Source organism: Paramacrobiotus metropolitanus, unplaced genomic scaffold (assembly GCF_019649055.1).
Source record: "Paramacrobiotus metropolitanus isolate TYO unplaced genomic scaffold, Prichtersi_v1.0 Parri_scaffold0000103, whole genome shotgun sequence".
NCBI lineage: Eukaryota > Metazoa > Tardigrada > Eutardigrada > Parachela > Macrobiotidae > Paramacrobiotus > Paramacrobiotus metropolitanus.
In genome coordinates this window covers 298,630-511,232 of record NW_026570323.1, presented here as the reverse complement: position 1 = coordinate 511,232, position 212,603 = coordinate 298,630, and the positions used below count along the sequence as shown (strand labels likewise).

General features: G+C 44.6%; 26 protein-coding genes and 5 long non-coding RNA genes across 36 annotated transcripts; 14 read left to right on the top strand and 17 right to left on the bottom strand.

Annotated features, from left to right (window-relative positions):
• Positions 1-252: 252 nt before the first annotated feature.
• LOC129597326 (BTB/POZ domain-containing protein 6-B-like) lies at positions 253-2,766 on the top strand. 2 transcript variants are annotated; one of them, XM_055494812.1, is made up of 5 exons: positions 253-305; positions 381-540; positions 1,091-1,275; positions 1,389-1,524; positions 2,064-2,766. In XM_055494812.1, exons 1-5 carry the CDS (start codon positions 298-300, stop codon positions 2,547-2,549), a joined length of 975 nt encoding a protein of 324 aa, XP_055350787.1. In that variant the 5' UTR covers positions 253-297; the 3' UTR covers positions 2,550-2,766. The 2 variants fall into 2 exon arrangements, with proteins under 2 accessions (XP_055350787.1, XP_055350786.1); XM_055494811.1 differs by having other exon boundaries at positions 1,380-1,524.
• A 6,362-nt stretch (positions 2,767-9,128) lies between these two features.
• LOC129597346 (uncharacterized) lies at positions 9,129-11,858 on the top strand. The gene is made up of 3 exons (XM_055494833.1): positions 9,129-9,840; positions 11,501-11,646; positions 11,733-11,858. The coding sequence occupies exons 1-3, from the start codon at positions 9,156-9,158 to the stop codon at positions 11,856-11,858; spliced, it is 957 nt and encodes a 318-aa protein (XP_055350808.1). The 5' UTR covers positions 9,129-9,155.
• A 10,097-nt stretch (positions 11,859-21,955) lies between these two features.
• On the bottom strand, positions 21,956-22,949 carry LOC129597351 (cysteine-rich secretory protein 1-like). Of its 2 annotated transcripts, none has more exons than XR_008691556.1 (3): positions 22,762-22,949; positions 22,364-22,488; positions 21,956-22,292 (listed from the first exon to the last, which is right to left on the bottom strand). XR_008691556.1 is itself a non-coding variant. In XM_055494837.1 (3 exons), exons 1-3 carry the CDS (start codon positions 22,876-22,878, stop codon positions 22,174-22,176), a joined length of 327 nt encoding a protein of 108 aa, XP_055350812.1. In that variant the 5' UTR covers positions 22,879-22,949; the 3' UTR covers positions 21,956-22,173. The 2 variants fall into 2 exon arrangements, 1 of the variants encoding a protein (XP_055350812.1); XM_055494837.1 differs by having other exon boundaries at positions 21,956-22,258.
• Positions 22,950-26,751: 3,802 nt separating this feature from the next.
• Positions 26,752-28,603, bottom strand: LOC129597348 (uncharacterized). Its single transcript, XM_055494835.1, has 7 exons — positions 28,526-28,603; positions 28,234-28,379; positions 27,901-28,125; positions 27,626-27,708; positions 27,282-27,349; positions 26,818-27,222; positions 26,752-26,763 (listed from the first exon to the last, which is right to left on the bottom strand). Exons 2-6 carry the CDS (start codon positions 28,363-28,365, stop codon positions 27,008-27,010), a joined length of 723 nt encoding a protein of 240 aa, XP_055350810.1. The 5' UTR covers positions 28,366-28,379; positions 28,526-28,603; the 3' UTR covers positions 26,752-26,763; positions 26,818-27,007.
• Positions 28,604-29,075: 472 nt separating this feature from the next.
• Positions 29,076-32,180, top strand: LOC129597345 (uncharacterized). Its single transcript, XM_055494832.1, has 9 exons — positions 29,076-29,196; positions 29,279-29,460; positions 29,705-29,851; positions 30,061-30,128; positions 30,511-30,904; positions 30,988-31,264; positions 31,338-31,553; positions 31,822-32,118; positions 32,163-32,180. The coding sequence occupies exons 1-9, from the start codon at positions 29,164-29,166 to the stop codon at positions 32,178-32,180; spliced, it is 1,632 nt and encodes a 543-aa protein (XP_055350807.1). The 5' UTR covers positions 29,076-29,163.
• An 18-nt stretch (positions 32,181-32,198) lies between these two features.
• On the top strand, positions 32,199-33,396 carry LOC129597322 (uncharacterized). Its single transcript, XR_008691555.1, has 3 exons — positions 32,199-32,722; positions 32,802-32,858; positions 32,941-33,396. It is a non-coding gene; the product is annotated as an uncharacterized LOC129597322 (long non-coding RNA).
• A 12,516-nt stretch (positions 33,397-45,912) lies between these two features.
• LOC129597352 (cysteine-rich secretory protein 2-like) lies at positions 45,913-49,610 on the bottom strand. Its single transcript, XM_055494838.1, has 4 exons — positions 49,473-49,610; positions 46,454-46,638; positions 46,052-46,176; positions 45,913-45,980 (listed from the first exon to the last, which is right to left on the bottom strand). Exons 1-4 carry the CDS (start codon positions 49,606-49,608, stop codon positions 45,947-45,949), a joined length of 480 nt encoding a protein of 159 aa, XP_055350813.1. The 5' UTR covers positions 49,609-49,610; the 3' UTR covers positions 45,913-45,946.
• A 1,657-nt stretch (positions 49,611-51,267) lies between these two features.
• Positions 51,268-54,072, bottom strand: LOC129597312 (glycoprotein 3-alpha-L-fucosyltransferase A-like). Its single transcript, XM_055494792.1, is given in 7 exon segments — positions 51,268-51,956; positions 52,221-52,439; positions 52,835-52,884; positions 52,952-53,217; positions 53,220-53,263; positions 53,449-53,561; positions 53,877-54,072. Coding segments are annotated over 7 exon segments (864 nt in total). The 5' UTR covers positions 53,934-54,072; the 3' UTR covers positions 51,268-51,841.
• A 4,752-nt stretch (positions 54,073-58,824) lies between these two features.
• On the bottom strand, positions 58,825-61,044 carry LOC129597316 (uncharacterized). The gene is made up of 3 exons (XM_055494800.1): positions 60,013-61,044; positions 59,660-59,917; positions 58,825-59,174 (listed from the first exon to the last, which is right to left on the bottom strand). The coding sequence occupies exons 2-3, from the start codon at positions 59,898-59,900 to the stop codon at positions 58,825-58,827; spliced, it is 591 nt and encodes a 196-aa protein (XP_055350775.1). The 5' UTR covers positions 59,901-59,917; positions 60,013-61,044.
• Positions 61,045-63,415: 2,371 nt separating this feature from the next.
• LOC129597347 (uncharacterized) lies at positions 63,416-66,283 on the bottom strand. The gene is made up of 2 exons (XM_055494834.1): positions 65,171-66,283; positions 63,416-65,105 (listed from the first exon to the last, which is right to left on the bottom strand). The coding sequence occupies exons 1-2, from the start codon at positions 65,805-65,807 to the stop codon at positions 64,996-64,998; spliced, it is 747 nt and encodes a 248-aa protein (XP_055350809.1). The 5' UTR covers positions 65,808-66,283; the 3' UTR covers positions 63,416-64,995.
• A 1,341-nt stretch (positions 66,284-67,624) lies between these two features.
• On the top strand, positions 67,625-70,187 carry LOC129597323 (uncharacterized). 2 transcript variants are annotated; one of them, XM_055494808.1, is made up of 7 exons: positions 67,625-67,893; positions 68,201-68,321; positions 68,495-68,623; positions 68,692-68,851; positions 68,913-69,059; positions 69,154-69,289; positions 69,361-70,187. In XM_055494808.1, exons 1-5 carry the CDS (start codon positions 67,788-67,790, stop codon positions 68,955-68,957), a joined length of 561 nt encoding a protein of 186 aa, XP_055350783.1. In that variant the 5' UTR covers positions 67,625-67,787; the 3' UTR covers positions 68,958-69,059; positions 69,154-69,289; positions 69,361-70,187. The 2 variants fall into 2 exon arrangements, with proteins under 2 accessions (XP_055350783.1, XP_055350782.1); XM_055494807.1 differs by having other exon boundaries at positions 68,201-68,393.
• Positions 70,188-72,229: 2,042 nt separating this feature from the next.
• On the bottom strand, positions 72,230-74,612 carry LOC129597325 (BTB/POZ domain-containing protein 6-like). The gene is made up of 6 exons (XM_055494810.1): positions 74,371-74,612; positions 74,169-74,291; positions 73,802-73,961; positions 73,542-73,717; positions 73,100-73,235; positions 72,230-73,016 (listed from the first exon to the last, which is right to left on the bottom strand). The coding sequence occupies exons 1-6, from the start codon at positions 74,514-74,516 to the stop codon at positions 72,516-72,518; spliced, it is 1,242 nt and encodes a 413-aa protein (XP_055350785.1). The 5' UTR covers positions 74,517-74,612; the 3' UTR covers positions 72,230-72,515.
• A 3,409-nt stretch (positions 74,613-78,021) lies between these two features.
• On the top strand, positions 78,022-80,115 carry LOC129597349 (BTB/POZ domain-containing protein 2-like). Its single transcript, XM_055494836.1, has 6 exons — positions 78,022-78,314; positions 78,392-78,514; positions 78,572-78,731; positions 78,787-78,971; positions 79,093-79,228; positions 79,455-80,115. The coding sequence occupies exons 1-6, from the start codon at positions 78,076-78,078 to the stop codon at positions 79,923-79,925; spliced, it is 1,314 nt and encodes a 437-aa protein (XP_055350811.1). The 5' UTR covers positions 78,022-78,075; the 3' UTR covers positions 79,926-80,115.
• A 7,704-nt stretch (positions 80,116-87,819) lies between these two features.
• On the top strand, positions 87,820-90,190 carry LOC129597344 (BTB/POZ domain-containing protein 3-like). Its single transcript, XM_055494831.1, has 10 exons — positions 87,820-88,098; positions 88,224-88,346; positions 88,423-88,582; positions 88,664-88,848; positions 89,111-89,246; positions 89,374-89,470; positions 89,537-89,642; positions 89,718-89,875; positions 89,965-90,029; positions 90,092-90,190. The coding sequence occupies exons 1-10, from the start codon at positions 87,938-87,940 to the stop codon at positions 90,188-90,190; spliced, it is 1,290 nt and encodes a 429-aa protein (XP_055350806.1). The 5' UTR covers positions 87,820-87,937.
• A 6,592-nt stretch (positions 90,191-96,782) lies between these two features.
• On the top strand, positions 96,783-100,250 carry LOC129597317 (uncharacterized). The gene is made up of 6 exons (XM_055494801.1): positions 96,783-97,202; positions 97,754-97,809; positions 98,250-98,306; positions 98,495-98,627; positions 98,685-98,920; positions 99,765-100,250. Exons 1-6 carry the CDS (start codon positions 97,046-97,048, stop codon positions 99,906-99,908), a joined length of 783 nt encoding a protein of 260 aa, XP_055350776.1. The 5' UTR covers positions 96,783-97,045; the 3' UTR covers positions 99,909-100,250.
• Positions 100,251-102,456: 2,206 nt separating this feature from the next.
• LOC129597355 (uncharacterized) lies at positions 102,457-103,346 on the bottom strand. The gene is made up of 4 exons (XR_008691557.1): positions 103,199-103,346; positions 102,984-103,119; positions 102,617-102,713; positions 102,457-102,552 (listed from the first exon to the last, which is right to left on the bottom strand). It is a non-coding gene; the product is annotated as an uncharacterized LOC129597355 (long non-coding RNA).
• A 2,472-nt stretch (positions 103,347-105,818) lies between these two features.
• On the top strand, positions 105,819-107,971 carry LOC129597353 (uncharacterized). The gene is made up of 5 exons (XM_055494840.1): positions 105,819-105,834; positions 105,937-106,201; positions 106,789-107,112; positions 107,322-107,437; positions 107,512-107,971. The coding sequence occupies exons 2-5, from the start codon at positions 105,967-105,969 to the stop codon at positions 107,707-107,709; spliced, it is 873 nt and encodes a 290-aa protein (XP_055350815.1). The 5' UTR covers positions 105,819-105,834; positions 105,937-105,966; the 3' UTR covers positions 107,710-107,971.
• Positions 107,972-108,204: 233 nt separating this feature from the next.
• LOC129597303 (BTB/POZ domain-containing protein 2-like) lies at positions 108,205-111,514 on the bottom strand. Its single transcript, XM_055494785.1, has 10 exons — positions 111,273-111,514; positions 110,908-111,030; positions 110,677-110,836; positions 110,420-110,604; positions 110,197-110,332; positions 109,255-109,351; positions 109,086-109,188; positions 108,856-109,019; positions 108,725-108,786; positions 108,205-108,648 (listed from the first exon to the last, which is right to left on the bottom strand). The coding sequence occupies exons 1-10, from the start codon at positions 111,437-111,439 to the stop codon at positions 108,550-108,552; spliced, it is 1,296 nt and encodes a 431-aa protein (XP_055350760.1). The 5' UTR covers positions 111,440-111,514; the 3' UTR covers positions 108,205-108,549.
• Positions 111,515-112,292: 778 nt separating this feature from the next.
• LOC129597343 (BTB/POZ domain-containing protein 3-like) lies at positions 112,293-114,185 on the bottom strand. The gene is made up of 9 exons (XM_055494830.1): positions 114,070-114,185; positions 113,839-113,998; positions 113,665-113,777; positions 113,272-113,407; positions 113,045-113,141; positions 112,867-112,987; positions 112,635-112,798; positions 112,502-112,566; positions 112,293-112,442 (listed from the first exon to the last, which is right to left on the bottom strand). Exons 1-9 carry the CDS (start codon positions 114,183-114,185, stop codon positions 112,293-112,295), a joined length of 1,122 nt encoding a protein of 373 aa, XP_055350805.1.
• A 6,238-nt stretch (positions 114,186-120,423) lies between these two features.
• LOC129597305 (BTB/POZ domain-containing protein 3-like) lies at positions 120,424-124,215 on the top strand. Of its 2 annotated transcripts, XM_055494787.1 has the most exons (7): positions 120,424-120,753; positions 120,855-120,974; positions 121,143-121,302; positions 121,364-121,548; positions 121,710-121,845; positions 122,344-122,679; positions 123,234-124,215. In XM_055494787.1, exons 1-7 carry the CDS (start codon positions 120,581-120,583, stop codon positions 123,306-123,308), a joined length of 1,185 nt encoding a protein of 394 aa, XP_055350762.1. In that variant the 5' UTR covers positions 120,424-120,580; the 3' UTR covers positions 123,309-124,215. The 2 variants fall into 2 exon arrangements, with proteins under 2 accessions (XP_055350762.1, XP_055350761.1); XM_055494786.1 differs by lacking the exon at positions 123,234-124,215 and having other exon boundaries at positions 122,344-123,225.
• Positions 124,216-126,686: 2,471 nt separating this feature from the next.
• On the top strand, positions 126,687-128,243 carry LOC129597308 (uncharacterized). The gene is made up of 4 exons (XR_008691551.1): positions 126,687-126,889; positions 127,007-127,098; positions 127,259-127,505; positions 127,924-128,243. It is a non-coding gene; the product is annotated as an uncharacterized LOC129597308 (long non-coding RNA).
• A 186-nt stretch (positions 128,244-128,429) lies between these two features.
• On the top strand, positions 128,430-129,763 carry LOC129597307 (uncharacterized). The gene is made up of 3 exons (XM_055494790.1): positions 128,430-128,519; positions 128,620-128,878; positions 128,976-129,763. The coding sequence occupies exons 1-3, from the start codon at positions 128,487-128,489 to the stop codon at positions 129,527-129,529; spliced, it is 846 nt and encodes a 281-aa protein (XP_055350765.1). The 5' UTR covers positions 128,430-128,486; the 3' UTR covers positions 129,530-129,763.
• An 838-nt stretch (positions 129,764-130,601) lies between these two features.
• Positions 130,602-133,434, bottom strand: LOC129597306 (BTB/POZ domain-containing protein 6-A-like). The gene is made up of 7 exons (XM_055494788.1): positions 133,049-133,434; positions 132,841-132,963; positions 132,380-132,539; positions 132,102-132,286; positions 131,889-132,024; positions 131,311-131,453; positions 130,602-131,205 (listed from the first exon to the last, which is right to left on the bottom strand). Exons 1-7 carry the CDS (start codon positions 133,195-133,197, stop codon positions 130,959-130,961), a joined length of 1,143 nt encoding a protein of 380 aa, XP_055350763.1. The 5' UTR covers positions 133,198-133,434; the 3' UTR covers positions 130,602-130,958.
• A 1,052-nt stretch (positions 133,435-134,486) lies between these two features.
• On the bottom strand, positions 134,487-138,160 carry LOC129597309 (uncharacterized). 2 transcript variants are annotated; one of them, XR_008691553.1, is made up of 8 exons: positions 138,035-138,160; positions 137,419-137,942; positions 137,089-137,224; positions 136,213-136,394; positions 136,050-136,149; positions 135,812-135,975; positions 135,630-135,694; positions 134,487-134,875 (listed from the first exon to the last, which is right to left on the bottom strand). It is a non-coding gene; the product is annotated as an uncharacterized LOC129597309 (long non-coding RNA). The 2 variants fall into 2 exon arrangements; XR_008691552.1 differs by having other exon boundaries at positions 137,758-137,942.
• Positions 138,161-138,332: 172 nt separating this feature from the next.
• Positions 138,333-138,847, bottom strand: LOC129597342 (BTB/POZ domain-containing protein 6-like). Its single transcript, XM_055494828.1, has 2 exons — positions 138,527-138,847; positions 138,333-138,462 (listed from the first exon to the last, which is right to left on the bottom strand). The coding sequence occupies exons 1-2, from the start codon at positions 138,691-138,693 to the stop codon at positions 138,333-138,335; spliced, it is 297 nt and encodes a 98-aa protein (XP_055350803.1). The 5' UTR covers positions 138,694-138,847.
• Positions 138,848-142,251: 3,404 nt separating this feature from the next.
• On the top strand, positions 142,252-145,785 carry LOC129597310 (uncharacterized). The gene is made up of 3 exons (XR_008691554.1): positions 142,252-142,346; positions 142,458-142,722; positions 145,679-145,785. It is a non-coding gene; the product is annotated as an uncharacterized LOC129597310 (long non-coding RNA).
• A 259-nt stretch (positions 145,786-146,044) lies between these two features.
• LOC129597341 (BTB/POZ domain-containing protein 2-like) lies at positions 146,045-147,688 on the bottom strand. Its single transcript, XM_055494827.1, has 5 exons — positions 147,603-147,688; positions 147,318-147,465; positions 147,049-147,248; positions 146,385-146,520; positions 146,045-146,221 (listed from the first exon to the last, which is right to left on the bottom strand). Exons 1-5 carry the CDS (start codon positions 147,686-147,688, stop codon positions 146,045-146,047), a joined length of 747 nt encoding a protein of 248 aa, XP_055350802.1.
• A 3,059-nt stretch (positions 147,689-150,747) lies between these two features.
• On the bottom strand, positions 150,748-152,903 carry LOC129597340 (BTB/POZ domain-containing protein 6-like). The gene is made up of 6 exons (XM_055494826.1): positions 152,580-152,903; positions 152,336-152,458; positions 152,081-152,240; positions 151,823-152,007; positions 151,622-151,757; positions 150,748-151,368 (listed from the first exon to the last, which is right to left on the bottom strand). Exons 1-6 carry the CDS (start codon positions 152,765-152,767, stop codon positions 150,748-150,750), a joined length of 1,413 nt encoding a protein of 470 aa, XP_055350801.1. The 5' UTR covers positions 152,768-152,903.
• Positions 152,904-154,502: 1,599 nt separating this feature from the next.
• On the top strand, positions 154,503-157,237 carry LOC129597319 (integrin beta-1-like). Its single transcript, XM_055494803.1, has 5 exons — positions 154,503-154,673; positions 155,019-155,056; positions 155,849-155,919; positions 156,156-156,261; positions 156,673-157,237. Exons 1-5 carry the CDS (start codon positions 154,585-154,587, stop codon positions 156,819-156,821), a joined length of 453 nt encoding a protein of 150 aa, XP_055350778.1. The 5' UTR covers positions 154,503-154,584; the 3' UTR covers positions 156,822-157,237.
• Positions 157,238-163,859: 6,622 nt separating this feature from the next.
• LOC129597338 (BTB/POZ domain-containing protein 6-like) lies at positions 163,860-191,274 on the bottom strand. Its single transcript, XM_055494825.1, has 6 exons — positions 190,973-191,274; positions 190,731-190,853; positions 190,478-190,634; positions 190,210-190,394; positions 164,947-165,082; positions 163,860-164,411 (listed from the first exon to the last, which is right to left on the bottom strand). Exons 1-6 carry the CDS (start codon positions 191,146-191,148, stop codon positions 163,860-163,862), a joined length of 1,329 nt encoding a protein of 442 aa, XP_055350800.1. The 5' UTR covers positions 191,149-191,274.
• A 5,220-nt stretch (positions 191,275-196,494) lies between these two features.
• On the bottom strand, positions 196,495-198,907 carry LOC129597330 (BTB/POZ domain-containing protein 6-like). The gene is made up of 6 exons (XM_055494815.1): positions 198,626-198,907; positions 198,360-198,482; positions 198,110-198,266; positions 197,841-198,025; positions 197,582-197,717; positions 196,495-197,156 (listed from the first exon to the last, which is right to left on the bottom strand). Exons 1-6 carry the CDS (start codon positions 198,799-198,801, stop codon positions 196,605-196,607), a joined length of 1,329 nt encoding a protein of 442 aa, XP_055350790.1. The 5' UTR covers positions 198,802-198,907; the 3' UTR covers positions 196,495-196,604.
• Between the last annotated feature and the right edge of the window lie 13,696 nt (positions 198,908-212,603).

The following is a 212,603-nucleotide window of genomic DNA, read 5'->3' as shown; positions in this document are numbered from 1 at the left end:
GCGCCATTGACGGGGTCATCGGTCGCATGAAGCGTGCCTTATCCCTCGCCGAACTAAGCGATGTACAGTTCGCCGTGGGACGCGATCATGGCCAAGAAGATTTTTCATGCTCACAAGTACGTGGTGACGGTGTATTTCACCGAAGCTCCTTTGCAGCTTGATAGAAAATGTGATTTTGTGTAGAATATTCTTGAGCCTGAGCAGCGATGTATTTCACGCCATGTTCTTCGGGAATTTGGCTGACAACAATCAGGACATCATCCAGATCCCGAGATTCCGTCCGCAGCATTTGCTAACATGCTCAGGTCGGTCAGAAAGTGTACAACTCAGTACAAGTATGAATTTTGTTGTTTTTTCACATGCGGCGGGGAATTTGATAGTTACATATATGAGAATGCCGTGGACGATCTGAATTGGCAGAACGTATTTCCCACTTTATACTGCGCCGACAAGTATGACCTGCCATGGCTGGCGGAGATCTGCTGCGTCTATTTACAGGTGGAACTCAACACAGAGAACTGTCTCATAGCTCTGGAAAATGTAAGTTGCACTGATCAGAAGCTTGTTTTCGTTTGGATTTCGATACTAAGTAATTGAATCCTTCTGTGGTTGAAAGCAGACAGTTTGAAGCGATTTCAAAATGATCTGCAATCCAATGACTTGATTAGAAATTTAGAATCTGAACGTACGAGCAAGAAATTTACTTACTAAAAATAAGGATATTTATTCTTTTTAACAACGTTTCTCGAGTTTTTTCGTTGTATTCTAATTCAGCACAGGAATTGCTATAACTTCCCCAAAAATTGCCAGTTATCACAAAATTATTACAGATACCGTACTTATGACGTTCGAAATTTATGGCATTGAATTCTGTATAACGATTATCCGGACTCCCGAGTCGAAATAGTGTGGTGAAATATGGTGATGATTGATGAATATTTTTTTTAATTTTGATTAATGATTTATGCTATTTTTTCCCATTTCAAAAACACGAAGCCTCGTTTAACATTACAATGATTTTTCTTACACACACAGAAAACTGAAGCGTTTGAAACGTTTGATATACTTTACTTGCATTTGCACTTTGCAGATTAACGTTTGGGGTCCGAATTTCGACAGTATTGTGGAGGCATGTTTGGATCTGATAGACGCTTCGGACGGTGCCGTCTTCCAGTCGGAATACTTCACGGGACTGAGCCATGGAACGCTGCAGATGGTTGTGCAGCGCCCCACACTGGCGGCGCCCGAATACATCATCTACACAGCTGTCGAGGCGTAAGTGACATCTGTCATTTTCAGGCCGGAGCGAGTGGAGAACACTGCGTCAGTCTGAATCGCTGAAATGCGATTAAGATTTGGGTTGTTCCTAATTGATTTAGTCCTTTTAGGTGGGCTGTTGAGGCCTGCAAGCGCAAGAATGTGGACCCATCCACCACCAACCGGCGGGAAATCCTAGGTGCCGTTCTCTTCCTTGTTCGCTTTCCGCTGTTGACCGATGCTGAGCTAGCCAGCGGTCCTCTCAAAGTACGTGCCGGTACAGCCATCCTTGTTCGTATTGGTTTGCGTCATATTCTGAGTCTTCGACGTGCGCCCTACTTTTTCTTCGGTTAAGAAATTTGGTTTGTCACATTGTTACCATTTGTTTATGACGTCGTGTAACCGGCAAAACTCGCACTTGTATTAAAATCTTTACATCTTCATTGAAAGTTATGTGCCATTTTACAAAAATCGGGAGATAGGATGACATTTAGTCTTTAGAGCATGGCTGTACGGCTGAACCTTTTGCTCTTTTATTTCGCACCAAGGTGTACAGATCATTCGGTTGTAGAATCAAATAGAACGGGTAAAAACAAGCGCCTGAATGAACGAATGCGAACATTTTAGTGTGTAGAAGGTTATTTCCTTTAAAAGATAGCGCAAGATTGATAGCACGAAGAATCGTGCTATCTTTTGACAGTGAAAGTTATTTCCTTTAAAGCACAGAAGACGTGAATATGGTCACAGTATTTACGGTGCAAGCGGATCCCGCATATCTAATTAAGATGTGTGTGTTTTCTTTTCAGAATGCTTTGTTGCTTCCAGCGGAACTCTGGGACATCTTCATGTACAAACATAACAACGAGAATCTCGTGCTATCTTTTGACTGTGAACCGCGCAGTTACGTGCAGTACCGCGTCGGGGAGGCGGTATTTAAACACAACGAAATGGTTTTTGCGCAGGGCGTCGATGACGTCTGGTACCCGGCGGAGGTCATCGGAGTGTCAGAGCAGAATGTCAGAATTCGCTGGATGAGAAAGATGAATAATTGGTGGCCCTTCATGAGCCCTCAGTACATCATTCGTGCTGCGGATATTCTGCAACGTGGCCAACGGCTCCATATCCTCGTTTCGGGTGTGCCCAGTGCGGTTAGCTACTGTTATCGACGGGCGGGCCTCCATGTGGTGGAGGTTGATGGGCGGGAAATGTCGGTTAAGACGGAGGATCTGCTTCTGCGTCAAGACGAGGTTATAGCGTGGAAAGCGGCCAACAAAGAAGAAGTGAATTGTTGAAAATACGCTATTATATGCAGTACTCGTATAACATTAACCGGAATACGCGCATTCGCGCACGCTGTTTTGCTGCTTTGCGCAATGAGCAAAGCTTCTTTGTAATCGCGCTTCGTTTCATTTGACGTTGTTGTTTTAAGCATGCTTTCAGATCCTACTCTAGTTTTCTTGTTCCTCATTCTGTTATGGTAATCTCATAGTGATAATTACGATGAACGGTCAGCAAACATGGTAACTTTTACTTTCGGTTAAGTAAAAATCAACCTAATTTATTAACTTGATAGCGGGATCGGGATCGGTAGCATCTCCACTATGCTTGGACTGGGTTGAGCTTACATAGTAACTCCGAAAAAATCTGCCGATCGCGGGAGTCGAAACCACGGCACCATGATTTTAGGCCGGTTTGGTTGCCACTGGGCCATCGGCAAATCATACAAATTGTACTTACTGAAACATTTTACAAGGGCGTTATACAGAGGGCGTGTTTCTCTGGTAACTGCAGGAAATACAGGGCTCGCATCAGCCAACGAAGCCTGCAAATAATCAAGGCTTTTGTCATTGACAACGGGAATTAACATGATGCACTGAGGAAAAGGTTCGCACTTACTGCTCTCTGTAGATGAAGGGATTTTTCTTGACCAGGTTCCAGCCCGGCAACAAACTGCACATCGCTGACTGCCAAGTCCTCCTGGTGCACCAGTGTACTCACATCATTCACTGCACTGGGTACGCCGGGTATCGCAGACGATGTCGATCACGAACAGGCCACGTAAGACGGAAAAGTAGCCGGTAGGCCCGGTACAAAACACTGCAGATGACCTGCTAGCCACGACGTCAAAACAGCTGACTGTAGGAGATCACATGTTCACAAGTGAAATTCTTGACTTTGACATGCTCGGCTAGATCATAACAAATTTCGATGCCTTTGCGGAATCGCACCACCGCTAAAGATGGGAGACACCGAGACAGTCGCTGTTGAGTGTGTTCCAGCAGACAAAAGAAACGTTATTCGAGGGAAGATTACGTAACCGCTGGCACGGTCGGTATGCCCTGCACGGAGGATAAGCGTATACAAAACCTCGCGGGTGGCGGTGTTATTCACTTCCGCTTGCACTTTCCGGTAATGATTTCCATTTGCAACTTTGCACTGTTCCGCAGCAGCATAGAGTCTCCAAAACTGCAATTTTGGGTTGTTTTTAATATCAGTTCTACTTCTGTTTATCATGTTTGTGATTCGATCGACCCGTTAGGATACTTGTGATTTCTGTCAAAGCTGCTTTCGCTTTCTCATTTGTTCCAGGTTTTTTGACAGGCTTGCATCAGATACTGGTCTTGCAAGTTGAGCAATCCTAAGACATTTAGCTGTTCCCAAAATTTCTCGATCCACGGAGCAGGCTCCTTGGATGATCAACCATGTCCGACAACTTTTCTTTCCCCGTGTATTTACAACGTCGCGGCGCACTGGATGAAGTGGCCAGTCGCATGAAGCGTGCCTTAACGCTGGCCGAACTGAGTGATGTGCAGTTCGCTGTGGGACGCGATCATGGCGAAGTGAAGATCTTCCATGCACATAAGTACGTGTCGACGGTACAACAATGACCAATATTGTCACATGAGCTGCCGTGAATCTGTACGTCGTTTTCAGTGATGGACATCTAAATTTTGTGTAGGATGTTTCTGAGCCTGAGCAGCGATGTGTTCCACGCCATGTTCCATGGGGATTTGGCTGCGAATAATCAGGATGTCATCGAAATCCCGACATTCCGTCTGAAGCCTTCGGTAAGATGCTCAGGTGCGTGAATTTTCTACATCTTTAATGCAATCGTTACTCTGAGCGTATAGCATGTTGTTTTTGTTAGTTATGTGTACTCGGATGCAATGGACGATCTGAATCTGGAGAACGCATTTCCCACTTTGTCCTGCGCGGATAAATACGACTTCCCATTGCTCGTCGATCTCTGCTGCTGTCACATTTTGGAGCATCTCAACCCCGACAACTGCCTCGTGGCGCTGGAAAATGTTAGTTACAATGTGATGCACTTTTCCTTCGATTTTGTTCGACATATGCCGTTATCTGTACGCTAACGTTTGGTGTCCGGATTTCGACAATATTGTGGAGGAGTGTTTGGATCTGATCGACGCTTCGGATGGAGCCGTCTTCCGATCGGAACACTTTTCTGCACTGAGCCATCGCACTCTCGAGATCATTGTACAACGCGACACGCTGGCGGCACCGGAAAACATCATCTACACAGCTGTCGAGGCGTAAGCGACACTTTTTTTACGGAACTACCAAAGTTCCGAAGCGGAGATTTTTCCTCATGGCATGATTTTTGCTCGGGGAAAATGCGCTGTTTTTTTTAAGCTTTCCGTTACATTTTCCGCCTTCTAGATGGGCGCCGAAGCCTGCCGGCGCCAGAACATGGATCCATCCTCCGTCAACCGGCGGGCAGTGCTGTTTCGGGTGCGCTTTCCCTTGTTAACTGATGCGGAGATGGCCGGCGGTCCTCTCAAGGTACGTATTTCCAGTCCAGTTCTTAGTGCATTTTGCCATTCGCTCTTTTCGACTTATCGTCTGCACAAAAATAAATATACTGTGTGTGCGAATTTTTCGCCAGATGTCAAGCAGAGCAAGCAGGCATGACTCGGAAATGGCCCGGTACATGGTACTTAATTCGTGTGCATTCAGAATAACTTTCGGTTTCGCGCACCATAAAACCATGAAACACTTTTTTGTAGAACTTCTGCTCGTTTAAATCATTCTAATGTCCAAACGATTTTGTATACACTGGTCTGAAAACCGTTTGTGAGCGCTGTCTGCGCGCAACATCCGATTGAAAAAGCTCAGGTTACCATTCGAGCTTCCCAAATTCTAATGTTGGGATTAAATCCTAATGTTGGGAACATGCTATGAATTTAATCAGGTGGAAGTTTGTAGATAGGTCATTTAATAAAAGTTTCAAGAAGATCGGAGACTGTCTGAGCTGAGACATCTTGTTCATTTTAATTCGTCGTACTTCAGCAACCGGATGTTGCCCGCGCAGACGGTTTTCAGGCCAGTGTATGCAAATCATTTGGATGTAAAATGACATTAAACATTGCGAAAAAGAAAGTTCTTAAGGTAGGTCCACGAGTTCGCAACCTGTACCGGGTCATCGCTCTTCCGGCAAAATAAAACCATCGTTTCTCTTCCAGAATGCTTTGCTGCTTCCAACGGAACTCTGGGAAATCTACATGCACAAAAACAAGCCTGTGCTGCCCTTCGACAGTGCGCCGCGCCGCTCTACGCAGTTCAGTGTTGGAGGGGCGATGTTCAAATATGGTGAGGTAGTATTTGTGGAAAGCGACGATGAAGACTGGTATCCGGCGTTAGTAATCGGGCACGAAGAGGTGGAGGAGAACCATGAACCGGGGGAGGTCGTCATTCAGTGGCTGCGCGAGGCCGCCAGTGGTGACCAATTTAGATTTCCGGAGGACGTCGTTCGTGCTGCGGATATTCTGCAGCGGGGCCGACGGGTCCTCCTGTTCGAAGCGGGAATGTCCAAAGCGGTCAGCTACTGCCACCGGCGTGGTGGGCGGCACGTGGTGGAAGCCGATGGTCTGGCAAAATGCGCGGAAATTGAGGATCTGATGTTGCTGAATGAAGTGGTCGCAACGTGGAAGCGAGCGAAAAGCTAATGGTGCGAGAGGAGTGTGTCGGTTCGGATGGTATATAGCGCAAGGTGTATTGGGTACCCGTTGAATGTTGTTGATCATTTCCTTGTAATCTATTTTTGTATAGTAATTGTTCTTTCTTTGTTTTATGAGCTTATTGCTGAAACTAGTCGAGCGCTGCGGACCGTGCAATTTACCCGTATTTAAGCAGAAAATAGTGAGTTGAAAGTCTCAAGTTTTCCAGTGCTGAGATATGGGAGAAAAATTTCAGCGATCGGTACCCTTATGTACCGAGTGCGCACAAATGTACGGAGGTGGTGCAATAAAATTTATGTGTCTTCTGTTCGAATAAGCGTGGAGACAAATTAAATTTAAAAGCAAACTTAAAATAATTGTGCAGATAAACATCGGATCGAATGCAAACTCTACGAGTAAGCATAACGCACAGTGTGCAACTTACATGTGCCAACACTGGCCCAACAGTCTGAATGCACACGTGCCAAAAATATTTAAACTACTCTAGCTAGTCTGTAATATATGATTATTTCCCGGTAAGGAGTTATATATTTTTCGTAACTGTGCAATGCTACGCTTGAAAAGGAATTCGATTCACGAAAACACCGCTCGCGAACATGAATTTTCCATATCGTGCATTTGCCGCTCACCGCCCGTGTCGTTCGTATTGCCTGACTTTATTTCAGGGCCAATGTCAGGTGTGTTTCGAAATTAGTTTCTAGCGCGCTCTTTTGTTTGCACGTTTGTATACTGGTATGGCCACACTGTGCGGTACAACGCTATTCAGCTAAAGTACCCATAAAGTGACATAATATTGAGAACGTTGGGAAGTTACTAGGTCGGCCTGGTCGGTAAATCTGCAATCACATCAACGTATAGATCGTCTATATACGAGGGAATACGTTCAGTAGATCTTCGATATACAAACAGCGCAGGTAAATAAACACGCAGTTTTCCATATTATGTTATAATATTAGGGAAATCCGCATAGATCAGTAGATGCTGAGTAATAAGTTATGTTTTCTTAAGACTGCATGACAAATGTACAGTACGTTTAAAATAAATGCTGAGGTGGTATAATAATTATGTGCCGCATGTACAAGTACAGTGAGCAGTGCATCTTGCCGGCTACGTGTGCGGTTCTGTTGTTTAATTTGATGAATGCTGATCGGCCAGAATGTTGACTATAGCCCGCTGTACCGGTACTAGAGGCTGCAGAAGATGCTCTTCTAAAAATTCTACTCTAGTGTTTTTTCTGTGCGTCCAGGTTCGGTAATAAGTAATCTTTGCATGCACTGTTCAGTAATGAGTAACTGGCATTCGCACAGGCGATAATTTTCGATGAAGAGATAGTTTTTTTTTACTGATGCGTTTATGTTTTATTCCACCGAGCATCACCAAATTTGTATTACTCTTCAAACGTCACAATTCGGCAGTTCCCCATAATTTTGTTGCTATGGTGAAATATGCAATTTTTAATTGTTTTGTTTTAAGTCTTGTTCTTGGTCGAAGAAAGAAGTCAGAAGAGGAAATCGCGCATCGAACAACATAATAATTGAAGTACGGGTAGTGAAAATATATGCCGGTGGACAGTGGTAGTTCGCAGTTCGCGCCAACAACATTGGCAGATGCTAACGGCACTTTGGAAACCAGTTTATTTGCCGGCGTGGAAAGCGGGGAATCCTTAACAACAAGATAACTCTCAAGTTTCAACCGGCGCAAACGCTAATGAAATTCTGAAGAACATACAGATTCTATAATTTTGAAAATGTATCACGACCTGCATCCTTGAGATTGCTGAACTGATTGATATACGATACGATGTAATTGTATGCATTCCGCGCTCTGTGTTTTTACAACCACCGGCCTCAGACTTTCTGGCATTTATTCCTTTATTCGTCACTCGTACAGTTAATAGCCAAACGCTCTTCCGTTGCGGGAAAAGCGAAAACCCGAAAGGTCACATCTTCTGGCCCTTAGGTACTAGCATTTTAAATTTTGCTGTCTATCCTGTGCCGGAAATTGCCAGATGCGCTTATTAGGCTTACCGCGAACACCCGCTTTACATAAACAACTAATAATTAATTTTGCATATCAGTATATGTGGGACCCATATGAACATTCCTTCTTCGTGAGCAAGCGTCAACCGTTCTTGATAGGCTTCTGCGATTAATACGTACGATCTCGTTTGCGCTCGCCTCAAAAACGTTTGCTGTTTTTTTTAAGAATTAGTGCAAAATCATAAATTTTGACGTGTATAAACAAGATGTGCATTGGCTATGCGTGCACGACGTCATGGCACTATTAATAAATGACTTTTAATAATACGTTACGTGATAGTAATGCGCTGTGCAATGTGTGTTAAACTGTTAATGGCTGACACGGGTCGCATATCTTCTCCCTAATTGTTGGATAATTACAGACATACAGTGTACGACTATACTTTATAATTATTCCTTATTAGTTTTCGGTCACACAACTAAACCTTGAAATAAATCATTACCGGCTGTTTTCAAATGAAGTATCAGGAGCATGCTAAGCCACAGTAAATTACTTAATTATAGTTGCAGCATGCAGCGACAGTACTGTATTTTGTGGATATACAATGCGCAGAAGTTTAGCAAGACTGCAGAAAGAAGCCGGTATATTTAGGTACGACTTTTTTGGAAACAATAATTAGCAACTAAGATGCAGTTATGCTGTCGCTCCAAGGGTACCGCCAAAACAGCTAACTTCACCAATAGTTTAACGTTTAACAACAGAGATGCAACGTTTATATACCTGCATTACTCTTTATAATCTCTTCATACAGGCTCTGTCACATTCCTGCAAGCTCATTACGCGCGTTTGAATTTTTAGCATAAAGTTGCGATCCATAGGTCTAGTTAGGTACAGTAAGGTATGTTTCAAATGTTGATCGTGATAAATTATGCTTTCATCATGTTCGGTGTAGTATTTCGGCAAGCTGCTGGTTTTGGAGCGAGGCCCTTTGGCAACTCGAGATCCTTATCGTCATCATCCGGGGTCACATCGTCGGAACAAAGTCTGCTGTCATTTATCAGCCGGTGCATGGGTGCCACATCTAATGCAGCTCTGGGATGTCCATGTGCCGGAAATGGAAAGCGCTGCAAAAATCCCTTGTCCCTCTGTCACAATTTTAAATGCATTTGTGACCCATCGATTAGCACGACAGTTAATGGTCAATGTGTCGCCATTATTAAGCTGACTACCACCGACACAACCACTGCCACTACGACAACAACCACTGCAACAACAACTACAACCACCAGTACTACTACTACTTCGACGCCGGCTTGCTCCGCGTTTGCTACTCCCGCAGCTTCTGGATGTACGAATCAATGTGACACCACCCTGTCTACTGACGCTAAAACCAAATGCACCGCCACTTCCGCTAACGATATAGCATATTTTCCTCTGACGACTCCCAACCCTGCCGGAGATACCATCCAGGAAATCCTTAACGTGCATAACAATTACCGACGGTCGGTGGCCGCACAGGGTATGAACAAACTGGACTGGAGCAACTGTGCAGCCAGTAATACACAGTACTGGGCCAACACGTGTCCTTCGGACCATGACAGATCAAGCACTCGCCAGATACCAGGTATGCCAAATCTCGTTTATTCAGTATTCGCACCTATTTAGGCAAAAATCAATGTGCAACTACATACTGTACAGTATGTACATGTACGTACGAGCGCATGCCCTTTATTTGTTTCAGTACTCGTTTATGCGCTTTTAATTTTAATTCAGTGCTTTTTTGTATTTCATACACACTGTAGCTGATTACAATACTATGGTCAAAGTTCTAACCTGTGTCCGTCTCTTTATAGACCACAGTAACTGCAAAAAAGTGTGTGTACACATGATCGGGAAGACATACATGTATGTCTTCCCGATCATATCTAAATAAAATGTCTAGTGAGAAAACGGTGCCGGTGGCACAATTAATTAAGCGGGATGTTAGGAGTGCCAACTACGGCACGGTCACTTGTGGCCTTTATTGAAAGACGTATCGAGCGAGAGATAGGTAAATGGTTTGTGGTTACCAGTCACAGTATACCAATTAGGAAATCAGGCTAGCCACTTTCCAGGATTTAGTAATATCGAGAAAGTATGTTAGTGCAGTGGTTGAAATTCTGTGATACAGTGAGTGCAGCAACAGAGAGTGCACTTTGCCGGGCAATTTGTCTACGAAATAAAATTATAGTGCCGTAGTGACGTGAATTAAAGACCTAACACAGTGAAGTGGGTACTGTATCCACTTGTCCGACCACGTCCAGTCGGATAGAGCGACTCTGTCTCAAACTGTTACGGAAGATGGTAGAAGATTACGTTGATCTGGTATGAAGAAGGAAAGGAAAAGAAGAAGAGGTCCGGGTCCTGCAAACACGAGAAATACACACACGACGGAGAAGTATACGTTACCTGTCCGACGCTAGATGTTAGCAGAAGCGATAAGAGATATCCATCAACCTGGCGCTACAGGGCATGAAGATGAAGAGACCGAAAGGTCACGGCAAATCAAGTGGGATCAAATGGGTAACCTGTTACGTCACGAGACTATCCGAAGATGATAATGCACGTCGACGAAGTAGAGGAATGACCCTGACAATAGGTGAAAGGTCACCCAGAGGTCAGTTTGAACAGCCTCACTTGGAAAGAGAAGACCAGAGCAAAAGCCTGAAGTTAATCAGATCGAGTAACAAGACTCTACTTTTGTTGGGATTACAACTCTTGACATTTGTGTGGGCGACGAGGCATATATAGCCCTGGGCACCGCAAGTGCTGGCTCTTCGTACGCGCAGGTACGGGTCTGAGAACAATAGGGATATAAACTCTAGCCAATAAGAGACATCTGAGGACACGTGGACTAATCACACCGCTGCATCACTACACGTGGACAAATGAGAACATGAGGTCAACTAATACACTAGAACAATAGGTTGAGCTACGTCATCGAAGCGCGGTCACGTCGAAATGGCAAGTCGCGGTCAAAGTTCTCTGCTGGGGATTTCTAAGAAGTCGATACTCGGAGTCGCGGTCATGACTCGCGTAGAAGTTGTAGTAAAGCCTAGGCCTTAGTAGTAGGGGTAGAAGTAGTAAAGTAGTACCGATGTGTACTAAGGGACGCCAGTACACGTCAGTAGCTTGGAATCCGACTGGCTCAAGTCACTGTCTTAATTTGCCCCCCTTTAAAGCCGGGATTTTGTTGTGAGATGGGCTTGGGTAACTTTTGGTAACACATTTTAACAACACTTTAGGTTTCGCTTACTGCGGTCAGAATGTCTACTGGAATTCGGGTGCTCCTCAGACCTGGAGTGCTGCCATAAAAGCATGGTTCGATGAAGTCCGTGATTTCGCATTGTGTGCCGACAACAGTGGAAAAAGTGTTGGACATTACACTCAGGTACGTTCCATATTGGCCGTAGAGCCCTTCCTGTCCTATTTTTATAATAGAAATTAATTATGGTTCTTCTTGTACTTTGTACATAGATAATGTGGGCGGATACAACACTTATCGGTTGCGGCATGAAATCAGGCTGTCCGGCAATAAATATTAATGGAATAAATCTCCCTGCTCCCGTCAATGTCTACGTTTGTAATTATTGTGCAGGGTAGGTCTACGCCATTTATTATATCAAAATTTGTTGAAATATTTGGATAAGATCTAAATGGAGCATTCGCAAATCCGACTTAGTTATATACTGGAGCAGTTTTACTGCATGTAAAAGTAGTGGTTGATTCCATTCTCTCATCGGAAGCAAGTACTGTATCTGTACTTTCACAATTCGCCAACAAACACGTATGCTGTTGTCATTTTTCTTAGTTTTGAATTGATTTTTTTTACATAACGAATTAACGATGCGCCGGTGTCTAACGGTCGGTATTATTTTTATTTCCACAGAGGCAACATTCATATCTCGAAAAATCGAATCAAAACGCGTACTAAAATCACAAGCAATAAATTTTATACAGTGCTAAAAGTTGTACTAAAATTACTCGTATTACAGTACGAGCATGTCCAATCGCCGGTGCAGAGTAACAAAACCTACGTCTGCAGGGCGTTCGCTAATTACTCGCATAAAGGAAAACGATTTCGGTATTTTCTCTGTACATTTCGCCTTGAAAATTACTGCAGCAATTTTCATGCAATCGATGCAGAAGTTTGTGTACTTTCAATAGCTTGTAGGGATGTAAGTCGCCGTAATCACGCTGCACCACCGAGTGGGACCGGTCGCTTTACCCACCGGAAATCCTATACAACTTCTTTGCCTCAAATGTTTAGCTGTGAGATCTTCGAAAATTTGTATGTAGTCGTATGCGCAAGAGATTTTTGCACAAATCACATTGCTGTTCAAAGGAATACAGCCAATATTCTTGGCGGAGAGCCGCGGAAAGACCCAGCGCACGCAAGTGTTAACGTTTGTGCGGCGTTGGATGCAACGGGAATCGATGGTCTTTCCAGCATAAAAAAACAATGTCCAGTTAGTTCAATTCATGTACATGCAGTTGGTAAATCGGATGACGTTGTCACTGTAGTTCGAATTAGTTAGACTGCGGTAGGCCGATTCGAGAGACGTGAAAAAGGCCATTCGTTATCCGGAAGTGCTCTGGCGGGCGCTCGTCAGAATGACGTACGCTTTACAATCGTACGACGAGTTCGAAAAGTGCATGATGACTGTATAATGGTGTGAAACAATGGCTTTGTTTTTTGCTGCACGCATTAAATTATACATATACCGGTAAACGTCTTGCTCCTTTATGCAAACGCATGCACAGATATATAACCAGGGTTGATTTTTTTGGAACGGGTGCGCGGCGTTTCGGCATTGTGGTATATGTTGGAATAGTACTGTTTTATTCGTGAATCGTAGCTCGACAAAACTTAAACCGATTTTGCTGACATATTGTTTCTCAGCTACAATGCGGACAGCGTCGCTAGGAACAAACACACGTCCTTTGTACAAGGTCGAACTGCATATCTCACAGGAATACGCCCGAGATTTAGATGTTCTTGGATTTTTATTTATTCATTTTCATTATTGCGACCGCGCCTGACCTTTGTTTACACGAATAGCTATGGCTTGGTAACACATACAAATACAGAGTACAAGTCGATTAGTTGCGAACTTGCGACAAAATCAAGGCGATGGCCTCGTATATAGGGTACGACTTTACTTCCGGCGGATACACAGCAAATGAGGAAGGATACGGATACAGTACACAATAGTTCATGCAGTTTTGTTAGAGCTTCATGCAGTACCCATTAATGATCACACAACTCGATCATTAGCCATTCTTATTACAGAAACCGAATTTTAAAAAATTCCCGTACCCTAACGCCAATGACGACCCACTGTCAACTGTAAATTCGCGGAAATATAATGGCAGTCAGCAAGTCACATAAGGTCAGCCGCATCGAGTGAACGTTTTCGCTTGGCAACTTCCGGTGTGCTGCTCTCCCCGCTCGCCTCCTGCGCTTTCTTCCATGCTTCAACTTGATCGCATTTTATAACAATCTCCTCGATCCACGCTATCCGTTCTGTGCCAGCCACATCGATAACATGAGCGCCCACATCCGGCATCTTATACACTGCCTCCAGACGGCGTCCCACATGGCCGCGGGATCTAACCACACGATCGCTTGCCCACTGGTCACGACGTCGGAGGCCCGCACCATTTCCTCCGTTTCGACCTTTATGATCTGCTTCAGTTCCATTGACCAGCAGACGACGGCGGTCCCGCATCGTCTGATCACTTCGGCCGGGTACCAGTACTGTTTGCCTTGCACAAAGACTTCCTCGCTTTCTTGAAAGTGCAAACCGGCAGTACGTGGTCGCGTAGCAAACGGCAGCGGGGGTTTCGATGTGGTGTGCCAGGACCTACTGTATACAGGCCTAATAAGAGGTTCGATAACGTCGAAGTAGATCAGACAGTTATCAATAGTTACCAATGCAGAACATCGGAATGCTGGATTGATTTGGGTTGATTTTCAGAGTTGCCGTTATTATTGAACACAGTTTGTAATACAAAATAAAATAAGTGAATTTTCTGAAACATATTTCTGCCACGAGATGGAAAAACAAGAGGAAAGTTTTAAACTGGGAAGTTTTTTCTGCGATAACTGTTGTTTCCCCAGCTCACCTGCTGCTACGTCAAACACTGTCAACAATTTTTCGTTTACACTTTTGTTAGACCTCAGCATTAAGCATTCTTCGAAAACGGTCGAAGACTCAAACTCTCAAGACTCTAAAAACAATTTACGAAATCTAAGGAACCGTACAGCTAGAGGAGGACCAGATTCGTCGAATAAAATATCACTCAGACGCTTGATTTCCCCAGTCAGCGCCTCAACAGTAAGTACTAATATAAGGGCTTCCTTCTGCTTCTTCGATCCATAAAAAGCCCCACGTTGGTATTACAACACGGAGATTAAGGAAAAAAATATATGATGCCTTCGTAGGTATTTAAAGCCGATAAGATTTCAGAAGAAAGTCAAATGCAACACAGCACAGCGTGCATGGAACAATACAGTGCAGTATGGCTTGAGCTACACGGTCGTTGCAGTAGTCTGCTTCTTTTTCAAATTACACTTTGTAAAACCATCTTCCACGCTAGATTTTAATAATGATAAAACATAGATATATTTTACTCTTAAAACTCAAAGATTGTAAACCAATTTGAAACTAGAGAAGGTCGTAAAACGTAATAACTCACTATTTTCTGCACAGCTGCAGTGTTAAACCGTCTCATCTACTGCTACGTCATCTCGTACTGCACAGGCGTCTTATTAGGCCTGTATACAGTAGGTCCTGGGTGTGCTTATAAACGCGGATTTCTGACAATTCGGATGTCTTCAGCAAGCCACTCTGCAGAACGGAAATTGTATGCCCAGTTTATCTCACAAAAGGTCTTAAGTGGTCTGACACAGTTTGAAAAAGCCTAGTTAATGTACAGAAACTGCATGCGATCCCGACAATATTTCATTTATAAAATGGATAGCGGCTGCTAACAAACCGGACCAACTTACGCTGGCGGGACCGTCGTTGAGCTGCTTGTCTGTCATCAACGGGAAGCGAATCAGGTAAACGAGGTCACCCAGCGCCTCGCGCCGGTTAGTCAGCGATGGCTCCAGATTGTTTCGGGCGCAGATAGCCGCCGCCCACCTGCAGATCGAGCAACGGAATACGCAAAAAAGTTAAAGTTGTTTAAGTGAGTAGATCAGTACTCCATTACAAGTGCAGGTCACTTTCGTGTACGCTGCTGTCCCAGCAACTACGTGCTGTTTCTTTTCTTACTTCCTGCTGTTGTACTTCCTGTCGTTCCGCTACCAGCTTGAGCTGGCTACGTTTTATACTATTTAATGTATTGTATCTGTAGTATCGCAGATAAAATACAATTAAACGAACTCAACTTAACTACTAAGGTAAAGCATATATACACATCTGTATGCAATACTTCACAGTCACATGAAACGTGAGGCCCTACTACTGTATACCCGCGTATGTGCAAGTTGCAACCGCTTGTATTGTATATCCCACTGCGCTTATTGTAATGGAGTCATACTATGTCTTAGCAACGGCAACGGTATCTGCGAATACCAGCTGCAAATAGTCAGTCGAGTTGTGTACGAGCAGCAATAAACAACAGCGTATTTGGCAATACGTGACACTTATATATACAATATTATAGTTTTATAGTCGACGCGTTCATGGATATATTTAAATACAGTATCAGGGGCAGAGGTACAGTTATTATACACTCTACTCTAGACAATTGTGCGCTTACTTATCCACCGCGGCGAAAATGGTGCGCTCAGCAGCAAAAAGAGTGTCCCGCTGCAGAATTTTTCGTAGCGTATTTTGTGCCAGCTGAGTGAATTGTTCCAACTGGAAGATTTTCTTGCAGTGCATATCCACGAAGTGCAGGCAGTCCTCTATGATATTGTCGCTACTAACAACCCAGACAAGTGCCTACGATTAACCAAGCCGAATAAACCAGCGCGGAAATGAGGCTACTGATAAGGACAGACATTTTCCAAGTGCAGCAGACAGTTGTTAATTCGAAGATCTCGGACGATGAAATCGTAGCATTGCTTTGCCAGGCGTGACAAATCGTACTTGTCCGCACACTGCATCGTAGGGAAAACGTCGTCCGTGGCCACATCCACCGCGTCCGTGTAGATGAACCTACACAACACAACATGTACAAATTTACAAAAAGCCACGGATTCGATATGTGCGACCTGCTAAGCATGTGGCAACGCACTCGAGTATCTTCTGGAAAGCTGTGGGAGGAGTATCCGGAATGTCGATAGCACAGCCGCTCTTCTCGGGCAAGCTTCCGTAAAACATCGTATGAAAGACATCGCTGCTACTGCTCAGTATACACCTGCAACATTCGTTCACCATAAATGCGGTATCTGTGATATAAATGCATTAGCTCCGAAATTCCACAACGCAGTACAATAACGGGCACGCCAAGAAACAGCGACCGTGCTCTGTACGGAGCAAGCCGTGCTCTGTCTGTAATATCGTACCTGGATGTTGAGAAGATTTTCTCCTGACCATGATTCCGCCCGAGTCGCCCGACAATAAACTGCACAAATCCGACATGATTTAACAGAGTCGACCACGAACAGATCACATAAGGACGAAATATATTTTAGCAGTTTAGCTGCAAGGCTGCAACACTGCTGGTGAAACATCAAGTGATCTGCTATCTCCAGAAAGTTGAAAAACTCCAGGCGTAGTCGCAACAGCTGATTGTACGAGATTGAATGGCTTTTCTGTAACACACTGCCGCTTCGGGTGGGAGGCAGATCACTGCCCCACCGGACAGTGGACAACGTTACTGGAGGCACAATTACGCACACGATGGCACGGTAGGTATGCCATATACGCAGAATAAGCGCAGAGCTCACCCCCACGGGTGGCGTTGATATCCATTTCCGGTTGCGACTTCCGGTGACAGCAGTATTGCGCTGCTTAGCATCATAAATGTCTACGAACTTCCATTTTTCTCCTTTAAATTTTACGAACATTTGGCTTCCTGACGACGTCGCCTTCATTTCTCATTTGTTTCCATGGCTTAGAAGTCAGATTTTTTGACTGGCTATGTCCTGATTCACAATTGTTCCAAAGCTCCTTGTTAAGAAGTCAGTTGTTTCGCAAACTCTCACGATCCGCGGAGCAGGCTCATTGGATGATCCAGCATGTCTGACAACTTTTCTTTCCCTATGTATTTGCAACGTCGCGGCGCACTGGATGGAGTGGCCCGTCGCATGCAGCGTGCCTTAACTGCAGCCGAACTGACTGACGTGCAGTTCGCTGTGGGACGCGATCATGGCGAAGTGAAGATCTTCCATGCACATAAGTACGAGTGATTATTGCCACAGGAGGTCCCATGAATCTGTACTTCGTTTGCGGTGATGGCCATTATGAATTCTGTGTAGGATGTTTCTGAGCCTGAGCAGTGATGTGTTCCCCGCCATGTTCTACGGGGATTTGGCTGTGAATAATCAGGATGTGATCGAAATCCCTGACATTCCGAAGCCTTCGCTAACATGCTCAGGTTGGTGGATTCTTTACATTTTTTGGTAACCGTTACTCTGAGCGTAGACGTTTGATGGTTTTTGTAGTTATGTATACTCGGATGCAGTGGGTGATCTCAGTCTAGAGAATGCATTTTCAACTTTGTCCTGCGCGGATAAATACGACTTCCCATTGCTCGTCGATCATTGCTGTCGCCACATTGTAGACCACGTCAACTCCGACAACTGCCTTCTGGCTCTGGAAAATGTTGGTTATGATGTTATGCAGTTGCTCCATTGGTTTTGCTTGACTTGTGCTGTCATCTGCAGGCTAACTTGTGGTGTCCGGATTTCGACAATATTGTGGAGAAATGCCTGGATCTGATTGACGCCTCGGATGGAGCCGTTTTCCGATCGGAACACTTTTCGGCACTGAGCCATCGGACTCTCCAGATGATTGTACAACGCGACACACTGGCGGCACCGGAAAACATCATCTACACGGCTGTCGAGGCGTAAGCAACGCTTTTTTTAATCGAGCTCCCCATGTTCCGAAGCTTGTTTCAGCTACGCCGTTGCAGATCGGCTGTCGAGGCCTGCAGGCGCCGAAACATGGATCCATCCCGCCAACCGGCGAGAAATGCTGGGCAGCGTCTTGTTGCAGCTGCGCTTTCCGTTGTTAACTGATGCGGAGATGGCCAGTGGTCCTCTCAAGGTACATCCTGCGTCTTCGTACATCGCGAATCCGCCTGCGCGAAAACGCAAGATAACCATGCTTTTTTCCAGCATGCTTTGTTGCTTCCAACGGAGCTGTGGAACATTTACATGTACAAAAACAGCAAGGACAGGCCGGCGCTGCCCTTTGCCAGTGCTCCGCGCCGCTCTGTGCGGTTCACGGTCGCAGGGACGATTTTCAGCTATGATGAGCTAGTATTTGCGGACTGCGACGATGACGACTGGTATCCGGCGATTATAATCGATTAATAAGTTCTCCTCCACGAAACAGTGGAGGAGAACTGTGAACCGGAGGAGGTCGTCGTTGAGTGGCTGCGGGAGACCGTCAGCGGTGAGCAGTTCAGATCCCCCGAGTACGTCATTCGTGCTGCGGATATTCTGCAGCGGGGCCAACGGGTCATTCTGTTCGAATCTGGAACGGCGAAAGACATGACTTACTGTCACCGGCGCGGCGGGCTGCACGTGGTGGAAGTTGACGGTCGGGAAAAATGCGCGAAAATTGAGGATCTGATGCTGCCCAAAGAAGTGGTCGCGGCGTGGCAGAAAACGAAAATAATGTGGTGTAAGAGGAATTTCTCGATTATGAATAGTACTTATCACACGTTCTGTAGACTGCTCGTAGAATATTGTGAATAATTTCACTGCACTTTATTTTTTATATGAGCTTTATAGAAATCTTTCTTTTTTGTATGAGCCTGACGCTGAAAATTTGTCGGACCTTGTTTACTGCGAACCGCGCAGTTTTCTTTACGAATGTTAGAAGTCTGTGGAGTTTTGCAGTTTTGGGATTGGGGGCTGCACTGGTTGCATATTGACGGTGTTACGGCAACAGTAAAACAAGCAGTCACTGGAGATTCTGATTTGCAAGATTTGCTGGATCACTAAAAATAGCCGGACTTGGAAGCCTGGACTACAATCAAATGGGCAAAAACATGTCATCGATCGGCAGTCTTATGTGCAAAGTGCGCAGAAATGCACGGATGTAGTGCAATTTCTGCAACAGATGTGTCTTTGTTCGAATAAACTCTAGGTAAGATGAAAATGTAGAAGTAATCGAGAACAAGCAGTTGAACTTGGGATCGAACATGTCACAGTTGGCAGCAATTGTCAACCGGATATATAGGAGCACATTGTCATCATGCAATTACTACGAACCGAAATGCCGGACTGCATGTATGCGGACCGATAGTACGAGTCATCCGCCGGTACGGGAAGTGCTGCATAACGTTCCGGTAGAGAAGTACAGTAAAACCTGCGTACTTTGAACACCTGCGGTTCCAAATTTTTCGTTCAATGTAGACGGTTGTTCAATGTACAGAACAGCTGCCCCCAGGGGACCGCCCTTGGAGACAGTGTTACTGCGCATAAAGCTGCCCCTGGAGGCGAACAGACGCCGCCTCAAGGGGGACAGCCGCGCTAGCAAGCCTTTTTACGCTATTTTCGCGCATAACAAATCAAAAATCTTGTTAAAGCTGTAACCAGCAAATGTCTAGTGACCTCCGGTCCGTTAACGCTTTTTTTTGTGCTTTTTCGCTTTCGAAACCAGATTCCGGCGCTTTGTTCATTTTCAAAAGGTCTAAATACGAGTATTAGTACAGTAAAACCTGTGACTTTGAACACTCGCGTAAGTTGAACACTGGTGTACATTGAACGGTCTTTACGGAACCGGCGCGTCTCGTAGACTATAACACAGGGGGGACCTGGCGTATATTGAACACCTCTGTAAAGTGAACATTGAACAAATTAGCTGGAACGGATCTAAATAGTTACTAATATTTAGACCTTTTGAAAATGAACAAAGCGCCGGAATCTGGTTTCAAAAGCGAAAAAACACAAAAAAAAGCGTTAACGGACCGGAGGTCACTAGACATTTGCTGGTTACAGCTTTAACACCACAAGATTTTTGATTTGTTATGCGCGAAAATAGCGTAAAAAGGCTTGCTAGCGCGGCTGTCCCCCTTGAGGCGGCGTCTGTTCGCCTCCAGGGGCAGCTTTATGCGCAGTAACACTGTCTCCAAGGGCGGTCCCCTGGGGGCAGCTGTTCTGTACATTGAACAGCCGTCTACATTGAACGAAAAATTTGGAACCGCAAGTGTTCAAAGTACGCAGGTTTTACTGAAACTATTTAGATCCGTTCCAGCTAATTTGTTCAATGTTCACTTTAGAGAGGTGTTCAATATACGCGAGGTCCCCCCTGTGTTATAGTCTACGAGACGCGCCGGTTCCGTAAAGACCGTTCAATGTACACCAGTGTTCAATTTACGCGAGTGTTCAAAGTCACAGGTTTTACTGTATATTAATTTTTATTCTTGGCTTGTACCGAGGCAGGTTTGTAATTTTGTATAGGCATTGTGAGTCGCGCTTTATGCATGATAAATCGCAAGATTCACCTTGTGAAATACACATAACATTGTGCTTTATTCATGGCCGGCTTAATTCAACAGGCGCAAGAAGCAAGTACAGATTACAAATACAAATCTCGTTTAATACGGTGTTAGTATGTTACTAACGTGGAGTGCTATATCGTAGTGCAGTATTCTGTGTCAACAAAATCACAGCAAAGCTGTCAAGAAAAACAACATTATAACGCGGGGCCGTATGGGCGCCACGCGTATCCTCGGCAGCGAACAGCGGTGAACCCGGATGAGGCTTTATTGCCGAATCTAATGCGCACCGTGGCGCAGCAACACCAGACTAAAGAGGAAGGATTCTGCAGCCAGTGCAACTGTGCTGCAGATCCGTCAAAACAGCGCAGAAATGTGCGGGGTGGAAATCCCCAGAAACAGCGAATAGCTACTCAGGAGGGCGGAGCGTCCCGCCCTTACAACATCGGGCACTAATTATTCCCGACCAGCCAATCTAAATGCTAAAAAAACATCTTCGTTGTCTCTCATATCATTGAAAGTTCCGAGGACAGACACTGCACTTCCTCGTTGTATCTCAATACTGATTCTCTGGCGCAAAAATTCCCCCGACCATGGGTTACCGCTACATTCGCAAATCTTCCTCGATAACTCCTTAAAAAGTTTCTTTGTTAGCCGTCCAAGGGCTCCCGCAGTTTCAAAAGCCAGAGGTTGTACTACGTAGCGATCCGCGAGTCCATCGTACTTCCGTAGCTTATGATTTTCTCTTATTTCCGCTGCACTTCCTGGAACACTTGACGTATGCCCTATGTAGGTTTGGGCGAAAGTATCGGCAACAGTGACGTCCCACACCAACGGTTTCCCATTGCGCCAGGGAAAAGCAGTAACTCATAAGTGATGTTGTGAATTACCGTAATTGTAGATATCGGTCTTTATTGCTCTACAGATAACTGTCTTTGGGAATTGTTATTTCGAGATTCGAGAACTCGATATTTTTTTCGATACGTTTATTTATTACCGTTTTTTATGTTGCTACTTTTGTTCACGTTATGAGCAACAATAAGTTTTCATACATTCTACATAAATCGTGAGAAGCTGAATATACAGGTAGAATAGCAAAGACTATGGTAGAGTAGAAAACACGTGCGATAAAGTTGTGCATAAATGCAGATCGAAATTATTAAATATGGACTTATAGAAGAGGTGATCGGTCCTTGCTGCCGGAAGTGTTTTGGGGAGACAGCAGTCACAGCATTACCTATGCACACAGACAATCGCCGGGTGCGCACATTTTCCCCTTTGGTCAATCGGAGCACTTTGCCGCTGAGTCAGCTGATTTCCACGGACAGTACTGGGCGTAACCTTGACCGGGAATTCTCACATTGCCCCTAAGTGCAGACAAAGCAAACTTTTCTATTTTTGCTAGTCAAAATTAATATATTTGGGAAGATTAATTTTTCGAGTTCGGGTTATTGCTCGGACTTCTGGCTTACCCAGGACAGTAGTTGCAAACGAACAATTTCACTTTGGGAGTATAACCGGCAGATCCGGGACTGATTATGTAGTTGTTACACATTGCCTGTCCGCATCCGATGGCCGCAGTGTCTGCCCACATCACCTAAACGGCAATAGTGTTGTATTACGTATTACAGCATTGCTTATGAAACAGTACCCCGGCCGCCAAGGCATAAGTGTATAGTATCTGTATTGTGCCGTGGTAACGCACTTCTACGCGCTTACTGTAACAGAAAATTTAGTTCAATATCAGTGTCTGTGTAACTGACAAAGAGATTAGCTGTTCTCTTTGCTATAGACTTAAAACCGGAACCCCGGAAAATTAAAATCCTGGCACAGATGATTAGTATCCGTACATCTAGCTTAGAGCGAGTACCTGCGTGTAGGTGTCCCATGTAAGGTTAATGTTATTGTACGGTGCATCGCAACCACCAAAGTAATAAATTTCGCTGTACCAGGCGGCAACGGCCGAAGTCCACGATACCCGGCCCATGTCAAAAACATCCCATGCCTGACCATAGCCACCAACTACTGTACTCTGGCTACATCCATGGGGATATTGTGAAAAATCATAAAATGGTTAACAAATCAGCGTAGAATAGTTGTGACAATCACAAAATCAATAGTCATTATCGCTGCGCGCACTGGGAAAAACGGGCGTTGGCTACGTGCACGGGTGACCTTCTTGGGTCCGCTTGTGTTCGAATATTTTTGAATTTTACTTTAAAAGTTATAATCAGCTCGTACTCGTAGCCTGTTTTCAACGACTTATGCAACGAAGGTTAATTTTTTGCCTTCCGGCTTCCGATCCGGGCAGGCCTTTGTCAACCCTGTAAAAGGCACAAGGGATTGGGGTGATGTTCTTGGCCTCGAATGCGGCCTTCAGATTACCTCGCATCATTTCCGGTTCGAATGTGGCCATTCCATGGTAAGCAAATGCGGCTCCCATTGTGATAACACAGAGCCACCGTATTTAATTCTCCTTTGTTCGGAAACCGCTACCTGACCACCTCCACCCGTTTGGTCTTTGATCTACGTATATTATTAGGTGGCTAATTAAGCGCTACGTTTCCGCTCACATATTCCAATTTTTTTCCAATCGGCATGAAGAGAATTCTTTTTAAATTTCAAGCAATTTTGAAAGAAAAAATTTACCCGAGCACGCATCCAAAACCCGTCCCCGAACCCCGCGCACGCAGCCAAAACCCGTGTAAACACTCGAGCACACAGCCAACTCCCTTGTACTCTCCATAGATTAACCCGTTTAGGGTAAGAAGGGGATTCCATTAAAGTTCCATTAGTTCCGGTAGTTTCCATTGGTTCCATAAGTTCCGCTGCTGCAAATATTCGTACATCGTTCTTTGGCGAGAATAGTGTAACAAGGGTTACGCTAATCGAACCCAAAGAAACTACTGTGGGTTCGATTAGCGCCCTATCTCAGAGCGCCCTCGTTTGGCACCTGTGGAACCTATGGAACTGTATTGGAACTTATTGGAACTGATGGAACTACTGTACATCGTTTAATTGCGCCCTGATGTGACACCTGTGAAACCAATGGAAATCTATTGGAACTTATTGGAACTGATGGAACTACTGTATACCGTTTAATTGCGAAAATTAATAATAGCCGCTAAACATCGCTTGGTTTGGGAGTGGCCTGAATTTGAGATTATGGATAGCGAAACGCTCACGCTATTAGGAGCACCAGTTAAGGTGGTCGCAGTGCCGTCTTTTCTGAAAAGTAAAATTCAGGAGATCGAGAGACTGGTGCAAAGACTGAAACTACTGCCATCCCAGCAAGCTCTTTACCTCCTCAGAAACTGCCTCAGCGTGCCTAAACTGATGCACACTCTCCGCAGTAGCCAGTGCCACGATCACCCCGAAGTTCTCCGTGAATTTGACGTTTTAATGCGTGGTGCGATCACTTCTATCGTCAACGCCCACATTGATGACAAGAATTGGATTCAAATGACCTTGCCGGTCGGACGGGGTGGTCTGGGAATACGGCGAGCAGAGGAGCTAGCTTTGTCCGCGTTTATCGCTTCGGCATCCTCGGTTTTGCCAGTGTGCCTGGAAATGCTCCCGGTCGATCGGATATCGGGTCTGGATCAGGCTATGGACAAGTGGTTGAACTCGTACCAGTGTGAAATGCCCCCCGAAATTTTACGGAAATTTCAGAAAAGCTGGGATTGTCCGGTTGTGGAAAGGACATATTCCCAGTTACGTCTACAAGCGATGGCCAGCGGTAAACCGCAAGAAATGGCGGCACTATTAGCGGCCTCCGAGAAGGAGTCTGCGGCATGGTTGCACGCGTTACCGGCGGCTAGCTTGGGAACGGTGGTAAATGACGAACAAGTTAGAATTGCCGTAGGACTACGATTTGGTTTGCAAGTTGTGGCATCGCATGAATGCGTGGGATGTGGCTTCCAAGTAACTCCAGATGGTCACCATGGACTGTCCTGCTTGTATAGCAAAGGTAGATGGAGCCAACATCTGGAATTAAACAGTATACTGGAGCGGGGATGCGTAGCAGCGGGTATTCCTTGTGAGCTGGAACCTAAAGGAATATTCAGAGACAACGGTAAGCGCCCGGACGGATTGACATTGGTGCCAGTGCGAGAAGGAAAGCAGCTTGTATGGGACGCAACCTTTGCGGACACGTTAGCGCAGTCGTATGTTAAACGGTCAGCAAAGGCAGCGGGCGCAGCGGCACACCAAGCGGAAAGCCGGAAACGATCTAACTATCGGCAGCTGGGCGAAGAATACTGGTTTTATCCTTTCGCTGTGGAAACCCTGGGTGTGCTTGGCGAAGCAGCCAAAGAAATGGTCAGCTTTTTCGGACGAAAGATCAGGGAGAGAACTGGAGAAGGCCGATCCACGGCGTTTTTGAAGCAGCGTATTAGCCTCGCAATTATTAAAGGAAACGCTGCGGCTGTTTTGGGAACTTTACCGGGAAAGAACAAACTGGTTGATAATGCTGATTTTGGTTGTTTTTTTAATTCTTAACTGTGCACTGATGGCCGTAGTTAATAGAACTATGACTGTAATGTCGCGATTTGAAAACTAATAATAATATATTATTGTTTAATTGCGACATTTTGTGACGCCAGTGGAACCTACGGAACTCTATTGGAACTTACTGGAACTGATGGAACTACTGTACATCGTTTAATTGCGACCTGGTGTGACACCAGTGGAACCTATGGAACTCTATTGGAACTTATTGGAACTGTTGGAACTACTGTACATCGTTTAATTGCTACCTGATGTGACACCAGTTAAGCCTGTGAAACTTTTTTGGAACCCGTTGGAACCGAAGGAAACACTGCAAATATGACTTCGGGCTCTTATGCTATCTTTACCTGTTGCTGTTGAAACCTGTTGAACTAAAAGTTACTTCAAAAATTGCTGTAGTTAGAAGTATTTTCGAAAATAATGTTAGTGAGGCGTACTATAGCTCACAGAAACTGAGGACATGAGACATCGTTTGCGAATACTGATCGTAATTTTATTACCTCATTAGTAGCAGCAGTGAGCAGTTTAAACTTTGTAGCAGTTTGATGCTTTGAAAAGCTGAAAATACATATTATAAGTAATATCATCATCTGCTGAATGTTCGTGAGTCAGAGCGCGTACTGGCTGCAACTTTTTCCAGATACAAGTTTCTGCGCTTAACGATCCTGTGTAGAAAGAAGAGTTGACGGTACTTAGTCATTTTGAACATAGCATGCTGGAATGCTCCCAGCCAACGGAATGTCTGCTCACAACTCTGTGTATTAGCACTGAGCAGGTTGGGATAGGCCGCCCGGATTTGGTCTGGATTGTACTTTGTGTGGCATTTATGGCCTTTGTGGTTGCCCAAGTGGAAGCCGTCGATTACTTTCGTCATCCCCTTGGTCCAAAGCTCGTCATATGGCGGTGGTAGCGAAAGTTTTGAAGCGTGGCTTTCAGTCGCTCCAGATTGCACATGTTATCATATGCCAAAAAAAGTTTTGGCCAGTCGCATGAGGGAACTGTTTGTAAGACCTGATACATCCAAGAAATCAGTATAAGGAATACCTGGGATGGAGACTCAGACCTGTAACAGGAAAGCAATGGTTCGGTACATGTGTCACTAACTGCCGAATCACATATAGGTAAATACGCACTTATATATAGGAGAGAACATGTCGATGTGACCACCCGCTCGCACCACAAATATGTATCCTCGTGACCGAACTGGCTGCATTTTGGTTCACCTAGGTTTTTGTGCAAACCAGTTCACTTGCTGAATCATTGTTTTCCGGCATTGAGATTTCGTTCATGATTTCTACTTCCACTGTTTCGCCGGGAAGCGTCACTTCATCAGCGCAAAAGTTTTTCAAAACCCGGTCAGACGCTGCAAGAATAATCGGATAAAAGTACGATTCTTGCACCAATACAGAAAGTTTACCTTGAAGATGAAATGCGCTAGCTGCAGCATGTTGCAGCGTGACCTTTCTTTGTTTGTTGGAATATTCGCCAGTTGTGCAGCAAGAGAATGTGGCCCGCAATACATTTCGCCACGTTTAGACAACGGTTCTTCTGGACAAATATTTGGAAAGTTTACCAGCTGAACGTTTGCAACGGTATTCTAAAAACTTTTAATAGATGAGGTATTCTCTGCAACCTCTGGAAGCGCACGCCGGATAGCAGACATGAGGGTATAGACGTTCGCATCGAAGTTTGTCGAGTTCAGGAAAAGCTTGGTCAACGTCCTTGTCCGAAGAGAACCCGAAATAAAGCAAATTATTCTCCCGAACTTCATTTTCCGTTTCATAGCGGAAAAACGCTTCGGACACGTTCTGTACATCAAATCCTACAAAGTGGATAAAAGTTTTCAAGTGAAAAAAGCCAATGGTTTTGGGAAAATTTTACCGGCAGCTTTTCCGTATGTCTCGAGGTACGTTTCGCAGAACCCGTTGAAAGACGCTTTGCAATGCAATCTTGAAAAGGAAGTTGTAAAACAAAGTTGGCTTTACTTGGCAGTTGTGTAGCAAAGAAGAGAAAAGAGCACTATTTCCCGTGTAATCAGTTAATTTTAGTTTTGTTAAGATAAATGTGATTTATTTATAAGGTATTTAATTAGAGCACTTCCACGCTTTCTACTAAGAATTTGCATAACGTTCTAGACCAATAAGTTGTCTGGGTCACGCGCACATGCGTTCGTTCGTGCTCGCAAAGCGGTATTTGCCATCCTTTTGGATTGAAACATGTCGTACTTGTATATACTACGGCAGGTTGGACATCTATACGATAGGCGAACGAAAGATCGGCTCATTCCGTTAATGTCGTGCAGTGTGCCCTGAAAAATGCTTCGGGTACTGTATTTTGCCGCAATATTCAGTTGTATTTCAAAGCAGTTAATAATAACTAATAAATACCGATTGAAATTAACGTAAAAGTGTGTGTACTCAAGACAGTAGACAGTTCACTGAACAAGAAATATAACTAACGAGTTGTTAGTAACTGTGACTACGTAAAGGTATATATTTACCCAAGCTGGCTTATTATGAAGACCGAGTTCCAAAGGTAGACCTGTTTTAGAGCCCCTCTGGTACACGCAGCCTTCCGTGCACGTTTTCACTGGAGGAGTAATTACAACGATACTCCTTGGATCCGATGGCGAAATCAAATCAAGGAGAGACGGCGCTTCGTTCATCACGTGGATATACATATCTCTAAGCCGATCAGGTGCCAGCTGTACACGGTGTGCAAGTTCCTACATGCAGTATATCATTTATTACAATGATATTGCAGTAGTTAATTAAAAGCAATAGCTAACTAATATTTCAAAAAATATGTAGATACATCACACATTTTGGCATACTTCCAAAAGAACCGTATCCATAATGTCCAGTGATCGGTTTGCTGTGCAAACGGTGCACAACTTCAGGATTTCGTCCAGTGAATACTTGCTGAGGAATAATCTTAAAGAACCGTTCTGCTCTTCGTATGTCATGATTTTCACTTTATCTACAGAAGCAGTTCATATCTATCAAATGCACTTGTACGTTCTGATTAAACAGTAAATACCATTACTGTCAAAATAATTTTTTTCCATAGCAAAACGTTCGAGACACACTGCATAAATTAAGGTCACGTAATTTTCCTGATTTTACCGATAAAGCTCTTGAGGACTTATTAAACGTCGGGCAGAAACTGTTGAACTGCTCAAGTTATACTGCTGTATAAGTAGCTGCTCATGTGATACTGCTGTATAAAGAGCACTAAAGGACAGACTATATATTCCAGCAGCGACCTGTGCCACACTGTTGCCCACATAAACAGCCCTATGTGGAGAATTGTGCTCACCTTTTAGTCAGTACTTCACCCAAAAGTCCAATCATCATTGGGAGGTAAGGCTGACTGCACTTTCACTGCACAGCGAGCGCCAAACTCATCGACTGGCCATGAAATCACAGCTACAAAGGCAGTATGCACCCATAGATCGTTCATTAGATTAGGTATACGTAATACTATTACTGTAATCAATGCAGTACCAGCTTAGTCAACATATAATTTGTCATTAAAGTGATTAAACGTACTTCTTGTACAAATAACCAGGCTGAAACACAGTAAACTGTATCCAACCCTGAATTTTTTTTGTGGGAACGTGCCAATAAAATGAGCCGTAAATTGTAATCCTTTGGAAACAGCAAGTTTTTGACAAACGCATTCTAATTAAATAATTAAGGAAGTTGCTGGCATTTGTAATTTGGCTTTTGCATCCTGTGAACAGGCTTACAGATACTTTCTAATGTCTAACCAATCGGCTTCAGATTCGTTTTGTGTAAGTAGCTTATGCGTGTTTGTGCACAGTCTACTAATAACTGCAGGAATTTAGCCGATTATAGAGTAGCGCTTTATTACAGTTCACGGCAGCTGAATACCGGTTTAAAGATAAGGATGGTCGTACCTATTATTTTAAAAAGAAGGAAAAACGAGCAGTGGACGACTGGATTATGGCATTTGTGTTAACGCCCATTGCAGAAGTGGAAGGAAAAACAACAGAATCTGGAACGCTGTTTGAACTGCAGGACGACAGCTGCACGAGGTACAGATTTATTTATTATATTATATGCACTATTGTATGGTATCTACGATTCTACGGTAGCTTAAACTCGCGCTATAACTTGCAACTCGGTTTACATACAAGAATAGCGCAGCTCGTACCGTAACCCTCAGACTTTTAAAACTGATACTGTAACGATAACGGCGGCGAACCTAAATGGCCTTTTATAAGCTTTAGACGATCATGTACTTATATTTTGTGTATATCGGCCAATTCTGGTTTGCAGGAAGGTTTACATTCGTAGCAAGTCGTGGAACAATTTTAAAGATTTCTCCTCGGATCTGCATATCAAAGGCGGCTCGTCCGCGTTTTCCAACATGAGCAACAAGGTTCTCGCCAAGTTAGGGGAGTGGTATCACCAACGGTATATTGAGTACGTAAAATATATTGAAAAACTACATAAGAAAGCTGTATATAAAAAAACACAACAGAAAGTATACTAATAATAATGGATCAAGTGCTTTTGTGATGTTATTATGTAGCTACACAGAAGTACTAGTATACATGTAAGGACTGGACGCAATGAAGCACCCAATTGTGAGGACGCAACGCACATGTATGCATGTTTTTCATTTCTTACAGGAAATGCGAAGACAAAGAAATTCCGCTAAAGCGGCAAGCGGTTTCGCACCTGGGACTGCAAGAAGACGGTGTTACTTTCGTTTTGGTCCGGACATAATTTTCGTCCCTTTTGAGGGTGGAATGGTGTTAGCCGACACCGATAAATGTGCATATGTGTGGACACCTTTGTCATCCGTTTTAATTCCCGCACTGTCGAGGTCTATCAAGGAAAAAAGAAGGCCAGACTGTTTGCCATTATAAGACAACATTTGCCATTAGATGTCTACTACACCTTCGTACTAATGTGTGGTGAGTGAAATATTTATCACTGTTATAAAAGATATTATTGTAACCATATCAACTGATATCGCGTCCACCAGAATTTACTTTAATCATTTGTATTGGTTGTCTAAAAACAGAAATACTTTTAAATTGAATTTGTATAAGTTTGAATATTGGAAATAATTTTAGCACATTCTTGGATCAGCATGTTTTACGGAGTCCTGATCAGGCACTTCAAAGGTTTGCCAAGCTTGATCGTAGTCGGACTCCCAGACACGTGGAAAACGCTCCTTCTGAATCTGAGCTTGTCAATTTTCGGGACAAATATGGAAGACATTTGCAATTTAGGAGAAATAACTGATTCCGCAGGCCTTGATCGCTGGACAAAATTGCACGTTCCTTTAATAATCCACGATAATCCATTTCCTAAGCTAATGCCACGTATATTTGGATGCGTGTACGAAAGAAAACTATATCTAAACTATCGCAACAAAAACAGCGGTGGTGTGCATCCTACTTCGTCTTGTGCGCTTACCATGAATTCCGATGGCCTGGATGATATCGCTGCCGCAACTAAAGACAAGTCAGTCTCAATAAATTTCGCTCTTTAAGCTCTGTAATCTATTTGATTGTGCCATCACGCACGAAAACCTGAGATTTTTACAGAATGCGGACATTGAGTCGGGTAGCTATTTTGACCATGGATAACGAGATAACCGACATCGATAACACTGTTTTCACACTTCTGGAGCAAGCGCAGCAACGTGCATCCAAAGATGTTCGGAAACTGCTTCATTTTGGCGAAGAAGGATGCCGTGAACTGACTAATGCGGTTAATGACAAATACGAAATCATCAAACCAAAACTATTATCAGCGGGGATGGTTAGCTGCACTCACCGAATTGCAACCTTATACTCTATACTGTCGTCTGTTGGGGATATGGTACTATACAACGTTATTTCCATAGCGCTAGATGACTCTGCATCCATTATGTTTTTCTTAAATATTTCTGCAGATTGCCCGTAAAGTTGCTTGCGAGTACGACCAAGAAGAAGCTCTCCAGTGCCTGCTACGGCATGTTTTAAAAGCCCCGCCATATCAAACTTTACCGCGCAATGGTTTGACCGCGCGTACAACGCTATCTTTACTTCCCGACCGAAGCAACTGCTTGGCCAAAGAAAGTTTTGCTCAACTGATAGAAGCACTACGCAAGACAACTCATGCCGAAAAGGTAAGTTGCTCAACGATGTATTTCGTCAAGTAAACTGCTCACAGAACATGTGACACAAATTATCGAAACTGACACCAGGCTAAAAAATCTTATCTAAATACTACAAATGTGATTTAGTCTGTACGGTAAAGTAGTGTACTTACGCTTTGCACTTTGTTATATTTAGATGGCAATGCCTAATAAAACGCCCTTTATGTACTACAGTACAACAAAATTAATTATCTAGTTCTCGAATTCATTATACAAATTTGACGATATATTCTTTCAGATGAATACGTTTTTTAAGAACGTTCTCTCGGTGAAGTTTGAAGATATTGCGGAAGACGTGCTTTGTTTGGCTGTTCGGAAGGACTTGTTCCTTGATGCAACAAAAGAGGACCCGTTGCAACAAAATCGCTGGTGCATTGACCAGATTGCTTGGGCAGACAAGCAGCACCAAGTGAATCTGAAGGGTGTGCGGAGGCGTTCCTTAATTTTGCCACGCGAGCACTTTACTTCAGAGCAACTTGCAAAGATTGATGGTATCGTCGGTGCTTTGCAAGTTTCTTTAGACGAAGCGCCCGAGGTGAGCTTGGCCGGTAATCCTGCTGCTGCAACATGTAAAGCGAGGCCACATTTGGATGGTAAGACCGGTGTACACTTAGGCCTTGTCCTGAATTCGAAGCGAATCTCGTTGCGATACAGCAGCTCCACCTTGGTGTTGAGTCTGCAGCGAATTTATCGCCTAAAGTTAGTATGAACACCCAATCCACTGGAGGCTGATTTGGCCGTCAACCGTAATTGGCTGCACTAATCAACAGCTCCGTAATATGCCAGCTGCAGTATATTACATGACGCTACCTGGCTACCATCATACCTCGGTTGGCGGTTGCGCATGCTAGGAAAGGCAACCATCCACGGTTGACGGCTTAATAAGACTCCAGTGGATTGGGAGATCAGTCTAACTTTAAGCGATAAATTCATTGCCGACTCAACACCAATCCTCCTTGTACTTTTAATTGTGGATTTAGCTTCGCAAACGTCCAGCGGCATGGGAAAGCGCAAAAGCAGCGCCATGGAAGCTACTGAATCTGGAACGCAAAATGCTAACATGGATCAGTCACTTCCAGCTAACGACAGTGACTTCTCACCACTATCTAGCAGCACTCCAAAGAAAATGACTGTAAAAGGTAGAGTTTAACTAGAAACTATAAATCGAGCTTGTATTTAAGTTTCTTCGAAATTTTATAATGTTACGTTACGCTGCAGATAGAGGCCACACAGGAAACAAAATTCGATCATTTTCCGCTTCCGTTGTTTCTGAAGGTGAATCGTAATGACTTGCTAGTGAAGCAAACTGTACATAACTATAAACCTTCGACCTGAAACTCACGGAAGTTTAATGCAGATGATCCCGAAGCTACAAAACGTGCCATTCATCATCGTTTCGGAAAACTCAGCCAAGACGACACCAATGTAAGCGAATCCAACAAGATCATAAAATGCGGGAAGTGTTATGCGGCTCTTATTCCGGACAACAAAGATAAACCGTGGTTGCGCTGCACAGTCTGCCAACATGCGTTCCATCATATGTGCGCATCGTATGTGTCACCTCGTGTTACCCGATCAGGAAAACCACCACCAAAACAGAAACCTTGGAATTGTCCGTACTGTTCTAAGCGATAAAAACTAATTACTAATAATTATCGATTAATTATCGATTAATTATGAAATATCGATTTTTGCAGTTAGCTCTTCATATGCTTAGCTAAAATGCTCTAAATTATAGATTTGATTTTCTGCAGTGCTTCTGTGTTTTCCCATTTTACCGAATTAATTAGGCATAAAATGTCGTAAAACCTTTCCTAATGATATCAGCTTGAGCATCACCGGTATTTTCTAGTAGCGTTAGCTACTAAAATATTAGAAACATAATTAGAAACCTAGTAAATACTGATATTATTTTCAATGAGTTCTAACAGCATTCGATGCTTCCCCTTGGTATCACAAAAGGGCGCAGTGCTGTTAGTTTCAGAAATTTTAACAGTTCCAACGGGTTCCATAGGTTCCAGTGATGTTAAATCAGGTCGGAATTAAACGATGTACAGTAGTTCCAACAGTTCCAATAAGTTCCAATAGAGTTCCATAGGTTCCACTGGTGTCACATTAGGTCGCAATTAAACGATGTACAGTAGTTCCATCAGTTCCAATAAGTTCCAATAGAGTTCCATTGGTTTCACAGGTGTCACATCAGGGCGCAATTAAACGATGTACAGTAGTTCCATCAGTTCCAATAAGTTCCAATAGAGTTCCATAGGTTCCACTGGTTTCACACCAGATCGCAATTGAACGGTGTAAAAGTAGTTCCAACAGTTCCAATAAGTTCCAATAGAGTTCCATAGGTTCCACTGGTGTCACACCAGGTCGCAACTGAACGGTGTAAAAGTAGTTCCAACAGTTCCAATAAGTTCCAATAGAGTTCCATAGGTTCCACTGGTGTCACACCAGGGCGCAATTGAACAATGTACAGTAGTTCCAACAGTTCCAATAAGTTCCAATAGAGTTCCATAGGTTCCACTGGTGTCACACCAGGTCGCAATTGAACGGTGTAAAGTAGTTCCAACAGTTCCAATAAGTTCCAATAGAGTTCCATAGGTTTCACTGGTGTCACACCAGGGCGCAATTGAACAATGTACAGTAGTTCCAACAGTTCCAATAAGTTCCAATATAGTTCCATAGGTTCCACTGGTTTCACACCAGATCGCAATTGAACGGTGTAAAAGTAGTTCCAACAGTTCCAATAAGTTCCAATAGAGTTCCATAGGTTCCACTGGTGTCACACCAGGTCGCAATTGAACGGTGTAAAAGTAGTTCCAACAGTTCCAATAAGTTCCAATAGAGTTCCATAGGTTCCACTGGTGTCACGTTAGTTCGCAATTAAACGATGTACAGTAGTTCCAACAGTTCCAATAAGTTCCAATAGAGTTCCATATGGTCCATTGGTATCACAGGCTGTTGCAGCGTCTAAATATTCGAAATCTTTGTTTTCGCTTTTAAGGGAAGGTACAGGGAAGCAATGTCTTAGTTACCCTAAACGGGTTAAACTCTCCATCCGGGTGCGAGGCATCGGTTCTCGGGATAGCCGGTGGTACCGGTTCACGTCACAGAGGGTCGGGTAAGAAACGGGCGCGAGACTGGATCTCCTTAAGCCGGGTGAGAAACGGGCGTGAAACTCAATTTCCAACCCGGGATCCTCCGGTTAAAGTTGAATGGAACCTCAGTAGCCGAGGTTCATAGGGTCAGCTGAATAAAGATGCACCGTCGCGATCCGCGAAAGCCATTAGGCATCCTCTCTCGGATGGAAATAAGACCTATTGGGTCTCTGATGGGTGATCCTCCGGTAAAATACCGGTATTCCGGAATTTCGTCTGGACAAAAACGGCTGTTTCGCGTCCTGTCTCCTATTGGGCACCTGGGCCGGTCAATGTCGGGCTTTGAAGGTTGAAGGGGTGATTCAGCGTGCTTTGAACTGCACAGTGCAGTATAAACAACTTCTTGATGGTTAAGGTGCTGATTTTGCACCTGATTGGATCTGTTTTCATAAGTGACTTGGCAGTCCAAGCTTTGCGTCCGGTTGGCTCCAATGTTTCAAGGTCTTCATTCGGGCAAACCCTTCAAGTTAGTGTCTAATCGCTTACTGGGCACTATAGACTGGGTAATGCCTCTGAGTGGGAGTCCGATCCCTGTCTGGTCGGCTCCGAAGGGTTCTTTCTCTGTGGTTCGAGGTTTTCGTCCGAGCAAAACCGGTGATATCGTGTCCAGTCACCTATTGGGTAACGTAAATCTGGTGAAGCCGGGCTTCAAGGGTCCACACCGAGGGTAGCCTCGGTATTCGGGGTTTGTCCTCTTTTGGTGAGTTCAAGTCCGATGTTTTGGCAGTGTCGGCCTTGGCAGTCAAAGTTCGATGCCTCGGTTGCCTTGGCAAATCGTGGTTACCCAATGTGCTGGATGTTCTGTCCAGACAAAAACCCTGTTAGAGAGTATAACCCGTTTAGGGTATTTATGTGATTGATTCCCTGTACCGCACCAAACACAGTAACGAGACTCCACTGGAACCGATGAAGACCGGGGGTTACGACCCTCACCATGTTAGTCCTGCTCGCCGTAATGTACCTTCCACGGGCCCAATCAGGCTAGTGGAGGTACAGGCAACCTCTTTACCGGGACAGAATGTCCCCCTTTTCGGCCTCGGGGCTTCACCTCAGTGGGACCCTCGGTACGCAACCCCGGTGGACTGTCGAGCCAACCCGTCAGAAGGGCGCGAACAGAATCCGCCGCTTCTCCAGCAGATCGCTGGCCTCCTCGGACAGCTGCAAAGGAACTCTGCAGAGACCCTGCAACAACAGTCGGAGACCGTACATTCCGTCGGGGCATTGCAGCAGAGCCTCGGCACCATGCAGCAGAACCTCGGCACTTTGCAACAGAATCAGACGGAGACCCTGTAAGCCGTCGGTACTTTGCAGAAGAACCAGACGGGGACCCTGCAGGCTGTTGGTACACTTCAGCGGGAGCACACGGAAATCCGGCATGCCCTCTGCACCCTACAGAATGAAACCCAGCATGCCCTTGGCACCCTGCAGCGGAACCTAGGCAACTTGCAGAGGGCTGCCAGGCAGGACATGGAAGCCCTACACCGGCGGATCTGCAACTTGGAGCAGCAGCAGCCTGTGCCGGAGCCAGTGTCACCACAGCCTTATCACCCGGCAGTCATCGTGTCTGCACACCAGAATGAGGTTACCGGACCCCATCCTGCGGGTCCCAATCAGAACCGACCCTCGAGGATGCTGCTGGACCAGCAACCGAGGCACGTTCTGCCGCAACAGACCCTAAATATGACCCAAATAGGTGTAATTGAGGGTCGCGACCAGTTAGCGGATCATCACTCGAAGTCATCATCATCCAGCCCTCTCCTCTCCTCTCCGAGAGTTTAACCCGTTTAGGGTAATTAAGACGTTGTTTCCCTGTACCGGTCGTTATAGTCGGAACACAAAAAGTCGTTGTGCCCTCAAGAGATACCAATGGAAATAATAGAACTCTACTGGAACCCACTGGAACTGTTGGAACTAGTGTACATCTCTCACTGCGCACTGGTCTGATACCAATGGAACCTGTGGAACTCTACTGTAACCCAATGGAACTGTTGGAAGAACAGTCTCGTCGTCGTAATCGTCTGTACATCGTCTCACTGCACTATGACAGATATGTGATACCAATGGAACCTATGTAACTCCATTGGAACCCATTGGAACCAAAGGAAACATTGTAAATACGTTCCAGTGGATTGCAATAGAGTTCCATAGGTTCCATGTGTCGCGTAAAGGGCGCAATGAGAAATGTAGAGTAGTTCCGATTGTTCCAATGGGTTCCAATAGAGTTCCATACGTTCCATTGGTACCATATGGAGACGTAACAAGAACTTTTGCTGCGGTTTCGTCGGATGTAGCGTAGATAGTTGGACTGGGTGGAACTTATGGAACCAGTGGAACGTGTGAAACCAATGTACATTATGGAACCCGTGGAACTCGTGGAACCATTGGAACTATAGAGGAACCGCCTTCTTACCCTAAATGGGTTAATCTATGTCCAGCCCGACCCCAGAAGGCTTCGCTAGAGCCTGCAGCTATCTGCGACTGCAGAATCAGCTGATTCGGGCAGACGCTAACCCTCGCCCTCTGGCTGCCGGACATGTGCCGCAAAATGCGGCTCCGCCGGAGCATTCGAGACCATTGGCACCGGGAGATCGACCCAACTTGGTCGACCCGCCTGGTTTACCCGACACACAGGGCAACCATCCGGCTCAATACCCGGTTCAACATCAGGTTCAACCACAGCCGACTCAACCCCTGCTGATCCCGGTGGCCCAGCAGGGCTACCCGGCAGCGCAACCGCAGCTCATCCCGGTAGACCTGCCAGGTAGCCCTCTTGAGCGGATCCCAGCAGCCCTACGGAATGCGCGGGATCGTGAAGAGAGATTGCTTCGGTCGATCGACCGTAGCAACCGACCCCAGTTACCGAAGTTCGACGGGGTCTGTAGAAGCCTGGACAGATGAGTTAAAACCATCCCACGGATCTACGGACCGGACGGTGACCTGAACGAACCAGACGTGAACTTCACGACCGCGTTGGAAAATGTCCTCTCCGGCCCGGCTCTCGAATGGTTTGAAAACCAATTGACCTTCGAGCCTGAAGAAGGCTGGACCGTCAACGAATGGTTGGATAATTTCACGGACCGGTTTGCGGAGAGTGACAAGCAGGCCAACGCCATAGCGGAGATTAGCTGACGGACGTACCGCTTCGGGCAAGAAACACCGGAGCAATACAATATAGGGGAGCTGCTGCAAAGGAACCTCCGGTCGACAAGCAGAGTCCCAACGGACCCTCCGGCTGACCGGACACCTCAACTGCCTAACCCGGTAGTAAAGCCAATCCCGATACGAGAGGCATCGGGCAGAGTGGAAAAACGGGTGAACCGGAGTGCGCACACCGGTGAGAACCGTATCCCCCCTGACAGAAGGCTGCGGCAGCAAAGCAAGACCGGAAGGAAGATAAAGCCTGTAAGGTAAACGGGAAAGTAAAGTCAATCCCGATACCAGAGGCATCGGGCAGTGCGGATAAACCGGTACAACAGAAGGTTGATACCCCCGAAAACCGCACCCTTGGCCAGGATTGTACCGGCGAGCGACAGACGATTGCCCCGGAAGAAGAAGCTCCGAAGGTAGACGAACCCAGGAGGGAGAACGAGACAGTGAAGTCAATCCCGATACCAAAGGCATCGGGCACTGAGTGGCAGATAGAAGAACCGCTAATGTCTCCTTCGAGCCAGGCCGAGTTAGCAGCCATGCAAGCCGAAGTAGAAGCACTCTGGGGCGATAAGAAGAGTGTACTGGACTGGTACCTCAGGTGACTCGTCACAAGCGACCGAGGGGCTTGGGAAGCTATTCCAGCGGGCAACCAGTGCTGCATGCCGGAAGGCACCGTTTGAGAATCGACGGAAGCTGACCCGACCCGGCAAGTAACTTACCCGACTAACTCAGGGATACCTAAAAAGTGCCCGGGCAGAATTTCCCGGAAAATATCCTAGAACAGGATTTGAGGTCCCATCTTGCCTGAATGGTGAGAAAATGTTGGACCCGGAGGCCCAGTTGCCATGCCGACCATTTCCTCGATCGAAGGAGGATTGTACCCGGCACTAATCGTTGCCGCGGTGTCATCAAACCTTAATGACCCGGTGTTACCCTAATGAGGTGAAACAGTTACCAAAATGGATCCGGAATGGACCCAAGGGACTTCTTTCCCGACACGGAAGGTGATTCACAAGGGGAGTTCACCGGGTGGAATTTTAACGTTCCCGACTTGGAGCCTCAAACCACCGAGAAGCAACCCTATTTATCCGGAAAAGGATTGAGAATCGGCCTTGGCGGACCAGGAAAGACGTTTGGGGACCCCAAACGCACCACCGCGGGATGAACCTCGGACTCTCTCAAATGACGGTGAGAACCTTCAGGTAGGGGTCCCGACTCTACCTTTGCCGAGCAAGATGGCCAGAAACTTGTCTGGCCAGGGCAAAAATGCCACTTTTCCGGCGAAAACCCCAACTTCGTCGGTTAAGAGAGGGATGCTACCGACACTCGCATTATAGTCAGACATCACGGGTAAGAACGGCAAAATCGCCACTGAACGGAGTAATTAACCGGACAGAAGCGCAGGAGGCAGCCAACCCAGGACATGGCCGAATACCATGGGCGGAAAACGCTGAACCACCGCTGGACGGAGTCATGACCCGGACAGCGCCGCAGAAGGCGACCAACCCGATGGTGCCATCCGAAAATTTACCCTCTTTCCAATGGTCCCGTCTTGCCCAATAGGCAAGAACGCGGTAAACCCGGAGAATACAAGCTGGATATGGCACCCAATAGGTGCCACGTGGATCACATCTGAGGGAGGCTCGCGCCTTGCATCAAGTTGGAGACACCTTAACTCGGATGCTCGGAAGCCTCGGACGCTAAAACAGAAGCCTCGGAGAACCCGAAGCCCCGGTTAGACAGCCGGAATTTTCCGAAAACCGTGAAGACAACGGCACAGACCGAGCCTTGACTTCAACTTTGACCTTCTACGACGGTGCAAGACCCACATGAGGGTCGGCCCGACGCAGAAAGCGGTCTCTATCAAATTACCCAAGGCTGCATCGGAGAAGCCGAAGAAGCCTGAATGACCGAAGGTTGAGGCTGAACCAGCCAAATCAACCGGGCCGACGAAGGAAACATCACAACACCTCAAAACAGATGCAGAATGCGTCGGAGGATCGCAGAATCGAATCCCTCCATGGCGGATACGAGCGAGAACCGGCAATATCTGACCCTAGTAACTATAGGATGTAAATTATAGGGAACCATAGAACTCGGTATAATTTCAGACTTTTGATCGTACCGAGACCACTCCCGGTACAATCTTCGATGGTGGTAGGGACCCCAATAGGGTCGACCCCATCGATTCAAGGAAGCTCAACTAACCACGGACCATCGTCTGAAGAATCGAGACAACGGACTGAGGCTGGCCAACGAAGAATACCGGAGGCTCAACACAGGCCCCATAGACATCGGACATCGAGAGAGCCTCGGTGAACCGGAACTCAATGCTAGCCGGACCCCCATAGGGTTAAACTCACCATAAAACTAGCTGAAAATGGTCACAACGACGTCTCCAATAGGGACCTTGCCACCGCGGATTATCGGCATCCACTTCGTTCCTGCCACTAGCCGGACTCTCAATAAGGGACACGGCAGTAGAACCCCCGTAAATCGCGTTCAAACCGCATCTTCTACCACACAGACCCTCAATAAGGGATACGGTGGTAAAATGGACCGGAAGCGCAGATCGTATTAACCACGTTCTGCTCCCCAACCGGACCCTCAATCAGGGATACGGTGGTTGAACCCTCCTCGAAAATTCTAAGTCCAATCTGACCCTCGGTGGAGAAGCCCAAGTTCAGCTCCACCATCTGAGGGTTAACTTTCCAAATCCGAAGGAACGGACTCCCCGGATTGACCCGGCAATTACGGGTGCAGCCGTCGGAATTTTAGTGCTTGCACCGTACCGGAACGTCTTCCGCGGTTTCCCCCGGATAGTATCCGTCAGAATGTTCGGATCCTCCGGCACCAACAACCTTCATGGCACAAATCGCGTCCTTAACCACATCTATTACCAACGTCGCAGATCGCGACCTTAACCACGACTGGCTACCATCACTGGCCCAGAAAGGAGCCTTCACCTGAGCCAACGCTGTTTGACCTTCAGTTCGCGGCTAACCACGTTCTGCTACCGAAGAGAAGCAATAAAGGACCGCCACTGGTACACAAGTACGGCCGTCCGTGGAGACCTCCGCGACCATATTCCATCCGCAGATCGCGGCTCTTAACCACGATCTGCTACGTCGCAGCCTTCAACTACATCAAGCCACTGAACGGATGGATCCACCCTCAAACTAACATCAAAGTCCTATCAACCCTCGGTCAAGAAGCTTCGAACACCGAGAAAGAACGCCACTGGAGCAGACAGGATAGGGGCCGGACTCGGACTCCAGCCCAGAGGCTTAATCCCAGACACCGAGGTTACCCTCATCCAACCTCGGAAGGCCGGTGATACCCCTCTCCACGTTGCCCAATAGGCGACAGGAGACGATCATGGCGAAGTGAAGATCTTCCATGCACATAAGTAAGTACGTGGCGAGGCTACCAACAATAACGAATCTGTGCTAGAGGGAGCTCCCTTGAATGGGTGCGTCGTTTTCGGTGATGGACATCTAAATTTTGTGTAGGATGTTTCTGAGCTTGAGCAGCGATGTATTCCACGCCATGTTCCATGGGGATTTGGCTGCGAATAATCAGGATGTCATCGAAATCCCTGACAGTCCGTCTCAAGCCTTCAGTAACGTGCTCAGGTGCGTTAATTTTCTACATTTTTAATGCAACTGTTATTCTGAGTTTAGAGGCTTGTTGTTTTTGGTAGTTATGTATACTCAGATGCAGTGGACGATCTCAATCTGGAGAACGCATTTCCCACTCTGTCCTGCGCGGATAAATACGACTTCCCGTTGCTCGTCGATCTCTGCTGCTGTTACATTTTGGAGCATCTTCACGCCGACAACTGCCTCGTGGCGCAGGAAAATGTTAGTTCCAGTGTGATGCACTTTTCCTTCGATTTTGTTCGACATATGCTGTCAACTGCAACTGTTGACAGTTCCCTATGTATTTGCAACGTCGCGGCGCACTGGATGGAGTGGCCCGTCGCATGCAGCGTGCCTTAACTGCAGCCGAACTGACTGACGTGCAGTTCGCTGTGGGACGCGATCATGGCGAAGTGAAGATCTTCCATGCGCATAAGTGCGAGTGTATTTTGCCATAGGAGGTCCCTTGAATCTGTACTTCGTTTGCGGTGATGGCCATTATGAATTTCGTGTAGGATGTTTCTGAGCCTGAGCAGCGATGTGTTCCACGCCATGTTCCATGGGGATTTGGCTGCGAATAATCAGGATGTCATCAAAATCCCTGACATTCCGTCTGAAGCCTTCGCTAACATGCTCGGGTTGGTGAATTCTTTACATTTTTTGGTAACCGTTACTCTGAGCGTAGACGTTTGATGGTTTTTGTAGTTATGTATACTCGGATGCAGTGGGTGACCTTAGTTTAGAGAATGCATTTTCAACTTTGTCCTGCGCGGATAAATACGACTTCCCATTGCTCGTCGATCATTGCATTCGCCACATTGTAGACCACGTCAACTCCGACAACTGCCTCCTGGCTCTGGAAAATGTTGGTTATGATGTTATGCAGTTGTTCCATTGGTTTGCCAACAATAACGAATATTTGCCAGAGGAGCTCCCTTGAATGGGTGCGTCGTTTGCGGTGATGGCCATTATGAATTCTGTGTAGGATGTTTCTGAGCCTGAGCAGCGATGTGTTCTACGCTATGTTCCATGGTGATTTAGCTGCGAATAATCAGGATGTGATCGAAATCCCTGACATTCCGTCTGAAGCCTTCAGTAACATGCTCAGGTGCGTGAATTCTCTACATTTTTATGCAAACGTTATTTTGAGTGTAGTGGCGTGTTGTTTTTGGTAGTTATGTATACTGATGCAGTGGACGATCTGAATCTGGAGAACGCATTTCCCACTTTGTCCTGCGCGGATAAATACGACTTCCCATTGCTCGTCGATCTCTGCTGCTGCTACATTTTGGAGCATCTCAACTCCGACAACTGCCTCCTGGCTCTGGAAAATGTTGGTTATGATGTTATGCAGTTGTTCCATTGGTTTGCTTGACTTGTGCTGTCATCTGCAGGCTAACGTGTGGTTACCGGATTTAAACAATATTTCATCCGAGGCGTCAATCAGATCCAGAAATGCCTGGATCTGATTGACGCCTCGGATGGAGCTCGTCTTACCGGTGGAACACTTTTTCTGCACTGAGCCATCGGACACTGCAGATGATTGTACAACGCGACACACTGGTGGCACCGGAAAGCGTCATCTACACGGCTGTCGAGGCGTAAGCGTCGCTTTTTTAATTGAGCTCCTAGTGTTCCGAAGCATGTTTCAGCTGCCACTTCGCAGATGGGCTTTCGAGGCGTGCAGGCGCCAGAAAGTTGATCCATCACCCGCCAACCGACGGGAAATGCTGGGCATCGTCTTGTTTCAGCTGCGCATTCCGTTGTTAACTGACGCCGAAATGGCCAGTGGTCCCCTCAAGGTACATCCTGCGGGTTCGTACATCGCGAATCCGCCTGCGCGAAAACGCGAGATGACCATGCTCTTTCTTCAGCATGCGTTGCTGCTTCCAACGGAGCTGTGGGATATCTACATGTACAAATACAGCACGGACAAGCCGGCGCTGCCCTTTGTTAGTGCTCCGCGCCGCTCTGTGCGGTTCACGGTCGCAGGGATGATTTTCAGATATGACGAGATGGTATTTGCGGACTGCGACGATGACGACTGGTATCCGGCGATAATAATCGGGCACGAAACAGTGGATGAGAACTGTGAACCGGATGAGGTCGTCGTTGAGTGGCTGCGGGAGACCATCAACGGTGAGCAGTTCAGATCCCCGGAGTACGTCATTCGTGCTGCGGATATTCTGCAACAGATATAAGAGTCTCTCGGTTATGGATAAGGCTTACAACACGTTCTGTATGTAGCGCCTGTAGAATGAATATTGTGAATAATTATTTCATTGTACAGATATGTTCTCTTTTTATACCGTCTTTCTTTTTATATGAGCTTAACGCAGAAAATTTGTCAGTTCGGGTGTATTGTGAACCGCTCAGTTTGCTCTTACGTAAGTTGAAAGTTGGTAGAGTGTTGCGCTACTGGAATGGGGGACTGCACTGGTTGCATTTTGACGGTATTAAGGCAACAGTAAAACAAGCAGTCACTGGAGATTCTGATTTGCAAGATTTACTGGATCACTAAAAGTAGCCGGACTTGGGAGCCGGACTACAATCAAATGGGTAGAAACATGTCAACAATCAGCAGTCTTATGTGCAATGAGCGCAAAAATGCACGGATATAGTGCAATTACTGTAACAGATGTGTCTTTGGTTCGAATAAACTCGAGGAAAGATGGAAATGTAGAAGCAAACGAGAACGAGCAGTTGGACTTGGGATCGAACACGTCACAAATGGCAGCAATTGTCAACATGAGACAAGTACGTACCGAAATGCCCGGCTGCATGTAAGCGGACCGGTAGTAATTATTCTCATCCACCGGTACCGGGAAGTGCTGCATAACGTTCCGGTACAGAAGTATTTTAATTTTTATTCTTCGCTTGTACCGAGGCAGGTTTGCAATTTTGTATAGGCATTGTGAGTCGCGCTTTATGCATGATAAACCGAAAGATTCGCCTTGTGAAATACTTTATGATGGTGCTTTATTCATGGCCGGCAATTCAAATTAGCGGTCTTTATTGCTCTACAGATAACTGTCTTTGGGAACTGTTATTTCGAGATTCGAGAACTCGGTATTTTTTTCGCATACGTTTATTTATTACCGTTTTTTTAAGTTGGTACTTTTATTCGCGTTATGAGCAACAAAATTTTTCATTCATTCTACATAAATCGTGAGAAACTGAATATACATGTAGAATAGCAAACACTATGGTAGAATAGAAAACACGTGCGATAAAGTAGTTACGTGTACTGGCGTCCCTTAGTACACATCTTTACTACTTCTACCTAAGGCTTAGGCTTAGTCCTTACTACAACGCCTACTTGAGTCATGACCCGGTGTTCGAGTCGAGCCTTCCTAGAAATGTCCAGCAGAGAACTTTGACCGCGACTTGCCATTTCGACGTGACCGCATGTCAACGACGTAGCTTAACCTATTGTTCTCTTGTACTAGCTGACCCTTTTCTCTGATTAGTCTATGCTGTAATGATGCTATCTTTGATTAGTCCACGTGGCAGTGATCGTAGAGTATTGGCTAGATTTTATATCCCTATTGTTCTCAGAACCGTACCTGCGCGTACGAAGAGTCGCACCTGCGCGTGCCCAAGACTATATAAGGCGCTCGTCGCCCACACAAATGTCAAGAGTTTTCTTCCAATAAGAAGTAGTGATCTGTTCACGACCTGATTAACTTCAGACTTCTTGCCCTGGGATACTCTTTCACAAGTGAGGATACTTGCTAACTGACCTCTTGGTGACCTTTCACTTATATCAGGGGTTTTTCCTCTACTTCGTCGACGTGCATTATCATTTTCGGATAGTCTCGTGGCGTAACAGGTTACCCACTAGCTCCCACTTGCATCCCGTGAACTTTGGTCTTTTCTTCTTCTTCAATCTTCATGCCCTTTAGTACAAGGTTGATGGATCTTGCTCTTACCGCTTCTGGTAACATCTAGCGTGAGGTCAGGTAACGTATACTCTTCGATCTTCTTGCATATTTCTCGTGTTTGCAGCAGGGATTCCTGGTTCCGGACTTCGACTTCTACTTCTACCATCCTACTACTTCTCCCCATCAGTTTGAGATAAGAGTCGCTCTATCCGATTGTGTCGAGGTCGGCAGTGAGGATAAAGACAAGCACTGTGCAACGTCTACTTTTTATCTATTACACGACAGTAGTGCGTAAATGCAGATCGAAATTATCAAATATGGACTTATACTCGTAGAAGAGGTGATCGGTCCTCGCTGCCGGAAGTGTTTGGGGAGACAGCAGTCACAGGACTACCTATGCACACAGACAATCGCCAGGTCCGCACATTTTCCCCTAATTTGGATAAGCGGAGCACTTTGCCGCTGAGTCAGCTGATTTCCACGGACAGTAGTGGGCGTAACCTTGACCTGGAATTCTCACATTGCCCCTAAGTGCAGACAAAGCAAACTTTTCTATTTTCCCTAATCAAAATTAATACATTTGGGAAGCTTAATTTTTCGAGTTCGGGTTATTGCTCGGACTTCTGGCTTACCCAGGACAGTAGTTGCAAACGTACAGTTTCACTTCGGGAGTATAACCGGCAGATCCGGGGCTGATTATGTAGTTATTACACATCGCTTGTCCGCATCCGATGGCCGCAGTGTCTGCCCACATCACCTAAACGGCAATAGAGTTGTAATACAGCATTGCTTATAAAACAGTACCGCCAAGGCATAAGACGTATGTAGTGTAGTATCTGTATTGTGCCGTGGTAACGCACTTCTACGGCTTACTGTAATAGAAAATTTAGTTCAATATCATTATCTGTATAACTGACAAAAAGATTAGCTGTTCTCTTTGCTGTAGACTTAAAACCGGAACGCCGAAACTTTTAACTCCGGAAAATTAAAATCCTGGATGATTATTATCCATACAGCTAGCTTAGAACGAGTACCTGCGTGTAGGTGTCCCATGTAAGGTTAATATTATTGTACGGTGCATCGCAACCACTAAAGTAATAAATTTCGCTGTACCAGGCGGCAACGGCCGAAGTCCACGATACCCGGCCCATGTCAGAAATATCCCATGCCTGACCATAGCCACCAACTACTGTACTCTGGCTACATCCATGGGAATATTCTGAAAAATCATAAAATGGTTAAAAAATTAGCGTAGAATAGTTGTGACAATCACAAAATCAATAGTCATTATCGCTGCGAGCACTGGGAAAAACGGGCGTTGGCTACGTGCACGGGTGACTTTCTTGGGTCCGCTTGTGTTCGAATATTTTTGAATTTTACTTTAAAAGTTATAATTTTATCAGCTCGTACTCGTAGCCTGTTTTTCACGACTTATGCAACGAGGGTTAATTTTTTGCCTTCCTGCTTCCGATCCGGGCAGGCCTTTTGTCAACCCTGCCAAAGGCACAAGAGATTGGGGTGATGTTTTTGGCCTCGAATGCGGCCTTCAGATTACCTCGCATCCTTTCCGGTTCGAATGTGGCCGTTCCATGGTCAAGCCCGTAAGCAAATGCAGCTCCCATTGCGATAACACAGAGCCACCGTGTTTAACCCAGGAAAACCGGGTACTAGAAGGGATGGGAGTACAGTTTTGAAACTTGGCAGTCTGGGACAGAAAAATTCAATTAAGAGAAAATTATTTTTTTCAAAATTTTAGCGACCATAGGTCAAGCAGGAGATGACCATGTCGGAATGACACGCATGGTAACCATGTTGCACCGACATGTTATCCATCGCCGTTTATAACAGCTGATAGAAAATTCGTACAGAATGTGCCAATAGCTCAAACGATAGATCTCGACGAGTACTTCAACAAGGACTCACCGTGATGGTCATCAAGCTGACCAGTGGTCAAGGAAAATTTAAAAAAGGAAAAAACCACTCATATGCAGTGCATAAGTGCTGCTTCGATAATTAGCAACAGTTGGTCACCTGCTCTACGTTTTGGACAGTTGGTCATCGGCTTTATTGTGACCACAATTCAAGTGACGTACACAGTTGAAGTAAAACTATATCCGGTTGTGCAACTGAATGGGATAGCTGAGATAAAGAGTAAAAACTTGGCTAATGGTTACCATCGCTATGGACCGGTGGTCAATCCTTCCAAGTGTCATACAAATGACCAGTTGCTACGAAATTTGGAAGTATCCACATAAGATTCAGCAAAGTTGTTAAAAAAAAAGCCTATTACTTACTGTACAGGCGAACGACTTATTTTTTAGACATTAATTGTCCAAAATCTGTGAGGGAGTGCATGTACTTTGCATTGTCTCAGGCGACACCTTTGCTGAATAGTGTCTAGACGTTGTCAAAACTCAGCAACGCATTGTAAGATGCTCCTTCTGATAGTCACCGTTTTGCGCAGATCAGTGCTAGCGTTACCAGTGCCCATGAACCGAAGGTTGGAATGTGTGTTTTTTGCAGCGCAGAAGTTTAATTACCAAAGCATCAGTTCGAAATTAGTAACTTTTACAGGTTTATTTACTCGTTACTCTAGTTGAACTCATGTGAAACTTTGAAAAGAACAAATCATAAGAACGGGAAAATTTATTAGCCAGGTTGCCGAATACCTTCTGCATATGGTAATAATAAAGCACATTCACATGCATCAGGCCATCTTCTGCGCATCAGGGTGACTATACGTAGTGCCATTGTGAGGTGCTATTATAAAATTTGTTTACATTTAATTCACAACGATTTTAGAAGCGTTCAGTCAAAAATTATATTTTCCGTATTTCCGGTCATTATTGACCAGTGGTCAGTCTGCTGACCACTGTACTCAGGCCACTATTTAAAGGTTTTTATGAGCTTTCTTTTGACTGCTTGTGCTACCGTGTACGATTTTTCAGTCAATTGATATGGATTTTAAAAGATTATTAATAAGTAAGTACCATGCCCAACCGTGTCAAATTCGACATGGTATTTTCAGTTGACCAGAACTGACCAGCGGGTGTTTATTTCTCTGAACATTGTTTGGCTCTTCCACAAAGCTTGACAATAACTACCTTTCTAATTTTTGTGGTAATTATCTGATCTGGAGGTAAGTAGAGACAAGCAGGACCTCCGGGAGCCCGGTTTGGTCATTTTTGACCATGTTTGGTCACTTTCCAGACCTCACGGACATGGTGGAGCTAACGACTTCATAGTTCAAACTGTAGTCTAACATCTCTTCTTTGAAACAAAACCATTTAAAGCAACCTATGACCACAACAACGAACTCTACAGAAGAAGTCCTCCAACATGTCGGTCTAACACGCATGGTGTGGAACGGGTTAATATGCCCATTTGTTTTTGAAACCGCTACCTGACCACCTCCACCCGTTTCTCTGATCTACAGTACGTTCTATCATTAAATGGCTAATTACGCTCACATATTCAAATTCAATTCCAATCTTTAAATTTCAAGCGATTTTGAAAAAAACCGAGCACGCATCCAAAACCCGTCCCCGAACCCCGCGCTCGCAGCCAACACCCGCGTAAACACCAGTGAACACAGCCAACTCTCTTGTATTCCCGTGCACGCATGGAGTTCAGTATTAATTTGGTCAATACTGCGCAGTATCGACCAAATGAAATTAATGAATATTGAACTTATCACATCGTATCTGTACAGCATACGTCAGTCTTTATGTAATCCATGAACAATCTCAACGTTGTGATTTCGTTAACAAAGCTTACAAATGACCCGATAAAAAACTGCTGACCTGATAAAAGAGAACGGCACTTTGTAGATTACCACAATCTACCTATTTTCTGGAGTTTCGGTTGCTGTACAATTGCGGTTATTGCACTTCCGGTACAATTTGGACACATTAACGCAGCATTTGATCATACTTACAGTGACAGCACTTACCTACATGTATAAACCACGGGAAGGCAGTTAAAAATGCAAAGAATGAAATGTTTCGACTAAGATTGCGACCTGAAAACAAGCTTTGAAATATTAGTGCTTACGAGGGGTCTTCCTTGCATCCGGAAGGAAGGTCCCGTCATCCGGGTTTCTAAAATCCGAAGCATATGGATATGGGCAGGTGCTTGCCCAGTACTGGGCGTTACTAGCAGCACCGGCATCCCGTACCAGTTTCTGCATATTGGTGGCATTTACCCTTCGGCGATAGTTATTATGTGCATTCAAACCTTCCAGAATTTCAGAAGTGGACAGTCCTGGGGCAGTTACAGGGTAGGCGATATTATCTGGGTACACAGCACCAATGCATTCGGTAGTACTGCCGGTCGGAAGGGTAGTGTCAGCTTTCGCGGGACAACCTGCAGACGCACTGGTTCTACTTGCGGTAGTTGATGTAATACTGTAGCTGTAGTGGCAGCGGTGGTGGTAGTTAACGGGCTGGTAGTGGCAGTCGTTGCTGTTATGTCGTTGTCGGCAAAGGCAACGCATTGGTTCGTAGCTGCGTTGTACGTACTAAACGATGGGTTGCAGCGGCATTTGAAATTTGTGCAGAGAGATAGTGCGTGCGTCCTTGCACCGCTTCCCGTTGCCGGCGCAGGGACACCCAAGCGCCACTTTTGATGTCGCACCCAAACAGCTGCGGATGAACGCCAGCAAGCTTATTTCAGCGGCAGCGACGGCTGATATATTGTATCCGTTTGATGACGATGATGACGAGCTCCAAAAGCGCCGCGCTCCGAATCCATCCGCAGGACATAATGCAAAATAAAATATCAGAAAACTCAGAAAATACCGAAGATAATCGCTCCACTCTCTAGATGTCCACCAAAAGATCATCTCCGGCATCATGGGCGGAGCTGACAGTCGCATGATTATCAGGCAACGAAGTACGTACGGCCAGTCAGTAAGAAATTGCCGCTGAAATTGTCAGTAAGATTTTGATTACAATTGCTACACTGCTTCATTAATCGTAGCAAATGAGAGAAATCGTAAATTATCGGTTCTCCAATATGTGTGCAGAGCTGCGAAAGCCACTTCCGGCTGCATTCCTTTCGTATGTTATACGAAAGGAATGCAGAGACTGTGCGGCTGCAACTATACACCTCGAAAAAATTGCAAGACATAATAATACTTATACATAATAATACTTACACATGTGCGGGGGAAAACAAAATTTCCCGTACTGTGTGAGGGGAAAACTTAAGGCCCCATGCGAAGTACAGTAGCTCGAACTTATAAATTAATTTATGTGTATACTTGTGTGATGCTGAGAAATAATTGTTTTGTGGTTCGAGATTTCAATATACAGATAACTGAGATAAGTGAAACGTACCGTTCGATACACTGTCCAAGATTTATTAGAATGCAGCAGAATAAAAGAATGATTTACTCGTATGAATGTAGCAGTTGCGAGCACAGGAAAGGTTGAAGTGAATTCTTTTTTTTATTTTTATTTTGTTATTTTTATTTGCTTTTTAACCGCTTGGTTTCTGTGTGCGTTTTCAGTTCAAAGATTTCGTTGCGAGGAAAGAGCATTCTGAGCTCATCCATAACCAGGTGGACGTTGTCCGATTTAAACTATTAGCGGCATAAATGCATAGAGCACCGCGACTTCTTGCCGCAGGACAATCTGCCGTGAACATTTCGTTAGAGCTGGAAAATTTGGCGCGAGAAATTTCTATCTTGTTGTACTTTTCTTTCCGTAGATAACTGGCCGCAAAGATAGAAACTGTTTTGTTTTGGCAATTGGGCGCTGGGACATTTTCACACGTGGACTTCGAAGTTTTCGTTGCTAGTTCTTATTGTTAGTTAGCCGAGTCAACTTGTAGACGTTAGACCGATTTATATCAAAATAGACAGAAAGTGCTACCGAATTCGAAAAAAGTCTAGTTCACTAACGTACACAAATTGACTATTTGTTTTTTCAGTTTCCGGAAAACAATTCTGAAGTGCCAAGAGTTTGAAGATGTTAGCAAGAACCCAAAGGCATTCCCCATGCCATGAGGACATGAAAGCTATACCCCCCGGTTAAAAGTGGCTATACAGATACAGCTTCCAAATGTGATACGACATAACACGCGTAATTATGGTACCGACAAAATTCCACCCACATGCTGAGTGCACATACGAATACATGTCTCCTTAAAATGCAATCGCCGAAAGCAGGCTATGTACATCGTATCTCCTGTAGGAAAAGGAATTATGCAGTCGGTCAAAGCAAGCAGGGCAGCTTTCAAGGACACATGCACAGAAAATGGAAACATTCCGCTGGTCAGTAGGTGAATTCCGTATCCCATGGTAGTATAGAAGGGACAATCCCGGCTGAATCCAACAGTTATGTTAACATTGACATTATTAAGTGCCCTGAAAATCTGTAATCCGCTTTTTAAATTATGGGCACCTCCCTTATTTATGATCATCTGTTTGTTGGTGTGAAGTTGTTCTTCTCATTGCTGCATGCCGTTCCACCCATCTGCCACCAATTGTGAATGTCTGCGTAATTTCTCCATGGGATTTCTGAATGCATTAGCCTGGAAATGTTTTATGGTTAGTCATAAAACTGTAAAACGTTTAGGTATGTTAACACACCGAGCTTTAGCTAGAACCTGCTTTGCTATTTTCATGTGAAAGGGAGGCCGGTATAACAGTGCATGCTCACGCTGTTTTATGAAACATTTTTATAGTTTGATCGTCCATGTACAGTGTAATTCACATTGTAAATTATATACAATAATTTACTTACAGTAAATAGTGAAAAATTAATTGTAGTACGTTGAGAAGCCTTGTTTACGTACGTGCATAATCGGCAGTAGGTGAACGTGCCAATGAGTTCTCCCGTACCAATCCACCGGAAATATTCGTTGTACTCCGCGTCATTGTTGTCCAAGTGATGCAGATACGCTGCTAACTGCTTCGGGTGATCATAGTTATCCACGTGTATAAAAGAGCGATATGGAGCGACGGCTTCGTAGTCAGAAACTGGAGCACCCATGACGATTGGTACCACTTCCGACCTGTAAAGATCACCACGCCCTGAATAATACTCTGGTAATTGTTTTGTATTTAGAAGTACAGTTTAGTTTTCTATTTAAAAGTTATGACAAACTACCATCTGCACAACTCCCAAATGTCCGAATTTTCTCTCAAAAACCGGTCGACCAATTTTTAACAAAACACACTTTCTAGATATGATATGATTCGACCTTTCTAGAAAATTAAATAAACAGAGGCAGCTATTACATGTACATAGAGGATAAGAGGAATATTCCCGGCTCTAGGGCTGTGGTAAGGTAAGCTCGTCGAGCGCTAAGAAATTTTAGTTTATCGCTTTTAAGTGGTCTGTCGTGGATATGAGAAATGGATAATTATTTTAACCTTTCTTTCGATATTCGATACTTGTTTTACTTACCCCAGTGCAGTCCAGATTTTTTCTGTAATGTACCACCGGCAGTTGCTGTTCTGAGTAATGTAACAATCAATAACAATTAAATTACCACGCGTACGAGCATTTTTCCACTTTTTTTACCTCAAAAGCCAAATAATACTTGTAGTCCTTTTGCAAAACACTGCGGCAAAGCTCTGGTTGGTTTGAGTCGCATTTGCGTGTTCCACATTTACCAAAGATGTCTACTGGATAATATTTTGCTAATTCCTCCGCATACGCTCGCCTGTTATTGCGCGCCTCACAGTTGGACACAAACCACGCAACACGACCGCCATGATTTTGGAAGCCCCGTTTTTTGGCGGCGATGTTTTCAGTCTGGTTTTTCGATTTGATGTGCCGGTCAAAATAACAAATTTGCGATATGGTGTCACTATCTCGCTGTCGTGCCGGTAGCTGGAAGTAATTATTTTCAAATTATGACAAATATTTTTTAAGTGCAAAATACAGTACAAGGGCTGGCTGCTTGGATAGTATGCTAATATATAGTTGTAGTCTTTTCAGTTTTGCTATGTGAAAAGAAATCTCATGAAAATTGCATCACATCATGATCAAGTTCAGCGAAAACGCTGTTAATTTACGTGGCAGTCCAGTTGATCTTGTCTTTGTACTGAAGTAGCTTAAAGTTCTTCGTATAAGCCGGCGATTCCAGTAGAGACAAGATCCAGATTTGATTTTGTGGACGCTTGTAGCCCTGTATATAACGGCATTAACATTACAGTGGTGTGTACAAAAGCTCCTTCTACAGTCTGAATAAAGCATAAGCAAAGTTTGAATAGAAGTATACGAAACCTCATTTACAAACCACCTTTTCAAAGCTGATGGTTTCTTTTATATTTCAAAGACATTTTCGTGCTTATCATTTCACATTTCTAAAGATAGTTCTGCATGATACACAGTTATTGCGGAAAAAAATGTCGTGCTAGCATGTGGCTAAAGCCACGAACCCATCCATATATGTACTTACTACGGCTCTAAAACCTTCACTTCCTTACCTCGAGAAACTCACCGTTGACAAAATCTTTGAAAACAATGGCATCAGCCTCCTTGGCTTTCTCGTTGTCATAGATAATCTGACAATTGTTTACTGGACATCCGATTTCAAAAAAGTGGGCCTTCCCAACTGGCAGACGTGAGCTAATTTTCCCTTTTTGGCCAGCGAATAAAATCGTTTTCGGCCCGTTTAATTGATGGTGCCCCTTTCTTACGTCATCGGAATATTTGGCGTATAGTAACTGATTCTCAATGCGGTCATTAGCACTGTTCTGTACAAGTTCCGGCCAAATTTTGGTCAAGTCGGTTGTGTCAAACCCGAAGCTGGACAATGCGTATGATGACGATCGCAAACTAAGATTGCTCATGTACCAACGTCCATAAGAAGCTTCAGCTACTGGTTCTCGATCGAAAATAATTCCATCATCAACTTCAGGAGATCTAAAGATGGGGGTGGGTTTGTCCGCAGAAAACTCAAGCTCTACTCGTAGCGCTTCACTGTTTTCGGCCACATAGCGTAGTTTCCCGGTAAAACATATCAAAAAAAGAGCGATGTATAAGCATATTAGGCGACTGGGGCGATTGTACAGAAAGGGAAATTTTCGTCGGAAAATATTACGTGGGAACTGAAAGATAATAGCTGCATTTCTCATGACTGAATGCAAAAGATGCAGAGTACGCAGTATCTCCCGTAAAATTCCGGGATCTTTACGGTACCGGTAGAATAGATTTACGTAGTCATAAAAACCCAAAAATTGCGACAACCACCGATAATACAGTTGCAGTATGGTATGGAAATCTGGCATCATAAATGCCACAGCATTTTATGCCATACCCTTGCCACAGCAGCTACAAATAAATAACAGAAAATGATCGACGTGTCAGTAAACATCTGGACGGAACAACCCGGAAGTATCAGCGGTACTGCACACGCGTGGCAGTGTCTGTATCTGAACGAAGTTGTTGTCGCTGACAACTCTGTACAGAACGAAAATCTTATTACACAAACGGAAGCATACTGAGTTGCTAAAATACGTTAACCACAGTACAACATAATGGGAATATCAAAATATCGAGCACTATAATTTCACGGGAACTGAGCATCATGAGTACCATTTTTTTATCATCATTTTAACATTTTAATTCAACTTACAAAACAATAAAAAGTAACTAAACCCGGTAAATTATACCAAGTATAATTAACCACGTAAAATACAGTCTTGCGGGCACATAATTTTATGCGTCCGGTTTTCACATGGTTATAGGATTTGGTACTCTTTACACAAGTTCCGTGCGATTGCGATAGAGCACAATACTGGCTATTTTATTCTACAGTATAAGACTGAACGTCTTCCGGTTCAAATTGCCATCCGGATGCTGGTTTCACAACAAACGATTTGTGCTATTCCAGTAAAATGATATTAAAATTATTAAGTATGCCCTACTAAACAGTAAAGTGGGTAAGTGATTATCGTGTACATTGTTATCGTATGAATTGTTTTGAAGCAAGCGGTAAACCATTCCATATTTTTTGTTAAAAAAAGAGAAATCTCAAGTAAACAAGCCAGTGCGTGGTAGCCATTAGTTTACGCTGATAATGGGATGACTAATTTCACTTTCACTGGTGAGTGGTGATTAAACAAGTGGCATCGTGTATGGCAGTACTGTATTAATTGCCGGAGGCGAAAACAATGATGCATGAATTACGCAGGACAGAGTGTACGTATACAGATGTGTTGTCTGAGATGGAACGTTTTCCAATCGGATCAGCAATTTGATGAACGAAGCCACATGGCTCTGCAGCGCGTGACTTTAGCAGCATTTGAGAACGTCGTTTACGGTCATTGAAAATTCAGTGGCGGGAATACTCCTGTTAGTATATATGTCCTAAGTCTGTGTGCAAAAAACGTGACATGCAAAAACAAAAACTCTGTGTGACTGTGTCTCTCTGTGTGACTCGTGACATGCAAAAAAAGCGAGCAGTTAACGAAAAACACAATAAACAGTCAGCAATGGTTGCAGTCGGCAAGCTGAAAATTTGTGCGGTTCCGGTGAGTCGGGCCTGCAAAGCAAGCAGCGTAAACATAAGTACGTAAACAACGGAATCGCGCTAAAAGTTTACCGCAAAACGTAGCCGGTCAGTGTATAACATTAAGGAGACTGCATACTGCCTGCAGTGCTCGTCGTAAACTGAAGATCTGTTGAAAGCAGTACGAGTACTGATACCTGTAATTGTACAGAGTGCAAACAAACATTAATTGTATTTATTTTTAACCGGAACTTATTGTGTAGTTTTACCGGTGCTGGCGTGCCCGACTGTTTCTGCGCTTGCTTGGATTATTACCGGAAGGAGCAGAAACGCCGCTAGGGCGATGATTTCTATCACGACTTGCCGCTCACCGGTTTATCTTCTAACTGACGGACTAACAATGCAAACATGATTCACTAAATATCACACTGGACAGAGGTCATAAATACAACAAAGGTTACGGTTGCTACGACATCACAATTTCGATCTGCTACCGCTAGCCGACAATGGGATCCTACTTCTGGACGTCGCCCTGACCCGCAGTGTGAGCGCCAAGAACGAGGAAAAGCAGTGCTATGCGTTGAGCTGGACACTGGAACGCACCGGCGCCTGTGGGTGGGCTGCTGTTCCACAGGCCTGCCGGCTCAAGTGCCCACCGTAGTTCCGGTCGACAGCTCAGCAACACCAACACAGACAATAATTTTCTGCCGGAAGAACTGTGTCAGGTGGAAGCCAACGAGCGCGAAAAATGCGCAGAAAACGAGGATCTGAAGCTGCCTAAAGAAGTGGCTACGGCGTGGATGGAAACGAAAAAACAATGTGGTTTCAGAGGCGTGGTTTCTCCGTTATAAAAATCATAATTTGCACCGAGCGCGAAGCGCGGTGCTGCAATAAGTCTTCGTCAAGAGCAAAAAATTTGTCTGACGCCACGAAGAGCGTACGTCACGCTTTTCCAATTCCACAATCCCAATACCATTTCCCAGTGGTACTGGCGCTCGCGCTCGTGCAATAATGTGGTTCGCAACCACCGCTAGTAATAATGTAGTTTCTCGGTAATGAATGTATATAATACGTCTTATCAGTATACACAATGTCATTACGTTATCATTTAAGTTACAATTTTTACATATGAAATTGTTTTGCAGGTGTTCATTTGAGCAGAATTTCACTGGTATTTAACCGTATCTGGTACATAAAAATTCATTTTTCTGGACGTGGATTTGCATTTAATTCAACACGTTGCAAACCAGTCATTACTGCAATGACCAACACTGACCTTCGTACGTACAGACACCTACTTCCACAACATTATGACGTTAATACTAGTTCTCGTTTTACTAAAACCACAACCAAAACGATTACTATTTAGGACTGTCAAATATCAGCAGCCCGCTTGTATCTGCGGCACGACTGCTGCGCACGTATCGGTTACTCATTTTTCCGCTATGACTAAGAGAAAAAAAGTGAAGCATGTTCCACTGATAACGGATACACTGATAACGGATACACTCTTAGAAATAAACACCAAATCTGACAGCACCGTGAATTCTGCAATAAATCTGCATTCAGTGCCATTCACTACCATGGACAACGCAACACAACAAGCACAAACTTGTTAAGAAAAATAATCTCACATAGCTTAATGACATGTAATTAATTTTTTCTTCATGTGTAATAAATTTGCTAATTAGGTGCTAAAAAAACCAGGTGCGAAATTACTAATTAGGGGCAGATTAGCTAATTAATTAGCTGCTAAATGTGCTAGTTAGGCGTGAATGACTCTAGTTAGTTCATATTTTCGCTCAGTTACTAATTATCAGGTTAATTAATTAAACCTCATTATCTTAAAACTTAATGACGAACTACAGTAAGTACAGCGTAATTACCTACAGTTTAATGCAGCCTGGATCACTACGAACGTTTATTAGCAGCGCAGGATGATTTTAAAGAGTTGACATGCGGTCATGAATGTGAGCGCGAATTAAAAAACCGAGCTCAACAGCTCGGTTTTCTAATTCAGCAACTGATTCTCCATCTGACCAATGCGCGCGGCGTTATCAGTGAATCTGTCTGACTCACAAATCAGTGCGTGAGTTGTTGCGCACTCGAGAGTTATGACCTAGATACAATTCGCATCAGAGTCCCAATACGTAGCATATTTGACAGCAACTATTATAGCTTTAGATACGTACTGTATTATTTAGACACGTACAGATGTATAATACGTCTGAACAGTATAATCGTCTATAAGTGACCTGTGACGTTAATAGCGTGCCATTGGCCGCATAAAATCAAAGTCGGGCGTACAACTGTGGCACACATGATATTAATTTCGCCAATACGCGCTAAACCGAATCAGAACAATCATCACTGTCCTCTTTTGGTTTCATATAACCCTTAACCGACGTCCGATCCTGGGCAGGGCCCACTTCTGCAACCAGACACAGGGTTCCATAGAAGTAATCCTGCTGGGGCTGATTCCCGTGAAACACAAACGCCGTTCGTGTCACGTTCTGCTTGGTTATCTCCGTAATCCACTGAATCTCCACACCACCCCTCTCCCTAATGTCCTCTCTGAGATCGGTACCATCCGGATAACTGCAGTACTGGGACAGAAGGAAAATTGCGCCGGGCTCCTTGCCCAGGACTTCAAAAACATACGTGCCTAATTCGGTCCATTTCTCTTCATCCAGATGAATAACATGGTCCGTTAAGACCGCCACCGAGGTCCTGTCATCCAGCGTGTATATCTTCAGCTGGACAGGCAGCGACAGCGATCTACACGCGCGGCGCATCATCGCATCGCTACCTTTAAGATACTCAATGGTGGACGCAAAGGGTTTCTTCGGATCGACCGACACGGGATACTGGTACTGCAGACCGAAACCAAGCAGTCCACCTTCCGGCAAGAAATCCGGTTGATCCAGAAGTTTCGTTAACTTAGACTGGAACGCCTTCTCATTGTCGCGGGACGCCTGGCTAACGGGGATGCTGAACTCGGGAATGTCGGTGGCGCGAAGTAGAGATTGTAGGTCAATGACACGCGGTGGCCGCTCAGCACCGGGAGAATCTCGTGTTCCACGTCGCTGAAGAAGGCCATGTACGCGATGGACGGCGTGCGAAGGGCGGCCAGTTCATTGGCGGCGTCGAACGTCCATTCTTTGCCGCCGGAACGCAGGACCAGTGCACCGCCCTCGTGGGTTGTGGGAAAGACGACAACCAGGGAGGCGAACATGTTGGCGCCCCGCGGGGTGTATGTGTGCTTCTTGAAGAAGCCGCCTTTTCCTGCAGCCCGAAACACAGCACATAAAATTACCTCTAAGTACTACTCGCAGTACACGACTGCAAGTTTTCTTGTATTTGTACGTACAGGTGGTACAGCGAAATCGTAGAGATCTACGCTAATTTTTATAATTTGGGGCAAATTTGCTCAACGATGTCCGGCTGTATGCAGCTCGTTCCCGTTCGTTATGAGCCTACGCCTGAGTACAACGATATTATTGTTAATTTTATGTTGTTCAAAATTAAGAACAGCCCAGTCGAAGTACTACTCTGAAATATTTATGGTTGTAAAAAGTTCGCGCTATGAACGATCGCAAATCGCAATCAAGCATGCTAACTCATTGTCCCTCGCACAGAAAATTATCGCGCTATTTTATACAACCTACGCTTTACGGCACACCGTATATCTAAAATGCAAATGATTTCGTTAATCGTTACGCATGCAAATACTCCACATACAGTCTACCAGGAGCAGACGTTTTGCTTACCGTAAACATTGAGCTTATACAATTCGGCCTGGACATGTCGGTTGTGCTCGTCTCCCGACAGCAGATCGCTCTTTATTCGTCCCAGTAATCCCGATCGCTCCGCGTCGAACTTGGCCGAAAACTTGTTCACGTCCAATTTGACAGCCTTACGGTAGGATTCGTCCAGAACGCTCTCTATTTCGTCCAAACGGGGCTGGATCACAAACACGGAATAAATGCTCCAGCTCTTCAGTGCCGGCATTATGCAGGAAGATCTGTCTGCAGAAAAAGAATCCAAGATGTTTCTGCCATAAATTTATAACCTATGATCGACTACCTATGATGCATGTACTGGTTGTGTTCCGTCAATTTACCTGGCGTTTAAGCCTTCTCCGTAGTATAGCATGAAATCCTCAACAGGTCGAGGATAAACACCGAACGTAACAGGAGAAGTAGAACAATGGCTCGGGTCCCGCAGGGATTCGATGAGTCGACAGCAGGTGACAGATATGGTCGGGGGATCCACCATGTCGTCCGGGTTATGGTACAAGACAAGACAAGACAACTTTATTCGCCCAGATTTCTTCTGGCAGGGGCACACCATGCGTTGTGCCGTATGCTTAAGCATAAACAATCAAAAGATCTTTTCAACAGACACTGAAGATGTCAAGAAAATGATATTAAAAAAAACAATTTAGAGATGTAAAAACCTCATGTGAAAATAAACAAAGGTGGATTCGACTGCATTTTAGTTATACCGTGCACAATTTAAGGCTTTACATAGGCAACAGTAATAGTTCGCCGCTAAATACTTTGCGGCTATCTATCAAAATCTGGTTAAAAAAATTGCTTAAAAAAAAGAACAATGTCTTCTCGTGTTCCATCGGCTTCTCCTTTCTCCGTAGTAAATTCTGCATTGCTTCCACTAGTCCGCCATCCTGTATTGAAAGTTTATGGGCAGCTAGTCGCTCCTGTAGTTTCTGTCTGTGTGGGAAATATGCAGGACATTCATTCAGAGCATGATACTCGTCCTCCACAACCTCACAGAAGTTACATATCCGCTCCTCCCGGGGCACAGCGTTCCATCTTCCTGTCTCCACAGCAAGGTAGTGACCAGAAGTCAACATTTTCACCCAGTTTCCGCTTGTCATTGCCGGCATCGTTTTCAACAGGTGCACTTCTCCGCTTTCTGGTAGGCACTGAAACAAAAAACGCAACCTGCTGCTCCTGGCAGCATTATCCTGGATCGACTTAACTAGGTTCATCCGAAACGTTTTCTCTAGCCTCGACATTATGTCAGCTGAATTCAGCTTTGCTAGCTGATTACGAATATCTTGGACGGTGTTTGTTAAGTCAATTTCGATGTCTTCCGGTAATTGCCTAAGCGCGTTTTTTAACCAACATTTAACGCGTTCTCTTTTTGCTGACCAAAATGCTTTCCTCAAGTGCTGCTCGTAGAAGAGTGCCTGAGTTTGCGCGACTGAGTTTTTCAAAAAAGCGCATCTGCTGCCTTACTTGTCTTAAGTTTAGTGGTAACAGATTCAAGAGGTATAGAATAGCAGCGGTGTTCGTCGTACTTCTGAGGCTGAAAATCCGTTTGGCAAAGTTGATTTGTACTTTGTCAATTTCGCTGTTTTTTCCGCATAACTCCGACCCGTATGTTACTACGCTTCCTACAACTGCTTCAAAAATCGTTTGCGCAGTCTTCCACGTAAACCCGGCTTTTAACCCCGACAATTTCTGTACTGCCATGTTATATCTCATTTTTACCCGCTCAGTTAAATGTCTAGCTGACTTTTTAAGATCACACTGTTCGTTTAACACAAAACCCAGGTACCGAAATTCTGGAACCTGTTCTAGTTTTCGCCCGTCGATTTCAATGTGGCAGGAAATAGGACTTCGCATACCACCTCTCACTACCATACAGAATGACTTGGCGTAGTTGATTATCAACTCATGTTCCCGCGAAAACTGACTTAATCGATCTATCGAAATCAACAACTCATCTTCGTTTCCGCTTATCAGTACAATATCGTCGGCAAATTTCAGGAGGTACACTGGCAGCTCACCAAGTGTAATTGCTGTTGTACGACCCTCTCTCACATATTTTGATAAAAGGTCAACGTATAAATCGAATAGCATTCCTGACGACGGATCTCCTTGTCTAACACCTTTTTCTAACGGGAAAAATTTTGAAAACTCGTTGTTCCATTTCACACAGTTTTGCGCTGCGCAATACATGGTTTTTAAAAAATGCAGCATTTTTGAGGAAATTCCCAATTCCTTAAACGTTCCCACAATTTTTGGTGGCACACTGTGTCAAATGCACTCGTGAAATCGATAAAAGCAAGGAAAACCGGCTTTTTCTGGAAGGCATATTTCTCACAGATTATATGTAATACGTATACCTGATCCATTGTGCTCCTGCCTTCGCGAAACCCACCCTGATCGTCTTCAATATTTGCCCACAGCTCAATCCTTTTTGCTAAAACTGACGATAACAGACGCATTGGTAACGGTTCTACTACCACTGGTCGGCAATTTTCAGGACTGTACGTTCTTCCCGGTTTTGGTACCGGCGTCAACGTGCCATTTAGCCAATCTTGTGGGATAAATCCCGTGTCAAACACAAAATTGAATGTATCTGCCAAAATTTGCAAAAACGGGTCATATGCACACATTTGTTTGAACGTTTCAGTGCATAGCGGAAACGAACCGCTGCTGCTTCCAGCACTTGCTTTTCGAACAACTCTCAAAATTTCTGACACAGTGATTTTGGAATCGAGTACTGGTATCGAGGGGCAAAGGTTTTGGTTTTGGGTTGTGGTTACCGCTGGAACATAGGCTGCCTGTTGTCTAAAATGTTCGTACAAGTCATTCAAGCTGAGAGGAACAGCAGAGTCACACTTGATTTCGTTTCCCCGGAAGCCTAATATGTTCCAAAACATTTTTGGGTTTTCGAGTTGCAATCGTTTTACTCGATTCCAGTACTCTTGTTTGTAGATGGTATTATACTGCTTCACTTTTTTCTGAAACTTTTTTTTTGCCGACCAGAAGACCTCCCGCGTTTCTTCATTGTTTTTTGCATTCATGTTTTTCCAGCATTGTATTTTGATCTTTTTTAGTTCGGAAATTTCGTTCTGCAGTATCTGAAGTTGTGGTGTAAAAGGGTCAAAAGGTATCCGCTGTTTTCGAATATTTTGTCTTACATATTCCACCACGCTGTCAAACACGGTTGTACCTGTATTGTCCATATACCGGATTTCGTTCCCGTTGAGTAGCAAACACAGCATGCTGTCGAGGTTCGGCGATATCAGAGAAATGTTGTCAGTACGCTTTTTATTGCTACTTTTGGATGACCTTGCGATGTCCACGTTTAGCACTATTTTAAGCGGCAAATGATCTGAGAAATCAGAATTTTCCAAAATATCAAACTTTAAAACCTTTTCAACTGCCTGCTGAAAAATAATCACATAATCTACGACTGACTGACCATTGTAATGTGCACATGTAAATTTAGATGGGAACGATTTTCCAAATGACTGCAGGCCATTTAGCGGTGTCATACCGTTCACATTACAAAATTCAATAAGCCTTCTCCCTCGTGCTGTCGGACGATTATGCTGATTATCCACATTCTGCAGACAAACATATTCAATACTCCCCGACTCATTTTCTAGGAGACAATCTTCTTGCCACGATTTTGGTTTTAAATCGGCTATGCGTGCATTAAAATCACCGCATAACAGAACGTAGCCTTCGGACTTTGCCCGCTGAATTATTTCTGTAAGTTTTTCGAAAGTTTCTTTATCATCAACGTTCACTACCGAGTTATACGGGGCGAGGTAGGCACATACCATGACAACGTGTTCTTTTTCAGAAACTTTTATTTTTACGGCTAAAACATCATAACTTGTTTCTTGGTCGTATACAATACTGCACTTAAACTCATTTTTCAAGTATACTGTAATGCCGCCTCCTGCAAATGTCGCTCGCACCTTTGACACCGTTTGATAGCCAGCCACTTGTTTTGTTTCGTATTCGTTTTTCAGGTGTGTTTCAACTAGTACAACAATATCACGTTTCATGATGAATTCAGTGAAATCTTTATCGAACAAATTAAATGCTCTTTTTAAGCCGTTGACGTTCAGATAGACTATCGATAACTGCGTGTGCAAATTTTCAATTATACACGTATCCCTGCTGTTACCGCTCTCTTCCGTTGACCACTTGAGTAGCCCGACAGATCGTTCCGTACTAAGATTACGTTCCGTTGACACATTTGGTAGCCCGACAAATTTTTCGTTAATATCGCACTGCTCCGTTAAGCTCAGCCGATCGTTAAGTTGAAATTCCGATTGACGCCATCTGTGTTCAGCTTTAGTATCATTAGTACAAAATACTCCCGATTGACGCTCATATGGTTCAGCTTGTGGAGTAACGGTGCACTGTCCACCATTATCCATAAAACTAGCACACGCGTTATTCAGCTCGCTGTCTATCCTGTTGGCTCTTCCCACCGTATCTTTTTCGATTACGTATACTTTCAATACATTACATTCTGTGTGGTCTTCCAGTGCCGGGCTATCAACCCGGATATCGGTGTGCTCAATCATTTGCGAGGTCCGGTAGCCTGACCTACGGACAATTTCGGTCTCGTTTTGTGCTTGCATTTTTCTTTCACGACTGTAACCCGCGAACGTTTTACAAAAAGAACTTTCTGCGTTTTTACACAAATAATATGAATCCGGGTCATTCGTTGTCGGTGCTAGTTTTTTGAAAAAATTCGGTTTTTTAGAATTTTACTGACCTTTATTTTAGTATCGTGATAAACAGGACATCGCTTATGGTCAAACGCATGATGTTGGTTTTCCTCTGGCTTTCTTCCCGAACTGATGCAATTAATACATTTAGGAGCATCGTCCCAGTTGCAATTACAGTTTTCAAAAAGATGTGATTCATTACAAAACCCGCAGTGTGTTGCAGAAGTGCATGTTTCTTTTCGATGGCCGTACCGACAGCAATTCCCGCATTGAATTATGTGAAAATGTTCTTCAACTGGACATATTTCAAAATCGACTGTAACCTTTCCCCTTCTCAATAAAGACTCTGCAGTGTTAGCGCTGACTTCAATTACAAAAGCACACGTTTTTATGTTTTCATTTCCGCTCTCGAGCTTCACAATCACTTTGATATTTTCCCGAAACTTCTCCAGCGAATTTTGACTGATAAGCTTTTCCATAAATTCAACTTCAGAGACGACCTTGCTAACTTTACGAATAATTAACCGAGGCATTTTCTTCTTCGGTTCAGACACAGAGCATTTCAGACTGTCGCTGCGCCTAGTGATTTCCGCCTTACCTTTTTCGTAGTCCGCTCGAGTTGGAAACGTCATGATCACTGATTTCCCGTGGCCCGCTTTCACATTTTTCAGTGCGAATGTCCGGTTTTCGGGTGGGATATGATCCTGAAGAGAAGCTTTGAATGTTCGTATAGTGTGTGGGTCTGGCTTCGCGGGTGTGTTAGTGTTACCGGCTTCTTCCACATCTGTTGGTCGAATAATTAGAACATGATCTGCTTGCACATTTTCCCTGTTGGCGCTCCAAAATTCACGTCGGCTATGGGGTGGACAGGCATTATTGCGTTTGATATGAGCCGATTGCGTGTACATTCTGATATGTCCGGGTGCGCCGCCATCTTGGATTTCAATTATGTCAGGTTTTTCACTGCCGGCTTCATTCCATGCTTGTAGATCTTTCACAGTTTTCGTCAGCTGAGAGTGTGATTCCTTTAGGCTCTCGATATTCTCATTAAGGGTGCCAACGTCTTGCTTCTGGTCAGTATCAATCTGCTGAATGTGGCCTTTCAGGGCTTCGTCGGACTGGAGCAGTTCTGCATCACCGCCTGCCCGTATTTCACGTTCGGTTTGGAGCTCTTCTTTTAGTTTGACATTCTCCGCTTCCAGGGCACTTACTCGTTGAGATAATATCAGTGAATCCTTCGCAACCTTCTGGACAACAGGAATCAGCACGGCAAAGATGTCTGCGTTGGTTGAGGTGGGTTTGTAGGTGGATGATCCGAAGTGTTCGTCCAGTTTGGCAAGCAAGTCAACCAACGATCCCGACATCGCTGGAGACTTTGATAGAGACTTTGTCGAAGGACGCGACATAATCGCAGATATTTGAATAAGTACGTTACATTATCACGCAATTATCACGTTACATATACTTGTCAAAATATACTTGTCACGTTCTGATTACTGTTTATGAATCATACTGAAACAGTGAAAAGTCAATGACAATGATGGGCACCCCTAAGGGGGAAAGATTGTTCTCCCCCTGGAAGGCGAACTGTCTCTAAGAATGTATTGCCTTTAGCATGAGTTCATACGAATACTGCCATTTTCTGGCTTGCTCTTCGGGATCGGGGTCCTTGTCTGAGTCTCCATTGCCTGTAGCAGTAGTAGATATTCCAGGAGACTGACGAAAGTATTTTGTTCGGTCTGCTCTCAAAGCATTCAGCAATGTTCGTGATTGTGCTACCAAGGGGCAAACTTTCCTCAACATTTTTATAAGAACATGGATCACATATCGCTCGTAGGCCCAGTGATTACCAAAAGCTCGAATTGTCAGAAACGAGTATAACAGTCAGTATAACCAGAGCAAAAGAAATGCGATATATAGAACGAAAGCGAAACTTATCAGTTTTGCTTGACGCCACCGGAAGTGGCCGAAGGGTAATTGTGGTATTCAAAGCAAATGGGCCTGAATCAGAATTTCTGATCCGCGCCGCCACGCCGCCCGAGGGCGGTTGGAAGCAGTAGCCTTCGAGTAGCCGGGAAGTCGTGGCTGCTCCATAGCAACGCGTGCTCCTACCGTAATTTTTTAATTAGGGCGCGTTTGCAAACCGTGCTGTCTGTCTGCAATATTAATTTTCATGAAAATTAACAGAAAACCAAGGTCTACAAAGCGAAAGACACATGCATGATAAAAAAGAGTAGTGTGCTCGGTAAAATCTGCGGTCAGTTAGTGGCCCCGGTATTACAGTGCGCCTACCATGCGCCAATCTGTACGTGATACGTAGCGTATGCGTAGTTCCCATTTTGGCGCACTGTGTAATTCCTGTAATTGGTGACGTGCGAAACAACGTCTATGGCGGTTGCCATCCCGGCGCAGATCAGAAATAAATTATGATACAAGCCCGTTTTCAAACCTGTAGACCGCTGTAAGCGGGATATTTGAAAAACGTGGGATTGAGCCATTCAAGGTGCTTCGGCACGTCACGGCGTATTGGTCATTAACGCCACTGGGGTGTGAGGCGTGTGTGAGAGAGACAAATGAGATAGACTGAGTGCTCTACGGCAGTGCATCCAGTGAAGAGTAGATAAATTTTTAGTCTCTGTTCGGGGCACACGGTAGGTTTTCCGGTAACCATAACGGTAGGCTACCGTCATGGTTTTCGCCACCGTTAGAAGTTTGTGTGTTCGCTAAGCACAACGATAACGCTCGATACAGAGTGCGGCTCGGGCTCGGACCGGTCTCACTAAATTAAAAATGTGAAGTGAATTTGACCAGCCGCTTGTGGGGAGGCAGTTTCAGTGAAATGACGACTTCCGGTGCGTTTAGTCCCTCACAAAATAAATTGTTTTTAAATATTATTTTTCTTTCTTGTTTGTTGAAATATTTTAGTAAATAGAGCGATGTTCAAAGTAGTTGTTTCTTTTGAGAAAACGGTAATCCACTAATTCCATGGCTTCCAAGATTCTACCGGAGATGCCCAACGATACCAACGCTATCTATCGTTATCCTAGCGAGCAGAACGATACGGTACAGTCAGAATAACGGTAAATTTGGGATGAGTCATACCGTTATCGTTACCGGAGACTAAAAAGAGATAACAGAGACTAAAAAGTCTCTGTTCGGGGCACATACGGTAGGTTTTCCGGTAACGATAACGGTAACGATAATTTAAAATCTAGCCTTTAACTGTGCGCTTATTCACTGCGTCGCACTTACAGCGGTCTACAGGTTTGAAAACGGACTTGCACTTTGTCAAACTATGTAATATGCAGAGTAGTTGCCTTATTATTAATATTATACATAAAATATTCTCGTAACACGTGGAAATTTAATCGCCTATAATTCATCACATGTTTGGAGTCTGGACTATTCTGTGCCTTGTATGGAGGTTCAGCGCATGTTCACCCCACGGGCGGCGACGCGATCCATTTCCGGTTACAAGTTCCGGTGACAGCAGTAAGTAGTAAGTGCTTAGTGCAGTATCTGGGCTGTTTAGCAAGCAGCCTAGCATCGAGATCTTAGATCTACCGTTTTATAGCTTAAATTAGCTTTTGTTAAATTTGTTTTGTTTATGATTTTATGATTTTTATCGATTTTATCGACATTTCGTTTTCTCTCGACTTTGTTTCTGTTTTTTGACTTCTTGATTTTTTGATTTTTTTACTGGCTTGAATTAGCTTGAATGTTTGCGGTGTCTGAGCTGCCCTAAGTCGTATACTATACTATTCTTAACTGCTGATTGCCAAACAGTTAGCTGCTTTAGCTTCCCGCACCAGGCTCACTGGACAATTCATCATGTCCGAGAACTCTTTTTCTCCTGCCTACCTTAAACGTCGCGGAGCACTGGATGGAGTGGCCGCACGCATGAAGCGCGCTTTTTCCAGGTCCGAGTTAAGTGATGTTGAGTTTCCCGTGGGACGGAATTATTGTGAAGTGAAAATCTTCCGCGCACATAAGTATGAGTCGAAGCCACGATCATGGCAAATTTGCCACCGGAGTTCCTTTGGAGGTGATTTGTGCGTCGTGTTCACTGGTGGGGTTTTTGAATATTTTCTAGAATGCTTTTAAGCCTGAGCACTGATGTGTTCCACGCCACGTTCTTCGAAAGTTTGGCTGATAAAAATCAGGATGTCATCGAAATCCAGGATATTCCGTCCGAGGCCTTTGGTAACATGCTCTCTACATGGTGGGTGAATTCTCTACATTTTTCATGCAACCGTTATTTTGAGTGTAGAGGCGTGTTGTTTTTTGTAGTTATGTATATTCTGATGCAGTGGACGATCTGAATCTTGAGAACGCATTTCCCACTCTGTCCTGCGCGGATAAATACGACTTTCCATTGCTAGTCGAGCTCTGCAGCTGTTACATTTTGGAGCATCTCAACTCAGACAACTGCCTCGTGGCGCTGGAGAATGTTAGTTACAATGTGATACAGTTTTCCATCGGATTCGCTTGATGTGTGCTGTTTTCTGCAGGCTGTTCGGATTTCGACAATATTGTGGAGAAATGTCTGGAGCTGATCGACGCATCAACCGGAGCCGTTTTCCAATCGGAGCACTTCGTAACCCTCAGCTACTGGACTGTCCAGATGGTTGTCCAACGCGACACACAACTGTCAAGGCGTAAGGGTCGCTTTGCACTGTAATACCGAAGCGTTGCTAGTTATTACGCTTGGGAGAAGCGTTCAGTTCTCCGTCACGTTTTCGTTTGTTATAGATGGGCTGCCGAGACCTGCAGACGCCAGAACATGGATCCGTCCGCCCCCAACCGGCGTGAAGTGCTGGGCAGCGTCTTGTTTCGAGTACGCTGTCCGCTGTTAACGGATGCTGAGATGGCCAGTGGACCTCTCAAGGTACGTATTGCGCCAATTTACATCGAAAATCAGAATGCGCGATAGCGCAAGTTTACCATGCTTTTTTCCAGAATACTTCTAGCAATTTAACCCCCATGTGTGGAGCTACAAATGCCCCCCATTCCCGCGGAACGTGATGGATTCCTCTCCCAACTGACGGAGATGGACGCCTCCCCGCGACGGATGCCTCCCAAACTGGACGGAGATGCCGCGGAGCGAGAATTGCCTCCTGCGATGCCGACGGCGAACGCGACCCGGACCAGCGGGAAACCAGAACGGATACACCGCCAACAGCAGCACCAACTCCGATCCCAACGGCACGGATCGACCACCAGCACCACGCCGAAAAATTCCCCCACCAAAACACTGCCCGAACTTCCTGGGACGGCGACCTCCCCCCGGACGGAGCAGTGGATTTCACCGCGGATTTGCGTGCTTTGTTTTTTTGCAGGGGTCACGGGCCACATAGACCCCAAACCCCTGCCCAAATTTCCCCAGAACGTGACCTTTGCCCTGCTGAAGAAACAACGGAATTTACCCGTTTCCGGGTTGGACCCTGGATTTGGCGCGACAATGCGTTGACCCAGACGGTTGACTCGGACCAAACCGGAGCCGACCTCACCCGGAACACAACCTGAACCGAACCGGATGTGAGCTGACTCGAGCCGACCGAACCGGCGTGGGGTGCGGATCCTCCGAATCCTGGGAGATTTCGCTCCGAGGACGTAGCGATGCCTGCAAAAGGGGTGTAAGGGCGGGGCGCTCCGCCCTCCTGAGTAGCTATTCGCTGTTTCTGGGGATTTCCACCCCGCACATTGCTGCGCTGTTTTGACGGATCTGCAGCACAGTTGCACTGGCTGCAGGATCCTTCCTCTTTAGTCTGGTGTTGCTGCGCCACGGTGCGCATTAGATTCGGCAATAAAGCCTCATCCGGGTTCACCGCTGTTCGCTGTCGAGGATACGCGTGGCGCCCATACGGCCCCGCGTTATAATTCATTTTAAAATTCGAAAAAAATCATGAAAGTCTGGATCCGTACCAAAACAATCTTCATGGTAATGCGCATTTATGTGCAAAATTTGAAAGGGATCGGTCCATAATGAGACTTTTGGTACACCTGAATGCATTTAAACTTTTTGGAATATTCTAACAGCCATAACTCCCGAACCGGATGTTGCGCGCACAAACGGATTTCACGCCTATGTATACAAATCTTTTGGCTACAAACTACCATAAAGCAATGCAAAAAAGTGTTTGGGAGTGCGCGACAGCGAAAGTTCCCGTGTATGTACACGAATTTGGTGCTATGTACTGGGCCAAATCCCTTAAAGTGAGAGAATAACGCTGTCGAGGATACGCGTGGCGCCCATACGGCCCCGCGTTATAATTCATTTTAAAATTCGAAAAAAATCATGAAAGTCTGGATCCGTACCAAAACAATCTTCATGGTAATGCGCATTTATGTGCAAAATTTGAAAGGGATCGGTCCATAATGAGACTTTTGGTACACCTGAATGCATTTAAACTTTTTGGAATATTCTAACAGCCATAACTCCCGAACCGGATGCTGCGCGCACAAACGGATTTCACGCCTATGTATACAAATCTTTTGGCTACAAACTACCATAAAGCAATGCAAAAAAGTGTTTGGGAGTGCGCGACAGCGAAAGTTCCCGTGTATGTACACGAATTTGGTGCTATGTACTGGGCCAAATCCCTTAAAGTGAGAGAATAACGCGAGACATACTATGGGACTGCTTTACAACTTACAAGTACAGCCATACCCCGTATGCAAAGCTCCATTCCAAACCAGATCAAGCGACTGCGTTTATTGTCATTTCCTTCTATTTAACCTCGTTTACTATAACAACAGTCAAATAAAGTTGAACAATACATTTCAAATACAATACAGTTGAACAATACAATAAGGTTGACAATACAAAACATTTGTTTGTTGAAATGCCGGATATACGGAAGCAATCTAACCATGCTTTTTCACTGAAATGGTTGGAGTTTTTAGTTAGCTGTGTGATTCTACGCAAAATGTGAAAACGAACGTATTTTTGAATTGTGCTTATACTGTAGTTATGCGGCCGTATGCCCCAGTAAATTAATTTTGTGAACAGTCTGTGAACTAACGACAATTGTTTTACCTTATGAAACGCTTACACAGAGTATTAGCTATTTTGATTATGACTGAGATTCTCCAAAAACGCGCACTAAATAAAAGTTTATTTTAGGCCTCGTAGGGCGTGCATGCGCTATCGACTGGGATACCTTCAGGGCGTGTAAATAATTCAGATATTGTAACAAAATAGTAGTAGTTAGTACCAGTTAGGACTTACTACTATTAGTTATTTTTTCTCTTTATTGGGCAAAAGGCCATCAACATAACAAAAAGTGCATTCGCGTAGTACTACGTAAGATATATATTGTTAGTTATAAAATACTATTAGTTATATCAGTTTTTTGTTTAAAAGAAACGACTTGCATCAAAATTTCTTCTACTGGATCGCGGTGGGCAAGGCAGATGGTGATGATGAGCACATAAATAACGTTACTGCATGTATGCGAAGGTATCTGCAGTTTGACAGTTCTTATAGAAATGACCTTTATCATCCGTACGGGAAAAAATCCGATATCCCTAAGCAAGGACATTTATTCGCGCTTGAATTTTATTGATCGAAAATAAGGTTGTAAACTCATGATACCATGCATCATGATATACCTCGTACTATGTATTAGTGCAGTCAGCACTCCCACAGATTCTACAGATGATACCTATTATTAAAAATCTCACCATCGCACCTTTCGGTTTACACGCATTTTACGCTTGACGACAGGTACAGGAACCTGGCTCACTGTAGAGTTTTAGATTTTCCGCCGTATTTCCAATCGCTCTATTTGAGCACATCGACATGTAAGGCAACAACGAACCACTTACACTGTTGATACCTTTTATAAAAGCTTCCTTTGCTGCCAAACATCTTTGGCGCTACTTTACGGCAGTAACTTTACCACAGTTTGGACTTTGGACTGCGCATCATCTAACTCACAACAAAACCGGCAAAAGACAGGAGAACCGACTAACTATCCAATAAAAATACTAATTAAAGAGCAGGGATCTGTATCAAAGTGCCACCACTTTTCCTCAGCGGAACGAATCCAACCCACCCCTTCTGTATCACGCCTTCCTATCATCCCTTCCACGCCGTTCACGTTTCCTCTTCAACTGCCGGGCATCTGCAGACTGCCCACCGGCGCTCTGGGCACGCCCCGCTTCCACGCCTTCACATCCACATCCCGCACTCGTAGCTCCATGAACGGCCCCGACCACCCTCCTCCTTGGAGGAAGCGGACGCTGTGGACACCGTTCTCCCACCGGATATATTTCGCCGCTTCCCCTTGGACTAGTACCGCTCGACGGGGTATTAAAAACTCCGCGGCGCGAATAAGATCACCTCGCCGAACCAACACCACCTCGCCGCCCAGACATTCATGACAAAGCGACACTACCACGTGCGTTGGACGCCCCGCGATGACTTCCGCCGGGACCCAGCAGTCAACGCGTTCATCGTTAACGAAGACTTGTTCCTTGTGTTTGAACTTCACGTCGCCGACGCGGATGGCGGGAGGTCGACGGGGCGCCGTGAGGAATGGGAGCGGCTTGATTCCCGCAGTCTTGTAGAGAGAAATTTTGTGCAGCTCGTCCGGGTTCAACAACTGAAACTATACAATCAAGAAGGCGTTAATGCCGCACAGGAAAATGAGTGAGAAATAATAGTAGTGTTATGATTGACCGAGTGGCTGACCTCCCTCGAGACTTCTTGGAGCTGGTCGTCGGTGAGCAGCGGAAATCGAATGAGAACGAAGGCTCTGCCCAGCAACAGTCGCCGGTTGGTGGGCGATGGATCCATATTGCTGCGAGCGCAGGCAGCAGTCGCCCAACTAAAAAACAGAAAATATAGCAAAAATAAAACAGAAGATACAGCCAGCTGATCCTTACTGATAATCAAAACTAGTACTTAATTTAAACATTGCCATACTAATACTGTGATTTCTAAAGTAAATTATCAGATTTGAAAGCCTGGTACGAAATACTGCGCCTGAACGAGCCTTCCAACATAGCAATACATCCGGTCTCACTTTTATATATTATTTGAGGTATTTTAACTATTTTTAAGCATCTTGTTTCGCTACAGAGATGAGTACAATTAAATAGGCCCAAAAAAACCGCACAACAATAATACTAACGTCTCAGCGGCCTTGTAAATGTTGATTTCCTCGGCGGCTAAGGTCTTGCGTCCGAGCAGCAGCACCAGCGTTTTCGGGTGTAGTGTGGCGAAGTCCGGGAGGTACAGTACCTCAGTGTACGCGTCCACGATCTCCAGACACGGTTTGATAAACTCTTTACCGCCCCATTGAACGGCCTGTAAAACAGACCAGACAGTTAAGCTGTAAAAAACCACTAGGCGGAGACGACTATGCAGAATTTCCGAAATGATGCGACTCACATTATCGAGAAACAGCAGGCAACTGCTGGCACGCAGACTGCGAAAGATAAACTTGCGGCAATGCTCCACAAGCAGTGGGAGACTGAATTTCTCGGCCACGTTCAGGGTGGCGAAGACGTTATGCGGGTTCAGACTGGCCAGGGAATCCTGATAAACATGGCTGAAAAGTGAAAATACCAGCAATTTTCACAGCATCGAGGCCGTAATACGAGGAGACCACAAAGAACCAATAATATAACTTAATTGTACAATTTGTACTGGTGCATTTCAATATTTAAAAAATAATCTAGGACTGATATGCAGTACCAGCACTATGGCGCACGCCGCACGCTGACAGAAAAGCCCATACAGGTAAATGTTCAGGTACCTAAGCATATTGGCAAATGCATCGGGCACAACATCGGGAAGCTGGATAATACTGGCAGAAGGTTCGCTGGCATCTCCATAAAACCAAGCATGAAACACGGGGCTCGCATTCGCCAACGAAGCCCTGCAAAATAATCCAGCTCTTCTCCAGCTGCAGCGGGATCATCGTGTAAAGAGGATAAAGTATGTACAACAGGGCGTACTTGGATGTAGAGAAGATTATCTCTTGGCCGTGATCACGTCCGACAACTAAGGACACCTCGCTGATTGCCAGTTCTTTGGGCACAACTACAAGTGGATCCATTGCACTGCGCTCGCGCAGCCTTACAGTGCCTGATACTCGGGGCATGTTGCACCAGAATCACCTTACCAAGATAAAAATTAACCGAACGCAAAATGGGCAGCCAAACGTCCGATGTTTGCTACAGAATCAGGCAGAAAATACAAAAATATCGAAGGTAAACTGCAAACAGCTGATTCTCAAGGATTAACGTGATGCAGGGCCCCGGCTGAACCGTGCAGCACGATGGCACCGCTGCCTGTGGGTGGGGAGCCGTTCCTCGTCAACCGGACGGTGGGCAATAGTATGCAGTTGTACAATACACAAACCCCCGCAGGTGACGGTGCTAAATGTTTCCGGTTGCAGGGTGTATGTTGAAGTTGAACTGAAAAGCTTGTAAATCTCAGTGATTTTGCGTTTGCAGTTCAGTCTTGTGGCAAGTTAACCGGTTGCGAAACTTTGAAAAAATCTTCCTTTGTGTATATCGATCTATCCTTCGTAATCCTATTTTGATTTCTAGGCTTCCCTTTTGAAACTTTGATAGGCTGTCATCGTGAGAGGGATGTCGTACGTCTCAAGTTCTTAAAGCCAACGTGCGTGCATGCGCAGACCAACGTTGTCTATCGTTTCTAGAGATAACTGAGTTACAGATCAAAATTCAGTTTGCGGAGCATCTCTCTGGATAATCCACCATGTCCCAGAACTCGGCATCGCTCGCACCCTTGCAGCGTCGCGGCGCAGTGGTTGGGTTGGCCAACCGCATGAAGCGCGCTTTGTCCCTAGCCGAGTTGAGTGATGCGCAGTTCGCCGTGGGACGCGATCATGGCACTGACATGGCGACGTGAAGATTTTCCATGCACACAAGTAAGTAGCGACGCCACCAGCAACTGCCGCTGTCTTAGATAGCCCAATACACGCATAAGTTGAATTCAGTATCAGGAAACGGTTTTAGGAACATCCTGAGTCTAAGCAGCGATGTCTTCCACGCCATGTTCTACGGGAGTTTGGCCGACAGCACCCAAGACCCAATCGACATTCCTGATATCCCTTCCCAGGCTTTTGCTAACATGCTCCGGTGGGCGACCAGTATTTTTAGGCTGTAATTTCCAGCAAAATTTATCAAGTACTGCGTTTGGATAGCTATGTTTACTCGGATTCCGTGGATGACCTGGATGCGCAGAACGTGTTTCCACTTTGTACTGCGCTGAAAAGTATGATTTACCCCTGCTGGTGGAACACTGCTGCGGGTTCATTCTCGAACATCTCAATGCAAGCAATTGTCTGATAACGCTGGACAATGTAAGTCGTATCATATTTGTCACGCAACTTGTCTTTCATTGTGCGGGTAGCTGATATTTTTTCCCTGCAGGCTAACCGCTGGAGCCCGGGTTTCGACAGTATTGTGGAGAAGTGCCTCGATCTGATTGATGCCTCGGACGGAGCCGTCTTCCAATCTGAGCATTTCGCAGCACTGAGCCATGAGAGTCTGCATATGATTCTCCAGCGCCCGACACTGGAGGCACCGGAGAATGTCATCTACACAGCCGTCGAGAAGTGAGTGACAAAATCGTGACAAGTCTCTTGTAGAGATGGCGATTGATTGATTGAACAGGCCGGTGTGCCGGGAGAAACGAATTTTCAGCTGTGCTTAAACGTCTGCTTCGCGGTTGTATAGATGGGCTGCCGCGGCCTGCACACTCCGGAAAGTAAATCCATCCACCGCCAACCGGCGTGAGATGCTAGGCACGGCATTGTTTCTGGTTCGTTTTCCGCTGCTGACGGATACCGAGTTAGCCGGTGGCCCTGTTAAGGTACAACCCACCTTGGCATTACGGATACGCTTTAAGCAGCTTAGCCTATAAAACGGTTTTATATCGTGGAGTCAATTTACGGTATAAACTTTATGCTGCATCTGCGGTGCCAACTTTGTTTCTTGTGAATTATCGTCTATAAAAATGCCAGAACCTTCGAAGGGTTTTTTATATTGATCTGCTTCAGAATGCATTGCTGCTGCCAACGGAATTGTGGGACATCTACCTATACAAGCACACCACCGAAAAGCCGGCACTTCCCTTCAACACTGAACCACGCCGCTATGCGAAGTACCGCGTCGGGAGGTTGGCGCTCAAGCATCGCGAGATGGTATTTGTGAAAGGTCGCCGGGGCGACAGCTATCCAGCAGAGGTGATCGGATGGGGAGGATGGGGAGTTGTCGTACGGGGACTGAGAAAGTCGATGCGGTGGGAAGGTACCCGAGCGTCGGATAAGCTCATCCGTGCGGCGGATATTTTGCAGCGCGGCCAACAGGTGCGTCTACTCGTGCGAGGAATGGTGGACGGGGTGACCTACATTCGCCGGCGCGGGGGGCAGCATGTGGTGGAAGCCCATGGCCGGGAGAGGCTCGTGAAGTCGGAGGATCTGATGTTGCCTGGAGAGGTGGTCCATGCGTGGTTGGCGGCCAACAACTGATGCACGGGTGAGGGAAGTTTGTGGGTTGTTGTGCGTGTTTTTGATAGAAACTGATGGTGAGCGATGAAACTATCAAATCGTATTTTAGGCTGTGCATTTGTTTCAGACCGCTAACGGCTATCATGATTCCGAATGGTATCAGAGGTTAAAAAAATTGATCCTGAACAACGGCGTGCAAAAATTACTCGTGTCTCGTGCATGTCCGATGGGCCGACGATGGCTAATGCGCCGTAGCAACAGGGTTGGTATTCATTGTTATTATTAACTTGTGTTGTTATTGTTATTACATTAACTCGTATATTATTCGGTGTTCGGTTAGCTCCGTAGCGAGCAGGTTTAAAAGAAATACATTATATTACACCGCCGCTGCGTATGTGTTAAGTTGACATCAGACCACCAATGATAAAAATTGACCAAGTACAAATCTGCAATGGATACCTTTGATGATTGGTATCTACTCCAGAATCCCCAGATACCGTAACCGGAAAGTAGAAACCAATAACTCCAGTCCCGTAGTGAGTCGTAGTCTAGCAACATGATGGGCTATGTTGTGCACACGATCACGGAAACTGACTAGGATATCCTTCCCGCGGTTGTCGGTAAAATAACCATGATGGTGTGGCTTGCCGTAGTACTTTTAATGGCTTGATCCGTGCTTTTTAATTTCCCGTTCGCAACGGTCGGTCACGTTGTGGACGGGCTTGTGGAAACTTTCGATCAAGCCGTCCAGAAAACAGAACAGCGCTTGCGAACTGCGATTAAGAGATCGTCCATCAATAGGTCAAGCCTCATAGGTCACTGGATTTCGATCTTATCATGTACGTAAGTAACAGCCTACTGGCGTTTATCAACGGTACTGAAGCGAAGAAAACACATTGGCTGGCACCGCAATATAATGATGTAAAACCAAGCGCATGAAAACCGCCCGCAGATGACGGTGCCGCCTGTTTCTAGTTGCATAATACTCGTATTATAGAATCTTTCTCGAAATTTCAAGCTTTGGAGCAGTTTCAGGTGTTACCGTTTTACATTTAGTTTTAAAAAACGATCTACGAAATTTTCGTATTCTGCCAATCTTGCAATCTATTCATAATGTTATATTTCTAAGCTGGCTTACAATAAATTGTGGTGTCTAAGCACTTGGCAGTCATAAACCGTAATGCTGTCTGGCGACTCATTGGAAAGTTCTAACGCTTTTTGTAACGCGGAGCACCTCACTTCCCGATCCATCATGTCCCACAGCTCAACATCTCGTGCGCATTTACAACGTCGTGGCGCAGTGGTTGGATTGGCCAACCGCATGAAGCGTGCTTTGTCCCTTGCCGAGTTGAGCGATGTGCAGTTTGCCGTGGGACGGGAATGCGATGACGGGGAAATAAAGATCTTCCAGGCACACAAGTACGTTACACTGCTGCACGAACATCGCCACTTTCCCAGGCTGCATTCTTGAGTTGAGTGTGTTGAAAACCTTGTAGGAACATCTTGAGCCTGAGCAGCGATGTGTTCCATACTATGTTCTACGGGAGTATGCCCGCCAGTACTCAAGAGCCAATCGACATTCCTGATATTCTTCCGGAAGCCTTTGCTATCATGCTCAGGTGGGCCTGTAGCCCGTATTCATCTCGAATCATTCAATAAGTACTGCGTTTTGACAGCTATGTGTACACCGATTCCGTGGAGGATTTCAATGCGCAGAACGTGTTTCCCACTTTGCGCTGTGCCGATAAGTACGATTTACCAGTGCTGATGGACCGTTGCTGTGAATACATTCTGCACCATCTCAATACCGACAACTGTCTGATCACGCTGGAAAACGTGAGCTGATCATATTGACGATGGCACTTTTGGTTCGGTAATTTATTTTCTGTAGGCCAACCGCTGGAGCCCGGATTTCGACAGCATTGTGGAGAAATGTCTGGATCTGGTGGACGCTTCGGATGGAGCCGTTTTTCAATCGGAGCCCTTCACTGCGCTGAGCCTAGACAGCCTGCAAATGATCCTCCAGCGCCCGACACTGGCGGCACCCGAGATCGTCATCTACAAAGCCGTCGAGAAGTAAGACCAAGCGCGGATTAAACCGGCTGATGAGGAACGTTGTTGCAGATAGCGTTTTTGACATTCTGCGTATGGTGAGGGTTACCGCGCACAGTGTGCAGCGAAAGTTGACTTGCTGCAGATGGGCTGCCGGGGAATGCAAACGTCACAATATGGATCTATCCACCGCCAACCGGCGTCAGATGCTAGGCGATGCATTGTTTTTGGTTCGTTTTCCGCTGCTGACCGATGCCGAACTGGCCGGCGGTCCTGTCAAGGTAAATATGTACGCATTAGAAGCACGATATGATAGCAGTGCGAATATACGATGCATCGTCGACGTAGACGCATGCGCCCGCCTTTTTGTGTTTGCATTGCGGTTACAGAAAACAAACCTACGTAACCTTCAGAAAATGTTTTGAGGAAGATCCTGTTTATATTGAGTCAGTTCGCGCAATATATGCGAAATTGCGAATCCAAAAGTGTTGTACTTTTTCGGTTAAGAATGAATTACTGCTGCCACCGGAGCTGTGGGATATCTACCTGTACAAGCACACCACGGAGCAGCCGGCGCTGCCCTTTGCGACTGAACCGCGTCGCTTCGTGCAGCACCGCATTGGAGACGTCGTTTTTAAAGACAAAGAGGCTATTTTTGTGGAAGAATACAACGGCGACGGCTACTGGTACCCGGCAGAAGTAATCGGAGAGCGAGGAGGGAAATGTGTCGGTCGGTGGTTGCACACGCGCTGGGAAGGTCCCATAGCGGTGGAGAGGTTGATCCGTGCGGCGGATGTTCTGCAGCGGGGCCTTCAGTTACGACCGCTTCTGTGGGGAATGCTGGTCGGGGCTACCTACTGCCACTACCGCGGAGGTCAGCACGTGGTGGAAGTCGACGGAAATGAGAGATTCGCCAAGGTTGAGGAGATGGTGCTGCCCAAAGAAGTGGGCGCGGCGTGGAAGGCAGCCCACGAATAAAGAACCAAGGGAATTTGATTTCGCTCGCTGAAAACACGTATATGATACTTGCCGCACGCTGCGTGCACTTGCATATGTGTATCATTTCATTAAGTCCATTTTGTTGTTTTTCTTTTTCTCCTTGCTTTCCTCTGTCAGCGTTGTAAATCCAGTTCTAGTTAGCGATTAAACCTTTTATTCCCTGATTTTACGTCAGTGATAGCTCGGACAACTTTCGCGATCGGTGAATAGCTGTTTCACATGACATTGTGAGAGAAGTGTGCGTAATAGAAGCCGGTAATTGACAAAGCATTGTACACATCGGATTTGAAATTTCCATAGTATGTCTTTTCCTTTTATTGAAATAAAGCGCTAGTTGGCAGCTTGTCTGGTGTACAGTGTACAGCGACTGTGATTGACCGCCATTAAGTACTACCCTAGTATTTCGTAGTGCAGAAATTTGAAACTGCAAAAGAAACAGAAATAGAAAACGCATTACATTATTAAACCAGTATTAATTAACAGATAAGAAATCAGCCAAACTTTGACAAACCCATAATATTACAGCAACTTAAATGGCATACCCGTGCATTCGCGTACAACTGATGGTAAATAACATTTTCTAAGTTGGTATACGCTATTGGTCAAACTGGATACAGTACACTGCTGGATGGTGAGAAAATTGTGTAAAGGATATTTTTCTGCACTGGTAATTTTTCCATAATCTGACATACCAACTACCAGATAATTAGACAATGTTCTTGGGAAAAACTGCCCATAAAAATTTGTGAGGCACACACTCGTCTCATTTCACCAAATGCGTCTAACACCATCGACAGAAAGGTCACCAAAAACGAATAATTTTCGAACAACCGCTAAATAGGATATATCGTAAAAATACAGAATTAATGTCCTTTATTTTTGTTTCCGTGCGGGTTGCGAATCTTCCACAACCCAAAACCTCAATAATTTGCTTGGACAACATTTGAATCGATGAGTATGAAATACGAAACGGACGCACAGGTACTTTTTGCTTCTAGCCTGCTCCGACCAAGTTCTGTACTGAATTTGTACTGAATTTTTACCGAATTGCACCCCTTTTATACGAGAAAAAGGTAAATTGTCGCAAAAGTGAAACAGTGGCGGTTGGAAAGTGCAGCTCACGAGTGGACTTTTTAGTGATCAGCTTTGCTTGAGTCTTGACTAATCGTGAATTATTTTTCCATTAAATTTTCAAATATAAGATTGTCAGAGTAGACTACTCTGTGCCCACGGCCCCACGACAGCCGCCTACCTGGTTGGCTCAAGTTCAAGCACAAATATCTTGATCTTCGCCAACAGCGGCAATGACACAGTGACTGTGCCAGTGGTTCGATTCCGCTCCATCGCCATTTTTGCGAATACCTCACGGAATTGCCCTTCCTCCACTGAGACCACCACGTCCGGCCGTACTTAGGGCCGACTTCTGTGATAAGATTAAATATAAATCTTTCTCCGATTGTTTTGAATGGGACTGATAAAAATAGTACATATTTTGCAGAATAGTATTCAGTACTTTTGTGGAAGCTGTTGTGTCCTGAGGCTGTTATGATCGCCGTGGCCAACTTGCTGGTTGTTACGAGTATAACCGGTTATCATCTGAGCGACCTGGCCGCTGTCTGCTGGTCAGCATAAAACGGCTGGGCGGAAAGCAATTTTCGCGCAGGAATCTGGATGGCCAGCTTCGAAGATTAAATCACCGTATACATCAACTTCATACTCCTCCTGGAACTGCTTGACATCAAGTTGTACGTACAGGTACAAAATTATAGGTCAATACGTACTGGAATATGTGTGGATATGATGGAAACTACTGAATACCATTACACCAGCAGGTTGTCGCTTTCAGTTCTGCAACGCGATGAGGCAAACTGGTCAAACAGGTTGTGTGGACGGCGATCACATACAGCGAAACCTGTTTACTAAATACACCTTCGGTTAAAGCAAAACCGTATGTGTTATCCAGGTGTATTACACAGAGCTATATTACAGTCTGTGGGACGCGCCGGTAAAACTTTCCGCGTATGTAATTTCCAGGTGTATGTATTTACCGGTGTATACAAAAGACAGATTTCACTGTACACTGCCTTCGAAGGCAGTGTACCGGTATGTGACCGCTGTCCATAAAACCTGTTTAATCGCTGCTATTGCTGTATGCGCTAACACACGAATTCGTGTGTAAGCGCATACAGCGGTAGCAGCGGAGCTGGTTTTTCTTCGGTATCCTTGGTCAACAAAGGTTGTGGCAGAAACAGTAGCATCCCAGATGAGCTGCTCGCTTTGAATTTCTTTTCGCTTTTTGGACTTGGATGCTTTTCTTCCCCAATCAGTTCAGGCCGGGATGCTGCTGGCTACGTAGAACTGTCTTCGCCGCTGTATTAGGTAAGTGCATACAGTTTCCGTGCTGCGTAATTATTAAGACATGAGTCGGCGTCTAAAGCTACCCTAGAATGTAGCGTCGGGATTCCCTTTTTGCGTGGTAAACGATCGATCACCTTAATTTACTACGTACTGGAAGCGCCGGCTTTACTTTTATTTTTAGCTTTTTAAAAATCTTATTTATTTGTTTTGTTTCGACTATTTTAAGCGGTGTCGGTGGTTGGCTGCGAGCCTGCGAGTACAGTACTTATGTGAATGCGCATCGTAAGCCGTTGGTTAGACGCTATTTGTTTATTTAGGCGACGCAACAAAGGTGCACCAATAATGCCCACTATTCGCCAATTCCTATGCTTTCTTCCATCACGATTTTGCACCTCTGACTCCGGACAAAGAGCTGCCCAAGGCTCATCCAAATGTTCCGCTTTGGCGGTGCAGAATGGAATACTGCGGACACCCGCGTCATCGGCTCAAGTGGAACTGCTTCTTTAAACCGCGACCTTTGCTTCGAAACGCCAAACAACGGATTTCCGCTGCAACGGCGCATTCTTATCGTGCCGGATGCAGTGCCGATAATGGATAGTGTTGGACGGTGGAACCGGCTGCGCGGGTGACGAGACGCGGCTCGAAATGCCTGATGACCCTGTCAATCTGTCTGTGCAGAAACGACTATCGGTGCCGCAGCTGCCCAAGGTATTCGAGCCGCAAAGCCTGAACCCCGGCTGGAACGACCGAGCTAGCACTGAATGTTTCGGGCGGCCACTACACGACCAGGTACCACACAATACACCAATCTACGCGATGCATGTATCGACACTGGTTCCATAGTGCCCTTTTTTACACATCGCCCGCGCCCAAACCAACTGGCTTTCCTTCTTTACCAGGGTGCCAATTTGTTTCTTCCAGCTGATAAGTTACTGCTTATTACTTTATTAGCCGTATTTTTCTTGTGGATCTTGTCGCTTTTCCGCTGCTCTTGTACCTTCCACGCCAGATAATTCCCGAAGCGCACACGGAATTTTATACGCCCGCATACCCATTGCATTCATTATGCCGCAGTGGCTGCATTATGAAACTGTTTATTCGAACAGACAGGTAGGTTTAAGCCCGTTACAGACAAGGGTCACGGTACAGCAAGGAAATTTAAACCTGACTACGGTAAAACTTCAGATTTACATTGTACTGTAACAGGTAAGTAGACATCAGCACAAGCCAAAGGAAAAGTATTATTAGTACAATCATAATTACCACCATACATATGCATGCATAATTGTATATAAAATTGGCATATGTGGTATTTACAGATGCATTACTTTTGACATGAATATTACCAGTGGTATGAATTTCTGCTGGCCGTATATGTTTTATTACAATGGACTTCAGAAAAATGCTTACACCCACGGCGGATACCGCTATGCGATGGAGACGTATGCGTTAACACCATTTCGAAGTCCAGCGCACGCCTGTATGCGTATGACAACGAAGCGGTGTAACAGCATTTCTTGAAAGGAAAAATTAGCTACAGTAGATTCTTCTTCTACAATACAGTCAACAACAGTAGTGATACATATAATAATGGCACGCATGAAAAAATAAGGTGCTACACACTGGCTGTAAAATTTATACACCAATTTATTATTGCTAAAAAATGTAAACATACAATTTGAATTTAATTGTTCTCTGACGTGAAGAAGCATCATACCCCATCGCGTAAGATCACTCAGTTCTTCATAATTACTAAGTGGCAACGCGCAAGCGGACCGGAAATGACCAGTTGAGGCGCCGGCACCGCGGTGAATGCCGCAACATTTAGGGAAAAGAATAATTCGGGTAGAGCAGCTAGAAGATCTTTCTGGTAGAAGTTTAATTAGTTATTTCGGGTACAGTATTACTTATTTGCTTGTGCCTTTACAGTGGTACACTCAGTTAAAACTTTGGTTTACAAATAGCGCAGGTATGTACAGATACAGTTATACAGAGTGTTGTAACCACATTTATAAAATCCATTGTATCAACGGTTATAATCAACCACCGCTAGTAATATTGTAAGTCTGTGTTTCCGATGAGGGGTTAACAGAAATTGTCATGTGATACACCCGTAAAAGCACAACTTTTCTCGGGCAGCATATACTTTACCGTACTTACTTGCGTTATATCCTTTAATTTCTTTACTTTCGTCAGTTTATACTACTCGTACATACAAACCTGTACAAACCTGTAGAGAAATTAATAAGCAGGTAAAAGTCCCGGTACCGGTACCCTCGAAATGGTAAGTGTCTTAGGCCTGTTTGGGATCCAGTATTATTTCACGTAGGCGCTGCACGGTTGGATTCGACAAACCTATTAAATAATATATTACCGACGTAGTCTGTCTATATATTATCATAATATGTATTAGTATAGGATCCGCAAACAAATATATCAGTAAACAAAATTGATAAAAGCTTGACAAACAATGCAACAAAAACGAAATGCACCGGGTTTAGTAACGTATACGCGCACCGTCGGCATGAAAGACTTTGTCTAGATTCTTATCGCCCCACAGTCGCGATATACGGTCCGGTATACGATACGGTGGGACACCGTATCGTGACCGTACCGTTGATAAGTTAGAGTGATCGCAACAAGCGTACGGTACACGATACGGTCCAATCGTGCCTCTGACGTGAAACATGCTGTGGTTCAAATCAGTTTTAAGGCCTTAGCATATGGTAACAATCGTTCAATTGAAAACCTGATGAAAACTAAAATTCTAAATTATTTTTTGATACCAAAACATCCAGATTTGACAGCCCATGAATCAATCTACGAGCAGTTGAATTTTAACACAGGCGCCTATGGAGTTTTAAATGACAGCTCGCGCAGAGTACTCAACGGCTCCGTAAGCGGCATGCTAAATTCAGATGGCTGCAGAATGGTTCATTTTCAGATATACTGCACTTGCTTGGTACCAAAAAATTCTTTAGAATTTTATCTTTCTTTTTATATCGTTTTCTTGTGAATCAACAACTAAAACCTACCAGAACGATTGTAAAGTTTCACGATTTGGCAGCTGCAACCGTTGTGCTTCTCGCCACTGCCATCGAGGGTGGTTGCTATATCGCAGACGTCAACGGTAGGCATTACGATATCTCAGCCTTCTACCGTCAATCCTACCGTCAAACGGTCCGGTAAGGGTACGCCGTGATGACGTGCAAGAGCCTACCGTATATCGTACCGTCTATCGTGGGTCCATTTTGTGTTGCGATAAGAATCTACTTTGTCGTCGGTGTGCGTGATACGAGTATTTACAAATCTGATTTACATAACTATAATAATTATGTAAATACCATATGTTGAGATCAGTCGTTGGGTGTATATTGCGCCATATATATATTACATTTAAAATCATCACTTTTTTTACCTAGAGGGACAAAATTTGTAATGGATCATACCTTTTGTGACGGATCCAATTTTGTCGCATTCGGACACCAACTGTGCGAACAAAAATTACGTTCTACAAAATTTGTTGTATCTGTTATCTGAATATCTTCAGTTAATTTTCAATTTGCCGATAAATAATTTAACATTAGCTACAGACATTCAGAAGACAGGATGATATTATTCTGCGTTCGAGATTACCTGCAACCGGAAGTTTGCCTTTCTAAATGTCGAATTCTTCATCCTTTAGTTGTGAATTTGAGGTAACCATTGATACATATGTAATTCTCTTTGTACCGTAAGTTCGACCAGTGAACATGAGCTGCATGCACACAGAGCGGTAATAAAACGTTAACGGTCATATATATTTATCAACAGCAACATTAGCCGAGCCATTAAAAATTTATAATACGTTTTTCATTCGACAAAGCTTTAAAAGAGAACATTTGCGGGCACACGCAGAAAAAAAATTAAGCAGGCACTCGCTCTGGACCCAGTTACCAACAATTATAATTGCACTACCGTATGATATTCCCCATTATATACAACGAGTACAATGCTCTGATGACAATATATATTTATTCAAAAACATTATAAGATGTGCGCATTATGATCAAAATAGATTGGCAAAAAGTACACAGGGAATAAAATGTATAGACAGGAAATATGGTATACAGGCTCATGTACAAAATACACGGTCAATCCGGCTTTTTTTACCGTAACCGTACCGTAGCCGTAGGAGCCGCAAGCCAAACCGTACGTAGCCGTACAGAAATTTAGTACTGTTTTCGGTCTCTACTGCGCGTACGCTACGAAACACGCGAGACCGCCGCACGTTAGGCATTCTCTGATACCGTGGCCACGGCATCGGCACGTAATCTATAGAGCACATTGCACTTTTTATCAGGCATGTGTCACCCAGCTGGTAAAGCTTAGTTTCCTGTTATTTTTAATGTGTATGTCGTAGAGATGGCAACGGCTTAGCCGGCTATTGGCCAGCCGGCTGACGGTTTTTGCAAGCCGTAGCCGACGTCAGGCCGGCTGCTTAAGCCGGCTGAGAGTTCAGCCAGCCGCGGCTTAGCCGGCGGCCGACTCGGCTGAAGCGGCTTGAACGGCGGCGTCGTTGTGCCGTTTTGGCGGTAAAGATGGCGCCACCGAGTCACTTTGCATCACATTTTCTTCGGCCGGCGCCTAATTTCTGTCGCTTTCGCTCGTGATATTGTTAAACTCGGCCGTCATGATGCCCTTTCAGTAGCAACGGCGCCATTAATTGTTAAAAATTAGGGAACTGTAACTCATGTCTCATTCAGACTCGGAATTCCCAAATAACCGCTGTTTTTTTTTGCTTCAAAAGTTTTTGAAAACCGTTTTTTCACAACATAAACGGAAAAACTCCTAATTTTTTGTGATTTAACGGCACTTTGCAACGTTATTTTAAAAATTTTGCGAATTTTTTTTATAGCGAGAATGTAAACGGCTAAGCCGGCCGCTAGCCGGCTAAGCCGGCTGGAAATTTTGGTCAGCCGCTCTAGCCGGCTGAGACTTCCAGCCGCGTTGAGTTAGCCGGCTAAGGGCTTCAGCCGGCCGTCAGCCGAAAGGTCAGCCGTTTAGCCGGCCGTTGCCATCTCTAGTTTGTCGTATCGTACTGATATAAAGGAGAATAATGTGCAATGGTGCACACTAGCGCTGTTTAAACACGGTTGCTATGAGCCTACGATGATTTATCGCCGTCCCGTCATCTGGCTGTCAACCGCCCCGAGACGACGTTAGGAAGTAAATTATGAATGGGTGTGCGCCACGCAGCGGCAGCTACGTGCTAGCCAATACCTCAACAACAACTCCCAAGTGAGCACTATGGCGCAGTTCTCTAGTTACTTACCATAATGCTGTATTCCGTTTTGATTCGTGAGTCACTGAGCTTTGGTTGCACTAGTTTTTCTGGATGTGTAGTGTTGACGAATTAAGATACTGCTGCCTGTTCCTTATCTGGCTGTTATAAGTATAATATTACGTGGTCTTAAGACTTAAAGTAAATCTTGTATGATAGCGTGCACGATATTTGACAGTCAGTACGTCTAGGATCCATCCTTTTAGCGTGGCATGCTGTTTCGTTTGTTCGAACTGTGAGCCTAGGTTCGCGAATTCCTGGCACTCTGGCAGTACCACTGCAGCAGATTTTTCACTCTGTTACAGTAACCATGTCTCGAAGTTCCATGGGGTCCCCCGACCGAGGTAACCGTGGCGAAGCCACTAAGCTTGCCGAGTGCATGAAACAGGTGTTGGCCTGTGGCGACATGAGCGATGTGCAGTTCGCCGTGGGACGTGATTATGGCGCAGTGCGGATCTTTCCAGCTCACAGGTGCTTGTTCTGTTGTTCATGCAACCCATAACTACGGTGGCAACTGCTCTACGCTGCCGTGGTGGGGTCCGTGGATGATGATTCTCTGCTCTTGGCAGTGTGCTGGATTCCATTGATTTTTGTAGAGTCATCATGGGTGCCCGTAGCGATGTGTTTCACAAGATGTTCTTTGGAAGTATACCGGAGAACTGTGCAGCTCCCGTGGATATACCGGATATTCTTCCCGACGCCTTCTCTAATATGCTCAGGTTAGTATATTCTTGAGCATTGCCTCCTGGAAATACAGCGCATGTTTATAAACAACGCAGTCTGTTGTTGGTGTAGCTACATCTACACGGATACCGTGAAGACTCTCAGCAAGGACAACGTATTCCAAACACTCGTTTGTGCTGACAAGTATGACATACCATCGCTGATGGAAAAGTGCACCCGCTTCATCATGGATAATCTCGACACGGATAACTGTCTGGAACATCTGGAGAAGGTTGGCTTCCTCGACAGTTTGGCCCAGTTTCCGTTGCCGTGAGCGGTTTTACTATTAAATTTATGGATTCTGTACTCGTAGATCATTCGTCATAAATGTACAGCACCCCGTGTCACGAAGAAGTGTCTACGTCTGATCGATGAATCGGCGGAAGGTATCTGGCTGTCGGATCACTTCTTGGCCCTCGGACAAGAGACGCTACAGAGTATTCTGCAGCGAGACACGCTCGCTGCGGATGAAGACACTATCTATTGGGCGGTCGAAAAGTAAGTACGAATTCTTCGCTAGTTCTCGTATTATAACTGTATCTGCAGTACATCTGCAATACGTGTACTTTGTGGACAAAAATTGTGGTTGTAACGGAAGTGCTGGCGCTGTGAGACTGCGAAATGTTTCACTACACCGTCTTGCGTCTGCCGAAGAATTTTAACTATCGAAGCAGGCTTAATTGCAGAATCTCGAGCTTCACGCTGGTTGTAAAATATGGTCATACTGGTAGTATTTTGAGCCGCCTGCCGTCGTTGGCAGATGGGCTAGTAGTGCCTGCAAGCAGCGGAATATGGAGGCTTCTGCCGTCAATCGGCGTGAAATACTGGGTCCGGCGTTGCATCTTATCCGCTTCCCGCTCTTAACGGAGGCACAGCTGATGGATGGCCCTGCTGAGGTGCGATTAGAGTACTGATCTTTACGACGTTAATAATCAGAATAGCGCGATCGTTTGATTCGCTCGAGACGGATGCAGGCAGTGCCTGGATGGCATAATTCTTTAACATCTTTTGGGGTTTGTCCAGACTGGTTTGTTGCTGCATTCGGAGCTACTGGATATCGTCCGTTTCAAGCACGCCGCAGTCAAACCGGAATTGCCGTTCTGCACGGTGCCCCGACAAAGTTAGCCTACCATGATGATTAAATTCACGATCATTTAGAAATTGTTTAATCGTGTCTGTTTGTCAGATGACCTGCGAACTGAGGGTATCATTAATTTCACGGTTCCGGATATTAGGAAGCTGGATGAGACTCACACGCTGAGCGATCCCATAACAGTCCGGAAGCTGCCTTGGTGAGCCGCAGGGAGATGTGGAAGCGCTGAAATCACGAAAACGTGTGTGAACTGTGAAGTACGATTATGTTGTAGGCGGATTTTGGTTAAGAAGCACATCAAGGAAGGATCCCCGTATTTGGGCTATTTTGTATGGTGCGGAGGTAGCCCAAAGTCGGCCTCCTGGAAGTGCCAAGCCGATGCGGAACTCCGTTTGCTACCATGGAAAGAGGGAGTGGCAACGGTTAAGAACTGTATGTGTTGCTTGTATCAGTGTTATGAGCCTCATTAAACCAGTGGCTAACTTTTTCGTAATAGTGTCACATTAATGTTTATGCTTCAGCTTTATCCCATGCGTTTTGCCAGAAAGTGATTGACTTTGGATACCCGGACTTTATCTCGTTCCAGGTTAGCTGTCTTAGGTGATCGAAATTCTTGATAAACATTGTCTATTTAAATTTGTTCGTTAGTATTTACTGGACTCGGAGAAGGGATATGTCAGTCCGGGACAGTTCGCGTTAAAGCTCCAGGTGAAGATTACTGCTCACGGTCCTGCTGGCGTTGAGTGATCGAGTTCCTCTTGGGCACATAACACATTCGATAAACTTAACACATGCACCCTAAAATCTAAATATGAACACGTGACTGAAGTATTAAAAAGGTGTTGAAGGTATAGGTTTGCAAAGGAATAATTGTTTCAAAGATTTTCGTGGTGAATTATTTTCCTATATATCCCATTGCCGGGACGGTGTCGGACGCGTAAATTAAATGTGTTCATTGCAAGAAACTCTTAACCCAGTATTGAAGTATAGAAGTATCTGTTCCGTTTGGATCGATTCGCTCTGGATTTTTGCATCAGATTTTACTAACTTTGTACAGAGGGCACATTTTGTCATTTTTTTGCGCTATTTGAAAGAATTGCCACCATAAGCTTTTTTAATTGTAATCATAGCAAGATAGCACCGGCGCAAAATTTCCACCCGGCTAACCGAACTGCCCACCTTCCGTGCTAGTCAACAAAGTGTTAAGAAAAGAGTAAACTAACCGACAGCACTGCGAAATGTTTCTTATCCATAGTTTATTAATAAGCCTGTTTTTAATTGTTTTCGATTGTATCGGAAAAAGAAGTCTATCACTAAGTTGCATCTTGATGATATTGTGTTAACAAAAAGATTTGTAAGTTTAAGTCTGATATTTCTGAGAGTGAGTAATCTAAATGACTGCCTATAACATACTGTAAGCTATGACATAATATTCACACTCATTGTGTTTGTCGTCTTGCAAAAATTACAGCGGACATTACGATGTTAAAAATATTGCTATAAATCACACAATACGCGTTCTTAGAGACACTTCCAAGGTTTATTCGCAAGAATATTCTTCTGATAGCATCGAACTCGTTCGTCATCATGACAACAGCAACAGTTAGTACCGGTTTCTGGTACGCACACCATAGGCCTATAAAGCGCAGGCGGCGGCTTATTAAGGCAGTGGCGCGGATTAAGATCATCGATCAGGTCAAAAGTCTTCCTTGTGTTCGTTGGGAGAGGAACAGTGGTGGTAGGAGTGGTGGGAGTGGTGGTCGGCTGGCTCGCACTCCAGCACGCAACCCATTCTGTATCCAGGCAGCAGTTACAGGTCGAACCACGCACGGGTTCGCAGTCGATGGGAAGCGTCGGCATGCAGTCCGGTTTTAGAAAGAGTAAATCGAAAAATGCCGTTGCTGTCAGAAAAAGAGAAAAAATTACTCTCGCAATCAGACCGGCTCACATAACCTTCACAGATGCGCAAAGCTGGCCCTTACCGGGAGGTGTTAGCGCTGCAAAGGTCACCAATATCAACACTCCCAAAATTCCCACTTTCGATAAACGTACAACCATTCTGACTGCTGTTGCAGAGAGTACAGTAACACAATTCACGCAAAAATATTTTAGAGCGCACACAATGTACACCGGCCAACTATGTACATATATTGCGAACAGGATTAAGAGAATTCCAATGCATTTGAAACGACCAGAATGTCTGGGCTTATATTTGCAGTGAAGTTTCCGTACCAAGCTCTTACGGTGTCTATGCAGTCCGTAATCCGTTTAGAGTGGTAATGCTGACTACGCTTGTACAGAACTCGCATTCCGGGTCGACATGTTCCTGGGAACAAATTCTCAAGTGGCCAGACGTGGCTGCTTTGTACAAATTTGAAGTTTGAAAAACAAGTTGAAGTGCGACTATATTCTAAGAAAATACTGGTCAAGAATCATACGAAGGCAAGAACTGCTTATTTGGGCTATTTTTTATGGTGTGGAGGTAGTGCGAAGTCGGCCTCCTGGAAATGTCAGGCTGATGCGGAGCTCCGCTTGCTACCATGGAAAGGGGAAGTGGTACCGGTGAATAACTGTATGTACTGTATCATACAGCACCGTATTCTCTGCAGAAGCGTATCAATTTTCTGAGTCCTATAACCATCGGCTAAAAGTGTCACATGTGTCGCCATGCCTTTTCATAAAAGTGTTACATTTTGTTCGTGCTTCAGTGATACTTCGAATGCTGCCTTATATGGGCTCCCTTATATTACTCTCCTTATCTGGGCTCCCCGAGCAATATGAGCAACCCTCTACATGGGCGGTTACGTTATTACTCGCACTTTCGCAGTTTTATCAGTGTTAACTGCTATGACTGACTGAAAATTTTTATTTATTTAAAATACGTATTTTGCCAGTACTTTCGTAGCATTTTTCAGTTTGTTAATTGGCAAATCCGGTTGAAATTAATGAAAAATATATATAAATAATATTTATAAATATAATTCGGATGTGAAATTTCGGAATTCTTTGGTGTGCTCACTGGTAAATCCGACTGAAAGAAGTACAAAAGGGTTCTGCAGTCAACTTCTGCTATAAATCCGATAAATTAAATTTGACGGGTATTGCAAACTAGCCGGGAGCCCAGATAAGGGAGAGTAATATAAGGGGAGCCCATATAAGGCAGTATTCGAAGTATACAATGCGAGCAAGAAAGGAAGCTAGCACTGATCAACCTGCCTCAGCGGGCAAAAAAGGCTGTTCGCTGGCTTTTTAACATAGACCGTAGCCTCCTCATTTAGTCAGACTGTATATAAGCTACAGTACAAACAAGATACAGGTACTGTATCATAAATGCATAAAAGTATTTCACAGAGGAATCATAATTATTTATGTTCTTACCTTCTTTCTTTATTGTTTAAGAGCTACATGACTTTCTTTAGTTGAACAATCGTTCCTTTGTCAATCGTTCCTTTGTCAATCGTTCCTTTGTCAACAATCGTTCCAGTTATGTCTCAAAATTCCGCACAATCCACGGCTACGGAAAGTCGCGCCGGAGTGGCGAAGGTTGCCGACCGTGTAAAGGACATCTTACTCTGCGAAGACATGAGCGACATTCGATTCGCGGTGGGACGCGATCACGGCGCGGTAAAGATCTTTCCAGCTCACAGGTGAGCGCTAGATTTGTGTTAGCAGTTGATGGGTCCTCGCTCATGAGCCATGATGGCCAAATTCATGATGGCCAAGTATCTCATGCGCTCTGCAAGAAAGAGGCTGACTGGGGATTTGTGGAATTTATTTCGTTCGAGGTAAGGTGTCTTGGGCTTTTTACTCTATGATTTCAAGCTGAACTTTGTCACGTAAATTTGTACTGTACCCGTAGAGTTTACTGGACCCGGCGAAGGGATACGTTAATCCTGCCATTCCTGCGCACTTTTCGCTATTACTATTCAGGGTTACACCGGAGATGAGTAAACGAGTTGCTCAAGGGCACGATCCATGAAACGTTATAAATGAGCACTAAATATGAATAATTGTTAGAAACAATAAAAGCCACTAAACGTTTAGGTATGCTCGCGCACCATCGTACGAAATAATTGTTCCCTTTTTCTTACTTTTCCTGTATGTCCAATTGCCATGACGATTTTAGACGGGATGTCAGTAAATGTTATGTAAAGGAGCAGTGATTTAACTGCATAATCTTGCTATGGTTTGTGATAGTAAGTATTTTCGGCAGTGTTCTGATCGCCGGTTATTAACGGCCTCACGAGCTAAGCGGCAAAGGTCGTAACCGCCATTCTGTGGTCCTTTTTTAATTACTGCATTATCCGAGTGTGTATACCATGTGCGACAGCGTTGCAAAATTTATTACCGAATACCACTGTCTTATTTAAAGGTGTTTTATTTTGCGTTGTGATATTTATCAATAAACATCTTTGTCAATAAACTGCATTCCTAATTACTTATATCGGAATACTAACTAAGCGCACCAAGTTTTGTTGATATGGTGGTAACAAGACTGTTGTTAACGATAAGTTTAAGGCATTCATGAAAGTATAACCTAATTGACTGCTTACGTTACTGAAGCCATATAATATAACCTAGGATGTATTCGACTCTTGCAACATTTTCAGCGGGACATTACATTGTTAGACATATTGCTACAAATCCAATATTCGTTCTTAGAGGATTATTCGCATTTCCAAGGGTTTTTCGCAAGAACATTCTTCTGATAGCATTGAAAACGTTCGTGACCCTGACAACAGCAGCAGTTGGTACCGGTTTCCGGCACGCACACCATAGGATTATAACGCGCAGGCGGAGGCTTATTAAGGCAGTGGCGTTTATTGAAATCATCGACCAGGCCACCAATCATCGTTGTACTCTTTGGGAAAGGAATGGTGGTAGTGGGAGTGGTGGGCGGCTTGTTGGCCGCATCAAGACACGCGTACCAGTCATCTGATGGCCATGTTGCTGGGCAGCAGCTGCAAGTCGAACCATATACCGGCTTGCAGTCAGTCGGAAGTGTGGCTACGCAATCCGGGTTTTGAAAGACTGATGAGAAAGCCGTCGCTGTCCAATATAAACATCCAGAAATCACTCTTACAATTACGCTCATATGACCTTTGCACATTTGTGCAGTTGGCTCTTACCGGGACGTGGAAGAGCTCCAAAAATCAGCAGCATCAACACTCCCAAAATTCCCGCATTCGGTAAACGCACAATCATTTTGATCTCTGGGGCACAGGGTAGTGTGACAGGACCCACACAAAGTTTGGCTCCAGATTTGCGCTAAAGCACTGCAGACAAATCACACCAGATAAATGTACCACACGCAGTATCAGAAAACGGCCAGAACATCTTCGCTTATATCTGCAGTAAAGTTTCCAACTTTCCGCACCCAACTCTGATGGTGCTTTCAACGTCCGTAAACCGTTTAGAGTGGTAGTGCTGACTACGCTCATGCAGAACTCGCATTCCGCGCCGACATGTTCCGGGAAAAAATTCTCAAGTGGCCCGACGTGGCTGCTTTATACAGTAAAATATCCTGACTAATTCAAGTGGAGGAGATATTTGTCCGATCGAATGGGACAAATGCTGATACTTAACACATTTCTAGAATTTCAGTGTGTAATGCAAATTCAAGCATTCCATTGTAAAAACTACTACGCAAAGATCGATTGAGTGTGGCAGTTAAATTTTGTCTTTCCGCGATTTCCCACCGTCAAGAAGAAATTCGCGTTGAAGTCAAAGTCAGATAAAAGCAAAAAGGATGCACAGCCGAATAGAGAGAGTACTGTAGACTAAAGGTCAAAGCGCATATGTTTTGGAAACTGTAGAAACACGGAACCGAAAGCAAACAAAAATTATTATGTTGCTATCAAAAAATTCTCTCGGTCATGAAAAACAAAGGAAAAGCACAGGCAAACCTTTGCAAAACATTGAAAGTTGAACAGTGTTGAGCACTACAAAAAACCACCAAAAAAGTGAAAAACCGTTGTACGGTAATTCTTCTCAATGAAGAATACACACGTCTTCCCGCCCTGAAGGAGCGTGGATGTACACTAGCGATCCGGAGGACACCACCGGCCAGTCCAGCCTATTTCGGATACGGACGGATCTATTCCTTTATAGCCGGTTTGATTTTCTCGCTGTATGTAGTTGCAGCAGATACGATCATCCTACAACATGTTTCATCGGTAGCTTTCAACTTGTTGTGTAACTTCCATTACTACTTTATCAGCAAAGCATCAATTTTTATAAATGATAGTTACGGCTCATATAATCAGAAGGTTACAGTTTTATTTTAAGAATTTCGCATCTATCCCGAGCTAACTTCCCAGACCTAATTATTGTGAATGGCAACCAAGTTATCCAGTACATCACGTACCGTACAGAACAGATAGTACGGTGTTACCCCATACTTAGTGCAAATGCCTACCGCGGGCGGCTACATAAAACGCACACTGTTTCCGGCGGAAGTGTCTCTAGGTGTACCGCCCTCGTGCGATGCTCTGTTTCAACACGCATTACGATTTACGACACAATCTATTAGATTGTGTTCGCCTACACAACGATAAGACGGTCCGGTGTACGATACGATGCAGCACCGTACCGTAAGCATATCGTCGGTAATTTATAGTGTTCGTTCTCATCACAGGCGACAAACGATAAACGTTATACGGTCGAATGTTGCCTCCGAAGTGAAATGTAAAAAGTTTCAGTAACCCTTGGGGCTTGTTTGTGCTAAACTGCTTTTAGTTGTGAACCCGATGAAACTAAATTATAAATTATTGTTTTGACACCAAAGCTGCTAGATTTGAGCGCCAGTGAGCGTTGTTATGAACATTTGAAGTTAAAACAGGCGTCTACGGAGTTCGAGTAAAAAGTTCGCGCTGAGTACTCCAACAACGCCGTAGGCTTTGCATGGTAAATTGAAACAGCTGCAAAACCATTGGTTTTTGAACAAACTGCCCTCACGTGGTATCAAAAAACTTATTTTAATATTGTCTTTCTTCTGATTTACTCCGTTTGTTAATCAAAAACCATTCGAACTTATTCTGATACCTCAAAAGTTTCGTGAGTTGGCACTTGTAGCCGTGCCAGTCGATGCAATCGCCACTAAGAGCGGTTGCTATTTCGCAGGGCTTAACGGTAAGCTTGACGATAGCTTTGCTTTCTATCGTCAATCCTATCGTCGAACGGTCCGATAAGGGTACGCCATGATGACGTGCAAGAGCCTATCGTATATCGTACCGCATATCGTAAGCCTTTTTGCGCTTGCGAACACAATCTAATTTCTTCGAAGGGATTCTCGAACGGTACTAACTAGTACTAGTAAGTTATAAGTAACAATCTACTCTTTGATCTGTAATCTTTCCTCAAGAGCCTACGATTGCACTGCTGACAAACCATATTTTTCTTGGCTTATTTTCCAATAGGATTTCGAGAAGGCCGACGTCTTCTGGTGGGAACTGGCTGTAGCGCGAGAAAGTCGCTCCGAAGCTCATTTCGAATGCCGTCCTCTCTCAGCTGACTGTATTATTAATTTTGAACCTTGCTTGGTTTTATCCATCCTCTTGGTTCTGCCAGTGGAACGAACACGTTAAGCACGTTGGTGGTGCAATGCAGTCACCAGCCCCGAAATCGAAGGGGGAGATCTTGCAATATTTTCCCAACCTGATCGGCTATGTTCGGATTGTGCTGCTGGTTATCGCTTGGCTCAGGGGATCCTCGCCGTGGAGTTTCATCCTGCTCTATTGCGCATCCATAATCCTTGATGGTAAATTCCTCCGCTGCTGTAGTGCTGCTGTAACCGGTGAAGTATCGTGTAATGCACACTGGGGAAAAATCGATAAATCTCCTTGTGCACTTTGTTGTGCATTTCGATAATAAGGGTGTAATATGATTTTTACTTATTGTTCCACAGGAATTATTATATTAAAATTCAGCATGTTTAATTGTTAATCCTTATGCGTTCCAAGAAGTGGAATAATTACAGTTCAACAAACATATGCCCGAAAGCATAAAATTTCGAAAATTTGGAAAAGGTGTAAGAATTATCATTATGATGAAGCTGTGGTTTATGTTGTCATGTTTCAGCCACAGTTATTGTGATTATTTAAATTACTTTTAGAGAACTCGCTTTGCAGTTCTAATTATAACTTGCAAGAAGCATCTTGCAGTACTTTTTGGTATATCTGATTGCATTCGTAATGTGCAAAACGACTTCTGATAATATCAGAAGTCGTGTTATGTGTTTACGATACGCGTACAACAACGAAATCTTCGTTATGGATTCATGATTTTATGAAATTTTATTTTATTCTTTAGGCATCGACGGTTGGGCTGCGAGATATTTTAAACAAGCATCAACATTCGGAGCTTGGGTACGTACGATATTTATGAATCTGGTCGAACTTGTGACAGTAAAATTTGGCAAAATCAGGGATGCCTATTTCTAGAGTAAGGCAAGAAGATTTATAAAAACGAGCTGCATCGAATTTTGCTTTGCACTGTCTGCAGGATTTAATTATTTAACTACTGTAATAATTACTGGTAAAGTATTTTCATATTCGTATTACTTTTTCTTGGCGTACCCGTACTGCGGGCTGCTGATTCTAAAATGTTTTTAAATTCTTATGGTAAAAGAATTAGTTGCAGATTTTTTATGCCGTACGTGTATAGTTTTAAATTTTGAACTTTTGCATTTACTGAAATACAAAATGTGTGCATGCCGTAATTAGTATTTTGTACGCATTTGTACTTATCAGTACAAGTACAGTATTTCTGTTATATAGTCGTTTCACCATTTTGTCTGTGCTTGCAGATGGATGTCGTTATTGACATAATTGGACGACAGCTAATTTGGAGCCGCGTATCGAAGGTCAGCATTAATTGCCTCGTCCATAGCCATAATCCTGACAAAAGGTTTTGATTTTCTAAATTTAACAGCTGTATTATTTTTGTGTTTTTATGTTCTGTGGACAATTTAACAGAGCTATACAAATAAACGCATATTTCGCATCTGATAATTCTGATTCCGGTTTTTCTGTTGATGGATTTCCATTGTAGTATGGATGGCTGGTTGGATGCGTGGAGTGGCTAGTGTTTGTCTGCACACACCAACTGGGAGCAGCGTGGAAATCCTCCCATCCCGAAGAAGCCGTGTCGCTTCCCACGCCGGTGGCTTGTACCATGCAGAATGGTATGGGCGATCCATTTTTCTTTGAGGATTGATTTATTATTTATCCTTGCTTTCTAGGTTTTCGAAGTCGGCTGGGTGTGTTTACGATAGCGGGTTTGCATGTCCTTCCGGTGTGGCTGTTCATCCGGCGTCATCGCCTATTGACTCGTTTATTCTTCGGCCCCGCCGCCCGTGCCGTTTCCAAGTCCAGTATTCTGCCGGGCAACAACATTTACGAGCAGTTGTGGCGAATAACGGAGTACGGGGTGCTGTGGATGTTGATTCTCGGTCGAATTTGGTGTTTCTTTATTGAGGTATGCATAATTGTACACTGATATTCACACATATCGGGTTTGTTTGGGGTGCCCATGTAAAATAGACTGCAAACCATCTCTGCCTTCAAACCCTGGAACATTCGAAATATGTGAAGTATGTTAAGTACACAGTGTGATTCATAAAACATTCTGTATTGCATTCATGACTCAGTACATGCCACAAATTTCGCACATGCATTTCGTGTACATATGCAGGAGAACCTGCTTTCTCGCACTCACAGCAGAACTTTTGTCATTGTTTTCTGCCATTCTGTAGCCCGAAGATTTGTTTATACTGGCGTGAAAAACGTTTGTGCGCGCAGCATCCGGTTAGTAAGGCATTGGTGTTCACTGTTCATGCATTCTATGTATAAAGTTTAATCGCATTCATGTGTACCAAAAGTCTTATTGTGGGCCGATTTATGTAATTGTGCCCACTTTAGTATTAGGATCGTTTTTACACCGCACCACGGTTGTAGATTTTTTTCAAAATTAAAAGGATTTTTAAATTTCAGGAATTTGTTGTAATGTTTTTGAAATTAATTTTAAAATTTGAAGGAACTTGCGTAACGTTTTGGAACTTTCTGACAACCGTTACTTCCCAACGGGATGTCGCGCGTATAAGCGGTCTTCCCGCCATCTGTATACAAATCGTCGGGCTACAATCATAATAATCATAAAACAAGGCAAAAGTTTTTGGAAGTGCGCGAAAATAAAGATTTTCCGTACATGTACAGGAATTTTAGTACCATTTACCGGGTCACTTCCCTTAAGGAAGTACAGATAAGTAAGGCATAACTTTTGATATTTGATTTAATTTGTCTGACTTGATAATATGTTGCAGATGTGGTTTGTGTGGCAGCATGCCAAACTGCTTCTCTTAAGCGACATTCCCGAGGAGTACCGGACAAAAGCTAAAGTGAACGAGGAGCCCATAAACGAAAACGAGGAAGCTGAAGCAGCCAGTGATGATGAAGATTCCTTCTAACCGTTTACAGTCCAAAGTCCAAACCCCCCTTGTAATGTAGCGTCCTTGGATTACCCACTTAGTCCTGCACTTTTTCGTTGATCTTATTTTCATGGTGATACTTTGCGGTGCACTTTGCTGCTGTTTTTGATTTTATTAGTAAGGTAGAAATATTATACACGCTCCAAAGAAAACATCAATCGTCTCTATTTTTTTGCTGTTGATTATACCTAGCTTGTTGTGTGTTTGTTGTTTCCTGATTTACTATACAGAGTGCTGCGGATATTTCCTGTAGCGGACGTCGGTTAGTCTGGAATGTCCACAATTTTGAATGAGCAAGTTTACCGCTGTCTAAAATTAAAACCTGGCGTATCGAAGCAGTTACTGGTAGCCACTTTGAGTCTTGTTCTACGGCGATAAAATTATTGGCTCAAGCGAACGAAAACTACAGCTGAAACAATAACGAACAAATGTGCCGGACAATAAATTTAATGCGCACGGGCTTCCATGGCATGCGCCCTAATTCTGTCAACTCCATGCCGAAAAGTTTTCCCTACAGAAGAAACTACGTTACAAAAACTCTTTCAGGCTTTACTTATGTGTTCGCATCTGCAGTGCAGTGCAATTAGGTACCTGAACGTTACGTCTGATATAGTATTCGTCTGAGATGATTTACTAACTAGAACTATGACAAAATTCGGGCCAAGGTGCTTAGACGAGTAAAAGGACCAGCGCATTGTACTGATGTACATTAAATAAGCTGCATTGATATACAGTACTGTAAACTTGACACACATATGAAAGCCGCACTCTGCCAAAAAAGGATCGCCAAAAACAAAAGCTGTCCAGAAACATAAGAGTCTACAGCTGAACCCATCTTATCTAATTAGGTTAGCATAACTAGCTCTTATGCCACAGAAAATCTAGCAGCAAGAGCTTGTACAAATTCGTCAACAGGGTGCGTCGTTCACGCATGCACGGTCTCAAAACGCTTCCCCAAACAACTAAGAGTACATTATCCTTTAAGCGCTTCGTTACCCCCCCTCGATCATCCAGCACTGCAGTCGATTCACTCCATCCCAGCAGGAAGTTCAGCAGTAATCTGGATTTGCAGTTTCAGGGAAGAGTCAGAAGGATTTTTCTAGAAAATCAACCTATGTCAGCAATAGATAGCCAAAGGTTTCCCTGCGCAGAACCTCACCTCCATACATAAAGATAAACTGCGGGTATCCCCAGCCACATGGATTCTTATCGAACAAGTGGGATAGTTCTGCAAAATGATAAAGTTTAATAAAGACTCCGTTGTGTAGATACTAGATTCACTACATAGACTGTAACAAAGCTTGTCTAACAATAAGGAAATTGATGTGCAGTGTGCATACGTCTCTTAAACGATGCAACTCCCATTTTCCACGGCAGCAGGCAAAGTTCAGCAGTGGCCTGGCATGCCACAGGGTCCGATTTCTGGTAGCCATAACAATAAAGGAAGACGCCAAGAGAGACAGACCCACCGTCAGCATCACCCCCAAGTGACAGTAATTTGGAGCCAATGTCCTTTAGGCGCCCTCTCTTTGCAAACTGCACATATGACCGGTCTGGCATCGGTAAGTGAGTTATGTACTCGAAAGTGGAAGCTTGAAGCTTCCACTGGAAGATTGGTGCTTTGTTGGTCTTTGGTGGTGTCGCTACCGACCGCCAAGGCATAGGAGAGCAGTTGTATACAGTAGTGGGCACATGTGTACCGTTTCCGGTCGCGAAACATTATTTTCACTAGTTTTACTTAAATAAGGTGAAAACATACGAATTTACCCAGAAAAACGAAGACTAATTAACTGTGATCAGCTCACGAGCTCCAGGGTCACCAAAAATATCCCACAAAGAAATGACAAAAATCAAACAGACAAAAGGATTACTCCATTTCTCGATGCGCGAATGAAGGAAAACCTTGATGATGCTAAGAAAACTGTATCTCATATGTCCAAACACGCAATTGCACTCACTCGATCCCAACCGAACGGTCAGCAGCCACCTGAATTTGCAGTCTCAAGGAGAAGTCGCTAGGATTGACGTAACCATTCTCCGGATCAAGTAATTCCTGGGGAGACAAACTTATATGAACAACGAATACAGTGCGTGTGCAACCTGTAACTATGCGTTTGCGACAGAAGACAGAAATTTTCCGCGCACAAAATCCTGACCTCCATAGTGATAAACCTTAGGCCCCAGCAGCGTTTTTCCTTGTCGAACATCAGGGAGAAGGCTAAAAAATTTCGAAGACCACTTGCGGGGAATTTCATTCTGGGTTATCTCAGACATAAATAACCACGTAAGTGAGCGTACATTTCGTTACTGGGACAGTTTCCCTGCTCCATGGCAGCACGCGCACATCTGCATTAACGTGGCACGCCCAGGGAGTCAATTTCGAACCGCCACTGCAGCGCAGGTAGAGCTCCAGAACAGCAGATGCGCCGCGTTTGCCCATTCCAGCGCCAACAGACTTGCAAAACGATGCGTATCAATCGCGGCCACCTTCAGTCAACTCTAACCGCCACTTACCAAAACAGCTTTCGGACGGTTATCTTTTCGCTGAACGAATACGAGCACGCTTCTTGCAGCTCTCTGATATCGGGAATTGTGTAATTAATGACACCCGCAGCGCGTTCATCTAGACACCAAGTGATGTTAATAAACATGGATGCAATTTTATCAAACGCACACACGATCCTTACTTTGCCGAGGCTCCGTAGGGAATGGCAGCTGGGGTATGATGATGGCATGCTTGTAGAGGTAGATGTCCACTGCCTCCGAATACAGCAACAAACCGCTCTAAAACACACGCCTTGTTCCAGCATGTTTTGGGTAATTCCAACAAACTGAAAACTTATATATTACCCTCTCTATCCTTATATATACTACCCTCTCTATCCTTATATACTATCTCTATCCTTATATACTATATGGATAGAGATTTTGGTTGTTTTTTTAATGTTTAAATTTTAACTGTAAAGTAGTGTGCCCGCGCTTGCACTTTTGTTGTTATGGCGGCTATTGCCCAATAAACAATTACATATACTACCCTAGTGGTAAAGACCGCACCTTGACAGGCCCATCCCGCAGCTGAGTGTCGGTCAAAAGAGGGAATCGGACTAAATACAACATGTCGCCCAATACTTCCCTTAGGTTGGCGGAGCAAGCTTCCATGTCCTTTTGCGTGCACATGTTGGTAGCCCACCTACAAGACAACGGCTGATCGGTCATAGATAAACAGGCTCACCTTTCCGGATCTCTAAAAAGCTATTGGGAATGCTTACTTGGTAACAGAAGAACAAATGGTATGTTCGTTGGCGGTTAAAGTATCCCGTTGAAGGATGGCTTGAAGAGCTTCTGGTCCGATTTGACAGAACTCATTCGACCGCCAGATGGTTGTCGCTGATTCATCAATCAAAGACAAACACTTCTCGAGAATACTCGGCGAGGCAAGGACATTGTGCATCACCTACAAAAACCCAGGTTCTTGCGAAAGCAGAACCGCTCAGTGTAGCAAAAAGCTCCCAACCATCGATACAACTTACCGTGTCCAGAATCTGCAGGCAGTTGTGGGAGTTGAGCGTGCCCAAGACGAAGTCAGTGCACAGCACTACCAGCAACGGTAGATCGTACTTGTCAGCGCACATTAATGTGTGGAAGACGTTTTCGTGGGTGAAATCCGTTACGGCGTCGGTGTAGACGTAGCTGTACGATATGCTGCCTCGTTATGAAACATTCGCTGCACTGGCAACGAAATATCGTTACGTCAGACTACCTGAGCATATTAGCGAAGGCCTCGGGATGAATGTCGGGAATGTCGATGGGAGCTGTGCTAGTCTCCGGCAGACTTCCATGGAACATGGTGTGAAACACCTCGCTACGCGCACTCAAGAGAAGTCTACACACACAGCGATTATCATGGGACGAGTTAACACACTGTTTTCGACCAGCAACTGAGCAAGCACCTGTGTGCTGGAAAGAGCTGCGCCACGCCATAATCACGCCCCACCGCGAACTCAACATCGCTCATTTCTCTACGAAGGAACAGGTGTTTGATGCATTCACCCATCTTCGCGAACGCACCGCGGCTTTCTGGGTACGATGATGGCACGGAATTTCCAGACATGAGTGATCAAACTGGCTAACGTTCAGAACACAGCCAGTTTACGAAATCCAATGCACAAAAGCGCAGCAACAGTGATTCACTATGCAGCGCACACTGCTGGTCTCCACATTCCAGATTCAGAAAGATCTGTAGTACTGAGTCTACTGACTCCTCGTACCATGGATATTGGATAAACTTTCTCAAGAAATTATCGGAAATCAGAAACTAACACTACTAAAGAGTAAAGAGTCAAAGATACACCGTACACGTATTGATATTGCAGTTTTATTGCCAGCGAATCGTGCCCCGCACCTGCGGGCGGTCAACCACCCAGAACTCTAATGCGTAGTTGCCATCACCCAGCAAGTGGCAGTTTGGCATTGATTGGTGTTCGGCGGCCTCTCTTTGAACACTGCACCGACACTCGTGGCTCTTTGCCGACATTTGGCAAGTACAATATAAAGCGCATGCCCTACAGGAATATGGGAAGGTTGGTGCTGTATTTGTGGAGAAAGCGCTCCTCATATGGAAGGTTTTTTGAAGCGCGGGTTTTGGGCTCAAGATGGTAACCATAATATCCTAATACAATGTTCCCCAGCACGCAACGTTGGGATATTCTTACGATTGAAAAAGCTAATTATGGCGAGGAAGCCAAAGTTATGGCAGTCACCCTTCGTTGCGTAGAGACATTACTGTAAAAATAACCAACGCCCAGCGATCAAGCGTTGTTGTATTCGCTCGACGTACGCGCACTTTTCGTTGCTGCAGTAGAAAGCATGAGTTTAGAGTGCGACATCTTGCGGTATCGGGTATTTCGCAATGGATCTCCGAATAGCATCTAGCGAATCGCTTCGATGGATGGATTTATCGGACGGCAGCTTTCCGATTACTGTGAATCTGCGATCTGCTGTGCCGCAGTAATCCATGGTTGTTGCGTCCTCGGTAGTTTGTATTTCACATTCTGGCTGCCGTTATTCTATTTTGCAAAATCAATAAAACCTTGGAAGTATGAAAATTAATACTATTATTATGTACCTCCCAACCTAATACCGAATCGAGCAAATGCTATACATCCAGTGCTACGATTCGCTCCCGTATTGCGCGCACAGTTTGCTCAACTTTGCAGGGACCTGTAACATGTACAAGAGCATTCGTTAAAAACAAGAGAAAAAATTTAAAGGATTACGCGCCATTGACATAAGTTTGCGATTGATCGACTGGCGGAGAATTTTTGGCAGTACCGTTATATACTTCTGAGTTTCCCGAGTTTCCCCAATTACAGTCACCATGTGATGCCAAGGTGGGCATCATGCATGCAGTGCAGTATGCAACATGCATACGCAGGCAGCCATACGTTAAGGCTTATTTATGCGTTACGGGTTCTGATGGAATTGTTATTCTACTACAGCAATTAAGGTTAATACTCCCATTAATCACTGCCGCATAGGTAGGTATTTTTTTACGTCGATCGCATGACTGTTGTGAAAGTGCACGCGGTTATGTCTTGCACTGTACACCAGCAGTCGCAACAGTTTAACTTCGGTGCGTTTCAAAATATTATATGTACGGTGCAGCACCCCCTTTCTTCTTAAAGTCGGCCTGGTTTGGATGTACTAATTTATCATTTAACATGAATTTTGTGATGACCCTTCTTTGTGTCGGTATGAAAATATTTGAAAATATCTTTGACATCGAATCAATAATGCACTATTCTGCTTAATAGCTGCATTTGGCTTTCCAAAATGCTCAGCGCAACAGTGTTCACCGTCTCTCCCCACCAGGCTGCAAGGAATCGGCGGAGATGATCCCCGACAAGTAGGATTAATTTAAGCAATGGCATTATCTGGAGTTATTGGCATTTGGCATTATTGGCATTATTGAAATTTGGCTTTTAATGGAGCTTCACGTTATTATTAGGCGTTCGGCCAATGGTATTCATACCGTCAAATGGGCGGAACCTATCCCGCTACAGTAGAGATAAGTATCCAGAGCATAGCGCCATATGCGGATCCGGTTACCAGCGCACCGGGATATCTGCAATGGTGGCAGATCAGACGTCTCCAGAATTCAACCGACCCATCCAGTTTATCATTTTGCCCAACCCAGCACTGGACAGGATCTTATACTTCCAGTGGACAACAAATCGGAGACCTTGGCGGACCCAATGACAACTACATTATGCGTGCGTATGCTTGCCAGTAACACTTAAAAGCGACCGGTCTTAAGAAGAAGTTATACCGTGTTCTTGGTCTGAGCGGCAGAATCGCTTGTGCGCGATGCAAACAACGTTGACAGCAGAATCGTTACTGTACAGCTTATAACAATCAATAACTTTTTTGCAACTCGCTATCGGCCATACTGAACTCATGTGGTTCTCGATTACAGATAAGACAGCATTCTTGCCGTATGAGCAATTTGAAAAATCAGTTTTTCGAAACCTGACAATGATATAACTTCTTAAAAATACCATAAAATGCCCGCCAATACAATGTTTCGTATTCGAGGTGCTTTTGCTTTATCCAGCTAGGCCTTTCCAGAAAACGAGCGACCCGTATAAGGGCGGTGTAACTATAACCGGCGTAGAGTGATGTAACACACACATCTATCGCAGACTCATGGTGCCGTTTCAGTTGTGAGATATGGTGGATGCAGCCATACGGTAGCAGCTTCAGTGCACAAATGCGGTAAACCATTACCGCTCTACCGTACAATCTACTGTAATTTTGACAATCTGTTTCTTAAAGCAATTACTGTAACCGAATGTCGCAGGTCCAACGGATTTCGTGGTTCTGTACCACGATTACCAAAATCTTATGGTCAGCTACGGCTGCAGTAAGCCACGGGCGGACGGTGTCCATTGCGCGGCACCCACCATTATCGCGCAAACTCGGACGCGACCAGACCGGCTGTCGGCAGAGCAAATGGACAGTTTTGACAACATCATTAACTCCATATTTTCCAAATACTGCATTACAGTACAGAGTATACCCAGGGATGAGTGGGAGCCAAAGGGCCTGTGCATACCGGTAGAGCCACCGGGCTGCATTGGCGAGGATTATCGAGGCATGAGGAACACCATTGTGAACACCACAAGTAAGTAACCGCGGAAGCCGCTTGAACGAACGCCCAAACTAATGCGTAACTGCGCAGTTACCACTGGTCAAATAATAATATCGCAATAACGTGTACTTAAATACCGTGCGTTGAATTTAAATGACAATTAAATTAATATCGTAATAACAGTTGAAATAACATTTTACTTGAATCTGAAAGTAATTATGTGCGCGTATTGGCTACTCTAGGTTCATCGTCAACAGCAACCATTGCGGCATCGAGCTATGGAAGCAGTAACACCACGTCATCGATTTGCAAATGGCCAAATACAATGCCCTCCCCAGGAGTAATCAATAACACCCTGGTAAAAGCCCGAATCAGTTTACCTTATATATCAGAAACCGAAGTTGTACCCGGTTGGTTTTAAACTTTTGATAGATTAGTGGAACTTACTACGTGTACCGACGAATGTTCGCCCCCGAACCAGACCCGGTGAACATGGTAGCTGAATTCCACAATATTGGGCCATCTGCTTCTCCTCTGATTAGCGCTTCGGCGGCCAGCAGAATGCGCAGGCCGGTGTCTGCGATGCACCGGTGGTGGTGCACTGCATTCGCGCCAATCCACTACAGCTGACGTCGGCTGATCGTGCAGCGTTTGACGCCGTGGAAAATGGATTCTTCAATAAATTCGGATGCAGTGCCAATGATGTCTCGCTGTATTTTCGTACCGCTGATAAACTAATATGTCCCATGGGGCCGCCTACAAACTGTATGCAGAACCATATCACCGGATATCAACAAGTGTTGGATGCCTTGAATGTGGGAACCGGCTCTGGAGCCTTGGCCGGATCCGACGGAACTAACTGAGACATACCGCAGCTCTTTTTCTAGCGAATCAGTTTAGAGGTGGCATGAACGAGAATATGGCAAACGGGGCTCAGTACTTAGATTAAAATCATCTTCTTCTTTTTTTAATCTTCTAGTTGCTCGCTTGTAACGGTATCTTTCTGAATTTTTAAATGCTGGTATAGTGCAACTGTATCACGAAGGCCATATCAAATTGCATAAGCTGCAGGACGTTAAGCAAACATTTGATTTTTTGGGCACTCAGTTAATACAGTATACGCAGATAAAAACAAAATCACATTACGATTGCAAATATTGCGGAAGCTAGGGTAAACACTGTACTGCGTACGTACTGCGAATAGAAAATCGTGTTTGCGGGAAATACAAAAAGCGTTTGTGTGGAACAGACGGCATCCCTACACACAGTCCAATAAATTATTAGCATCTCACTCAGGTAGTCAGCTTACGTTCTCTTGTGCCACGATAAGTCTAGCAAAAGAATCGGTACACAACTCGTCAGAAACTGCAGCCATTTACACGGCAGCAACATGAAGGGCGGAACTAAAACTCTTTCGGAAGACGCTTATCTTTTACAAGCGTCGCTATTTTTTATGCGTCGACGCTCCATTCATTCGATTCCAGTGGGAAGGTCAGCAGCAACATGTACCTGCAGTCTCAACGAAAAGTCGGTAGGATTGACGTAGCCTTTCTTCGGATCAAGCAGTTGCTACGGATACAAGCGTATATGACCAGCAAGTAAGTCAGTTAAAGCGACTTATGATTTCCGTGCACAAAACCCTGACCTCCATAGAGACATATTTCCCGCCCCAGCAGCGTCTATTCTTGCCGAACACTTTGGCAAACTCTACAAAATTTCCATGCAACAGATCATCAGGGTAGACCGGAAGTTGAAATGTCACACAAGCAATTATACTTCTTTTAATTGGTGCAGTTTCCGGCTTCCATGGAAGCAAGCGCATTTCGGCATTAACCTGACACATCCACGAAGGTGATTCCGGATAGCCAGAACACCACAGACAGAGGCTGAGAGCAGCAGACTCATCAGCACCTTGCGTTTCTTTTCTAGCGCTGATACCCCTAAAATGTGAAATGGTTTTACTTAGCCTTCACCTATTGTCTGTCTTTGCTCCCTTAATCTCCTACCAAAGAAGCTTTCTGACTGCCACTGGCTCGCTGAACGTGGAAGCCTCCGACAGCTTTCTGACATTCGGAATCGTATAATTAAGAACGCCCTGAGCGCGTACATCTGTAAAAGCAACAGCAGTTTGTATAGCGAGGTTGCAGGAAGCAGCAAAGCCATGGGTCTGCTAACTTTGTCGGGGCTCCGTAGGAAACGGAAGCTGCGGTTTGATGTCGGCGTGCTTGTAGAGGTAGATGTCCAATGCCTCGGATTGCAGCAATAGACCAATCTAATTAATACAACTTTTACCGATCCAGTCTGACTGTAGCGGTTCATTTACTCGGTCAACGCTGAGTTCAACTGCCGTCAAAACAGTTGATGAAAGCTGTGACCATACTTCTATGGTTATGCAGTTTCGTGGTTTCCTATGTCCATCCTATTTTTTAATTTTTTGACAATCTTCTCTTCTTTTATAGCTACGCTTACGTTCTTTCCTAACTACATAAATGGTTCTTTCCCTGCCTGGCTACGATATCATTCTAGGCATAAAGATTTATGGTAAAGTAGTTACTCGACCGCATACAGTACTTAATACATGCAAGTTACAACTTATACCAGTACATCCGTTACAAACATCATGTACATTGATAATTATTGGTTCCAGTTTCCTAGTCAGTAAACAGAAATGTTATTATATTTCAAAATTTCAAATTCGATTGCAGCTTGAAATTAACGGCATTACTTCTTGTTAGCTGGGATACATTCAGGACATCTGCGACAAGAAATTTGCATGCACATATAATTTTAATCAATCCACTGTTAGTCTTGCAACAGTTTTAGCACTTTGCTCTTGAATTTCCTTGACATTGAGGACAAAGTTTGCACACCGATGTTTGGACAATTTACATGTTGGTATGCCAAATATTTGTCAAACTTAAAATTGACATAACCCTGTGGTACGAGAAATCGAAAAGTTTGATTATTTTGAAAAGAATCTTTCAAGTGTTTATGTGCTATTGTGTGTTTCCGCGGATAACACGCCTCACCGTGAGTCGTAAGCATGCGAAACGTCGCGATCGTGAAGCTGGAAAAAAACAAACCAGTAAAACATTCCTCAAGGCCACAAGTACCCACCCTCGCCGGTCCATCCGCCAACTGAGCGTCACTTAAGAGTGGAAACCGGATGAGATACAGTGTCTGGCCTAGTACTTCGCGTCGATTAACGGAGGAAGCTTCCATGTTCCGCTGAGTGCACATGTTTGTAGCCCACCTGCCATAAAGCAGCTGATAAGAATCCCAGACAAAACGGGTTCGCCGTTCTGTGTCACTAAAAGAAAGGCTATTCAAAATTATTCACCTATCCACAGCCCGGGAAATGGTACATTCGTTGGCGGTCAGCGTATCTCGTTGGAGAATGAGGCGTAGAGCCTCCAGTCCAATTGCACAGAACTGCTCCGATTCCCAAATAGTTTCCGGTGACTCGTCAATTAGACGCAAACACTTTTTAGGAATGCTCGGCGCCGCAGCTGCATACTGCACCGCCTGTGCAAGAAATTTTCAAAAACGCACGACAGGTGAGGCCGAGGTTGACATAAGCCACTAAGGATGACCTACGTTGTCCAAAATGTCCAAGCAGTTGTTGATGTTGAGCGTTTGCAGGGCGAAGCTAGTGCACATCGCAAGCAGTAGCGGTAGGTCGTACTTGTCAGCGCACTTTAACGTGTCAAACACGTTGTCCTCTGTGAAATCCGCCACCGCATCGGTGTAAATGTAGCTACATATTAATGTGGTTTACCGTATGCACCACAAAGACAGCGCACTCCTATACACAGAGTGCCGACATACCTCAGCAGATTAGCGAAGGCCTCAGGGAGGATGTCCGGAATGTCGATTGGAGCCGTGCAGTTATCGGACATACTTCCAAAGAACATCGCACGGAACACTGCGCTGCGGACGCTCATTATCAACCTGAATTTAGATGCCGACATGATACATATAAGTGTTGTACTGTAATTTAGAATATTTAATACAGTCAGACCATTATTCTAGAGACAATCAAAAAGAGTCCTGATAGTATGCATTGTAATCACAGGATACCTTTAGTATTACAAAGAACTGGAAAGAAATACAGTAATAGCGCATTCAAAGTTAATATTCTCATTCACAGTATATAGTGCATTCATTTATAGATTCCAAGTTAATACTCCCACCTATGAGCTGGAAAGATCTTTGTTGGGCCATAACCACGTCCCACGGCAAACTGAACATCACTCAGATCTCCAGAGACCAACAGGGGCTTGATACAATCGCCAATCTTTGTGACCGAACCGGGATTTTCCAAGTTCGACAACGGCGTGACTGTGAGATTTTCAGACATCGCTGCTAGAATTTGGTAACAGTTAGTGAACGTTTGGATTACAATCAGATTTTACAGGGACAAACAGGACAAAGCGTAGTCGGCCAGTACACTGGAGTTTTGCCAGTCAAAATTCTGCAAGATATGGTGTGCTCGTAAATCATCTGACAATTATGATTAAAAAGTACTGTACTTAAAACAATCGAAAAGGCGAAATTAAGTACGTTTTTGCATCTGACTGACTTACGTATTTCAGTTCAGTTTAGCTATCATTATCTATCAATGATAGTTTATCTATAAGTAGCTGCAGTTTCTGCTTCCACCGAATACCGGTCCGATGCAACTACGGCGGCCAACCGCGCAGAAAGCAAGCTGCGTCTACCACCCGCACGTGACAGCCTGGTACTGATCCTCTTTCGGCGGCCGCTCTTTGAATTATAAGAACACGGCAACCGGCAGCTTGTGTGAGCGTGTACACTGTATCGGAAATGAAGGGTTAGATGAAGTGTTTGGCAGAAGTGAACTGTTAAGAAATGACCACCGGTCAGCGTGCGATGAGACGGCTGTGCAAAAGTGCATGCACTGGAGGCACGTAGGAGGAACAGCTACATGTATAACGAATGGGCGAGGATTGATCATTAGGGATACATTCAGTACACACTACACAGTCACTACACATATAGACTGATAAACAGGTAACGGGAGTTTAATATGTATCTGAACATGCGCAAACAGCTTTTGCACAAACAGCTTTCTTTTAGCCCATTCTCGTAACAAAAATTGGTACACAATCTTTCAGACTGCGACAAAGATCGGTACATTTCAAGGTGCGCGAGAAACTTTACTACCACTATATATACAGTTTTGTTAATAATTAGCGCGCATGACTATTTTTCATGCTGGTACATCCGCATGCGCGATGCATGCATTCGATCCCAGCAGGAATGTCAGCGGCTAATTTGATTTGCAGCTTCAAGGAAAAGTCATTACGATTGACGTATCCTTTCGCAGGATCCATTAATTCCTGGAAATACGAATTGACATTCCATGCACAGCCAAAGGTTCTACGAAAAAACCACTTACCTCCATAGAAATATAAGCCCAGTACCCCCAAGCACAGTCAGCCTGGTCAAACAGGTGGGATGTCTCTGCAAAAGTTAAGAATACCTTTGCCAATATTAGGATTGTCTATCAATGATCGCACAAGAAAGCGTACGTTTGCTGATTGGTGCAGTTTCCGTTTTCCATGGCAGCAGGCGGAACTCTGCATTAACCTGGCACTTCAAGGACGCCGATGTCGTGCTACCGGAATACCGTAGGAAGAAGCCCAGAGTAACAGACTGATCGTCAGTTTTCTTCTCCACCTCACCGTCAATGCTCCTGCAAAATCAAGCATATCAACAGCGTCACCCTCCGACTTTCGCTTCTCACTTCGATGGATTCCTCACCAAAGAAGTTTCCTGACAGTTATGGATTCACTGAACAGTCTGAGCCGGCTGAACGGGGGCGTTTTCAGCAGCTCCCTGACATCCGGAACCGTATAGTTAAGGACACCCTCAGCGCGTTCATCTACATAGAAAGTTATCTGAAAGATAACTGGGTATGTTTGGCAGTGAACGCGCCTACTTTGTCGGGATTCCGTACGGAAGGGCAGCTGTGGTTTGATGGCGGCGTGCTTGTAATGATAGATGTCCAGTACTTCCGATGGCAGTAACAAACCAGTCTAAACAAACCAAAACACAAGTGACGTTTATTCATGAGATCTATGTTTCGTCTGGCCGAGGCGAGCGAGAAGGCCTGTTCAACTCGCCAAAGACGAAAAGGCTTTTTTTTAGCAAGGCAATGATCTGTACCCTGGCCGGTCCATCCAGCAACTGAGCATCAGTCAAGAGCGGAAATCGGACGAGAAACAGCGCTCGGCCCAACACCTCCCGCCGATTACCGGAGGAAGTGTCAATATTCTTTTGATTGCAGGTGTTTACAGCCCACCTGACAAAAATATCACGACTTAATGAACAGCTGCCACAGAATGTCAAAACACCGCCAAACACGGCAGCAGAGAGACGCGCTTTTACTTATCAACCGCCAAATAGATGGTATCCTCGTTAGCTGTCAGAGTATCCCGTTGAAGGATGGCTCGTAACGCATCTGTACAATCTAATGATTGTACAGAATGCATCTGTACAATCTAATGATTTTATCCGTACAATCTAATGCATCTGTACAATCTAATGATGCATCTGTACAATCTAATGATTGTACAGAATTGATCCGACTGCCAGATTGTTAGCGCCGATTCATCAATTAAGCAGAAACATTTCTCCACGATACTCGGCGCAGCATCTCCATAGTTCACCACCTAGAAAACAAAACTGCTCGACAGCTTAGTTTAATAATTACTCGGCATCGTGAAAACCCACATTGTCCAGAATATGCAGGCAATTGGTGATATTGAGCTTGCTCAGTATGAAGTCGGTGCACATTGCTAGCAGCAGCGGTAAATCATACTTGTCAGCGCACTTCAACGTGTCAAACACGTTATCCAGGGTCAGGTTCGTCACCTCGTCGGTGTACATGTAACTTTAACAAATTGCCAAGTTATCAATCTTATGAACATTATTCGTTGCAAGAATAATCAAATGCAGACACACCTGAGCATATTCGCGAAGGCCTCGGGAAGGACATCGGGAATATCGATGGGGGCAGTGCAGTTCTCTGGTACACTCCCATAATACAGTGTATCGAACACTGTGCTGCGCACACTCATAATCAACCTGCATATAAGAGATCATCTTTGAAATTTTGTTTACGAAAGTGCGAAAACAGTTTCGATTAAAGGAAACAATATTTTCGAATATCGGGATATTGTCAGTTATACTCAAGGCAGCTACAAAAAGAGCAACGAAATGATTTACTAAAACTTAATCATGAATAAGTAATGCAATAAAATTTTTTACTCCTCTTTTACTTCTCACCTATGAGCTGGAAACAGCTTCGCTGCGCCATAATCGCGTCCCACCGCAAACTGAACATCGCTGGTTTTTGTACAGCCGAAAAGGGGCTTGATGCAATCACCAATCTTCGCAACCCTGCCCTGAATTTTTAAGTGCGAACATTGTTTCGGATTTTCAGACATATCTTCAGATATTTGGCAGCAGTTTGTCGACAGAAATGAATTTGGCGAACAAAACAGCAGAGGTCCAAACTAAGACGAACCATCCAGTGCAGCGCTAACCACCTAACAGGCTGTATCTTCACGATACAGAATACAAATGGTACTTAAGGATCTAAACGTTAGAAATTATAGCAGTATACGATTCGTTTAAAATTCGAAGATACGAAAAATACGAAGCTAAACTACGAAGGCCCAAGGAGCCATCCCGATATGACAACTAGGTATACTAGGATAACCTGCACCTGCACCTGTGGGCGGTGAGCCGCTCAAGTTTTAAGATGTTATGTCCTCACCCGGAGTGGCAGCATGGCCTCCGATTTCTTTCACCGTCCGTTCTTTCGCTACATTCGAGCCGTATGACCAGCATGAATCGGCCCGCGCTCAAGCTCGGACTTGGACTCGGACTTGGACTACTAAAACTTGGACTTGGACTTCACTTGGACTCTAAAACTTGGACTTCACTTGGACTCTAAAACTCGGACTTCGCTTGAACTTTAAAACTTGGACTTCACTTGGACTCTAAAACTCGGACTTTATGACTTGGACTTGGACTTGGGTTTCTCATGTCTTCTTACGTTTCTTCATGTTTTCTCAGGTTTCTTAGGTTTTTTTAGGTTTCTTAGCTTTCTTAGGTTTTTTTCGGTTTCTTTTTTTGTGTTCATAGGTTTCTTAGGTTTCTGAGGTTACTAACATTTCTTAGGTTATCTAGGTATTCTTTGATATTCTGAGAAACCTAAGAAACCTAAGGAGCCTAAGGAACCTAAGAAACCTAAAACCTAAAAACCTAAGAAAACTAAAACCTAAAACCCTAAAAGAAACTAAATCTTTCTAAGAAACCCTAAGGAAAACAGAAACCTAAGAAACCAAGCAAGAACACCAATGAAACTTAAGAATAACCGAAGAACCGAAGAAACTTAAGAAACCTAAGAACACCAAAGAAATCTAAGAAACCTAAGAAACCTAAGAAACCTAACCAAGAAACCTAAGAAACCTAAGAACCTAAGAACCTGAAACCTAGAAACCTGAAACCTGAAACCTAAGAAAACATGAAGAAACGTAAGAAGACACAGAAACATAAGAAACGCCTAATTCCAAGTCCAAGTCATAAAGTCCAAGTTTTAGAGTCCAAGTAAAGTCCGAGTTTCAGAGCCCAAGTGAAGTCCGAGTTTTAGAGTCCAAGTGAAGTCCAAGTTTTAGAGTCCAAGTGAAGTCCAAGTCCAAGTTTTAGTAGTCCAAGTCCGAGTCCAAGTCCGAGTTTGAGCATGGGCCGCATGAATCCGAAACCAGGATATCTACAAGACTACAAGTCGGTGATCCTTATTCGGCCGGGTCGCCTGCGGAGTATGTATATTGGTCGAGCAAGTCTTCTGCGACATCTCTTCGGTTGGGTGCGCCATTTCCGGGCAAATAAAGTCGTCTCGCTGCGGTGCTGTAGGGCTGGTCGATCGCGCACGCCGCGCCAGCTCGCGACAACTACCCGGGAGCTACGATTTCTGAATGCGACTCGTGCATCTTGTAGCCCGTTAGCGAAACTTATGATTGGGAATGCGGTTTTTTGTCGACTGGGCTTGTTCCGCAGTTTATACGCCTAGGTATTAGTCCGGTGGGGGACGTTTGCTGGATAAAATTAATTTCCTGACACTAATGCGATGTCGATTGCTTCGTGCTTTTGGCAAACGTGCTCGGTGTTTCTACTGTATCTTTTATAATTACGCTTCTAATCGTACTTATTATATTCCGGGCGTTAAGATACGATTTGACTCCGATCGTTCGTCGGCTTCAGCTCGAACCGGTGACGTTGTCTGGGAGGCGCAATTTATCGAATTTTATTTAATTAAGCATTTAATTTAATCAGCTAATCAGACCAAGAATTACTAAAAATTAGTGCCAAGAACAATTCATACAACAATCCTACTCATGAGCATCTGAGACAAAATATCTCTTTAGCAATTCACGAGGTAATGTCGCAGAATAATTTATTGTCGCTTCTGTTATCAGCACTGTCGAAAAATCTGGACTTCTAACCGGCATTACGTCGCGTACGATACTCTTATCCGCGTTACGTTGAATTAAAGACTATGAGAATAATTCCGATGCGGCTCTGTTGGTATGACTATGGAGTCATGAACTGTCTTTGACGTCGTAAATAAGTACGCTGAACGTCTCTGTGGTCTAGAAGCAACAACCTCCAAAATATATTGTTTCCTGCCTAGTAAGTATTTCGGTTTGTCAGCAGAACACATGAGAGAATTCGCGCCAGCACGTTTAGGCGACTAGAAAAACAATGTGACATATTTTATTTATGTACTAGTTTTTTAACAATATCAAGATCTAATTACGGTCAAACGAAACAACATTCTCGACGGTCCCCATTACTGAAGCAGCATTACCACGTTGAATTGCTAAAGAGATGTTCTGTTTCAAAACTCCAGACTACGAATCTCGCCGGTTTGTAGCAAAATCCTCTTCCCAATCTCGTTAACAAATCCTTTGGCAGATGTACCAAAACTGCCGAATGTTTCAAAACCAACAGCCTTAAATTCGTATCGCCCCGAAAGGAAGCTGTACTTTCTTGCTTTCTCGGCTTCGGCATGGTCTGCTGCCGCTCCGGCCTTCACACTGGTCTGGTCCAAATACGAACGGGCGACAGTGTCAACACAGGTAACATCCCATGCCAAGCACAATCCCCTTGTCCATGGAAAAGTGGTGATGCCATCGGGACGTGTTTCGTTCTCATGGTGCATGCCTCTAGGTTCAGTCCTTGCGGGTATGCCTGCTGCTCCAAGAGCCCGTCGCAAGATGTCGTTAATGCAGTCGTGTCTAGGGCGTCTTCCGGCTGAGAATTTGCAGCTCAAGCCATGGTGACCGTCTGCAGCAACTTCACTTCCACATTTGCACTGGTGATCAGATGAAGCGGGTGCGCCAAGTCGAATTGCGACGGCAATCCGAAAAGCCTCATCATCCAAAAGGTTTCCGATTGGGGACGATGGAAGTGCGTGTGTCCAGGCGCCTGACTCCGGAGTTGAAACGGCTAACAGCCGAGCTTTGCTAGCGAGATCTAAAGCCTCGTGCAGCATGGCTGTCTGCTCCGCTAAACAGTACGGAGTGTCCCATGCGCGTTGTAGGTGTCGGCTTTCGGGTAAAGGAGGTGAAGCATCGCCGGACAGGTACCTCCAAAGGGCCACGTGATCCGTCACGGCAACTCCTGTTGAATGCGGCAGTAGTCGGCAAACCAGGCCTTGGGTAGCGTGAATCGAGGCCAAATAGGCCGGCAATGATAATTCTTCTACCCGTCGGATCCCGAGCCCACCACAGCGCACTGGTAAGGAAGCTTGACGCCACGCAGGTGCATCCATGCGTACGTTGCAGATTGATTGCAACGACTGTCTCAAGACGTCGTCAAATTCGCAGAGACTCTCTCGTGCTTCGAAGGTTGGGCAGCAACGTAAAAGGTGAATGACCTTTGGCGCGCTGAGACTGCATTTCAGTAGAAAGTACGCTTGGTGTTTGGGTAACAGATCGAGACGATTGGCAATTAGGCGCATAACTTCTGTTTTCTGCTGTATGGCTGACGTGATACCGTTTTTCGTCAGTGGAGCACCCAAAAGGCAAAGGTTTTCTGGGGCAGCGACTGAAACAGTTGGAAAACGGTCCAGGAAAGTTTTAACAGCTGCTTCCCGTTCAACGCAGGTCCCTCCACAGACAAAAATCTCACACTTGGACATGTTGACGCTCAGTCCGGATGCATGTGCTGTATCGATGACAGTCTGGAAGTCCGCAGCGACCGTCTCGACAGACCCTCCAAGTGTACCGTCATCGAGAAACCACGCATTGAAGGTTGCCTTGAGCTTGGATGTAAATGGAAGAATGCCCAGAGAAAATAAAAGCGGACCTAGTGGATCGCCTTGGTGGATGCCGCTCTGCGATGACAAAACTTCATCGTCGAGGTACAGTTCCGAATAATGGCCGTAGCAGGCGTAAAGGTAATTCGCATATTCGGAAGGTGAACGCTCGCAACTTCCATGACGGTGGCGCGGGAAATGCAGTTGAAGGCATTCTTTAGGTCTATCTTCAGAAGAACCTTCACCTGGTCTGGATCGCTGCTCAAGAATTCCCGAGCGGAATGGACGATCGCCTCGGCGCCCCCGTTAATACCGAACCCCAGTTGACTTGGCTGAAGAGCAGCTGTCGAGCGTTCTTTAACGCGGCGGCATATGACTTTTGCCGTTAGCCGTCGCAAAGTGTTACCGACCGCGATAGGCCTCAGGCCACCGTCTTTCTTCCGCAAGGCGATGAGTTTTGCGCCAAAAAAATACGGGCGAACAGAGTCAGGAATATTACCTTGGATAATAATGTCTAGTAGCTGGGCCAGGCTTTTGCAAAAGCTAGCGGAGACATCATCCTGAACTTTCCCCAACATGTCCAGTAGGTGCTGAGGTAATAGGCCGTCAGGTCCTGCAGCTGATCCGCGTCGAAAACTGAGGATTGCATGACGTACCTCCTCCGCTGTAACTGATGGTGTTGATGCGGTAACTCCGGGTCTGTCAGGCAAGGGGGACTGGGGGTGTTTGTCCGCCATGATATCCAGAACCTCGCGCGACGTTTCGGCTATGGCGTCAGTGGACATCAGAATGCGAACGGCTCCAGAACAATCACCGTCGTCAATCTTGATTCCAACACGTCGCACTAGGTCGCCGTTGGGATCTTTAGGCTTTTTGGGCTTTTTCTTCTTTCGACGTGGCAGGGGACGCTTCTTTCCGCTTTCATAGTCCGCTACCGCTTGTTTCATCAAAGTGGCGAGGGAAACTTTACGAGCACCATCCGGGCTTTCTGGAACAGCTAAAACCTGCGATGCAAAGGACAGGAGCGTTACCCAGTGCTGCTCATCATTATGGTGCACGGCATTCTTGATGGCTTTCTCGAAAGATGCTGCCACAGCCCGACGGGCGCCGTGTGGCACCCTGCGAGTAATTCGCTCCTTCACCAGCGCTGGTCTGCCTGTAGACTGATCGTCAGTTGGGTTTGCTGTTATCGGCGCAGAAGGGGCTGGAGCAGGAGGCTGTTGGGTTAGGACGGGAATCAATTCCGGCTCTTGAGACAGGGTTCTGGGACACGAACGTCTGTGACTTCCCCACCCCTGTAACAATTTACCGCAGCCAGAACAGGAGTACTGAGGCATACTGCTAACGGTCGCCCGGGAACATTGGCACTCAAGTCAATCTCAAGGACAGATCACAACAGTACTGCACACAGGCAGCTACCGTAGATGAATGTGCTCGTGGATGTGCTCGTCATTTTTACATAATCATCCACTCGGAAGTCAAAAACAAAGGTGTTAACTATATTGACTGTGGACCTGTGGTACGAGCAGTGCAGTATAATACTCGTAGTATTTACTATTTAGCACGCATATCCAGATGGTACTGCGTCACTCTTCGCCAGTTCAACAAACAACATGTTATACGTATTGAGTACGTTCGAAACTGATCGAACCGACTTTTGCCGGTTTTATGAATTTGCCGACTTTTGCCGGTCTCACCGTATCTGCTTTCGTGGTTATCATTACGTAACAGAGTATTAACTGGTCTCACTAATCGCTATCGCCTTTACTATTGAACAGTGATAACAGCTGAATTATAATAGATTAATCATCATGATTGTCAGTTATATAGAAAACTGAACAGGTTGTGTGGACTGAAGAAGATATAATTTATCTTCTTCAGTCCACACAACACTATTATCGCATAACGAGATTAATAATTGTGACATCATGCCGTTAAATTGCGGTATTTAATGTTTCATGCATAGTTACCGATGTATCAAGTAAAGAACGGCACTTTAGCTCATGGCGGTTTGCTTATGAGTTATGACCAATAATTAGAGAGACTTGCGAATGTTTGTAAAAGTGACGTACAGCCCGCTTTGATATGATCGACTGATTTTTAAGATTATGTTTTATAAATTCCGTTTCGAAGCTGGCAGCGAAAATGTCTCAAAGGCAGCACTCATTATTGTCCGGTACTGGCAGCGCAGAGGCTCGGGGTTACGTTCCCGCAATCAGCAGTCGTATCCGGAACATTTTAGCCAGTGGTGCGCTGAGCGACATTGAACTCGCTGTTGGGCGCGATCACGGCGAAGTGAAAATTTTCGCAGCCCACAAGTACGTAAAAAGTACAGGGTGTACGTTTTTACTACCTGCATTATGACCTTGGAAATCCGCACCGGAAAGCGTCTTCGATCCACACTTCTTTTTGCTTCCAGGCTGATTTTAGGTATCAGCAGCGATGTGTTTTACACGACATTTTACGGAGATTCGGCTGAACGAGGAGATATCATTAATATTCCGGATATTCCCCCCGAAGCATTCTTTAACATGTTGAGGTAATTTCGCTTGACGTTCGTGATTCTACAGCTTTCTAATCCTGTTAAGCTGATGTTAGGATGTCATGTTAGGATGTTGCGCTGATGTCATTAAGATTGTTAATAATTTTGATTGGGGTCCTGATAATACTAAGTGATTACAAATTTGTTCCAGTTTTGCGCTTTCAGTTACATTTACACTGATACCATGACAAGTTTGACACCGGAAAATGTTGTGCCAACTCTGTATTGCGCCATAAAATATGAGTTGCCGTGGCTGGAAGAATATTGCAAACAATTTGTCCGGGAGCAGCTGAGTGCCCATAACTGCCTGTTGATTCTCGAAAATGTAGGTCTCTGAGCAGTGACACACTAAACTAACCAGTGACCCAGGCTGTTGTATCGTACAGGTACTGAAGTGGAGCCCGCACTGCGACCGCTTTCTAGAAGACTGCTTAGACGTCATCGATGAATTCAGTAAAACCGTTTTTTTATCCGAGAACTTCTCCGCTATCGGAAAGAACACATTATTCACGATTCTCCAGCGCAGTACCCTGTCGGCAGAGGAGAATACCGTCTATGAGGCAGTCGAAAAGTAAGTCACCTTTAAATGTTAGCTTGGATATCCATTTTATAGCAAGTATCTGTCGTTGCGCTTGCACGATTGAGAAAGCTGCTAATGGATCTCAGGTTTTTTTGTCAACATTTCAATATAGCGTAGAACAGTGCACTGCTCTTTTTAATGTGCTTTGGTAGGTGGGCTACGGCGGCGTGCATGCGCAACCGTTCGCTCCCATCGGCATTTAATCGCCGTAAGGTGTTGGGAGAAGCGTTTTCTCTTGTCCGCTTCCCGCTGATGACCGATGAACAGCTGGCTAACGGTCCCGTCAAAGTAAGAATTATCAAATGCTACTCGTACGGTCGTTCGGTTGACCTCGAAGTAAGTGAATGGGCAAAGGCCGTTCGATCTATCCATCATGAAATTAAAATTTCTATAAACCGTTTTTCTTCCGGTTTTTTTACCCAGCTAAGCAGAACGTACTTTTTAATAGTAGGGTACCTGAAACTTTTGAAATGTAATTAAATTTTTTAAATTTGATTTAATTTACAGTATTTAACGTCGGCGCAGTTGCAGGAGATCGGTTCAAGTTTTTGGAAAGATTCCAAATACTGCGTTAACTGTAAAGAGTACATTATGCTTACCGAGAAAAGAAAAAACCGGGAAAAAACTTTTAGTTGAAATTTTGATTCACGATAGCCAGATCGAAAGGTCATTGCCCATTTACTAACTTCAGGTGGCCAACCGGACGACCGCACGGGAAGTTCTCGGGACTACTTCCTGCCCGAAGCTAAAGATACTTTCAGATAAACTTTTGTATTTCTACCGTAGAGCGGTCTCCTGAGTGCCACTGAGATGTGTGGCATCTTCATGTGGAGAAATAAGGCAACAGAAAAGCCACTGGACTTTAACACTCAGCCGCGGACATACGCGGCGGAAGTTTGCCCAATTGGTGATGAGGCGTTTTACAACCTCCGTGAAAAGATTTTCATGCTATGCGTCAGCGGCTTTTGGCTACCGGCCATCGTTACAGGAAACTATCGGGTGGATATGGAGCTATCGGGTTTTACAGATACAGCCGTTCCCGAAAAAGCCGTCCCAGAGGAAACTGTTCGCGCGGTGGATATTCTCCAACACGGTCTGCCGGTGTTGGTGCGCGTCGACAAGGTGTTTTACCCAGCAGTATATGATTCAGAATCATCTGGCCAGTATATCGTCCGCGTCTCCGATCGAGAACATGCTGTAAGATTTCGGGATCTGCGGATTGCCAGTGAGCAGGTTCAGGCATGGAAAGCAGCAAAAAGTGTTGCGTAGTACGTCCTACCGGTGTACAGTGCAGTGCGCAGGATAATGATATACAGTGCAATGCGCAGACTGTGATTGTCGATTCGTCTGCTTGCTTGCTCATCAAATCGGATGTTTTCTGGAGGTTATGTTATTCGTCGGCGTGCAGTCGACCAATCCGTTTTCGGTGAACTATGAGGCCGCCTATAGTCTGTTAAGGAGTTTAGAGCGCCTTCGGAAACACAAGAACGTACACAATTATTATTATTTATCAGTAGCCCGTCCAATCAGTTTATGAGCTCTTGGGTAACTAAAAAAATTGGCCACAAAATTTAATACGAAATTTATCACAACACGAAAATAAACCACACAATATTAATATAACGTTTCAAAATATATTAATTCAAGTTGTCATCCATGCAGCTTTCTCCTTTCAGTCCATTCAGAGTGCACTTCAATCACTCAGTTCCAGTGGGAAGGTCAGCAATCATCCGGATTCGCAGTTTCAGTGAAAAGTCGGGTAGGGGGAACTCAGTGAAGTAAGCATTTACCATAACCTAACCGCAAAACGTCAGTCTCTGTCAACCGAAAATTGGATCTTGTTAACCTAATTAAAATATAAAAAAAAGAACCGAAGGCACCTGAGAAACCATGAGACGATAAACCCAGAAAGCTTGTCACACGACTATAGAAGTAAAAAAAGCAGTTTCTTAGCATACCCATTCTCGTACCAACACATTTAATGGGCTGATCTTAAGGTTCATAATATTTTCGGATGTCTCTTTGTTCTCCTGTCCCCAGAAGGGGGACAAACGCGCTAACAAATCTTGTAGCCATTTTAACTGATTGCAGCTGGTTAGATACGATGGTGTTATACTCTTTGGTGTCTGGAAAATTCGAATTTCCCAAGCGAAGAAATATCTGTAGTCGGACGGAAACACTTTCTTGTACTGCTTTATGACATTACAGCTAGTGCATAATTTAAAAAAAAAACAGAAATAATCTAAGGATCTGACGAGTCAAATATTGCGACCTTTTGCACTCCCCAAGAAGCGTTACAAAATTTTTAATTTTTTGACACCAAATTTTGGGCACTGGACAAAACGTGATTCGCGTGTTCCCGAAATTTAACGCTGCCGAAGTGACCGGACGCGACCAGAATCACCTACGACGGATTTTAGTGTTGTGGCATCTGCCACGTTTTATCGCTTGCCAGACCCGGTACTGGCAGATGCCACTGCCAGTGGCAATTGCCAGTGTGGCAGGTGCCACTGCCACTTTACATTTACAGAAATTAAATTTATCAGAGAAACCAGAACTCAAAAATGAAACATGCAGGAGAACTCAGAGAACATACGTGTGCACTCGCGCGATTGGACACCACGTAGCTGCCGCTACGGCGTACGCCTTTACAGACAAACGAACTGTCCAAAACGCCTTGAGCTGAAATTTCCAAAACTTTTCTACAGGAAAGTTTGGTTTTTATGGACATTTGCCCCAGCAAAACTTTCGTTACCTGCCAAGTATGTTAAAATACTTTAATATGGGAATCTTGTATAATAACAGTCACAACTAAGATACTTCATCAGTTAAATCTCGGCGTCAAGCGAAGTGCCTATAAAGAGCTTAGCGCATTCCATTCCTTCTGTAGGCGTTGCTGGATGGACGCTGTCGCAAGAACTCTTTCTAGCGTGGTTGAGAGATACGTTATGTGCTTGTGCTTTCTGCATTTTCGCTTGTTTCCGCGGCAGAACACGAAAGGAAGCCGATGCCAGACGGGCAAACTAAGGAAACTGAAGGAGCTGGGTCTTTGATCCGTGCTATAATCAAGCTCGCGAAGCGAACGGATCGCAATCGCAGTACTCTATACTTGTAACCAAGCAGAATCAATGGTGCCGCTGAAGAGCCGCTCTGGTTTCTCCATAAGCGATTGGTCGATCAAGAAGGTCAAGTTTTTTATGAAGCATCCACGCCACATAAGGCACGGAAAAGTGCAGCATTTTCGGCGCTCCAAACGAATTCATGGTATAAACAGAAAACAGCGCTTGGTGCTTCAGGGTCAGGCGCAGCCGGCTGGACAAGAAATGAACCTTTTTTCTCTTTAATAATCCAAGGTGTAACGCCTGACAGAAATGGTTAGTAGCACTTGACCATCTTTGATTGGAAAAAGTTAAAATACTCCAATATTTTATTCATGTTTTGCTGTAAACCGGTGAGTGACCTTTTATTGATTCATCTTTGCCTTTAGGTGTTCACTCCTAAAACTGATTACCGTGATTGCAAAAGTACTTTTTTCTGCCGACTGCCGCTAACATGATTAGCTCCAAAGATGCACTATAATCGAAGCAACCAAGTACATATACAGTATAACAGTACATACTACATATGAAAATTGTTCGATATCCAGAAACGATTACAAAGCCGACGAAAAACGATCCTCACTGGTACATATCTACGCGGTGTATACCGTGGCAGCTCCAGTTTATTCTTAAATACTTCCTTCGTAATTTTAGTCGCTTTTTCAAAAAAAATGGTTTTGTTGCAGCGCGTGCAGTTTCCCAGAGGCCAATGTCAAAACGACGGCGGAATTTTCTGCCGGCGGAAATTTTTTGTGGTCAAAACGACAGCGGAATTTTGTGCCGGCGGAAATTTTGTGTGGTCAAAACGCCGGCGGAAATTCTCGTGGTGAAACTGCCGGCGGAATTTTTGTAGCTTTTAATTTCATTTACTGTGCATAGTTAAAAACAATTTTGCAAGAACAATGTACCTTACATAGATTCGGGCGCACCGTTATCAATATAAACCTCTTTATCGGGCCGCATGTATGTTCAGTCTGGATGGGCGTTGTTGCGTCGGCAGTTTGCACAGAACTAGCGAACAAGCTCGTTCAAGAGAATACCTGAGCCGCGCAAAAGAGACAAACAAGGTGTTTGACGATGGCACTGCGGCGATGACACTGAGGTGTGATCTAGCCTAATCCCTTTGGAGCCTTTTCTGGGAAGACTCACAACTTCTCTGAATATGGACTGGCACAGCCAACTCAGAACAAGAATCTCTACGCGCAGAGATCTCGTGGTCAAACTGCCGGCAGATTAGCTGATTGGTATTCGAGCACGTACGTACATTCTTTTATCATTGTGTTTTTGTTTGCTTGTGCTTTTTTTTAATTTTTCAAATTTTTTAAAGTTGTAGTTCTCGTTTGTTAATGTTGACTGGTTTTGTATCAATTTGCGATTTCCACAAAAAAATGCACGTTCAGAAAATTCCGCCGGCAGTTTGACCACGAGAATTTCCGCCGGCGTTTTGACCACAAAAAATTTCCGCCGGCATAAAATTCCGCCGTCGTTTTGACATTGGCCTTTCCCAGACTACATCTGTATGTAAATGCTTATTACTTGGGGAACTTATTTTTTGCTTTCTAGGAAGAACTGCGTAGCAGCTTTCTACTTTAGATTAAAAAAGGGAATACTGTTTGTTTACTGTTCAGATATGTTTATTTAGAAAAATTGACTAATCGTTTTCTTGGGTTGAAATAACTGAATCCACGTCCGCTCAAGAGCCAGACTCACCTGTACTCTGTCGATTAACTCGGCAACGTAAAAAGTGCTCGTAATACAGATAATTGTATCATACCGGTACATCCAGTTAAAATCTCATTTTCCCCCTACTGTGTCATCTTCTCGTACCCAACCGGTCTAATTATCCGGCCGAGATGCTGCGGGTTGTAAATGGCGCCGTACACGTATAGGGGTTTCAAACAGGTACGTATAGTATCCCCACCCCACCATCCACGTAAAGGCACTCTTCGACAGGTTTTTAATGATTGTTTTTCTACTGTAGGTTAACACTCGCATCGATCACTGTCGTACAGTTAATGCTTACACGTCGATCGCGTAGGTGTGTTGTCCACGTACAAATGTATATGCGGCTGTAAATACCGTAAAGAAAGCACCAGTATCCAATAAAAATTTGTTGCTTTAGTGCATTTCTCATTTTTTTTCGCTGCTTGTTTCCCTTTTTCTCAAAAACGATCTGGGCATACTTCACTTTTTTACGTTCAAAATGAAGACTCTGGTGACCCTTGTTTGTATCGGTAAGAAATTCAAGTGATACTTTGTTATTATCCGTTTTACATAAGTAAATTTTATGTTGTTGCCGCCTAACAAATGCAGTCTATGATAATCCGGCATTCCGTGTTGTTGTTTCGTAGCTTCATGGTGTTTCCTGAAATGTACGGCGCAACAATGTTCCCCGTCACTTCCCACCAGTCTGCAAGGAATAGGCGGAGATGTTCCTCAACAGGTTGAGATAAATTTAGCAATCCGCGTCGAATCTGTAGAATACACAATTATTTATCTATATTTCTTCCAACTGAAGTTGCTGAAGAATTCTGCATTTAGAAGTCTCGTAATAATTTTTATTAATTTACAGTACTTAAAAATTTTCATTATTGGTTTATTAGGCTGACGGGGTATGGTACACATACCGCCAAATGGGCGGGACTTATCCCACTGCATCGCAGATCTAGATTACCAGCGTAGCACCCTATTCCGACCCGGTCACCAGTGCACCGGGATATCTGCAATGGTGGCAGATCTTCCCGGATTCAGCCGGTGCAGCCTGTTCCCGCCAATACTGGACCGGACCGTACACTACGATGGGCGCTCAAGTCGGTGACTTGGGTGGATCCGCCGACAATTATATTATGCGTAAGCTTGTCATTCACAGAATTAAAAGAACGTAAACGTCTGTAGTATACGCTGCTAGGGCGAAGACGAATACACAGGATCGAAGAAAGTGCAAACGAATATAAATCCAAAGTATATTTTTGACATAAATAGATAATAATACGTAAATACATTGACATGCATGGAATTATACAGTTATAAACTAAACATGCGTATAAGTACGTAAATGCACAATCCTACATTAATAATTCACAGATGTAAAATATAAATGCACAGCTATCAAAAATACACAGAATTTAGCTACAAATACTTAGATACTTACCTAGATTTGTATGAATACCTAGATTCTAGATATATGCGGAAACAGAACAAACACCTAAACACAAAATAAAAGTATTTGATTACTAAAAAAAAATAAATACGTGACCGAATGCTGCAGGTCCAACTGATTTCGTGATTCTGTACCATGACTACCAGAACCTAATGATCAGCTACGGATGCAATAAGACGATGGCGGACAATGTCCATTGCGCCACGCCCACCATCATCGCCCAGACTCGCAAGCGACCCGACCAGTTGTCGCAAGCGGATATGGACAGTCTCGACAACATTATCAACTCGGCATTCTCCAAATATTGCATTACGGTGCAGAATATCCCGAAGGATACGTACGGACCAAAGGGCACCTGCACCGCGATGGACCCACCGTCCTGCATTGCTGCAGATATTCAGGGAATGAGGAACACCATTGTCAACACCACAAGTAATCAACCTGGACCATTTGAAACAATAAATCAGCAATATTAGTTGCTAATTTGGGGGAAAGCCGCTTAAATACTATATGTATCGTAGACCATTTATTTAATTTCATATATTTTGAGTTTTATATAGTATATTGAAGTATAAATTGTATTGGTAATAGGTCCACCTCCAATGCCGACAACTACGGCAACGAGTTATGGAAACACTAACACAGCATCAACTTGCAAATGGCCTAATGCGATGCCGTCCCCGGGAATAATCAACAGCACGCTGGTAACACGCTCAGAAATACATTTCTGCTTTTTATTACAAGGAGACATTAACTGTAATACGCGTTGGAATATCTGGATCAGTTTTCTGTATATCTTAATAGATTAACGGGACATACTTCGTGTATCGCCGCATGTTCGCCCCGGAACCAGGTCCCGTGAACATGATTGCGGATTTTCACAATATTGGCCCATCCGCGTCTCCGTTGATTAACGCTACAGCACGCACCATGTGGGTGGAATACACCAATTATGCCAGTGTCACTTCGACTGATTGCGTGCGCGGTTTCTTTGTCGGACAAGTCCAGGACAACGGTCCTATGAACGGTTTAATTATCCCGTTTACCAGCGACGGCGCAATTCGTAAGCCTCAACATTCTCATGCTTTAATTTTTTAACAACTAACTGTTTATTAATTAATCTTAAGCTTAACGTGTTTAAAAATTGGTTTTATTTGTAGAGCCCTATACGTCCATGTTCCTGTACGCGGCTCCAGAGCAGATCCTATTCTACGGCTGCGGTCAGCAGAATTTGCAGGCCGGTGTCTGTGATACACCGGTAGTGGTGCACTGTATTCGCGCCAATCCCCTACAGTTGTCGGCGGCTGATAAAGCGGCGTATGACGCGGTGGAAAATAAATTCTTCAATAGCTTCGGATGCAGTGCCAATGATGTGACGGCGTATCTCCATACCGCTGATAAACCATACTGTCCTGAGGTGCCGCCGACAACCTGCATGCAGAACCATATTTCGGGCTACGAGCAAGTGCTGGCGTATCAGACTTCGGGAACCGGCACTGGAACGGGAACTGGAACCGGAACTGGAACCGGAACTGGAACCGGAACTGGAACCGGAACTGGAACCGGAACTGGAACCGGCACTGGAACGGGAACTGGAACCGGAACTGGAACTGGCACAGGAACCGGAACTGGCACAGGGACTGGAACAGGCACCGGAACCGGAACTGGAACCAGCACCGGAACCGGCACTGGAGGTGGTAGCGCTTATCCATGAGTGACTTAGCCTTTTCCGTGCGAACCAGTTTACCGGGTACCGGTACTCGCTATGAACCTGTTTGGACATTTCGTGTTTAAAATATAAGTTTGTTGTTTTCTTTATTGTTATGTACTAGCTTCCTCCGTGAGTTAATTTTTTCCCAACGGATTTTCAAAGGGACCTGTTTATGTGATATGATTATAAATTGACCCTTCACGCAAAAATTTTCACTTATTAAATACCTAATACGGTTTCGAAAAGTGCAGCGGAAGCTGTGGCAGCTTTATCTCAACATATATGGCGGAAAATGTTATTGTACTGCGTATTTGAACTATAAGCAGGATACGTGTACATTGCGCAAATTGTCAGAATACACCAATGTACCTAGTCTCTTTTCAAGCTCAGATACTTGTATAATTGTGAGAAACTGGTTAGGCAAGACAATAATATTGCAAATTAAAACAAAATTGCCACGATCGAAAACCGGAAAACTGGCAGATATCACTAATAATTTCATGAGAGAAATATGTATATGTTTTCGGAATCATCAGAAAGGTGAATAACCACCACAATATGACAAATCAGAAAGTGACTGCCTTCTTTAGACGGCAAATGAAGAAATTAATTTGATTGATGTGAGTAATCTACGTTGATTGGGTTCATGTAACTCCTCTAGGTATTTTCTGCATGTTCCTGCTCGTGTCGGAAGCGTTATCTGAACGGTAATCTACACCTTAAAATCTTTACTCGAAGATTTTAATAGCATTTTTACAGCTTATGCCACGTGCATCCTGCAGACAAAGTAAAAATTCCCAGATATCGCAAGTGAAGATACTGTACGTACGAGTGTTGTATTGTACAGTACTTTTCACGGCAAATCTTTATTACCTGCTCACCACTTTGCACCCGAGCTGCTTTTTAACAGAAACCAGCATGCCGGTGATTCAGGCGGAAATGGCTGCAAACTTCCTATAACAAATTTTTAATCTTATTTTCTCCCAGCGTATTTTTAACCGAGAGTGAGTAGATACACTACAAATTTTGACAAAAACTTATTATTGCGTTATAAGCACAACAGCTAACAGAAATACAAAAAGACAAATATAAATCGGACTTTTATTTGGCAACAGCCTGTACATAAGCTAATACGCTTGCGCGGATTTACACACTATTTATTATATTGAATTTTAAACATTGACAAAATACTCTAAACCGTTGACTGTCAAGTCTATCATGCGTAATTTCCTGGTGTGCGATAAAATAAAATATTTGTGGACACACAAATGAAGTCATATAATAACTATGATGATCCACGAATCTCACTCTAACATAACACGAAAACAATTCGCACCGGCTGTCGAAAGCCCTGTTGCCCAAATGGAAAACACGACAGTTTTTGTGCGCGTACCGGCATCATCCACCTGGCCTAACAATATACCGTCAATGACTATCCCAGGAGAACGGCTTTCCGGGCCATCACCTGCCCGGTTCGCATAGTCATATCCCGGAACTGGACGCTGTACTCGCGGTTGTCATGTTGGACGACATGCACGCCCGCATTGATAAATGGCTTCCACCCAGACGGGAGCGTCTTCCTCGCCCACGTTGGCACGCACCTCCCGCCCGGATTGCAGGATATCCCCAGCACGAACAATTTCGTATGGACGGTGTACAACCGCTGCGTCGCCGCTGGGCTGTCTTGCCAGCAACACAACCGTTAAGTTTGCTCGCGAAACATTATTCCGGGCAACCCGCGCGGCTTCCCAGACAACGGATTCCGCGCAGAGAGTAACAAATACCTCCTCTCCATCGGGAAATGAAGTTGTGCCGGCCTTCCAGGCTCGGTGCTGGCGTGGCTTGGTCCCGAACTGGGCCGGCGATTTGTTAGCGAGACGCTTGCACAAACGAATGTGATGCGCTCTTGTTCGGTCAGCAAACCAGTCTACACAAGAAACGGATTAAAATTCGTATGCCGACCAACGTCCCCGTCTGGAAAACTTAACTAGGAATGATAATTCAGACGGTTGTGAAACCGAGAGAAAGACTGCGAACGGAGTGGTCACCAGTTAATATTAGCAGCATTCAATGACATCATTAACTTTAATAAAGTTGCGACGAAAAACATTAAAAGGATTTTAAAATTACGGCCACAATGTTGTTGAAATTCATTCGGTTAAATATGGGATAAAACCTTGGTCGGTAAAATTTTTCGGAAAACGTTTTTTCGCCCTGAAGGTTATGTTCTGCTTGACGACATTCAGCAAAACGCCCATAGCCCACACTGTCGCCCAGATTGTCGCCTTCATCGCCCGGATTATTAATTTGTTAGTCTTAGCCGAATGCCAAACAATACACACTGTAGCAAAGGTCAGCTTACCATGCCAGGTCCTTCAGCCAGCTGAACATCAGTGAGAAGCGGAAAGCGCACGAGTTGCAAAGCATCTCCCAACTTGGAGCGCCGCATGGCTGGCGAAGGTTCTTCGTCACTTCGGAGGCACGCCGCCCTAGCCCATCTAATACAACGCCATCTGACGTAAATAATCTCGGCTTCCGAAAACCAAAATTCAGTTCAAAAGGAACTGTAGGTTACCGCTCAACGGCTTGGTAAATCACATTCTCTTCCGCGGTCAAAGTATCGCGTTCCAGAATCAGCTTCAGAGAAGTCAGCGGTAGCGTATCGCAGTCTTTCGATTGGAAAACGACATCGCTGTGAACGTCCACCAATTCCAAGCACTTCTTCTGCAGACGCTCACAGTCAGCTGCCAGACGACCGGTCTGCAAAAGGAGCAGCAAGTAATTCCCAGCGTGCAGTCCTCTTGTTTATCGTTGATCTTTCTATAATAATAATTTATTAGAGCCGTGACGAACTTTCTCCAGATAGTACCAACAATTCGAGACGTTAAGCGTATTCACGACGCATTTGGAAGCCATTTCCACCAGCAAGGGCAAATCATATCGATCAGCCGCGACCCATGTGGCGAAGGCGTTGTCGGGGTCGAGGTCGTCCACTTTGTCAGTGTACATAAAGCTTCAAAATAAATCAGTATCAGTTATACGAATATTGCATCTCTGTTAGTTGAAATTTTAAAGCGTTTTTGACGCCAGTGTAGACCATTAACTGGGTTAACGAAGGCCGGAAATGACCGGTCAAGTCCATGGAGCAGATTAGCATACAAACAATAAAAGTTACGTTTCGCGCGCCCTGAAAAATTTCTAATGTAGTGTGTCGTACTGCTGACAAAAGGTATGCATATAGTCGACATGTAGACATACATATCTGAACGCTTTGAGATAGATAAGTATTAATACATTTATATGTTTGCAGTTACCTCAGAATATTAGCGAAGGCTTCTGGATGAATATCGGGAATATCCTCGGTATTCTGCCCGGGTTTAGCCATACTTCCATAGAACATAGCCCGGAAAACCGGGCTGCGCATGCTCAGAACGTACCTAATAAATAACGGTACTAACGTCCGCGGTTCTCCGACGTTCATCACCGTATACATTGCTCAACAGTCAACATCAAAGGCCGTACTTGTGTACGCGAAACGATTTCATCTCTCCATGAGCCTGTCCGATGTGGAATTCAAAATCGCTCAGTTCACCAGTCGCCAGCATGCCCCTCATACAAGTGACGAGGCCAGCAAGAGTTCCGCGTCGCTGTACATTGGCATCCTGCGACATGCTGGATTTCCGGAAGACTGACAAGCTGACACGTACCTGTTGTTCTCTTTACAAAGTCAGGAAACCAATCGTTCACCAGCACCTTGATCTCGACTAAGAAAATATCGGTGCTCAAGATACACTTTAAAATAAAGGGAAGTTATTCAGATATGTCAGAGTATATTGAAAAATGTACTTTTATAAACCTGTGTAAGAGCAAAACAGTGAAAAACCGGGTAGAGTGCATCCAGCTAGAAAACCGCGTGAACTAACTATGGGTGCATACATGTATATTTGATACCCCTAAGACCGTAATACACGTAAGACCGTAATAGTTTATCGCTCGTCATTAACCAGCACGGCTGCAATATTGAGTACACCATAACATGCAATTGCATGATGCACATGCTACACTTTAACATGCATGATGCAACATCGCCTCATTTTAATGTTCTATACAGTGAAATATTGCCGGGATACACTGCTGTTTGTGGGACTATGCCGACTGCAAATGCTCGCACACGTTGCAGCCGCCGTGATTCTATTTGCACGCCGTTTGGCAGCTGTAACTCCGACACTCTGTTGTGGTAGTCAAACCGGAAGCCAGAGCAAAATTAAGTACTTAATCCGGACACCCGTTAACAGGAGACAAGGGAAACGCTGAACAGACTTCGAAAGCAGAAAATGGCATATTTTTATGGTTAATAACTAACTGGTTATCGAGCATTCTCATAGCATCGCCATCGTGCTGTGAGCTATATAACCGCCTAACCGGCATGCAGACCTAAGCGGCATGCAACCCTGTGGTAACGTAATATGCAATTTAAACCGCCGGATGCGGTAGATGAGTGTACGTGGCAGACTGTTCTGCGCGGAATCGCCCTCGATCGCATTATACTTGTACGTACGTTGGACGTTGAACATGTCCATTACAAACAGATCGTTCTTTCCGCCTACGTCGGACGGCGTGACTTGAGTAAACCGATTACCGTATTTTATCAGATAGTGACCCAGCGTTACTATTATTTCGAAAGGGTTTTGGATGGGGCCTTTATTTCGTGGAAAACTTTTTTTCAAAGGGGGGAGGGAGTATTGTAAAAACGACCCCTCAGTAGGGTCTTTATTTCGGGGTCCCGAGTAAAACAGTTTGTAAAAAATACGATAGCTAAACGTTAGTTAAGAAGGCCAAAATTCGAACACTGTTCGAATTTTGCTTAAGCAAATAAATTGAATTTAGCTTAAGCGGCGACAGTAAGTTCTACTTCCGGCTAGTTTTGCTGGAACAAGAAATAAGGTGCTTTACTTGGAAGACTCGTCAATTTTGAATGCTCATTTGGCAGGTATCAACAAAGCCCCTCGAGAAAATATCTTGAAAAAGAAGGTATCTGTACATCGCAGTAACAGAATTATGCACTACAGTATCTGAGAAATCAATTGTAAAAATGCTGCGCGATCAAAACTGTGCAAATTAGAAAAAGGCACGGATACGAAAATCCAAGACACTCGTAACATGCCGATTCAGGGTGGGCGATCAATCGCAAACGCTTGGCACATCCACTGCATTGACGTTCGTAAACCACATCCTAACGCGCACCGTGTTTATTCAGCTTCCAGACGGAAGCTCAGCAGTGAATTCCGCTTGCAGTTTCAACGAGAAGTCCATGGGATTGACGTAACCTTTCACCGGATTCAACAGCTTCTGCAGTACAAACTCTTACTTTGATCACGTACAACGGCGCTGTAGCGTATGTAGAAGTTATAACACGATTCCGTATAGACGTAGTCGAGAAACAGTGGAAATTATTGGCATCATTACAGTTATTATGTCAGATCTTGGCCTACGCGAGTGCAGGTCGGCTGAGCAGAATCGCTGATAGCAAAGATTTGACAATCTTGTTGTCATCAGCTCAGTTGTTGAAGTGTGCGAGCAGTGAATAAAAACCAAAGTACTCCCAACTGCAGACGCGATAATCATGCTTCTACTCGTACTTCGGGTTTTCTCATATTTCGGTCACATCAAGTGCACATTTTCATATTTTGGTCACCTGGTGTAAATAAAGTTTTGCTGACAAACGAAAATCCCAGAAATGATTAGTTTTCATAGTGAAAACTCATGAATTTCGAAGTATAAATTTAAAGGAATTTCTATAAAATAACCAACTGAAGAGCAGGAACTGGATCGAGTGCAACGTAACCGCTCTTCCATTTTTGTAAATTTTAGATATTTTAAATTTCGACATTTTTAATTTTGTTTTGATGACTACAGACCTGTGCAAAACAAATAACAAAGCACACTGTGCGATCAGCAGCTATTCGTGTTCTTTGGGATGTAGTAACTTGTAAGTGACATTGACCAAAAATATGAAACCGTATTCTTAAAAAGTTAAAGTGACCGAAATATGAGAAAAATCGAAGTAGTACTGCCGAACGTACTATCTGTAGTAGTACCTCACCATGAGCTCCATATAAAAGTTGAATCCTCCACGAGGTTCTTTGGGTGAGAACAAATGGGAGATGGCTAGAAAATTAAGTCTATTTAATTAAAAATCACATACCAAACAATTTAATAATCAACGAACAATTCAGTAATCGTGTGTTCGATTGATATCAAGAGGACTACAGTAAATCAACATACGTATTTTAACAGGTGCAATTTCTGCTTTCCACGGCAGCACACGCAGCTCCCCTTTAATTTGCGACGTCCATACCAGCGATTCCGGATTACCCTCACACTGCAGGAAATAACTCAAACAACGAACACCATGCGGCGGCATCGGCGTAACTGAAACCGAGATCCGCCTGTAAAAAGACTCCGCTGTAGACTTTTAACAAAATTCGCTGCACCAGCGAAGACTACCGGGCCATCGGCTTACCAGGACAATTTCTTAACCGTTACTGGATCGCTAAGTATGCATGCAACGTCTAGCATCCTCAGATCCGGAATCGTATAATTAATAACGCCAGAGCGCGCACCTGGAACCGGCGGAATATTAGACGCAAATGGAAATTTTAATTTTAACGTATGAACACGCTAACTTTGTCGGGGTTCAACAGGAAACGGGAGCTGCGGTTTAATGGCGGCGTGCTTGTAGTTAAAGATGTCCCATGCTTCCGATTGCAATAACAAACCAGTCTACACTAACATAAATATTTCGTTTCGTGTATGGTTGTCATTTGTCTCCGAGGTGGCTTCAGTCCGAGCTCCGGTTTATTTGGCCCTGAGGAAAGTCATGTCGTACTTGATTACGTACTACTTACGAGGGAGATACCCGAACACGTCCGCGTCAGATCAGCATACACTTGGTACCATCAGAATCCTTAGAATTTCAGCTATTTTCTTCGAGAATCAAAACACCCCCAAATAAAGAACTCGAGTTTAGGGATCTCTGAGAAGCCAGCATAGATATGATGGCTGACTTCCATCGAAACGTCAGCAGGCGCCGTACGCATTGTCCAGCCTAGATACGCCATGCGTTACGCACAGTCTGACTGCAATCTGTTGATTCTGTATTGGTTTTGTTGACGGCTGTCTCACCCATTTTGCCCTATCGCGCGCACAGCATCCGCGGTTGCATTGATCTCTATGCAGCTAGTCGATGCTGCTGCGCTTAATGAGTTAAAAAACTGCGATAGCTATCGATAAAGCGCTATTTAACTTCGCTGAAAGACGGTTGCGCAATCTCGCATCCGTACAGGCGCGCCGTATAGCTCTGTATGGCGTCTGCTGACGTTTCGATGGAAATCAGCCATCATATCTGTGCTGGCTTCTCAGGGATCCCTAAACTCGAGTTCTTTACTTGGGGGTATTTTGATTATCAAAGAAAATAGCTGAAATTCTAAGGATTCTAATGGTACCAAGTGTATGCTGATCTGACGCGGACGTGTTCGGGTATCTCCCTCGTTACTACGTACCTTAGCCGGCCCGTCCAGTAACTGGGCATCTGTCAGTAGCGGAAATCTAACAAGATACAGCACAGCGCCCAACACTTCCCGTCGGTTGACGGACGATGCATCGATGTTCCTTTGGCTGCAGTTATACGCAGCCCACCTGCGGAGCAATGCGACAGTGATAATGTTCATCACACATACCGAACATAATCATCACACCGAACAAATGCTGGGGCAAATCAAGAACGCCCTGTTCTACCGTACATTAGATACCAAACGCCTTGGGTTTGTATTCTCTCCGAGAGCGTGGAGGGGCGCTCAAAACCACAGAGGGTGTTTAATATTTCAACTTACCTGTAGTACTTTACTTGCTAGCACCATGTACCATTTCAACTGTACGGCACACCTACAAACCGGAAGCGCAGAAAGTGACTGAGGCGCCCCGGACGATAAGTTCGGGACGGCGTCTTTTTTTTCATAAAACAGCAGGGCACGTCTAATTTGGGAGGCACGGTAACATGCAGTTTACTACAGCAAATTACTGTACATGGCATCGCCGAGTTCGAAATAGATGCATAATATGATATACAGTATGTACTGCATTTCCTCAAATTTAAATTTTAAGGGACAGTGAACCGCCCCCCAGACCGCCAACAAAAGCAATTAGCTGCTTTGAAATTACAGTACTTCTACCTTTCAAGCGATGAGTAGATGGCAGTTTCGTCGACGTCAAACGTATCCCGCTCAAGAATACTTCGCAGCGCTTCTTGTCCGATGGCACAGAACTGATCCGACTGCAAGATAGTCCCCGCGGACACGTCGATCAGACGCAAACACTCCTCCTTGATGACCGGCGCCGCACATGACTGTTGAACCGCCTATAACAAGCAAGATGCGAAGAAATATAGGGACGAAGCGGAGATTGTGGCAGCAAGCACAGCCAAACGTATGAGAAGTAACAAGAACCAACCTTATCCAGAACTTGCAGGCAGTTCGCCGTTTTGAGTTGGCTTAGGATGAAGCGCGTGCACGTGTCCACTAGCGATGGCAGATCGTACTTATCGGCGCAGTTCAACGTCTCAAAAACGTTATCTTCACTTAGACTTTTCACGGCATCGGTATAGATATAACTGCAGAATGTTCGTATGCGTGCAATGTGAAGAATCTTATCAGAAGAAATGCTATAGTAAAAGCATAGTACTATAATTATCAGCGATGCTGTGACCTACAAGTGATGTACTTTTCTTCAGCTACACTGTTCAGCATGTTCAGCAACTGAGCATGTTAGCGAATGCATCAGGGAGAATGTCGGGAATGTCGATGGGAGCCGTGCACTTCTCTGGCAGAGCTCCATAGAACATCTGGTGGAAGACATTGCTTCGGGCACTCATGATCAGTCTGCAAAAAAAAGATTTCCATCAGTTACAGAACGATATGGCACAAGCCAGTGTCGAGCACTCACTTGTGAGCTGGAAAGACCTGCGCTGCGCCATAGCTGCGTCCTATCGCGAACTGTACATCGCTCGATTCTCCACGGGCTAACATTTCTTTCATGCAGTCAGCGATCTTCTCGACTCCTCCGCGACGGTCTGACCATGAGATGGAGGAGAGTGTCGAACTCTGAGACATGATTACAGAATGCACGTATTCACGGCTGGCGGGAATCTGGAGAGTGCCTGTCCACAAAACTGCCTGTTGCAATAAAATTATGAAGTTCTTTTATTTTTCCAGCAAGAATTTCGTAGATTTAAACGACGTTTCTTGAAACTGGAAAATACTTACAAACGCTAATTATCAAAACAACTCACGAGCCCTGATCTAGGCTGATCATCATCATCATCACACAAACTTTGACAGTTCTTGTCAGCTGTAAGTCCTTCTATAGTACTCGTGCTGTCTCCCGTAGGTGGTAAGCAGTAGCACTAATTGTAAGCACTGCGGTGACCATGTTGCGTTGACATGGTCAGCTTCGTTTGACGCCTGATTCGCGGAAAGACAGGAGAAAGCCGATCTACCGCCTTCTTAAAACAGCGCATTGGGCGCATTGGTCTTGCGATAATGCAGGGAAACGCTGCCGCAGTTTTAGGGACTTTGCCGGGCAGAAGTAAAATTGAGGAAGGGAGTGATTTTGGTTGTTTTTGGAACTTGTAACCGTAGTATATCTATATAATCATTGTTGTTAAACACGAAGGAAATCAATTAAACATTAACATGTTGCGTCTTGCGTTGTAATTATACGGTAAGAAGTGGTGGTGCGAATAGCCATTTCCTATAAAAAAGGTACTGGGTATGTACTGTACAAATTAGCAACCGAGTCTGTGTATGATTCATTGAAAACGGTAGTTCTACGGTTTAAAAATTAAAAATTACACTGAAATGTTTAGTCTTATACACCGGTCTTAATCAAATTATTCTGAAGTCAAACGACGGCGTTTTTCAACTGAAAAAAAAGTTTTCCTTTAAAATTAATTGGCTATCCAACTGTCCTGCCGACGAACTGTCTGACCGCGGTGTTTCCGTGTTACCGGATGTCTCGCGGCTAAATGTCCCCCGACCAAGTTGACTAGCAACGATTTGTCCAGAAGCTAAATGTCCATGCGCCCAAATGAGGCCGACGAAGTGTCCCGCGACGAGATTTTCTGCGACGACTTGGTCGGTCACGGTTCGCCGAAACGTTCACTCATCCTCAATGGTGCGGCTAGTCTTTTCTGGTGGGATACCGTATTTCAGTTAGCAGTAAAGTTAGCTGGTACAGTTGGCTTGTTTGCAAGCATACGAGTACCGCATGAGCAAACCTTGAAAGTTGAAATCTTTATTATTCAAATATTACTCGTATAATCGGTAATCCAAACTGCATGCATTAGTATGTTAGTCGCATGGTCTACTGCTATTGAAAATCTATACAATGGTTGCCATGGTTGCAGTCTCAATTAATTCGCTCTTCCCTATTGCTACTGTTTGCTTACTCTGCTAAGTCTGCTTCCGTAGCAGTGGGTAGAATATACATTGTACAGCTAATGATTACAGTACTTAACTCCACTCTGTACTACCCGATGCTTGTGGAGTTTTAGCCCTATGTGCAAAGTCGCTTGTTCCTGGTCCTATCCAAAAGCACGGTCCTCGATTTCCGGCCTCTGCTTCGGCCTAACAACTTATTGTGCAAACAGTTCACGTGTCTGACACGTGCATCAACGCGTACCAGCGACTATATGGGAGCGGTAATCAGTGCGCATGAAGGAAGCTATTTATTATTATTTTGCTATTCATACAAGCATAATATGGTTTTATATGACAAATTGGTCAGATTCAATAATATTATTTGTGTACAAGCTACATGATCATAAGATTCATAACTCCGGCTTTGTGATGATCGCCAAAAGGTCGGAAAACATTCGGCAGAATAATCACGATTAGCGCCGTATCATGGACACTTCCGTAATAAAAATCTCGCAGTGCCTCGATTGCCACCTTCCTTCTATGCTGTCACCTGATCGCAGCGGAGGAAGGTATTCTTCAATTTCCACATCTCCAAATGAACGCCATTTCACACTAAAGGATACCCAGCCGCTAGACAAGGGATAATGCATTTTTCAGCATCCGTCCATGGTGAACCGCCACGGTAAGTCGACCGCTAACCGCGGAGTCGATTAGCTAGCTTATAACTAGTCTATAAACCTTCGTTCAGGTGTTTTTATTTTAAATTTGTACAGAAACCACCCAATCGCAAAATTGTTTTTACACTGAATAAACTGGGATGTACCCTTATCGACGCAAAAATCCGAAAGCGTCATATAGAATTTAATGTTACATGGAAAAGAGTGGTGTGAAAACATTCCAAGTAACAGGATGATCTGAAATGGAGACACAGCAGACACACTACTGGAACAAACTGGTATTCATTTACAAAAGAAAGACGAAATAACGGGAAGCTTCAACTAAAGAAATGTCAGCAAATCTAAACATTTGAAAAGGTTGTGTTACAGGCACTACACCCTTCGCAAAATTCTCCGTAAATTATCCGAACCCATACAGCATCTATTCAATTTCCACAGGCAGGTCAGCGCTGAGCTGCAGCTGTAGTTTCACAGAGAAAGTATCAGGATTGACATAGCCTTTCGCTGGATCCAGCAAGTCCTTAAAGACAAATGCGCACTAGCATCGCAAGTACAAGCAATATATTCCACATTTAAAGCAGCACTTATAACTCACCTCCATAAGGATATAATTCTTGAAACCCCAGTCATTTTCGTTGTTCGGAAATGTCGTAGATATTGCTAAGGGAGCATACAGTTACTGGTTATATCAAACCGTTAGGCAGGGTGCAATCCTCGTAAATAATGCCTTTTTGTTATGTTCTTTAACCGTACACAACGAAACCTACTTCTCTTAAAAGGGGAAATTTCCGCTTTCCATGGCAGCAAGCGTAGTTCTCCATTAACTGCGCATGTCGATTTCGGATTAGCGCCGCACTTCAAAAAATACGACATCCAAGAAGGTCCGAATTGTGACCACTGCATAACCATGATCCTCCTATAGAAGTACAGATAGAACGTGATGTAAAAGTGTAGCGACGATCGAGCACGATGACAAAGTTGACTACGGGCCACGCTGGCTCCGACTCACCAAGGCAGTTTCCTTACGGCTATGGGATCGCTCAGGGGAGGAGTCGCCTCAGTGAGCTTTCTGACATCCGGAACGGTGTAATTAATAACACCCTCAGCGCGCCCATCTACACACGCCGCAAACAGCATCCAAAAACGAACTGACACAGTAATTATTAGCTAACAGAATTACTTTGTCGGGCTTCCGTAAGGAATGGCAGCTGCGGCTTGCCTGGACCATGTTTATAGTGAATAATGTCCAAAAGCTCTGACTGCAGCAACAAACCAGTCTGAAAAAAAATAATACTTTTCTTAGACTTTTATTCGTATAATATTTAAACGCCGGTTATACGACATATAACCAGTGTAATCGTGAAGAGGTGAACTGACTCGAGAAGCACGTTTTACTGGATTGGCATTTCGTACCTTAACGGGTCCTTCCAGGAGCTGAGCACACGTCAAAAGCGGAAATCGCACAAGATGCAATGCTGGACCTAGCATTCCACGCCGATTAACGGGAGATACGTCAACATCCTGGTCATTGCACATCTTCGTCGCCCATCTGCCAAAAAAATCCGCACAATGAGAAACCAGTTACGGAAAAAAAATTATCGCTTCTTTCCCCAAATTTTAGCCCTCCGGCTATTCGTTATCTGATATATACATAATATACCACAACATGTAAGTAATATATACCATAATTATGCTATTACTTGTCAACCGCGGAGCAGATAACAGCTTCATCTGCCGTCAGTGATCCCCGTCCAAGAATGATTTGCACTCATTTTGCAGCGTCTCTTGCCCGATGGCTAAGAACTCATCCGATTGCCAGACAGTTTCCACAGATTCGTCAATCAGGCGCAGACACTCTTCCTGGATGCTCGTTGCTGTCAGTATATAGTGACGAGCCTAAAGCACAGAAGACAAGAATATTATGTTTAAGTGAACTACAGCACGATGAACCTGAACAGTAACACAACCTTGTCCAGAATATCCAGGCAGTTATTAATGCTGAGATTATCCAAGACGAAACGGACGCACTTGGCGACCAGCAATGGTAAGTTGTACTTGTCAGCGCTCGCTAGCGTTGCAAAGACATTATCCGCGCTGAGATGCGGCACGGCGTCGGTGTACATGAAACTACACAGTACACATTTATTCCATTCCTTCAGTTTTCTGTTTAATCACGTATCCAGTATTCACAGCGAAAAACTGAGCGACATACCAGAGCATATTAGTGAAAGCCTCGGGATGAATATCGGGCAGGTCAATTGGAGCAGTGCAGTTCTCTGGTATACTTCCATAGAACATGGTACAAAAGACATCGCTGCGGATGCTCATGATAAGCCTGAAGAAAATACAAACGGACTACGCACTGTGGTGATAAAACCAGCAGCACATTTACCTGTGAGCTGGAAAGATCTGCACCGCGCCATAATCACGTCCCACCGCGAACATCACTCAGTTCTGCGGATAGCAGCAGGGGCTTCACACAATCAGCAAGGTGCGCGACTGCGTCGCCGTCGCCTGAACTAGAGGACTGTGTAGAACTCTGTGACATGACGCCGTTCGCACTTCGATCGGACAGGGTTTACAATCCAACTTTTTAACCACGCTCAAACGCAGGCTTAAGCAGGTGCGTGCGCAGGTACATGCAATCCAAAGAAATTAAACACTCCGTGTTGAACCAGATGTTCATATGCGATCAGGCGAGCCAGAATTTCAGTCATCTAATTTTGAATGATAACGAAGGAATCAAACCTATGGAACTTCACAAAACAGATACATAAAACTTCAGCAGAACACTGAACAGTTGAAAGTTTTTGGTTTAAAATTTTACAGTTCGCTGCTTTTTGTGTCGCGCATCCGTGCAACATCTGCACGAGCCGTCACTAGGCCATGCTTGGCACGCCGTCGCCCGTTGCGGTACGCGCAGCTTTCGCATTTATAAGTGCGCCAGTTGCATTATTATAAAGGATGCGCAGAGTCAAAACGCGGACTTACATCGAGAATCTGCGACTTACATCGAAGCGAGAAATAGGCGTACCAAGTCTCAATTGGCTGGGCTTCGTTGTAAGTCGCTTTTCGCTCGATGTCTGTCGGTGGGCGTCGACGAAAACCGTTACCAACATGGGCGTACCTTGTAACGGGTCTAAGCGACGCCCAGCGACTTACAAACTTCGTGTTTCTGCGATCTTGATTGGCGGGTCTGCATTTTGAGTTAGATCGAGGCTGCCCACCGCCAATAGCAAAATTCCAAACCACGTGATCGTTTCTCTATACTTCGAGCTTACGGAGACGGTTAAACGATAAAATGATAGGGCTTTATATCTTTTTTTGTTTTTGGTTCTTGCCTTCTTGTTTGTTTTCGAAATTAGAATTGTAAAAACTGATAATTTTTGTGGCATTACTTATGCATCTATAGTGCAGGGATGCCTGCATTTTGGGAATCCAGATTGGACTGCGCATGATCAGTGTTGGGCCATGTGCCCCTGTTTACTGATTACTTGTTGTCTGATAACTGCTCAATTTATTTTTGATTCCATTACAGCTGACTAGCATATTACAAATTGATTTCGACTTGCCAAAAGGTTCACAAATTCTTGTGGCTGTCTCTAACAATTTGTGGTATACTTGTCATGTAGAACTGCCGTCGTATCGCAGGGAACCCTGCGCGCTGGCTACCCAGCTGCTGGTGCTGTTTACAATACACCCCGTTCTGTACTTGATTTCTTAATCTAATTTAATACCCGACTTCGACTAATACTGCTGGACAGCCTTCCATCGTAAGTCAGAAATTATTTTTTGATACCATGTTAATTTAGCAAAGTATGCGTTGAATAATTTGTTGGTCGCATAAATTTAATTCTGATTTTTCGTTTGTATTTTAAGAAAGAAGATTGTATACGTACTTGGTTAACCATGTGGCGGGTTCCCGCTTTGGTCTGGCTACCCAGAAGTATTGTTAACCGCAGTCTTTTTATTTATTTTTAACTGAAAAGGATATTGCGCAGCGATACTCAAGTGCATCTTGTTTTGATACTTTTCAACAGGTTATATTTTTAGAAATTCAAATGTGGTGATACAATTTAGAAGCATAATACTGCACGCATGATGTCAGTCTGTATGTCATGACAGTTGTGCGCATGCGGTCGAGTTTAGCCCGTACATACCTACATGCAAGACGTGTAAACGGGCGCGGTTTTGCGTTCGATGTCTGTATGTCGAGGGTAAAAAACGTTGTAAGTAAATCCGCGTTTGAACTTTGCGCATTTTATATATTAGTTCTGATAATTCTTTGGTTTTGGACTTTCTGTTGAATCTGTTCGGTCAAATTGGGCTCGGAAAGTATGATGTTTGATTTCTTATAAATCTTGGACATGTAATAGGTTTAATACTTTAATATTACTGTTCAAAAATGCCAAAAAAAGATCGGGTTAAGCGCCACTAAAACTCGGAATAAATGCTCGCACTAGTACATGCAGTCATGCACCATCGTGCGAGTGAAAATAGTGGAAGCCTCGGTGCACAAATCACATCGAGACTTATACAAAATCAATGCTATTAATTTTCAGTGTTTTTCTTCAAAGTAGATGTTGCTCAAATGATAAGTTCATACCAGAAGATGATCTGGTGCGCTACGGAACGGATGTAAACTCAAAACTACTGCTCTTTTTCCGGTCAAAAATATAAAATCTTCTAACGAATGCAGTATGGAACAACTTCACGGAAGTATTCCATCGTTCTTATTGCCTAGTCGAACAGAAAACCAAAACCACTTGAATTCAAACACGAATCTGATACTACTTCCCAATGGATATTCAATAAAATAATGGCAGTCCCTAGGTCAGACACGATTAGCCGCATCCAGCGAACGTTTCCGTGAGGGAGCATCCTGCGTGATCCTCTCGCTGTTTGCCTCCTGCGCTCTTTTCCACACTTCCACTTTGTCGCATCGAATAATAATGTTCTCAAACGATGCCGTATCGTGGTCCTCATCGCTAATGTTATAGACCATATGGAAGTCACCTTGCCGCTCCATGTACGCTGCCTCGTGACGGTGACCTAGTCTATCGACAACCAGGATCTCTGGACAACTACTCAGGATGTCCGAAGCCCGAACACACCTGTCCGTTGCTACTTTGACGATCTGCTGCAACTGCAATAGCATAGCGATGACGACTGTTCCGCGTGCTCCAATCACTTCCGCCGGATACCAATACTGTCGGTCCTAATGGGGATTGATTTATTTATAATAGTCGTTCCCATTTAAACGAGCTGCACAAACTTCGTATTACTTGTAACCATGAGTGAAACCTGGCCAGTTTCTTGGTCAGAGCACGCTTGCAGCGTCGAAAAATACTTAATTCCCTTAAGCCTTAAATATGTCTTACTAAGTCCTCCAGGAAGACTTCTTCGCTGTCCTCGAATGTCGTATCCCCGACATGGATCAACGGAGGGTGTCGGGGGTGCGTGGCAAACTGTACGGGCCGCTTCGTTGTGGCGTGCTTGTAAAGGTGGATTTCTAACAATTCCGAAGGCGACAGGAGACCGCTCTACACAAACACCGCATGAAAAATTTTGTATGTAACTCACCAAGCAGCCGGAGCAGCCTGATACCATCCGGAATCCACAAATGAGTGAAAATCTCAGTCAAATTAAAACGAAACTTTTTTAACTAAAAATTTCAAGGCTTGCAACAAATCAACGCTGACTTACGCCGGCGGGACCATCGGCCAGCTGCTTGTCCGTCATCAGCGGGAAGCGGATCAGGTACAGAACATCGCCCAGCACCTTCCGCCGGTTGGCCGCCGACGGATCCAGATTATTCCGGGCGCAGGCGGCCATCGCCCACCTGCAGATAAGACGGTAATGATTACGAATAAGGGCCTCACGTACATCAACGTTTTCGCATTCCGGACATTTTCACGGTATGGATTCGCGTACCAGACACCAGAGCCACGTTATTCTCCGCGTTATTTCACATGAGAAAAACTGGACGAAAACTGAATCGATGAAAAGTACTCTAGTGTTTTCATACAAGCTTGTGCACGAGTTTAATAAAAAAAATTAATGACTTTTTTTAATGTGGACCAATCCATAGAATATTGCGCCCCTGGTGCTTCTACGCGAATCCGTATTGCGGAAGCATCCGGAAGCGAAAAACGCCGAAGTACATATTCACTCCTGAAGCTGAGCAAAAAAGGTTCCTTCGCAATAGTAGAACGATTATTTAGAATAAACGAAAGTAAACAGACGGATTTAAGAAGGTAGACCACGAAATTGTCGTAGATACGTATAAACTGAATGTATCCCATTCCGCCGTACAACATTTTACAGTATTTTCATTTTCATCCTGCAGACACACTTGATAATTGCGTACTTATCAACAGCCGCATAAATGAGAGTATCATCAGCCTGCAGCGTCGCCCGTTCTAGAATCCTTCGCACTGTTCTGTGTTTCAGCTGAGCGAAGCGCTCGGACTCGGTATCAAAGACCTCCTGACCGTTTAAATCCACAAAGTGCAGACAGTTCTCCACAATACTATTGTCGGGGTCACTATCAATAGACCAATCCAGTGCCTACGAGAAATAAACTGATTAAACCAGCGCAGCGCTGAGTTTGTAATGGAGTAGGCGGACATTTTCTACGTGCAGCAAACAGTTGTTGATGCGCAGATCTTTCAGGATAAAGTCGTAGCAGCGATCGGCCAGGCGGGGCAAGTCGTACTTGTCGGCACACTGCATCGTGGGGAAAACGTCGTCGATAGTCACATTCACCGCGTCGGTGTAGATGTATCTGTCGTGCAATAAGTACGGTTAATTAAAAACCAGTGGTTACAAGAAAACTGTAACCACTTTAAGCACTGTGCTTAAATATAGGGCGATCATTTGTAATGTGCGCAGGACTTATTGTACGTCAAGTCGTCAACGCACTCGAGCATCCTCGCGAAGGCTGCGGGTAGGACATCCGGAATATCGATAGCAGTAGCGCACTTCACGGGTGAACTGCCGTAAAACATGGTGTAAAACCTTTCGCTGCAGCTGCTTAACATGCACCTGCAACTTCCACAAATCACGTAGAAGCTTCGTGTTTCGAAAAATATAAGCTACATAAAAACTGATAGGAGCTCCAGGAGGGTTACAGGCGCTATTAAAATTTGCAGTTAGTAGTCAACTTAGTACGAGTAGTCGAGTATTCACTTGTGTGCTCGAAAGACTTTCGCTTTTCCGAAATGCCGTCCTACTTCGAATTTCACGTCCCACAGATCTTCGCTTTCTAGCATGCGTTTCATCCGCTGCGCGAGCCCATCAACTGCATCTCGTCGTTGGTGACTGGATACTACAGTGGATGAAGGCGAATTTCCCGACATTACTTCGACGCACTGGCAGTCTGGCACAGCTAGGATCCGATAGAAGCCACAGAAAGTTCGACGGACAGTAATCCCTGGCAGATAATATTACGAAAAACAAAAAATAGCATAGGCTTCTCGAAGAATTTAAGTACTACTTGTTGAACTGCGTAGCCAGAGCTTGAGTTCGGACCGCCACCTGTGGTACATCAAAGTCTCTCTTTGACTGTCTTGCGTGCAATCGCCTCCGTAACGGCGGTCCCGCGTTAGCGCACTCTCATTGGGAAAACGTGACTTTTCTCAGCGTGTAAATTAAAACTTCGATTTCAGAAAGGATGCTGGTCTGTTTTTGATTGTATTTGTCACGTAGACATTTTCAATCAGTTACTTTAGCTTGCTGATTCACTTTTATGGTAATACAACTACTGATTCGTCACTTCACTTCTACTGATTCTACACTTCTATCTTGTTACGCACATTCGATTTTTTTCGTCGGATTGCAGTCCGACCTACACTTCCCCGCCTCACTTTGCTGTTTCTTTCGTTAACATTAGCGCACACATTTCCGTACTATACCTACGTTAGCATACTCGACCGGCCGGTTTAGCCGTGCCGTGACCTTCTCTGCCAAAATCACGCAACATATTTATGCACCGTTGTACCAGCTTCCCACTGCCATCCACCGTCGCATAAGCGATAGCAATGCTGTTACCGGGTTTTTCTTCTACTGAGTAGGCTACTTACAAGTTAGAAAAATCTTGCGTCCATGCATTCCCCCAATAACTGCCGCCTGATATCATCTAACCTCTATAAACAGGTGTCGCCCTCAGCGAACAGTACCGCGCCGGGCGCAAGTGCAGTGAGAAGCCTTTGTATGCAAAAAAGTTTGTTGAATTTTTTGGAGCTTATGCCTAGAAGTATTTGCTCTGAAATACGGTGGTGTGGGAAGAAGCTTCTCTTGTAGCGTTCAGTACAGTGAGAATGCCTGCTGGTGCAACGGTGGATCTCAGAGACAAGAGTTACTTTGTATGAAAGCCACTTGATTCGCCGACCTTGTCTGCATTAACTGCTGAATGCCAGGATCCCCAAACTGTGGCAATGCCTCACCAGCTCCCAAGATCCCATCCCAGCATGCCGCACCTAAGAAAGCACCTGCTGGAACATACCGATCAGGCAGTGTCTGGTAGAAAAAAGTAATCATGGCGAAGAAATGATGATGTATTCGTCCGATCGATTCGGCGCCGCAGCGTCTACATGTACGAACAGATGGATGTGCAATAAAATTAGCGCCTGTATCCGCACACTATTTACGCGCTTGAATCGCAGTTTGGCGTTAGCTTGTAGTACAGACAAAGCTGGCAAAAGTCTAATAAAACCTGTAATTAAGGTTTTATAAGACTTTTGCCAGCTTTGTCCTGTCACGCTCGGCTTGATGTTATTTCATGCTACAGCAAAGGTTGTGGCAGTTAGTAAAACGTTTGGTGTGAGGAAACGAGCTACCGTAAAACAACATAGGAAAACACGTTCATATCTGTACATACATCGGAATGGTAAGATCCCTTTGGGACGGACGGAAGGATGGACGGAAGAAAGGACAGACACTGGATTGTGGATGGGCACGAACAAATCAAAGGGCAACACTGCATGTCTTCCTTTAAATGCACCTGATGTTCGTCCCAGTTTTTATTTCACTTGTATACCAAGCAGGAAACAAAATTTTCTATTCATTATCGGCGTGTTTTGCTATTTGGTGAACAAAATCTTTTGCCGCTCTACAGTACGCGATAGTATTCAAGTAACTCAAGCTGGTTCACACACATAAAGATATCTACAAGCGATTCTAGCTCGTGTTTTGTACATTATAATTTATAGCTAAAGGTCTCGAAATTCGGCGCATCAACCACAAATAGACCCGTATCGTGGACGTTTGCGCCATAAAAATCTGGGAGTATCTCGAATGAAGCCTTCCTTGCAAGCTGTCCCCTGGTCGGAGCGGAGAAAGATGTTTCTGAATTGCACCATCTTCTCTTGAATGCCCGGTCGCACCAAGAGGTGGCTTCCATGTCGCCTCTGGCCGGCTTAGATGACCCTTTGCGAAACAGAATTCGGCGGTCGCGAGTCAGAAGAGCGGCCACTTGAAAGACTTTGTGAAGACTGCAGAGATTTCCAGCGCAACGATAACCAGCGCCGGTTGCATTCACCGCTCACGAACGCTGGGTGCCAGCTGCCAAAGGCTGCACAAGTCAACGAACACTTCTTCACGGGGATGGAACTCCAGCTGTTTGACGCGGGCCACCGGAGTACATGGTGTTACGTACCACGCGGAAGCTGTGTAACTGATATCATTTAGTTAGGTAAACTGTCAATATGGAACGTGTTATGTCAATGATTGATGTATGTGTGAATCTTTTATGTTAAGTGCCACTTAATGGTTTCTTAATGAGCTCAGTATAACTTTGCAGTGTGCACACGAAACAGTCCATTATCAGACCTTCTGGTGCGCGAATCTTGAACAACGACACCTTTTGGAAATCGTATTCCGCACAGCAGCGGCTAAACTAACTGAGATGGAATGACCATGATTTAATGTGCCTGTATCGAAAATGATTACGTATTTAAAAGCAGTTTGAAAAAATATATGTCATCTTTTTACTTTTCTGCGAAAAACGGCAAATTATACACTTAATGGGCTTTCGTAACCATGGCAATGGAACGACAGAATCCGCATATCAGACAAGATTAGCAGCATCCAGTGTACGCTTCCTCTGAGGGTTTCCCTGTGCGCCTCCCCCGTTGCTGTGAACTCTCGCCTTTTTCCACGTTCGCACTTGAATACCGCTTAAAGTTATATCGCGGAGCCGCAGCTTTAGTTCGTAGTCAGCCGCATCGATAGCATGCCGCTGGTCGACGTCCGGCTTTAAGTACGTTCCGGGTTTACAACGCCCCCAAGGTCCCAAGGATGTATTCCACCAAATGATCGGTTGCCCAGCGGTCAGGATGTCCGAGGCCCGAATAAACTGGTCCGCTTCGGCCTTGACAATCTTGTCAGTAAAGTGCAGCGACAGCCCGACGACGGCTGATCCACGTGTTCCTAATACTTGGGCAGGATACCAGTGCAGTCCGTCCTCCACGAATATCTCCTCCTTGTGCTTTAACTCCATGCTGCCTACACGGATCAACGGGGATTGCCGCGGTTGCGTGGGGAATAAGCCAGACGGCACAGGACGTTGCTCCGTGGCGTGCTTGTGAATATAAATCTCCATTAACGTTGATGATTTCAGCAAACCGCTCTGTATCAAACGGAAATCTTTTACCTGCTCATGCTGCATCGTCAAATCACACACTAACGACTACAAAAAGCAACTCACTGCTGGCAGTATTTAACTATTATTTATGTTATAACCTATAATGCATAAAACACTGTTCTGGCTGCTGCCGTGGTGGTCGTGCGCACCGCCGAGCGTTTTTTAGAACCAAGTATTTGTTACAGCGTTTTTTAGGTTCAGATGCCATTCTATTTCAGTATAAATCGTTTCAAAAAACGGCTAAAAGGTGTTTTTAAAATCAAACGTGTTTCAGTCTGAAGTCTTGAGTTTAACTTACGCCAGCGGGACCGTCTGCCAGTTGCTTGTCCGTCATCAGCGGGAATCGTATCAGGTGAAGAACTTGTCCCAGCACCTTCCGCCGATTGGCCGGCGATGCCTCCAACTTACTGCGGGCGCAGGCCGCGAGCGCCCAACTGTAATTTAATTAACAATAAGATAATAAACATTTCAATCATGGTTGATTCGGCGTCCTGCTTACTTGCTCACCGCCGTGTAGATGACGTCTTCCTCCGCGAAAAACGTGTCGCGCTCCACAATTCTTCGCAATGTGCTGTGTTTAATTTCAGCAAAGTCTTCGGATCCCAAGACCTCTTGACAGTACACATCCACGAAATGCAGACAATTTTCCACGATATGTGCGGTCGGGGTGCCCCATGAAAGAGCCTAGAAAAACAACAGCAATAACTTCAGCGAAGCATTACGGCTAAGCGATGCAACTGGTTTGGTAAGGTCATACCTTTTCCAGATGATGCAGACAATTTTCTGCCCTGAGATCAGCGAGGATGTAGTCGAAACAGTGATCGGCCAAACGTCGTAGGTCGTACTTGTCAGCGCACACCATCGTAGGGTAAACATTATCCTCATCTAGTAAATCCACACTGTCCGTATAGATATACCTGCAAAAGCATAGATATTAGCAGGAGGCACTAGGCATAGAACACTCGTCTGCCAATTAGCCAACCATTTCAACTAGATCGAGACCTCAACGCACCTGAGCATGATCGCGAAAGCATCTTCAGGAACATCAGGAATGTCGATGGTCGTGTCACACTTGTCGGGTAGACTCCCGTAAAACATAGTGTAGAACACCTCGCTGCTGCTGCTTAGCACATATCTGCAATATTAACACATGCAGCTTCTTGCGCAAACGAAAAATATGTTCAAATTTCCACAGCACTGATGTGGATGACGGACTAGAACAGCTGCCAGAGGAACCATGCATGTTTTATTCTCACTTGTGGGCTCGAAAGATCTTCGCTGGTCCGAAGTCCCGTCCTACTTCAAATTGTACATCAGACAGATCTCCACTTTCCAGCATGCGTTTCATCCGATCCGCGATCCCATCAAGTGCGCCTCTCGGTGGCGGACTATGCGCCCCATTTGATGAAGACGAATTTTCCGACATGCCAAGTTTCCCGCGCATTATGAGCTTGATAATAGCCCACACTCACAAAAAAAGTTGAATTTGCCAATTGCAGATGCTTTTCTCGACAGGAAAATCAATGCTTTGATAATTTGATGTACTGTAAACTGTTCAGTAATCATAATAAAATCAATCGCAAAATTCGCAAAGAACTCTGACAGGGCTTACGGTAGCCACTGTTTTCATTGAGGCTCACTACTGTCTACTGTAGGCATGTACCCTGTAGCGAAAGTACTGTAATAAAAGCAAAACATGCAACGGAAATGCCACAGTTTTTCTTTCAGACCGCCACCTGTGGGCGACAAAACTCCATCGTCAGCTTTTATTGTATCCGTCAGTCCGTCACCGGTGCGGCCGAAAGCCGGGTTGGTGAGTGCGTCACTGCGTATGTTCCTGTCAAGGAGACATGCGTACGGGATATTTGCTCAGATAAGGAATACCCAAGGAAGACTTGGATAAAATCTAGTATCCTTCCGTTTTCATGCGAAAATTGGTGCATGATTGTGTTATTTCCTTTACGTTTTGAATACGTACGAGTACTTGTTACTGCCTTTTGAATTTTCTGGTGTTTCTACGGCAGTATCTTTGTATTTGGTCGAGCAAGCTTACGTACAGACTACAGAGTACCCGTGTTACTTAAACGTTTACATTTATATTGTATTCTGAATGCATTTCTGTTTAAACGATTTTTGCGCTTACAATTAGCGTAGGAGTACTCTACCCTAGGATTTGGTATTTTCAATCCTGCAACGCCAAAGCTTAATCATCAGGGTGGATTAGTCTGTAATTGTGTGACTTATGAGGCTGTTAATTGCGCCATTTGTCCGGATTCCTATGCCAGCGGCAATTCCAGCGCTCCATTTCAGCCCGAAATGTACGATCCTGTTCCGGTAAATCTACCAATACATATATTTCTACGACGTGATCAAATGATTTAGTAACAGTAGTATTTAGTGGATTACTCATTAAACAAACAAACAAACAAACAAGTAGTACATATTTTCAACCACTGCCTAGTGCCCGTTGAATAGTGTCCCAAAATCGATCGTTCAGTGAAGCAATCACATGGTCAGCAAAAGGCCGTGCGACGCTTGTTCTGAAGTAATCTTTTGATTTGCAAGGAAGCTGCTCTCGATTAGTGTAGAAGAAGAAGTTTCTAGAATTCTGTATCTCTACAGTACTGCTTTATGCCGCTTGTGTAATTACAGTGATTAACAATCAGCATAACTCTAAATTTGCAGTTTTTGCGTTATGCGGGAGCTGCAGCCGTCCTAGTTGATACCGAAGCCGCAAACCGATAGAGGTTGCTGCAGCGAAGTGCTGCACAATATTGTGTTGCATTTGGCAAACGATTTTTCTGGAAAAAATAATGTCAGAAAAATATCAGCCCATCGAGTTATACAACATCCCGGAGCCAAGCCAAAAAGTAATACTACTACCTGCCTGATTAGAGGATTGGCTGTCAATTTTAAAGCAACCGAACTAAGATAACAATCTCCTTTGGAGATGTGTTTATACTCTTATTTAGTTGTGTTTGGCTTCGTAACTTTCGAGTTTGGACTATGAGTCACAAAGTACCTGCAAAGAAATCTGAAGAATTAATCTGTTTCCAAGCACTCACAGCTACAGTTCCTTATCGACGCGTCCCTAGATGCATTATTTCTGTGATCTTTGTACACCGGCATGGAAGAACGTGTGTCCATATATACAGCACGGATCAGCTCAGTACAGATAGCAAACTTGGTGTGAGTACCTTTAAACATCAATCTGAACTCGTGCATTTTTTGTTAAGCTAAGTTTACGCCGTAATTTGCAAAATGCTGCGTACTTTCGCGGTCATACTCTTCGTTTCCTGTGTTCACCATCACGGTGTTTTCGCCAACCCTGTAAATAACACCTGCATTGAGTGAGTGATTTCTTGTTACTTTCAACCAAGGTCATTACACTGTTTGTTGTGCATTTGTAATACAAGGGATATTCTCTTTTATCCCAACGAGTGTACGGTATAGTAGTACGAATATGAGCGACGTCGGTAGCCGTATTAAAGCATGGCTATTAATGCCGAGTGCGTTTTAGTTGCAAAATATGGCAACTTACGTTTGGAATGTTCTTTGTTCATTTACTGCAGTATTTCTAAACATTTCGTGCCCAACGAAACGTTCTTGTCAGGAAGCGCCTTGCCAACGTGGTTATGACTTTAAGTATCAATGAGTTTTCACTGACCGTAACACTCTGTTGTGGTTAATTCCAGGCCCAATCCCCCAAATCGAAACTTCAACTTCTATATCAGTACGTACACTTCTATATCTATATAAAAATATTTATTATGTACTCGTACATCGCTTTTAGAAGCACAATATTCTCGAGAAAAATTTTGAACGGTAATGCGCTTTTGGTGTAAATATAGCTTATTGTACTCTGTAAGTGATGTTACATAATATTAATACCTTCAAGAGCACCGCAATTTCATCTTGGCATACCCATGCGAGTGCATTTTATATTGGTGCTAATAAGTTTTGCAATTTTTATCATTACCTTTTATAAAGTACGAATATGTAACATGAATGTAAACCGGTGTAGTGGTGTGTTTAAATTATTACCAGTTATTCCTACTAGGCTTGTGTGCCTGTGTTGTGTTGTACTGTATATCAATATAGTAAGTAGGTACTGTATTTTACACCCTACAATATTATTGTAGGGTGCAAAGTACAAATATGTACTTACTTATCAAAGGAACAAGATCTTTACTAGGGAAGTGCACCGCTTTTGCTTGTAGTATAGTACTGAATCATTATCACTCCCTACCAAGATAACTAAATAATTTACATAAAAATTTATTTAACAGGTGATGTTTACTAATATCCGTTATACGGAAATTATTATTTCTATAATTATTTCCATTTTATTCCGAAGAATTATTAGGACGTGAACAACGTGACAAAAATCCTATATTCTTGTGCATAGGTGACCTTCGATTCGTTTCGCTCGAGCATAGCTACAAAAAGATCTGAATCATCGAGACCGGAAAAGCCATAACATAATAAAAAAGTGAAAACGAATTATACTCGTAAATTTTTACAGACGAACGGGAACCCTGTAGTGGTCGGGGCACTTGCGTCGATGGACAGTGCACATCATGTCGAACGTGGGAAGTGAGTTCGCAAATGTTAAGCAGTAATATAAAGTATGGTAATTTTTCGCGGCGTTCGATTGTGTTCTACTCGTATTATTCGCTACAGATAACTAATTATTTAATTGCGTATAGCCATTAGGGAGTATGCTGCAGTTAATATACTGGCTTTGATTCGATCCTTCGATCACTTGTTACTTCGCTATTGCTAAATAAGTAAATTATATCGGCTTTTCGCTATACTATATATGAATACAGGGGACTCGTGGAATGTTCAGCAAAAAACGTCCGCCTGTCATCAAAACTTCTGGCAAATACTGCGAATGCGACAACATAAGCTGTCCAGCTATCAACGGGGAAGTGTGTGAGTACAGTACCGCATGCTGCGGGTATAGCACCATCAGTAATACAACTGTCCGTGGCAGTCCATTAGCACGTACAGTATCGTATTTTCTCATTTATTGTGCTAAAAACTTACATCCTCGTTGTTATATTACAGTATAATACGATTTAAACATTTTATGTGTAGTACAACACCGTCAAGTGGTTATTATTGTAATTAATATCACTTTATTCAAATTTTTATGCTAACCATAATAATAAGTTATACACAACTCTGTTTGTACTTGCATTGACGCCTTTTATTTTTCTTGTGCATAATGCAGAGGAATTATTCGTGATTTTCATAAGACGAAGCCAAAAAAATTTGTAGTACTAAGTTGTGAACAGTTTTATTATTGCTGCTACATAATTTCTGTACCTCGCCCTTGTTTAGGTGACGGACACGGGCATTGTGATTGTGGTCGGTGTGTTTGTGATCCCGGCTACACCTTTAGCGACTGCTCAGAAAAGAAAGCCACAGTGGAAAGATTCCTACAGTTGTTTTCAAACAACAACGCAAACCAGAATCAAACAAGTGCCTAGAGTCATCTCGATGGAAAGATTACACTAAACCTTGGTGCAGGGCCTGGCAAAAAGATTATATTGCGATGCCAGATTAACCGCCTTAAAATTCGAGATTATCATCGCATGGCAGCGCTTTCCACTATAAGTCACTTATCATCAGGGTTAATTGTTTATCACTGTTATGTAGATGTCACTTGAATTGTTCATACGGATTGTAAAATTGTGCGGATAAAAATTGTGTGTGGATTGTGTCATTCGATTATGAAAATTGTATTGCTGGCTTTATTGGTCATACGATTTTTTGTCAATCCTATCGGATAAGACTGTACAAAATTAATCGCCATAATTTGACTGTTACTTCATTTACAATTTTTGTACAAAAGTTATGATAGTTATAATAAGCGGCAATGAAACGAAATAAATACTGCTTCGGGTTCCGATTTACCGATGAGATTTCCGGCACACATCTACGAGTACATCACTGTACAAGCTTGTCCGGTAATTTCTGACGAATCAATACAGCGAACTACACAAATTTGCGTGTTACGCCAAACTTCACACTACGGCGCGCCACGCCACACTGTTTGAGCACGTAACTTGCATTGGGCTGGCTGGTGGCTTGGTACACGCCACATAATTCAATGAGAATAACAGGAACTGCCTGGCGTAAGGTGGCTAAAAAACGGTCGGTGTGGTAATGGACAATCTAACTGCGGAGCGCATTAATTTAGACAATCAGATAAGCGTAGTGACGTGGCCATCATTTTAAGCGCAAATTTCGCGCTAGCTGTACCTTTACGTAGGAAATTACCGGACAAGCTTGTACATGCGATTTCAACATCGGTTTTGTGCACGATGGCCAAGGCCATGAAATCGGCACATCAGTCTAATGACGTCTGCGCATTAAATCTGGCAGTGCTTCGGCGGACATCTTCCCTGCAAGCGGTCACCCAAAACTGTACTCAAGGGGTTTAAACTGTACTCAAACCTTTTGAGTACAGTTTTGGGTCACCTAATCCGTGCGGCGAAAGATGTTTCTGAATTGCGTCGTCTCCTCCTGAATGCCAGATCGCACCAGCTGATAACCGTTTTTTGGCATCTCATACGTTACTTCACGCCGGCTTAATTGACCCTTTGCGAAACAGAATTCGGTGTGAGGGCGTCCGAATAGCGGCAGCACGGTTGACTTGTTAAGCCTTAATTAGCTGGGTGCCGCCATTTCCAGAACAACGACAGTTAGCGCCGGTCCTGATAGGCGTCGACAATGATCGCCCATGTCCACAACGATCACCTCACTCAGCTGAAATCCAGAGCTGTCCGACCCGGACAACCTAAAGTATGCGAACTCAGTCGGAAATGGAATAGCGGCCTGATTTCGACATGTTTATACAGATTAGTGTCCAGTTTTTCTAAGGCAACCGTTTTGCAACACAACCCGGCCACTTTTCTCCTGAAGACGGCTAGAGTATGCGACAGTAAGCACGGTGCGTCTCGCTGAAGGCGAACATTCACCAGACTATCAGCCAGCTGCGTACTGGGTATGAGCGAAAATCGAACAAGATGCAGTGCATTACGCCGCATCTGGCACCAGATGTTTCGGTGAAGAGTGAGTCTGGTTTGCCGGCGCTGGTTTGCAAAAGAACGGACCCAGGTTGGCAGGTTTGCCTGATCGCCCGCGCCTTTCGTTCATCTGTTCGGATCTATCTGCGAATAAGAAATTCCCCATCAATCAGCTGCGCCAAAAAGTACTCTGCCATTGCTCATTAACAACTGCTTGCTGTTAGTGCCCTAGCAACTTAACAGATTCCAGTCGCACATTCCTATGGCTTTCGCTGTCACCAACCCAACGAGATACGATAGAGGTTATGGCAGATCTAAGCAATTTTAAAAGCTTTTGGTTTTCCGTTCCACGTAGATCAAGAACGAAGAATACGATTGAAGATTAAGAAGAAGTCGCCTTCTTGTCCATTGTAAATGCGATGTAATTCAAACACCAACCTATGCATAGCAGTCAGGTGCAAACGGAAATATCGATGTGGCGATGCGTCGATACCTACAGCAACGCACACTGCACCTGTGGAATTCTCAAGCATTGTCGCTTCAAGCGAAATCTGCAGTTATCATTCGCTGGGTGCTTAAAGGTTAACGACGTTCCCTGAATTAAACTATTTCGTATCATTCGGAAGGGTCACTTGCTTCTGCGTTTAATGCAGTTTCCACAGATTTTCACGTACGGTAATCCACAGATTTTCATATTTTGCAGTACTTGCGTTCATAATTGTCGAAATCATACTGTTGTTCGTATTATAAAGCATAACTTCTTTGATTTGGTTAATATAAGATACGCAGAGACGGAATACATAGTTAATTACATACTTTATTGATAAAACAAAAACAGAACAGGGTATAACAAAAATACTTCTACAATTTACAATACTTATGTTTCAGTATTTGTCCAGAAATGTTCCCGTAAAATTTAATTTAAAAATTGTAAAAATGTCTCCTGGAATGATAGATAACCAAACGCCGCTCCAGACTAACAATTTCATATTCAAGGGAAACTGCACTTCTGTAAAAGACCATTGACTCGGTCAGTTAGTTCAGATCGGCCGCATCCAGAGAACGTTTTAGAGTGGCAGCTCCCGGTGTGTTCCTTTCGCTGCCCTCCACCTGCGCTCTTTTCCACTCTCTCACTATTTCGTCCTTAATAATAATATCCCCAAACTTCGCGACCTCGTCAGGTTCATCATCGTCCGCTGGATAAACGTAATGGACGTCACCATCGCGCCTCATATACGTGGCGTGCATATGGCCGCCGTAACCATCTTCATACAGCAAAATCCTTTGGCCGTTGGTCAGGATGTTCGAGGCCCGAATAAGTGTCTCCGGTTTTATCTTGACGATTTGCTCGGAGTCGGAAATCAGTAACACACAGACGACGGCTGTTCCGCGGGCACCGATCACTTCGGCTGGAAACCAGTACTCAGAATCCTGCGGACCCTAAAACCTTCGAAATCTAGGTGAGCATATTTAATTTTCGCAAAGAGGGGGTATTGGTTAATTGCTTGGTATTTCATACCGGCTTGCTTGGTCGGACTTTCGGATGTCCAAATGTATATTCGCGAATCTACGATAAAGGGGTCACGCAAACCCAGTAGAATTGCAAACCCAGCATTACTTATAAGTATAATGTAATAAAAAAACTATAAATGAAGAGCTTGTAATCTCTTATAACGGTAAAGGGTTGTCAGTTATGTAAGCGAAGCAATTAAATCAAATGGTTACGGATACTTGCTCGTATACTTCGCGCGAAGCTGACGATGCTTTGCTGTATTTGAAAATGTGAGAAATTTAGGAAAAATGAGCTATTTTTCAAAGAGACATTTCGCATTTAATAAGTTTTGTGAATATATGAGGCGTGAAACGTTCAGGTTTGCACGAAAACTGTCTCGAGCTGGAACATGTAGCGCTGTCTTATTCTACTTTCAAAACGTTTTAGATAAGTCAGATACAGCTGACCGGTGGGCTACATTCAAAACAAAAGAGTAAGTATTTCAACATAACAGTCCTAGTTTATTTTTACTAAAGCTGCGATGGAGTACAGGAATCGACTGACTAAAAGGATGGCTTTACGTCTGTGGTCCGGCCATCAAGGTGGCTCACTAAGTACCAAAGCCACACGACGTGACAATCATAGACCTTGATAATCTGGTGACGCACTATAGTCGGCCGCTGTAAGCAATCGACCGAGTGAACAGATAAAAATGGCTTTTCGTATTTTAAATGTAAAGGTATAAATGAGAAATATAGAGTAAGTATATTATTGCCAAATATAAATATCTGGGTATGGCTGGCGTGGAGAGCATTGTGGGCATGTATGAAATCTCCGACAAACACGAGCTCCAGAAGTGCACTGCAACTTGCACGAAAAGAAAACAGTTATTCAAGTTTCGAGAGTCTTGTCGAAATCCGACTCGAATGCCAACAGTGTAACTGGGCCGTAGCAGAACAACAAACCTTCAGTGAACACGCTGCTAGTACTGTTTTCCGTTAAACAAACTGCTACTTTCTGAAGACACATACAGAATCACTCGCGTTTTTTTGAATGATATTTAAAAGGTACTGGATTTGTTTTTGTCAATTTACCAGGGGTCAGCTACACTAAAATCAATTTAATTAAACTAGTCAATGGTCGTAGACCCATAAGTGAAGTGAGAGAAAGTTTTACTAATGCCGATTTAATAATTTTGCCTATGGTAAACCGTGAGCTGCCAGCGTCAAAATGCATCAGTAAACTGTATTATCGAGTCAACTTGGCATTTTTTCCTACAGTGAGTAATGCAGAGTACACACCTGTGAGCCCTCGATGAAGATTTCCTCGCAGTCCTGGAATGCCATATCACCGACACGAATCAACGGGGGTTGGCGTGGCTGCGTGGGGAAGAGCAGCGGTCGCTTCACTGTAGCGTGCTTCTGAAGGTGGATTTCTAACAGCTCAGATGGCAAAAGCAGACCAGTCTACAGAAATACAGAACCACACTGTTTGAGATATATCGGGCAATAGCCCAGTCGCCAAGAACAAGCCCGGAATGTGAGGAAAACTAATGATTTAAATAACGATCAAATAAAGCGCGAGAGATCGTGGCAGCAAAAGTTAGCGGCTTGTTAACAAATCAGACTGACTTACGCCGGCGGGACCATCGGCCAGCTGTTTGTCGGTCATCAGTGGAAAGCGGATCAAGTGCAGAACGTCGCCCAACGCCTTGCGCCGGTTGGTCAGCGACGGCTCTAGGTTATCCCGTTGACAGGCAGCCACCGCCCACCTGCGGAATATAGAACCGTCAGCAAAATAGCCACAACTTCGGAATTTTCCATTTCCATATCAACTTGTTCAAATCCTTACTTATCGACCGCGGTATAGATGAGGTTTTCGTCCGCAAAAAGCGTATCACGCTTGACAATCATATGTAGTGTGCTGTGCTGCAGCTCACTGAAACCTTTTGATTTCAAGACCGGCTCACAGCGCACATCCACAAAGTGCAGACAGTTCTCCACGATACTGGTTTCCGTTCCAATCGGAAACGCAAGCGCCTGTAACGAACAAACTGAAATATACCAGCGCAGCGATGAGAGTATGCTGGAGAAGCAGACATTTTCCACGTGTTGCAGACAGTTCTTGACTTGGAGATCGTCGAGGATGAAATCGTAGCAGTGCTCGCGAAGGTGTGGCAAATCGTACTTGTCCGCGCACTGCATCGTGGAGAAAACATCGTCTGTAGTAACATCCATCGCGTCCGTGTAGATGTAGCTGCGGTGAAACATACACGGTACACCATTAGCGCGAGGTAGTTTGCGGCTGTGTGAATCCAAACACGCCAAGTAATCCTGTGCACGAATTGCTTAATCTGTACGCACTTTAGCATCCTCTCGAAGCCGGCCGGAAGAACATCAGGAATGTCGATGGGAGCCTCACACTTGTCGGGCAAGCTGCCGTAAAACATGGTGTGGAAGACTTCGCTGCAGATGCTCAGCATACACCTGTAATATTCAAAAATCATGCAGCATTCTCGATCACGTATAAATGTCTAAATGTAGCAGCTCCATCATGCCCAAGCTTCAGAAACCTCGAAGCATCAACAAGCTCCGAAATGGAGACAGTGCGTATTCTTACTTGTGTGCGCGAATGATCTTCGCTGGCCCGAAATGCCGTCCTACTGCGAACTGCACATCGGTTGAATCTTCACTTCGCAGCATCCGTTTCATTCGCATCGCAAGCCCATCACTTGTACTTTCCCGTTGCGGACTGGCGGCTCGGCTCGATGAAGACGAGTTTTCCGACATACTGAGCTCCACGCGACGGTTGCTGATTGGATATAAGACCAGGTAACCAGCAGAAAGTCGGACTCCCGATTACAGAGGACGGAGCAGGATTTTCCAGACGAAAGTTAACCGAACCTTCGAATCTCTATGACGTGCGACACATAAAACTCGAACACAAATCAAGTGGCAAAGAACTTAGTGGCTTGTTCGAAAACGAAAAATGCAGCCGGAAACAGAGCATGCACTCAGACCGCCGTCTGCAGGAGGTGACTCGTATCAGTCGTATGCTGTTCCGCCTACGTGCGGCAGCTTTTAGAAAATCGTGGATGTTCCTGAGCCGGAAAGTTTGTTTCGCTCATAAAACTAACTCTATTTCGGAAATTGTCAAAAAAGTTGAAAGAACGCCCTGTTTCGGTTAGTTTCTTTAGGCTGTTGGCACCCCAAACTTCCGCGTACGAGCAAGTGTCGCCTAATGAAGAAGTACAAATGCATATTAAAGGTGATCAATAACGCAGAGCTATAGTGCGGGTTTTTCGGTTTCCCGAGAAACACACGCAATGAAACAAAACAACCCGGCATATTAACCATCCCGTTGGCCATTTGCATTGTCTGCCCGACCTGCCGGCATTCTCCCGAATTTCTCCCATACGCGTGGCTGATGTCAAAAACAGAATGTGTTTATCCCTTCTCTACCTGGATTAATTGCGAGCGATAATATGTAGCATATCCTGAATGTGTCCCATGTACTGTATGTGCCATCTACTTCGATGATGATCTATGGTTTTAGCTTAAAGGAAACGCAGCCTCGTTGCAAAGGACACTACAAGTCTCTTCTGCTCGTTTTTCCTGCGTTGCACGTTTATTGTGAATCTCTGCTCCGTTTCCGTATGTAGGCGCAAGTACTTGTACGCTAAAGAGCGATTAATTTACATACTCGGATCACAAGAATGACAAACTTAATAAAAACAGGTGCTTCCTGACTGGAAGCTATGTCTTTCTTTTCGGTATGTTGAACTAGAGCTGTAGGCTTTCCACTTGAAGAGGGTACAGTAATTCCCATACAAAATTATTTTTACTATTTCCGTACTTTTACAAATTCTCGTACATCACATTCAAAATAGCATGTTTATTACAGCACAATTAATCCTCGCATGACGCATTCGTACTCAAAATAGTATATTTATTACAGTACAATTAACGGGTAAACCGCGACAGTTTAGCGATCAAATCCACAACTCAGACAAGATTAGCCGCATCCAGTGAACGCTTCCACTGAGGACCTCCACTTCTGTTTCCCTCGCTGCTGGCGGCTTTCGCTTTTTTCCATGCTTCCACTTGGATATTGCTTAAGGTAATGTCATGGAGCTGCACCGTACGCTCTTTGCCTGCCGAACCGATCTCATGCCAGTGATCAACATCCGGCTGTACGTACGTTGCCTCTTTACAACGCCCCCATAAGCCCGTCTCCGACCACAGGACTGATTGCCCACTAGTTAGGATGTCCGAGGCCCGAATAACCCTCTCCGGTTCGGTCCTGACGATCTTATCCGAGTACAGAGACAACCCGATAACAGTTGACCCATGTGCCCCTAATACTTCAGCAGGGCACCACTGTATTCCGTCTTCCACAAAGATTTCCTCCTTGTGCTTGAATTCCATGCCAGCCACACGGATCAACGGAGGCTGTCGTGGCTGCGTGGGGAATAGGCCAGGTGGCACCGGGGGTGGCGTTGTGGCGTGCTTGTGAAGGTAGATTTCTTTTAACTCGGGCAACGTCAGCAAGCCACTCTATGTGTACAAACAGAAATCTGTTATTATCTATTAAATCAATTTTTTTTCCGTAGCCTGGTGTAACACGTCCGGCTTTAAGACTGTATGTCCTGGGTTTGAATCCTAGTTGCGATTCCTAAGTGGGTAAGTAACTACTTTATTTCAGAAAATTAAACCAAATAAGTATAAAATTTTCAAAAAAAATTAGCAAAACAGTTTTCCAGCAGCCTGGTAAATCCAAAAGTTTTGAGGTCCACCTGAGGGTAAAAAGTCTCTGTTAAAGGAGTTTGGCCACTGTAGTGGAATAATAATAATAGCAGTTACAATAATGTTGGATCATCAAACATACTATAAGAAGTTAAGAACTATATAAACCGCCTTATCGTTTGATTAGAATAAATTATTTCAACGCTGTGCTCGGAAATATAAGGTAAAACAGCCATGTTTTCTGTTTCGAATACCATTTCATTTCGTTTTTAATCATTTTAGAAAATCGCTCAAGAGCACAGTCTGTGTTCATATCTCAATCGAAGGCTAAGTGAATTCGACTTACGCCAATGGGACCGTCTGCCAGCTGCTTGTCTGTCATCAGTGGGAATCGTATCACGTGTAGTACCGGACCTAACACCTGGCGCCGGTTAGCCCGTGAAAGCTTCAAATTACGAATGTCGCAGGTCTCCGCAGCCCATCTGCAAAATTCCAGATTTAATTTTTTAATAAATGCAAATTTAATATTTTAATAATCTTGTGAACAAGCTGGCATAAAAACATTAACTGTCAAGTAAAAACGTTACATCTTTTTAAGAACAAACTTAACTAATTAGATACTTGGAGAGCATCCCTGACATTTCTGCAATACAGAATAATGTACCGGACACCAGATTGGGACCACATACACGGTATTTTCTGCATTATTCGACATTTAAATTTAATAATTATTTTGTATTAATCTGGTGAACAAGCTGACACAGAAACAATAATTGTCACGTAATCAATTCTGGAAAGTTATTGTTAATTGGAGCAGTCAGCATAATATCGCCATTCGGATAAATCTATATTGTGATTACCTATGTCGGAATGCAAAAAAACCTCAACGTACATGTAGCGAAAATTCCTGTGTCAACGTTTTCTCTACAATCAGTTTGCAATGAGCCATTTCGATTAGTATTGTATCTACTCAACTGTCGTGTATAAGCGTTCACGCCGGTTAAGGCTCCATGAACAATCTTTACTCTTCCACGCCTGTAATGCTCAATCGGTAGGCAACTCTCATCTCAAACTGTAACAGAATAACTACGGCGGAAATACGAACGAATCAGGAACACGAATCAGGAATCCCTGGCGAAGAAGACTAACTACAATCTCCGGTCGCAAGTTCTGTGAGGATCGGCAAGAGCTAGGACGATTGTGTCACGAGCAAACCTGTATTCTATGCAATAATCCGGGAACGATCATGTACATCAGAAGGAACAAGTATTGCTGTCTCTTTATCCAATTCACAACACAGTTCACAACACAAGGAAATCGTAATTAGAAACAGTCTCTAGAAGTCAAAATAGCGACTGCTGCCGATATTAATGACAACCGGAACTTATATAGACTCTGCGTTATGACATCATATATACTGCTAGTAAAAGAGAATAGCAAATCACAGCATTGATTGACTAGATTATCTTGTTATGTTGCAGGTGGAAGGCGGACAGTCAGCATCCGTACGTACATCCCGGCGTGTGATCCTACTCCCACACGTCACCCCCACGAACGATGCTTGGCCGTGCCAATGTAAACAATCCATCCCGCAACATCCCAGTGCGATTGTGCACCTCCATCCATCCTGATCCCGCTCCACCGCACAATCCACGTGTCCATCCGATGCCCAATGTGACTGTACGCCGCGATTCCAAGTGAGTTAGTGTGGAATCCTTGGCGAAATGGCATCCCGAAGTCGACGGGTTTGAGCAGGGCGGAGGTCCAAGGATCCAGGAAGGGCGAACTATGAATTACTAATTTGCGTATGCCGGCTGAGACGATGTTTGTATGTACTGTGTACGGCATAAAGCTCGAATTGATGTGAAAAATAAAAACTATAAAGATGTGTAAGTGTATTGTAGCCGAAGCGAAGTGAGACAAAAGCAACAACCAACTGGTATTCTTACGAATTCTCGAAACCAAAGCAAAAATAATCACGGTCAGCAATAACAACAACAAACAAGCTAACAATAATGCCATGAAAATCATAGGTGCAGATTACCAATAAACCGACACAAAAATAGAAACCAACAAGAGAACAACGGTAATAGAAGAATAATACGGCTCCAGTGCATTATCGTAATACACAACAACACAGAAGCAGTAACACAGGTGAGATCAGGAGAAAAACAACAGATCAAAGCAAAAGGTTACTCAAGGTTACTTGCCAGCATTAGGGGCCAATGAGAAGAGACCAGTGATGCCACCAGATCCAGATGCGGCTGCAGCGGCATCTAAGCGACGAGAAACATCGGCAGCCATCTGTCGGCGACGATCGGCATCCAGTTCACGCTGCTGTTGCTGAGCCAAGTATCCAGGCACAAAGTTGTGATCAGCTGAACCGACAGGACCAGAAGGCGCAGAAGGCGCACGCGGTCGATCAGCTGGAGAACGGTCACGGGCATCACGGACAATCGGAACAGCCGGCAACGGCAAAACATTCGGTGGAAGACCCGGAAATTCAACGTTTTGCTGCATTGGTGCAGGCGGAATGATAGCCGGAGGGACAACAACGTTTACGGCTGGCGGGCCATGAAGATCGACAGCAACGTTGACACCATGGGGCTGACCTGGAGCCACAACTCCATCGCCTTGGCCCGGATTCGGTGCATTCGGCGCTTGGTTTCCCGGGAGGTCAACCTCCATGTCTGCGGCGGCAACTTCCACTGGAGGAGCTGCGTGAGGAGCTCCATCAGGTATTTCAATAACTTCCGGTGCTGCCAAAGGTCGGCCTTGACGACGCCAATTATCGTTTCCGCGACGGAGGTTATTGTCTCCAAAATTCCGATGATTTCCTCTGCCGTACGGACGAAAGTTGCCACGGTAAGCACCACGGGCGCCACCCCTTCCTCGGTGATTATAACCGGCATTATTCTGCTGCTGCTGGTTGGATGAAGAATGGACAATAGCGTCAACCAGTTTATCGAAAGCACGGTTAGGATCAATAGGCGGCATGCCCACACAGAAAACAATTAATGACCTTTAACGCGAAAATGAAAAGTGAGAAGCGTCAAAGCTACAGACGGAAGGTGCAGAAAATCTAACACGCCACTGCGCCGAAACGAAAAATCCACAATGCCGATTTCTGCACACCGCATGCAGATGATTTTATACCGGTCTGCCGGTGAAAAAAGTTTAGAATGCGGCAGATTCCACAGGTAAAAGCAACAACCAATCAGCGCCTCGCGCTATATCTTTTAATTCGGAATAATCAGTTGATCAGATCAGATCTAGGCACAACAGAAGATTCAGCACTGACTACTGGTTCAATGACTCCCAAGACGGTATGGAAAAAATAAAAATCAAAAATAAGGCACAAAAATCCGTCAATGGCTTGAAGATCCGTAATACCAAATACAATTCAAGTGCGCATGAAGGAAAACAACACTAACAGAGGGCAAATCGTATAGGGAATAGCAAAAACAGTGTAAATGATCGCCATAATAAACACACTACAATTCAGCCGAATGCGGCTGCACGTAAATTATTGGCTCGCCAATTTCAGGTGAATCTTCATGAGCAGCAGCTGGAACAGGCAGTATAGCAGAAATGACTGGCTGCAGCGACGGCAGTGGATCCACATCCATTGCTTCCAAGTCCGATTCATTATTGTCGCCCTCATCAATCAGCAGTTTAGAGTCCTCAGCCTCATCATCAGCTTCATCGTCAGCATCTTCGGCATCAGAGACCGCCACCGTGCTATCGTAATCGTCGTCGGAAGAAGTGTCACTTTCCGATGAAGAGGACGAAGAAGACACGTCCGCATATTTGCGCTTCTGGCCACGAGAACGAAGCTGGTACGGCATAGCAGCGGAAGTCGACGCCTGCGGCTGCTCATTTTCCACACTCGATGACGCCACAATCGCTTGGCGGGCCACAGTATCCGCCTTTTGACGTTTCTCCAACTCTTCAAATAAATTAACAAAGACAGGATTCAAATACAAATATTGCCGACGCAGTTCAAGGGCAACAGCTGTAGGAAGAGTCCGTGTGAATATACTCAAATCAAAACGATTAATCAAGGCTCCGTTGACAAATAAGAATCGGGATAAATACAGGCGAGGATAATAACGATGGAATCTATTTAATCCAGAAAAATAAGCTTCAGTAACGACCATCTCACCATGCTTATCCGCGACGGCCATCCGGGGAAACAGTCCAGAATATGCCCGCTTGCGAGCCGTCTGTTTGGTCTTGAACATCGGCCGCGGTGCCTTCGGATCATATGGCACATAGAGAATTCCGCCGCGCTTCAGATGCTCTTCATCTAACAAGGGACACAACAAACCTGGTAGAAACCAGTCTGTAAACATTCAAGAAAACAGCGACACGGATACGGATATCCGCAATGAAAGTGCAACACTACCCCTCGACAATTATCAACAACACGCAAGGAATTATAACAAAACTCAGCAATAATAGCTTATAGTGGCCAGTGGGTAGTGATCATGGCTAAAACAGTAACCGCAAAACCCCAACACTGAATAAACAAGAGAGAAGCGACAACAATACCTCGTGCTGCCCGTACTGACGCAGTCTCTGAGGACTGTGGCTCCTCATCCGTAAGATCTGGAGTGCCCAGCTGACGTGAAGGACTACTCTGCTTGTTCTCTGGTTTTCTCGGAGACAGCTGACGAATCTTCAGATCTGGGTCAGCTGGAAACTTGCCACGACGGCTTTCACGGTTAACAACAGCAGCATCGCGACGGGCAAGTGCAGCAAGTTTGACTCTTTCATTGCGGTGACGCAGCGCATCAGTGATTGCTTGTCCACGACTGCCCGAGGATTTGGAACTTTTTACTGCAGCTCGAATGCCAGATGGTCCAGGGGACTGAGCAGCAAAAACAGGCTGCTCCGCAGGATGGGCAGAAACTCGGGCTCGAGTCACACGGCTTGAAGATTGCGCCTCGTCACTTTCAGGCGAATATCCGAACGGCAGACCCGCCAGCTCTCTGCTCGGACGAACTACAGGAACAACAGTCTTACGTGCAGTGGGTTTCTTCGGAGTAGAAGACATTTTAAACTGGTAGAGTTGACCACGAAAAATGCGAAAATAAAAATAAAAAGAGAAGGAACCGCTGCGAGGTGTAAACTGAAAACCACAACAAAAACTGACAGCAGATTACAGTGCGGTAAATACGGCACCGACACCGGAAGTGGCAAAATGCAGGCAGTCAACCACACGGCGGTTGACAGGCGACAAGCCGAATTTCTGAAATTTCACAGGTTTTGAACTCAGGAGCATTAAAACATAGAGCCTACAGTATTCCCCATAGCAATTTGGGACACAAGACCAGAAAATATAGAATTTTGCCAATCTTACACCTTCACACCAGAGGAAACGACAGAAATCAGGGAAAGACGGCCAGAACACGCGGCTGGAAAATATTCCAAACACAGACCGGAAACTACAGAGTTTCCGACGAAGTTGTCTTAGCGGGGCGGCTGATCAGCGACAGAATGCCGCACAGCGAGCAAGGAAAAATATCAGCTGTTCATTACAGGAAGTGAAGAACCCGACAATATTTCTATTCTTTTACGGTGAAGGTCTTTCCCTATTGTTCACATCTGTTTGTTCTGTTTTTGTTTTAACCACCTTAGTGTCATCATGTCAGTACAGGCAGGGGAACTTTCGCCATCGCCAGAAACTGACGCGGTCGAACACGCTCGATATTGGAAACAGCGGACACAGGAATCCATCCAACTCGCAATGGCTGCGCCGCTCACAGAGAATGAGAGCATTATCGGCCGTCGACAATTGGCCATGCATACAGCTGCACATGCCTGTATTCTAGAGGCGGACATTACGGGGTTTTACGTGGACATAGCAGCTATCAAGCAGTTCATCCAGGATATGCATACGGATTTCACCGCAGATCGCGTTGAAGTGTTCTTGGAAGACGCCATCAACGCCGGAATTTTACTGAAGAAGATGGCGCGTGACGGACGCTTCGTGCTTGAAGTTGCAGAAGAAGTCTACAAGGGCCGCGAAGTGAAGATCGTGGACACTTCTAGTAAGCTGCGTTGTATGATACGGGCGATTTTGTATCATGCGCGCTACGCCATGTCACGGCCAGAAATTCAGCAATGGGCCACTGGAACTTACGATCTACAGCTGGAGAATTACGAGCGGAAATTCCATCGTGGATTACACCGGCTTTTGGAGAAAAAGCAAATTGTAATGGTGTATGGAAATCTCTATGTGCACAGCTGTATCGACCTGTGGCTTCGAAGCATCCGTGGATGTTGTCTCTGCGACACTCTGGCACAAACCATCAGTAAGTGTTTTTACGCTGCGAATAACAAAATCAGAAGTTGAGCCTACACTCACGAGTATGCAGCATTTTATTTAATTCCTCTGCGTAGTCATGCAAAACTTTCTTTGTATTTCCGACATTATGACCAAATACTTTGCAGATGTGAAAATGGCCACGCTGAAGGTCGAGAAAAACGGAAGGGAAATGGAGCAGCGTGTCACCGATGCCAGCTTTAGCTACGTCGGAGAGGACGTCGAATTAATTGTCGACGGCGTTATGGAGCGCTTGGATGCCATTGATCCAGCCAAAAACAACACCATCGGAGCCAACATGCTCGTCCGCTCCAGTAAGGACGGCCGCATCAAGCGTGAGCCAATTATCACGCTCAAACAACTAAAAGAGATGAATGCCCGCCCGCGGTATGTGGCACCAAAACCGGACAAACAGCACAGGGAGGCGAAGACCGAAAAGCCCAAGGAGAAGGCTGAAAAACCAGGCGCCGATAACGCTGATGATATTGACAAACTGCTGCAGATGGTGGAGAGGGACAAGGACCTCATGGACAACTGTAAAGCACTGGTGAACACTTTAAAGGCGCGTGTGTACACCGATATGGAGCATGTTCAGTATGTCCGCGAAGCCTTGGAACAGCGTATGTCCAATATTAAAGACGCCAAGGACAATCTGGATCTGGACTGAATGTCTTTAAACTGTGGTTTTAAGCGTCTCGGTCTGCAACGGCTGGCAGATAATTTGTAACAGTCCAGCCGGTTATTTTCTTAATCCCAGTTGTATTAATTTTCGGATCTGAGTTTTAATTAGTATAACCCATGAACAGATACTCATTTGGTTTTTTAATTCTCCATGTCATACGGATCTTGTCAATTGAGTTTAATTACAGATTTTACGGGCGGGTCATTATTCCGCCGATACTTGAATAAAAGGGACTTAAAACAGTAATTATCCATATCTCAAACCGAGTTCCAGTACACAGCAAAAATAATTGTAACGCGAAGTCAAACAGCAAAAATGCAAGCATCATGACGCATAAAAATATAAAAAGAAAATTCTATTCGCAAAATCTCTGTTTGAGGTAGGAACTGAACCTGCGGTCTAGCTGCCCGGCTGCATCGGGTTCTTACCACTACGCCAACATTACCACGCCACTTTTTCCCTTTAAACTTGAACACCGGAAGCGCCATGTCGTGTATATACTGTTGTACTTGTACCGTAATTTGTACCGTAAATCACGAATCGCTCATCCGCAACAGTCGTAGAATTCAAAATGAAAACACTACTATATTGCCCCACGAAAATATAAAAGTAAAACACCAAAAAAAAAGAAAGTTTGAAATTGCAAACTGATTTGTGGGGGTTTCGAACCCAAAACCGCCTAGTTCACCCGTTACTGTGGTTCAACAGTTCTCTGCACTAGACTACGGATATTTCTACGTTATATCTAGCCAAATCTTAAGGCCGAATAGAATATAATTGTAACACACAGCATTATCGCTCAACCATTTTGAGAGGAAAATTCACGATGAAAATACCAAAGTGTCAGTATTCAAGGGCACAAAAATATAAGGGCAAAAAGAAGATGGAAATTAAGTGAGCATTAGTTATGAGGGTTTCGAACCCGAGGCCTCAGAGTGACCGGGTGGTCGCAGAGATTTGCTACTCGACCACTACACCACAAAGTCTTGCGACAAATAAAAGTGAAAATTGAACGATATAGGCTGTACACAATCATGCTGCTCATCGGCAACCGATATAAAATTAACGCCGCAATACAAAATATATAAGGCACATGCGTTTGAAAAATATAAACGCGAAAAAGAAGGTTTATCTACAAAATTGCATTTTCATGTGGATTAGAACCAGAGACTAGCGGGGAGTCGCGGTCCATTGTTCTTGTTACTACTCCTCTCAGCCATACAAGCCATCAACAAAAATACTGCGACGAACTGCCGTACCAGAAACCAATGCATAAGTCGCAGCATTAAACCTGATACATAAAAACATAAAAACAAACCAAATTAAAGCATAAAAAGAGAATTTATTTTCAAAATTTGCGACTTAATATGGACTAGAACCTCCGACCAATAACGGGGCCAGAACGGAGGCCAGGACTACACCAGCGGGGTCGCTCTACGCAAAATTAAAAATAATCGCAGCGCCAAAGGCGTACGGCTGCACATAACAATAAATGCACGATCTGCATGAAGGCTACCCGCCCGAGTAACAGGCTTCATGAAAATTAACGGCAATATTAACGAAAGAGGGCTACCGTGCGGATGCATGCTACAGCGCTAAAAATTTACCAACCAACAACACAAACGGCAACTACGTACTCTTTATTAGATTCGCACTCTGCACAATAGCCGAACATTCAAACAAACAGAAAAGACGCGACGCAAAAACCATAATGTCATCCAGAAGGAAAGCAACACAGCAGAGGCTGGTAGAACAAAACTAAAACTAAGATAAACTATATGCGCAAATTAAGAGGTAAAATTCTAAAGAGATCCGGTGAATACGAGATCATGAAAGAATATGCAGCCGAGCAATAAATGAACGACCAAGCTAACATGCTGCAACAACCAAAACTAGAGCGTCCCAGTGATTACCGAACGTTGTGGCAACGCAAGGCAGAATCGCACCCCGCTGCTCCACCAATCTCCAGAAGTACTATGGATTCTTCAGAGGGAGCTTGGAGACGGCCTCCTTCACGGCAATCCGCTTCCGTTCGAAACGGTGCTGGGCTTCAGTGCGTTGAGCCTTCTTCTGTGCGACAGACGCCGTCCATTCCGAAACACGGTCCTCCAGCGCCTGCTTGGCGACTTCCTTCTGTTCACGTGCCGGAGGCGTCATGACGATGACAGTTATCAAAGAAATTACACCGGAATTTTCGAGCAACACGAACTGGAATTGAACCAGAGAAATGGAAGAAGAACGCAATAAGAACGACGATCAAAACGAAAACCACTGGGTTACATTCAGAACATCTGTAGTATGGGTGACCACTCGCTGATGGCAGTGACAAATTGTTGGACTTCGCAGGCTGCGAAGCTAACATTAACGGAATGGCCTCCTCAGGTAGGTAGCGTACAAGCTAATTTCTAACTTTACACGACCAATGTGTATTTTTCCCCCATTTAATTTTATTGACAATATCATTTAAAACATTATAATGGTGCCACAGCATAGGCAAAATTGTTAAGCCACTGCAAAATTCATAGAAGAGAAAGCCATAACGATCCGGCTTATCACAACAAGAAGGAGAGAAACTCAGAACATCGTGCTGTTGGCAAAATTATACGCCCATGCACACATTCCAAACACAGAAAAGTCGGCCAGGAATTTAAACTATTGCAAAACACAGCAGGGACATGGCGTAAAAAGGTCTGTACAACTTTATTCAAACCGCTGCCTAACCCGAACGGCCGTCCAAACAACTCGTCACTTCCAATACGGAAAACGGATACCGCGCAACGAATGACGCTGCACGACAGTGTGCTTACGCTTCTTCTTGGGCGTTTCTGGGATAGGAGGCTTCTCATCCACCCACAACAACTCCACAGGAAGGATCTTGACTGGGTCCAACATGTGACTCTGCTCGTTCCACCAATCCGCAAAATCAGGGTCTCCCTGTATCTCATCCCGCCAAATAAGTGGCGACAAACGCTGTACAGGTCCTTCTTCCGTCTCCTGCGGTTTCTTCAATTCGGCCAGTTTACCGCAGGTTCCTGGGCCAAAGTTTTCGCAGTCCACGCAACATAGGCCTTCTTCAACACGCTTGAGTTCCTCGGCCTTCTCGCGGCGATGACGGGTACGCGGAAATTCCGGCGGGTTAAACAGCGACGGCAATCCAAACTCCGCGCGGATTCGCTCAGCAGCTTCACGGCGAACCGGCGTATCGGGGAACAGAGTAAACCCGATCTTGACATAGTACATCATCATCTCCGATTTGCGAACATCCGCAATCGCTAGAGCCACTTGAGCCTCGAAATCCAGCGGCTCGGGTTCTACAAAATTCAAGGCCATGATTTCGGAGTTAGACAGCCTACACAGCTCTTTGATAGAGATATAGGGAGCAACCAAAGAACGCCAAAAGTAAACAAACTTCTCAATGTGCTCCTGGTTCGCCACAACATATGACACTACATCAGAAGATTCTATGGACTCACGGCGCTTCTTTTCATCTTGTTCTGCGCAAATCATGCGCCCGCGTTCAGATTTATAAAATTCCATCTCCATATTTGACGAAATCAGAGATTCAGACCAGAAAAATACAGAAATGAAAGGAGACGAAAAAGCTGCAAGTTTGAACATGAAAACTGCTGACACACTGCAGTGCAGCAACCGGAAACAGCTGAGTACCCCAAACTGCCACTGCCCTAACATTTAGCTACGCACGGGCGGTCGATGCAGCGACCGTCACTACAATTACGTTATTTGCATGTGACACGTGAAAACTTAGGTTTTTCCAGTGAATTCCAAATTGCTTTTTGTTTCGTTACATCTCTGTAGAATCACCCAAAATTATCGACACTAACTGGATATTTTCTTCATTGTATTACTTTTATCGCTGGACGACAGGAATTACAGCCTTTATTGTCCCACAGGATCAACGGTGAGTAAGTACACAGTAAAGTCAATACCACTGTCATAACGACTGCAAAAGGCTGAATCAAGAATGCGCACCCGCTTATTCTTAGAAACTAAAAATCATTTGTAAACGAAGGAAAACCGTTTCCAGCTACCAAAACAGCGCTGTATCATAGGAAAAGGTGGCAACTAAAGAATCATAAAAACATAAAAGAACCAGCCTTACAGTACATGGATTGTTTACGAAAAATAGCTACACCGCAGCAGAACCCATATCGTCGTCATCGTCACGGCCGGGATGGCGACGTTTAGCGATCAAATCGTCCAACTTGCTCGGGCCACGCTTCTCCTGTCCCTTTGACAACCAACGAGATTGCTGCAGCCAATCTGAACGACGGTGAGCTGTGTGCCAGCGTTCTTCAGCTTCCAATTGCAACTGGAAATCAACATCAGATACAGGATCGTCGGCGTGCTGATTGTAGACATCCACCAGCGTGACGACGGCTCCACCATCTCCAGTTTCGCCAGGAGCATAATTCATCGCAGTGAGAAGCTGTACAGGATTTCGCACCACATTAATACCATGGTTCCGGCGGAGTTCGCAGATGATCTGCCCCAGGAGCCATTCCTGATGAAAGTCCGCACGCAGGTAACGAAGCAAAGCGTAGTGAGCTTCACTGCGTTGAATATCCAATGTGTGTACGAAACTATTGTACTTTTCCAGTCGCATTTGAGAACCAATGTGAAAGATTCTGCCACGATAGCGCAATTTGGTGTCCGGATGCAGTACGATGTACTCGCTGTCAGGATCGTAAGGACACTGATGAAGACCAGACGGGGGAATATATCCTCGTTCTCCACGCGCATACTCAAATGGAGACGGCGGAACTCCACAGTGAACCATCCTACCCGTCCATTCAAACGTTTCTGGCCAGCCAACGTGAGGATCATCATTCAGCGGCTGCGGAGCATCAACTTGAACTTGCACCGAATCCTCTGAAGAACTCGTGGTGTCTTCGTGCTGAGTCGAAGGATGGGGCGGCAGTCTCGGACGATGCATAGTAAGTGCCAGCCGGAAAAAATTGTACACAAATGTAGGGCGAAACTCGCAGGTAAATTTAAAATGAATGATGACAAGTCCGAAGAACTAATACTAATTTTCAGACAGAGACTCTGATCGTTTGGTCAACTCATTCGACCAGCTTCGCCCAAAAGTGTGCCCGCGCGGAAGCAACGAACTCGACGTCATCAACAATTAGCCAATGGCGAAAAATGGACATCAAAACTGTACGTACAAACAGACTTTTGGGAATTTTCCAGCCAATTTGGAATTGAAAATATAGAATTAATATTTTTAAAAATTGAAGAATAAAAATATGTACCAGACCTGGGCAGTTAATTTCAACTATTTAACTTAGCGCGAGTTTTTTTCGAGTTAACGAGTTATAACTTAACTTTGAAGCTTAACTCGCCAGGACGAAAACTTAACTCTAGCGCAACTCAAAATAATAAAGCGCAACTCAGGTTTAACGTAACTCTGCGGGTTTCAGTTGAAAGCAAAAAATGAAATTAAAATATAGAAAATATCAGAAAAATGTTATTTTAACCTTGGATCGCATAAATTGCCATAATTACAAAAGTATGTGTGTACAAAGTATGTGCATACAATTCCTCGAGCCGACGTACACTACGACCGCCCAAGGCTTTGACTAGGTGAATATGCATCAGGAGTCCATGCTGACATTGAGTGTGGTCGTTCAATTTCAGCAATTAACAGCGTGCAGACAAAGTATTTTTTCAAAATTTTGTCATCGAGAGCACAAATCATGTTCGACCAAAATCACACGGAATTGATCGCCTATGCGTCTTCGCTACCTGCCCATAAGGGAAGCGTAATAATGCGGTCAACGCTGTCAAACAACTACACTAGCTTCGGTAGCCATTGTGAAGCGAAATCTTAACAAAAGTTCAGCGTTGCCGGCGCTCGGCTTCAAAAACCAGGGTCAAAAGAGGAGAAATTTTTGAGAGGGAGGAATTTTTTGTGTGGTTAAAAGAAGGAGGAATTTTATCAGAAAGAACTTTTTTTTGTTTGATTTTTTCTTGAGGAGAGAGAAAACAGGCAGGAGAAACAATAAGAACAAAACACAAAAAACACAAGAATGTTTTCTTATGTTTCATTCTTTTGTTTCTTATTCTTTCTTTTTGTTTCATTTATAATTATTTTCTTTTGTTTCATTCTTATTCTTTCTTATGTTTCATTTATACTTTATCTTCCTCTCTCAAGAAAACTGCGTCTGTCGCTCTCTCCCTCAGGAAAAACATGAAAAAGAAACAAAAGAAAAAGCATGAATTTTAAAAATCAGTTTTAAGACTGAAAAACTAATAATGGTCTGTGTCGCAAATCTGGAAAAACTGATATCGGCATGCATAAAAGACTACTTAAAGCTGATTACTAAAATCATAAATTTTTTTATTAGAAGTTAACTCCAGTTAACTCTAGTTATTGCGGCTAACTTAACTCATAGCGTAACTCGCGAGCTGCGATTAACTCTTAACTCTAACTATGAGTCGAAATCTCATAACTGCCCAGGTCTGATATGTACACTGTACACGGCCGCTCGGCCTTTTAATCATTATTACAGAGGGTGCAGATTTTACTATATTTGAGCAGATCATAGTGCATTTCTGGCCAGAAAAATCGGAGCTTAAAATATAGGTAATCGTACGGAGATATTGAGCTGTGATACCTATGTACAAGCCGGCGATGCACCGACTCCACGAGAATTTTTCTCCACTGGAACGGGATAAACGTTCTGGGCATTCTTTTTGCAATATCCTCTTTTTCTCCGTAATGGCGAATGATGCCGTTTATTTTCAGAACCAACGGAAGATGCCAGGCTGCGTAGGGAGATTCTTCCAGGGTGCAATCTCCATCAACAACAGCCTCCCAGATCATGGTATCGCTGCATTCCATTTGCCGATATTTCCAAAATTCCTGTTTATCTAAGGCATCGTCATTTATCACGCCCTGGGGCCAAAACTGTTCAATCGGACGAGCCCAAGCCGGGGCTGGAATAATCTTGTCTTCTGGAACACCCGACGAGGTTTTCACCGACTGAACCGGAATAATTTCCATAGCATTACAGGTGACGGGTGGCGTGTTACTAGCTAACGGTTCGACGGGCGCAGATTTATTTTCTCCTTGCTGGGATATATTCGGAACAGCCGGAACCCTGTGATTTGTAGTTATCCGCTTCTTAACGTCAACCGACGGATCTCGTTTGCGCTTTTTGTCATTGATTTGATTAACCAGTCTCTCCACAGGTTTCACTACACGCCCGGAACGGGTTTTAAGTAACGGAACTTTCTCCATCTCTCCATCTAGGTACTCTGCATATTCTGCATCCAACCTAGACGATGCAACGTCAACTGATGGGATAACCGGCGGTGGCGCGGGCGCCTCAACAATTTCATCTGGACATTCTTTCTCCACACAATCAAGCAACTTAGGTAACTGCTCATCCTGTAATATAGTATCAACGTCGCGAAAATTATAGGGTTTTAATCGGCTAACGTGGACAGTGTCGACTTTGACATTCCCACGCCTATTACTTTTGACAACATAATGCACTGGCCCTGATGGGCGCACAATTTCCCATCCGGCGGTCCAACGGGGCATGAGAGACGGATTTTTACCCACTTTTCTGTGAAGTACATACACCAGAACCTGGTCACCTGCCTTGTAGGTAGCATGCGAGATATTTGCATCATACCGGATTTTATCTTTTAGTTTATGCCGAAATTCCTCTGCATTGACCAAATCCAATGCCTCACCGAGGCCACGCTGCATTTGCTGTACAAAAACATGAGCTGGAACGACGAAATCTTCTTCAAACGGGAGGAAGTTATTCACAGGTAAGCGCATCTCGGTGCCGTGCATCATGAAAAATGGTGAGCGGCACGTCCTTTCTACTACCTTGCTGTTGAAAGCAGCACAAAGTGCTGGAAGAAAAATATCCCAGTCACTCTGCTGCTCATTAACATATTTCGCCAATGCTTTTTTAATTTCGCCGACACGTTTTTCGACTAAGCCATTTCCCTGCTGGTGACCTGACGCTGTTGGTGCATGAGCAACACCAGCAAGAGCTAAAAGCTCCCGAAACATCTCTGACATAAAGTTGCTGCCACGATCCGACGTAATGTGTATTGGCATACCAAAAACTGTCAAAATTCGCCTATAGAAGAATAATGCCAGAGTGGCGGCATCATTTCTTTCAACCGCCTCTGCAACTATATATTTACTGCCGTAATCTACAGCAATAATTATGTTTTTATTTCCAGATTCCGTTGTTGGGAGTGCCGGGGCGACATCGATTGCCCACACCAATCGAGGTGGAACTGTCGGGTTAGACTGAAGGGCTCCAGCTGGAGCTGTAGCGGGAACATTCTGAGCCAGACACGCCGCACAGGAGGCACAGTAATTTTTCACTGATTCAAACATACGTGGCCAATAAAAGTACTTATACATCCGTTTGTAGGTGGCCAAGACTCCTAAGTGTGCTGCTAGAGGCGAGTCGTGATTATCCTGTAGGAACTGGAGACGCCAATGTACCGGTACGTACATACAGTAAAAAATCTTCCGATTTAGTTCAAACATATAATAAACGACACCCTGTTTAACAACAAACTTATTTAGGTGCAGCTGCTCATGTTCCGACATCTTTTCCTTTTTGTTCTCTAAGAGCAAGCGCCATCGGACAATCCGCGCATCTCGAGACTGCTCTTCGGCCCAATACGAGGCTTTGTCATCTGTAATCAACTTCTGCACTTTGTCCGCATCAAAGGCTTTCATGTCCTCCTCCGATATGGCCTTTACTTCAGCCGACATCATCTCAAAGCGGATATCCACATAATCTCTTTCCAAGATTGCGAAGCAACACTCAATCATCGCTGTGTCTCCGGCAAAAGGGTAAGTTTGCCGATAATCAAATTCAATATCTGAGTCGTCAGAATCAGGCTCGGGTTGTTCTCCTGGATTTCTACTTAAGGCGTCAGCAATAATGTTCTCTTTTCCAGGGATGTGCACCGGCTTAGTATTGAACTGCTGTATATACAGCGCCCAGCGCCCAAGGCGACCAGCTGCATCACGCATGTTATTCAGGAATACCAGAGCTTGATGATCCGTCTGGACTTCAAACTGATAGTCCGATAAGTAGTGCTTCCATTTCTTTAAAGCGCAAATAACTGCATAGGCTTCAAGCTCCGTGGGAAAATAAAGCCGTTTTTGTGTCTCCGTTAATTTACGACTTAAGTATGCAATAGGTCTCCAATTCGTAGCAACGTCCGTCGGTGTATCTCGTGGGCACTGCATAAGCACTGCACCGACAGCAATAGTGCTGGCATCCACCACGACACGAGACAAAGCTTCTGGATCATAACGGGCCGAAACCGGCGCCGTAACCAAGGCTTCCTTCAATTGTTCAACTGCGCGACACTGATCAGTTCCCCATTCAAAGGTAACTTTTTTTAGGAATAAGCTTTTGGAGCGGCTCCGCAATTTCTTGGAAATTTTTGATAAATTGGCGATAATAGCCAACCATACCCAAAAACCTTAAAATGTCTTTCTTATCTTTTATAGGGCCGAATTCCTTAACAGCCTGGATCTTCTCTGGATCGGTACTAATACCGAATTGATCGACCGTATGACCCAAAAAGGTAATCGAATTAACAAACAATTCAGTTTTTTCAGGATTGATGGTCCAACCACACTCCTGGAGCCTGAGAAATAGCTCCCGTAAATCCCGCATATGATCAGCTAAGTTTTTACTAAAAACAATAATGTCGTCTATAAAAACGAGTACGTTCCTCCATTTCATGTTCGCAAGCGTTAAGTCCATCGCCCGCTGAAAAGCAGAAGGCGCGTCCTTCATCCCAAAAGGTAAGACTTTATATTGGAATGTGAATTCTTCACCGACCATCGTTGTTTTACAGCGATCTTCCGGTTTAATCTTTATTTGCCAAAATCCACTTTTTAAATCGATTTTACTAAACACAGTGGCTTTATCAAGGGCGTTTAAAATATCATCGACTCTAGGGAGCGGGTAACTGCTACCCATTAATCGTTCATTTAATTTACGGAAGTCGACCGTTAATCGCCGGGATTTATCCTTCTTTTTTACTATACAAATGGGACTTCCCCACGCCGAATTAGTCGGCTCTATAATACCGTCTTTAATCATTTCTTGAGTTTTAGCTTGGAGCCACTTCCTGTCTTCAAACGACGTACGATACGGAGGGGTTCGAACCGGCAAACTCGTTCCTGTGTCGACAGAGTGTTCATAAATGGTACAACAACCGACGGGACGCTCTTTCGTTGGTAATACCGATTTTGCTTCATAAAATATGGCCTTTAATTCTTCGTTGCTCGGGCAGATGTCTCTAACCTTAATTTTCAAAAATGTCTCCTCTGTTTCAGGATCGATGACGCTAACGGCGGCCGGCTGAGGCTGCATGGCCAGGCATTCGTTAATTTTCTCCAGCACCGGAACGCCTTTCTGATCCCGAGAAATGCCGCAGGATTCGTCATGATAGCTCTCTTGGAACTCCGGAGAGTCCATCTGATACACTGCATCGACTAGCGCGACTTCACCAAGGTTTGTTTGTTCGTTTAGAACTAACGGTTTGTCCGAAACATTCACCACACATACTCTACAATTACCGTATTCATTTAACGTAAGTACGCCATCCAATAATACCGCGTTTTTATTCGTTTCAGGAATACATCCTTCATACAAAAATGGTTGAGTGTAGAGGTACTCATCTTGGAATTCCATGAACTGCTCATCTGACATCGCCGTCGTTGCCCGGATAATTCCTTGTGAATGGGGCTGAATTATAACTGGTGAGGCCGGAAATAGTTCCATTTTAAAGCAATCGATTGGACCAGGCTCAGGGTCAAAGCTGTAGATATCTTGTTCCGCATAGTTAATTTCTGACTGTGCCTGCGCCTGTTTCAGGTGGGCGTCCCTGTACGCCAGCTCAATGGCATCCTTCGTATATACACATGCCGGAATCTCTGTGGACTCCCGAACGTCCTGGGATCGTTTCGGTAAGTTTTTAGCAGCTGATTGTTGTTGGGCCGAGACCGGCTGCACTATTTCAGCAGACATTTGACTAGCCGCCTCCCGCTCCGCATATTCACGCTTAATTCTACGACTGTGACTGGACTTTTTACGCCGTGGCGAACTTCTTCCCGAACCTTCTGTTGACGGTTCATAATTTCCCACAGTAGGTTGTGCAGAGCTAACAGCTGCAGATTCTTTTGACTGTTTCTGTTTTTGAATTTCATTCCAGATTGCCCACTGTTCGTTAATATTTACATCCACAGGTGTATCATACGTTGCCCTGATAGCCGGAGGTACCAAATCCGACATGTGCTCACTAATCAACTCATGGTCTTGCGGTGGGTTACCTATTATTTGAGAGTTTATTTCTCTTTGCTTCTCCGCCTGTCTATCCTCGTAGGAGACTGGACAAGGACCCACGCTCATCGGCCGCATCCCCTGTGCAGGGATGAAATTTCCGTTCTCGAATTCACCTGCCGGTGCGGGATTATCCACGGAAAAGGTAACTTTGCGTTTGGCTTTTACTTTCTGAGCGGCCAGCTGCTCATTTCTTTTTAACGTCTCAAAATGCTGTCGATCGTTAACTGAATTTCGGCATGTGTCACAATTTCTTTCATATCGTTCAATTTCGATTATACAATCTGGCCAATAAAAGACTTTAACTAAAAACGGGTACAATCTTTCACATCGGCCGTAAACCTGCTTATGAACTAAAATATCGTGAAAACAGGCTATTAGCTTTTGACGCCATTGGTAAGGCACATAGATCCTCGGACATGCACCAGAGTGATCGGGCACTCGACATAAAATTCCTTCGCAAATAACAAACCGATTAATTTCATATTTTGTATAGTTAGTGTTTGCATGCGACGGCTTCTTATACATTTTATACCACATCCGGCTATCTACACACATTTGTTGCGTTTCACGCCAGAACTGTGGATCTCGAAATCTTCTTTCCGTAGGAAACAAGGCTTTATCCTGCGGTCTATCCATCGGCGTCATCCATCTCTTCAACTCAGGATTCCGTGCCATGAATGACGGATAATCGTGGACTTCATCGACATCCCTGCGGTCGCGCTCAACAGGTATAATGTTTAGCAGCTTATTGTCGATACTTAAGCACTCAACCGACTTAGAAGATTTTTCCAACACGCCCATATACAAATATTTTGCAGCAGGATGCTGTTTTAACACCGCATCGAGGGAAGAAATCTGAATTGGGAGTTGCAAGGGATCATCACCCCCACGAACTTGACTGGAGCCGAGTTTAGGTACCGGACGAACTGAGATCAAAGACGAAGAAGACGAGCCACTTGAACTACTTGCCGGTGACGGCTGACGAGTTTTTTCCTGTTTAATGGGCGGCTGGGAAGATGCTTGTTCTCTCCCCGCGAACTTGACTGGATACTATTTATAACAGATCCACCGCCTTCCCCACGAACTTGACTTTGTTCTGGGTTTTTCTCCGTCTTAATTTCTTCTTTAATTATAGATTTGACCGGTTCGTCAGCAACTGAGGCTGCTTTCGAAAGATATTGCCTGATCATTTCTTGAACAACTTCCCGAACAAATTTGACATCGCGTTGATCGGATCCAGTCTTAACCGGCGCTACCTGGACGGGAACTACTTCCTTAACCTCTGCTTTAGTCGGAGGTGGATTCACCGGAGCGGCCAAGGATTTTACTGGTTGTGATATGCGCGGCCACTCCTCTTTTGCTCGCTGTAAGTGTAAGAGGCAAATTTCCGGTTTTGCTTTCGCCAATATTAAATGCGCAGACTCATATGGTACAAATTTTGCTTCCTTAGCCACACCGATCCGCTCCGTCAGCATTAATGCAGGGATTGAGGGCGACAGCCTAACTCCCGGGGGAATTAAAGGGTCAAAGTCATGTAACCGAATAACGTCGGACATCAAGTGAGTTTCACGACGTAGAAATGCCGGTGCTTTAGACGATCTGCGCGAGAGGCGCCATGTCATTGTATTCATATCTAACACGAATGGCTTTGTTGCCAGGAAGTCTAGACCTAGGACAACGTGGTCCCTATCAAAGGTAGAACTGACCAGTATAGCGTGTTCGAAAGCCATCCCGAATTCATGGATGGTGACCACTACCGAAAGTGGCTCAATTAACTGTCTTCCCTGATAGGCTGTATGTACAACTCTACCTTTAATATGATCAGGACACCGGTGAATATTTAATTTTAAATCCTTCGCCATTTTCAGGGACATAACCGATATACTGGAACCCGTATCCAGCATTGTTTTCACTTTCTAATAGTTTATGTCAATTACAGAATACCAGGCCTGTGCGTCAAGCGTCGGCAACAAACATACGTGGTCCGCCAGTGGATACTGCGAAAAATCCTGGACTTCCATTTTGTTACACTGTGGCGTTGGCGAAGACAAGCCGGCCGGTAGGTCCAATTCCATCATATTCATCTGCTGCTGCGGGTTGTTGTATCGAGCCAACAATTCTGCAGACGGTTCATACTGACGAGGAAGTACGAATTGATTCGTGCAACCTGCCGCAGGATGCAAATTGTGACAGCGGAAACAAATTTCCATTCCACGATTGGTTCGCCATTTTTCCTTTTGAATGTTTCGTTCGTCAAAAGGAGGCTGACTACCTGCCTGCTGATTTTGCCGATTATTTTGATTTTGGTACTGCTGACGATTATTGTTATTATTAAAACCACCACGCTGATTGTTATTTCCGCGATAGATATTATTTTGCCGATAATTTCCACGATAATAACCGCCATTATTATTATTATTTACAGGGCCGTCCTGTTGATACTGTGGATCAAAATTCTGAACATTTTGGACCGGCTGCGGTTGCGGAAATACTGGCATCATCGGATTCATCATTTGCATGGGAACCGGCATAGCAGCTTGCATCGGGATGGGCTGCTGAAATGTCTGCGCAAATTGCACCGGCTGCTGTTCAACAAATTGTGGCTGTTGGTACACCGGGACTGGGACGAACTGCGGCTGGGCAACATTCAGAACAGGCTGTACTGGAGCCGGAGTAATTTGTTGCTGTGGGGTAACTGTTTCCGTGTATGAACGAGAATATCCTGCACGATTATGCCCGTAGTTTCCACGACCTCCACGAGTCGGATAATAATTCGCTCTCTGAGACGAGCCACCGCGGCCGCCTCGATTTTCGTAGTTATTATTATTATTATTACCAGCACTTCTCGGTTCTGCCGGAGTATTTTTCTGTGTCAAATCAGGCACTTTCTTGTCTTTATTCATACGTTTCCATAATTTCTCGCACTCTTGCAATTTCTTTTCAAATTCTGTATAATTTTTAGGAGCGGCATTATATATTTCTCTGAACCATGCTGGTCGATGATCCTGGACTCCCTCTAGTAACGCTTCAACCTGCTCTTCATCCGAGATTTTTAGTTCCTCAAACCATGGAAGGAAACTATCCAGGTAAGCACGAACCGGCTCGTAAAAATCCAATTTGCGGTTGTTCATTTTTCTACGAATATCGGCTTTAGAAAGAGAGCCGTTAAAATGTCCGATAATTGCCGGTTTAAAGAAGTCATTCCAGGACTTTCCTTTATTGTCTTTCCAGAATTTCTCAAACCATTGAAAGGATGCGCCAGTGAAAGCACCGGTTACTCTACGACAAGTAACCTCATCATTCCAATTGTTTGTGGTACGACACTGTTCCACATTCATGAGCCACTTCTGAATTTTTTCCGGATGGGAATCGTCGAAGGTAAGTAGTTTCATACTGCCTTCGGCTTTATCATTCCCTTTTTCCGCAAGTTTCGCAATTAATTCAACAACACTCTCTTGGGTGAGCGCTGTTCTATCTGATACTTGGGTTTGCTTAATTAGCCATTCTTCCAATTGAGGATTTCTGGAAACGGAGTCGTTACTGGCCGTACTACTGGGACGGCGGATGGGATCATCATCCAGCGGTATGCCATCCATTAATTCGTTTTCTATATCCGAGCCATCCCTGTTTTCAATTCCCGACGTCTGGCGATTAGTGTCATCTGCTGTTCGTTTAAAAATCTCCTGACGTAAATCGGTTGACCGATTTTTCTTCAAATTAGACGGCGCAGTCTCCTTTGGAATCTGGCTCTCTGAGGATGAACGCTGTACAGAGTGAATTTCCGAAAATTCAACCCGTGACTCCTGCCTAGGTTTCCGTAAAATGCCAGCCGGATTACTAGTAACGACTGCAGGCTGTTCATTGGGTACCGAAAAGTTTTGGGGGTCAAATACTGAGAATGGAAAAGGCCGCAGCACATCCCCTGTCGCTACCGGCGCTACCCTTTCAAAGAGTCTCTGACCGCCTCCAATAGTAACACCTGGGTTTCGGAACTGATGGAGTTGGGTGCATGCTTGCCGGAACTCCTCCTCCATTTTGATGAGTTGTTCTTGTTTCTCAAACCACTGATCTCGGAGCTGCCTATTTTCTTCATACAACCGGTTACAGTTTTCGGATTTTTCGTAAGCAGCGGCTTGTGCTTCGTTCTTAGCTCTGACAGCCTTTTCACAATTAAAACATTTTTCAGCAGCTTTAAACTCCTCCAATTCAGTTTGAACTTTTCGAACATTCTCTTTTTCAGTATTCAACAAGCCTTGAAGCCGGTCAATTTCTTTCTGACTTGCTTCGTTCTTTTCTTTAGGGATATGCATCGGGCCAACTGTGGACAGCTTATTAAGCTGAACGTTCGCGTTCGTGAGATCTCTCTGAAGTGTATCCTCCCTATCTTTGGCGCGCTTCTTTTCATCATCCAAATCTTTGGACAATTTCTGAGATAAGTTTTGTGCATCCACCAAGTTTTTATTGGTTAACTTATGCGCATCTTTTTCCGCATTTAGATCTCTCTGAGCCTTCGTCAGTCTCAGCTCCAAATCTGTCACTTGCTTCGCTGTATCCGGGAGAGTCTGTGCTTTAAAACCATCGATAGTAGTTCTTGCAACTGACAACTCTCTCTGAACGTCTTCCAACTGTTTTTCTAAAAGCCGATTTGAGTCTTTCAATGCATCATGATCATTCTTCATATTGTCGAAAGCATTTTGCGCATTTTTATTAGCATTCCTTAACCGGGTTAAATTATCGCTCGCGATCCGTAAATCATTTGTTAACCGATCATTTTCTGTTTGTTCTGTCTCGAATTTAATGCGCATTTCATTATAATCATTTTGAAATTTCAACTTTTGATTTCTTTCTGCTTCAACTCGAGCGTCTAAAGACATCGAGTTTCCCATTTCATCAACTTTTAATTTTGTAGTTGCTATCCATGTACGCAGACCCTGGAGTAGCACGGGCATCGTCTTCCGAGCGACTAATCCCACGTCCTGATCGGTTTGTGTGCTTGCCAACATGTCGTCCACTTCCTTCGCTTTGTTAAGGAAATCTTCGTCGGGTTGTTCGAAATCTTTTTCCGATACAAAATCGTGTAATTTTAATTGTGATGGGTGAAAAGTCATCACACCACCCATAATGCTCTTTTTTCTTGCAGATGCCTCTGGAGCTGCGCTCTCATTTTCACCAAAAGCCACGTGAACCGGTGTGTCATCTTCTAATCGACTGTCCGACTCATCCATATCAAAATCTGGAGGGAGCTGTTTGTCTAGCAAGCTTTCCTCGGACAACGGTTCCACCAATTTGAGCGACTCTGTGTTCGGCTCACTTCGGGTAATTTGCTCGACTTTTTTACGCTAGTTTTGACTTTTGCCGTTACGGCTCTTTTAGGTCGTTCGTCTGAAACCGACTCTTTTGCTTTAACAGCTATTTTTGCAGCTGCCGCAGACGCTGTGATAGCCGCTTGTCTACGATCTTCGACATTTTTCTTATATCCGGGAAGCCATCTATAGGCGTTTTTCACTGCTTCTTTGAACTGATCATCTGTAATATCCAGATAGGCTTCAGGGATACATCCTTCAGCCTCATACCATGCATTGTAATAAAATGGGGCCCTTTTATTTGGATCCACCGACTTCCCAAATTCTTGAAAATCCGCCCACGATTTGCCACAATAGGCTCTCGAACCTTTTGGAGGTTCTACGTTGAGTGCAAAGTACATCAAACCTAATGGTATTTCATCGGGTTTGAATTTGAATCTGGTTTGCGTCGGCGCTGCTTCATATGGGCCATTTATTGCTGTCTTCGGAACTTATTGTACCTTCCTTTTGTTTTCTGGATCAGACATTGTCACGGTAAGTACAGTAACTATTGTGCTACTGTTTCCGTAACGCAAAAGAATTGCAACTGTGCAACTCAATTTCGCTGTACAGTTCTCCTTTAAGGTTTGAACTGTTCTGCGAAAAATTGATTACAGCCGACCTTTGCGGTTTCGACTGTTAAAATAGTTGTTAAAATTACTCTGCTGCACTTTGCGTGCTGCCGTAAGCTTAACTTCACAGGTCAATCACCGTTTGCCGGTGTTTACCTTTTCACGGTCAACTATCTCTAGCTGCTGATTCTGGCTACCGCTTGCGGCTTGCCTTTATCGAGCTGCTGGAGATCGTTATCTCACCTAGCTACTGACAATGGCTCGGTGCACACTATCTGATCTATCTGCAGGCCAGGCACACTGACACTGCTGATTACAGTTTATTCACCGCGGTTACTGCTTTGCGCAGACAACCCGGAAATTACCCACAAAATACCGCTTTATGCGCACAGACGACCTTTAAGGTTTCGACTGTTTTTTCTACGGTCCGATTTAAATAATTTTAATTTACTTGGCGAGGAAGCTCAGCCGTGAGGAAGCTCACCATTTGCGAGGAAGCTCGCCAAAAATTAATTAAATTAGGCCAGATCAGGAACGCTGACCTCCTTCGGCGTACCTTTGCGGTTCGACGCCTTTCTGTACGGACCACTTTACAAATAAATTAACATCAAACTTTCCACCAATAATTTTCTGTTACATCGGGAAAATTAAAGAACACCGGTGGGCGCCATGTCGTGTATAAGCGTTCACGCCGGTTAAGGATCCATGAACAATCTTTACTCTTCCACGCCTGTAATGCTCAATCGGTAGGCAACTCTCATCTCAAACTGTAACAGAATAACTACGGCGGAAATACGAACGAATCAGGAACACAGATCAGGAATCCCTGGCGAAGAAGACTAACTATAATCTCGGTCGCAAGTTCTGTGAGGATCGGCAAGAGCTAGAGACGATTGTGTCACGAGCAAACCTGTATTCTATGCAATAATCCGGGAACGATCATGTACATCAGAAGGAACAAGTATTGCTGTCTCTTTATCCAATTCACAACACAGTTCACAACACAAGGAAATCGTAATTAGAAACAGTCTCTAGAAGTCAAAATAGCGACTGCTGCCGATATTAATGACAACCAGGAACTTATATAGACTCTGCGTTATGACATCATATATACTGCTAGTAAAGAGAATAGCAAATCACAGCATTGATTGACTAGATTATCTTGTTATGTTGCAGGTGGAAGGCGGACAGTCAGCATCCGTACGTACATCCCGGCGTGTGATCCTACTCCCACACGTCACAACGTCTAATTAACGTAATATGTTGCAGTCTATACAACGAAAGGAAATTCGAACAGTGCTTACCTATTCACCGCTGTGTATATAAGATTTTCTTCCCCAAAAAGCGTGTCGCGTTTTACAATTCTTTCCAGTGTGCTGTGTTCGATTTCAGCAAAATCTTCAGACTCCAAGATTTCTTCACAGTGTACATCCACGAAGTGCAGACAACTCTCTACGATATGTGCGGTAGGTGCACCCCACATAAGGGCCTAGAAAAACCATGGAAAAGAAAATATTAATTATAATTCTAAGTTAAGCATTTCGGCGACGAAAGTGGTTTGGTAATGCACACCCTTTCCACATGGTACAGACAGGTGCCAGCTCTGAGCTCAGTGAGGACATAGTGGACGCACTGATCCCCCAAACGTGGTAGGTCGTACTTGTCAGCGCACACCATCGTTGGGTAAACATTATCCTCATCGACATCCACCTTATCCGTGTAGACATACCTGTACAATGCAGAATGCACCGTAAACTCATAGCTGGAGCCAACCTGCCAGTGTCAATTAGCAAATCATTTCAACTCGATGTTATTCTCAATGCACCTGAGCATGATTTCGAAGGCATCTTCAGGCACATCGGGAATATCGATGGCAGTGTCACACTTCTCGGGCAGGCTCCCGTAAAACATGGTGTAGAACACATCACTGCTGCTACTTAGCACATATCTGCAATGTTAAGTCCTGCAACATTTTCTTTTACGGAAAAAATATCCAAAGTTCCATAACAGTGCGAGGGAATATAGAGCACCAGTGACCATTCAACGACCATACGAATGTATTCTCACTTGTGTGCTCGAAAGATCTTCGTTGTTCCGAACTCTCGTCCTACTATAAACTGCACATCGGACAGATCTCCACTTTTCAGCATCCACTTCATCCGATCCGCGATCCCATCAAGTGCGCCTCGCCGTGGCATACTTGAGGCCCCAGTTCCATTTGATGCAGAAGAATCGTCTGCCATATCGAGATCAGCGCACAGTACGGGCTTGGCTATAGCCCACAATCCCAAAAAGCTGAATTTGCTAATTTTGCACAATTTTCTCTACAGGAAAATCAAAGCTAGATGCTCTGTGAACTGTTCACACAAAATGACAATACAAATCAATCAAAAAAAATATGAAAATGAAAATTTGCAAAGAATTTGGACTCAGCAAGACAGAAATGAAAAGTGAAATGGAGCACGCGTTTTAATAGACGAGTATCCATTCAGACCGCCGCCTGTGGGCGACACAAGTCGCTCATCGACTTTCCTGCGTGTCATCGCTTGTCTGACGGTTAGGTGATCTGGTTCCAGGGAAGCCAGAATGATTTGTGTCCTCAAGGGAACTAGGCGTACGAGGTTTGCTCGGATAGGAATAATCAAGGAAGACACAGACAATGTCCTGCAGTCCTCAAATTTCTCCTTGGAAAATGAATGTATGCAGTGTATGGGCCATGTTGGTTGTTGGCACTTTTCAGCTTTGTATCTAGTGGATCTACTGGGGTATAAATCAACTAAGTATGAATTTAGAAAAGTTATTAGTCGGTAAAACTTATATGCTACTACCTAAATTCTTTCAAAGGCGATTAAGTCGTATCTTGTACTTATCCCGTGTTGTTTTAACGGTTTTTGTCTTATCACTACTGGAACGCGGAGTGCTCATCATCCGGTCCTCCGGATGCACTGCTGACAACCTGCAATCTGAAATGCCTGCCTTATGAGTCTATTTATTACGCCATTTGGCCCATTTTCAACTTAAATAAAAGATAATGATTATGTGTCTTGATTCTTTTTTGTGCTGTAATATATGTGCCTATCTGTAATGTGTACAGTTTATGGGTTTCCTGCTTGCAGACACCACAATCATACCGAACAGCCATAACCGTAATACTAACTACAAATCCAAATGCTGGTTACCTAATAGTTGATATAAAACATACGTTCGATTTTCGAAGTCGTAGCTATCACAACGACGTTACATCGCACCGCGCGAGTTAGTACTCGTTACCTGTGTGTTCCTGTTGAGCATCGTCGACAGGAATAACGAGAAGGTTGTAGTTCTACGAGGCAATAAGCCACAGTAATAACAAAAGCATTTACTGGTATGTTTGTAGCGGCGGCATAATACAGTACCTTTTTATTACGTGCCCGCTGGCAGAGCAAAATCCATCTAAATTCACATAACGTAACAACGCTGGTACTTCCATTACCAGTTGCTACGCACGATGGACATCGGACATTGTCCACCTTCACGAGAATGCACATCGTTGCACTTGTACGTACGTGTACTTGCACTATGCATTACAGCTACATATTATATTTCATAAATCATATTTGCCATAGTTATCCACAACGAACAAAAAATGCTAAAACGCCTTTGATATATTCCCTCAAAATGCACAAATAACAGCATCCCAACCGGCGTCAAAAAAGAGCAGTTTCGTCTCATGACGCGGGTCCTTGGACAGAGCGACAGCATCGAATTTACAACCGCGAATGGCGAGACTGACCGCTTCTCTACATTTTAAAAGATCAGGGCTCACTATGCCACAGGAGCGGATGTGAAGCGTGCGGCGTGCACCGGTCCGCGGGGTTTCGGATGAGATGCCGAAGCCATTTCCCGCTCACGCGGAACACATCGGGCTGTCGATGGCCCTGGAATGCGATATGATTCCGTGAGCTTAGCGTCCAGGGCAGAATCTCTGTCCTTAACAGAGACGCTTTCGGCGTAATCAGACGCAGCCATACAGTCTGAGAACACCTTAATCATAAACGTCTCCGCGGATTCTTGCAGTGCGATAAGTGCCGGGACTTCCCAGCGTAGTTCGGAATAAATGGCTTGGGAGATTATACGAACTATGCGTAGGAACTTTGGCGGTGGTATGATGAGAATCGTTTCCACGTGCTGCGTAGGAAGCCTGTTCATTTCTCCGATTTCGTTAACCTCCGAGCGAAGATGCTGTTGGTTTAGCTCATCTGCATTGATTTCAAAATCAGCAATTTCATACGAAGTTGTGCCGAGTTGACCAGATTCAGTAGCTTTCTCGACAGTATACGGCACTGCGGCTTTCGTTGGCTTGGGCCATCGGCAGCTGCGCGAGAATGCCGGTGTGGGGCTTTCAGCGAAGACGCCTAGATATTTTGGCAACGAAATAGAGCGTATGTATGATGTATACTTCTCTTGGCACGTTACTTCACAAAGTCAAAAATTCTAAACGTAGTAATCCAGTTTTGCACGAAGTTTCGTTGATAGTTTTCCCACAATGGTTTTTAACTCGTTTCCTGTGAGTCTTGCATTATCCGATGAAGATTCCGAAGAAGATCCGGATGCCGACGGACCGCCGTCTTCACGGTATGTAAGATTTTCTTCGGAGTCGTTCGTGACCGCTCGCTTTGATTTGCGTCGATAATACACCCGCCGCCTGTGCTCGCTTCCGACGTCGTCCAAATAATCGAAGCCATACGCAAATCGGCACGCGCGCTTGACGCCTCTCTGAACAGCGATTTCGGGAGACGGAGCCCTAGAACTGAAAATTGCCTATTCGCTGTCACTTCGGAGTTATGAAAAATTATCGAGCGTTACCTGCGCGAAGATTCAGCAACGATACCGGGGCCTGAGGCCGCACGATTCGGGTGTTCGTCAAAAGAAACCGGATTTCCGATCATATCAGGCTGTATTGTTGCGCTCGAGATCCTTCACGTCTCTTTCCGCAGCCCGCTTTTTGTTACTCCTTAGCTCCTACGCGAGCTAAGGAGTAACGGTGTTTATGAGTGTTAATTATGAGCGGTGTTCGGTGTTTATGAGAGGTAATTAAACTTGAACAAACAACTTTAACTTTTAAACCTGCATGTTGCGGCATCTGAATATCGTTCAGCGAATCAGCGTGAGGCCTCAGCTTGTGTGCTTACTTTAAATGTCTCCAATATTTAATTTGTGCAAGCACCTCAAACAAGAAGGTTTACCGTATATATTTTTGGAAAAGGACCCAAACAATCAATGCCATTGTTTTCGCCGCGCAGTTAGCGAGCGGTCTGATAATTAAATCAGAATTTAATCTGCGACCGTAGACCACAAACAAATGTGGCGGCGAAATCGACGCTACATGTATTTCTTGTAAATTATAAGGCGGCTTCGAGTATCACCGAATACCGCAGCGCAATAAAGGAATACACAGTGTTTCCGGCAGTGTTCTTTTAAAGATCCTACGAGAACTTCAACTTCATCTCTGCAAACCGCGACCTCGCAGTAACGATGTTTTACGGTTTTTGTAACTGTTTTCATAAAGTGTGAATGATTCGGAATGAATATAAATACAAAATGAAAATATAAACAAACTGCGCCGAAAAAGAGATGAACGGGACCCCTGTAGTGGTCAAGGCACATGCGTCGATAGACAGTGCACATCGTGCCGAACGTGCGTGGGAGGTGAGTTCGCAAACACAAAGCAGTAACATAAGTTATGGTAATTTTTCGCGGAGTTCGATTGTAGGTAATCTACTGAGTCTACTCGTACTGTTCGCTACAGATACAGTACCATAATCATTAATTTTCATTGCTTGAGCTTATAGGTAATAGTGAGTATGCTATATATTATGATGCCAGATTAACCGCCTTATACTTCGAGGTTATCATCGTATGGAAGCATTTTAAACCATAAGTCATTTATTGTCGGGGTTATTCGATTGTTACTGTAAGTAGAAGTCGATTCTATTGTTTAAGCTGCGGTATGTAATAATTGTCCGGACTTTTATATTGCTGGTTTTTCTGATAATTCGGTTTCCTGTCAATCCCATCGGACAAGACAAGACTGCTGCGGTATCAAAATTAATCTTTGTATTTAACCGTTTGAACAATGAGGTTTCCGGTACACATCAAGATACCTGCACGCGATTTCAACACCGGCTTCGTGCACAATAGCCAAAGGTCATGAAATTATGGTGTGGAAGATATCGCTGTAACTGCTTAGCAAACCCCTGCAGTATTCAATAATCAAGCAATATCTTCCTGTGCATAGCCGTACAAAGCATAACTGCGCAAGGGTTCCATCATTCTTAATTTCGAACAGCAATCAACCACCAAAAATATGGGAGCATCGACATGGTGAGAAACAGGAACGATGCCGTAGTTTTGTTACTTGTGTGTTCTCTCCTGTGCGCGCGAAGGATCTTCGCTGGTCCGAAATGCCGTCCTGCTTCGAGCTGCATATCAGTTGAATCTTTACTGCATCCGTTTCATCCCCGTGACAAGCCCATTACTACTCTAGTACTTCCCGTTGCGGACTGGCGGCTCCGTTCGATGAAGACATTCCGAGTTCCACGACCAGTTGGCGATTGCAAGTAAGACCAACATGAAGTCGGACTCACGATTTCAAGTGTCTGAACAGGATTTTCCACACCAAAGGTAACCGAAGCTTCGATGCTCTATGTCGTGCGACAATCGAACTCGAAAACACATCAAATGGCAAAAACTTTCTTGTTTGCTGGAAAACAAAAACTGCAGCCGGAAAAAGAGCATGTAATCATACCGCCGTCTGTAGGATGCTACTCAGATGAGAACTTGTCACTCAGGTGAGTGATCGACTGATCGGTCCCTGTCACTCGTGCCCAATGTGAAGACCACCCAGGTCCCGCTTACGTGCGCTGGCGCGCTTAGGCAAGCGTGGATATTCTTGACCGCAACGTTTTTTTCCCGCTTGTAAACTAACCCTATTTCGAAAGGTCAGAGGATGCCGCGTTTCGGTTAGTTTCTTTAATTTGCTGGCATGGCAAACTTTAGCGTGCCATCCAGTGCCGCCTAAAGAGGAAGTACAAATGTAGAATTGCAGTTTAAGAGCATCAATAACGCAGAGCTGCAGTTCGAGTTTTCGCTGTCTCGAGAAAAACAGGCAGCGAAACAAACAACAAGCCCGCATGTCAAGTAACCATTCTGCTGGTTACATATAATTTCTGCCCAGAAAGTGGGCGAATTCCAGAATTTCTCCCCGTGTACGTGGTTGACCTCAAAAACAGAATTTGTTTATTCCCTATCTACCAGACTACCTGGGTTAACTAAGAGGATAATAGTATATCCTGAATGTATCCCATCATTCCCATGTGTGTGTCATGATCCACTACCCGTAGTTCCATTATCTACGGCTTTAGTTTAAAGGAGTCTCTCGCTTACTTTGCTTCGATCACAAGAATGATAAAATTACTAACAGGCACTTCCTGTTGGAAACTTATGGCTTTCTTTCTTGTAAGACGAACTAGAGCCATGGGCTTTCTCATTCACGAGGGCACAGTAACCTCCAGACAAACACATTTTTTAATGTCTTCATGGTTTTACGAAGTCTCGTACAAAACTATCCAATTCAAAACAGCTTAAGTATGTTGTACTCGGAGTGTGAAAAGTATTATTAAGGGAGTACAGTAACCGCGACAGCGATCAAATCCACAAATCAGACAATATTAGCCGCATTCTGAGAACGCTTTCGCTGAGAACTTCCACTTGAATTTCCTTTGATGCTGGCGGCTTTCACCTTTTTCCACGCTTCCACTTGACTATTGCTCAAGATTATTTCAGGGAGCTGCATCATTCGCTCTTGACCTGCCGCATCGATCTCATGCCAACCATCAACACCCGGCTCCACGTATGTCCCCTCTGTACAGGGGCCCCAATGACCCGTCGCACACAACAGGACCTTTTGCCCACGGGTCAGGATGTCCGAAACACGAATAAGCTTTTCTGGTTCCCGCATGACCATCTTATCCAAGCGCCGAGAGAATCCGACGACGGCCGATCCATGGGCTCCTAACACTTCGGCCGGGTACCAGTGCGATCCCTCCTCCATGAAAATCTCCTCCTCGTGCTTGAATTCCATGCCTCCCACATGGATTAACGGGGCCTGTCGGGGTTGCGTGGGGAATAAGCCGAATGGCACCGGATGTTGCATCGTGGCGTGCTTATGAAGGTAGATTTCCATTAACGTTGATGGGGTCAGCAAACCGCTCTATATATATACAAACCGGGATCTGTTACCTGCGCCTGCTGCATAACTGATAATACAACGGCTGCATGATAGCAACACTACATGTACATCGTCGTCTGCTGTAATTGTATTTTTTAAGAATGATGCTCAATGGAAGGTAGCTAGCTCTATGTAAAACATTGGTGAAATATGTAATTATCTAAAACACTGAATGTAATTATTTAATGCAACCCCATGTAATCATCTGGTGTTTTACTTAATGTGATTACCTGTTTCAACGCTGAAGAAAGAAAAATGTTCGAAAATTATGGCAAAAATAAATATCTCAATATTTCACGCTCCGTTTCATTTTTCATTGTACTCGATCATTACAAAAAACAGCTGAAAAAGTGATTCGATTTTCAAACAGAGCCGAGCGCAACAAGTCAGTCTAAACTAGAACTTACGCCAGCGGGACCGTCTGCGAGTTGCTTGTCCGTCATCAGCGGGAATCGTATCAGGCGAAAAACCTCTCCCATCACCTGGAGCCGGTTGGTCGGCGACGGCTCTGAATTACTGCGGGCGCAGGCAGCCACTGCCCAACTGCAAATTTGAAATAGCGATTTGATGGGAACCAAGTAGTCTCCATTTCCTAAGAAGTCCAGCCAATTTACCGTCGGGACACGAAACCGTCGTGTGCAAAGCATTACGCCGCCACTAACGTACTTGTTTACAGCCGTGCAGATTATGTTTTCCTCCACAAATAGCGTGTCGCGCTCCACAATCCTTCGCAGCGTGCTGTTTTTAATTTCAGTAAAACCTTTAGACCCCAAGACCTCTTGACAGTGTACATCCACAAAGTGCAGACAATTTTCCACGATATGTGCGGCAGGTGCACCCCACAAAAGCGCCTAGAATAACGATGCTGAAACTATTCAGAATTGCAGCACTTTGGCGATAAACTGGTTTGGTAAAACCGTAAAGGTAACGCACACCTTTTCCAGATGGTGCAAACAGGTGTCAGTGCTCAGCTCAGTCAGGATGTAGCCGAAGCAGTGATCTGTCAATCGAGGCAGGTCGTACTTGTCAGCGCACAACATCGTAGGATAAACATCATCCCCGTCTACATCCACCTTATCCGTGTAGATATACCTATAAATGCATCACGAACTGTTCATTTGAAGGTAAATTAAATCATCTTGTCAATCGGAAAACCGTTATAACCAGCTCAAAGCCTCGACGCACTTGAGCATGATCTCGAATGCATCTTCAGGAACATCGGGAATGTCGATGGGCGTGCTACACTTCTCCGGTAAACTCCCGTAAAACATGGTGTAAAACACATCGCTGCTGCTGCTTAGCGCATATCTGCAATATAAAACCTGGCAAAATCTTCTTGTTCTATCTTATAGAATCCAAGATATCCGATAGGGCCCAAGTTTACGGTTTACCCACATTGAGTACTCGTACTGACGAAGCAATCAAAGGAAAGGTACGCTGTTTATTCTCACCTGTGTGCTCGAAAGATCTTCGTCCGTCCGAATTGTCGGCCCACTTCAAACTGCACATCGGACAAATCTCCACTTTCCAGCATACGGCCCATCCGATCCGCGATCAAATCAAGCGCGCCCCGTCGTGGGGGACTGAAGACCTCGGTTCCATTTGGTGGAGATAAGGTCTGCGACATGTTGAGTAATCCACGCAGTACGGTTGAGTTACAGCCCACACTCGAAAAAAAATGAAGTTGCTAATAATTTTTTTATGGGAAATTAAAGCTTTGATGCTCTGCCGACAGTTCAGACAAGACAAATTAATCGTAAAATTCGCCAATTTTGACAGAGTGCTGAGTGCTAACTTTGCCGTCGGCGCATATCGGAAATCTCTTAGATGACGACACCCTCAAGATATCAGTCGGACTTAGGCTGGGCGCAGTCATATGTGAAGCACACGCATGTGCCAAATGCCGCAAGCCTGTAGATGTATACGGCCACCATGGACTGTCATGCTCGTTTTCGGCCGGGAGGCATGCACGACACGGTGCCTTGAACAGCATCGTGTGCCGATCACTGGTTTCGGCGGGCATTCCAGCAAAACTCGAACCTCGTGGCACATCCCATACGTCCGAACGTCGCCCAGACGGATGTACGACCTTTGCCTGGAAACGTGGTATGTGTCTGGCATGGGATGTCACCTGCGTCGACACTGTCGCCTCGTCCCATATCAAGTCCACTTCCTCAGTTGCCGGATCCGCCGCGGCCCAAGCCGAAGACAGGAAAGCCAGACTCTATGCGTATCTTGTAGGCAGATACATTTTTGCAGCACTAGCCTTTGAAACGTTCGGGCCCTGGGGAAAATCGGCATCTGCTTTAATAAAGGAAATCGGCAAGCGGCTACAGCAACACACCGGGGAACCTCGCTCACACGAATTCTTACGTCAACGTCTGTCGATCGAAATACAGCGAGGCAACGCGGCTTCCGTGCTGGGGACAATGGAAGGCGCGGATAAATTAGAAGAAATTTTGTTATTGTAATTCTCTATCTGTTGCCAATTCATGTATTCTAACTGGCTTGTGCTAATAAAGAAGAAAGTGCTAACGGAGTTTCGCTGTTTCGGTAATCAAGTAATCAGTAATGCACTGTTTTAAGTTGTAGTGGAAGAGAGAGAGCAGCAGTCAGACAAGTATCCGTTCAGACCGCCGCCTGTGGGCGACGAAACTCGATAATGAAATTTCCTGCGTGGGATCGATCGCCAGTCTGACCACGATTACGTAACCTTTCTATGTCCGGTAACAGAAAGATTTGTGACTACGTTTGTTCCCGTCAAGGAAACAAACCCATCCACGGGATGTTTGCTCGGATAGGAATACTGAAGGACGTAATACTAGGAAAATGCACCGATTGGTTCATTGGCAGACCGGAGCGCAGCTTTTGCTTTTCCGGTGGCTTAGCAGCGCGCCTCAGTTTTGGCTTGTTACATAAATTTTTGCTGTTTTGGTTTGCTTAAAAAACAGGGTGTAGAACAAAATGGATTGCGTTTGTGAATCGCTTCAAATAGCAGGCTGGCTTTTTTAGTATTTGTATTTTTGAAATTTCTGAAATATTACACATAAAATCAAAAATGATAACTGCGGTAAATGGACGGGAACCTAACATCCACAGCTTTTGGTGCACAACAAAGCTAGCCGGGCTTAATTTTTCAAACGCATGCATGGGAAACGGTTTTTAAATCACTGCAATAGTACGCAATTTTATCAGCAAAATGTTATAAGCGATATTAGAAATTACTTTTTGCGCGGGAAAGCCCGATAAATCCAATCACACAAAACGACTACCCTGAAACGGCAAATATCGTTCTGATAGAAAAGCGTTCCATTTGTATGTGTTGAGGCTAATATTGCTGCAGCCGACACCGAGCGGCGTAGCAGTAAAAAACACTTTTGTGCATTTTATCGAACATTTTTCGCGTTTAATTACGGCCGTGTTACATTTGGTCACATGCGATCGTTTCGGCCCGTGCTCAAGCTCGGACTTGGACTACTAAAACTTGTACTTGGACCGCACTTGGACTTCATAACTTCGACTTCCTTACTTGGATTTGGACTTCTAAATTGGACTTCTTAACTTGGACTTGGACTTTTAACTTGCTTGGACTTCTAAATTGGACTTCTTAACTTGGACTTGGACTTTTAACTTGCTTGGACTTCTAAATGGGACTTCTTAACTTGGACTTGGACTTTTACAACTTAGACTTCTAAACTTGGACTTTTCTTCGGTTTCTTTGGTTTCTTAGGTTTCTTAGGTCTCTTAAGTTTCTGAGCATACTAGTCTTTTCCAAGGAGAAGTCCAGGTCCAAGTTAAGAAGTCCAAGTTGAGAAATCCAAGTCCAAGTTTGAAAGTACAAGTCCAAGTTATGAAGTCCAAGTGTGGTCCATCTCCAAGTTTTAGCAGTCCAAGTCCAAGTGCGAGCTTGAGCGCGGGCCGATCATTTCGCTTAACCTTCATTTCGACTGATGCTCCTTCCGGCTAGATCTCAATTCAGCGGCTGCTCATTTGCGTGACATATTTTCTTAGCTTGTCTTTTCTTGTGTTTTCTGATGTTCCAACGCTTGTCTACGCTTTATTTTTGCATGAATTTTCTTTGAAAAACCTTAGGTCTCCGCCGAAAACTTTGGTCGAAATCAGCGCAGCCTAAATGTAAGCGGCCAAATTGTAATTGGTAAGCGTTGGGGTGCCAAATTAAATTGCACGTACCGTAATTACCGGATTCGTGACACTCCCTCGATAAGGTCACCCCCTTAAAGCGCACCTGGAATCCTGCAACTGGGCGTTCAAATTCTCGCTGCCCTGTGCCACAAGTTCGATGATTACTGTAGTGTATGTTAAGTACTTGTACAAAGGTTGTACGAGTATCTCGTGAAATGGATAATGGCCTATGGCTAATGTGCCGTAGCAACGGTCTTGTTGTTGTCCGTTATTGTTGCCATGTTTAGTGTTTAGTTGGTTGTTTGCTGCTGTCCCGAGCGGACATAATAAAAGAATATGCCGTTCGCTCAATACATGACAATGGCGTGAAAGGGATGTAGCTTTGTGTCAGAAGGGCGTATGTGCCCAGAGTGGCGACACCACGAGCGGAGCGACAGCGAAAGGTGCAGACCACTCCATCCGAGACAGCGGATGTCAAATATGCTTGAAAGAAGGCCAGAAAGAGGAAAGGTCCAGAAGGACGATCCTAAAGGCCGAGTGAATCCCGTGATGGAAGCCAGAGTAATGAATGGCCAGTGCCATCCGGAGGAAGCAATGGAGGAGAGAGTTATCCTCAAAAAGAAGCCAGAGATGGAACCGAGAAGAGAGCGGTTGTCCATCCGAAGGGCGAGAAGAGTGACATGGAGTTATCCCGACAGGATGCCAGTAAAGGGCGTGACCTGCGGAGTGAAAATGAGTCGTCCGACAGGAAGCCAATGGAGGAATGCGTGGCCTGTGGAAGTTCCTCCATGAAAAGGAGAGTGCCAGGAACTGCCGAAGGGCGTTGCCTGTGAAGGACGCAGTGGCGTACCGTACGAGAGCGCAGTGGCGAACTTTTCGTAAGGACCAGCAAAGGTTGCTAGGGAAGTACGAAAGTTTCATTGCAATGATAAGTTACGTACTAACATGTGTTTGCATAATGATGATGCGCATGAGGCATGAATACGTACGTACAAAGTGAATGAAGTGTTTGTACTTTTGGTTTTCAGAAGTGAAGGGCGAGTGTAGTGTATGTTAAGTACTCGTACAAAGGTTGTACGAGTATCTCGTGAAATGGATAATGGCCTATGGCTAATGTGCCGTAGCAACGGTCTTGTTGTTGTCCGTTATTGTTGCCATGTTTAGTGTTTAGTTGGTTGTCTGCTGCTGTCCCGAGCGGACATAATAAGATTATGCCGTTCGTACCATACGTGACAATTACGGCATTCGCTACACGCTATTACACTGCGCTGATTTCCGTAAATTCTGATATGCGGACATTGCGCTAGCCGTGGAAATGATCAGTTTCTCAACACGGCTTAAAATAAGGCACGCGTGCGGTAGTCCACGGCACCGCTGCTAAATCAGATTTATATTTTCAAAAGCTGGTTGGTTTATTATTTTCATTCATTCTTGGGTGGCCAAAAGTCCCAAGACTAATGCGTCTGCCCCAATGTACCTTTTTTGATGTTCCAGTGTGGTTAGTTCAGAAAGCGTTTAGTGTTCCATATTAATTTGTTCCCCCGAGCTGTGGATTCCATATTTTTCTAGTCACGGCACAAGTGCTACTGTGAGTCGATGGGGCTTTGTTTTCTGCATTGTAGTAGCCGTCTAACGAAAACGCACTACAGTCAAGTCCCACCGTCCCCTGCTTCCTTTTTTCCTTCGCTCAAGTTAAGCTTTTCTATCCCAAACTTCTACGATTCCTCCATCATATGACATCATTTTTTACTTCCTTATATGACGCCGTTTTACTTCCTTGTATGACGTCATTTCTTACTTCCGTAACCGACAGACAGACAGACACTTTTTAATTTTGGCTGAATTAGAGGACCTTCGCTGCGCTCCGGTCAAATATCCTGCAGCCCTAAACGGTTTTCATGTGAGAATGGGCGTATCACCTGTCACCATGGTGTATGTCTGGTCCGTGTTGATAATTATGGGACACAAATATAAATATGCAAACCCAGATAAGCACTTTTGTTCACGTCACAACGACCTTCCATTTACGGCAGTTGGTCCATTTTGCGTGACGCAAATATGCAGAACATGCATATCCCGCCCAGAATAAGCAAAATAAAGAAACTACTCCAGAGTAGTTTTTCTGAGATGGCAACTCAAATAAGCAGCTTATTTGAACGTACATCGTACAGAAATGTGTTACGATCAGTAGGCTTATCAGCAGGTTCCTCAGGTTTTCCGTGATGTTTCTTTCGCATACTAGTGCAGTAATGTTCGAAAAGTTTTGTTTAGCACCTAACCATAAGTACGGTAGTCTGTAACTCCGTCTTGTTTCTGAACTAATCATGTTCTGCTCTTCGTCTCCGAGCCATCAGTACCAGAACCTGTGCCTGTTCCTACCCTGTTCCTACGGTGATCACAGTTCGGTCTGAAGAAGATACAGCAACTGGTCGAAACATGAAGAGCAAGTTTTAGTTAAATGGCTGGCAGAGCAGCTGATTTTGGTAGATGGAAGTCATTTAAATTTGGGAAACATCACGAGGCAGGGATTGGTTCTAAAAGCGACGGAGAGAAACACACTGCCGTGGCCCGCATAATTGCTCGAATTTGAGATTTTGGCAAACGAAAAAACTAAAAGAGCTGTAGTTTTCACACATTTTAATTAACATTTCAATTTATTAGTACCGTGCTTGAAGGGAGCTACATTAAATGCGTTGGGAAGATTTTAGTTACAGACTGCAGTAATAAGCTTACAAGCTACAGTTTAGTTTAGTTTAGTTTAGTTTATTCAAGAGCAGACAAACCCTGAGGCACTCGCTAGTCTGGTCAGATAATAATAGAAAAATAACAAATACATAGCAACATTCAGATGGTAGAACAGTCGAGGTCACATAATACTACAGTAGATTATTTGAACGTAAAGTAGCCAGGTAAAGTTCAATAGTACCACAACCGAACACCTCTTCCCCACGTAGTTTTTTAGTCTCACCATCAACAATTTTAGTAAACATTTTTCCCGTTATTTTATCATACAACTGTTTCAGCCTCATCTTCAGGGTTGTCTTCCCGATGCACAGCCGCGTGGTGGCATCGATCCGCTCTGTACGGCGAAGCTCGTACCTCGCACTCGTTTCCTTGAATGGCAGCAGGTTGGTCATGTAAGACGGCACATTAAAACTGCTCCGGTTACGTATCTTGTACAGCCATACCGCTTCCTTTTGCCGCCATCGGTCGGTCGCTGGTGTGATGCCCAGCTGCTCGTACAGTTGCGGTGTTATCCGACAACTGCCGCCGGTGATGGTCCGCAAGGCCGCGTCTTGCCGTTTCTTCAGCTCCTTCTGCTCTCCCGAAGACGCCGTGGACCAAGCCAGTGCACAGTAATCTATGTACGGCTCGACGAAGGCGTGGTGAAGGGTGGCTCGCTGAGGGATGCTGAGACCGGTTCTGACTCGCTTGATCTTCTGGATACCGAAATTAATGTTTCGTTTCACTTTCTGGAACTGCTTATTCCATTTCAGCTGATGGTCGACTTCAACTCCCAGGTACGTCATATGCTGTTTTACGGTCAGCGCTTGACCGTTCAGCATTACCACTGGGTCACTTTCTTTGGATTTGGTATTGATGCATATAAACATTGCGGCGCATTTTTTCACGTTCAGTGCCAGACTGTTGTCATTAAACCAGGTTGCGACTTCCTCCAATGCGGTATTCAATTTCTCAGCCGCTATAGCTTTTGTTTTCCCGCGGCAATAAACGATGGTATCATCGGCGAACGCGTCGATTTCAAACCAAATGCCGCTGTTTCGTAACAAATCATTCAGGTAGATGATGAACAAAATTGGACCAAGCACAGTACCTTGCGGTACACCGGAAATCACCGGTAAGTACTTCGAGGTCCTTCTGTTTGTCTTCACACGCTGCTGACGGCCAGTGAGATAAGAGTAAAACCAATGCAGTGCACTGCCATTAATGCCGGCTTTTTTCCGACATTAGCATTAGTCGCTGGTGGTTAACCGAGTCGAAGGCTTTCTTAAGGTCAAGAAAGGCTACTGCAATCACATCACCGTCGTCCATCGCACACTTCCACGTTTCTGTTACTTTTACCAGCAGCGTCTCGCATGAATGCCCTTTGCGAAAGCCGGACTGGCGATGGGATAAATACTCACACGCTTGCAAGTGATTATTCAGTTGAATTTGGGCACAACGTTCAAAAACTTTGGACATATTGCACAACAACAATATTGGGCGGAAGTCATCTGGATGCTGTGCGTTGGTCACTTTCGGGATCGGGCAAATATCTGCCATCTTGAAAACTGAGGGGAAAATGCCTGACCGTAACGAGTTGTTGATCATGCAGGTCAATGGTGGAACAAGAATCGAAGCCACTGAGCCGAGTAAGCCCGCTGGGATGCCAAAAGGACCAGATGCTTTCTTTTTCGCTCTTATACTCTGAATTATGGACATCACGACTGCAGGTGTGACTACGCTGAACCTACAAAACAAATTATTAGCGTTGCCGTAACCCGACGGGGGTACGCTCCCGGTGGGTGGTGGTGATGCGACATGCGGAAATCCATGCTGGCCCATGGATGCGAAGTGCTGATTAAGGGCGTCTAGGTTCACTGCGCATTCGGAAGAGTCTTTCGTTTTTCGTAAAAGGCGAGACATTTCTTTCCACACTACTGCTGTTTTTTTGCGGTTGAGATAAAAATACTGCTGCTTAGCGGCTGCAATCTGGGTACGTAACATGCTGCGTGTGGAGCAGAATTCTCTGTGGAGAACATCATAATCTTGAGTATTTTTTGCTTCACATCTGCGGCGGTAAATTTCGTTTTTCTTTTAATAAGGACGCGAATTTCTCCGGTAATCCATGGGGCTTCTTTTTGTCTGACTCGCTTCGTACGGACAGGGTAGCAGTCATCAATTAACTTCGAAACACCTTGCACAAAACTGCTCACTTGTGAATTTACGTCGGCGCTTTCATCTTGGAATTCGTCTCGCATCGTGAAACATTTCAACTTCGCCGCAAAATCTTCTTCTTTCGTATGTTTCCATAAACGATACGAGACAGTCCTGTGGCGGGGGACAAGATATTTATAAGACGCGGTTGTTTGGCATATGCGGTGGTCTGATATGTCGATGTCTTCTGCGTTGCATTTGGTGTAATTAGCGGGCGGATGGCATAACAGGACATCGATTTTGGAGCTGGTGAAAAAGGAAATATTTTCGGACTTTTTCCGACGTTTACACACCCGAGTGTCTCCGATTACCATATCCTGCAGGTCGAATTCGCTGCACAACTCATTATAACGGCGATGGAACGGCGAACTGGCGTTACTGGCGCTAATGTTCAAATCCCCTGTAATCACGTAGTCGCTGTCAGGGAACTTACAGAGAACATCACGGATATGGTCGAAAAGGCACTCCGTGTTGTATGCATTGGTGTCAGGAGCTCTGTATACGGTCCCCAGGAGGACTTTTCTTTTTCCAAAACGAAGGTGTACCCAAAGGCTTTCGACATCAGTATTATCCGAGCAAATATCAATAACCGAATGTGGAATATGGGAAGGTATATAGTTCAGAATGCCACCACCACTGTAAAGTAAAATGCAGTTTTGAAAAAGGAACACAAAGCTAGAAAGTGCGCATAAATTACGCAACGAAGATGGGCAACGGTTTATTGGCTGGTTCCGTTTTGCCTGTGACGTGAACAAAAGTGCTTTTCTTGGTTTGCATATTTATATTTGTGTCCCATAAATATGTTAGTAGTTGTTGCATTTCGAATGTTATCTGTTGAGGTGTACTACGAGAAGTTAATCTGTAAACCTAACCTGTCTAGTACCTTTATCCATTAAGGCGATGAAATCGTTTCCCTTTTTCAAGAGTATTTGTCTTTTCAATGCCGGTTATTCGTACAGATGCTTTCGTGACACTCTGTAATAACTGACTTGTGATCTTTCTAATTATGCCATTACATCAGTTTCCAAATTCAAGAAAAGATGTTTATTGGTCCTGTTCTTTATCTGGACTTCAATTTATCATTATTATTCTGTAATCTGTCTTTCTATAATCAGTATTACTGTATGTTGGTGTCATCCCGGCAGACGAACACCACATGCCGAACAATCTTAACAGCACGCCAGTTAGTACTCAATAACTGTTATTTCTGTTGAGCATCACCGACAGTAATAACGGAAACGTTGTAGTTCTACGACGCATTAAGCCATAGTAATAACAAAGCTGTTACATATGACATAAATCATTTTTACCATGGCTATCCACAACGAATACAAAATGCTTAAGAATCTTTGATACATTCCCTCAAATTTCCCGTGCACAAATAACAGCATCCTAGTCTGCGTAAAAAAGTCTCGGAACGTCGGAACGTTGGCGTCGGGCGTTGGCTGGAACGACAGCGTTGAATTTATAACCGCGAATTGTCGTTGTTGACCGCTGATACATCTTTGATCTTTAAACTATAAAGCTCTGGACTCATAGCGGAGAAGGTACAGGGGAAGCTGACGCAACAGAAGCGGATGTGAAGCATGCGGCATGCACCGATCCGCGGGGTTTCAGACGAGATGCCGAAGCTATTTCCCGCATACGCGGAGGACAGCGGACTGCCGACGGCTCTGGAATGCGATATAATTCCGTCAACTTCGCAACCAGGGTAGAATCTCTGTCCATAACAGGGACGCTTTCGGCGTAATCAGAGGCAACCATACTGTCCGAGAACACCTTAACCATAAACGTCTCCGCGGATTCTTGCAGCGCGATAAATGCCGGGACTTCCCAGCGTAGTTCGGAATTAATGGCGAGTAATTCGAACTATGCGTAAGAACTTTGGCGGTGGTATGATGAGAATCGTTTCCACGTGCTGCGTGGGAAGTCTCTTCGTTTCTCCGATTTCGATAACCTCCGAGCGAAGATGCTGTTGGTTTAGTTCATCTGCTTTGATTTCAAAGTCAGCAATTTCATTCGAAGTTGTGCCGGGTTGACCAGCGTCAGTAGCTTTGTCGACAGTATACGGCACTGCGGCTTTCGTTGGCCTGGGCCATCGGCAGCTGCGCGAGAATGCCGGTTTGGGATTGCAGCTTTCAGCGAAGACGTCCTGAAATTTAGTAAACGAAGAACAGAGCGTATAATAATATGATACATAAATTCTCTTGGAAAGTTATCTGACAAATTATTCAAAATTTTTAACCTCAATAATCCAGTATTGTACGAAGTTTTGTTGATAGTTTTCCGGCGACGGTTGTTAACTCGTTTCCTGGTTGTCCTGTCATTATTAGACGAAGCTTCTGAAGACAATCCGGATGCCGACGGACCCCCGTCTTCACCGTACGTAGGATCTTCATCGCAGTCATCCGACACCGCTCCTTTTCGTTTGCCTCTGTACTGCTCCCGCCGCTTCTGCTCTGTATCGGCGTCGTCCAAATCATCGAAGCCATGTGCAGATTGGCACACGCGCTTGACGCCTCCATGAACAGCGATTTCGGGAGACGGAGCCCTGGATCTGAAAATTACCTAATTGTCTTCAATCCGGAATTATGAAAAATCGTCGAGCTTTACCTGCGTGAAGATTCAGTTACGATTCCTCCGACCCCTCGATTCGGATGCGCGTCAACAAACCGGATTACCGATTATATCAGGGTGTGGTACTGCGGGCTCGAGATCCTTCACGTTGCCTTCCGCAGCCTGCTTTTAGCTCCTACGCGATGCACATATAAAATGCATAATCACGTGCTGATATGCAGTCCATTAATCTGACTTAGACCAGCTACACCATCCGCCAATTGCTGGTCCGTCATCTGCGGGAATCGCTTGAGGAGAAGGATATCACCCAGTACGCGGCGTCCGTTGGTGGGTGAAGGTAACAAATTACTGCGAGCGCAAGCTGCTACCGCACACCTGGACATTGTGCAACATAACATTTAAGAAGTGGATTCACTTCCGTTTAATCAACAAGCGAGGCAGCCACAAGAGAGTACACTTAGCAGTTACCAGTGGTGTTAAACGCCTGTCATCGGCAGAATGGTTTACGATTAAAGGCGCCGCGTAAACCTTTCTGCCGGAAGGGTAACCCTTTCTGCCGGATGCGTAAACCTTTCTGCCGGACTGTTGGCAGCATCCATTGAAAAGACAATGACACCACTATGGCCATTCGGAGCCATTGTGCGTAGGTGTTCCAACCAGTGGCAGAACTAGATCGTTCTTGAAAAGTAGTAAATCTTACAAATCAGATTGGATTAGAAAAAACATTCTAAAAAATCCGCCCACTGCAAAGCGAAATTGTCTACGGTCAACATAAACGCGGAGTTTAAAAAATTGTCGACAGTGCAGTCTCTTGGTTAAGAACAATATGCCGGCACATGGTGCGGCAGAAAGGTTTTATGCTAAAAAACTTTTTTCATTGATACGTAAACCTTTTTCATTGATACGTAAACCTTTTTCATTGATACGTAAACCTTTTTCATTGACAGCGCAAACCTTTCTACCGGATCCGTAAACCTCTCTGCAGGCGGCACCATTGAAGCATTAACCTTTCTTTCGGAGCCGTAAACCTTTCTGCCGGCGGCAACTTCGATGCGAACCTTTCCGTCAAACTGCGTAAACCTTTCTGAGGGGCCATTGTTTCCATTCTGTGATGTTACAAAGACGTTATTGTGCGCATTAAGGCCCGCAAGGAGTCATAAAGAGGTGAGAGGTGTGCAACGACAATAAATGCGGCCTCACTGGAAAGGGACAAGCCGTATTCATTTCGTACTCACGTTGTTGCTGTTCCAGTGTTCTGTTTATTTGCACACAAGGGTTGAAATTTGGCCCGGCGAGCATTCCTTAACACACGTATTGAAATGATGTATGGCTATTATAGGCGGAAACCGGGCAGTAGCTCGCCGCATTAAAACTTTGATCGCTAAATAAAAAATCATTTGGTTCTATTGGTGAGAGCCTTCAATAAAAAAAGTGCATACACGTTTTAAAATGGTTCATATTTTCACTTAAAAAAACTGCTGAAATTGTTAGTGTAGTCCGGCGTTTTAAAGACGCATATTCTGTGTCCAACGAGGCAGGGGCATTTCCCTTAACAACAGCCAAGCTTGAAAACTGCTTCAAAAGTGTCTTATTATAAGATTGCGTATGTTTGATGGCTATCCGGAAGGTTAATGTGCCTGAATGCACATAATAACGTCCTTGATAGAATCATAGAATGAAAATAATGGCCCAGCAGAATGGTTTACGCTGCCAATGAACAAGGTTTACGCATCCGGCAGAAAGGTTTAAGCTTCAAAGGTGCCGCCGGCAGAAAGGTTTACGGCTCCGGCAGAAAGGTTAATGCAGTTCAGCAGAAAGGTTTACGCGGCTTCTTTGATCGTGAACCACTAACCCGTAAACCTTTCTGCCGCTGACAAACGCCCGTTAAACACGTACAAGTCTGCTTCCTTGCTTTCGATAACTTTTAACTGCTAGCTACCAAACGTGATCAAAAGGCATACATACTTTTCCAGCGCTGCCTCGATGATGTGCTCATCCACAACGAAGGTGTCACGCTCCATAATTCTTCGCAACGTACTGTGCTGGAGTCGCATGAAATGTTCCGACTCCAAAACCGCTCTATGATGAAAATCCACTAAACGTAAACAATTTTCCACGATACTTCCGGTGTCAATCCCCCACATAAGTACCTAATAAGATCAGCAGAAAAAGCGTCAATTAACCACCACGACGATGACCTGTCGAGAAGGCATACATTTTAAAAATGCCACAGACAAGTGTCAGCGCTAAGATATAGTTGACACAGAGAACCGCCAGCCTTGGTAAGTCGTACTTGTCAGCGCACTTCATCGTCGGGAAAACATCGTCAGAATCCACATCGATCCTTTCGGTATAGATAAAGCTGCAAAGTACAAAATGACCTGTAGGCAGACGATTCTACTGACGAACTGCAGACTCAACACACAGCATGCAGCAGACTTACTTTAGCATGTTGTGGAAGGCTTTGGGAGTAATATCGGGAATGTCGATGGCCGTGTTACACTTCTCGGGAGTACTCTCGTGGAACATGGCGTAAAACGCATCGCTGCTGCTACACAGAACATATCGGCAAGATGCACACAAGTGAAATCATGGAGAATTTTCGTGTATGGGTAAAAACATCCCAAAGGGCCAAAGGTCCGAAATAGTGAGTATTGTCGGAGCATCAGCAAAGTTACAGAGAATCATGCTGCGAATTTCTCACTTGTGTGCCCGAAAGATCTTTGTTGGCCCGAAGTGCCGTCCTACTTTAAACTGCACATCGGATAAATCTCCACTGTCCAGCATGCGTCTCATTCGCTCGCCGATTCCAAGTGTGCCTCGCCGCGGCGGACTGACGGCTCCATTCGATGCAGACGAATTTTCGACCTACTATTATTATACCGGGCGCGACCTACTGACCTACTTTTAAGTGTTTTATATGTAAATTTTCTTCCTGAATCTAAAAATGTTGGTCCCGACTGAGGAAACTCAAAACTTCCAGAGTTACAGACGAAAACAGAAAATTTGGCGCGCGCGCGCTTCCGCCAAATTACGGTATCATCGAATTTTCAGACATGTCGTGTTCGATGCACAGTATATTTACAAATTAGCTTGCAGAACTTGTGATATAACAAGAAAATGGGGCTCACAATTTACAAACGGCAGATAATTTCCTCCCTCACGTACGTACGAGTTCTCGTACGACGAGAGAGTTGATTATGGCCTACAAATGGAGAGCCCGTAGCGTCACTAGCGGGTACGAAGATAATGAGAAGTGGAACGGAAAGTGAGCAAGCGTTCAGACCGCCGCCTGCGGGAGAAACTTATCGGGGACTGTTTGACGCCGGACGTCTCGCCCCCGTGCGGCGCCCACAACTTAGACCCGCAACCCTCCGCCTAAGTGCGGCGGCGCGTTTTAATGTATGCAGTACCGGCATTTTCAGTCGCATTGGTTTTTCTCTTCGTGGAGATAAAAGTGCAATTTCGGACATGGTTCATGTACGGCTGTTAGGAAATTCGTAATTCACTAGCGCATATTATACCCGGAATGTACGGAATTCCGCCTATCGTCGTTGACTGCAGCAGAAGCGCACATGTAACAGTAATGTAACAGTAATATGATATGTAAAAGCAATGAGTTAGCAGCTCTTTCTTGTAGCATTAAATTATTAGTAATTAGGCTAGAGGAAATTTAACTTGTTTAATCGTTAACACAATCGTTAACACACAGTGTTTGAAGTAAAACGGTTATCAATAGACAGACTATTTAAATAACTGCATTTACATTTT

Excerpts from the sequence above, each read along its gene's own strand:
- LOC129597326 (XM_055494811.1), top strand. Across the intron at positions 541-1,090 it reads GTCTCATAGCTCTGGAAAAT|ATTAACGTTTGGGGTCCGAA; the intron begins GTAAGTTGCACT and ends TGCACTTTGCAG. Across the intron at positions 1,525-2,063 it reads TAGCCAGCGGTCCTCTCAAA|AATGCTTTGTTGCTTCCAGC; the intron begins GTACGTGCCGGT and ends TTTTCTTTTCAG.
- LOC129597346 (XM_055494833.1), top strand. The coding sequence starts at position 9,156 with ATGTTCGGTGTAGTATTTCGGCAAGCTGCTGGTTTTGGAGCGAGGCCC. Across the intron at positions 9,841-11,500 it reads AAGCACTCGCCAGATACCAG|GTTTCGCTTACTGCGGTCAG; the intron begins GTATGCCAAATC and ends ACAACACTTTAG. Across the intron at positions 11,647-11,732 it reads GTGTTGGACATTACACTCAG|ATAATGTGGGCGGATACAAC; the intron begins GTACGTTCCATA and ends CTTTGTACATAG.
- LOC129597351 (XM_055494837.1), bottom strand. The coding sequence starts at position 22,878 with ATGGGCCGGGTATCGTGGACTTCGGCCGTTGCCGCCTGGTACAGCGAA. Across the intron at positions 22,489-22,761 it reads CATGGGACACCTACACGCAG|GTGATGTGGGCAGACACTGC; the intron begins GTACTCGCTCTA and ends ATTGCCGTTTAG. Across the intron at positions 22,259-22,363 it reads GTTTGCAACTACTGTCCTGG|GGGCAATGTGAGAATTCCCG; the intron begins GTAAGCCAGAAG and ends GTCTGCACTTAG.
- LOC129597348 (XM_055494835.1), bottom strand. The coding sequence starts at position 28,365 with ATGACATACGAAGAGCAGAACGGTTCTTTAAGATTATTCCTCAGCAAG. Across the intron at positions 28,126-28,233 it reads TGGATACGGTTCTTTTGGAA|GAACTTGCACACCGTGTACA; the intron begins GTATGCCAAAAT and ends TACTGCATGTAG. Across the intron at positions 27,709-27,900 it reads TTCATAATAAGCCAGCTTGG|GGCACACTGCACGACATTAA; the intron begins GTAAATATATAC and ends AGCATTTTTCAG.
- LOC129597345 (XM_055494832.1), top strand. The coding sequence starts at position 29,164 with ATGTCTAACCAATCGGCTTCAGATTCGTTTTGT. Across the intron at positions 29,461-29,704 it reads CAGGACGACAGCTGCACGAG|GAAGGTTTACATTCGTAGCA; the intron begins GTACAGATTTAT and ends TCTGGTTTGCAG. Across the intron at positions 31,265-31,337 it reads TGTCGTCTGTTGGGGATATG|ATTGCCCGTAAAGTTGCTTG; the intron begins GTACTATACAAC and ends ATATTTCTGCAG.
- LOC129597352 (XM_055494838.1), bottom strand. The coding sequence starts at position 49,608 with ATGCAGAAACTGGTACGGGATGCCGGTGCTGCTAGTAACGCCCAGTAC. Across the intron at positions 46,177-46,453 it reads CATGGGACACCTACACGCAG|GTGATGTGGGCAGACACTGC; the intron begins GTACTCGTTCTA and ends ATTGCCGTTTAG. Across the intron at positions 45,981-46,051 it reads GTTTGCAACTACTGTCCTGG|GGAAAATAGAAAAGTTTGCT; the intron begins GTAAGCCAGAAG and ends AATTTTGATTAG.
- LOC129597316 (XM_055494800.1), bottom strand. The coding sequence starts at position 59,900 with ATGCCGGCACTGAAGAGCTGGAGCATTTATTCCGTGTTTGTGATCCAG. Across the intron at positions 59,175-59,659 it reads GTATAAGCTCAATGTTTACG|GAAAAGGCGGCTTCTTCAAG; the intron begins GTAAGCAAAACG and ends TTCGGGCTGCAG.
- LOC129597347 (XM_055494834.1), bottom strand. The coding sequence starts at position 65,807 with ATGTCGCGTCCTTCGACAAAGTCTCTATCAAAGTCTCCAGCGATGTCG. Across the intron at positions 65,106-65,170 it reads AACAGATGTGGAAGAAGCCG|GATCATATCCCACCCGAAAA; the intron begins GTAACACTAACA and ends GCTTCTCTTCAG.
- LOC129597323 (XM_055494807.1), top strand. The coding sequence starts at position 67,788 with ATGTTTGGAGTCTGGACTATTCTGTGCCTTGTATGGAGGTTCAGCGCA. Across the intron at positions 67,894-68,200 it reads TACAAGTTCCGGTGACAGCA|CTTCCCGCACCAGGCTCACT; the intron begins GTAAGTAGTAAG and ends TAGCTGCTTTAG. Across the intron at positions 68,394-68,494 it reads AAAATCTTCCGCGCACATAA|AATGCTTTTAAGCCTGAGCA; the intron begins GTATGAGTCGAA and ends AATATTTTCTAG.
- LOC129597325 (XM_055494810.1), bottom strand. The coding sequence starts at position 74,516 with ATGCCCCGAGTATCAGGCACTGTAAGGCTGCGCGAGCGCAGTGCAATG. Across the intron at positions 74,292-74,370 it reads ATAATCTTCTCTACATCCAA|GGCTTCGTTGGCGAATGCGA; the intron begins GTACGCCCTGTT and ends ATTATTTTGCAG. Across the intron at positions 73,962-74,168 it reads GCATTTGCCAATATGCTTAG|CCATGTTTATCAGGATTCCC; the intron begins GTACCTGAACAT and ends TTCACTTTTCAG.
- LOC129597349 (XM_055494836.1), top strand. The coding sequence starts at position 78,076 with ATGCTGTCTGGCGACTCATTGGAAAGTTCTAACGCTTTTTGTAACGCG. Across the intron at positions 78,515-78,571 it reads GCCTTTGCTATCATGCTCAG|CTATGTGTACACCGATTCCG; the intron begins GTGGGCCTGTAG and ends GCGTTTTGACAG. Across the intron at positions 78,972-79,092 it reads ATCTACAAAGCCGTCGAGAA|ATGGGCTGCCGGGGAATGCA; the intron begins GTAAGACCAAGC and ends GACTTGCTGCAG.
- LOC129597344 (XM_055494831.1), top strand. The coding sequence starts at position 87,938 with ATGTCTCGAAGTTCCATGGGGTCCCCCGACCGAGGTAACCGTGGCGAA. Across the intron at positions 88,099-88,223 it reads CGGATCTTTCCAGCTCACAG|AGTCATCATGGGTGCCCGTA; the intron begins GTGCTTGTTCTG and ends TGATTTTTGTAG. Across the intron at positions 90,030-90,091 it reads CGGACTTTATCTCGTTCCAG|TATTTACTGGACTCGGAGAA; the intron begins GTTAGCTGTCTT and ends TTTGTTCGTTAG.
- LOC129597317 (XM_055494801.1), top strand. The coding sequence starts at position 97,046 with ATGCAGTCACCAGCCCCGAAATCGAAGGGGGAGATCTTGCAATATTTT. Across the intron at positions 97,810-98,249 it reads CATCAACATTCGGAGCTTGG|ATGGATGTCGTTATTGACAT; the intron begins GTACGTACGATA and ends CTGTGCTTGCAG. Across the intron at positions 98,307-98,494 it reads TTTGGAGCCGCGTATCGAAG|TATGGATGGCTGGTTGGATG; the intron begins GTCAGCATTAAT and ends TTTCCATTGTAG.
- LOC129597353 (XM_055494840.1), top strand. The coding sequence starts at position 105,967 with ATGGGCGGAACCTATCCCGCTACAGTAGAGATAAGTATCCAGAGCATA. Across the intron at positions 106,202-106,788 it reads CAATGACAACTACATTATGC|GTCCAACGGATTTCGTGGTT; the intron begins GTGCGTATGCTT and ends CGAATGTCGCAG. Across the intron at positions 107,438-107,511 it reads GAGTAATCAATAACACCCTG|ATTAGTGGAACTTACTACGT; the intron begins GTAAAAGCCCGA and ends AACTTTTGATAG.
- LOC129597303 (XM_055494785.1), bottom strand. The coding sequence starts at position 111,439 with ATGTCTGAAAATCTCACAGTCACGCCGTTGTCGAACTTGGAAAATCCC. Across the intron at positions 109,020-109,085 it reads GCAGTCAGAAAGCTTCTTTG|GGGTATCAGCGCTAGAAAAG; the intron begins GTAGGAGATTAA and ends TTCACATTTTAG. Across the intron at positions 108,649-108,724 it reads GGAAATATGTCTCTATGGAG|CAACTGCTTGATCCGAAGAA; the intron begins GTCAGGGTTTTG and ends TTGTATCCGTAG.
- LOC129597343 (XM_055494830.1), bottom strand. The coding sequence starts at position 114,185 with ATGAGTGTGCGCAGCACAGTGTTCGATACACTGTATTATGGGAGTGTA. Across the intron at positions 112,988-113,044 it reads CCGTACGGAATCCCGACAAA|ATGAACGCGCTGAGGGTGTC; the intron begins GTAGGCGCGTTC and ends CTTTCTATGTAG. Across the intron at positions 112,799-112,866 it reads ACTGTCAGGAAACTTCTTTG|GAGCATTGACGGTGAGGTGG; the intron begins GTGAGGAATCCA and ends TTGATTTTGCAG.
- LOC129597305 (XM_055494786.1), top strand. The coding sequence starts at position 120,581 with ATGTCTCAAAGGCAGCACTCATTATTGTCCGGTACTGGCAGCGCAGAG. Across the intron at positions 120,754-120,854 it reads AAAATTTTCGCAGCCCACAA|GCTGATTTTAGGTATCAGCA; the intron begins GTACGTAAAAAG and ends TTTTGCTTCCAG. Across the intron at positions 121,303-121,363 it reads GCCTGTTGATTCTCGAAAAT|GTACTGAAGTGGAGCCCGCA; the intron begins GTAGGTCTCTGA and ends TGTATCGTACAG.
- LOC129597307 (XM_055494790.1), top strand. The coding sequence starts at position 128,487 with ATGCCGTCCCCGGGAATAATCAACAGCACGCTG. Across the intron at positions 128,520-128,619 it reads GAATAATCAACAGCACGCTG|ATTAACGGGACATACTTCGT; the intron begins GTAACACGCTCA and ends ATATCTTAATAG. Across the intron at positions 128,879-128,975 it reads TACCAGCGACGGCGCAATTC|AGCCCTATACGTCCATGTTC; the intron begins GTAAGCCTCAAC and ends TTTTATTTGTAG.
- LOC129597306 (XM_055494788.1), bottom strand. The coding sequence starts at position 133,197 with ATGTCGCAGGATGCCAATGTACAGCGACGCGGAACTCTTGCTGGCCTC. Across the intron at positions 131,454-131,888 it reads TGGCTGAAGGACCTGGCATG|ACTGGTTTGCTGACCGAACA; the intron begins GTAAGCTGACCT and ends TTTCTTGTGTAG. Across the intron at positions 131,206-131,310 it reads CATTTCCCGATGGAGAGGAG|CCCAGCGGCGACGCAGCGGT; the intron begins GTATTTGTTACT and ends CTGGCAAGACAG.
- LOC129597342 (XM_055494828.1), bottom strand. The coding sequence starts at position 138,693 with ATGTCTCAGAGTTCGACACTCTCCTCCATCTCATGGTCAGACCGTCGC. Across the intron at positions 138,463-138,526 it reads CAGGTCTTTCCAGCTCACAA|ACTGATCATGAGTGCCCGAA; the intron begins GTGAGTGCTCGA and ends TTTTTTTTGCAG.
- LOC129597341 (XM_055494827.1), bottom strand. The coding sequence starts at position 147,688 with ATGTTTTACGGCAGTTCACCCGTGAAGTGCGCTACTGCTATCGATATT. Across the intron at positions 147,249-147,317 it reads TCAACAACTGTTTGCTGCAC|GCACTGGATTGGTCTATTGA; the intron begins GTAGAAAATGTC and ends TATTTCTCGTAG. Across the intron at positions 146,521-147,048 it reads ATTTATGCGGCTGTTGATAA|GTGGGCGATGGCCGCCTGCG; the intron begins GTACGCAATTAT and ends TCTTATCTGCAG.
- LOC129597340 (XM_055494826.1), bottom strand. The coding sequence starts at position 152,767 with ATGCGCGGGAAACTTGGCATGTCGGAAAATTCGTCTTCATCAAATGGG. Across the intron at positions 152,241-152,335 it reads GCTTTCGCGATCATGCTCAG|GTATATCTATACGGACAGTG; the intron begins GTGCGTTGAGGT and ends ATGCTTTTGCAG. Across the intron at positions 152,008-152,080 it reads GTCTGCATCATCTGGAAAAG|GCTCTTTCATGGGGCACCCC; the intron begins GTATGACCTTAC and ends TTGTTTTTCTAG.
- LOC129597319 (XM_055494803.1), top strand. The coding sequence starts at position 154,585 with ATGCTGCGTACTTTCGCGGTCATACTCTTCGTTTCCTGTGTTCACCAT. Across the intron at positions 154,674-155,018 it reads GTAAATAACACCTGCATTGA|GCCCAATCCCCCAAATCGAA; the intron begins GTGAGTGATTTC and ends GGTTAATTCCAG. Across the intron at positions 155,920-156,155 it reads CATCATGTCGAACGTGGGAA|GGGACTCGTGGAATGTTCAG; the intron begins GTGAGTTCGCAA and ends ATATGAATACAG.
- LOC129597338 (XM_055494825.1), bottom strand. The coding sequence starts at position 191,148 with ATGGCAGACGATTCTTCTGCATCAAATGGAACTGGGGCCTCAAGTATG. Across the intron at positions 190,635-190,730 it reads GCCTTCGAAATCATGCTCAG|GTATGTCTACACGGATAAGG; the intron begins GTGCATTGAGAA and ends TGCATTGTACAG. Across the intron at positions 164,412-164,946 it reads TGGCAGACGGTCCCATTGGC|AGTGGCTTGCTGACGTTGCC; the intron begins GTAAGTCGAATT and ends TTGTACACATAG.
- LOC129597330 (XM_055494815.1), bottom strand. The coding sequence starts at position 198,801 with ATGTCGCAGACCTTATCTCCACCAAATGGAACCGAGGTCTTCAGTCCC. Across the intron at positions 198,483-198,625 it reads AAGATCTTTCGAGCACACAG|ATATGCGCTAAGCAGCAGCA; the intron begins GTGAGAATAAAC and ends TTTATATTGCAG. Across the intron at positions 197,718-197,840 it reads ATCTGCACGGCTGTAAACAA|TTGGGCAGTGGCTGCCTGCG; the intron begins GTACGTTAGTGG and ends TCAAATTTGCAG.